This window comes from Tachyglossus aculeatus, unplaced genomic scaffold (genome assembly GCF_015852505.1).
Source record: "Tachyglossus aculeatus isolate mTacAcu1 unplaced genomic scaffold, mTacAcu1.pri SUPER_34, whole genome shotgun sequence".
Lineage (NCBI taxonomy): Eukaryota > Metazoa > Chordata > Mammalia > Monotremata > Tachyglossidae > Tachyglossus > Tachyglossus aculeatus.
In genome coordinates this window covers 23,759-301,266 of record NW_024044839.1, presented here as the reverse complement: position 1 = coordinate 301,266, position 277,508 = coordinate 23,759, and the positions used below count along the sequence as shown (strand labels likewise).

At 55.4% G+C, this 277,508-nt stretch overlaps 8 protein-coding genes across 20 annotated transcripts in view; 4 read left to right on the top strand and 4 right to left on the bottom strand.

The window, feature by feature from the left end:
• HEXD (hexosaminidase D) overlaps positions 1–6,263 on the bottom strand; it is a 6,494-nt gene extending 231 nt beyond the window's left edge. Inside the window, exons 1-12 of one of the 3 annotated variants that reach the window (XM_038742106.1) lie at positions 6,144–6,263; positions 5,419–5,528; positions 4,739–4,826; positions 4,113–4,277; positions 2,938–3,121; positions 2,334–2,405; positions 1,605–1,800; positions 1,419–1,507; positions 1,188–1,266; positions 1,003–1,104; positions 599–688; positions 1–230 (exon numbers count right to left, since the gene is read on the bottom strand). The exon at positions 1–230 is cut by the window's left edge and continues 231 nt beyond it. In XM_038742106.1, coding sequence (XP_038598034.1) covers positions 59–230; positions 599–688; positions 1,003–1,104; positions 1,188–1,266; positions 1,419–1,507; positions 1,605–1,800; positions 2,334–2,405; positions 2,938–3,121; positions 4,113–4,277; positions 4,739–4,826; positions 5,419–5,528; positions 6,144–6,227 — 1,431 coding nt within the window. In that variant the 5' untranslated portion in view covers positions 6,228–6,263 and the 3' untranslated portion in view covers positions 1–58. The remainder of the gene's footprint in view (positions 231–598; positions 689–1,002; positions 1,105–1,187; positions 1,267–1,418; positions 1,508–1,604; positions 1,801–2,333; positions 2,406–2,937; positions 3,122–4,112; positions 4,278–4,738; positions 4,827–5,418; positions 5,529–6,143) is intronic. The other 2 variants (XM_038742107.1, XM_038742108.1) reach the window with 2 other exon arrangements.
• Positions 6,226–22,956, top strand: OGFOD3 (2-oxoglutarate and iron dependent oxygenase domain containing 3). The gene is made up of 11 exons (XM_038741907.1): positions 6,226–6,365; positions 6,502–6,636; positions 6,725–6,982; positions 8,473–8,693; positions 10,300–10,375; positions 10,813–10,855; positions 11,474–11,538; positions 12,291–12,347; positions 13,758–13,911; positions 18,087–18,210; positions 21,393–22,956. Exons 1-11 carry the CDS (start codon positions 6,226–6,228, stop codon positions 21,527–21,529), a joined length of 1,410 nt encoding a protein of 469 aa, XP_038597835.1. The 3' UTR covers positions 21,530–22,956.
• Positions 22,957–25,698: 2,742 nt separating this feature from the next.
• UTS2R (urotensin 2 receptor) lies at positions 25,699–26,803 on the bottom strand. Its single transcript, XM_038741906.1, has 2 exons — positions 26,126–26,803; positions 25,699–26,094 (listed from the first exon to the last, which is right to left on the bottom strand). Exons 1-2 carry the CDS (start codon positions 26,801–26,803, stop codon positions 25,699–25,701), a joined length of 1,074 nt encoding a protein of 357 aa, XP_038597834.1.
• Positions 26,804–41,960: 15,157 nt separating this feature from the next.
• Positions 41,961–48,773, top strand: TMEM220 (transmembrane protein 220). 4 transcript variants are annotated; one of them, XM_038742131.1, is made up of 6 exons: positions 41,961–42,054; positions 43,253–43,282; positions 45,902–45,962; positions 47,296–47,419; positions 48,367–48,375; positions 48,503–48,773. In XM_038742131.1, exons 1-6 carry the CDS (start codon positions 41,965–41,967, stop codon positions 48,636–48,638), a joined length of 450 nt encoding a protein of 149 aa, XP_038598059.1. In that variant the 5' UTR covers positions 41,961–41,964; the 3' UTR covers positions 48,639–48,773. The 4 variants fall into 4 exon arrangements, with proteins under 4 accessions (XP_038598059.1, XP_038598057.1, XP_038598058.1 ...); XM_038742129.1 differs by having other exon boundaries at positions 48,316–48,375; XM_038742130.1 differs by lacking the exon at positions 43,253–43,282 and having other exon boundaries at positions 48,316–48,375.
• Positions 48,774–62,509: 13,736 nt separating this feature from the next.
• Positions 62,510–73,807, bottom strand: CFAP52 (cilia and flagella associated protein 52). 3 transcript variants are annotated; one of them, XM_038742057.1, is made up of 14 exons: positions 73,720–73,805; positions 72,750–72,949; positions 72,233–72,369; positions 69,963–70,091; positions 68,938–69,037; positions 68,337–68,453; positions 66,395–66,495; positions 66,111–66,281; positions 65,566–65,714; positions 64,579–64,724; positions 64,086–64,237; positions 63,537–63,639; positions 63,213–63,324; positions 62,510–62,786 (listed from the first exon to the last, which is right to left on the bottom strand). In XM_038742057.1, the coding sequence occupies exons 1-14, from the start codon at positions 73,790–73,792 to the stop codon at positions 62,611–62,613; spliced, it is 1,866 nt and encodes a 621-aa protein (XP_038597985.1). In that variant the 5' UTR covers positions 73,793–73,805; the 3' UTR covers positions 62,510–62,610. The 3 variants fall into 3 exon arrangements, with proteins under 3 accessions (XP_038597985.1, XP_038597986.1, XP_038597987.1); XM_038742058.1 differs by having other exon boundaries at positions 72,269–72,369; XM_038742059.1 differs by lacking the exon at positions 72,750–72,949 and having other exon boundaries at positions 73,720–73,807.
• Positions 73,808–78,059: 4,252 nt separating this feature from the next.
• STX8 (syntaxin 8) lies at positions 78,060–133,776 on the top strand. Its single transcript, XM_038742039.1, has 8 exons — positions 78,060–78,102; positions 79,345–79,444; positions 81,907–82,001; positions 87,396–87,506; positions 96,311–96,435; positions 97,772–97,864; positions 114,611–114,712; positions 133,111–133,776. Exons 1-8 carry the CDS (start codon positions 78,086–78,088, stop codon positions 133,176–133,178), a joined length of 711 nt encoding a protein of 236 aa, XP_038597967.1. The 5' UTR covers positions 78,060–78,085; the 3' UTR covers positions 133,179–133,776.
• A 4,487-nt stretch (positions 133,777–138,263) lies between these two features.
• NTN1 (netrin 1) lies at positions 138,264–217,486 on the bottom strand. Its single transcript, XM_038742112.1, has 6 exons — positions 216,358–217,486; positions 162,352–162,540; positions 154,312–154,461; positions 153,319–153,372; positions 145,482–145,556; positions 138,264–138,715 (listed from the first exon to the last, which is right to left on the bottom strand). Exons 1-6 carry the CDS (start codon positions 217,484–217,486, stop codon positions 138,387–138,389), a joined length of 1,926 nt encoding a protein of 641 aa, XP_038598040.1. The 3' UTR covers positions 138,264–138,386.
• An 18,523-nt stretch (positions 217,487–236,009) lies between these two features.
• On the top strand, positions 236,010–270,619 carry PIK3R5 (phosphoinositide-3-kinase regulatory subunit 5). 6 transcript variants are annotated; one of them, XM_038742101.1, is made up of 19 exons: positions 236,010–236,085; positions 257,460–257,592; positions 259,505–259,605; positions 260,036–260,104; positions 260,619–260,757; positions 261,502–261,571; positions 263,479–263,653; positions 263,785–263,938; positions 264,140–264,223; positions 264,455–265,187; positions 265,439–265,574; positions 265,706–265,837; positions 266,896–267,027; positions 267,380–267,473; positions 267,720–267,796; positions 268,360–268,453; positions 268,804–268,889; positions 269,420–269,532; positions 269,856–270,619. In XM_038742101.1, the coding sequence occupies exons 2-19, from the start codon at positions 257,478–257,480 to the stop codon at positions 269,980–269,982; spliced, it is 2,631 nt and encodes an 876-aa protein (XP_038598029.1). In that variant the 5' UTR covers positions 236,010–236,085; positions 257,460–257,477; the 3' UTR covers positions 269,983–270,619. The 6 variants fall into 6 exon arrangements, with proteins under 6 accessions (XP_038598029.1, XP_038598026.1, XP_038598028.1 ...); XM_038742098.1 differs by having other exon boundaries at positions 266,893–267,027; XM_038742100.1 differs by having other exon boundaries at positions 259,502–259,605; positions 260,658–260,757; positions 266,893–267,027.
• Positions 270,620–277,508: the final 6,889 nt, after the last annotated feature.

Here is a 277,508-nt window from a genome sequence, read left to right as displayed (position 1 = left end):
CTCGGGACCGACCGGCCGCAGTCTCCCGGATTTGGTCTGAGCCAGGCAGCTCCGGGGCTCAGGTGTCTGTTGCCTCCATTGCTCTGTCCAAGTCCCGCAGCAGATCCTGGAGCCTTTGGATCAGGGGGTGGACATTCTCTTCCATCCACTCTTCCACCGCATCCGGGTACAGGATTCGCTCCAGGGCCACTTGCAGCTCTTGCCGGACCGCCTCCCATTGGGCCAGAAGGCTGGACGAGAGAAACGCAGTCCGATGGGAGCCGGCTCAGGCTGAGGAGCTGGATCCCTCAGGGGATGGGGGAAGGATCACAGCCCTAATGTGCAGGTGGAACGAGGGGAGCTGAGCTGGAGTAGGTGAAGCTGGTTGGTGGTGGGGGTAGTCACAGGCCTGGCACATGGGTGGAGCAAGGGTGACGTGGGGGTGAGCTGAGAGTCCCTCCGGTGGGGTTCTTAGCATGGGGTTTGACCCCCACTCACACCAATACCTCCTTTCCCCCGAGGGCATTACTGGCCCCAGCCCAGAGCCAGACGACATGAGCCACTGCTCCTAGGCTTTGGTTTCTCCGGTGGCCCTTGCCCGGGCAGCTGGGAGCCTTACCTTAGCGCCTCTGGTTGGAAGTGCTGTATCATGACGGGATGAATCAGCTTCCTCTTTCGATGGAAGGGGCTGAACCAGCCTGTCACATACCTACAAACCATTCCCGAGTCAGGTTTGTTATGCGGTCTCTGGGTTCAGGAGGGCAGGGGTAGGCCAGGTCTGGGGTCTGCAGAAAACTAAAGCCCACATGGAGCAAGGTCTGTCTGTGACGATGACTAGGCTGGGGCAAAGGGGGCCAACTGAACTGGGTCTCAAGCCCTGAAAGTAAGACATCTCCTCAACCGGCCTCTGGACCAGGGCCCCACAACTCCTGTCCTGTTCTACTCGTGGTCAACCCCCCTGCCCCTCCATCCTCCCCTCCCCTCCCCTCCGGGTGGGCCCCTGGGTTCCTGGGGAAGAGTCACCTGTTCCTCTCCAGCAGCTCTTCCACGGAGCACCGCAGGTGGAAGCTGATCTGGGTCACCAAAGCGAGGACATCGCTGCCAGGAAAGGTCCCGAGATCATCCCTGACCGGAAAGGGCCTCCTCAGTGTCGGGATGGGTTGGGTGTAGGGAGGAGGCAGGGGTGGCAGAGGTGGTGGGTGGCTTACCTCATGAAAACATCAACTTCCAGATTTGACGTTCCCAAGAGTTTTCCTGCCACATCCTTGACCTTTTCAGAATAGCCTCCTGGAGGCCGGTGAGTTTTAAGGAAAAGGCTGGGAGGGGAGGTTCGGGAGGGCTCAGGGGAAGAGTTGTGGAGGACGGGGTTCGAGGGCGTGGAGAGAGGAATGCGGAGGAGAGGTTCCAGGGGTACATAGGAGAGGGACCCGGATGCTCACCCATACCGTGTTGGAGCGTCTGCAGGCACACGGCCAGGGAAGGGATCCCCACAGGCAGCAGCTCACACAGCACGGCGAAGTGGTCGTACCTAGATGGGATGGGGCAATGGCCACCCGTTGGCTTGTGGCCCCGCGGTGTTGGCAACCTCAATCGGCCCCTTCCCCGCTCCTCGACTGGTTGGTTACCGCTGCCAGCCGGTCAGCGCGATGCCTTGAAGCATGCCCACGGGTCCACGGTCTGCAACCTTCAGCCACTGGACATGGTTTCTAAGGTGGTGGCCGATGGGCGTCAGTGACTGGTTGACTCCGGTGGCCCCTTTAAAGGCACTGGCCGCCCACAGCTTGGTGAATCCACAGCGCTGGTACTTCTCCATGAGGGCCACTGGATGGAGAGAAAGGCCCCGCATGAGCTTCTTCCTCAGAGGATGGGGGTCAGGAGCTGGATGGGGACGGCTCCAAATATAATAATAATAATGATGGCATTTGTTAAGGGCTTACTGTGTGCAAAGCACTGTTCTAAGGGCTGGGGACGATACAAGGTGATCAGGTTGTCTCACGTGGGGCTCACAGTCTTAATCCACATTTTACAGATGAGGTAACTGAAGGCACAGAAAAGTTAAGTGACTTGCCCAAAGTCACACAGCTTGACAAGCGGTGGAGCCAGGATTTGAACCCATGACCTCTGACTCCCAAGCCCGTGCTCTTTCCACTGAGCCACGCTGCTTCTCTGCGGTGGTGGTGGAGGGGTCCATGCTGGACTTTCTAGGGTGCCGTTGCCCATACAGAGCCCAAAACGGACCCTGGGTAGGTTCACCCAGACAGGTTTCCCCCCAAAATAGCCATTCTGGCCCCTGTAGCCAGAGGAGCAGGGAACCCTGATGAAGAAACAGACAGTGTGCTCCCTTCAGCACTGACCTTTGCCCTCCACATCAAGGTCAGCCACGTAGTCCCAGATCATGGGCTCCACCAACTGGGCGATCCCTGACTCTGTAAGGGGCAGAGGATGAGTGAGGGCCTAGCGAAACGTCAGGCATTAAGGGAACAGTCAGGGGTGCTGGATGGTCGAGGCTGGGTCACGAAGGAGAGTCAGGGCCCTTGGATGTTCCGGGATGGGTCACCAGGGAAAGTCAGCGGGGTGGGGATAGGGATAATGGTCTAAGCTCAGCTGGCCCACCCTGCCCACTAACGTATCCTTTTCAGATTAACAACACGGCCCATACAGCTCCTGGGGATCCGTCTCCGGAAGCTGGGATGCTTAGAGGAACCGTTTGCCTCCTGGCCACCTGTTCTCACCTTTAGGCCATCCATCACCCTCGATTCTCCTCGGGGACCCAGCACAGCCTATCTGACACCCCTCTCTGCACCCGTGACTCTCCCCTCTCCATTCCTGACTCCCCCAGTGATCCAACTCATGCCCCTGCCTGAAGCCCCTAGCCCAGCCCCTCCAGGAAAGCCAAGCGTGGGTCAGCGAGGCACCAAGGAAGCCAGAGACACGGTCAGCACCTACCTACCTACCTACCTGTGAGGCTCTGCTCACCGATGCCCCGGAGCATGTCATCCCACACGATGGGCTTCACGGCCGGGTGCGCGGTCAGCACCCTCCGGGCTACTGCCGCCACCTGCGTCAGGCACAGCTTTGCCACGTCGTTCTGCCCCTGCTGCAGCCACTGCCTTGAGGCCTCCCCTTCACCGAGGTAGTACACCTGTGTGGCACGGGGTGGGCTGGGGCAGGCTCCACAGGCAACGCACTCCGAGCACCGCTGGTCCCTCACTGAGGCCCCACAGCAAAGGGGGACTTTGGAATAGGAGTTGGAACACCTCCCGCGCAAAGGGCTGATCTGCTAATTGACCCACCACCTGACCAAGGGGCTCTCACTGGCATTTCAGTCCCTGCTCTACCCACTGGTGTATTCAGGACCCGGGGCTCCCCAGAGGGCCACGGGACCCAGGGCCTAGAGAAGCTCATCTAGAGGGGAGGGACAGAGGCCCCTTGGAGGGCTCTGTGCCCCGGGGCCTCGGGAGACACCAGCGGATGACTCCACCCTGGTCCAAGTCCAAGGGAGGATCGTTTGGGCATGGAACCTGCAGCTGGAGGATAGATGCCTTAGCCTGAGATTGCCCATTTCAGGCCAAGGGGCGAATCTGGTGTTCTGAGTGGGCCCAGCAGCCTCCTGCTGGCAAGTGGGGCTGTTCCTAGAGAACCCGGGGTCCCTGACACCCCTCACTCTGGCGTTGCTGTTGGAGTGGAAGGTCCGTGTGGGTAGGGACCGTGTCTCTGGCTTCCGTGGTGCTCTGCACCCAGTGAGTACCGTCACTACTGCCCCCTTTGCCGGACAAGGAGAAAGGAGCTGCGGTGTCAATCAATCGTACTTATTGAGCACTTACTGTGTGCAGAGCACTGTACTAAGTGCTTGGGAAGTACAAGTTGGCACTTGTACTTGGTCCTTATGGCAGGACCAAGAGGGCTTGAGGGTGGTCCACTGTTGGGTAGGGACTGTCTCTATATGTTGCCAACTTGTACTTCCCAAGCACTTAGTACAGTGCTCTGCACACAGTAAGTGCTCAATAAATACGATTGATCGATTGGTCACGAGAGGGTCCCCTTTGAGGGTGGAATGAGGCCCCCTACCCTGGGCCCACCCCCATGCCCGTCCAGCCCCGACCAGCCAGGCTGGGCCTGCACTGGACACTAACCTCATCGGACCCGATGTGGAACCAGCGGGCGCCTCTGTGCAGCGCCATCACTTGGTCAATCATGGTGCCGACCAGCACCAGCGAATCCTCCTGGTGGGGGTTCAGCGCGTTGGGGAACGCATCCACCTCCCGCAGGTGAGAGAACTCCTTGTGTTTCAGGACGAACTGCGGGGAAACAGCGCAGCCAGGCAGCGACCCCAACGGCCAACCTTGGCCAGGGGCAGCCCGGCTGTCCCGGTCGCAAAGGTTTCTCCGATCCGAGCCCCGGTCACCGGGTCTGAATACCGCCCTCTTCAACTGAGGGTTGGGCTGTGAGCCTCGCTGCCCCTGGGGCCGGGGGCTGAGAGACTCCTGGTCTCGGGGCTGGACTGTGGGTAGGGCGCTGTCCCGGGGGTGGATTAGACAGCTTCTGTGTGTAGGGCACTGGACTGGAGCAGTGCCCAGTGCCTGGCAGATGTAATCTCTCTCTTCAGCGGGGCCTAGGCTGTAGGGGGAGAAGAGCTGGGATCCCTTGGTCCCGAACCCTTTTCCGGCGTTTATGTGTCATGGTCAAGCCTGGCTGCTCGTTCCCGGACGGATTCCCGCCAGGGCTCACCGGCCTCCGTGGGCCTGAGGGCCGCACCTACCTCCATGTGTCCGAAGGTCTGCACCAGGGGTATGACCTCGAGCTCATGCCGTTGGGCCAGGAGTAGGATCTCCTGGATCTCGGAGGGGCTATCGGTGAGAGGAGATATAGAGGGGGGCAGTTGTCAGAGCGCCCAAGCCAACCCACTCACTGTCCTTCATTCTCTTCTCTCCTGCTGCCGACTCTTGCTCGTGCGCTCCCTTTTGCTTGGAACTCCCTCTGCCCTCACCTCCGAAAGACCACTGCTTGCCCCATCATCCGAGCCCTGCTAAAATCACATCCCCTCCAGGAGGCCTTCCCTGATTCATCTCTCGTCTCCTCACTCTATTTTCCCACCGCTGCCACTTCAGGGTCACCTAAGCACTTAAGCTACAGTAGCCCCATACTCTAACTCGGTGTCTGTACCTCCAACTAGACTATAAGCTCACTGTGGGTGGGAACTATGTGTACTAACTCTATTGTCCTCTGCCAGGTGCTTGCTTAGTACAATACCTGTAGGTGCTCAGTATATGATTGATCCATTAGTTTTCCATCCAGTCACCCCACTCTCCCCCACCCACCAAGCCAGTCCAGGACCAAAGGACCAGCAAAGCCCATCGCATGCTCCTTCTGGCAGGTGAGGGCTCTGGAGCCCGGGAGCCAGTGCTTGCTGCCTGGCCGGCAAGTGTGCCTGTAGCATACCTGTAGGCGTGGGTGGCCTGCAGCAGTCGCAGGGGGCCGTCATAGGGGAACATGTCCTCATACTCCACTAGCAGGCCGCTTGCCCCGAGGGCGCGGAAGAGAGGGAAGATCTGGGAGGAAGAAGAGGAGGAGGAAGTATGGGCTGGGGGGGAAGCTGGGACAAGTAATAGCCAAGGGTTTGGAGCTACGCCTGGTGGCCCCCCTGCCCCTCCCCGAAGCCTTCCTGCCCCAGCACCTTGTACTCAGCAGTTGATTTGGGGCAAGTGAGTGCTCAATAAATACGATTAAATGAAAAGCGACTTCACCTATCTGTGCCTCAGTTACTTCCTCTGTAAAATGGGGATTGAGACTGTGAGCCCCACCTGGGCCAGGGACTGCGTCCAGCTCGATTTGCTTGGAACGAGCCCTGCGCTTAATACGGAGCCCGGCACGTGGTAAGGGCTTAACCAATTCCATCATTATTATTACCATTACTCTGCACCCGGCGGACATCCAGTACATCATCATCATCATCAATCGTATTTATTGAGCGCTTACTGTGTGCAGAGCACTGTACTAAGCGCTTGGGAAGTACAAATTGGCAACATATAGAGACAGTCCCTACCCAACAGTGGGCTCACAGTCTAAAAGGGGGAGTACAGTTTCCGGGCTGGAAGCGCAGGCCGAGTGGCAAGGTTTGAGTGCAGGCCTGGGGGGCCTTGCGCTCCCACTGCCCCCCCCCCTACCTCTGCCAGGTATGAGACCCTCGGTGGGGCTCCCTTGAGGTCCAGATGCACCAGCTGCTGGGGAAAAGGGGAGGGCGCGGCCATGCCGGTCCGGTGGCCGCCCCGCCAGCCAGGGCTCTCGCTGCCGGAGGAGGAAACCCAGGGGTCAGCAGCGGGGAGGCCTTTCCCCGCAAGCCGCCCCTCCCTGCATCAGTCGCTGCTGTCCAGCAACGGCTGTTGGCCGTGGGAGCGGAGGGCAGGGTCTCCTGCCCGACTCCGGAGGAGGGGCCTCAGCCGCCCCCTCTCCCCTCCCTCCCACCCCCCGCCACCCCCGCTCCTGCTCGGCTCGGGGGACCCGAGGCCTAACTTGCCCGCCCAGGTGCCAACGGAGTGAGGGCTGGTGGCCCCCGGCCCCAGCCGTGGGCCGATGGGGGCTAGTGCCCGGGGGCCGGGGCCGGGGCCGGACAGGTGGTGGCGGGAGGGTCCGGCTGGAGGAGGCGGAGTCCCGCCGGGGGTCAGTCCCATCCCCCGGCCCCCATCCCTCGGGCCCCGCTGAGACCTGCGGCCCCGGTCCCCGGTCCCCCTCCGCCCGGCTCTGGCAGCGATTGCTCCGGTCTGATCCCGCTCCCGGGGCCGGGCCGGGGCCGGGCCCGGGCCGCCGCCAGCCCCCAAAGCGGATGGCCGAGCGAGGCCTCGCTCCCCGCCGCCTGTCCGGGCTGCCCGCGCGCCCCCGGCCCGGCCCCCGACCCCCGGCCCCCGGGCGCCCCCATGGCCCCTCAGCGTCGCGGGGGGCCCAGGGCCCCCGACGGCGGCGCCCCGACGGCGGAGCGGGAGCGGCAGCGGCGGCGGCGGCCGAGCAGGTGGCCCCGAGGCCCCCGTGCTGTCCCTGGGCCCGGCCTCCCCTTCTCCCCCGCGGCCCCCTGCCCTGACCCCCTCCCCACGGCACCTGCATATATGTTTGTCCATATTTATTACTCTATTTATTTATCTTACCTGTACGTATCTATTCTGTTTATTTTATTTTGTTAGTATGTTCGGTTTCGTTCTCGGTCTCCTCACCGTGCCTCGTTCTCGCCTGTCCCGCCATCGACCCCCGGCCCACGTCCTCCCCCGGGCCTGGAATGCCCTCCCTCCCCACATCCGCCAAGCTCGCTCTCTTCCTCCCTTCAAGGCCCTACTGAGAGATCACCTCCTCCAGGAGGCCTTCCCACACTCAGCCCCTTCCTTCCTCTCCCCCTCGTCCCCCTCCCTATCCCCCGCATCTCACCTCCTTCCCTTCCCCACAGCACGTGTATATATGTATATATGTTTGTGCATAGTTATCACTCTATTTACGTATTTATCTTACTTGTACCTATCTATTCTATTTATTTTATTTTGCTAGTATGTTTGGTTTTGTTCTCTGTCTCCCCCTTCTAGACTGTGAGCCCACTGTTGGGTAGGGACCATCTCTACGTGTTGCCGACTTGTACTTCCCAAGCGCTTAGTACAGTGCTCTGCACACAGTAAGCACTCAATAAATACGATTGATTGATTGATTGATTGACCCCTAGTCCTGATCCTGTGTGTGCCCGCCGGGCCCCATGAAGGGCAGCCCCGAGGATGGGGACGGTCGCCCGTTCCTGAGCTCGCACCCACCGATGACGGTTCCTCCGCTGCCCTCTGCCCACCTCAAAACTGTGGGGAGCAGACATTTCGGAACGGGCCGGCCGGGGCGGGCTGACCAGTGGAACTTTTAGACTGTGAGCCCACTGTTGGGTAGGGACTGTTTCTATATGTTGCCAACTTGTACTTCCCAAGCGCTTAGTACAGTGCTCTGCACACAGTAAATGCTCAATAAATACAATTGATTGATTGATTGATTGATTGATTGGGAATGGGCCTTAGGCTTTTCATTACCGATTCCCAGCGGGGCTGCCCCAGACGGCCAGGACCTTCCCACACTGTAGCAGTTGTTACAAGGAATTCTTGCTCTCTCTCCTAGCCCTTTCCATCTCCCACTCCTTTCCCTCTGCCATGTTCCCTATGTTCTCCCTTTCCAAGTTCACTTATCTCCAAGTTCTCTCCCTCTTTCCCGGTTCTTTCATTCATTCATTCAACAGTACTTATTGAGCGCTTACTGTTTGCAGAGCATTGTCCTAGACGCTTGGAAAGTACAACTTGGCAACAGATGGAGTAATCCCTACCCAACAACGGGCTCTCTGCCTCCCAAATATTCTCCCCTCCCAGCCCTCTCCATGCTCCCCGAGTTCTTTACCCAGTTATCCCCCTCTACTCTGTTATCTCCTCCCACCCCCAGTACCCAACTTCCTTGACCAGGTACTGATGGTAGTTTGTTGTCCCTGCACAGTGTAAAGAAGGGCCGACTCCTTCAGGAGTCCCTGCGGCAGAAGTGGCTAAAAGCGGCTTTCCTGGGGTCCTCGGCCATCCTCGGTGGGCTCCTTCTCTGGAGCTGTGTGAGCGGGGACGACGGCGTGACCGAGGTCCTGGCCCAGCAGAGCGAAGTGCTGCAGGACCGGTTCATCGAGGTGCCCTGTTCCGAGGACTATGACAGCCACAAAAGATTTGAAGGTGCCACCGCGTGGGTTGAGTGCCCGGTGTCCCTTCCCGTTGGGGCTGCGGTCGGTCAGTGGTGTTTGGGGGCCTATTGCGTGCTGAGAGCTGGACTGGGCACCTTCTGCATACAGAGCCCTAGACTGGGTGATTATTGCGTGCATTGCTCTGGCCTGAGTGCTTATTAGTAATAATAATAATAATAATGATGATGGCATTTGTTAAGCGCTTACTATGTGCAGAGCACTGTTCTAAGCGCTGGGGGGGGGGGAACACAGGGTGATCAAGTTGTCCCACGTGGGGCTCCCAGCCTTAATCCCCATTTTACAGATGAGGTAACTGAGGCTCAGAGAAGTTAAGTGACTTGCCCAAGGTCACACAGCAGACATGTGGTGGAGTTGGGATTCGAACCCATAACCTCTTACTCCAAACCCGTGCTCTTTCCACTGAGCCACGCTGCTTCTCTGCATGCAGAGCACTGGATTGGGCACCTGCTGTATGCAGAGCACTGGGCTGGATGTCTGGAGTATACAGAGTACTCTCGTGGGTGCTTGCTGGGTCCCTCCTTCATGCAGGGAATTGTACAGGTTGCAACATTCTGTACTGGGCTGCTTCTGTGTGTAGAGCACTGTGCTAAGTACCTATTTTGTACAGAGTGCACCAGAGTCAGTCACTCAATCACTAAGATGATTTATTGGGTGTTTGCTCTGCCCTCAGAGAACTCCCACTGTAATGGGGGAGCAGGCTGGCTGGCAGACACCCCCCCGCACCTACAAAGAGGGAGCAGACAGGAGGCCAAGGATATGATCCCCATGTTTTTTCCACCAGGCCCCCTGCCGCAGGAGCCCATTTTCAAAGAGGAATTGCAGCTGCCTTGTATTTCCTTCTACCTTGCTCCCACCATGGGATTTCACTTTCACTCTCTCTGCGTGGCTCGATGGGATGTGACATGGTGGTGTTCTGGGAAACAAACTCACTCCTTTTAGGTTTCCGGGAGCACCTGGGCCCGATTCAGTTGGCACGGCTCCGGCCTCGCCTTGTGCTGGGCTCATCCACAGTGTGCTGCTGTTGATCCACAGATAGAGCTGGCAGGGTGCGGATGGTGTCAGGTTGGTGCCCGCAGAGGGACCGCTTCCCCACCATCACCCTCTTCCTTCTCTTCCACACTTCCCTTGTGGGAGCAGTGGGTCAGATGAACCGAGAGGCCACCTGTGGGGACCTGGATCGGCCTCTACCTTTGGCCTTTACGTGGAACTCCCCTTCTTTGGCTTGGGGACGTAGCTTTGTTGATGGAAAGACTTTTCAGCGGTGACTGGTGCTCAAACAGAAAGGTTCTAGCAGAGCAGAGGGAAACCCAGATGTAGTGAACTGATCCATAAGGAAGAGAACATGCCAATGGAAAGGCAGAGCTGTGGAGAAAGAGTGTCGGCTGGGGCGGGGAAATCCAGAATGGGCAGAGTCCAGAGAGAAGGAAAGTCCAGAATGGACAGAGTAGTTGGAAAAAAACCCTGGCCTGGTCACTGGGAAGAAATGGGGAGCATAGGGAAAAGCAGAGGGATTTGGGCTCCCTGGGCCTGCCTGCCACTGTTGACATTTGACTCTTGCTGTCTTGCTGCTCTCTCAGGGTGCACGCCCAGGATGTGTGGCCGAGGTGTGACCGACACTGTGATCACGCGGGAGGAAGCAGAGCGAATCCGCCGGTAATGGTCTCTCTGGGGCCCAGGGGTGGGCAGAAACTCCAGAGTCGAATCCCCATGGCTGCAGAGCATCCACCGGGGGTTGTTCCTGGGTGACCCCAGTCTGAACCACATTCCACCCTGGGGCCCTGCTCTCCCTGCCGCCTGCCCTCTCCCCTGTTGTGAAAAGGCACCCATTCCTGCCCCCAAGGCTCGCTCTGTACCCTAACAGCCAGACCAGAGAGAGGACCTGGCCTGGTCAGCCTGCAGAGTTTTCAGTTTTAGCCCACCAGTTTCTGTCTCCCCTCACTTCCTCCCCGCTTCCCCCACCCCATGCATATATTCCGAGCCCCCGGATTTCCAATCAGCCCCTGCTTAAGATTATGGCCAGGGTTGGTGAGGGTTAAGGAACCCGTTGAAGGACGAACGAGTTCTGAGACAGCATTGTGGTTTCCCCACAGCATAGCCGAGCGGGGGCTGGCCCTGGGAGGATCGGATGGAGGGGTGAGCCGTGTCCTCGTACTTTTTCCAGTTCGCTTTTGGGAGATTTCATGGGCCACTTTGCTCTGCTGGGGGAGGAAAGGGGTGGGGGTCGGGGAAGAGAGAGAGGGAGGGAGAGGCACGTGCCGCAGTGGTGCGTGTCAGTCCATCAGTCACTGATATTTATTGGGCATTCACTGTGTGGAGAACACTGAACTAAGCACTTGGGGAGTACAATAGAGTTGGTAGACACAGTCCCTGCCCTCAGGGAGTTTACAGTCTAGTGGACACGTGTCTGGGTCTCCCTGTGAAACAGAAACCTTCTTCTGGTGAGTTGCTTTTGGCCAATCGGCAAGCACTGCCGTGGGGGCGTGGAAAGTCACAGTCACCCAAGAGCCCCCATAGTGACCTCGTGAATACCACACCTGGGGGACTTCTGGGAGAGGGGGGGCCAACCTTTGGAAGGGGCTTCCTGAAAGGCTGTGCCCAGGTGGGTTGATACAAGTGGCAGCAGTACTGGGATTGCCGGAAGGCTCTCCTATTCGCTGCTCAGACCCCGAGGGGAAAGATCTGGGAGCTGAACCATGGGCAGGGTTCTCCCATCCACTGCTTGGACACTCAGGCTCTGGTCTCCTCCTTTAGGCTTCGATCTTGGACCTGCACTCCGGAGCTCTGTCAGTGGGGAAACATTTTGTCAACCTGTACAGGTGAGGGCCCACTCCCACTCCCTGCTTCCCACAGAGCCCTGCTGGCCTGGCCCAGTCCAGCCGCAGCTCCAAGGGGAGGATCAGGTTTTGGGGGGAATTTAGGCATCCTTCTAGGAGGGGCCAGAGGGTGGGTTCCCCCATGCTGAGGCTGAAATGCACGGACTAGACCCCGGGGCCCCATTGATTTCTCTCGTGCAGCCCCTGGGCTTGTAGTGACCTGGTTTGGGAGAGAAAGACACCACAATACTCTCACTTCCTTTCCCAGTTGAGGAGGGGCGGAATGGCATTCCCGGCGCCACATATGGTGCCGTGGATCTCTGACTTTGTGCAGGCTGCCGTTGCAGGAACTGGGGATCCCATAGTCCACCCTGTCCGCCCTGGGCCTGGATGGCTTTGAGCAGTTGAGGAAGGACTAGGGGACAAGGAGGCAGGGGCAACAGGCAAGGAGGTCTTAGTGAATGAAAATAATAATAATTATGGCAATAAGCGCTTATTATGTGCCAGGCACTGTTCTAAGCGCTGGGGTAGTTACAAGGTAACCAGGTTGTCCCACGTGGGGCTCACAGTCTTAATCCGCATCTTACAGATGAGGTAACTGAGGCACAGAGAAGTGAAGAGACTTGCCCAAGGTCACACAGACAAGCAGCAGAGCCGAGATTAGAACCCATGTGTTTTGACTCCCAAGCCCATGCTTTTTCCACTAAGCCACGCTGCTTCTCAACAAGCATGATCCCGGTCTCTTTGTTCCATAGATACTTTGGGGATAAAATCCAGGAGATCTTCTCCGAAGAGGATTTTCAAATTTACCGGTAATAATGCTCAGCCCGGCTGATCGAACAGAACCCCCAGCTGCTTTCCTGCTTAAGACCCTTCTTCCCAGCCTAGACCTCTCCCTGAAGTGTGTTCTCTCACTGTGATGGAAACCCAGAGCCCCAAGTCCCATCCCCACCCACAGCTCTGTCTCCCTACCTCCCCAAGGGTTGATGGCCTGGACGACGCTATCAGTCTGGGGCCAGGGGCCGGGGGCTGGGCCCGTCCATGCCAGCCTCCACTAAACTATGCTTTTTCATCATTTTGGCCAAGCTGGGAGCCCCGTAGTCTGCCTTGGAGGGGCTGGTAGTATAGCCAACCAGCCCGGTGACCTGGGTAGCAATTTCTGGGGGGAACAGAGTGGTGCTTTAAGACTTCCAAGTTAGGAAGCCAAGCCAGAGACCGACAGCACCCCTCCCAAACCCCGAGTTGGGCCCACATCAATGTAGGCAGTCAGCCTGGAAAAGCCAAGGGAACAGCGCTCTTTAGTTTCACCTCCTCTGGGACCCAGGATTGGAGGAAGCCGGTACTTGGTCCGCTCACAGAGATGCTCCTTAGCAGGGAAAGGAGCCAGTGTGAACTCAGACAGATGCTGCCCCGCAGGCCCAGAGGGCAGTAAAGACAGCGGCAAAAAGGTTTCTGAACAAAGAAATCTTTCAGAGGCCGGTCCTGGGGGGACCGACCGGGCCTATCAGCAGGCCAGATTTCTGTGAGCATCAGAGCCCGGCATGGAGCCGGCAGACAAATTGTTTATCTCCAAAGCCCAAGTGGGAAGAATGATATAAAAATGTCCAAGGCAGAGAAGGATAGCAGCTTCTGCAGCCAGACATCAATCCTGGATCGGACACGGGGAACGTGAGTGACAGCTCCCCTGGGACCAGGGCCGGGCTCCGGGCACAGGAGCAGAGGCTCAAGTGAGAGAGAGAGAGGGCAGCTGCGGAACGGAGAGCGCTGGGATGGCAGGGAGGAGAGGGGCCAGTGGTGATTCTGGGCCTGCGGTGGCTGCGAGAGGATCAAACTGGCAGGGGCTGACACTGTATACGGTGTAGGAGCCAGAGGGGAAGGGAGGACCAGGTGAGGGGACAACCCAGGGAGGAGGTGGGTCTTGCCCCTGTCCCTTCATCCTGGGTGTTATTGGGTAAATTCGGGAGCCTGCCTGACTTGAGCGGCTCTGGCTGTGGCTGTGGAGGGTAGAGGCAGGGGCTGCCCAGACTGTCTCCTCTCCTCTGGAGCCTGGCACTTTCCGGGGCCTCAGCCGGGCTCTTGAAGTGCCGGCTACAGGGCCAAGTGCAGCCCGAGGGGTGGGTTACACTCACGTTCCTGAAATGCCATGGGCATGACACCCAGGCCACAGGCCCACGGAGAGTGGGGATCGTGGCATTAACTCACAGGTGCTGGTTTCTCTGCAGGGAGGCACGGCAGAAAATCCAGCATACAATTGCCCGGGCATTCGGGCTCCGCCCTTCTTCCATGTACCTGACCAAACCAACGTTTTTCTCCCGCATCAACAACACCGCGGCCAAGACCACGCATGACGAGTACTGGCATCCGCACATCGACAAGGTGCCAGGGTATGGTGGGGGGCAGGGGAGAGTTCTGCTGGATGCTGAGGCCTCGTGGTTTGTCCTCTTTTCCTCCCCATGGATCCTGAACCCCCGACAAGTAAATCGAGTCTTCCAGTGTTGTTCCCCAGTTGGGAGACCCCAGCTGTGGGCCTTCCGAAGGTGCCAATGTCACCAGCTCCCACTCTCGGGGAGGGTGGGAGAGGCAGTGGGCAGGTATCATTAGGACCAGGTGGAAAGATGGGCATCTGCGCCTAGGTAGGGGGTGAGGTCGCCACTCTTGGAGGTCCCAGTAATAGGGTTGGGCCAGCAGGACTAACCTGGACAAGTCAGCCCAGACTGGCACAGACCTTCACCACAGCCTTCTGTGTGCCCTGGGCTCCTGGGTTTGAGGTAGGGCTCCAGGTGGGCGATGGAGAGGGCTTGGTAACCCTTCCAATGCAGTGGAAATAGGAGGGGGCTGGGGTCCGATTAATGGCATGCAAGCTGGTGGGGACGCAGAATGTGTTCTGTGGGGCAAAGTTGGGTTATCAGGGCTGGGCACACCCAAGCAGTCCCAAATCTCCAGTCCTTGGGAAGAATGCCAGGAGCGAGCAGGGTGCTGCCTGCCAGGCTGCACAGCTCTGGCCTGGTCCTTTCCAGCTGGGTGCCTTATTGCAGAAGCCGTCAGGGCTCACCCAACCTGTGCTGTCTGACGGTCCCTTCCCTCTTAGTCCTTGGGCTGGCAAACCCAGCAGCACGGCCGAGAGGCCTTCAGGGGAGAAGGCAAAAAACACTCAGAGGCAAAGAGCATCTGACTAAGTCAACCTTGGTGGAACCCCGAGGATCCTGGTGATGACGATGTGTAGTGACACGAGAAGAGCCAGCCAGATAAGCAGGTGTGTTCATTGACTAGCACTGTCCCTCTGGAGGGCTGGGCTTGAAAAATGGCATGAGGCTTGGGTGCCTAATTGGAATAAGTCAAATAGAGGTGTGAGATGGGCTTCTGCACTGGAGATGGAGTTGGATAAAGAGTTTCTACAGTGGAGATGGGACTGAATAATAATAATGATGGCATTTATTAAGCGCTTACTCTGTGCAAAGCATTGTTCTAAGCACTGGGGAGGTTCCAAGGTGATCAGGTTGTCCCACTGGGGGCTCACAGTCTTCATCCCCATTTTACAGATGAGGGAACTGAGGCCCAGAGAAGTTAAGTGACTTGCCTAAAGTCACACAGCTGACAATTGGCGGAGCTGGGATTTGAACCCATGACCTCTGACTCCAAAGCCCGTGCTCTTTCCACTGAGCCACGCTGCTTAACCACAAATAATAGGTTTCTTCACGGGGAATGGGGCTTTAAATGGGTTTCAACCCTGAGGATGGTACTGTAAGATAGGTTTCTATCCTGGAAACGAATTGTAAGATGGGTTTCTGTCGAGAAGCAGTGTGGCTCAGTGGAAAGAGTGCAGGCTTTGGGTCAGAGGTCATGGGTTCAAATCCCGGCTCCACCAGTTGTCAACTGTGTGACTTGGGGCAAGTCACTTAACTTCTCTGTGCCTCAGTTACTTCATCTGCAAAATGGGGATTAAGACTATGAGCCTCCAGTGGGACAACCTGATCACCTTGTAATCTCCCCAGCGCCTAGAACAGTGCTTTGCACATAGTAGGTGCTTAATAAATGCTATTATTATTATTATTATTATTATTAAAGGGCAACAGAACTCAAAAGACTTCCACTATTCCATTAGAGGTCTCCCACTGCCTCCAGCCCCCTCCCACCTCCTCCCTCAGGGTTCAGCAGAGGAGGAGCCCAGCGGCAACCAGAAGGCTGTTGAGGCACCGGCTACTTGCCAGGCATGTTCTGCCTCAGTTCAGGCACCACTAATGCCCCGTTTCCAGGGCCGGGACCAGTCAGTGCCAACGTTGGCTCTCCCATGATCAACAGGGAGCAGATGGGGATGTGTGAACGGGAGCGTTGGCACACCGGGCTGCGCGCTCTCTTCCCCTTCAGCTTTCTCAATGCTTCCTGATTGGAGAAGTAGTGGACCACTGGTCTCCACTCTCCTAGGAGCCGGAGTTGGATGCCATGGAGCAGGACGGGCTCTCGGGCCTTGGACTGACTGGCTGGCCGAGGTCGAGCTGGCTCATCAAGTGGCGATTGAGCCGTGACTGGGTCTGCTACCTTTCCAAGGGGTTGTCAGCAAGGCCGCTGGCACTCCCAGAGGTCTGGGGGATTGAGCCGCCAGGTCCCCTCCTCGTGGCCACTTTCACGCTTCACTCGCTTCACATACCTCCCAGCCGGGACAGCCAAACCGTCAGCCAGGCATGACGCGTTGGCCTTGCTTCCGGAGAAGTCGCGGGAGCAAAGTTGGCACAAACAAGTAAGCGTGCGGTGAATTTGAATGGTACTGCCCACGTGATTGGAAATAACACGGGAAAATCATATTTCACAATTCTTTCTGAGCCAAAAAAAACCCCACTGCTTCTTGAAGTTCGTCATCTGAAATTTCAGGGGTGAAAATGTGGCCAGTGGCACAGGACTAGTTGAAACAGCTCAGTTGACTTATTGCCAGGTTCATGATGGCAGAAAGTGCCTGTAAGGGTCATCGTTCAGATCGACGATGAGGCCTCACCGAAAATGCAGGGGGCCGCAAAAAGTGCCCAAGATAGCCTTTTCTCACCCAAAGTGTGCCCCTGTGCAAAAGATTCTCCCTGGATGGCCCATCTGAGAGATTGAGAGCTACCAGTGGGTCACGGCTTGGGATAGTTTAACCCTCCAAGCATTTCCTTGGATTCAATCGGTCATTTTCCAACTAACACATAAGACCAGGGCTCTGGGAACTGCTGATCAAATTTGGTCCTGCCAAGAAATCCCCCAGGAAACTCGGGGCACACCTCGACGGGCTGGTTGGCCAAGCCACATAGTGGGATGGAGAGTCCCAGGTGGAGAAACTCGGTTCGGTCCTTTCCCTGCACTGTCAGAGAGAAGTAGGGCATCGTCCCCCATTGTGCCCCCTCACCCATGGTGTCCCCTCAGGGAAGATGAAGAGGGTACTGTTACATGTAAATATTAGCTCAGCTCGCACCACTGTGGAACGTACAGCACCACTCACCGCGTGGAGATTAGGTCGATGTCGTTCTGCCCCAGCCGTAACCCAAACACCGAGTCCCTCAGCCTGCAGGTTTACGAGGTGACAGAGGCAGGTGGGTTGCAGCCAAGGTCTCGGCGACCGGTCGGCGGATTTGACGGACTTGGAGGGCTTGTGCTTGACCCCCAGCTCTCCCACTGCTTTGGCTTGGACTCAGGTTTCCCTCCTCGCTTCTCAGCTGGAGCACTTTATAGCTGTGCAATTAACTGAGAGACCACGGCCAGCAAGGAACAGGCTGTAGCTGGCTCAGCTTCTCCCTCCTCGTGATGGGGCACAGAGGCTGACATGGGTTATGGGAGGAGGAAGGCTGGGAGTGCGGGGCTGCTGGTCCCCCGAGGAGCGAATCCTTTGTGGCTAGCTTTACCCAGAGGCATCATGGCTTATTGGAAGGCAGGAGTGGCAGTAGGCTTTGCCAAGCATCATGCTAAGTGCTGGGGTAGATTCAATATAATCAGACACAGTCCCTGTCCCACTCAGGTCACACAATCTAAGGGGGAGAGAGAACAGGCATTTAGTCCCCATTTACAGATGAGAACACAGGCCCAGAGAAGGGAGGTGACTTGCCTAGTGTCACAGAGCAGGCAAGTGGTAAAGCTGGGATCAGAACCCAGCTCCCCTGACTCCCAGTTGTAGGCTCTTTCCACCAGCCTTTGCTGCTCCCCAGACTGCTGGTCTCACTGGGATGCCCAGGGTGCCCCTCTGCGGGATCCCCGGGTGGGCATTTCCTCACTATGGGGTGCCTAAGGTGGGTCATTTCCTCACTGCGGGATGCCCAGTGTGGGACACTTCCTCTCTGCGTGATATCCACGATGGAACATATCCTCTCTGAGGGATGCCCAGGTTGGGACATTTCCTCTCTTTGGGATCCCAGGGTGGGACATTTCCTCTTTGTGGGACCCCAGGATGGGATATTGCCTCACTGTGTGATGCCCAGTGTGGGACATTTCCTCTCTGTGGGATTCCAGGGCGGGACATTTCCTCACTGGAGGACATCCAGGACGAGACATGTTGTAATTCCTGACATCTTCACTCCTCTCTCTTGGCTCAGGTGACCTACGGTTCATTTGACTACACATCGCTGCTGTACCTTTCGGACTACACGGAGGATTTTGGTGGAGGGCGGTTTGTCTTCATGGACGAAGGTGCCAACAGGACAGTGGAGCCGCGAGCAGGTTGGGGTCTTCCCGTTGGGGGAGCGGGTGGGCAGGCGCGGAGAATGGCAGCGATGCCAGGGCTGCACCTGGTTCTCTTCTCTGGGTGGGGACTCTGAGGGAGTAGGGGACTCTGAGGGAGTAGGGTTGTGGTGGGTTCCCCACCCAACCCCTCAGTTGGAACAGAGTCCTGGGGGGCCTGAACGAGGCTGTGAGTCACACAGGGGTGTTGCTATTGCCGCTTCTGGCTTGGTTGTTGGCCACCCTGTGCCAGTGCTGCATTGGGCCCCAGGAAGGCCCCACAGGCATCATTGAGACAGAGTCAGCCCTGCCTGCTGGGCTCCACGGTGCGGTGGGTGCAGATGGGCACACTGGGAAAGGGGGAGCATGAAGGGCAGAGCAGTGAAGAAGCCTCATTCGCCAGGCCTTCTGCAACTGGTTCAGACAGTAGCTGGAGATGTCCAGGGTGCCCAAGTCCAGGTCCACTTTGGCAGCCAGTCCTCAGTGGGAGGGCACCCTTCTGGGTTGGGCATGCGGGGCTCCAGGCCTACAAGTCAGGGGAAGGAGCTGAAGCCCTGGCAGCCAGCCAGCCTTGCCTCCTCCCCATCAGTGGACCCTTGGCAGAACCCTGTCACTAATCTGTTCAGCTCAGGACTATGAGTGGGAGAGGGTGGAAGGGTAAAATGGCAGGGAAACACGGGGGGAAATGGGAGAAATACAACTGCAAGGGGCATATGGGCAAAATGTGGGGCTCTAGGGGAACTGTAGGGGCCAGGGGAGAAAGAGTGGGCCAAGAAGGTACTGTCCTGGTTTCCCATCCTGTGGTCAAGTTGGGACTAGAGATGGGCGTATCTGATCCAGGGAGGGAGGAAGAACCATCCATCGCTGCCCTCTGGAGAGCAGCCACCTATTGCCGTTCGAAGATGTGTTCATGCGGGATTGCATGTCCTGGAACAGGGAGACCTGGCTGTCGGGGAACATTGTCTCTTCTGAGCTGTGCCCAGTCCCGATCCAGACAGCCTTTTCCTTTGGAGGCGGAATCCAAAGCTGGCTGCCTCTGGGTGGGAAGGACCCGGACATGGCACTTGGGCAAACAGCAGCATTTCACCACGTCCCTGTTTCTGCCAGTCAAGGACCTGGGCCACGGGAACCCTCAAAACTGACATAGCACAGCTTTGATGCCTCCTCTGGGCCCAGCAGGGCCCCAGGGGAATGGCCGCAGCAGGGAAGATGTATAGAAAGCAATTACTTGGAAGGGATGTAAGCCCCCTGAAGTAAAATGGCCAATTAGCCAGGAAAAAAATCTGTGACCTGAACTTGTAGAGGAGGTATCACAGAGGAAGTGAAGGGATTGCTGCTTGATTGTTTTTCTGGGGTCGAGAGAGGGGAGGAGGAAGCTGGGAGAGGGAGAGGCTAGAGAGGAGAGAGAGAGGAGAGGAAGAGAGACCCAAGGAGGCAAGCGAGGTTTAAAAGGGAAAAACCAAGAGCGATTCTGTTCAAGGAGGAAAGAAACAGCAATAGTTTGGGAATGGCCCCTTCAGCTTCTTAAATTTCAGAAATTTCAGTTCATTACTGTGCTCTTGGGGCCACAACTGGCCCATTTCTGCTAGGATCTCATCCACAAACATTAATGGGAAGGAAGAGAGGAGGCTGGTGGGGGAAGAACATATCCATCCCCATTCCCAGAAGCAGGGTGGCCTAGTGGCAAGAGCGTGGGCTTGAGAGTCAGAGGTGATAGGTTCTAATCCCGGCCCCATCACTTGTCTGCTGTATGACCTTGGGCAAGTCACTTCTTTGCATCTCAGTTACCTCATCTGTAAAATGGGAATTGAGACTGTGAGCCCGACGTGGGACAACCTGATTACCTTGTATCTACCCCAGCGTTTAGTAAGCGCTTAACAGATACCCCCATCATCATCCATCCGTTTGTTAACAGTCTGAGCTCGGTTGGCCACCTCTTCTTCCCCTTACAGCGGAGCCTCAGGGACATGTGAGGGAGTGGAGGCAGAAGGGGAGGGAGTGCGGACGCCAGAGGTGGAGGAGCAAGGCAGAGCCAAGAAAGCTGCAGGGAACGGTTTCCTACCTGTTCCTCCTGGAGAAGAGGGGGGGTAATTGGGAGCCTTATTGACTTGTGCCTCATCCTCATCACCGGAACCCAGTTGGTCCACAAGGTCCCCTGGCCTGGTGTGGTCCGGGACCCAGGGGAGCTGGGAACGCAGCCTGAGATTGGGCGAGTCTAAGGTCAGGGTTCACCTCAGTGGTTAGGGTCTGGCCATGGAGGCGGAAAACTGCCTGGTCTTAGAGCCGTGACCGCTTGAGGTTTTGCTGTCCTCCAGCATGTGATCCAGACTCATTTGCCTCTCCAGTAAAGTGCCTGGAAATGGTCTGAGATCTGTGGCGCGCCACTTCTGGGGCTGAGGGTCCCAAGCTCTTCTCTGCCAATGCCTGGTAGTTCAAGAGGAGTTTCTTGGTTGCGGGACGATTGCGTTACTGTTGGGGTGGCAACGGCTCTTTCTCTTCCTTGGATCTTTTGTGTTTCTGCATTCTGAACAGCTGAAAGGCGTCCAGGATTATTGCCTGTGAGCCAAATGAGCCAAGGGAGAGACTTGTGAGTGAGTGTGTGTGTATGTATTTCTGCGTGGTAAACCCTCTGGCTCCTGGTTGTCTGCGAGTTGTGTGAGGAGGGAGACTGGTAGAGGTGGCTGGCTTCTCCACGCTCCTGCTCTGTTTCTCAACAGATCCACCGCCTGCAGGGGCCCGTGGTGCCCTCCCAGCTCCCATCACCCCAATTAGAGATGTCACCAAAGTGGGTGGCCCCCGGCTCTGGCCGAGCCAGCAGAGCCCCAGCCCCAACAGAGGAGCAGCAGCCCTGCCCCACCGGCCCTGGCACTCTCTCCCACCCCAAGTGGCAGGCTGGGGTCAGCCTGGCCGAGAGGGCAAGGAAGCAGTTCCTGGTTTTCCAGCCTGGTCCTGGGGGCTTCTCAACACCTGCCAGGCCACTGCACCTGAGCAAGAGCAAAATCACGGGGGTTCGGGTTTGATGGAGGTCAAGAGGGTGGGAGTTCCGGAATGTGGCATTCCGGGTGTCTAAGTCTGATCAAGGTCAAGGTTGTGAGTGTCACCAAGGGGTCCAGAGTCGGGGGTGGGGGGGGATTTGGGGATGAAGCTGCTCTGACTCCTTCCCCCCTACCACTCTCCTTCAGGACGTATTTCCTTCTTCACCTCGGGCTCGGAGAACCTCCACCGTGTGGAGAAGGTCCGCTGGGGCACCCGCTTTGCCATCACCATCTCTTTCACCTGCAACCCGGACCATGGCATCGGTGACCCTGCTTTCACCTGATGACTGCGGCCAGGCTGGCGGCGGGGAGAGCACGGTGGCGGGACACCGAATCTCGACTAAGTAAGCCCTGGGAATCGCCACCGCAGGGACCCACCTCCAGGTACCCCGTTGTACCTGGACAGATTTCCTCCCTCCCTCCTTCCCTGTCCCACACCCATCGCTGAGTGCCTTAGCGGCCCCACAAGAGCAAGGGGCTTGTCTCCTCATGGCTGAACTGGTGAGGACCCAAGCTAGTCTTCCTGCTTTTCCCTGGCTGGCAGAGGGACAGGGAAAGGGGCCAGGGCCGGCCCCCCTGTGCAAAGGGCATTTTATAGCATTATGTCACCCAGGCTTCCTTCGAGCCGGGGCCCCGCTCCCTCGTGGACCATCTTCCCTGCTCAGTTCAGTCCAGCACGAGCCCCACGGGTGGTTCAGCCTTGAAATCACAGATCTCCAATGCTGTGAGTCCTTGGGGGTGCCCTCCCCCTCCCATCACCAGCCCGCCCCGTGGCCCACCAGACCGCCCTAATGTGTTTCCCTGATCTCCCTGTGCCCAGATGGGTTGTTTCTAAAACAAGTTTCCATCCGCTTTCCCCCCAATTCCACGCTTCCGGCTCCCTGCACCTCCCCTCCAGCCAGGCTGGATTTGAAGGAGAGTATGTGAATCAGTTTAGCAGGTGACTGCCTGCGATCAGCTTGGAAACTCTTTTCTGCCTCAGTTTCCCCTCTGAATGTAAGCTGCCTCCAACTGTCTGGAGAATGCTAGTGTTGTGGCTGGAGCCAAGCAAAGGCATGTTTCCAGTGGCAGGGAATTTGGTATAAATCCTGCTGGAGCCTGAGGGGAAAAACATCAGCAGGAGAGATGGGGTAGAGAGGGGAGGCAGGGAAGGAGGAGGGAGAGGCAGAAAGGTTGAGGTCTCGGCCTGAGGTCGGCGAGGCCTAGAAGTGCCGGCTGTCTCTGCACAGACCTGCTGATGTGTTCCCAGGCCCTTCCCTCTCCCCTAGCCCTCATCTCCATCCCAGGACTGCTAAAGCTGGAGGCCACCATCTGCCGGGATCACCCTCTAGGAGGGGAGCCAATAGGAGAGGGCAGAAGAAGGATTGGGGGTGGGGGAGGGTATCAATAAAGGACAGGTGACCCAAGTCAGGGGAATCCAAAGAGAAACTGAAAGGGGCCCCTCGGTGCCCTTTCGTTGGGTCCGTCCAGCATCCTGGGGCCTCTTACCCTCCAGCCTGCCACCGCTGCCACAGCCGCCATCTCCTCAAAGAGGAAAGGGCTCCAGGGGTGCGGCACTGTCCAGCCCCCATGGCCCACACTCTGGCCTTAGGGACTTGGAGGCCCGACATTCCCCTGATGAGGTCACCTGCTCCCTTCCCTGGGAAATGGGACCCATCATCGCTCATCCGCTGTCTCTCAGAAAAGAAATAAACATTATGAGAAACTGTGAGCCTAGACCACCGTTTTCCATTAAAGTTCTGGGAAGCTGATGATTCCAGGCGGGCCCCGCTGCTGGGGAAGGTAAGGGGTGCATTGAGATCCGGGGGGAAAAGGGGCACCGGGGTGCCTCTTCTTCAAGGAAGTGGCCTGCCTTCACTCCAGTCCTTGTCATCACCCCTGCCCCCTTGAGTCCGCATCCTGCTGGACGAGTCATCTCACCTGCCCTTGGGGGCTGGCAGCAGCTGCCACCCTCCTGGGGCTTCCCAAAGTCTGACTCTAGCCCAGAACCACCCTCCTGGCTGCATGCAGTAAAGGGACCAGACCATCCCTCCTGCCATCTCCTCTTGGGACTGAGCTCTGAGAGTCCAGTGGTGACACCATCCCCCGTGGGCCCAGGGGCAGGCTGTAACCTCCGTCCCGGGGGCCCTGAGCTTCTGAGGAGTTAGTCGACCAGGACTCCCTCTCCACTTATCCCTCCCTCCCTGTGTCTTTGTTTCTCCCTCTCTCCGGAGCACCAACGTGCAGACCGTTGTTCTAGACTCACAGGATGTGGTCGGGGTCAGTCTTATATCCAGCAGTGGCACTACGATCTGTGGCTGAAACTTTCAAACGCTGGTCCCTCTCCCCACCCCTGCCAGCAGGTTTTATTCCACCTTGCCCAAAGCCAAGTGCCACCCCTTCCCCTCCCTCCACACCACCGACCTCCGAGGCCCAGTTCCCTGCCGGTGCAAAGCAGGAGCAGCTGCTGGTGCCGGCTGTGATACTGAGTCTCTGAGAGCCATGGGTTCTCCGCTTGAGGTACCCCTGGGAGCTGGATGGCTCATATTCTGCTCTGCTCCGGGGGCTCAGAGCCTTTTCTGGCCTCCTCTAGTCTGGCCCCAGCCTCCCTTAATTTCCGTATGATGGAGAGTAAATGGGGCCGGCGAGATTAAGTGGTTTGTTGAAGGTCATGCAGCAGGCCCATAGCGGGCCCTGGCCTGCGGCTCAATTTTCCTTGGAAGGTGAGCCCCCACACACTCCCTCAACCCCCTCATGCCTGGGTTGGCAACAGCCTCTGTGACTAAGATGTGGTCCCCTAACCGGTTTGGCCAGGACAGGAGCGCCGACTGGAGCTGGATCATGGCCGCTTCTGAACAACAGGAAGCACTATTTCCAGAGGTAGGAGAAGCAAGGGAAGTCTGTTCCCATAAACACCAACAGGTCAAGTGGAGTTTGGTCAGATCCATGGTGACAGTTCATGATGAATCACTGAGGAAAGAGTCGGAGTGTTGGCTGGTCCACGCTGGGCCTTGGAGGGAGAGTCGGAGAAGGGAGAGTCAAGGGTGTTAGTTGGTCCATCCTGGGCCACTGGGGGGGAATCGGATGGAAAGGGGTGGATGAACCACTCCTAACCATGACGGGTGTCCAGGCCCAGATGGGCGGGTGAATGAACCCCAGTCTGAGGGTGACCTCTTCCAATTGTCTCATTTCATCACCTTCCCAGAGACCATGGGTGGTGGGGTCATGTGGGAGGAGGGGGAGAGGAGAGGAGGCTCTGGGTGAGTCCTGTTTCCACTGCACTTTACCTGGGGCTCCAACCAAGCCGAGGTTCCCCAGGCCCCTTGCCCTCTCTGTCCGGTCTCAGCCTGGATCCCAGGGCACCAAGTCCAGTCCTGGGAAGAGGCTCCTGTCCCTTGGATGGCCCTGCCACACGCCCCTGGAAGCCCACCTCAATGGGAAGAGAGAATGTGGGGGGCCCAGAGACAGCAGGGCAAACTGGTAAGTGGTAGGAAGTCCATGGACTGTCTACAAGCCACAGGGGGAGACACTTTGAATCAGTCATATTTATTGAGTGCTTACCTTGTGCAGAGCACTATACTAAATACTTTCCAACTGGCGAGAATGTGGGAATCAGCCTAAGGTCAGCAGGGATGGTGGCAGGTCTGAAGAGTCAAAGGTAGCCTAGGTAGCCTTCCCCGGCATAGTTGGCCCACTGATCAGCTGGTCCAGGTCCCTGCCCGATTACAGCCCTGGTCCGGGCGATACTTGGCTGATCCATCGTCCGGCTGACGGTGTGATCCTTGCCAGACCAGCCCACTGTCCGACTGACCCCAGCCAGGGGCAGCCAGTCCTATGTGCAGCCTCCTCCCCACCCAGTCAGCCAGCCAGCCAGGCGGTGGGAGGTTTAATTGAACACTGACCCGTGCGCAGCCCTGAACTAAGCGCCATGGGGGTCTGTAGGGATTCCCGTTTCCCGGGGGCTCAGCCTGGACGGGATAGAGAGCAGGCACACCCGAATACGGGATGACAGAAGTGCGGAGACAAGGGAAAGCGAGAGGGAGGGGAAGGAGAGGAGAGCCAACAGACAACTAAGATAAAACCAGATACGACAAAAAGCGGTTACTGGTTATTTGGGGGAAGAGCCTTGGTTATGGGGCGTGGAGGTGGGGGAAGAGGAGGTCCTCAGGGTCCTAGGCTTCTCTCTCCAGCCCCAGACGCCTTGCCCCGCCCCTCCGCAATCGTCCCGATGTTCCAGGTGTTGTCCCTGAGGATCCCGCAACTCCGGGCCCTGTCTGGGGGAGCGAGGGAGACCTGTGGGCCTAGGATTCCTCGCTGTTTCCCCTCCGGCCCACCCGGGGCACCAGGAGTGCCTCCTGGGGCCTGGAGCCTTGGCTCCAGGGGCAGGGCAGGGTCGGGGGCGCCGGGCCAGGATGGCCGGGGTGAGCAGGCATGGGGAACTGAGGGATCCGGGCTCCCAGCCCGCCCCCCGCACTCAGGCCCAGCCGGCACTCCCCGCCACCCGTGCCAGCGCCAAGGTCTCGGTGCCCAGCTGGCTGCTGGTGGCCAGCGAGGCTCCGGACGGGCCGCGCCGGGCCGGGCGGGGGCCCCAGGAGGCGGGGGCGCGCGGGCGGCCTTGCTGGGAGCGGCGGTAGTTGTGGGTGAGCAGCGTGTAGAGGAAGGGGTTGACGCAGCTGTTGCCGTAGGTGAGGCACGTGGTCAGGTAGTTGACGCTGCGGGCGGCCCGGGGCCCGAGCGGGAGCGGCCGGCAGAAGTGCAGCACGAGCTGCCAGGTCCAGAAGGGCACGAAGCAGGCCCAGAAGGCGAGCACGATGGCCAGGATCAGGCACAGCACCTTCTGCCGCTCGGGCCGCCGCCGCCGCTGCCGCCCCCCCGGCTCCGGCCCCCGGCTCCAGAGGGCCGCTCCCCCCGGGGCCGCGCCAGTACGTGCTGACCAGGCGGCCGTACAGGTAGCCGATGACCAGGCCGGGCCCCACGATGCTCGACCCGAACAGCAGGACCAGGTAGGCGCCGTGGGAGGCCCAGCCCCACGAGGGCAGGCAGAGGCGCTTGGGGCCGCCGGGCTCCAGACGGACCACCAGCAGCATGGGCAGGCTGAGCAGCAGCGCTAGGAGCCAGATGGCCCCGGCGGCGGCCTTGCGGTAGCCCTTGGAGCGCCGCAGCGTGTCCAGCGGCCGCAGCACGGCCAGGTAGCGCTCGGTGCTCATGGCGGTCAGCGTGAAGATGCTAGCGTGCATGGTCAGGAAGTCCAGGCAGAAGAGCAGGCGGCAGCCCAGCTCACCGAACAACCACTCCTGTGCGAAGTAGGTGGCCACGACGAAGGGCACGGTGGCCAGGCACAGCAGGTCGGCCAGCGCCAGGCTGATGATGTAGCTGTACATGGAGGCGGCCACGCGCAGGGGGCGGCACACCACCAGCAGCGTGTACGCGTTGCCGGCCAGCCCCACGGCGCACATGGCGGACAGCAGGGCCCCGATGGCGCAGGTCACGGCCAGCTCGTCCCCCGCGCCGGGCCCCGAGGGGCGGCTCTCCCCGGTCGCATTGAGGGTCTCGTTGAGGCCGGAAGGGGCGTCGGTCATGGCCGGGCCCGGGGCCGAGCGGGGGGTCCGGGCGGTGAGTCGGTCCTCCCCCTCTGCCTTTGGGGCAGCCGCTTCCCGTGCCCCGGTCCCCCCGGCCTCAAGCTCCGGGGGCGGGAGTGTGGGGGGAGAGGGCTGGGCTGGGGGGCGCCGGGGGCTACCGGAGGCCGGGGCCGGGGTTGTGCGGGGCTGTAACGATGGGTCCCTCTGGCAGATTTCTCCAGGGGTAGGGGGCCGTGGCCCTGAGAGGGAAAAGAAGACTCTGTCTGGCCTCTGGGCTCTGAACTCTGGCTCTGGGCTCTCAGGTCTGGGCTCTGACTCTGCTAGTGACTTGCCGTGTGACCCTGTGACCTCCTGGGAGAGGCCATCTTATCTGAGCTGTCCCGCCTGAGGCCTTGAGGCTGTTGGGTCGTTGGTGGGGCAAGGGCAGAGGTCTGAAGGACCCGGGGGAGCGAGGTCCGGCCTCGGGGGCAGGCTGTGTCGCACCTCTTGGGATATCTGCCGTCTGCCCACTCCCACCTGCTCCCCCGCCCGCCCAAGCCGGGAGCCGGAACCCGGGAGAAGTGGGTGCCAACCTCATCCAAAGCCTCGTCCTAGGTCCTGTCCCCTGCCAGTCCCCATGCCCTCCGCCCTCATGCTCCCTCCTCCCTGGATTCACGCAAATCCCCGCAATGTAGACGGCAAGGGAGACGAAGGGCTCCCGGGCTGTTCGGGACGTGGTGGCATCGGGGGGGCAAGCCCAGATCACACATACACGATAAAACACACGGACCAGCAAACACAGTCACGCATCCCCACACAGACACACACCGACCTACACCGTCTCACACGTGCGAACCCACACGCGGGCGTGTCCCCGGTCTCGGCCACCTCCTGCGATCCGGACAGACGCCGCGCTATCTATCGCCTCGCCTCGCCCCGGCCCGGCCCGGCCCGGCCCGGCCCCCCGCCGCAGTCCCACCTGTCCGGTGACTCTCGCTCGCCCCGCGTCCTGGCGCCCCCCGGTCCCCTCGGCCCTGCCGGCCCGGCTCTGTCTGGAGCGGCTCCGGCTGGAAACTTGGTCCTAGAATCGGTCTCCCTTCAGGGCCGAGAGAACCTGAGCGGAGCCCCTGGACCGCCCGATCGGGCTCCGTCTGACAACCGTGCCACCTCCCCTCCGCCCCTCCTTCCCCTCCTCTCCTTCCCCTCCGCTTTCTCCCCTGTCCTCTTCTCCTCCCTCTCCCTTCCTATTCGCCCCTCATCTTCGCCTCCTCCCCTCCACCTCCCTCCTCCCCACCTTCTCCCCATCCTCCTCTATTCCCTCTCCTCTTCCCTCCCCCCTTCTCTCGTCCTCCTCTTTCCTCAGCCCCCTACCCCCTTCCCCGCATCCTCCCACTCCCATAGGCTCTTTCTGCTCCCCCCCCACCCCGGTCCCCAAGTAGCCGGTGAAAGCGGCAGCTGGAGCTGTCCGGAGGCTCCCGGGACCCCGGGTCGCCCCCCCACTCCTCCCAGGCGCTCCCAGCAGCCTCGGGGCCCCGCTGAGAAGGGGTTTCTTTGCCCCGCACCTGCGGTCCCCTCCTGCTCACTTCCTTGCACTCGGCCCCCTCCCAGGTACCACTAGATTCCACTAGATTGGAAGCGCCTTAAGGACAGGGATCATGTCTACCATATTGGACTTTTCCAAGCGCTTAGTACTGTTCTCTGCGCACAGTAAGCGCTCAATAAATACCACCGATTGATTGGTTCCAACCCCTTGCCTCAGTTTTTAAAGGGACTTGAGGGAAAGACAGTTTGCAGCCTCCGAAACTTCAGACAGGGCCTGTAGCGGGTATGGTTTTGGATTATTCAGGATCAGCGCCGCCAGAATTGATTGTGTTCCACCTCGGACAGAGCGATGCTGCTAACTACCTACAGTGTGCAGAGCCCTGCACTGGGCACCTACTGTTTGTGAAGTCCTGTGCTGGCTGCCAACTGCTCAGCACTTAGTGTAAATCCTGCTGGGTTTTCCTGCCCAATATTTCCTGGCTCTTTCCTTTTCTCCTCATCACCGCCTGACTAAACTCTGTATCAGCTTCTAGAGGGTGTCCCTGCCTCCAGCCTCTCCTCTCTGCAGTGAATCCTACATTCGGCCTCCTGGATCATCTTTCTGAAATGGCCTTCAGAACGCCTCTTGGTCCACCTCGGCAGACTCTAATAGCTGCCCCCGCCCTCGACATCAAACAGAAACGCTTCTCTAGGGGAAGTAGCGGCCCCGAGGGTAACGAAGGATGATGGAGGACTGCGGGGGACATTGAGGGGTGGTAGAGGTTGGCAGGCATTAGTGGGTATTGGAGGTGGCGGGAGATGGCAGTGGGGGGGATGGTGGGTATGGAGGGGGCTGGTAGATGATGAGAGACGGAGGCAGTGGAGCATTGCGGGGTTGGGGGGTGAAGGGGACGGTGGGGGATGGTGAGGAACAATGCAGGCTGCGGAGGTTTATGGGATGGTTGAGGGATAGAGAGGTCGGTGGGTAATGGTGATAATAATAATAATGATGATGGCATTTGTTAAGCGCTTACCATGTGCAAAGCACTGTTCTAAGTGCTGGGGAGGATACAAGGTGATCAGGTTGTCCATGTGGGGCTCACAGTCTTAATCCCCATTTTACAGATGAGGTAATGGAGGCACAGAGAAGCTAAGTGACTTGCCCAAGGTCATACGGCTGACAGTTGGCGGAGCCGACATTTGAACCCATGACCTCTGACTCCCAAGCCCGTGCTCTTTCCACTGAGCCAGTGATGGGCCAGAGAGACAGTGGAGGATTACGGGGTAGTAGAGGATGGAGGGGGGGGGTTAGGAGATGGTGACAATGGGGACGGTGGGGGTAGGTGTAGAATGATGAGTGGCGGCAGGAATCAGGGCAGTGAAGGCAGTGGAGGAGAGGGGTCTTGGTGAATCGGGGTGGGGTAGCAGAAGATTGGCAAAGGCTCCTGTGGCCACTGTGGGGCAACAGCCACCCCAGGGTGGAGGGCACAGGCTGCCTGGGGCCCGGTGACCAGAACGCCAGGACAGCAGGCGGTCAGCGAGCAGCCCCGATTCCACACAGGCACGGTGACCTCACCGCCCGGTTCTTGGGGCCCTCGCGAAGAGGAGAAGCCGGAAATTCGAGATGGGTCGTCAACGCCTGGTCCCGAAACGCCAGCGGCCGGGAGACGGTAAGTGCCCGTTGTCAGCCCCGGGCCCAGACGGCCGCTGCAGGGGGAGCCCCCGCCCCGACTCACTGACCCAAACCCCGGGCTCTCACCGAGGGGGCCAGGAGACCCCGCGCATGGCCTGCGTGGTTACCTAGCAACCAGCCCAAACCCACCGGACTCCAAGGATCATGTAGGTCTGTCCAGTTAAGACCAGTGCCAGCTGGCCACCAGAGTACTAGGCATGGAGGGAGCTGGGTACGAGAGCACGGGGGGAGGTGGAGGTGGAGGTGGGCATGAAAGCACGGAGCGGAGGGGGAAGGGTGTTGGCACAGGTTCCCAGGGAGCCAGTGAGGCCCGAGGTTCAGGGTGGAATGTGAGAAAGAAGCCCACCGCAGATCCCAGGGGCAGGAGACCGGTAGAAACATGGCCTCATCCCTTGAGGGGCTTCGTGCACCGAGGGTCTGGGGGTGTTAGTGGGACGGGAGCGAATGTTCCCAGGGTGGGCTGAGGGTGGGTGAGGGCATGACCCCGGCTGCCATCACCCAAGGGACGCAACTCCACCCCGTCCACCCCCATGGAAGGGGCTTCTCCCAGGCTGGCGGCCACCAGCTCTGCCGGGGCTACAGTGCCTGCCTCGTCCTTGGTCAGAGGCTGAGGCTGAGGCCCCGAATTCTCCTGCAGCGCTCTGAGCTCCATCTCCCGGAATGCCAGAGCGGCCAAAGCCAAGGCCAAGGGGGGTGAAGACGGGTGTCCAGCCCTGCGACCCCCTACCTCAGAGGGGTCTTGGCTGCCCGCTGCTGCCTCTGACACCGCTCGGCCTTGCCGCTCCCTCCCTTGTCTGTTACCACTAGGTCTCATATTTGTTGGTGGGTCTGCATCAACCCCCTGCTCTGTCCCCCTCCCCCAGCCACTCGAGGATCAGGAAACCCTCCCACCACTTTTGGGGGTATTTTTTAAATGCTTACTGTGTGCCGAGCACTGTACTAGGCTCTGGGGAAGATGAAAGATAATCAGGTTGGGCATAGTCCCCGTCTCTCATTGGACCCCCTGTCTGAGTAGGAGAGACCGTGTCCGGTTTTCATCTGGGCACTTCGTAGTGGGCCCCTCTGCACAGGAAGGTTCGAGGCTCAGAAACAGTCTTTCCACCCTGAATTTCTTTCTTTTCTTTTCTTTCTCTCTCACACTCTCTGTCTCTCCACTGTCCCCTGCAGGCACTATTACCTTCACTTGAAGGCACACACCTCCCGCACACTCAGGAAGACGAGAAAACAAGCCGACCCGCTGAGCTTGGCTCCGCAATCAGCGAATCTCAGTGGAAGCCGAGGCGGCAGCTCCCTCTCAGGGCCTGGAGTTGCTTGTCTTGTCCGCAGTCCTCCTCCCACGTGTGCCCGTGCCCGTGCCCTTGCTCTTGCCCTTGCCCTTGCCCCAGCCTGCAGGTCCCGGCCCCCAGTTGTCCCAGCCTAGATGGCTCAGGAGGGCGCTGGTGAACGTCCAGCACAGGCCCGGGAAGAACAAGGCAAGTCGGGGCGTCAAACCTGGGGTGCCAGAGACCCTCCCTCCCCTCCTCTCCCCCAGGAACAGCTACATGTACTGGGTGCGGGCAGGCGAGCTGCTTCAGGGGGCGGAGATGAGCACTCCAGGAGGGGGCCTGGGCTGGGGGCTGCCCAGCCTCTCCCCTCCACTGCCCATCACACATTTTTCCTGGGACGTCGCTCTGCGGGACCCTCGGCCCCGATGGGGAGAGCACAGCCCATCTCTGGGACAGTGGTGGGGAAAGGGCCCCGGGCCCCGGGTCCCCAGCGAAGGGGTAATGGCAACTCCTGGGGCGGCCACTCCTGGGAGTGACGACTGGAGCCGCAGCCCGCGGGGACAGGTCCACTCCTCCCCTCCCCTGATTAATGACGCCCAGTTAGGACCCAGCCCTTGACACTATGGTGGGGGCGAGTGGGAAGACCCCAAAGTCAGCCAACCGGACCCTAGGGAAGAGCAGGTCGAATCTCCATCTGCCCCTCCCCGCCCCGGCCTATTTTCCCTTCTCTGACCGGGGAAGGGTGTGAGTTTGGAAATGGATTATGCTCTTTGGATCCTATACGGATGTAAACTTGTTCTCTTTCATCGTGTAAACCTGTGCAGGCCTAACCACTGGTTACAATCCAACTTTCACAGTGAAACTTCTTTTCTTTAGCTTTAGTAAAATACTTTTGGTCTCCTTAAGCAGCACAGCCTAGTGAAGAAAGAACAGGACTGGGAGTCAAAGGATCTGGGTACTAATTCCGGCTCTGCCAAATGCTTGCTGTGTGACCTTGGGCAAATAATAACTTCTCTGTATTTCAGTTCTCTTGTTCTCCCTACTCCTTAGACTGCGGAGCACTAGGCAGGACAGGGACAATGTTCAACTTAATTCTCTTGTATCTACACCCGCCACTTGTCTGCCGTGTGACCTTGGGCACTCTCTGTGCCTCAGTTAGCTCATCTGTAAAATGGGGATTAAGACTATGAGCCCCATGTGGGACATGGACTATGTCTAACCTGATTAGCTTGTATGTACTCAAGGATTTAGTACAATGCCATTAAAAAGTAAGTGCTCAGTAAATGCCACTGGTTGATTGAATGAGTGATTGGGAAGGCGGTGGTGATTTCGCTGAGCAATCTCTGGGGATTGAGGCAGGAAACATTCTGCCTCAGGTGGATGGGAACTCTGGTCAGGTGGGCTGGGAGGCTACTGGCTGCCGTAGGTGGTAGTTAACCTTGCCACAGTGTGGACGAGTCCTTGGCTGGGGGCTTTTAGTCAAAGATACCCCGGGCTGGGCCACGCAAGAGGAAAATCTCTGTCGCGGCTCAACCAGAAGAGGGAAGAGTGGGAAGTTGAATGCTATTTGTCAGTGAGGATGAGGCAGTGCAGACCGTGACAGGCCCAGGAACTGGAGTTGTCGGCTCTTTGTGCCTGCTTCCCCAGCGGCCGGTCAGGCCGGGAGATCTGCCTGCCCTCCCGGTCCAGCCTCCAGCCTGGAGAATCAATGTCCTTTCTCCCGCCTCACTGACCATCCTCTTCTTGCCCAGACTAAGCCCCCCTTTTCCTCTGGTCCCTTTGCTCTACCCCCCTCTCCCTGCCCCACAGCACTTGTGTATCTATGTACATATCTATAATTCTATTTAAATTGCTGTCTGTTTACTTGTTTTGATGTGAATATATCTATAATTCTCTTTATTTATATTGATGCCTGTTTACTTGTTTTGAGTCTGTCTCCCCCGCTTCTAGACTGTAAATCCGGTGTGGGCAGGGACTGTCTCTCCTTATTACTGAATTGCACTTTCCAAGCGCTTAGTACAGTGCTCTGCACACAGTAAGTGCTCAGTAAATAAGCAGGGAAGCAGTATGGTGTAGTGGATAGAGCAGGGGTCTGGGAGTCAGGAGGTCATGGGTTCGAATCCCACTCTGCCACGCGGGACCAAGACAAGTTGAATGAACCGGGGAAGCTACGTGGCCTAGTGGATACAGCACGGACTTGGGAGTCAGAAGGACCTGGGTTCTAATTCTGGCTCCACCACTTGTCTGCTCTGTGAGCTTGTGCAAGTCACTTCTCTGGGCCCCAGTTATCTCATCTGTAAAATGGGCATGAAGACTGTGAGTCCTATGTGGCATAGGGACTGTCTCAAACCCAGTTTACCTTGTATAATTATGATGGTATTTGTTGGGTGCTTACTATGTGCAAAGCACTGTTCTAAGCGCTGGGGGGATACAAGGTGATCAGGTTGTCCCACGTGGGGCTCACAGGCTTCATCCCCATTTTACAGATGAGGGAACTGAGGCACAGAGAAGTTAAGTGACTTGCCCAAAGTCACACAGCTGACAATTGGTGGAGCTGGAATTTGAACCCATGACCTCTGACTCCAAAGCCCGTGCTCTTTCCACTGAGCCATGTTGCTTCTCAATCTACCCCAGTGCTTAGTACAGTAACTGGTACATAGTAAGCACTTAACAAATACCACAATTATTATTATTATTACTCTGAATTCCTAGAATCCTCAGGTGATTCGGTGTTGGACAAGGCCAGGAGTCCAGCCAGGAGTCCCGCCGGGACCCAGGTAGTGCCGAGGTGAACGTGATAAAAGAGGAGAAGTGTTTTACCTCTCTGAAATCACTGTCAGCAGTGACACGTGCTCCTCTTTTTTTTCCCTAATGATATTTGTTAAGCAATTACTATGTGCCAGGCACTGTACTAAGTGTAGAAGCTAATTAGGTTGGATAGAGTCCATGCTCTACATGAGGCTTACAGTCTTAAGCCCCATTCATTCATTCATTCATTTAATTATATTTATTGAGCACTTACTGTTCACAGAGCACTGTACTAAGTACCTGGAAGAGTGCAATATAACAATAAGCAGACACATTCCCTGCCCACAATAATGTTGCAGTTTAGAAGGGAAAACAGACTATTAATATAAATAGATAAATTCCAGATATGTACATAAGTGCTGTGGGGCTGGGAGGGGGGATGGATGAAGGGAGCAAGTCAGGGCGATGCAGAAGGGAGTGGGAGAAGAGGAAAGGGGATCCTTAGGGAAAGCCTTTCATGCCTTGATTATTGTATCAGTCCCCTTGCTGACCTCCCAGCCTCCTAGCTCTCCCCATTCCAATCCATATTTCACTCTGCTGCACAGATCATTTTTCTACAAAAACGTTCAGGACATGTTACCCCACTCCTCAAGATACTCCAGCGATTGCCCATCCACCTCCACATCAAACAAAAACTCACCATTGACTTTAAAGCACTGTCATCTTGCCCCCTCCTACCTCACCTCTCTACTCTCCTACTACAAACCAGCTCACACACTTCGATCCTCTAATACTTACCTTTTCATTCAATCATATTTATTGAGCGCTGACTGTGTGCACAGCACTGTACTAAGCATTTGTACCTTCTAACTGTACCTTGACTTCATCTGTCTTGCCACCGACCTCTCACTCATGACCTCCCTGGCCTGGAACACCCTTCTTTGTCAAATCTTACAGACAATTACTTTCCCCCCTTTCAAAGCTTTATCAAAGGCACATCTCCTCCAAGAAGCCTCCCCTGACTAACGCTCCTTTGCACTTCTCCCACTATCTTCTGTGTAGCCCTAACTTGCTTCCTTTATTCATTTCCCCCCCTCCCAGCTCCACAGCACTTATGGACATATCTGTAATTTATTTATATAGACTAATGGTCTGTCTCCCCCCCTAGACCATAAGCTCATTTGGGCAGGGCCTGTGTCTATTTATTCTTATATTGTACTCTCCCAAGCACTTACTGCAGTGCTTTGCACATAGTAAGCCCTCAGTAAATATGATTGAATGACTGAATGAATGAGTGAAAGGAGATTTGCCAGAGGCTTGGCACGTATTAAGTGATGAATAAATGCCACAATTATTATTCCTGGTGATTGTGAGTGCACTATACAAGGCTCTTGGGAAGTACAGAGTAATGAAATGACACTGTCCTGTCCTACAAGGAGCTTCTCCTTTATTGGAAAATAAAACGAAATATTTACAACCCCTACTTGACTTTCGGGGACCCCGCCTACGCAGGCCCAGAAGGTCCCTTCCTCCCGCCCAGTGACCCCCGTCAGCTTTTCTCAGAATCCTTCAGGTCGACACACTTCCGACCCCGGTCATTCGGTTGCTATAGAGACGGCCCCTAGAACGGCGTTTAGGTTCAGAGAGATAGGAGGGGGGGACTTGGAGGGAGGGTTCTGATGGATGGAATGACGGTCTCCCAGATCATCTCTCCTTCCCGACCCCCTGGCGCCCATCACTCCCGCCTAACTTCCGGCGAGGAGTTGGAAGGTGGGAGGTTGGAATCAGTCATATTTTCAACCAATGGTATTTACTGAATGCTAAGTGTGTGCAGAACACTGTACTAAGCACTTTACAGAGTGCAGTATAACCATTTAACAGTTGTCAGACAAGTTTGAAGGCCTTGGATCTCGAACTGAGCTCGTGAAGAACAAGGGGAATTGGAGCCCGGGGCTCATGATACGGTCCCAGCCCTCCGGGAGCTTACAGGCCTAGAGGAGGAAGGGGGAGACGAGGGCCCAGCTGAGGTGGCGCACGGCTGTTGGGATGCAACCACTGCTAAGTAGCTCAGCGCCTTTCACAACAAGTGCAAGAATAAAAATTGTAACAAGGCAGAGGTTCTGGCTGCGTTACCATCGCCCTGCAGCGCTTGGGCTGAGGAGCAAGTAGACACCTGTGTTCCTGTTGTGTGACATCCTCCTGCCGTGTACTTTTGTCGATTTCAGTGGCCGAGGAGACCAGGACGGGTGGGCTTGGAGCCTCTTGGCGTCTGCAGGCCGAGATCCCTGTCCTGCCCGTCCTCCTCCATCTGGACGCAGATGGATGGTTCAACTTTCTTCTTCGGAAATTTGGGTCTCTGTATGTGACTTGTTTGAATTTTATATTCCTGTCGACCCTCCCACTCCCTTTCAATGTGAGCCTCTTGTGGGCCTGTAGGCCGGAATTACTCCGTTTCCCTAGTCCCGGGTTCGGTGTTAGTAATGGTGCTGAATACATACTTTTGATGCCAGGATTCATTCATTCATTCCATCATATTTATTTCGCGCTTAAGCAGTTGAGAGAGTACAATGTAACAACAGACAGTCACGTTCCTGCCCACAATGAGCTCACAGTGTAGAGGGGGAGATAGACATTAATACACACACATACATACATAGATAATTCTGAGAAGCAGCGTGGTTTAGTGGATAGAACACGGGCCTGGGAGTCAGAATCAATCAATCAATCAATCGTATTTATTGAGCGCTTACTGTGTGCAGGGCACTGTACTAAGCGCTTGGGAAGTCCAAGTTGGCAACATATAGAGACAGTCCCTACCCAACAGTGGGCTCACAGTCTAAAAGGCCCTAGGTTCTAATCCCAGCTCCTCCACTTGTCTGCTGTGTGATCCCAAGCAAGTCACAACTTCTCTGTTCCTCAGTTACCTCATCTGTAAAATGGGGGTTAACTCTGTGAACCCCATGTGGGACATGGACTGTGTCCGACCTGATTAGCTTGTATTAATGAGCAATAATTAATTCTTAGGCCCCAGGGCTGGGAACCTTTCTGTGGGAGGAAATAAAGAAAGGGGAGCTTTGGTCCTGTGTTCCCTGAGCTCCTGCTCAGTTAACAGAAGATCCTCCAGCCTGTCATGCCGGCAGTGGCTTTCCCAGGCAGTGGCCACCGAGCTGTGTCTGTTGGTGTCTGGGGGTGCGGGTGCCCACACGTGGACTTGGGGAGTGATGCCCCCCCATCTTCTCCTTGCGTGCATGTGTGTGTGTGTGTGTGTGTGTGTGTGTGTGTGTGTGTGTGTGTGTGTGTATGAGAGCTGCCTGGCCTGACTACAGTGCTCTCTGTTGGGGAAGTTGGGGACACTGGCCTCTGCCCTGCCACTGTGCCCTCTGTTGAGGGGGGTGGAGGGACTTGTGTGTGCCCAGCCTTCGTGCCCTCTGCTGGGAAGTGGGGAGCGGGTGTTGGGGAACCATTCATTCATTCAATCGTATTTATTGAGCGCTTACTGTGTGCAGAGGATTGTACTAAGCGCTTGGGAAGTACAAGTTGGCAACATATACAGACGGTCCCTACCCACCAAGGGCTCACAGTCTAGAGGCAGAGTCCGCCTGGTCATGTTGCCCTCTACTGGTGGGATGGGGGGACTGGTCTCTACTCGGCCACGGCGCCCTCTGCTGGGGGAATGAGAGGGAACTGCATCTGGCTGGCCACTGTGCCCTCTGCTGGCGGGGTTGGGGGGGACTGGTCTCTACTTGGCCACGGCGCCCTCTGCTGGGGGAATGAGAGGGATCTGCGTCTGTCCGGCCACGGTGCCCTCTGCTGGCGGGGTTGGGGATTGGCGTCTGCCTGGCCACGGTGCCCTCTGCGGTGGGGGCCGTGGGGCTGGTGTCTGTGACCACAGTGCCCTCTGCTGGAGCAATTCATTCACTCAGTTATTCAGTCGCATTTATTGAGCGCTTACTGTGTGCAGAGCACTGTTGGGAAAGTACAATACAACAATTAACAGTCACAGTCCCTGCCCACAACGAGCTTACGGTCTAGAGCGGGGGAGACAGACATCAATATAAATAGATAAAATTACAGCTATGTACATAAGTGCTGTGGAGCTGGGAGGGGAGAAGAGCAGAGGGAGTAACTCAGGGCGACGCTGAAGGGAGTAGGAGATGAGGAAAAGTGGGGCTTAGTCCGGGAAGGCCTCTGGGAGGAGATATGCCCTCAATAAGGCTTTGAAGCGGGGGTGACTAATTTGTCTGTAGGATTGAGGAGGGAGGGCGTTCCAGGCCAGAGGCAGGACATGGGCTGGAGGTCGGCCGTAAGACAGGCAAGATCGAGACCCAACGAGAAGGTTAGCACTAGGGGAGCAAAGTGTGCGGACTGGGTTGTAGAAGGAGAGAAGCCAGGGGAGGAAGGAGGAGGCAAGGTGGTGGTGTGTTTTAAAGCCAATGGTGAGAAGTTTTTGTTCGATATGGAGGTGGATGGGCAACCACTGGAGTATTTTGAGGAGAGGGGAATCATATGTCCTGAATGTTTTTGTAGAAATTGCAGTGAGGGGTGGGCAGACTCAGAGGGAGTCTGACGCAAGAAGGTCAATCAATCAATCAATCGTATTTATTGAGCGCTTACTGTGTGCAGAGCACTGTACTAAGCGCTTGGGAAGTACAAGTTGGCAACATATAGAGACAGTCCCTACCCAACAGTGGGCTCACAGCCTAAAAGGGAGAAGGTCGCCATAGCCTATTCACCTGCTCACCACATGTCGTTCTTGTCTGTCCTGCTGCCGACTGCTTGCTCTCAGTCTCTCTTCTCATGCCTAGAACTCTCTCCCGCTTCACATTCTCAGATCACAGCTCTTCCCCTATCCAAAGGCCTCCTAAAATCACATCTCCTCCAGGAGGTTCCTTGCTAATTAATCTTCTCATCTTTTATATCATTATTATTATTTATGGCATTTGTTAAGTACTTGCTATGTGGGTGTCAGAGGACATGGGTCCTAATCCCAGCTCCGCCACTTGTCTGCTGTGTGACCTTGGGCAAGCCGCTTAACTTCTCTCTGCCTCAGTTACCTCATCTGTAAAATGGGGATTAAAACTGGGAGCCCCACGTGGGACAACCTGATTACCTTCTATCTACCCCAGCGCTTACAACAGTGCTTGGCACATAGTAAGCGCTTAACGAATACCATAATTACCGGGGAAGCAGCATGGAGTAGTGAGTAGGGCACGGGCCTGGGAGTCAGAAGGTCACGGATTCTAATCCTGGCTCCGCCACTTGTCTGCTGTATGACTTTGGGGAAGTCACTTCACTTCTCTGGGCCTCAGTGACCTTATCTGTAAAATGGGGAGTAAGACTGTAAGCCCCACGTGGGACAACCTGATAACCTCGTACCCACCCCAGCACTTAGAACAGTGCCTGGCACAATACATTGTAAGCGCTTAACAGATACCATAATTATTACTATTATTATTATTAACAGAGGAAACAGGAGAAGCAGCTTGGCCTAGTGGATAGTCGATGGGCCTGGGAGTCTAAAGGACTTGGGTTCTAATCCTGGCTCTGCCACTTGTCTGCTGGGCAAATCAGTCAGCCAATCGTATTTATTGAGTGATTATTGTGTGCAGACCACTGTACTAAACGCTTGGGAGAGTACAAGAACAATAAACAGACACATTCCCTGCCCACATCAAGCTTACATTCTAGAGGAGTTGTATCACTTTTCTGTGCCTCAGCTACCTCATCTGTAAAATGGGGATTAAGACTATGAGCCCTATGTGGGACAGGGATTGCGTTCAACCTGATTATCTTGTCTCTACCCCAGTACTTAGTATAGTGCCTGTCACAGAGTAAGCGTTTAATACCATTAATAAAAAGAAGGCAATGAGATTCTGTTCCTTCCCCTCAGAAAAGGAGTATTGTGTAACGTGCCCTGGAAATGAGTACCCAAACATGGAGAAAAATCGTTGCCTCCTCAAACTGGTGATCTTCGTGTCCCCTGAGGAGACTTTGGAGCTGATCCTGGTCTGCAGGACTCTCTCCTTCTCTTTCCTCACAGCCCTAGATCTTGGGGTGTTCATTAAGTACCGAGATACCCCCCTAGTCCGAGCCAATAACAGAGGTCTCAGCTATACCCTCATCTCCCTCACTCTCTGCTTCTCCCGTGCCCTGACCTACATCAGCTGTCCCACCCTGGCCTCCTGCCTCCAATGACAAATGGCTTTTGGCATCATGTTTACTGTGGCTGTCTCCTCCATGTGGGGCAAAACCATCACCATGGTTCTGGCCTTCAAGGCCACAAGCGTGGGGAGCAGGGCCAGGAGGTGGGTGGGGCCCAGAGCTTGGACATCCATATTCCTGGTCTGCTCCCTGGTGCAGGCGACCACCTGAGGGAACTGGCTGGGAACCGATCCACCCTTCCCGGACATGGACCCGCAGTGTGAGCCTGGACCATCATCGTCCAGTGTAACAAGGGCTCCAGGATAGGCTTCTTCTGCATCCTGGGCTACCTGGGTGTCCTGGCCTTGGTGAGTTTCACCGTGGCCTTCCTGGCCCAGAGGCTGCCCAACAGCTTCAACGAGGCCAAGTTCATCACGTTTGGCACGCTGCTGTTTTGCAGCGTCTGGGCCTCCTTCCTCCCTGTGTACCAGAGCACCAAGGGGAAGGCCACAGTGGCCGCGGAAATCTTCTCCATCCTTGCCTCTGGTGCCGGGCTCCTTGGCTGCATCCTCATCCCCACGTGCTACCCGATCCTACTGTGGTCCAACAGAAACATTCAGGAGTGGCTGAAGAGGAAATGATCCCCGCACTATTTGGCACACCAGGGGTCTGGCAGGCTGGGGGTCCCCAGGTGGCAATAATCTCCAATTGGCTGCCGCTAGAGGTGGCACGAAGTCGAGGCAGAGTGCAGATGATTCAGAGATACGTGGCCATGGGCTTCACCTTTGCCACCTAGAGGCCCAGGGTCTACACAATGCCCCCAGCACACAGCCCATTTTCAAGTCTCATTAAACCGAGGTGGCACCCCACAGTCCCAGGACAGAGCCCCGGGAGGCCAGTGCAGGGACATGACCGAGGCAACGGGGCACCAGTTCTGGTATGTTTGAGGTATGAAAGGTGAGGGTTCCCCATGACTGAGGCAATGGGGTACCAGTCCTGCTATGTTTGAGATGGTATGAAAGGTGAGGGTTTCCCCTTCCCCCCACCCCCAGGAGACTCAACCCACTCCGTGTCCCTCCTTCCATCCTGGGGCTTGAATGCCTCTGGCTGGGGCCAGGCACCTTACAACAGGGGAAGGTTGTGACTGGCAGAGTTTACGCTGTGCTGTTGGGGCCCCGCTGGAATCTGGTGGGGAGGTGGTGCCGGGGGAGCCTTGCTGGGGTATTGCTGGGGTGGTGCCGGAGCCCTTCTGGTGCATTGCTGGGGTGGATTTGGAACCCTGCTGGAGCAGTGCTGAAGCACTGAGCAGCTGGGAAAAACCCCCCTTTTGGCCACAGTGTACCGCAGCGCCTGGTGTTTTTCTCGTTGTCCTTGATTTCCTAACCTGCTTTGCTGTATTATCGTTTCAATCTTTCCTTGTGTGCCCGGGGCCGGCTCCCACCCCGGCCCGGCCTCCAAGGACTGTGAGCGGCCCCAGGGCCAGGGCGTGGGGAGAGAGGAGGAGGTGGAGGAGGAGGGGGAGGAGGAGGAGGGCAGAGGCTGGGGAAGGAGGGAAGGGGGGAGCGGCGGGGGCTGGGGCTAGCTCTCGGGGTGTCGGCCGCTCCGGAGCGGCTGTCTCCCCGCGGCTCTGCCCGGCTCAGCCTCGGTGGGAGCAGGGGGAGGAGGAGGAGAGGAGGAGGAGGAGGAGGAAGAGGAGGAGGAGGGGGGGATGGGCGTGGCGGGCTCCGTCCCCGCCCCCGGCCCACCCTCCCTCCTTCCCCCCCGCGGGCGGGTCGGGGTCCGGGGTCCGGGGTCCAGGGCCGAGGGCCGGCGGGATGGGGCCGGCGGGGCCCGGGGGCCCGGCGCTCTGGAGAGGCTGCAACCTGCTCATGGCCGCCTTCTTGGCGCTGGCAGCCTCGGTGCAGGTCAGCCCGGGGGCTGGGCGGGGGCCGGGGGCCGGGCAGGAGCCGGCCTAGCCGGCGAGCCCCCTCCCCGGCCGGGGGCCGCGGGGCCGGGGCTGTGTGGCTGCGAGGGGCCTATGTGCATCTGTACCAGTGAGCGCCAGGGCATCTGGGTGTGTGGCTGCAGTACTTACTGAGCGCCCGCCCTGGGCCCGGGGGCGGTGGGGGGTGGGGGGGTGGGTAGGGGGGTTCGTCTGTGTGTCGGTGAGTCTCCCACTTCCGTTCAGACTGGCATCGATTTTAGGTTCGACTGGCAGCTGCCACTCTCCTTCCCCTCCGCCGCCCAGCTCTTCTCCCCTCCCTACCCTACCCCTAACCGCACACCCCACTGGGGGTCGGGGAGGGGGGGCTGTGTGCAGCTGTGCCGATCTGTGTGCATGGCTGTGCCGTGCCGATGTGCGTATTCACGTGTCTACGTGTGTCCTCCAAGGCTCTAAGTGTGGTATTGGCTGAGTGTAGACCAGGTGCAAACACTGTACCAAATGCCGTGGCAGGTAAAATACAGTCACGTCAGACCCAGCCCCTGCCCCTCCTGGGGCTCACCGACTGGAAGTGGGGTCAGAGGGGGACTACAGGGGAGGCCAGGCAGCCCAGGCCCCTGGTTGGAAAGGGAGATCTTAGTCCAGTTTTTGCTTTCCCTCTCTTTCCCCGAAAACAACCAGCACTTCCACTTTCAAACCCAGAAAGGGGTGGCTTCCCTTCTCCTGGAGGAGTGAAGCGTGTGGCCTGGGTTGTCATGGGAGAGGAGCCAGGATAGATAGGACGGAGTGAGCTGATTGAGTGCCTTACAGCCTATGGTTTTCTGGCTCCCGCCTGTCTAGTGGCGTGGAAAGCAATTGGGTATTTTTTGTTGTTGGTCTTTGTTTTGTTTCTGGGTTTCTTTGTATTTTTCCCCTGGAGGAGGAAATTGAGGCACAGAGCCCAAGGTTGGACTGCAGGCAAGTGATAGAACCGGGACTAAAACCCAGGGCTCCTGACACCGAGGCCCTTGCTCTTTCCATTAGACCTTGATGCTTCTGTACTGCTACTGAGCTCGTCTGTGTATGTGTGTCCGTGTCTCTGTCCCGAACTGTGCTAAAGCAGGCTAGCCACAGGGTGTGAGCCCCAGCAGTGACGGAAACAAGCGACCGGAATCAAACCGGAATCTGGTTTGACGTTGCAGGTGAACGACCCTGATGCAGGGCTGTGGATGGTGAGTAGCCCAGGCCAAGTGAATCTGGCACCCTAGGCCTCTGCCAGCATCGGGGAGAGCCCCCGGTGGACTCCTGGCTCCTCACGACATCCCAGCCTGTGATGCCCCGTACCCCCAGGACTGCAGGGACCCTCCCTGGGGCAAGTGGTGGGCGCTGGACTGGTTTTTTTTTTTTTGTTTGTTTGTCTTTTATGGTATTTGTTAAGCTCTTACTATGTGCCAGGCACTGTAGTAAGCGCTGGGGTAGATACAAGGTAATGAAGTTGGACACAGTCCCTGTCTCACATGGGGCTCACAGTCTTAATCCCTATATTTCAGGTTAGGGGACTGAGTCACAGAGAAGTTAAGTGACTTGCCCCAGATGACACAGCCGACAAGAGGTGGAGCTGGGATTAGAGCCCAGGTTCTTTTGACTCCCAACCCATTCCCTGTCCACTAGGCCACACTGTTTCCTGTCGGGGACATTGGGGAGGAGCTGGGGGAGGGGTGGCCCCTCCAGATAGTTGCCAGACCCTCAGCTCAGAGCCAAAACTTTCTTTTATTCAGGGAGGGAACACGGGGAAAGCCAAGTCAGACCTGGAGCCTACACACCTCAGACAGGCAAACGTCGATGTAGTGAGTTCTCTGATGACCCAGGAGTCCTGTCCGGATGAAACACGCACTATAGTATCCCCATGTTCACAACCATTTCTTCTGACATGATGTCACGTTCTACCTGGAAGCATAGGGCCGGAAGAACGCTCCCTAATTCTGCAGTGGGGATCCACCCAAACCACCTACCGGAAGCACATGAACTCTGACAAGATGCAGACAAAATCCTGAGCGTGTGCACCCATAAGTCGGCAAAGCTGATCGATCCCTCAGTGGATCAACCAACAGTATTTACTGAGTGCCTGCTTTGGGCAGAACACTCTTTTAAGCCCATGAGAGCATACCATAGATGTCAGAGGCACATCCCGGCCCACAAGGAGCTTACAGTCTTAAAAGAGAGAAACGGGCACATAAAAATTTACAGAGGAGGAGGAGGATGGGTTGAATTAGCAGGGGGCAAAAATCAGTTATTTTCAAACGTTTCGAGTGTGTTGGTTTCAGCAGGCTGGAAGAGAGAACCAGAGTTCCTTCTCGCAAAAAAATCCCATTGTTCTTAGTGTTTTCTGGGAAATGTAGTTCCCTGGCAGGAGGTGCTACAGGACTAAGCTTCCCCTCCCCCCTTAGTCCTCGACTTCAGTTCGGCTTTCAGCGAGAGCCTGAATAGGGTCACAAATGGGCTGGACCCAGAGCGCTGTCAAACGCCGCCCGACCGTTGCTAGGCCTTCCCCGCAGCCCAGGGGACTGGGAGCCGGGGTCCTTCACTCAGCAGTGCAGATACCCTGAGACCTCGGAGGAATTGTGCTCGGGCACAGTCGACCGGTCTGGCTGATTTCATTCATTCACATATATACTTATTGAGCACTTACCGTGTGCAGAGCACTGTACTAAACGCTTGGAAAATACAATACAGCAATAAAGAGAGACAATCCCTGCATACACGGGCTCACAGCCTCATGGGGTGGGAGGGAGGCAAACATCAAAACAAGTAAACAGGCAGCAATATAAATAAATAGAATTACAGATATATGCACATATACATAAGGGCTTTGTGGTGGGGCGAGGGGAGGAAGAGCAAAGGGAACGAGTCGAGGTGACACGGGAGAGGGAGCTGAGGGAAAGAGGGGCTTAGGCTGGGGAAGGCCTCTTGGAGGAAGTGAGCCTTCAGTAGGGGCTTTGAAGGGGGGGAAGAGTGATTGTTTGGCGGATTTGAGGGAGGAGGGCGTTCCAGGACAGAGGTAGGACATGGCTGGGGTTGGCGGCGAGACAGGTGAGATCAAGGCCCAGTGAGAAGGTTAGCACCAGAGGGGCAGAGTGTGCAGCCTGGGATGTAGAAGGAGAGAAGGGAGGTGGGGTAAGAAGGGGCAAGGTGATGGAGAGCTTTGAAGCCAATAGTGAGGAGTTTTTATTTGTTACGGAGGTGGATAGGCAACCCCTGGAGATTTCATTCATTCATTCAGTCGTATTTATTGAGCACTTACTGTGTGCAGAGCACTGCACTAAGCGCTTGGAAAGTACAATTCAGCAAAAAATAGAGACAATCCCTACCCAATAACAGGCTCACAGTCTAGAAGGGGGAGACAGACATCAAAACAAGTAAACAGGCATCAATAGCATCAATACAAATAAATAGAATTATAGACATATGCACATTCATAAAATAAATAGAATAATTAAAATGTACATATATACACAAGTTCTGTGGGGCTGTGACAGGGTTAGAGCAGAGAGAGGGAGTCAGGGCAATGGAGAGGAGAGGAGGAGCAGGAGATAAAGGGGGCTTAGTTTGGGAAGATTTTTGAGGAGGAGGGTGACAGGCTCTGAACGATTTTGTATAAGGATAATCGGGGCAGGGGACTGACACGGGGAGAGGCAGGAGGTTGGGAGGTCAGAAAGGAGGCTGATGCGGTAGGTATTTCATTGTTGGGGGCTTTGGATAGGTCCATGCTCCATCCCAGAGAGTCACCCAGGTCATGCCGCTGCCCCTCCAAAGCGGCAGGTGCGGGACGAATATGTTTTGTTTGCTCACAGGTGGCTTATGCGGTTCCAGCCCTCCTGTCCCTGCTGGTTGGCCTCAGCCCTCAGGTTGCAGGTACTGGACCTCGGTGGGAGCGGGTAGGTCCCGGGGCTGGTCCTGGTCCTGGATTTCCCCCTTTAGCTCCCCACTAGAGGCCCAAACCTCTGAGTGTGAAAGCCGGTGGCTTGCTGATGGCTGGGCTGCGAGCCCGGATGCAGTCACGAGCTTGGGGCACAAGCTTGGGGGCCTGGGAGGGGCCGGGCGGGCCTCCCCAGGGTGTGGGCAGCCTGTCTGGGAACTGAACTCCAAAACCAAGATCGTGCAAACGGGAGGCTCTGGGGAGGGCTTGTTCTAGTCCCCAGACCACCGGCACTCTTGTCGCAAAGTTGCAAAGCAAAGCCACAAGCGAGCAACCTCTGCTCCCTTTCTCCTTCTCCGGGAACTTCTTTGTCTGTGCCGAGTGTGTCAGCAGCTCTCCGGAGCCCAGGGGACAAAGCGGGAACAAGGCTCTCCTCTTCGCTGGCTCAGGGGCCCGAGGCTGCACTTGGGGTTCCCACAGGCAGGAGAGCGAAGCTCAGGCCTCTGAGAGGCCCCTGTCTGTATCCCAGGGGTCCTAGTGCCCGGAGTGGGGAGTGGTTTTCAGGCTCAGAATGGAGAACAAAAAAACCTTTCCTTTTAAAGTCAGCTTCTCACTAGAGAGGCTCCTCACGGCTCTTCACAGCGAACCCTCTTTCTCATTCTTCTCCTCTTCCTCCTCCTCCTCTGCTCCTTGCAGCAGCAAATAGCAGGTTTCTCTCTGGGCTGGGGGCCCCGATCATTGATTCATTCATTCATTCAATCATATTTATTGAGCGCTTACTGTGTACAGAGAACCTTACTTAAGCGTTCGAGAAAGTACAACACAGCAACCACCTGGGAGTTGGGAAGAGTTGGACCCCACCCCACAGTTGGACACCATCCTGTGAAGCTGTTGGAGGCCCCCAGGGATTGACAACCTGGGCACCGGGAACTGGGCCCATCACCCAGAAGAAAGCAGGGAAATCTGAAGCCTGGCCACTCTGCCAGCGGTGCGAGACCTCTGGCCCGGCCACCCCTGGCCAAGTGGCCACTGCTATCTCCACTAAGCCCTCCGTGGTCATTCAGCTTCAACAGCAGGAGCCATAGCAGCCGGCCCCTCCTCTGGAGCAGTGGGCTGGTAGTGCCGAGAAGCAGTCTGGGCTGAGCGGGTTTGGGAAATGACCACCTCCACGGTCAGTGACCCCAGATCCTTCCGTGGACTGGGGGTTCCCACTTGGTACCCCCCAAGAGGCCCGGTCCATAGGGGTGGGCACCTGCCTCAGGCTCCCGTGGGCCGAGCCTTGCTCAAGGTGCGGATGCAGGAGAGCAGCCCCGGCCTGTTTGTCCGCAGGGAACGCCATTTGGAGGAGACTGACTGAGCTGCACCTTCTCCTCTGTGTTGCGGGGGCCATTTGGTCTGGAGGGTCCTGGGCCCGCCACACCCACTGGGACCTCTTGAACGAGGAGGAAGGCAGGTGAGCAGTGAACCGGCGAGACTGGCGCCATGATACACATGCACATGGGCTCACCAAATATTAGATTTGTTCAACAGTCAAAATTCCCGGCAGCTCTGTGCTCTCTGTGTCCATCTGATGTTTTCCCTCCATTCCCCACCACCTCCCACTGTGCTTGCTAATTGTCCTCTGGGAAACACTTCAAGCCTAATTCAGTGGGCCGCCTGTCTGTCTGCCTCTCTGCCTGCCTGCGTCTCAGAGTGGCCGTTTTCACTCGGCACTGATGAGTGGATTTCTGAAGAGATTATGTCCTGGTGACACACACGCAGCTGTGTGTGTGCCCGGGCCAGACCCGCTGGGTTGGACTCTCAGGACAGGCAGGGCTGGAGGCCTGGCCCATTCTCCCCAACCTCATGGGTCCCCCACAGCTCCAGGCTGCAATGTTTTGTCTTCTCTCAAGCCTGGCAAAAAGGTGTCTATCCCGACACAGAAAGAACTCCACCCTGGGCCCTGGATTTGCATGGGGACCCCCAGCCTGGGGGCCTGACTAGCACCAGAAGGGTTTGGCCTATTAGAAGGGCCATAAGAGGGGACTGGGCCGTTGGAGGCAACTGGGACACGAGGAGAGCCATCCGGTGGGACTGGGCCATTGGGTGGCACTGAGGCATTGAAGGGGAATGGGCTACTGGGGAAACCGGGTCATTAGCCCAAGTCAAGGTTGTGGTAGCCATGAACGTCTAGCCCCATCTCCAAGCCTGATCCCGGGTTCCAGCAGCCATGTTTTTGCGAGGGTGAAAGCGTCCCGTTCCGGGGTGGCCAAGGGTGGCGGGGGCATTTCCGAGGGGCAGAGTGGTCTGTGTCTGTCGTGTGGTGCCGGGACCGGCTTCCTCCAGCCATTAACCGGGGTTATTTCTCAGGGAGCTGTTCGGCCTGCTGATCGTTGCCATGTGGATGTCTCTCTGCCACAGCTCAGCAAAGTAAGTTCAGGTCTGCTAGGTTGAAGTGTGGCCTGAGGGTCTGTGGGCAGAGCATTGTGAATCTCACAGATGTCTCTTCCCTTTGTAAATGCACTGAGGAACCCCTGATGCCTCTTTGTTTTCCCAGAAGCCCTGTGGGTGGAGGAGCCCGTCTGGCTGTCGCTGTTTCCATCGCTCTCTGCCCGGTCATGCTGTGGGCCTACATTTACGTGAACAAGGAGATGCGAGCCTCGTGGCCTGCCCACTGCAAGGAAGTCTTGTGACTGCAGTTGGTGATGTTTCATCCACTGAACTCCAACCGGCCATGTCACCCCCTGCCCAAAGGCAGGGGATGTGTCTACCAATTCCACTATATTGTATTCTCCCAAGTGCTTAGTACAGTGCTGTGTACGCAGTAAGCGCTCAATAAACACGATTGATTGATTGATTGACTGATGGAATTTGGCATCTGATTGGGTCTTTGCATCTGGAGACCCAGGAACAGCAGGTCGGAGTCCCCACCTCCCCGGGCTCCTCACCTGTCAGCAAAGGGTGAAGTTGGGTGGCAGAAGGGAGAGGGAATTGGGGTGATCTTTCCCCAAGCTCAGAATTCCCCACCCCTGGCAGCCCCTGAGGGCTCCTGTGCAGCCAGCTCTCTGAGACCGTGATAGAGGAGGAAGTCCACTCAGACTTCCATGAGACCCTCTCTCCCCTCTCCCTTCCAGCTATGGTAAATCTGCCCCATGCCTCCTCCCTCCAGGTAGTCTTCCTAAGCTCAGCACTAACAGGCCTAAACCCTGGCTAAACTCCTAACCCTCAGCCTAGACCCAGTCCTAACCCAACTGTTACTGTTACTTACAACCTGCCCACTGACTCTAACCCCTGGTCTTAACTAAACCCGTCTCTAATGGAATCCCAAATTGGAACCCCAACGCAACGTGAACATCAAACAAGCAGTGTGGCTTAGTGCACGGTCCTGGGAGTCCAAGGACCAGGGATCTAGTTCGGCTCTGCTATTTGTCTGCCGTGTGACCTTGAGTCAAAACTTCTCTGTGCTTCAGTTACCTCATCTGTAAAATGGGGATTAAGACAGGTACAAGGTTATCAGGTTGCCCCACGTGGGGCTTACAGTCTTAATCCCCATTTTACAGATGAGAAAACTGAGGCGCAGAGAAGTTAAGTGACTTGCCTAAAGTCACACAGCTGACAAGTGGCAGAGCAGGGCTCAGAACCCATGACCTCTGACTAACAAGCCCATGCTCTTTCCACTAAGCCACGCTGCTTCTATAGTAAGCCCTTAATGAATACCATAAAAATAAAACCAAGCCAACACAAAAGAACCCTCTCTCTGATCTCTAATATCATCTCACAGAACATAACCCAGTGTGTAAATCTGAGCCATACTTCTCTTCATGCCCAAATCTGGGCTTTGGTCAGTGAATGATAACCCGATCCTAACTCCTCACCCTAACCATCAGCCCAAACCAAGACCCCTGATTCCAGCTCCAAACTCAATCAATACTAGTTGTTGAGTGCTGACTGTGTGCATACCACTGCATTAAGCACTTGGGAGAGTACAGTACTATAAAGTAGACATGATCCCTGTCAATGAAGAGCTTACAGACTTGGGGGAGGGAGATAGACATTAAAATAAATTATAGATGGATATGTAGTTAAATGCGGTGGGGCTGGGGTAGAGGTGACTATTGAAGGGCTAAAGGGGAACAGGCCCAGTGCATTGTGATGCAGAAGGAAGGTCTTAGAAGGGAAGGGCAGGATGAGTCCCCAAGCGCTAACTTGTACTTCCCAAGCACTTAGTACAGTGCTCTGCACACAGTAAGCGCTCAATAAATGCAATTGAATAAATGAATAAATGAGGCCCTTTTGGAGAACATGTGATTTTAGTAGGGTTTTGAAGATGGGGACAGGCTGGGTATGAGAGGATACGGTGTTTCAGGCAAGAGGGAGGATGTGGATGAGGGGTTGGTGAGAAAGACAACATGGAGATACGGTAAATTGGCATGAGAGGAGCAAAGAGTGCGGTTGGGTTGTACTATTGTTCAACGAGGTAAGGTTGGAAAAAGATAGCTGAGTTCCTTAAAGTGACTGGTAAGGAGTTTCTTTTGGATGCATGATAGAAGGACAACCACTGGCAAACAATCTCTCCTTTCAACCCAGTAGTATTCACTGAGCCCTTATTGTGTGCAGAGCACTGTACTAAGGATTTGGGAGAGTACGATAATAGAAGACATGAGCCTTGCCCACAAGAGGTACCCAACAGATGCGTCCTCCAGACCATAAGCTTGTTGTGGGCAGGGAATGTGTATTTTTTTTATTGTTATATTGTATTCTAGAGCCATGGAACTGATCTGGAGAGATGACAGGATCACCGATCCCGAGATCCTGGGTCTCCCATCCTGCCCTCTGGAAAAAGCTGAGAACCGTGTCTGTTACCAGACAAATCAGTCTCAGGGCTGGGTGGAAGAAATCAGCATATCGGAGCAGGAAAGAGATGGACCACTATACTAAGAGCTTGGGAGTCTTCAACAGAGCTGGTAGACACGATCCCTGCCTTAAAGCGTCTTACATGCTACCAGGGGAGGCGGACCCTAAAATAAAATTGCAGTTCCCTGTCTGGGGCTCCTGACGGCAGCGGTTCGGGCCCTTGGTCCGGCCTGACGAGGCCCCGCCAGCTGCGCTCGGCCGTGCTCGGCGAGGCCAGACAGGACCAGACCAGACCAGAGCGGCCCCTGAGGTTCAGAATCCTGGGGTGTCCATCAACTGTGTCTCCCCTCTGTCTAGCGGGAGGCACTAGGGCCCCCAAAGACATCATGATCAACTCCCATGCAAAGTCCATCCTCAATTCGATGAACTCTCTCCGCAAGAGCAACACCCTCTGTGACGTGACATTGAGAGTGGAGCAGAAAGACTTCCCTGCTCACCGGGTTGTGCTGGCAGCCTGCAGTGACTATTTAGAGAAGCAGCGTGGCTCAGTGGAAAGAGCCTGGGCTTGGGAGTCAGAGGTCATGGGTTCAAATTCCAGCTCTGCCGCTTGTCAGCTGTGTGGCTTTGGGCAAGTCATTTAATTTCTCTGGGCCTCAGTTAACCTCATCTGTAAAATGGGGATTAATTGTGAGCCCCGCATGGGACAACCTGATCACCTTGTATCCTCCCCAGCGCTTAGAACAGTGCTTTGCACTTAGTAAGCGCTTAACAAATACCAAAATTATTATTATTATTATGATTTCTATGCCATGTTTACCAGTGAGCCCAGCCCGCACCCTCTGCTCCTCTGCCGCTAATCTCCTCACTGTGCCTCGTTCTCCCCTGTCCCGCCATCGACCCCCGGCCCACGTCATCCCCCTGGCCTGGAATGCCCTCCCTCCGCACATCTGCCAAGCTAGCTCTTTTCCTCCCTTCAAAGCCCTACTGAGAGCTCACCTCCAGGAGGCCTTCCCAGACTGAGCCCCCTCCTTCTTCTCCCCCTCCTCCCCATCCCCCCACCTTACCTCCTTCCCCTCCCCACAGCACCTGTATATATGTATATATGTTTGTATGTATTTATTACTCTATTTATTTTACTTGTACATAATTATTCTATTTATTTTATTTTTTTAATATGTTTTGTTTTGTTGTCTGTCTCCCCCTTCTAGACTGTGAGCCCGCTGTTGGGTAGGGACCGTCTCTATGTTGCCAACTTGTACTTCCCAAGCGCTTAGTACAATGCTCTGCACACAGTAAGCGCTCAAGAAATACGATTGAATGAATGAATGAATATTCGCTCCAAGTGCTTAGTACAGGGCTTTGCACACAGTAAAGTGCTCAATAAATACGATTGAATGAATACACTGCCCTTAACCAAAAAGGTGGTTTTTTTCCCCCCAGGGCAGCAATACTCTCATAGAGAAGCAGCCTGGCTCAGTGGAAAGAGCCCGGGCTTTGGAGTCAGAGGTCAGGGGTTCGAATCTTGGCTCCGCCACATGTCTGCTTGTGACCTTGGGCAAGTCACTTAACTTCTCTGGGCCCTCAGTTTCCTCATCTGTAAAATGGGGATTAAGACTGGGAGCCCCCCGTGGGACAACCTGATCCCCTTGTAACCTCCCCAGCGCTTAGAACAGTGCTTTGCACATAGTAAGTGCTTAATAAATGCCATTATTATTATTATTATTATTATTTCCCTTCCTAAGATGGCTTTTTTTGCCAGTGACCACATTGCTTTTCCCCAAACTGAAGTTTGTGCCCTTGGGCAATATGGTGACAGTGACCTCACTATCCTTCCCCAAGATGGTATTGCTGGACGAATTATCCCGCTAAAAGTGACGTTTCTGCCCCCTAATTAACATGCCGACGATAGCTTCAATGCCTTTTTCCGACGTGGCAATTTTGCCCTTCACCCTGACGGTATTTATGAACTAATTACCCCTCTCTAAAATGGCGTTCCTGACTTAACCAATAGGAAGACCCTTAGCCTATGTTCTGACTTTGGCCTTCTTGCCCTTCTCCAAGATGGCGAGCGACTTAACTAACATGGCGAAAATGGCTTCAATTCCCTTCCCCAATATGGAGTCTGCCCATAACCTGAATGGTATTTCTGGTCTCATTTTCCTTCTCTAAAATGGCCTTCTGCCTTTTGTCACCATGGCGGCAGTAGCCGCCTTGCCCTTCTCTAAAATGGCGATACTGGCTTAGTTACGCTTCCATAATGTAGCACTGGTGCCCTTGAGTAATATGGCGCCTGTAGCTTCGCTTCCCTTTTCCAATACGGCTTCTTGCCCGTCCTTTCTCCAAGGAGGCGGCCGTGCCTGCGTTGTCTCTCACCGTGATGTCAGATGAGGCACCGCCCACACCGCAGGTGTTGAAAATAGGGCTGTGAGCCGCATGATGGTTCCCTTTGTTCCTCCTCCAGGGTGTAAGCTCATTTTGGTAATAAATAATAATGGTATTTGTTAAACTCTACGTGCCAAGTACTGTTCTAAGCACTGAGGTAGATTCAAGGTAATCAGGTTGTCCCACGTGGGACTCACAATCTTAATCCCCATTTTACAGATGAGGTAACTGAGGCACAGAGAAGTTAAGTGACTTGCCCAAAGTCACACAGCTCATAAGTGGCTGGAGCTGGGACTAGAATCCAGGTTCTCGGGTTCCCATGCCCTTGTTCTTTCCACTAGCTCACTTTGCTTCTCATGGATCAATCTATCACTAGTATTTATTGAACACTTATTGTGTGCAGAGCATTATAATAAGACCGGAATGGGGAGTGAGGGGAGCAGACTGCCTGCTGGATTTCTTCAAACACCTAGCTTTCAAGGCACAGAACATCACATAGTATCCAGCAAACAAGTCCCTAGGTGGAAAGGAGGACTCATCCCCCAGTGGACTTGGTTGGAGTCACTGTGGGGACCCCCAGACTCTTCCCCAACTCTCCCTCCTCCTCACTGGGGTTCTGGAGTTAAAGCACAGACACCATACCAACTCTCAGGTGTTTCCCATCTGCTGGAAGCCCTTTCTTAACAATGCAAACTCTCTCTCCCAGGTGCTCATTAGTGTGGATTAAGGGGTCTTGTCCTTTAAGGCTCCAGAGGCTCCTGGGATATTTCATGTCTCATATAAGGATCCTGAGCCCTACTCTGCCCCACTTTACCTGTAGGAAGGAGAGAGAGCGTGGTGTCCTTCAGGGGCGGTCTGGTGAGTTGGGAGCTGTGGCTGTTCAGGCTCTCCCCCCATTTTTCTCTTTTCTGTGGGGTGGGGGCAGCTGGTGGCTGTTATATTGATGATGATGTTATAAATCCATGGGTGCCTTTGTGTTGGGCCTCAAGCCTATGGGGGGTGGGGTATCTGATATTGATGACTGTGGTACTGATTTTGAGTTTCCTATAACTGGTGTGTGGGCCCAGGGGGAGGGGCTTGGTCTGAGGCCCTGACTCCTGTGATGATGATTTTGATGTTCCTGACCAGAGTGGTGGTCAGGGTTGGGTGATGAGGGTGTACAGTGGTGTATACTGCTTTCCTCATTTGGGGTGATGTTGAATGTTGTCTGTGGATGGGGGTGCTGGAATGAGGTGGCCATGTTCAAGGGGTGGGGGCCAGAGGGAAGAGAGAATGGATGCTTCCTTTCTCATGGACATGTTGGGCTTTAACTGAAACGATGTGTAACTCTGTCGCTTATTCCCTTCCCTCTCTTTCCAGTCCCTAGTTGGCTAAATCCCTCCCACTTGACTGTAGTCCCAACAAGGGCAGGGAGTGAAGCTGTTGCTCCACAGTTGGCCAAGAGCTCAATGCAGGGCTGGCTGACTAGCTGGTACAGAGAAGCAGCGTGGCTCAGTGGAAAGAGTCTGGGCTTTGGAGTCAGTGGTCATGGGTTCAAATCTCGGCTCTGCCAATTGTCAAGCTGTGTGACTTTGGGTAAGTCACTTAACTTTTCTCTGTGCCTCAGTTACCTCATCTGTAAAATGGGGATTGACTGTGAGCCCCCGTGGGACAACCTAATCACCTTGTAACCTCCCCAGCGCTTAGAACAGTGCTTTACATGTAGTAAGTGCTTAATAAATGCCATTATTATTATTATTATTATTACTACACCGTTGGAGATGAGGTGGGCTACTGATGCAGTGCTGTTGCTATGGTGTTGGGTGTGTGTCCTCTAGATTGTAAACTCGTGGTGGGCAGGAAATATATTTACCAATTCTGCTCTACTATAGTCTCTCAAGTGCTTAATGCAGTGTTCTGCACTCAAGTGCAGAACTTGAGAACAAGGAGAAGCAGCGTGGTTCAGTGGAAAGAGCACAGGCTTGGGAGTCAGAGGTCGTGAGTTCTAATCCCAGCTACGCCACTTGCTTGCTGTGTGACCTTGAGCAAGCCACTTCATTTCTCTGTGCCTCAGTTACCTTATCTGTAAAATGGGGATTAAGACTGTGAGCCCCACGTGGGACAACCTGATTACCTTGTATCTAACCCAGTGCTTAGAACAGTGCCTGGCACATTGTAAGTGCATAATAATAATGGTATTTGTGTGTGATTGTGGAGGTGCTCTCCTGCCTTAGAGGTTGGCTCTAATCTCCAGCTGTTGCCCGTTCTTATAGTACTCACTTTTGTTCCCCTCCCACCAAGCCAGCTGGATGGGAATGTTCTCCATCGGGAGGTTGTCTCTTGCACCCTTGAGTTCCCTCCTCCAGGTCAAGGGATGTGACTCCCTTCAACTGTCACTTTATTGAGGGCTATCTGTGTGCTTAGAATGAAAGCCCCTTATAGGCAGGGAAACACCATGTTCCATATTTCTGTTGTACTTTACCAGCTGCTTAATTATGTGGGCAGTCAATGTTGATGTTATGAAAGCAACACTTATACTTGCACCTGAGACAAGAATATGCACGGGCTAAGCTAACTTATCCCTTAACCTATATTTCTGCTCAAGAAGGGCACACAAACATCATTGGCTAACAGACATAAGGCACAGTAACTTGCATGAAGGAGTTGATGATAATGCAACTGACTTTCACTGTTCTCTTCCTGCTAATTGTGTTCCCACTGAGGCACAGAATGCAATGCGCAATTAAATGGGCAAGAATGCAGCACAATGAGAAGTGTACATGATGGGCAGCGAGAGGTCTGGCAAGTACAATACTAAGTGATTGCAACCCAACTCCGATACTGTGCTGTAGCACCTTGACCTGGTAGGTGGTTGGTTTAGCGGAAAAAGCCCGGGCTTGGGAGTCAGAGGATGTGGGTTCTAATCCTGGCTCCACCGCTTGTCTGCTGTGTGATCTTGGGCAAGCCACTTCACTTCTCTGTGCCTCAGTTGCCTCACCTGTAAAATGGGGATTAAGACTGTGAGCCCCCGTGGGACAACCTGATTACCTTGTATCTACTCCAGTGCTAAGAACAGTGCTTGGCACATAGTAAGTGCTTAACAAATGCTGTTATTATTCTGTACCTGCAGAGGGTTTTGGCATCCATGTTGGTTGGCAAATACTATAGACTGGCAAACCTGGTTCTCTTCTTTCCATGTATCATTCAACTTTGTATCCTGTGTCCTACAAGTGTCAATGAGCATCTTTCTGGGACTCTGAGCCCCCAGAGAGCCGCGAGGATCGGAATGCAGTGTGGTTTCTAATCCTGGCTCTACAACGTGTCTGCTGTGTGTCCTTGGGCAAGTCACTCAACTTCTGTATCTGTTACCTCATCTGTAAAACAGGGATTAAGATTGTAAGCCCCATGTTGGACATGGGCTGTAACCAACCTGATTAGCTTGCATCTACTACTCCAGTGCTTAGGAGAGTGCTTGGCACATAGTAGGGGCATAGCAAATGCCAAAGGGGAACGGGAATGTCTGTCTGTTTCCATGTAAGCTCTGGGAAGGCTGTTCTATGGCAACTTCCTCAGAGGTTGGTGCTGTGCCTCTTAACTGTCTGTCTGCGTGGCAGTGAAAGGTAGAAAAAACTGCCATGCTAAGAAATCTCTAAGGTGCAATATTTATCTGTACATAACTGTGCTACACACTGATCATGAAACTCACCCATAATCCTGGCCACACTGTCATATACATGTGAATGCATACACAATGGTGTTGAACAGTATGTTAGCATCGCCTTACATCTATGTATACCAGTCTGCATTTAATGCTTTGTTAATGGTTGTATTTGGGTACCCTTGTTCCTACTGTTTGTAGCCAACAGAGTCTGTCTGGCTCTCTTCCTTCCAAGCAGGTGCTCAGCATCCCTAGATGGATCAGCCTGACCTGGTCTGGCAGGAGATACTCCACCCTGGGGCTCTGGAGTCCACTACTCCCTGACCCTCTTGCTCAGTGCTGGTCACTGGACCCTCATGAGCTGACTCATGGCAGGAGAGTTGGTGTCCACTCCAGGAGCCAGGACTGGGGTACAGGAGCACCTGGTCACTGGCTAGAACTGGAAACCAGTACAGGCTCATGGACTGGGCCAGGATGGAGAAAGGACAGAGGTGGGGCTATTCCCTGCCCTCTTGGAGTCTTCCAGAGAAGTCATGGAAGAGGGAATCCAGCTTGGAGGTAACCTGCTTGGGGATTCTGGGAGTGGGGTGGGAAGACTTGGTGAAGACACTTATATCTGTCTCTATTCATCTCCTCTAGCTGGCAGCTACTGGCCTTCCCTTACAGCCTGGTGAGTAATCCATGGTATTGGAGTGTTTACTTTGTACAGAGCACTGTACTAAGCGCCTGAGTGATGTCGCACTTGGTTCTGTGTTCATCTGTTGGTCTCACCTCTCCCAACCTTTCCATGGGTACCCTTGTTCCTTCTGCAAGAGGAAACTTGGGCCTGGTTGGACTGAGGTGTGATAATAGTGCACACAAAATAGGACCAATAGGAAACCAGACACTCTTTTTTCTGAACCAGTGAGAAACAGGGGGAGGCTCCTGGAGTCCAAAGCCACAAGTGGGCTGTGGGGGTGGGCCCCAAGTGGGGGCTTGGGGAGGGTTACTGAGCTCATTGATGTCTCCTAGCCCCGGATGCACCAGTCAGGACCAGATCCACGGACAGTCTGCAGCCCCACTTCCAGGACAGACGCCTAACGCTCCAGTACAGGTACCACAGGGTGAGTGCTGAGGATCCTGGGGCTGCTCTAGGCCTCTTTGCCATCTTCCCCTCCCTGCAGGTTGATCATGGCCTAGTTTCCCCTTTTTCTTCTGTTTTGTTTTGTTTGTTTTCCCCACCCTAGCCCTTGGGGCCTCATCCAGGGCTTCAGGACCAGAATAGGGGTTACAAGATGTCTACCTACCTAGAACATGCTCATGGTCACTTCTGTCCACAGACAAGCAGAGTGGAAGGCTTCAGAGACTGACATCCAGCAGATCCTGGATTTAGAGAGACAGTCCAAGGACCATGGGATGGCTGTAAACTCCCCAGAGCCATCAAGACTGCATTGTTCTGGCCCTTCTCTACATTCTGTCCCTGGCACCCACTCCTCCGCACCCCCAAGCCCCCACCATACCAGTCAATTGTATTTATTGAGCACTGTACCACATGCATGGGAAAGTACAATCCATCTAGATGATGCTGTTTCCTGTGTCTCAGGGTTTCTGCCCATAAGTTGGTGTAGCTCTTCCAGGAAGTGATGTGTGTTTGGTGTGGGGTGTGTCACACAATAGGTTAGCTGGAAGGGAGATGAAGGGACTGCCCTCTTTGAGCCGGGAGACTGGGCCAGGACACAGGGGCCTGGGGCTCTGGTCAGGGTCTCTGCCGGTGTTGACCTGACTGTGGGACCAGGCACGGCCTGGGGCCCTCAATTCTATAGACAGGCCAAACCTCTCCCCAGCCTGGTCTGCAGAGCCCCTGGCCATCCCCAGCCCCTGTACTACTGGTCCTCCCGGCGGCTCAGAGTGGAGCCCAGGGCTGGAGGGAGCCAGTGCCAGGAGAGGGCAGTTGGAGGAGGTGGTGGTGGTGGAGTTAAACACATCCTTCCTGGAGGAGCTGAGTTGGGTGGGGGGCGGTTTTTATCTGGTGACTCCAGTTCCAGAATGAGAATAAACTATCACCCTATTTCCACTCCCAGGCAAGAGAATTGCCTCCCCAATCTTGGATTGTACTGACCTGTTGTGGGTACTACCTGGGCCACAAGCCATTGATTCTGTTGATGTCTGTTTATTTGTATTGATGTCTGTCTTAACACCTCTAGAGTGTGAGCTTGTTGTGATTAGGGATTGTCACTCTTTATTGCTGTATTGTACTTTTCCAAGCACTAAGTACAGTGCTGTGCACACAGTAAGCGCTTAATAAATAAAATTGAATGAACAAATTCAGCCTTGGATGTCCTCCTGTCACCTCAAGCTTAATGCTTAAAAAATACCACCATTTATTATGTCCAAAACAGGACTCCTTATCTTCCCATCCAAACTCTGTCCTTCCCTCACTTTCCCATCACAGTACACAGCACCAACATCCTTCCTGTCTCACAGGCCTGTAACACTGGCATTATCATTGGCTCCTCTTGCTCATTAAACCCAATACTCAATCCATCACTAAATCCTGTTGGTTCCAACTTCACAACATCCTTAAAATCTGCCCTTCCTCTCCATCCAAACTATTACCATGTTAATACAATCGCTGGCCTTGATTATTGTATCAGCCTCCTTGCTGGCCTCTTGTGTTTTCCCCACTCCAGTCCATACTTAACTCTGCTGCCTGTATCACTTTTCCACAAAAACGTTCAGGACATATTCCCATACTCCTCAAGAGACTCCATTGGTTGCCCATCCACCTAATTCCTCACCAGTGGCTTCAAAGCACTGTTACCTTTCCTTCCCTTCCCATCTCTTTCTCCCACGCCACTTCACCCCCCCCCCCCCGCCCCCACCCCCATTACAACCTAGCTCACACACTTCACTCCTCTAATGCTAATCTTCTCATGTATTTCTATCTCCCTGCCAACCCAGGTCCTGCCTCTGGCCTGGATTGCCCTCCCTCCTCAAATCTGATGACAATTCCCCTCCCCCACTTCAAAGCCTTATTGAAGGCACATCTCCTTAGTCCTTCCCTGACTAAACCCTCCTTTCCTCTTCTCCCTCTCCCTTCTGTGTCTCCCTGACTTGCTCCCGTTATTCAACCTCCATCCCACCCGCACAGCACTCAGAGGTCGTGGGTTCTAATCCCGGCTCTGCCACTTGTCAACTGTGTGACTTTGGGCAAGTCACTTCACTTCTCTGTGCCTCAGTTACCTCATCTGGAAAATGGGGATTAAGACTGTGAGCCCCACGTGGGACAACCTGATCACCTTGTATCCTCCACAGTGCTTTGCACATAGTAAGCACTTAACAAATGCCATGATTATTATTTCTATTACATACATATTTGTAATTTATTTAGTGTTATTAATGTAACCTCCTTTAGAGTTTAAGCTCGTTGTGTGCACGGAATGTCTGTTTAACGTTGTATTTTACTTTCCCACGGGCTTAGCACAATGCTCTGCATACAGTAAGCATTCAGTAAATACCACTGAAGTAATGAGTTATTTGTTCTTCCTTATCCATTGCCCAGGCACTTGCATCTATAACCCTTAAGCGCTCTGCTTCTTGCTCCACATCTTCCTTAAGCACTCTAATACTCACATCACCGCATCCCCATAGCATGCGTGTACATGTTAAACTCTTGTCATTTCCACTCTCTGGAACTTATTTTAATGTTTGATTAGACTATAAGCTCCTTGAGGGCAGGGATCATGTTAACCACTTCTTTCTTACCGTACTCGCCCAAGCACTTGAGCTCACATCACATTGATTGGTGTGACTATACCCACTGCATTCTATCCTCAAGGGCAGCCCCCGAATGCAGGGAATCCTTCTTGCCTTTCCCTTTTTGCGTGGCTTTTGGCGAGAAGGGAGGTAAGGGGTAGGACTGGTGATGAATGAGAGGCCAGCGTTGCCAGACTAGAAAGTCTTCCGGCATGCAGAGGGAGAAACTTCCCGGGATACCCGTCACCCTCTCAGGAGACGAGGAGACCCCCGAGGAGACCCTGCCACGCCGCGGGAGGAAGTGGGAAACAGTTTTTGGAAACTTCAAGAAGCGGCGTCGCACTGCCCAAACCCCTCTACTCCACTGGCTCTCACTCACTACTTTTAGCTCCAAGCGATTTCTCCTAATTGCGGCATTTTGCAAGCACTTACTGTGTGTCAAACACTATTCTAAGCGCTAGGGAAGATATAAGGTAATCACGAGAGATAAAGTCCCTGTCCCACACAGAGTTCACAATCTAATCTGGTGTTTGGAGAGGGGGGCCGAAACTGCATTTAAAAAATATGTTGGAGGACCCCTACTCCTCTTCTCTCCTCTCCTCCACTCCAGTTTGCCATTCCCCCATGAACGAGACATACTTATGTGGTGAGGATGGAAGGAAGGGAGAGCCTGAACTGGGATTTAGAGGGAAAAGAGAATATAAAGGGAAGCGTTGGAGAGCCTGAAAGCCAAGAGCTTTTGTGGGAGGTGAAGAGAAATGGGCAGCCATGGAAAGCTTTTTGAGAAGTGGAGACGTGCATTAGAGAAACATGGAAGGAACAGGTCTGGAAGTCAGAGGAACTGGGTTCTAATTCCAGCTCCGCCACTTGCCTGTTGTGATCTTGGACAAGTCACTTTACTTCTCTGTGACACAATTTCCTTATGTGTAAATTGGGGATTCAATACTTGTTCTCCCTCCCATGAAGACTGTGAGCCCCACATAGGACAAGAACTGCCTAACCCGATTGTCTTGTATCTACCCCAGCATTTAGTACAATGCTGGGCACAGATTAAGCACTTCATAAATATGGAAAATATTGTTGTGGAGGAATCAGTATGGCCTAATGGATAGAGCACAGGCCTGGGCATCAGAAGAACCTGGGTTCTAATCCTGGCTCCACCACTGTGCCTGTGAGATTGTCCCTGTGCCTTTTACCTCATCTTCTAGATTGTGAGCCCGCTGTTGGGTAGGGACCATCTCTATATGTTGCCAACTTGTACTTCCCAAGCGCTTAGTACAGTGCTCTGCACACAGTAAGCGCTCAATAAATATGATTGAATCTGTAAAATGGAGGTTGATTGCAAGTCCCATGTGGGACATGGGCTGTGTCCAGCTAGATTACCTTGTATCTAATAATAATAATAATAACAATTTTTAAAGTGCTTACTATGTGCCAAGCATTGTTCTAAGCACTGGGACCTTGTCTTGCTTTATGCTTTTGAGTTGTCTCTGACAGATATAAAATAATCAAGTTGGATACAGTCTCTATCCCACATGGGCCTCACAGTCTTGATCCCCATTTTACAGATGAGGTAACCGAGGCACAGAGAAGTTAAGTGACTTGCCCAAGATCAAATTCACATGGTCTGGCTTTTAAAGGTCACAGTAAGCACTCAGGGAAAAGGGGTAGTTTGGGGCTCAAAGGCAGTTACACTGGGAGAAGAAGCTGAATCCAAAAGAATTTTAGCATAAAAATCTTTTCATTAGACTCAGTTCTTTGGGGAAGGGGACTGTATCTCTTGCCCCTCTGGTCCTCTTCCAAGCACCTAGCACACATGGTACTCACATAAAAGTATTAATGGGTTGATTACCTTGGATCTTGTCCCTTCTGTAAAAGTGGAACTTGGAAATGAGCCCTCTTGGCTGCTGTAAGGAAGCCAAATGATACTGGGAGAAGAAACTTTATGAAAGGCACTTCACCTGACCATCTGTTTATAGGACAAGAGCCTGACCAGACAAGAGGGGAGGTGTTTGGGCGGGGGGTGGCGGAGGTCTGGCCATGGCCCCACCTGACCCTCAGAGAGGATGCGGGTATTTCCATCGGAGGATGGCACCATCAGCACTCACGCTGACCACATAGCGGGCTCCTGGGCTTATCTTGAGACAGGTTATGCAGCCACTGTGCCCCACTCCAACGTGGGTTACCTCGCCCTCGTTATAGTGCCACACTTTGACCAGTTGGTCATCGCCACCTGCCAGGAAGACAAGGAGGAAACACGGAGTTGGACAAATGCGTGTGGTCCTTTGAATCGGAAGACGACCCCACAGAAGATGAAAGGGGCTGGTCCCTTTCCCTTCTCCCTGAGCCAACACCAGACCCTTCCCCTGGCCCTTTGCCCCTCTAAGAAAACCGGCACCATTTCTGAGATCCCAGTGGACCCCACCCACAATCACCCCGTTCCAGCCCAGGACTGACATGGTCAGTATTCTCCAGGTGGCTTTTCCAGTTTTCTTTCCCTCTTGAATTTTATTTCTGCACTAGAACTTCCTGCCCAAGTAAGCCTCTTGCAGTTCTTGGGGAAGGACCTCATCGTGCTGTCCCCTCCCACCTCCCCAGCCTCCAGAACTCCCTCTGATTGGAAGAAAGGGGGCCTCCCTCCCCAGCCCATGATACCAACCAGAAACAAAGTAGGTCCCGTCAGGAGCGATATCCATCCCATTGATGGAACCAGACAGGGAGCCATCCAACTCCCTGATGAGTGATCCATCATATACTTCCCAGTAGCCGATCTGGAAGTCAAAGAGGAAGAGTTGGGAGGAGCTACAGGCCGGGGAAGCAAAGCCCTCTTCCAGAATCCCCTGGGCCAATTTTCCCATTACGGTGACCTGACAGTGCCTTCCTCATTGGCAGCATGCCCTCACCCACGACCATTCCTTCAGCCTGCCCTTAGCCCCGGGACATCTTCCTGGCGAGATGGATTCCCATGATCCTGGCTGCTGACCTTCCTGTCAGTTCCGCTCGTGAGAATCTGGACCTCCTCGGGGTGGTAGCATACACACTGGAACAAGGTGTTGGCCAGGATCATCTGATGCCTCATGAGACGCCTGAAGAATAGCCTTATCAGCTCACATCTAGGGAAGCTTATAGACTAAACCCCCCATTCCTGCCTTGCCCCACTCCCTCCCATTCCTCACCTACCCTGTCGCCCACTTGTGTGTGTCACCTCCTCCGCCCCATACACATACACACACCTGCTTAATTCAATCCCATGCTCCAATTGGCTGCTCTGCTCCTCTTGGGCTTCATGGGTTTGTTTTTTTTTACTGAGCCCAGGGACCCTAGCCCTGCCCCAACCCCCAGACCCTAGATCCCTTCCCTAGGGATCGTGGCCCCCTCCCCAAGAACCTAGCCCCTCCAGTGGCCCCACTGGCCCTCTCTGATGCTGTTTCCGTAAAGAAGATCAACTTGTTGCCTGACAACCTGCCCAGAGGCCCCCCACTCTTTGGGATGGGAGGTTCTGGGGCCTCCCTGCCACCTCACTGACACATACACCAGGTCCCATATGATGCAGGTCCCATCTGTGCTGGCTGTGACGCACTCCTGGTTATCATTCTTCACCTTGATGCAGGACACGGAGGCTTTGTGCTCTTTCAGGGCTTCCTGTAGCTTCTGGCTTTGGGAGCTGATCCCCCACACCCGCACCTGAAAACCAAAGATGCCCTTTCACCTTCCTAGGGAAACTGGGGGCTCGGGCCACAGAAAACTTTCTGCTCCCAGGCCTGTTTTTAGGCTGCCTGCTGAGGCGGGAGGGGCTGAAGACAGAGAAAGGTCGGGGGAGAGGGGGTTGAGGGGGACTAACAGAGAAGTGGAGGCGACATGAAAATGGGGACTGGACTTAGGTGGGGCTGCAGCTGCCTCTTCCCACAGGGCAGCAGGAATCTGGGGTGTCGGGTGCCAGACTCAGCACTCTGCAGCCAAGTTTCTCCCAGTGCTCGTGTTTCCCCAAAGTGGGAGGGGGTCCCCACGGAGGACCAATTCCATACCTGTCCTTCGCCACCCCCGCTGATGATCCTCTTACAGTCACTGGTGGTGGCAATGGCCGTCACGCCGATGCTGTGGGCATTGTTGATCACATACATTAAGCGGCCCGTCTCGGGTGTGAAGGCTCGGATCTTACCATCACTCCAAGCTGGTGGGGCGGGGGACAGAGTGGAGCAGGGTGAGTCAACCACTCTGCTCTCTCCCCGACCCTCTCCCTATCAGCCTCACCGCCCCAAACTCAAGCACTGCACTGGGGTCTATCAATCAGGGGGAATTGAGGGGTGGCCAGTGGTAATGTCCATCCAGCTTATAGCCTTCAGTCAGGGAGCCTGGCTGCCCCGGGGCCTCAGCTGCCCCTTCTAGCCCACGTCCTCTTCTCTGGTAGCTGGAGGATAAACCTGCCCAGGCCTACAGCTGGGGGACAGTCCACCCTTCCCCTACTGTTGACCTCAGACCAGTGCTCAGGGCACGAGGGCAGGAAGTCTGACCCTCAGGCAAGAGGTTTTCTGGGAGGGGTTCCTCTGGGGGCAGGGCTTGGCTTCAAGTCTTAGCGCTTAGAACAGTGCTTTGCACATAGTAATCGCTTAACAAATGCCATCAAAAAAAAAGGCAAGATCCCAGGACAGTTTGGGGATTATGGCACTGTGGGTGACAAGTTGGATCGTGTGGCCAGCCCACAGTGAGCACCGGTCCAACTGCAGCCCATCCCTGCCTTTGCATAAGCTGCCCTGGTTCACCGTAGCACCTAGCCAATCACCGTGACCCTGTGCTGGTCACTGTAACACAGTGTCAGTCACCACATTCCTCCTGGCACCGGTACACCATGATGACCCCCAACCGATATGCTTTGGAAACCAGCAAGGCCCCAGCCCCCAGCTGCATGGCTCTCCATTCAGGGTTAGACTGGGTGGTTTGCTTTGCTGGGCCACTTTTTGGTTTCCTCCCCTGAGCCCCAGTTTGGGCAGTAAATCCGGGCCCAGGGGCAGTACCGGAAATGATGCTCTGACCGTCCCTCATGAAATCGAGCGCGTGGCAGGTCATGTTTGGCACTGTGATCCGTAAGAGTTCCCGGCCACTCGGGGTGTGCCACACTCGGATGTCATTCTTGGAACAGGTAGCAAACAAGTCGCAGGTACCCCTGCAAAGAAAGGTGCTCGATGGCCCTGTGACCGGCCTCGGATCCAGGCCTTGGTTGCCCAATTGCAATCTTGCTTTGTACGAGGGTGGAGGGTGGAAGTAAAGAGCCCTCACTTCCAGTTCCCGGGGCTTTCAAGAAACCATTCCTGTCCTCATCCTGCTTAATTCCTCGCTCATCCCTCTGTGCCTCCCCTCCATTCATTAATTCAATCATATTTATTGAGCACTTACTGTGTGCAGAGCACTGTACTAAGCGCTTAGCTTATCTCCCCCATAGTCTGCCTCCCCTAAAAGGACCTGGAGGTGTTGGACAGAGCCTGGGTCATTCCCAGGCTTGAGGCTATTGCAGCATCCTCTGCTCAGTTTTGGGGCACAGAAGGGGCTGTTCCCTCTTTACACTGGGAAAACGATATCCCGGACAGCCTCGTTGTGGCACGTAGAGATGAGTTCCTCCCGGAAGTCCGTATAGTTGAGTCGATAAATGTGCGATTCCTCGGTCCCCACAAAGAACTGGTGGCCCTGCCCACGGAGGCTGATGGACGTGATCCCACCTTGGAGCTGGACCTTCCTAGGGGAAGGGAGAGATGAAGGGAGGGAGGGAGGGAGTGCTTAATACAATCATTTAGGAAGTGCATTATTATTATTATTATTATTATTATTATTTGGCAACCTGACACTCACTTGATTGGTTTGTAACTTGGGCCCTGACACAGAGCCAAGACTCCCGCTCCAGAGCCCACCAACACACCACCCATCTTCAGGACCTTGATAGATGTAATTCCCTGAGAACAGACCAGAAAGAATGAGCCTTGTTTGGCCAAGAGGGTCAAGGGATTTGCGAGGCGGTGTTGGGAATATCCACAGCAAGGGGTGGGAAAGGGGAGGGTATGGGGGTGCCTTGGCATGACCCCCCTTCACCCCCCGCCCAACCCAGCCTTGGATGCTTTGTCTAGAAAAGAGAAGAACTCATTCTCTGACAGATGGCAGCCCCCTGCCTTGCACTTCTGGCTCTGGGCCTTCCTCAAGTTCCTGCTGGGGACCCCAGAGGTGCAGGAGGGTCCAATGGGTTTAGGGGAGTCTTAGAGGAGCCAGTTGCCTCTAGGTTCTAGGAGCCCCCAACAAGGAGCTGCCCTAGTCATCCCCAAAGACCCCTATGCATCTGTGACTTGATCCGGTAAAAATGCCCTGAAGTGGGTCCCCCGATGCCACCCTAAACTCTTGGTGGACTGACCGATGGATTGAAGCTGCCCTTCCACATTCAATCTCATGGTTGGGGATGGGCCATCCAACACCACCGACATCCCCTCTGTAGCCCTAATTTCTCCTCCAGTATCTCACTCTGGCCCTCTCATCCATGAATCTGCCTCAATCCCTCTTGAATGGAGTGCTACTTCTGGCCCCCAAAACCTGCCGGTCTCAGCTCCGCAACATTGCCAAGATCCGCCCTTTCCTCTCCATCCAAACTGCTACCCTGCTAATTCAAGCTCTCATCCTATCCCGTCTGGACTACTGCACTAGCCTTCTCTCTGATCTCCCATCCTCGTGTCTCTCTCCACTTCAATCCATACTTCATGCTGCTGCCCGGATTATCTTTGTCCAGAAACGCTCTGGACATATTACTCCCCTCCTCAAAAACCTCCAATGGCTACCGATCAAACTGCGCATCAGGCAGAAACTCCTCACCCTGGGCTTCAAGGCTCTCCATCACCTCGCCCCCTCCTACCTCACCTCCCTTCTCTCCTTCTACTGCCCAGCCCGCACCCTCCGCTCCTCCACCACTAATCTCCTCACTGTACCTCGCTCTCGCCTGTCCCGCCATCGACCCCCGGCCCACGTCATCCCCCGGGCCTGGAATGCCCTCCCTCTGCCCATCTGCCAAGCTAGCTCTCTTCCTCCCTTCAAGGCCCTGCTGAGAGCTCACCTCCTCCAGGAGGCCTTCCCCGACTGAGCCCCTTCTTTCCTCTCCCCCTCGTCCCCCTCTCCATCCCCCCGTCTTACCTCCTTCCCTTCCCCACAGCACCTGTATATATGTATATATGGTTGTACATATTTATTACTCTATTTATTTATTTATTTATTTATTTTACTTGTACATTTCTATCCTACTTATTTTATTTTGTTGGTATGTTTGGTTCTGTTCTCTGTCTCCCCCTTTTAGACTGTGAGCCCACTGTTGGGTAGGGACTGTCTCTATGTGATGCCAATTTGTACTTCCCAAGCGCTTAGTACAGTGCTCTGCACATAGTAAGCGCTCAATAAATACGATTGATTGATTTAAAAAACACAAAGAAAAAAAACTCTTCACTTCTGATAACGCCCCCATCCTCTCTAAGCCAGAAGCTTATAGCCTTGGTGCCATTTTCAACTCTTCTCTGAGCAACGACCTCACACATTCAGCCCATCTCAAAGCCCTTCCTCTTCTTGGACCCATGCTTTCCTCTCCACACCTCCTCCCCCCCAGCACCCAACATGGCCTCTTGGACAGTGCCGTGGTTGCGTGGAGAGACGGAGCTCCTTCACTAAGGAACTGAAGTCCTGAGTTCGGGGGTGGGCCTTACACCCCTGGCTCTGGGCAGCTTTAGGGTCCCAGTGCTGATGTCTGCTTGAGGAACTTGGCGCTTACCTGGCTGAACTTGTCCTTCAGGGGGCCGGTATCACTTAGCAGCTTGGTCCGGGGGTTCACTTTCAGGAGATCGCCAGTTGTCGTGCCAATGTAGAAATAGCTGTCATCTTCCGCCATCTGGAGAAAGCGGCAGGAGTGAGGTCCAGGCTGGCCTCTTTAGGGTTATTGGGCTCCGCAGTAGGGACGGGGGGAAGCGTCCAGGCCTGCTCAGCACCTCATTGCCCCTGGCCCGGCCAGCCTATGGAGGAGGGTGGCTGGTCGGGAGAGGTCAAACTTAGCTCCTGCCCAGAGAGGGGAAGGCTGGGGGCATCTGGAATAGGCATCTACTCCTGGTGGAAAGAGTCCCGCCCTCTTCTTCCTGTCTGAGATTGGTGGGAGACTTTGGCCTACTAGCTGTCAGCTGGGGCTGTGCCCACAGAGAAGTCTTGGGTTCTTAGGTGGTGCATTTTAGGAAGGATCCATGTCCCCGTGGGGCAGGCGTTGTCCCAGCGTAATGGGGATGCATGGAGAGGAGGGGCAGAGGAGGGATGGAGTTTATGGAAAGTGTCTCAGGGCCTGTTATAGGCCCTGGCCGGGTAGAACCCCCATGGAGAGTGCTTACTGTGATGCTCAGGACGATTCTTTTCAGCTGTCCTGTCTGACACTCTGTCGGCCGAATTTTTCGATTTGGTAAGTCCAGTTCCCATACCCGAATTGTGCCACTGAAGCAAGAGAAATCATAGATGGATGGCTTCAGTCAGAGACTTGGCTGCACCCTCTTGCTGTGGCAGAGAGTATTCTTAGTAATGGAGACAGGGGGAAGGATCTCAAGGCCAAATCCATGCAGGTTCCTCCAGCACTTCACAGCAGCATTCCTCCAGCCTCCCCACAGCAGTTTACTCCTCCAGTCCCCTCACATCTGCTCACTCCTTCTGTCCCTTCACAGCTGCTTGCTCCTCCTGTCCCCTCACAGTTTACACCTCCAGTCCCCTCACAAAAGCTCACACCTCCAGTCCCCTCACAGCTTCTCAGTCCTCCCATTCCCTCACAGAGGCTTCATCTTCCAGCCACCTCACAACAGCTCACACCTCCCATCCCTTCACAGCTGCTCGCCCCTCCTGTCCCCTCACAGATGCTCACACCTCTGGTCCTCTCACAGCTGCTCGCTCCTCCTGTTCCCTCACAGATGCTCACACCTCTGGTCCTCTCACAGCTGCTCACTCCTCCCATCCCCTCACATATGCTCACACCTCTGGTCCCCTCACAGCTACTCACACCTCCAGTCCCCTCACAGCTGCTTGCTCCTTTAGCTCCCTCACAGCTGCTGGTCCTTCCTGTCCCCTCACAGCTGCTCAGTCTCCCTGTCCCTTCCCAGTTGCTTGCTCTTCTCATCCCTTCAGAGCTGTTCACTCCTCCAGCTCCCTTAAGCCCTGAAGGAGACATTCTGAATGACTATTTCTGCTTCTTGAAGAAGAATGGTTTCAAGGGGAGACGCTCTGTTTTGTGGCGGGGGCATTAATCTTGCTTTAAGCTAATGTGAATCCCACTGCCTGTGCTCCCAAGCAGTTTTGGGGGCATGAAAGAGCTCCCTCCCTCTCAGCCGTCCCCAGGATTTCAGTGGCAGACGACAGCAGCAGAATCACTTACTTTCCGGCTGTGACGAACATCTCATCCCTGCAGTTGGAGTAGATGAGCGTCGTGGCGTTCCCCACGTTGAGCCCAGCTGCTGGGCTTCCACAGATGGCATCTCTCTGGGCGACGCTCCAGAGTACCACACTGCAACACAGGGAGGCCCTCACTTACCCTAGCGGGAGGCTAGTGGGCCTGGGGCAGGAAAAAGCAACATGGCCTAACTGAAAGAGCCCATGCCTGGGAATCAGAGGACATGGGTTTTTATCCAGCTCTTCCGTTTATCTGCTGTGTGACCCCAGGCAAGTCACTTTTTTTTTTAAAAAAAGGCATTTGTTAAGCACTTACTATGTGCCAGGTACTGTACTAAGCGCCGGGGTGGATATGAGATAATCAGGTCAGTCAAAGTTCCTGTCCCACATAGGGCTCACAATCTTAATCTCCATTTTAAAGATGAAGTAAATGTGAGGCACAGAGAAGTTAAGTGACTTGCCCAAGATCACAGAGCAAACAAGTGGCAGATCTGGAATTAAAACCCAAGTCCCCTGACTCCGAGGTCCATGCTCTATTTAGCAGGCCACTTCACTTCTCTATCCCTCACGTCCCTCATCTGTAAAATGAGGATTCTATACCTGTTCTCCCACTCATTTAAAATGTGAACCCCATCTGGGACAGGAATACATTGACTTTGATTATCCTGTATCTATCTCACTGCTTAGAACAGGGCTTGACATATAGTAAGTGCTTAACAAATACCACAGTTATAATCATTATTATTATTTCCTTGTCCTCGTCCCCACCCCATCTCCAGATGCCTTGTACTCACTCCCATCTGCTGTTTCCCTGGGCCTCCATTCCAGAACCCACACCCACACCTCTGCCTTGTTCTTTATTCAAACTCTTCTGGCTGTGGCCACCCCAGTCTTTTTCCCTGTCACCCATCCTTCTTCAGGGCCACGGTGTGGGAGAAGGAAGAGCAATGGCAGCTTTTCCCCTCTGCCGCCCCCAGCCCTGGCCCAGCAGGTCGTGCCCTTGAGATTTGAGGGGTCCCAGAAGAGTTCAGTCCAGCAGCCCAGGTCCACCGTAGCCTCGTCCAAGATCTCAGAGGGCTCGCCTGGCTCAGGCAGAGAGGGGAGGGAAAAAGATAAAAGTGTGTGCCAGGTTGGTTAGGCACGCCTTTCCCATCCAGAGGGGGCAAAAGCCTCTGGGAAGAGTTAACTGCTTGCTCTTCAAGATGCCTCCAAGGGAAAAGCGATTTGCATAACCTGCTAATAACTTGCCAGAGCCCAATCAATTCCCAAGAAAGAACTCTGGCAAGTAGGTGGGAGTTATAAAAGGAATTAAAAGCCTTTGGAAGGATCAACAGAGGCAGAGTCTGTCCTGTTGTGGCATGGAGGCAAGCTAGCCGCTTGGCCTGCCTGAGGCCTAGGAGAGACTTTGGGTGGCCGGACTACAGAGGCAACTACAGGAAGAACAACTGGATCGCGGAGGTTGGGAGTTAAAATTATTGAAGGCTGAAGACTAGGGATAGTCAGTGTTTAGTCCAGTCTCTGGTTTAAGAGTCCAGAGGAACAAGTTACGGTTGCAGTTTGAAACTGCCACAGCAGATATGAATCAATTAACCAACGGTAGGTACTGAAACAGTGCTTGGCACATAGTAAACGCTTAACAAATACCATCATTATTATTTTATTATTATTATTATTGAATGCCTACTGAGTGCATAGCACTGTGCCAAGTGCTTGAAAAGTACTTCTTACCCAACAGCTCTTTTAACCCACTATTTCTTACCTGGCACTCTTCACTCTGCTCAAGCTTCCCTTCAAACTATAGCTTGCTCTCCACCCTCCTGCCTATAATCCCACATGCACACAGTTCCCCTGGTCTGGAACTCCCTCCTGGCACCTCACCATCATCCAAACCATAGTTCTCCTTGTCTTCTAAGTCCTAAGACCTCACTTCAAATCAATCAATCAATGGTATTTACTGAGTGCTTACTGCATGCAGAGCACTGAACTAAGTGCTTGAGAGAGTGCAATATACCAGAGTTGGTAGACGCAGTCTCTGCCCAAAGGAAGTCTTCTTCAGTGAATTCACAACACCCAAGTCACACAGCCCACCAGTCTCCTGTAGGGCTTAACTATCTGTAAGTAACTGATATCGGTTTGGTCTGTTTCCCCCTTAGATCACAAACTCCTTGAGGGCACAGAATATGGGTCTCTACTATATTCTCCCAAGCACTTAGTACTAGGCTCAGCAGTCTAACTGTCACCAATGCTTTTTATTACCTGCCATCATCCGGGCCTCCAAGCGACACCAAGTACCTGTCGTTTGGAGAAAATGCCAGGGCTTCCACTTTGCCTTTGTGCAGGGACAGGCGGGCCAACATCTCCCTCTTCTCATAGTCCCATAAGATGATGTCTGCCTATGGGGAGAAGATGCAAGCCTCCAGAGCCCGAGGAGCATTGAAGCAGAGCTTCAGAATCCTTCCCGGGAAGGCAGCAGAAACAATGTTTACCACACAGGAGACCACACAGGAGGGACACCCCCTAGAACCGCGGCCCCTGCCACCCCCAGTCCGTTAAGCTCCAAGAGTTGGAAAATCTGAGAAAGAAGGTGGGAAGGGGAATGGGGACATAAAGCAATTGTGATGGAAGTAAACTGTACCAAACCTCTAACCCTTATGTGCCAGCCCCGGGAAGAAAACTGCCACTACCTGAACCAGAGAACCGAGTTCCAGAGCTCTTGGGAGGGTGCTGTTAACTAGATTCAGCGACAGTCCTGGACTTCATTGAGGTGACCCACCTTGAAGCCCATGAAAGTGACCTGCCCAGAAGCGATGAAGAGTCCACTCGGGGAGACAGTGACACAGGCAATGTTGTTGGTGTGCCCTTGGAGGAAATGCTGTGTATTGTGGTTTATGGCCTGAATGAGGACTGTGCACCCCAGAGGGTAGATGTAGTGCTCCTGATCAGGGTGACACATCAGACCGGTGGGTACATGCCCTGGAAAAAGTGGAAAAGGATGGGTGGCAGTGTGGTCTAGTAGATAGACCGGGAGGCTGCAAGTTCGAAAACCCGGTTAGATTCTCAGCTCCAAACTGGCCTAATGTGTGACTTTGGGCAAATCATTTAATCTCTCTGAGCCTCAGTTTCCTCATCTGGAAAACGGTGACAAGATAGAGTGAGAAGCCTGTTTGGGACAGAGACTGTGTCTGATCTCATAATCTTGTATCTAACCTTAATAACTGCTTAATAAATGCCACAATAAAAAAAGAGAGAAAGGAATTCTAACACCTAAGAAGGCAGCCCATCAGGAGGTGGTATTGATTAAGCATTCCCGGGTGGATGGAGTGTCTTAGAGTATCAGAGTATTTGTTTTTCCTGTCCCCAAACTTTCACCTGGAAAGAGGCAGAGGCACCCAGAAAAGAGGACAGGGAAGTCACAAGCCAGATTTGGAGATGGAAACTTCCAAACCCAGGGGGTGGTTACTGAAATATTAATGTTGGAATTTCTATCAGCAAGCCATGCCCTACAGTGGAACAGTTAGAGTCGGGGCAACGATGTTTGAGGGACCCTAAGCCTATTGTGCCCCGCACCTACCCCGCGGCCCTCCTGAGGTTTCAGGGATTTTCCCATTCCCTCCCTTCCTCCCCATCTCAACTCCCAAATCGGCCCCCTCCCTCCCTTCGCTCCTAGTCCCCCTTTCATCCTCCTCCGTCCCAGCCCGCATCTTCACTTACCCACTTCCCCCTCCCCTCGGGCCCTCACTCACCATTGAAGCCGATCACCGCCTCGAGTTCCAACTGGCGTACTTCGGCCTCCTGTGGGCTCTCCGATTCCGCCATGGGGCTGGCTCTTCTTCACCCGACCCGACCCGACTTCACAACGCTGCAGCTCAAGGAGTCGCGTCCCTGGTCGCTATGACAACCACCGGCGCCTGCGCACCAGCCTCACCTCTGAACGCTTGGACAGCCCGGAGCTTTCTCGCGTGCGCAAAGGTGCTAAACGCGGGGCGGCCCGTCACTTGAGCTCCCCCATCCCAATGGGGGACTCTCAATCAATCAATCAATCAATTAATCAGTCGTATTTATTGAGCGTACTGTGTGCAGAGCACTGTACTAAACGCTTGGGAAGTACAAGTTGGCAACATATAGACACAGTCCCTACCCTACAGCGGGCTCACAGTCTAGAAGGGGGAGACAGAGAACAAAACCAAACATACTAACAAAATAAAATAAATAGAATAGATATGTACAAGTAAAATCATCACCCGACTCTCTCCCCGGAGACCGCAGGGCCTTAGCGAAGAAATCTTCGGAGGAAGAGGTGACCCTACTGTGCTTCCCCAATTTATATCTCCATCACATCTGCTCCACATGAGCCCTTGCTACTCACAGTCTCCCTTAGCTATTCTGTGCAACAGCACATACCCTATTAAATAATAATAATATTGATAATAGCAGTCTATTTCTTAAACTCCTCACCCTGGGCTTCAAGGCTCTCCATCACCTCGCCCCCTCCTACCTCACCTCCCTTCTGTCCTTCTCCAGCCCAGCCCGCACCCTCCGCTCCTCCGCCGCTAATCTCGTCACCGTACCTCGTTCTCGCCTGTCCCGCCATCGACCCCCGGCCCACGTCATCCCCCGGGCCTGGAATGCCCTCCCTCTGCCCATCCGCAAAGATAGCTTTCTTCCTCCCTTCAAGGCCCTACTGAGAGCTCACCTGCTCCAGGAGGCCTTCCCAGACTGAGCCCCTTCCTTCCTCTCCCACTTGTCCCCCTCTCCATCCCCCCATCTTAACTCCTTCCCTTCCCCACAGCACCTGTATATATGTATATATGTTTGTACATATTTATTACTCTATTTATTTATTTATTTTACTTGTACATATCTATTCTATTTATTTTATTTTGTTAGTATGTTTGGTTTTGTTCTCCGTCCCCCCCTTTTAGACTGTGAGCCCACTGTTGGGTAGGGACTGTCTCTATATGTTGCCAACTTGTACTTCCCAAGGGCTTAGTACAGTGCTCTGCACACAGTAAGTGCTCAATAAATACTATTGATGATGATGATGATGATGACTATGTGCCAAGCGTCATGCTAAGGCCTGGGGTAGATACAGTACAATCAGATCACTCACAGTCCCTGTCCAACATAGGGCTTACAATGTTTGGGGAAGGGAGAACAGGTATTTAATCCCCATTTTACAGATGAGGAAACTGAGGCACAGGGAAGTCAGGTGTCTTGCCCAAGCAGGCAAGTGGCAGAGCTAGGATTAGAACCCAGTTCTCTGGACTCCCAGTCCTGTGCTGTTTCCACCAGGCTACACTTAATCATCCAAATCCCCTTTCCTTATTCCTGCTGTTTGAAATTCAGTTTAGTGTCTAATAATAATAATAATAATTATGGTATTTGTTAAGCACTTACCACGTGCCAAGCACTGTTCTAAGCACTGGGGTAGATACAAGGTAATTAGGTTGTCCCACGTGGGGCTCACAGTTTTAATCCCCATTTTACAGATGAGGTAACTGAGGCAGAGAGAAGTTAAGTGAATTGCCCAAGGTCACAAAGCAGACGAGTGGCGGAGCCGAGATTAAAACCCATGTCCTCTGACTCCCAAGCCTGTGCTCTTTCCACTAAGCCCCGCTGCTTCCCGTGTCTGCCTTCCTACCTCTACTCTGTAAATTCCTTGAGGGCAGAGCTGGTGTCTAATAACTCTATTGTACTCTCATTCATTCTTTCATTCAGGTGTATTTATTGAGTGCTTACTGCATGCAGAGCACTGTACTAAGTGCTTGGGAGAGTACAACACAACAATAAAACAGACACATTCCCTGCCCACAACTATCTTACAGTCTAGAGGGGGAGACAGATATTAATATAAATAAATAAATTATGGATATATAGATACGTGCTGTGGGTCTCGGGGATGGGTGGTGAATAAAGGGAGCAAGTCAGGGAGGGGCAGAAGGGAGTGGGAAAAGGGTCTGGGAAGACCTCTTGAAGGAGATAATAATAATAGTAATAATGATATTTGTTAAGCATTTACTATATGCCAGGCACTGAGGTGAATACAAGCAAATCAGGTTGGACACCGTCCCTGTCCCACATAGGGCTCACAGTCTTAATCCCCATTTTACAAATTAGGTAACTGGGGCACAGAGAAGTGAAGTGACTAGCCCAAAGCCCCACAGCAGACAAATGGAGGAGCCGGGATTAAAACCCATGACCTTCTGACTCCCAGGACCATGCTATATCCACTGTGCCATGCCTTCACCGAAGCTTTGAAGGTGGGAAGAGTAATTATCTGATGGATATGAAAAGGGAGGGTGTTCCAGGCCAGAGGCAGGCCCACCACCACCAGTGCATCCTCAGGAGAGGTCCAGGTGCTTTGGTACAATCTAGATTGTCCACTGAGCATGCAGAGTGCTGACAGCAAAGAGAAACCAATCCTCCCTCCCCAACTTCCAGGAGTGCTGCTGTCCTGTCAACCACTGGTTTACCAATGAGGGTGGAGGGGACACATTTTCCTAGCTAGAATAGGCTCTAACTAGTGAAAGGAGCCCAGGTCTGGGGATTAGGGCTTGGCACACTATATAGCCCTTAAATCATCATCATCAGTGGTATTTATTGAGTGCTTATGGTGTGTAGGGCACTGCGCTAAGCGCTTGGGAGAGGACAATGCAACAGAGTTGGCAGACATACTCCCTGACTGATGAGCGCCCCACTTCTGTCCCACTTTGCACTCTGGAAAATATGGTCAGTGGTCCCAGCACACGTACCCTGGGGCAAGAGGGGGACATGGAGGTGAAGATTGGGCACAGACCTGCCCAGTCTGACTGGGGCATACATATGTCCGCCCTCACAGGCCTGGGTTGCCACCTCCCTCCAGCTGCCCAACCCTCTTCCTCCAGCCGAGGGTGTATCCTCTTGGGTCAGATGTAACTAAGCTCTTGCTGTTTCCCTGATATCCCCAGATCTCCAGTCTTCAGACTTCTCCCCCCCAGGGTAAAGTGACTCTACTTTGGTCACCTGAACGTTGGCACCCAAGAGGATGGGGGTAGGGTCAAGAGGGCAGGAGAGAGAAGTGTGGGAAAACAGAAAGAGAAAGAGGGAGGAACAAAGAGGGGAACACTGCCCAGACTGACAGTCCCCTTTTAGACTGTGAGCCCACTGTTGGGTAGGGACTGTCTCTATATTTTGCCAACTTGTACTTTCCAAGTGCTTAGTACAGTGCTCTGCACACAGTAAGCACTCAATAAACATGATTGATTGATTGATTGATTGGAGGTTCCTATTAAATTGTAGTCGTTGTGATCTCCTTGATGGCAGGGAATGTATCTTGCTGCTGCCAGAGGAGATGAAGAAGAGCGGCAGGAGCAGTGAGTGGAGCATCTGAAGCCTTCCCCTCTTCCCCCGCTCCTCGCTCCAACCTCCCAGCGGAACAGTTGCTCAGGATGAGGCCTCGGGCCAGCCGGACCGGGCAGCTATGGACTCTCAAGCCGCTCGCCGGGAGAAGCCACGGCACGTACGACGACCCTCTCAGGCGGGAGAAGAGCGTTATGGAGTGACTGAGAGCTCACCTCCTCCAGGAGGCCTTTCCAGACCCCTTCCTTCCTCTCCCCCTCGTCCCCCTCTCCATCTCCCCCATCTTTCCTCCTTCCCTTCCCCACAGCACCTGTATATATGTATATATGTTTGTACATATTTATTACTCTATTTATTTATTTATTTATTTATTTATCTTACTTGTACCTATCTATTCTATTTATTTTATTTTGTTAGTACGTTTGGTTTTGTTCTCTGTCTCCCCCTTCTAGACTGTGAGCCCGCTGTTGGGTAGGGACCGCCTCTATGTGTTGCCGACTTGTACTTCCCAAGCGCTTAGTACAGTGCTCTGCACACAGTAAGCGCTCAATAAATACGATTGATTGATTGATTAGTGAGCGGAGGCCAGACGGGACGGTGGGAGAGGCAGCGGCGGCCGCCCCGCGGGCCCCGCCTCCTTCTCCGAGTCTCACGGCGCGCGTTAGTCAGCTGACGCAAGCAGGAAGTGCCGGGCCTGCAGAGCCCGCCGCCTCACCGGACCCGACAGGATCCGACCCGACCGGGAGACCGGGAGACCGGGAGACCGGTGCCATGGCGCCGGACCCCTGGTGAGACCTCGAGTCCCGCGGGGAGCCCGGCGGAATAATAATAATGATAATGATGGCATTTGTTAAGCGCTTACTATGTGCAGAGCACTCTTCTAAGCGCTGGGGGGGATACAAGGTGATCAAGTTGACCCACGTGGGGCTCACAGTCTTAATCCCCATTTTACAGATGAGATAACTGAGGCTCAGAGAAGTTAAGTGACTTGCCCAAGGTCACACAGCAGACATGTGGCGGAGTCGGGTTGGCACTGGCGGGACCGGCCCCCCCTTCTGCTCAGAGACTACTCCCCTAACCCGGCCCCTCCAGCCCGACCTCCCCCCTACCCGCCTCAGAGATTCCTCCCCTAGGCCGACTGCCCCCTCCATCCTCTGAGACTTCTTCCCCAGTCCTACCGCCCAGACACAGACTACTGGCCGATCTACTCCCCCTGCCCGACCTCTCTCAATTCTCCAAGCCCAACCACCGCCTCAGCCCGACCAGCCCCCCTAGTCTAATCAATCAATCAATCAATCGTATTTATTGAGCGCTTACTGTGTGCAGAGCACTGTATTAAGCGCTTGGGAAGTCCCTACCCAACAGTGGGCTCACAGTCCAAAAGGTCTAAGTCTCAAGTCTAACTGCAGACGGACCCACCCCAGCAGCCTGACCGCCCCACCCTGCCCGACCACCCCCAGGCCCAACCTCCCCCCAGTTCTTTTAGATTGTGAGCCCACTGTTGTGTAGGGACTCTCTCTATATGTTGCCAACTTGTACTTCCCAAGCGCTTAGTACAGTGCTCTGCACACAGTAAGCGCTCAATAAATACGATTGATTGATTGATTGATTCTCCCGGCTGTTTCCCATGAACTGGAAAAGTGAGTGTGGGGAGGCGGCTCAGGGGCAGGCCGGGCTGCCGCCGCTCGAGGAAAAGCAGCCAGTGGGAGTACAAGGCAGCAGGCAACACGACTCCCTCTTTCCCACTCCCCGACTAGTGCCGGGCAGCACGGGGCTCTGAGGCTTGGGATTTCCCTTCCCTAGTCAACTGTACTTCCCCATCGTGTGGCCACCGCCTACCCCTTCCCCAAAGTGATCGGGCCTCCAGGCAGTGCGGCCTGGAGGTAGTAGCAAGCCCTCCTTCCTCTCCCCAGCCGGTGAGTTAAGACTTAGAAACCACCCCAGCCCGGATTCAGAGAGAGAATGGAAATGGGATAACATAAAAAGTTATTTTACAAGTCTGACGTGTGCCGTCCCCTGTTCTGATCCAGGCTGTCCACATATGATTCCACTTGTTACATCGCCCAAGAGATTGCCGAGAAAATCCAGCAACGAAACCAGTGGGAAAGAAGTGGAGAAAGCACAGCCAAGGTATCTTTGGGAGGGGCCTGATCTCTGAGTCTGGCCTGCTGACCCAGCCCTGAAACTGGTCACAAATATGAGGCCTGGCTGGGGAGAGGAGGCAGGAGCACGGTGGTCCCCAGATCCAGGGGATGCTATGGGCTACTTGGTGGTCCGGGCAGAGAGTACTGGGGGTCACTCTGCCCAGTGGCAGTGACCCTGCCCACCAGGAGAGCCGAGGACCTTGGAAACTGTCCCATCCAGCAATGATGCACAGCAGCTATTGTTGATTTTGTGATTTTTATTGTGTTATTGTTTTGTGTGTCTGTTGCCAGTTTCTCCCCTTTCTACGTGCTTTTAGATCAAGAGGCCTCTGTGGACCAGGGCAAAGTCTGATTTGCTTCCTGCAATATCAGTGTGCTTTTCCAATGCTTAGTACCAAAGAAACTGCGTAACTAATGTAATAAAGAAGAATTAAAGGATTACTTCCGAATCTACCTCTCACTCCCTCTATAATCCTGCCTTTCAAATTTCTTACCTCCAGGTCATCACAAGAAATCATCCTGCCTACCCCTCAAACTTAGCGTGTTTAAAATTTCACTTCTCATCAGCATTCCTAAACTCACTCCTCTACCTCCTACCTTTCCGATCTCTGATAACACCACCACCACCACCCTCCCAATCCAGGAAGCCTGCAGCATTGTGGTCGTTCTCAACACCTCTCTGTCTTTCAGCACTCACATTGATTGACTGCTAAATCCTGCTGGTTCCTCCTCTACAATAATTCCAGATCCTTCCCTCTTCTCTGTCCAACAACCTACTATCCTGATTCAGACTCTCATCGTGTCATTATTAGATTGCTATTTCTGCCTCCCTGTGGGTCTCTCAGTCCTCAGCCTCTCCACCCTTCAGTCTATTGTACCCGCTTTTGCCCTAAAAAAATCTTCTTGGCACACTTTGATTAGAGAAGCAGCGTGGCTCAGTGGAAAGAGCACAAGCTTTGGAGTCAGAGGTCATGGGTTCAAATCCTGGCTCTGCCAACTGTCAGCTGTGTGGCTTTGGGCAAGTCACTTAACTTCTCTGTGCCTCAGTTACCTCATCTGTAAAATGGGGATTGAAACTGTGAGCCCCCCATGGGACAACCTGATCACCTTGTAACCTCCCCAGTGCTTAGAACAGTGCTTTGTACATACTACGCGCTTAACAAATACCATCATTATTGTTATTATTATTATTATTATTGCTTACTGTGTGCAAAGCACCATGCTGAGTGTTTGGGAGAGTACAATGCAATGAACTTGGTGGATACGTTCCTTACCCTGAAGGAGTTTTCAATCTCCCAGTGGCTTCAAGGCTCCTTACCAGCTCTTTTCATTTTACATCAATAAATCAATATTATTTGTTGAGCATTTACTATCTGCAGAGCACCATACTAAGCACTTGGGAGAGTAAATGCAACTGAATTAACGGACAACCTCCCTGCCCATATTGAGCTAATAGTTACTTATGACCACTGTCCTGCCGATGACCCTGCAAGCATGCTGTTCCCTCAAACTGGAGGTCCTCCCCTTTTAAATCTCCATGTGTTCAAAGCTCGGGAGCGACTGCCCTTCCACCCTCAGCTTCTCCCTCCTGGCCACACACTGGACCCCAGCAGCAGCTGGGGGGATGCTTGCCTCAGCCGTGGCATGTTTCTGGGGCCATCTGGCCTGGGACGTTGCCTGGGCCCACCCTAGGTGGTCCAGTGTCCGACCTGGTCTATCCTCCTATGGCTCCTCTGCTCCAGGGTAGGGGGTCTGATCCATTTCAATGGAAGCCGTGCCATTGCTGGAGGCTGGGAGTTCCCCGGCTGACAGTTGCACCACTGCCAATCTGCTGGTAATGGTGTTGACACCCAAACATTTCTGAAGCTCCAGGGTTGTAGGTGCTTAGGGGTCATACATGAGGGTCTCATCAGCCCAAGCGGCAACCAGGTAGCAGGGAGGTGGAAAGCGGGGTCGTCCATTTCTGTCTCTTGAGGGTCCTTCCACTGGCCTGGCCCAGAAAAGGGAGGCTCTCCTGCCTCTGGCTTCCTGGCTGGACCGGGGCCTGGGGTGGGTGGGAGTTGCTGGGGGTGGAGGAGGAGTGGGGTGGGGGCTCAGCTCCTCTAGACTTTTTATTATAGTATTTGTTAAGCACTTGCTATGTGTCAAGCATTGTTCTAAGTGCTGGGGTAGATACAAGTAGGTTGGACACAGTCCCTGTTGTGCAAGGAGTTCAGGGCTCTAGTGGAGGTTGAGCTCCAGGTGCACCTGGAGGAAATTCTCGCTCAGATAGAACCCTCTCTTGAAAGCCCCTTCCATTAAAACCCACCATTCTGGGCTGGGAGCTCCACAGGGTTGTCTCTTGAGAGAGCGGTGGGAGGACCCTGGTTTGGGAGCATTTGAATGACTTTGGCTCGTATCTAGTCATGCAACCACACAAACTGGAAAAACAGTTTCTCTTCTTTTCAGCTCAACGTGGCAATCAGAGCCTCATTGCAGAATCTGAAGGAGAAGATTGCCCTGCTGAGGGACTCGTTGCTGAGAGCCAGCTCCTCGCACCAGATGTATCCTTGCCAATGATATTTCTGCCATCTCTCTTGGGTTCATGGAATCAAAAGCCGAGCAGGCTAATTGGAGGGAGAGGTGGGCCACCCCGACAGTCCCCAGCTTGGGGTAGCCCCGGTTTCCCAGTGGGCAGTGGGTGTGTGAGGAGCTACAAATGTTCTGGCCTAACACTAAAGTGCTCAAGGAAATAAATCTTCCTTCACTGTCCCCAGTCCCAGTTCAGAGGACCCACGTTTGTCCAGCATCCATCCCATATACCTACTGAACTTTGGAAAACGTGATCTCCAAAGCCACATTTAAACTGAACTCACAGGGAGGTTGATTTGAGAGAAAAGGCCCAGATGCCGCCAATGAAAGAACCAGCTCCCCGTTTTCAGCAAGGGCCTTGGGGTGTTATTGTTAAAGAACCGTGGCTGTGGAGGGCAGGCTTGAGGTCTGCCTGTTGAGCAAAAAAGGGGAGGGAGGTCGGGTGCAGGTTAGGGGAGAACTGCTGGAGGGAAACTGATTGGCCTGGTGTTGGTGGGGCTCCTAGCCTGGAGCCCAGAGGCCACAGTCCAGGCCCAAGATCCCACTCTCGCTCCTTGGTCTTCCAAGAGCTAAGGATCTCAGATTGATCGCCGGTTCTGCTCTCTGAAACGGGACACGGAGAAAAGGCATTCCTCCACTCTTTTCTCATACAACTGGTTCCATGATGAAATGGTTAGCACCCTGGACTCTGAATCCAGCGATCAGAGTTCAAATCTTGGTGGAACCTGGCTTTATAGAGAAGCAGCGTGGCTTAATGGAAGGACCCCAGGCTTGGGAGTCCTGGCTCCGCCAGTTGTCAGCCGTGTGACTTTGGGCAAGTCACTTAACTTCTCTGTGCCTCAGTTACCTCATCTGTAAAATGGGAATGAAGACTGTGAGCCCCACGTGGGACAACCTGATCACCTTGTATCTTCCCCAGTACTTAGAACAGTGCTTTGCACATAGTAAGCGCTTAACAAATGCCATTATTATTATTATTATTATACACACAACCACATGCCGGGTTTGGGGTCCAGTTTACCCTCATGTTTCTCTGAAAAATGCCCTACCTAAACAGGCCCAGCCACTGAAAGTGAGGTGAACAAGTAGGTTCCTGATGGCTCAGAGCTCACGGTAGGGTTAAAGCCTCTTGGCTTCTTTCTCCTGTTTCCCAACAGGCAACCTGGCCCTTGATGGCTCTTGACCCTTTGAGTCTGTTTTGTCAACAGCATGTGATGCTCAGCTTTGGGCCCCGCTATAACCCTCCTTCCAGGGAAAGGGAGGCTTCCTGGGAAAAATTGGGACGGGACAATGATGGGGGAGGTCAACTACCCTCTTAGGGTGACTGAGCAACTTATCAGGAGGAGAAGTAGAAGCGAGGTTCTGAGCTAGGACAAAGGACTTTTCTGCCCCACAAAGCAAGGCATTTGGATTGTATTCTGAGCAGTAGACAGGTCCTTCCACAGGACAAGTAAGTGGGAAGGCCACTTTGTGGTGCAGATAATAACAACTCCAACAAATTTAATGGCCATGCAAAAAACCCAAACACGTGGGAATGCAGAATTTTAGAAGAGGAACCGAAAGGAGAAACTAACAAAACAAGTGACTTACTAGAAGGTGGGTGGACTGTTAAAAAAAAGAATCTCTTAGAGGCCCAACTAAAACAAAACAAAACAAGCAATCAAGTAGAAGCCCTGTTTGGCTAACTGATGGGGTAAAGGAGATCAGCAGAGGGCAAGTGTCATCCATTCAAAAAGGGGAATCTCTCTTGAGTGAAGAGAATAGGAAAGGTGGTCAGGAGTGTCAGTTCACGGGCAACTAGAAAATTAGGTGGCCATGAGTTGGAAGAAAACCTTGCAAGGGCTGGCTAGGTATTGAGTAAACATTCTTCAGGTGCATCTGAAGGGGATATCTAGTGAGGAATCAGCGAAGCCATTTAGCAATCATGAAGTAAAAGTTGCATTCAGTGGTGGAAAGCAGACAATCAAATGTTTCAGCAAAATAATTAGTTGGTTTTTTCCTGAGGAAGGCATTAGAGGGATTCCCACTGAGATTGTTTGTGTAGCAGATGGCAGAGGACCTGGATCTACCTGGCATGAACTCTCTGGGATACCAAATTGATTATCTAGGTCAATCAGTCCATCAATCAGTGAATGGTATTTATTGAGCACTTATGCAATCAGCAAACAGATGGCATTCCCCCTTCTTCCCCACCCCCTGCAAGAGTACTGAAGGACCTTGGAGAGGAAGTCAAATAATTTGTGACCTATTGTTTTAAGTGGCCACTGAGTAGGAACTGACAGGTCGATTGCTGATGTAGCTTCTGTCCGAGAGAGGGGTTCCAAAGGTGATCCTGGAAATTAGAGTCTGTTGAATGAGAATGATGAATCAAGCTTAGGGTCAGTAAACAGTTACACTTGCGAGGGACAGACAACTGAGCTGAAAGAAGCCACCATGCTCCAGTGACCTGCTGGAGTTCTTTGAAGGGTCAGTAAGCATGTTGATAGAGGAGAGCCAATGGGAAAGGCATCAAAGTTCCACCTCACAGATTTTTAAAAACACTGAGTTTTAAGGGATTGGGGAGAATGGGCTGATAGAAACCAGGCCACAAAGAATAGGGATAAACAGCCACTTCTCAGGATAGAGCGATATACATGGTCTGGCCTCCCAAGGACCTAGAAGAGATTGCTTTTTTTAAACCTCTTCATAAGTCATCTGGCAGAGGGAGTGCACAGTGAGAGCTCTGTTTGGCCATTGACAATAAACTCTCCATGGGTGTGTAAGGCTGGGTTGTGTTAGGCTGTGAGCCCACTGTTGGGTAGGGACTGTCTTTATATGTTGCCAATTTGTACTTCCCAAGCGCTTAGTACAGTGCTCTGCACATAGTAAGCGCTCAATAAATACGATTGATGATGATGATGATGATGCTGGGCAGGTGGGGAGAAGCTACAGCATGACCTCATAGAGTTGAGTAGATGGGCTTTGGTGGGGACAAAGTCACCAGTTCAGTGTGTGAGATGGTGAGAAAGGCCATCTGAACCCTGGGTGTCATCAGGAGGGGATTGAAAGGACAACAAAGGCCCAGTGCAGTCCACATAGAGATCCTGCAGGAGCCACATGCTCCTGGAACACCATGGACAATGAGATGGAAGAGGGTCAGAATCCCCCTGCACTGTAAGCTCCTTGTGGGTGGGAGCATATCTATCAACTTTGTTATATTGTACTCTCCCAAGTGCTTAGTACAGTCTTCTGCACACCATAAGTGCTCAATGAATATGATTGATTCTGGGGAAGGGCCAGAAGAGCTGTGGGATGACCAGTAGATTCTAGAAACTTCAGTTTGTCTATCTGGAGTGAGAGGCTTATCCTTTTCAGCCAATTCCCAAAGTCTGACCAGGAACATTATTAAAGTGTGCAAATCCAAGAGGAGTGTGTTTGGTCAGACTTACCATCCGTTTGCTGATGGCGTAAGCTCTCAGTAAATTGCAAAAGTGTGAAGGAGATGGGCAGGTAAACCAGTAGTTGTTTTCCCAATCCCTCACCAACTTGAGGGGACATCCACTAAAGCTTGAAGGGAACAGGGTTATTTATTTATTTATGTATATTAATGTTTGTCTCCCCTTCTAGACTTTGAGCTCATTCTGGGCAGGGAATGTGTCTGTTGTTATATTGTACTCTCCCAAGTGCTTAGTACAGTGCTCTGCACACAGTAAATGCTCAATAAATACGGCTGAATGAATAAGTGAAGGGTTTAACGCAAACCAAAGGAAGTGTTTTTCCCATCCAAGTGTTTTTTAAAGAAGTGGCCTGCGTTCCCATGGGAAGTTGTGCCGTTGGACAATATCAGTAGGTTCCAGAGGGGTTTGAATAAATTAATTGACAAGTGGTCTGTTCTGGGTCACTAGGTGGAAAGTTGGAGGCGGAGAAGAGAGGAAGAGGGAGAGTCAGGGAGGGAAGGAGATTGTCCAGGAGGGTGACCATGAACGGGACCGTCCAAGCACCCTGTCGGAGCAGAAGACCTAGGTGGGTGGACGTTTGAGTTTGGACGCTCCCCTTTTCCCCCAGTAGAGTCCCATCCTGAGCTCCAAGATCAGAGATCTGCTGTCCTGTTCTTGACTCAGGAACAGGTACACAGTTTTCCTTCTTTGGCATCTTCCCCCATAAAACCCCCCACCTGCTGCCAGGTTTCTAGTAGGGATGGCTGGGTTTCTACCGCTCTTGAATTCATTTTGCTGGTGACTTCTCCTCCCAAGATTGCACAGGCACACCATCCTGGCCAGAGGCAAGCCAGTTTTCAAAGAGAGCAAGAACAGCATCCCAGTTTCTAAACAGTAACAAGTGGTCTAAAATGGTTGCTTTATCAACCCTTCAAACGCAACAAGGTCATTTCCACAGCAGAGCAACTTCGGCTATCATTGGCGAAGAGGGCCTTCTTCTCTTCAGGCTCTGGACCTCCTCAAAGGAAGTGAGTCAGTCTGCCAGTCAGGCAAACATATTTATTGAGTGCTTACTGTGTGCAGAGCACTGTACTAAGCCCTTGGGAGAGTAAAGTATAACAACACAACTGACATTCCCTGCCCACGACGAGCTTACAATCTACAGGAGGAGACAGACATTAATATAAATAAATAAATTTCAGATATGTACACGTGAGACCCTGTCTCCTGATGCCTAGTCCTATGCTTTTTCCACTAGGCCACATTGCCTCTTGATTGTTAAACGAGATAGAGTAAGAAGGCCCAGCAGCTGGAACGAGTACTTGCCCCTGGGGCAGATTTTGCATGTCTGCCCAGAATGGAGAGCTCAAAGAGCTTATGTTTGTCAGAGAACAAATATCTGCAGCAAAGGCAGTTGGGCCTTGGTTTTTTGGCCGTATGTATCCTTGTGTTTGGGTGTCGGTGGAGGGGGTGTCAGATAGTAATGTGCCCCTGTCTCCAGCCTTTTATATGAATGGTGGGCAAGAAATGGGTAGGCGGCTTGAGCCTTAGATCTGAAGGGGCCCACTGGCCTCTTAATGTCCTTGACACAGGCACTGTCTGGTTATTTCATAACTGCAGAGTCCTGGGATAGAAGCAGTATGCTCGGATCAGATGTATTCCCTGTGGGGCTCACAGTCTGCTGGGGGAAGGGAACGGGAATCGAATCCCCATTTTGCAGATGAGGAAGCTGATGCCCAGAGAAGTTAAGGAACTCACCCAAGATCATACAGCAGGCAAGTGGTTGAGGCGGAATTAGATCCCAGGCGTCCCGACCCTCCAGCCCTGTACTCTTTCCACTAGGCTACACTGCTTCTCAAGTGTTTAACACAGTGCATAGCCCATAGTAGGCACTTACTAAAAACTGTCATTGTCGCCGTCCCCTGCTGGGCCTTAACGAGATGCCGGCAGCACCCAGCTTGAAGGAGACCGAAGACAGAACTTGCTTGATGACCTCCTTACGCGGGAGAGGCAGCTGCAGGCATCCTATAAGAGAGAGAGTGCAGAACCGGATATGATCAGGTAGGACAGACCCCTCTTGGGGCTCGGAGGATGCCAGTGTTTGCTCCCACCCTGCGGACTGCTCTTGGAGATGGCAAAAGCGGGCTTCCTCACATGCCGTGGCATGTCCCTGGGGAAGCTTCTCGCTACCATTCGAGCTGACTGACCCCTGCGAGGCAGCTTCAACACTGTCAAACCACTGGCCCTTCGGCTAACAGCTGTTCTCATTGGTGCTGTTGTTGACTGGGTCAAAGGGAGAGTTTTGCAGGCCGGGGTGAAAATTGCTCTGGAGAACCCTGAGCTGGGGCTGTTTGGCGGGGAGGCCGCCTATGTTGGGTGGAACACATTGGGAAAATGTCACATGCTCCACTGGCAAAGTCAGCAGCCCCAGACCCGTGACTTCTTGGCTCCACTTCCAGGCCATCTCTGTGAATGCTCCTGGATTCTGCGAGGCAGGGCCGGACCCCTCCTGCTCCGAGACGGAGCATCCTGAGAAGCAATGACTTCCTGTCCCGGTTCTGCCCCTCTGTGCCCCTAGCAGGACAGCTGACAGTCTCCCAGCCCGCCTGCCCCGTCGCGTCCGAGCCAGCTAAGAGTGAATGATTTCATTCATGATCCTTTTTGCCCCAGTAATCACACATTGGCTGTTCCCACAGACGGGCTTGGAAGGCATTACCCAAATTGATTTCTGTTTGTGTTTGGTCACCATTCAGTGAGCTTTCATCCTTTGAAAATGGCACTGCCCCGTTTTTTCCAAAAGTTGAGTTCAGTGATTTTAATAGTTTTAATAATTTTTATTCCAAGTGATGGCTCTGCTGGCCAGGCCAGGCCACGGTGCACCAGCTCGCGTTCTGTCTTGTCGCCCCGAATTAAGTTGTGGTTGGCTGAGCGAGGAAGGAAAGTGGTGGGGTTTAGATGGTGTGTGTATGGGGAGGAGGTCCTAGGAAGGGAAGCAGAAGGCATCTTTTTGACTCTCCCCCTGGAGCAAACACTTTTTAATTTCAACCCCTTTTGGCCCCTCTTTTGGTATTTGGATTGCTTATCCTTCTTTACAGTTTGTGGAAAAAGCTGCATGTTCCATTGTACAGGGGTTTGTGCAGAAAGAATATGAAGGGGACTATAAGCAAGGGTGACCGCTTCGTGGAAACTTTCCAATCAAGAGCCTCTTGACATCCTCAAAAGATGGACAACTGGCAGCAGGATTCTGGTAGGCAGGCAGGTGGGAATTATTGACTCCTGATGGGAGCCAGAGGACAGATATGGATAGGACTGGTGGTAGCAAAAGAGTAGCAAGTTGAAATTGATCTGAATAAATAAGAAGCATATGTAGATTAAAGATTCCATGGGTCAATTATACTGATGTAAGTGGTCGAAATGGGTGCCTATTCAGAAGTGCATATTCAGGGTGTGACTTGGGAGGGTGGAAATCAATTGAGGTATGTCCCTGGAAGAGTTGGTATTTCGGGAGGGCCTTAAAGACGTGGAGGACTGAGGTCTGATAGGTTTGAAATTGGGGAGGGAACTCTAGGCAGGGGACATGATGGGAGACTTGAGAGCAAGGTAAAGTTAGATGGGGAGTCTGGGGGTGGCGGGGAGGGCCCAAGAGGGCAAGTTAGGGAGTAGCCAGTGAAGATTGCCAGGAAGCAAATGGGAAGAGTTGGTGGAGAACCTTGAAGCCAAGGGTCAGGAGTCTCCGCTTGACAGGGAGGGAGATGGGTAGCCATTGGAGAGTTTTGAGGAGTGGGGAGATGGGTGCCAAATTTCAAGAAATTGATCCAGGCAGCAGTTTGGGGTCGAGGGAGAGGAGAGACCGGAGGCTGGGTGTCCAGGAAGGAGGCTGAGACAATAGTCCCAGTTGTGGGATGACAAGGGTTTGGACCAGGGAGGAGGCCGATTCGGTGGAGAGAAAGGGACGGAGCTGGGAAATGTTGTGGAGGAAGAGCCAGCAGGATGCAGTGGTAGGTGAATGATCAGTAAGTCAGTCAATCGTATTTATTGAGCGCTTACTGTGTGCAGAGCACTGTACTAAGTGCTTGGGAGAGTACAATATAGCAAACACATTCCCTGCCCACAAGCGTACAGTCTGCAGGGGCCACCAAGTGTCAGAAGCAAAACCGAGGTTTGGGTATCTGGAGCGGGCATGTTGAAAAAGATGGGAAAGTTGAAAGGAAGGGAGGGTTGGGAAGATGAGGTACTCAATCATTCAAATGATAGCTTTAATCAAGCACTTCCATGTGCAGAGCCCTGTGTGCTGAGCACCGGGACGGGGAGGGGAGGTGAGTTTTTGGCATTTTGAGGTGGGTCGCCAGGGTAGCCAAGCAGAGACTCTTGGTGGCAAGGAACGCAAACTCAAAGGGTAGAAGAGGTTGACATGGGAACCATTGCAGACAGGTGATTTTTGCTGAGGCCGGGCAAACAGTGGCACTCCCTGGGACAGAGACGAGAGAGAGAGAAGAGTGGAATGGAGGTGCCGACGGTCCAAACCTGGATGATCCTCCAACCCGGAGGGTCCCCAGGCCCTTGAGAGGCTCATCCCTCCCCAGGACAAAGGAGGCAGAGTTGTCCTGTGTCCTGCCTTGGTCAGGTGGCAGGGGACTCCAGGGCCTTGTTTTGTATTCAGACGAAGAACTTCACGAAAAGCCCACCCACGTCTGACTTGTGGCTGCTGTGGGGCATCCTGGAGCACAGAGGGGGTCAGCAGACCCTTAAGGGTGCACCCAGTTAGTTGCCCAGCCAGTGGTCACCTGATGGAGTTTTTTTTGTTTGTTTGTTTGTATTTTGCAGATTCAGGCGTGCAGCCCCCAGCCTAGAGCTGGGAACCTAGGCAAGGGTCTGGGGCTAAAGTAAGCCTTGCTTGGTGAATCTAAGATGCTTGGGGGCCTTTAACGAATTATCAGTGAAACACTGTCTTCTGGGAGCTAAGCCCCTACTTGTTCGGAAATGACACAGGCCTCTGATTTTAAGCCCATCATCTTTTCTATTTGGGGGCATTGCTAAGCCTTATAATTAGTGAAATCTCCTCTAATCAAAAGCTATCTTCACACTCCACTGAGTGTGACCGTTTCAAAGCTTGAAGCGATTAGCTTGGCGGAGGTAGCGGGTGGCTAATTGGATAAGCTTTAATCTTCACACCCCCAGAGTGGAGTTTGTTGAGATCAGAGGGAGGAGGAAGTTAGGCTGGGTTCCAGGGAAGGTGGTCGCCAAACATGTCTGGAAGATTACCGCCACAAGGCAGGATGGCAGGAGTGCGAGGAGAGGCAGGAAAGGACGACCTCAGGAAAAGGCCCCAGCCTCAACTGCTCCAGGTTGTGCAGTGGTGGGCTCGCAGCCAATGGCAGACTGCGGGCGGGGTCCAGGAGAGCTGTCGCTGGTTGGAAAAAGTATAGCCTCAAGCCCAGGAAATCCAGAGCATGGTCTTCCTATGGTGCCCACTCAAGGGGCTTGTGCTGCTCAGGTCACACAGGTCGTCCCTCTGCCGTTCTCTGTTTTGGTCCCTTTCCCAAAGGAGCCACGGGAACCCTGGGAAGCCATTTTAGAGTAGGTCCACTGAAGCTCTTCCCACCACTTGCTCTAAGTCATGGGTCGAGCCCAACACCACCCCGGCCACCTCGGGCTTGGGCAACTTGCAAAGAATCCGGTTTGCAGGAGATGCCAGCCTTGCCTGTAACAGCGACCCATTAGGGAAACAACTAATTTCTAAGGAGAATTGCCTTAATTGACTTCAGCCTCTCCGGAGGGCTCAAATGCAGCGGGTCTACGAGGTAGCTGGCAGGAGGCACAATTTGCGGTGACCCCTGTGGCCACAAACGTGCCTTAATAGAGGAGAGCCCCACAAGATGGCAAAGCTTGAGTCACCCAAGGATCTGGTGGCCACCTTGTTAACAGTTCATTATCACTGCAAAAGGAACCCAACACAGCTGACTGGAAACTGATGCTAAGCAGTTGCAGATTGGTTCTCTGTAAGGGAAGTGTAGCCGAGAGAAATGTAGCTGTTCTCACTTTAGCCGAATAAAGAGGGCCACAAGCTCTGTTGGCCTCCATAACCTTTGTGAATTTCACACTCTTCCGTGCTGCCTCTTTGGTAGCAGGGATCCTGAAACTCGTGCTGAGTGTTACCTAAGCAGAGCTCCTGAGCGGCCATGGGGTTCTGATAGAGTGTGATGTCGGCTTGGCCTCGGGGGGTCTGGGTCCCCCTCCAGCCGTTGTAGTGGCGCCCTGTCCGAATGCGGCCTTCAGAGAGGACTGGGCCTCTATGTCTGTGAGCGGTTGTGATCACTGCATCCCAGGAGGGACAGAGTAGGAGGCAGAGAGGAACTGAAAAGAGTGACTCCGGCGACCAAGGAGATAGAGGTGCTTCTGACTGAGGCAGAAGGAATGATTCAGTGCCACCAGCCTGAAGAGGAGGTCACTGAGAGGGGATGCAGGTTTTGGAGGGGAGGGTGTCACAGAGGGATGGTGATTAATAATAATATTAGTGGCATTTTTTATGCCCTTACTATGTGACAAGTGCTCTGCTGAGCACTGGGGTAAATACAACATAATCAGGTCAGACAGTCCCTGCCCCACATGGGACTCAGAGTTTAAGTAAGAGGGAGAACAGATATGGAACCCCCATTTTCTGAAGCACAGAGAAGTGAAGTGACTTGCTTGAGGTCACACAGCAGGCAAGTGGCAGAGCTGGGATTAATTGGGATTAGAACCCAGGTCCTCTGACTTCCAGGCCTGTGTTCTTTTCATTAAGCCATGCTGCTTCCAAGTGATTGAGTGTGAAAGATCATAAAGGGTGTGGATGACAAGGCATGCATGGAGGTGTGTATGCCACATCCCACCTGGTTGGCAGAGTAGGTGCAGAGCAAAAAGAAGGACCCATCTGAAGGAACAGTAGACAAGCCCTCCAATGGCATTTTCCTTCATGGGCTGTAATAACAGTAATAATAATTGTGATAATTGTTTGGTGCTTACTATGAGCAAGGCATTGTACTAAGTGCTGGGGTAGGTACAGGATAATCAGGTTGGACCTGGTCCCTGCCCCACATGGGGCTCACAGTCTTAATGTCCAGTTTTACAGATGAGGTAACTGAGACTCAGAGAAGTGATTTGCCCAAGGTCATCCAGCAGACAAGTGGTGGAGACGGGATTAGGGCCCAGGTCCTCTGTCTTCCAGGCCCCTTCTCTTCCCACTGGGCCATGCTGCTTGGGCCACCTCTCAGGAAGCTGTATCCTCTTGCTCCACTTTGTCCGTCAGTGGTTGGAATCGAGGCTGCAAAGAGTTTGGCTCGGGGTCCAAATAAATGATCTCCCAGCTTTTACCTCTGAGACTCTATGGTTTCCAACCCCATTGTGGGTGCGGCTATGTATGGGTGTGGGCATGTGTAGACACGAGGGAGAGGAGAGTGGTCCCTCAATCAATCAATCAATCAATCATATTTATTGAGCACTTACTGTGTGCAGAGCACTGTACTAAGCGCTTGGGAAGTAAAAGCTGGCAACATATAGAGACAGTCCCTACCCAACAGCGGGCTCACAGTCTAGAAGGGGGAGACAGAGAACAAAACCAAACATACTAACAAAATAAAATAAATAGAATAGATAGGTACAAGTATAATAAATAAATAAATAGAGTAATAAATATGTACAAACATATATACATATATACAGGTGCTGTGGGGAAGGGAAGGAGGTAAGATGGGGGGGATGGAGAGGGGGACGAGGGGGAAAGGAAGGAAGGGGCTCCGTCTGGGAAGGCCTCCTGGAAGAGATGAGCTCTCAGTAGGGCCTTGAAGGGAGGAAGAGAGCTAGCTTGGTTGATGGGCAGAGGGAGGGCATTCCAGGCCTGGGGGAGGACGTGGGCCGGGGGTCGATGGCGGGACAGGCGAGAACGAGGCACGGTGAGGAGATTAGCCGCAGAGGAGCGGAGGGTGCGGGCTGGGCTGTAGAAGGAGAGAAGGGAGGTGAGGTAGGAGGGGGCGAGGTGATGGACAGCCTTGAAGCCCAGGGTGAGGAGTTTCTGCCTGATGCGCAGATTGATTGGTAGCCTCTGGAGATTTTTGAGGAAAGTGGAAAGTGCAAAGGAAAGTGTGAGACTGGTCGCCAGTGCCTTCGGAACATGTTTAACACGTTTGCTAACTCTTGCGTTGTACCCTCCCAAGCATTTGGCACAGTGCTGTGCACGTAGGTAGTGCTCAATAAATACAGTTGATTGATTGATTGATTGATTCGGGCGGCTGGGATAAGGCTGCTTTTTTGCCACTGAGCGGTAGGTTGCCAATCGGAAAAGCCGAAGCCCTTTCGTGTCCTGCTGCATTTCCCATCCTGACCGCAAGATGGCTCCAGTTCCTCATAAACTGTGTGGAGTCGCCGGACGGGGTTAAAATCCACCTGGCCTCAAGCTCTCTTGTTTGTGCATTTCTCTTTTTCCTCCTCCTCCTCATCCTCTTCTTCTTCCTCCTCCTCCTCCTCCTCCTCTTCCTCTTCCTCCTCCTCTCTCTCTCTCTCCCCTCAGCTCCCCATTCTCTCCCCACTCCTCCCCGCCTCCCACCGTGCGCCCAGTGTAATGTGGCAGCTCCCTTCCCAGAAATAAGTGCTCCTTTTGATTTTAGGTCCCGAACCACTTTGCAAACAGTGTTTGCGTTCCCAGCCCATAAATTGATGTAGACATACAAGTCGATCTTTGCTTCCATTTAGAAGTCGAGTTCTGGAGCTGGAGCGAAGGCGGGGGGCAGAGGGGAAAGCAAACTGGGCTGTTTTTCTCTCAGTTGGAGGAGCCAAAGGTCCTGCCCCTTGGCCTCAGGCTCCGCTGGGGAATGTTGGGCCAAGGCAGTGGGTGGCTGGGACGGATGGCCCCTCTCCCAGCCCCATTTGCCGTGTTTGGTTCGCTCTTCACATATCTGCCAACTGTATAGCTTCCTGGGGAAAAGATACTCACATCCTTAAGCAGAAGAGCAAACAGTTGGCAGTTTTATGGTGCGTAATGCAAAGTTTATTTTGGGTGTTCAGACCACCATATTACCCTTTGAAAATATACTTGGAGGTTTCATTCTAAGGGCCCCCGGCATTCAGAAGTGCCTTAGTGGGAAACGTTAAATTAGGGGAATGGTTTTCCTGTAATCAGTTGGTGCCGTTCTGGATCCAAATAGGCTTTGGAAAACAAGTCTGTGTTTCCTGGGCTGCACTTGGTGGATGTGGCGGCCTGGAAGAGGCGCTTCCCAGGAACGGAAAGTTCCATACAGCCCCTCCTGGCTCCCTCTTCATCCTCCTCTTCCTCCTCCTGATTCCTTCCACTACCCTGTCTTCTCCCTGCCGTGGTAAATCTTGTTTCTCCTCTTCCGTCTCCTCCTGGATGGCTGCTTCGTTGCTGGCTCCTCCTCCTGCCCCTGAGCCTCAGGGTCCCCCAGGGCTCTACTTCTCTCTCTCTCTCTCTCTCTCTCTCTCTCTCTCTCTCTCTCTCTCTCTGTGCATGTGCTGGGGATCCACCTCCAACTCAACTTGGCAGAAAGCGATTCCTGGTGACCCTCCCCGAGTCTTCCCTGGCCCTCAGCTGCCCCTTGCTACCCTTCAGCTCCCCTAGCTGGCCCCAGCTGCCCCTCAGCTGCCTTTCAGATGGCCCTCAGATGCCCTCAGTGAGCACAGTGTCTTCACAATGTAAAGTGTGGGGTGACCTTTGCTATTACCTGTCCTTGGGTCCCCCAGACACTCACTTATCCAGCTGAACCACTTCCTTCCCCACTACCTTATTTAAATCTATCCCTTCCTCTCCGTCATTTGTCCTAAAATGTGGCCCCTTCAGTCCTGGACAGCTGAAACATCCTCCTTGGCTCCCTGCCACTAGCCTTCTCCTGCCTTAGTCTTACACACTGAGACTAAGATTGGCCTCTCGTCTCTGCGGCTAGGCCATTCCACTTCCCAAAGCCTCCTCAGTTCCCCGTTGTCCTCTACCCCACTACCCCAAGCCCTCAGCCCTCCCACAGCTGGCTCTGCCTGCTCACCCTCTTTCCTCTCCCGCCTCCCCCCAGCAAGGTCATTCTCCTCCCTTCTGTCTGAGCCTGCGCCCATCCCTCCCTCTTCGAAATCCTCATCAAGTCACCTGCCTGTGCCCCAGCCGCTCCTCACCCGAGCTCCCCTTCTCATTTTCCTCCTCTGGATATCTCTCCAGATTTAGGTCAGCTTGGGGACCCCTCCCCTGCCCCCTCTCAGTGGGCTTCCTTGTGCATCAAGATGCACACATGTGTGTGAGTGGTGTGTTTGTCTCTTGGCTTCCCCAGGGAATTGTAACCCTGCCGCGGGCAAGGATCTTGGCCTGGCCATTAGTAGTTCTGCTTTCCCCAGGTTTTCGCTCCATGATCTGACAGGTCATTATTGCAGTATGAGGGAGGATCCTTCTGTCCTGGATGGGGCAGGCATGAGGCGGCATTGGGAGGAGTAGTCGTGCATTGGTTATGGCATTGGTTAGGTGCTTGCTCTGTGCAAGGCACTAAACTGAGCGCTGGGGTGGATGGTTTCGACACAATCCCTGCTCCACAGCCCAGGTCCGGAGGCCACACAACCAATGACAGGCATGGCGTGAGAGCTGCCGTGTGGCTTTTCCTTAAAGTGAGGTCCTTCAAGCTGTGACCCTACAGTGGGCCCTTAAAGGAGCCAGGGTTAGTGCTGAGCTCCTTTCTGGGCTCCACAAGCTGCACTGGGAATCCCTGCGAGGGGGGTGGTGAGGGGAGGGCTGGGGAGCCTGGTGCTTCCTGGGGTGGGCAGGAGAGCCATTCGCTGGCCCCAGCTGAGTGGGAGAGCAGTGTGGGTTCTGATAGCTGGGTTGTGATGTCTGTCTCCCTCAGGTCCAGCCTGATGCCTGGAGGGCCCAAGCGGGCGGTGACCAGCCCATGGCTCGTAGAGGAGTCGGAGGAGACACAAGGCCTGGGCTTTGAGGATATCCGGCAGCAACAGCAGAAAATCCTCCAAGGTACCAGCAGGCCCAGGGACCCATCAGCCCGCAGCCTCCCTGTGCCCGGACATGTGCTCACCACTCCGAGCCTCTACCTGGGCAGTGGGAGTCTTCTGTGTGGAGGCACTTCCCTTTCTCAGGGAGCACAGGGGAATCATCTTGAATCATCGACCTATGGGCATGCAGTCTTCTGCTCTTGCAGCTCCTATTCATTCATTCAATCATATTTATTGAGTGCTTACTGTGTGCAGAGCACCGGGAAGGTCCTTTCTGTGAAGCTGTGGAGGAAGATAGGCCGTGGGGCTGTTGCCTGTGGCACTCCGGCAGGCCAGAGACTGGGTAGGGGTTGCTGGCAGTGGGGCGAGGGGGCCGGCATCCCCTGGTTGGTTCCTGGGCACTGTCGGTCCGCCCACCTGAGTGGCAGGCCCAGACCACAGGCATCTGCTCACCCTGGCCTAGAGGGGCCCAGGTTGGGGTGAGGACCCCTTCAGCCATCTGCTGTGCTGCAGGGATGCTATGCCCTGGATCTGAGGGTGTCCAGAGAGAAAACTGCTAGCCAAGCAGAGGGCCCAGAGGACACTGGATGCTGTAGCCCAGGACATCTAGCAGCAGCGGTAATAGTAGTGTAGTAGTAGTAGCAGTAATCAGTTTATTTATTGATTAATAAATAATCAATATTTATGCAGGGCACTTTACTTGAGGCTTGGGATAGTACAGTATAACAGACATGTTAGACATGTTCCCTGCCTACAGTTGAGCTTACAGTATAGAGTGGGGAGAGACAATAAAAGAAGTTGTGGATGTGGGCATAAGTGCTATGGGGCCGAGTGTGGGGTGAATATAGGGTGCAGATCCAAGTGCAAAGGCAATGCAGAAGGGGCTGAGAGAAGAGGAAATGAGGGCTTAGTTGGGAAAGGCCCCTTGGGAGAGATGTTATTTTAATAAGGTTTTGAAGGTGAGGAGAGTGATCATCTGTCAGATTTGAAGAGGGAGGGAGTTCCGGGCCGGAAGCGGGATGTGGAAGTGGGGTCGGCGATGAGCTAGATGAGTGATAGTAGTAGCTGTGGTGGTGATAGTTGTTGAGCCTTTCCAGGGTGCACAGGGTGAACTATGTGCTGTGGGAAAGGATAGCTGGGGGGCAGTTAGGCCCGGTCCCTCGCCCTCCTGGGGCTCACGGTCTAAATCAGGGGAAAGATGAAACAATCGAAACCCCAAAGCAACATAGAAGACAGAGGCATAGCATAGGAGGCCCAGGTCAGCTGGGCGGGGTGACCCGTCATCTGGGCCCGGGCTGATGGGCACAAGATTGTGGTTGGCCAAAGGCTGACCAGGTTTGCGGTCTGTTTCCTTGCAGAACAAGACGCTGGCCTCGATGCTCTCTCCTCAATCATCAGCCGACAGAAGCAAATGGGGCAGGAGATTGGGAACGAGCTGGATGAACAGAACGGTGAGAGTGGCCCGGTGGGCACCACTGGGGCTGGGGCTGAGTGGAGTCGAGCGAGGTGTGGACCAAGGACGGGCAGTGAACGTGATGTCGGGGTTGCTCTTCTGCGTGGCTGGTCGGCCTCTGCCAGGGCCTCCTTCTCCCCCTGTTGAGGTTTTGCCCGTCTTCTCGGTAGTCAGAGTCTTGGTAGGCCCGTGGCAGGGATGCAGGGAAATGGGACTGAATCTCCAGGGTGTCTGGCCCAAGCAGGAGTGCCAGAGGGTCTTGCAGATGTTCTGTGTCCACAGAGCTGGCACCCTGGCCCAGCCCTCAGGATCCCAAAGCCCCATAACCCCTCCATGATCCCACCAGGAGCATCCACTCCGTTGGGGAGGACTAGAGGACTGATTCTCTGGAGAAGACACTAATGCTAGGAAACGTCCAGGGGAAACGTAGAAGAGGCAGACTAGCAGCTAGATGGATAGAGACCATAACAACAGTAACCGAAGAACCATTAGAAAGGTTGCGGATTATGGCAGAGGACAGGACGTTCTGGAGAAAGTATATCCGTGGAGTCACTATGAATCGGAAACGACTTGATGGCACTTAATAATAATAACAATAATAATAATAAAGGACTGGGTCTTCTGTTAATTTGTGGGTGACGTGATGTGTTGGATGGATCCTGGGCCTGAATGTTGGCCTGCTGAGTTGGGCAAGCATTGCATAAGCCCTTTACCACTCTCAGCCTCAGTTCTAATTAAGATGAGGGCATCGCATTCGGAGATGTGGGGGACTCGAGAGATGTGGTGTGTCTGAGCTTTTGCGATTGAAGTTCTGGAGTGTCTCATGGGAGCCCTGTGTTGGAGGAACAGGTGACACCTGAATTGTAGAAAGGGTCAATTTCAGCCTGGATTAAATAGCTCCACGGCGGCCCGAGGGCCAGGCTCGGCCGAATCCCTTCAGGCCTGAGCCTCAGACCGTGACCGGCCTTGCCGGTGGGGGTCAGAGGCCAGTCACCAGGAAGGATCATGGGACAGAGGTCAGTCACTGAGAGGCAGAGGGGCCTGTTCTGGCTGTGTTCTGATCTCAGAAGGGAATGAGGACTGTGGGACTTTAGTGTCGGGAACTAATGGGTGAAGACTTCCCCGAAGAGGTGGGGTTTCAGGAGGCTTTGCAGATGGGGAGAGCTGTGGTCTGGCAGGTCGGTGGGGGAGCAGCAGGAGTGTGGAGATGGAGGCCGGAGATCTGAGAGTGAGGCCCAGTGAGGAGGTGAGCTAGGAAATGGCAAGTGAAGAATGCCGATGTGGATGATGGAGTGGTCTGGCGGAAAGCCTCCGTGTTGAAGGCTGGGTGTTGGGGCTCACCATCGGCCACAAACTCAGCTCCGCCGTTCGGCTGGGAGCTCTGGGAAATTCCTCAGGGAAGAGCAGGATCCTCCCCTCTCCACCCCCAACCCCTGGTGAGGAGCGGCTTATGGTCAGGATCAGGTGTCTTCTGTGCCAGGATGGGGGGAGAATGAGCACAGTGCAGGGGAGCCCCCGGGTCCCCCTGAGGCTCAGCTCCTCTGCTGCTGATGTGTGGCCGTTAGCGGAGGGTCGGGCTGGGGACCCTGTGGCCTTTTCCTGTTTGCTCTCAGAGATGGAATGTGTGCGATACGGGGGAGCCGGCCAGTGGTTTATGGCCCTGTAGGCCCAGCAACCCTTATTTATCAGCACTTGTGAAAGGTTGAGAATCGGACCAGTCAGGATCCACTTCCTCCCCAGGGCCCTGTTCGATCTGGCAGGAGCGAGCCTTCCCCGACCAGGGTGACTGTCCAAGCGGCTCCCGCCAGCAGGAGGCCCTTGGCTCTGCTCAGCTCCCTTTCCACCTTTGGCCCAGTTGGACTTGGGGGGCCTGGCTCTGTGGGATTGTGTTTTGGGGGGTTGCAGTTTCAGAATGGAGATGAAGTGCCCTCTGCTGCTCTGTGGGCGAGTTGGGCCTGGGATGGCCAGAGCAGCCCGGGTGGGCAGCCTGAGGCGGAGCCAGGGGTGAAAGGGATGTCCGCAGGGTCAGGTACCCTTCCGTTTCCTCTTGGGGATGGTCAGGGGTGCCAGAGCACTGCAAGATGTGAACTGTGCTGCAGGGAGCATGTGCCTGTAGGAATCCACCTTCTCTCTGCCCAGGCCTCTGCCCTTGTCTCTGCCTTGGCCACTGCTTTCAACTTTGCCCAAGCCCTTGCCTTTGTATCCGCCCTGGTGTCTTCCATGGCCTCTCTTCCCAGGGCCCTGTCGAGCAGAGTGGGCCTCCGCTGTGGTCTCTGCCCAGCTCTCTGCCCTGGCATTTGCCAGGTGGTTCTCTTCCCCTAGGAAGGCGTAAAAACTTGTCTTCCCAGCTTAAACCCAACAAGCTATCTGCTGGAGTCTCCTCACCATAGGGAGAGCTGGAAAGACTCTAGTTCAGGGGCTGCCTGGCTGTCCCCAGATCTGTGGGTTTATCAGCGAGTCACTCTCTGCTACTCAGTCTCTCAACATCTCTCTCCCTCCCTTTCTCTCTCTCTCCCCATCTCTCTCACACCCGTCTTTCTCCCTCCCGTTCCTTGCCTCCCCACCCCCACCTTCAAGTGCCCCCAGAATCACTTCAGTTTGTCAAACTTCATGGCGGCGGCGTTCTGTGCTCACAGGGCAGGCATGTGGAATCCATCTGCCGCTCTGTGGAAATGAGGCCCTCGTGGCCTTGCTGGAGGGCCGCCCCTCCCTCCCTTCCCCCATTCCCTCACAGCCCCTTCCTCCCTCCCTCCTCTGGCTGTCATCTTTCCCCTGGACTGGGGCTGGGGGGCGGGAGCGGGGGGGTGGAGTGGCCCAAAGCCTGGGAGCCGTTTGGGCCGTGCTTGGACTATATTCGGGCTGGTTGCCGGCGGTCATTGTGTCGGTCTGTTTTACGGTTGGTTTTCTCAGGCGATGCTGCACCGCAGCCCCGGTGCCAAACCCAGACCAAGCGTTTCGCCTGGACCTCGATTCCTGCCCCAGCAGGCGCCGTCTTGGAGTCTGTCTCTGCTCCTCAGGCCACCCCCCACTCCCAGTCTACTATCCCGTGGGCCCAAAACAGGGAGTTCGTGTAAGTCGCCGGGCAGGACCCACTGGGGAGACCCCTATTCCTGCTGCCAGTGCCTGGCTGGGCAGCAGGAAAAACCTCTCCCCATGTTACTACTTTTTGTTCACGCTCAGCGCTGTGGCAGAGGAAACCATGCGGAACGGAGTGCTCCCACCGTCCCTGCTGGCCCAAACAAGGGCCACCTTGCGTTGGGGCGTGAAGGAGTGTGCCGGACGGTGGGGGGGTTGGGGGCCAGCTGGCAGGATCAGCTGTGATTAGGAGCAGCAGGGCCTACAGAGTGTCTTCCTGGAAGGTCATTCTCTCTGCACCCCTGAAAGGGAAGCCAGGTTCAGTCCAGGAACCCCACACCAACAAGATCATTGAGTCTCCGGGATGGAGGGAAGGCAAGCGGGGAGGGGGCTCTGGAGCCCCAGCTCGATGCTTGGGAGGACAGTACGGCAACCCTCTGGGGTCACGTTTAGGGTTGCCCAGGTTGGGTAGGGGTAGGGCCAAGTTGGGGGAGAGGCTGGCCTACACCCTTGCCCAAAGACCCCAGGTACCTCCCGGGCCAAACCAGGATCCGCGTCAGGAGGCCAGTCACTCCGCTAGCCTCAGTCCCAGTTACAAGCCAGTGGTCACGGGCCTCTCCCCCTCTCACTGCCGACATCTCCACTTCAGCCAACTTCAGCTCTCCCGTACCTGGCTCCTGCCCCAGCTGTGGTTCGCCCAGCCGAGCCCGTTGCCGCTGTGGAAGGGGAAGGGACCAAAAAACCTAAGCAGCTGTTGTTTCCGAAGCCGGCAGGGACGCGGGCCTTGTAGAGATGCCCAGCTCAACTGGGGAGCCGAGCACGTGGCTGTGTATCCCAGAGTGACCACCCACTGGGCAGCTACTCCAGAGCCTTGGCTTTCGGGGACTGGCAGGGTCCAGGCCTGTTGGCAGTGGGTCAAGGGGTTACCATTGTGCCCCCTCCCCAACCGTGGGACCTGTGTTCCAGGGTTCCGGCCACTGAATTGGCTGGGTAGCAACGAAAGTTGCTCTTGGTGTTGGACCCCCAGTGGGGAGGCTCGCCGCCTTGAGTCCTCAACTGTGTGAGGTGAGGGTGCTAACGCATCTCCAGAGTCTTGGGCATGCTGGGTGGGTAGGCGCCCTCTCTCCCGAGCACCTGCCCGGCGTTGCCACGGGCTCCCTGAAATCCTATGTCATCCCAGCCGGGGCTGTGCGGATTGGTGAGGCTTTTCATCCCGACAGTCGGCTCATCTGTCAACTTTCGTTGGAGTTGAGCCTGCGCCCCTGCCATTTCTCAGGGAGCTGGTGGCAGGGCAGGGCTGGCCTGGGGTCCCGCCTGGCCCATTCCCGGGGCACTGAGCCCTGCTCTACATGCCTGCCTGGCCCTAACGCACAGATGCCCATTAGACTGTAGGTGTTTTGTACCTACTGAATGGATCTTTACCCAGCCAGCAGGGCGATGGGAATGGAACAGAGAACCCGAGGGAAGGAGCTCAACCCCAGGGTACCTGAGCCAAGCTAGGGCTCCGAGTCTGGGCTCCAAGGCTCAACAGGGCTGCCTTTGCTGCCTCCTTGGCAGAGATGCCATATGGAGGAGTTGAAGACTAGCCGAAGCCCCGGCCCTCTCTGGCCCAAGTACAAAGCCAGGACGTCTAGCAGTTTCCGTGAGCCCGAGGTGGTTTCAGCGCAAAGGCTTATGCGAACACTTCCCGAAGAAATGCCAAAATCCACACTGAGAATGACTAAGGAGTAGCAATTTTTCCTTTTCCCACTGAGAGTGTGATCGGAGATTCACGGGGTTTCGGGTGACCTCAGAAATAACTTGTTCCGTCCCAGCACACGCAGGGAGAAGGTTTGTTGTACCACCTGCACTGCCCCGTTGGCCGTGGTCTGAATCGGCGATTAATCTTGATTTGGTAGGATTTCAGAGTTTTGTTTTTTGGCACATATGCTCAACCTATTATACCGTAAATCCCCCACATTTCAGCGCATGTCACCCTGATTGTTCCCTGCTGCATTGAGCACGGCCAGTGAAATATTCAAGGTCAGGAACTTGGATGCTTTATCCACTGGATTCAGGGAAACCGATTTATCGTTCTGTCTCAGCAGAAAGGGGTGGTTTCTTTTAGACCTATATCATATTGGCAGCCGATCCAGGAAAATAACTCCGAGCTTTAGGCGGGCGGTTTTGAGGAGGCTTTGCTCCGTCCCTGTCGGGAAGGATGGCTGCATCCCGCAGAGAGAATCACAGTGAGACTCAAGGTAGTGGAACGCTGTGATCCTTCAAAACAACAATGTTTGTCAAGTGTGCACTATGTGCCAAGCACTGTACTAAGCCTGGGGCAGTTAGAGTACAAAAGAATACAGGATGTGGCAGGCACTAGAATGAGGCTTTTGACATATCCCTTTTCTTGCCAAGCTGCTAAGATGGCCCTCCGACCCATTGGCGACTCAGATGCGACTCACTGGGTTTGACCCAAGTGGCCTCCTGGCCAGTTCTCTGCCACTGACGTTTGGGTAGAAGGCGAAGGGCTTGGGCCCTATGTCACCACCCCGTTCAGTTCTGGCCTCTCTGCCTCTTTGAGTCTCCTGATTGACTCTCTACTTCCAGGCCAGAGCTGCACCGTTGTAGGGACTCTGACCTTGGAGGAGAGAGGTGGGCGGCCCCCTGGTTGTCTATCAGAAGACTTGGCAGAGCTGCAGAGCCGCCTTCAGGCATTGGAAGTGTTTGATGAGGATGGTTGTGCCCGCTTATCTTTCTAGCCTGGGCAAAGAGAGTCATTGGCCAGCTGCAGAAAATGGAAGGGAAGGAGGGAGGGAGAGGGAGAACACCCGAGGCAGAACCCGGAGTTGCGGGGGTGGCATCCTCGACTCCTTACCTTAAATCTTGCCAATTTTTCTCACTCACCATCCCCCGTTCCACCCCTTCTCCTCCCACCCTTCCCCAAATTCCTGTCCTGTCGTAGCAAGACTATCGTTTCAGCCTCCTCCCTGGTCTCCCTGCCTCCAGCATCTCTCCCCCGTCCCATCTATTTGCCATGCTGCCACGTGGATCGTAGACTCAAAGCATCGCCCAGCTCACATCACTCGACTCCTTCCAAGCCTCTGTTGGCTTCCCATCCCCTTCCACATCCAGCAGATTCCCCATGGGCTTCAAGACTTTCTACTGTTCTCTCCATGGTCCGTATCTACTCTCTTCATCTACTGCTCCCCAGCTCACTCTCTTTATTCTTCCCAAACTACCATTCTAACTGCACTTCACCCTCAATCAACTGGTATTTTTTGGGTACCCGCTGCGGGCCAAACCCCGTGCTGAGCATTTGGGACAGCTCAACAGAAGCAGTCAGTCCAAATCTTTGCCTTTACGGAGCTTGCAATCTAGCCAGGGGGACATGCTTAACTCATTTGCAGATCTGAGGAAGAAAGAAAAGGTGCGTGAGTTAGCTCTTGACCCTCTCACCTTCATCCCCTGGCTCACATTGTTCCCCTGGCCTGAAGCTCCCTCCTTCACAAATCTGCCAGAAATCAGCTCTCCCCACCTTCTGAGCCCTCCCCAAATCCCGCCTCCTCCAATGAGCACCCCCCCCACCACCAATTAATTCCCACACCTGAGCTGTACCCATCCCACGATCACCTCTAATGCTCACGTGTGTATTTATACTCATCCTCAGCACTGGCGTGCGAATATGTACACACAATTATTTATTCCGAGTAGCCTCTTGGTAGCTCTCCTAATAATGTTTCTTGGCCCTGATAGGCAGCATAAGCCCCTGTGGGCTGGGATGGGCCTCCTCCTTCTTCTTCTCTCCTTTTCTAAGTGCTTAGTATTTAGTGCATAGCCCTCCGAGAGCACTCAACAAAGACCATGACTAGGTAAGCCTCAGTGGGAGAAAAAGGTGCATATAGGGAGCCAGCGAGGGAAGGGGAGGGTGTCACTGAAGCCGAGGACCTTTGGGGACGGAGACAGGGAGAAAGGTCTAAGGTCTGGGGCTGCCAGGTCAGGTCTGCTGGGCTGAGCTCTGCCTCCCCCCAGCCAGAGAACCAGGCTTCCCACGCTTGGCACTGTACAGTCAGGGAGGACAGGTCCACAGTGGCCCATTGGAGGGAAATGTCCGGACTCCAGTAGATCGAAATCTTCTTGAAGGCCAGAGCTGCCCCTTCTACTCCGTTGCCTAATTCAGACGTGCCCACTGCCATGCTGTACATCCAGTGGGTGCTGATGATGATCACCCTTTGAAGATACCCTTCTCCTTGGGCACTCAGACGACCAGGAGGGCGGACATCAGGCCCTGTCACCCTGAGAGAGTGAGCAAGAGACTCTGACTTCTGGGTCACCCATCTGTCCAGTTTGGCAGACTGGGCAGCTGGCCACGCCCAGCACTGGGGTTGCAAGGAGGGGCACGGAGGCCATGACACGCTCACTCTCTGACCTCCGAATGGAAACTGCCCTATATCCCAGGTGAGGTCATGGAGTCATTGAGCAGCTGTCTGTGGGAACAGCTGTGACTCCTCTCCGTGTTATCGGCAGTGAACCGGGAATGCGGAGGTGAAAATCTTGGACTCCCGTTGGTTCCCGCCCCCAACCCGCTGCGGTGCGGCTCCCACGCCAGGAAAGCGCTGACTCTGGCCCTCGTTCCCAGATTGGGTTGGAGCGGCCTGGGAGGCTGGACGTCTGGACGCGTTCGGTCACAACAGGAAATGAGTCTGGCACTCTGTACCTGCACCTGCTGGGGCCTGCAGCCATCCCGGCCCCAGGCCGTCTCTCCATCCGCCCCCTCCCATCCATCCGTCCGTCTGTTCCTGCCGCCCCAGATCAAGAGCGGGGTCCCAGGAGATGAGGAGGTGATCTGGTGGGGCCGACGTAAGCCTCTCTGAAACGGGACTACCCTGCACTGGGCCAAGAGGGCTGGCAGGGCCTAGCACGGGGCAGAGATGGTCAGGGAAGGACAGACACTGTTGGCCAGGGACGGGACCATCCTGAGGTTGCTACGCTTCCTCGCCAACCGTGACCTTTGTCACAGCCAGTCCGGGCTGTTTGCAGAGGACCAAAATGGGCCTCGGGGCATCCTGAAGGTTAACCAAACGAAGGCCGGGGACCAATGCTCCAGAACCTCTAGCTGCACCCACGGAGTCGTAGTTCATTTGGCCCACCGGGACAGGTGTGGGGCACCCAGAGAGTGTGGTGCTGCATGGCCGGGTTTTGAGCCTGGATCAGATCAGATGGGGGGTTGGGGTGGGGGGATGCTCACGGCGGGAAGGGGGCCCCCCCTGCAGCTCTAGCTCCCAGCCCTGTTCCAGCGAATAGGCCGCAGCTGCTGCAGACGGCTAACTTCAGTCACCCTCGTGTGGGCTGGTTAAAGGGGAGCTGTTCTTCCCCTCCCCCCGCACATCTTCCCCCGTCTTCTCCCTCTATCCTCCTCCCCCACCCGTCCCGTTCATGTGATCCTGATGGATGGATGCAGGCTCACAGCAGGATCTCGCAGCTGGTATATCATTTCAGGTGCGGAAGAGAGAATCCTTCTTGTTGATGGCTCCTTGAAGCTGCGCCCTAAACAAGCCCCGAGCCCCAGCTGCTCACAATAGCCAGAGAAAGCTGGAAGCTGCAAAGCCTTTAGATGGCCGAGGGGTCTTGGCTGTTGTAATAATCCTGCCGGGAAGGCGTGCCGTCGTGCGTTTCCAATACTGCACGATGATTTCGTCAGCAGTCAAGCCTCCGGTCCAGAGCCAGGCAGAGAGGGCCCCAGATTGGGTCAGGGGCCCGGCTCCCTGTGTTTTCAGTGGTGTCCCTGAGCCCAAGCGAGCTCCCTGGATCCCTGGGTCCACCTCTCTGATCTGCCCTGGCCTGGCACAGAGGATTCCCCCGGCCTGAGAGAGCACAGGCTCCTGGGAGCACCCACGGGACGGTGGGGGATACAGGCTCTCCAACCCAGATCACCTCAGCACAGCCCTTGCCCCACCCCCTGGTATCATCCAGCCACCACTGCCGCCCTCCACTTCCCTCCAGAACTAAGCCAGTGTCCAGTCAAGAGTCAGGCTTGCTAGACCCGTGAGCCTCAGCCTTCGCTCATCTCCGGTGGGGCCTAGGCAGATAAGGCACTGGGGCCCGATGGGCCCAGGCTGTGTCGACGGTAGGGAGAGGAGCAAATGGAACCACTCAGGCCATCTCCTTTGGGGTCAGGGGGCTGTGAGTCCCGGATGGGACAGGGACTGTCCGACCTACTTATCGTTATTCCAGCTCTCAGTACGGTGCTCAGCTCACAGTAAGTGCTTAACAGCTTATCATTATCATGGACCCCAGTTGGTCTTTGGTTTCGTTCCCTCAGAATCTGGACTCCAGTCGGTGATGGCTCTCTTCTCTTTCCAGCTGCCCAGCAAACTGTGCGGCCACTGACCCGAGCCAGACGTGCAGCGAGCACACTTCAGCGCCTCGTTCGCTGGCCGCTCACATGGTTCTCACACCCTTTCCCCTCCTGAGAACTGAGGCCCCGCCTCCTGATGCTGTCATGGCTCTCCCACCTTGGACGTGGCTTTGCTTGATTCCTGTCGCTGCTTGGACCCCCCCCATGGGACTCGTTCCTTGCAGGATAGAGGGATTGAGACTGGGCCGTTAGGTGGGGCTGGGCTTTTGGGACAGGCCTGACCGAATCATGGGAGGGGCCAGAACAGCTGTTATCTTGGGGGTCCCTGGGTAAAGCGCCCCATTTAAGGTTCTCAATTGTCAGATCTGTGGCTGGCTTTACAAAGCAGAATGCACTGTTCTGGGTCAGACCTTGGGCCTCCAGCCCAGGGTGGTTCACCGGAAGGACCACTGAAACGCCAGCAGTAAGTTGGGAAAGGCTTCCTCCTGACCCCATCCTTGTGGCTCAGGATCTCAGGACAGGGAGGACTTGCCAAAGGAAAAGGGAGTGTTGTGCACCTCTCGCTCCTCTTAGGCCTGGCCCCAGAGGCTGCAAACACTGCTATCCCATCCAGGAAATCATTCCTAGTTGAGCCATCTCTCGGCTTGAGGGCACCAGATGCAGTAGAGGGAGCCCAGCTGTGCCCTTCCCCAGCCCTGTGGCTGACTCCAGGGCATCAGTCAGCCTGGCCTCGCGGTGCACCATCTGGACCCGGCTGGATGACTGTAACATTACTGTGATGTGGGCGACTGCTGTGTGCAGTCAGGAGTGGTCAGGATTTGACTGCAGACTGCCGGCTTTCACCATACATGCTCAAGAGGCCATATGCCTGGTGCCCAGGCTGCACGGTGCCCCCTCTTTTGGGGAGGAAGGGAGAAAGTCAGTGGGCGCTTGCAGCCATGGAGCTGCAGAAATGGCCCTGGATGTTTCTCCCCTGAACCTCTGCCCAAGAAGGCAGTGAGTCAACAGGTCCACTTCTCTGTGTGGGTGTCAGGCACTCTCTTCTCCTAGCAATACCGACTGGGTGCTTACTATGTGCCAAGCACTGTGCCGAGCACTGGGGCAGATACAAGATCATCAAACTGGACACAGTTTGACCCATAGTGTTTGACAGACACACTGGACCCATACGGTGCTCACGGTCTGGGTGGGATCGAGAACTGGAACCTTATCCCAGTTTCACAGCTGAGAAAACTTGGGCCCAGAGGTGCACCAGGTGACTTGCCCGATATCACAGAGTAGACAAGTGGCAGAGTGTTGATCGGAACCCAGGTATCTTGACTCCCAGCCCCATCCTCTTCCCAACTGGGCTGTGTTTCTGGCTTAGAAAGAGAAGCTCATGAGGAATGAGTGAACTCCCAATCTGTTCCTCTCCCCGTCCCCCACCCAGACCCCCTCCCAATCCCCCGCCCGAGCGCCCCCGGCAGCAGCTGACCCCCGGAATGCCGGGCTCTCCTCTGCTTGTTTTTTGCTCTGCCTTTTGAAGTCCTGCAGAGAATCTGGAAAGGCCACTGGCTTCCTGTTTGAATTGGGTTCCTCTATTTATCTTTCCTTAGAGCAAAGCCCCGCCAAGCCCAAGGGTGGCCCCTTGGGGACAGGGGGCACTGGCCCTGTAACCTGCAGCTTAAATCTCACCCCACTGGAACTAATGTCCCCGCAGATGGAGGCAGGACTGGAGAAACGAGACTCTTCTCGCAAGGTGCTTGGGAAATGCCCCCCGCCCCCCGCCAACTCCCGGAGCCTCCAAGCGATCAGGCCTTTGTCCTGACGGAAGGGGTGGGCCTGCAGGGGTTAACCTCCAGGACCCGGGCACATCAGTCACTGCTGGGCCAGGCAGGAGGGGCAGGTTCCCATCTGCGTGGGGCTGACCTCTGCATGGGTTCCTCGGACTCAGGCCAGGGTAATCGGTCGTTTCCCTCTCGCTGGCTCTGAGGCTCCTCAACTCGTGACCGGGCCCATTCCTCTCGGATGGACCTTCCAGGCCCAAGCTCATCTACTGGGATTCCGGAGTTGCCTAGGCAAGAATTGCCCGAGGCAGGGGTGGAGTTGCACAGGTAGAGGGGCTGCCCCGGGCCAGGTTCCCTCCCTCTGTTGGGCTGACAGAGCTGCAACACTAAAGTGTTCAAGACCCTCAACCACCAGGCTGGGTTGGTGTTGTTCCAGCTGCCTCTCCATTGGACCAGGAGGGTATTTGCTTGTCAACAGAGAATTTAGGAATTCTCTTCCTCTTAACACACCCCAGGAATTTTCTAGCTGGGAACAGCTGTGTCCTCCTTCACAGCTTTCCAAATGACTGCTTTGTGGCAGTTAGGAAAATAGATGGCCAAGACCATCTTCAGAGTCAACAGCTGGGTAGTGGGTCCTCCACTTCGAAAGTGATGCCGCCGATGGGGGGGCTGCGTCCACAATAATAATAATAATGATGGCATTTATTAAGCGCTTACTATGTGCAAAGCACTGTTTTAAGCGCTGGGGAGGTTACAAGGTGATCAGGTTGTCCCACGGGGGGCTCACAGTCTTAATCCCCATTTTACAGATGTGGTAACTGAGGCACAGAGAAGTTAAGTGACTTGCCCAAAGTCACACAGCTGACATTTGGCGGAGCCGGGATTTGAACCAATGACCTCTGACTCCAAAGCCCGTGCTCTTTTCCAAGTTTGCCTATGGCTGAGAGAGAAGCCCTCGCCCACTGGCCCACCAAATCTGTGAAAATAAGGTCAGGCCCCTTTTCTGGCCCCTGACCACCCGGGCAGCCCCCTCTAGACTGTAAGCTTGTTGTGGGCAGGGAATGTGTCTACCCACCCTGTCACATTTTACTCTCCAAAGCGCTTAGTTCGGTGCTTTGCCCACAGTAAGCCCTCAATAAATATGATTGATCGATTGATTGCTGAGGTACCGGCAGTGAAGTGGGCAGAGGATTGTTGAGCCGCCAGCAGTACCGGCGCTTGAGGTGGACTTTGCAGGGCAGTGGTGGGAACCACTGAGCCATCTGTATCTTTCCCTCCATCCCTCTTCCCCGCCAACATGCCCGGCTGCTCTCACTGCGAAACAGCACAGTGGGGAGAAATGGGTGCAGCCTGTGGCTGGGGAGCCGGGCATTGTTGAGATCTCAGCAGTCACAGAAGACACTGATGGGCCCTCCCCCATTTCATAAGCCATCAGGGAGGATGGGGGTGGAGGTTGTGGGGGGACTCTTTTCCACTATCTGAGGAAAAGCAAAAATAACCAAAGACACCAGCGACCAGTACCTGGGCGAGAGCACAGATTTCAGGGAGAAGGTGGCCAGTCTCCAGGTGGTAACTTTCTTGGCGAAGACAAGGAGGGCAAAGTAAAACAAGCCTGGAGAGTGAGTGGCCGGACAGGAAGGCAAGTAGTCAGGCGTGGGGAAGTGCCTGCTTTGCTGTTCTCCGGCTCTCCGGGCAGCCAACCCTGCAGTTGGGCACCTTTGGCATGGCCCCCAGTCTCAAAAACTGAGTCCCGGCTGGGGAGCAGGGACACGGAGCCTCCGAGCTGAGCGCCTGATTTCCTGCCCCCGGGCATTCCAGGAGGGAGTGGGTGGGCAGGAGGGCTTGGAGCTGGGCGTCAAAGCCCCTCTGCCGACTGACACCTTCTCGGCCCTACTGAACAGTGCTTTGCAGCTGCCTTGGGACCCACCAGGGTCATTAGGAAGGAAGCCCCATTGCTTAGTGGATAGAGCATGGTTCTGGGAGTCAGAAGGTCTTGGGTTCTAATTCTGGCTCCTCCACTTGTCTGCTGTGTGACCTTGGGCAAGTCACTTCACTTCTCTGTGCCTCAGTTCCCACATCTCTAAAATCGGAATTAAGACTGTGAGATCAGGTTGGACTGTGTCCAACCTGATTAACACTTAGAAGAGTGCTTGACACATAGTAAGCATTTAACAAATGCCATTATTATCATTATTATTATTATTACAAGGCTGGGAAGCTCCTAGAACGACAGCCCCCTATCCAGCTATCTGGAAGGTGGTTTCCCAGTTTGCAAACGTTCTCATAATTAGCAGTGGAAAAAAAAGAGATCGCTTTATTCCTCAACCTACTTGAGTTTCCTTTGCTTCTAGTTTAAACCGTCACTTGGGAGAACCCACTGATCTTTCAGAGCTTTCAATTAAGGGGCCCATTATCTCACTCCAGATAGAGGGAGGCGGCTATTGGAAATCCCACTTCATGTAAATATCCGTATTGCCTGCTTTCTATCACTTGGAGTTCTGAACACATCTGGAATGAAAGTAGTTCAAATAACATTCACGAGAACTATTTTGGTTGGCACTGTGACATTGTGGGATATGCCAATTTGTAATGGCTCTTGGAAACAGCCAGTTTGACAATCTCCCTGAACTATCCCCCTGAGAAATTATTCAATTAAAGACAACCAAAATGAATGCTTAGGGCTTTTGTCTCAATAAAACAAAATAGCCAGCAAGCATGATGTATCTGGGGTCTGTTGCTCTGTCAAACTCTTCGATCCCTGGCTTCGATTTCCCGTGACGGGGGACGTAGTGATTCTTTCCAAGGGTTGGAATTCCCAGCCCTTCTGAGATGATTCCCGGTCCTACAGGTGCCCTGTCCTCACATTCCAAGAAGGCTCTGTCCACGGCGTGGCCACATCCCATCCGTTCCCCAGCCCCTGGGACCCTGTGGCTGAAGTGGGTGGAAGCCTTGTTCTTTTGGATTAAGGGGGAAGTATGTGCCCCTTGAGATAAACCTGAAGTTGAAGCGTTTTTTCTCCTGTGCCAGTGTGAGTGTATGAGTGAGTGTCCTAAACCTTGGCTTAGTTTCCTGCTGCTGCCACCTTCTTGGTGTGTGGACGGGCGCCCGAGTGGGACTTGGCTCCTCTTGGATTCAAATGCTGCCTGACTGACATCTCTTTTCCTTGTGCCCTAGGGAATCCAGCCCAGAGCTACAGGGGACAGGGCTGGCCTCCCGGCAGACAGCTTCCTACTCCCTGTGATTCGGGGGCCTTGAGAGCCAGCTCAGTCCAGCAGGAAGGGGAAAGTGAGAGAGAAACCCTCCCACCCGCCCCTTGCAAGGAGCCATCCTGGAGTTCTGGGTGCAGTGTGTGAGTCGAGAGAGGCTTCAGGAAAGCCAGGGGCCAATCCATATTTTCTCTGGATTGACCTGTGGCTTTTTTCCCCTTCCCTGTTCTGGCCACCACCAAGAGTCTGGAATCCCTTTTGCACAGGCAACCCCAAGTCCTGGATGGCGTGGGACAGTCCCAGAAACTTATGGTTTCTGGACCCCCACCTAGGGCTGAGGTCAGGATCCTGGATTTTCTGGGAGATGTGGTCCCGAGTGGGCTCCTTGCAAGCTAGGTTCATTCATTCCAGGCTTACTGTGTGCAGAGCACTGAACTTAGCACTTGGAAAGCACGATTCAGCAATAAAGAGAGACAGTCCCTGCCCACACCGGGCTTACAGTCTAGAAGCTGGGAGACAGACATCAAAACAAGTAAGCGGGCATTAATATAAATAAATAGAATTAAAGATATGTACATATAGCAAGTAAACAAGCATCAATATAAATAGAATTATAGATATGTGCATATGTACACAAGTGCTGTGGGGTGGAGAGAGGGGTTAGAGCAAAGGGTGTGAGTGGGGTGGCGGGGGAGCTGAGGAAAATGGGGGCTTAGTCTGGGAAGGCCTCTTGGAGGAGGTGAGCCTTCAGTAGGGCTTTGAAGGGGGAAGCGTGATTGTTTGGCAGATATGAGGATTTGGCTAGGTTGCTGTGTTGGCTTTCCACGAGTGTTTCCGGGAATTGTAGAGCCCAAATGAACCCCTGGTACTGCGGGCCCTAGAAACATTTGTGCTGCCCTCCTGTCTTCGCCTTGAAAAGAATATTAGAGATCATTGGATTTTAATGAATTCAAAATATTCCAAAAGAATCTGTGGATATCTGGTTTATAAAATATCCCTGTCTCTTCTGAGCCTTCTTCCTGCATCCTCTCTTCCTCGTTTCCCCATTCCCTTCTTCCCTCCTCTTTTCAGTTCCTCCTCCTTTCACTGTTTCCCATCTCCCCACTTTCTCTCCTCCCCATTTGCCTCCATCCAGAGCCTTTGGGGAGGATTCCCAGGTTTAGGCTGCCAATTTTCACAGGGTCCGGCAGAGATAGGGTTTCACTCTCTGACCAAGTGAACGCGAACCCGAGCCTGAGCCCAAAGCCAAACCCCCTTGAATCCAGCAATTTCATGCCACCCATGCTGCTGTTTTTAAGTTTGAAGGCGTGTGTCTCCTCCTGCCCAGCCACATCAGCCTGCACTTATAATAATAATAATTAATAACTTTGGTATCTGTTAAGCGCTTACTACGTGCCGAGCACCATACTAAGCATGTTTTCCCCCTCCCTTGCCTGCCCCATCATTCAATCACCCCTACCCTTCTGCATGCTCGCCCACCCACTTGAAGGCTCACACTCACGCACACTTAGATGGAGTGATGGGAAATCCAGTCTCTAGCTGTAGTCTCTTGATGGAGTCATTTGGGAAAACATAGCTATGAATGGAGGAACGGAAATCCTTACATCCAACCCTTTCTTGGCCTTTAACCAGTCCTTTTTACAAGTCTGTTTTTGAGGTCATGATCCCAGCAGAGTTAATATGGATTTGGGGTCTGATATCTGGCCGGCTCCTCACTTCCGTGGACAGACCATTCCCTGAACTAGACTCTGATTTCTCGATCTTTTGCTGGGGGATGCTGTTCAGTCGTTTTGGGGGATGGTAAAAACAAGTTCCAGAGGTTTGTGTAACAACGACTTGTGTGCAACATGAAAATGCTCTGGGGAATTGACATTTGGCCCTCTCGGTCACCGCCTCAGTTGGACCGGGTTTGGTAGTGCCCCGGCCTTCTCAAGGGCAGCATCAGCAATGCGACACTCTGGACGGCCTGCTGCAGCTCAGGCTGGGTCTGGGACTGGGGCCAGGGCCAGGGCCAGAGTAGGGATTGGGCTAGATTGGGGCTGGGATGGGGCTGGCCTGGGCCTGAGCCTGAACTAGGAAGAGGGCTTCAGGCTGCCACATTTAACAGCTTTGTCTTCCTGTTGCTGTACCGGCACTTCCCTCCAGCGGCACACCAACGGTTTCGGGAGTGGGTCTGGCCTCGGAGGCCTCAGTGTCCTCGACCAGGGTCAGCCCACATCTCCAGCCTCAGGGGCCAGGGGGAGGGAGGGTGCCGGCAAAGGCCCTCACAAACCCATCTTCCCTACAGGGGGGAGCAGTGCAGGGGGTGGGCACCCCAGTCCCGGCCCGGTTCCTGACGAGGCGTTCTGCTCCTCTTCTAGAGATCATCGATGACCTCGCCAACCTAGTGGAGAACACAGATGAGAAACTGCGCAATCAGGCCAGGCGGGTGAAGATGGTGGACAAGAAGTCGACCTCGTGTGGTAAGAGATGGCGGCGGAGCCAAGAGGGCCTTTTGGGTTCACCCAGGTAGTTGGGTTTTTTTGCAAGAATCTCCCAGGGGGAGCCCCCAAGAATGCCCCATCCCAGTCTCTGTAGCCAGGCCAGCAGGTTTCCACGCCTTTGGCTGCCCTGGCTTCTCGGGTTTGCTGCACCCAGCAGCCTGTCAGCTTGGCCCGATCCCAGCCCTGGCCCCGTAGGGGAGCAGGTGCACCTTTCTGGCCTTGGGTTCACAACCTTGAGGGCCTGGTCTGCTTCCCTTCTCCTCTCCATCATCAGGAGCCATCTGACTGCAGGGGCCTCTGACCTACTGCCCTGTCTCCAGCCTTCAGCTGCCACAGGGGATCTCAGCAGTGTGTGTGGATGGGCAGGTCGACTGAGATGTGATGTTCCTGAGTGTGTTGTGGCCATTTGCACCTTTACACTGGGTGTGTGAGTGTGTGGGTGTGGTGGCAGGGGGCATTCAGTCACCAGCCCAGGCGAGAGTGAGCGGGAAGCCCAGGCCAGGGCATGCGGGTCTTGGCCACAGTCAGTTGGGAATGTGCAGCAGTGCAAGGAGGCACCCAGTGGAATGGGGGGAACATAGACAAGGGTGCCGAGTAGTGGCCCACAGGAATCGGCGCTGCTCCCAGTCTGTCCATCTCATTTTTGTGAGAACGTGCTCATGAAACGTGCTTGCACTGGGCATTTGTTTCTGGAGGGATCAGCCCTATATAAAAAAGGAAACAAATTGATTCGTGTCTGGCCAGGCCCATTGTCAGAAAATCCCTCGGGGATGCTGTGGCCAAAACTTGCCCACCACTCTCTCTGAATGACTCTGCCTCCCTCGGGGCCCCGGGCAGAGGATGCCACCAGCCCAGTGGGGCAGGAAAAGTTTGGCGAAATGAGTCAGTTGTGTAGCGCCATTGTGGGGAAGCTAATCCTGGGGTCGAGGCAGGCGGGGAGCAGTAACTTTCCCTCCGCATGGGGTGGACTGTTTATGTCCAACTTTGGCCAGATGAAGGAGGTGTGAAGCTCCTGATAAAGGTCCAGAGAAGACTGTCTGGAGCAGTGGGAAATGGGGTCCATCCAGGAGGGAAGATGGGGGCGGGGTTAGTGGAGGTTGTTTACCCTGGAGAAGAGAAAGCTGAGGGGGGGCCCTGAATTCCTGCCTTCTAGCCTGTAAGGATGCCCATCAGCAGTTCTTCACATCCACTGAGGTCTGACCATGCAGTGGGCTGACTTTGCAGCGGGGAAGGGGACTGTGGTTGGACTAAAGGAGGAACTTAGCCCTTGGGATGGCCAAACCTGGCCGTGGGGCAGGGGGCTCCTGGGGCATCTGGCCAACCCTCCATCCCTGGGGAAGCTTTACAAAAGCCAATTGTCCTAGGGGCAGGGGACTGCACCAGAAGACCCCTCTAAGCTCTGAGGGTTTGGGGCCTGGCGGTCCTGGATCCTTTTTGGAGACTTGAGTGCCATTTCTAGAGGAGACAGGCCAATATTCCCACTTTTTACTTGAACTCCTGATCTCAGAATATTTTAACAAGGCAAAATACTTGGCTGTGAGCCCCACGTGGGACAGGACAGGACAGTGATACGACCTGATTGTATCTATCCCAGCACTTAGAGAAGCAGCGTGGCGTATGGATAGAGCATGGACCTCGGAGTCTGAGGACCTGGGTTCTAATCCCAGCTCTGCCACTTGTCTGCAGGGTGACCATGGGCAAGTCATTTCACTTCTCTGTTTCTCAATTACCTCATCTGTAAAATGGGGATGAAGACTGTGATCCCCATGTGGGTCATGAACTGTGTTCATCCTGATTAGCTTGTATCTACCACAACACTTAGTACCTTACCTGGCACACAGTAAGCACTTAACAAATGCCGTTTAAAAAAAACAGTGCCCGACACATAGTCAATTTCATAATTAATGAGTGCACCTTCACTCTTTAGGGTCAGTTGGTCAGTGATATTTTCTGGAAGTAGGGAAATGGTTTAAACGCAGAAATCCAGGGAACCAGTCATCCCTTCTTCATTTCCTGACTGCGAGACTGGCCATCGAAGGTTTAACCCCAGGGCCCAGGACACTAGGTGCCTGTCTGGGGAGTAATGATTTCTAGCAGCTTGCTCCCTTCTCGTTAGCAGACTCTATGTCTTGTAGCTCTCGGTTGCGGCTATTTTGGCAATGGTCCTTGATAAATTATGGATAGCATTTTTCATTTATCTTCTCTGACGTCTGCGGGGCATTTAGAGGTGGAGTGGGTTTCCATTTGGGGATGAGGCGGTTGGGTCTGGACATGGTGTCCCAGGGTGACATTCAGCTCATCTCACTCTCCTTCTCCCTCTTCCTCTCTTTCTCTCTCTCCCCAACACCCCCATTCCAGCTGTTTCTCAGGAAAAGGTGGAGGGGGCATTCACAGGGATTCTTAGAGGGATTGCTACCTCTGGGCCCTGAGAAGTTCTGCTTCTCTGTAGGGTCAACTGGTTTGTCCCCTCAGCCATGTCTATGGATCTGTGGTAGCTCAATCAGTGAGTCGATGGTATTTATTGGGCACTTCCTGAGTTCTGAGCACTGTCCTAAGTACTTGAGCGAGAACAGTTCAGTGAAGTTGGTTAACACGGTCCCTGACCACAAGGAGCAAACTGTCTAGAGGGGCCGACAGACATTAAAACCAATTACTAACAGTGGCGGTGGGAAAGAATCGGGATATGTACAGAAGGATTGTGGTGAATAAAAAATGCTTAAGGGGGTCAGATTCAAGGGCGTCGGTGGCACAGAAAGGAGGACAGATAGGAGAAATGAGGGCCTGGTGCAGGAAGCTCCCCTCCCCCAACCCCCGAGCCTCCCCAGAAGCCTGCCTCCCTAACCCCTTGTCGCAGCTGGTGGACACGAAGCCCTCTAAAAGGCGGCTTCGGCAGGCCCTCGGGGAAAGCATGGCTGAGCTTGGCATGTCCCCGGGCCCAGCACAGCCAGGTGAGCCATGGGTGGCGAGAGCAGGTGCGGTTGCCTGGGGTTGATCCAGTTGCACCAGGAGCCTTCTCCCAGGCAGGGCTAACGCTCTGGCCTATTAAACATGCTCCGACTGATCCCCGGCCACTGGGGTCATTGTCTGGAAAGCCACCACAGCCCAATCGTCAGGCTGGGCCGGGACCCCTTTGGTGTCTTTCAGATGACTGTCAGCTCCCAGTGTGGCTTTGCATGCTGGGGCTAGCTGGGTTGGAGCCGGGAAGCCTCGGTCCACTCTGTTCCCTTTTGCCAAGGGGCAGAGTTGGGGCCCCGATACTGGTCCAGCCTGGTTCCAAGGCACTTATCCAGCAGCGATCCCCAAGGACCCAACAAGAAAGCCATCCATGTCCAGATGGCTGGGGATACCATCTGCAGCCCTGGACACCGCCACTCTGGAGCTGCGCTGTACACTGGGTCTGCCCCAGAGTCCTTGAAACTGTCATCATCCTAGGCCCGGAACCCTTGAAATTGGCATCCTCGAAGCCATCATCCCGGAGCCGGAGCCCTTGAAACATTTGTCCTGAAGCAGCTCTGTGCTGGGTCTGCTGTGGAGCTGTTTGCACGAGACATGCAGATGGCCCTGAACCACTTAGCAGATTCCTCGCTGTGCAGTGCCTGAAGGATTAACCCAGAGAAGACTGGAACCACTCTGGGAGCCAGGTAGGCTGCCTGTGGAGGGTCTGGGGCCTGTAGCCATAGGGAAAGGTGGACCCTCCCTAGACCTCCAGTATAGTCTGAAGCTTGAAGTTTGGCAGCCTACCTGCAATCCCAGTCCTGCAAGTCTCTTTGACTTGGTTTTCTACTCCTGCTCCTGACCAAGAATCTAGGCGGCAGCATGCTTTCTAGAAAGCAGCATTTGGACTGCCTTCAGCTGATGAAAAAACCAGACGTGGATACAGTCTCTCCAACAGTGAGGTCATTTTCAAGCCCAAATATCAGCCCTGGGTCTTGGGCACCCCCAGAGGACAAAGCAGCACCTCAGGCCTGGGGTGGGTGGGGCCTCTAGGGAGGAGGAGGAGGAGGTATGGGCCTTGTGGGCCCCCCCCCCTGCACACTACTCAGGATTGTGTGGAGTTCTGGTTTCAAGCCGTGGCATGGCCCGGTCCAGGGAAGTCAACTAGAAGCAGCCTGGCCTGTGGGAAGGGAGCTGGTGTGGGAAGGAGTGCCTGCAACTCTGGGCATTAGAAAATGGCAAGGGCCCAGTCTGGGAGTCAGGCCAGGGGGCTGCCCTTGGCCAAGGGATCTCCAGGCCCAGCTCTGCCAGCCGGTGGGTGAGGGCCAAGAGGGCAGCTCTGGGCTGGCTCCCTGCCATCTCTGATGCCCCCTCCACCAGGCTGAGGCTGCAGACTCCAACTCTCCCTCACAAGCCACTTCTGGCTTTCGTTTCTCCTTCTCTTCATCCTCCACTGGGGCTGGCGGAGACTGGGGCAGTGGTGCCACTGCAAGTCCCGGGGTGATGGGTGAAGGGCTCCAGGCGCCAGGAGCCCTGGGTGGGGCTCAGGATTTGCCACAAGAGCTCGTAAATACTACTCTTCCAACTACTCTTCTGACACTCCCGATCACAGCGGAATCAGGCCCAGACCTTGGGCCAGACCAGATGAGAGCACTCTCTCGAATATCTTCCGGGTCTGTATCCATCCTGCCTGCTCAGGCTGTGTCTCCGGCCCTTCGAGGGCTAAGACTGACCGGGTAGGGGGGCGGCCCTGGCCCCAGTCTTGGTGCTGGTGCAGGAAAGGCCCAAGATGGGCCCAGCCTGTGCCACCTAGCATCCCCAGCCACTCCCCTCCAGGGTTTTGGGAGGGGAGTGGGCAGCAGCCAACCCCCGGGGTAAAGGACAATGACTAGATGCCTGGAGCTCTGCATGGGGCAGCGGGAGGAGGGCTGCAGTTCCTTAATTACATTTGCATCTGCAGCTGTGCAAACAGACCCAGCTTCTCCCAGGCCCTTCTGCAGTGAGCAGTGCCCGCCCTGAGCAGCTGTTGCCAGCCCTGGCCCGATTGTGCCAGGCAGGGGGAAACCACCAGTCACAATGAGACCCCAGCAGTTAGTTATGTTGGAGTGAAGGGAAAGAGAAACACTTGGAATTGTGCTGCATTTCCACGACAACAGCTTCCAGTCTGGTTTCCATGGATACATCCTGCAGTTGTCAGTCTCCCTGGTTCAAGCCATGGTGCAGCATCCTCCCAAGGAAGTCAGAGCTACCATACGCTCACCTTTGTGGCTCCAAGCGGGTGAGCCCGGATCCCCTTTCTGGATCGTAGCTTGGAGATCTCATTTGTGTCATAATGTCCACACCTGAGCCTCTGCATCATACGGTAGGGGCAGGGGGCAGCTGGCAGGCAGCAGAGTAGATCTTTTGGTGCATGTGCAGTATTTGAGGGGTTGTGGCAAACCCACAGCAGGCCTAGCTCTGCCCTGGAGGAACTAAGGAAGGAGGAGAGCAGGATCTGGAGCCTTTAACACAAAGGTCCGAGTTGCGTGGCAGCGTGGACTAGTGGAGAGAGCAAGGGACGGGCAGTCAAGGACCAAGGTTCCTACCCTGACTCCCCCGCTTGCATACTGTGTGGCCATAGGTGAGTCTGCTATTCTCTCTGAGCCTCAGTTTCCTCATCTGTAAAATGGCCATCTGCTCTTCCTACCACTTAGACTGGAGGCTTGTGTTGTTGGGGATTGGTGCCGTGAGTGGTAGATTATCTCGGATGCCTTGCAGTGCCTAGCATTCAGCACTCAGCACTGTGCTTGGCACCTTGTAAGCATGCAGACAGTTCCATGGTTGTCAGGTGATAGGCATCTAGTCTCGGAGGGATGGAGGCAGGAGGCTCCTGGCCTGTTGGGCTAGTGTCGGAGGACAGAGAGCAGCTGCTTCATGCCACCCCAGCCCTGAGGCAATGTAAGAGGTCTTCTGTGTCCCTTCCCACTCTGAGCCTGGTGCGAGGCAGGTGGAGGGGGTAGAGGTCTGAGGACGCCCCCACAGAGTGGGCTTACCCTACCCGCTGGGGCCCCCTTCTCTGAGCCAGCATGCAATCCATCTGGCCCTCCTGGTGGTCCCCGTCCCTGCAGACCCTGCTCCGTTAGAGCCTCCAAAGGACCCGGCAGACAGCATTGAATCCCGTTTGTTCGGTTTCCTTACTGGGGACTTTGAAATCACACTTTTTAAGCACCCTTGGTTCAAATGGGATTTTGCAGTCAGAACAGGAGAAGGGAAGAGGGGTGGGGTGTCAGGAGGAAGGAACTGGGAGAGCGGGCCGGCGGCAGTGAACCGAGTGACGAGGAGTAGCGGGCTGGGGGATCCAAGATGAGCCATGCCATCGCTCCCCGAGTGGCTGGTAGCGGCACCCACACCAGGTAGCGGACTGATTGTCCAAGTTTCAGCGGGTGGAGGAGCGAGATGTGTGGGGAAGTGAGTGGTCTCTGCTCCACCTCCACCTTCTCTCCTGGAGCTGGGCCTCGGACAGAGAGCCCAGAACTGGACCATCTGCAGGCCTGGGAGTTCCTCGCCCTCAGAAGTGTAGGCTTCAGAGACCCAACCTCCCCTTCCAGGCCACCGGTGCCAAATAGGCCCTCTTTCTGACTGTCAGGTAGCGGAGGCAGCAGGAGAGGCCCCCAGTGCTGGTCGACCAGCCCGTAGGCCAAGTCTCCTGTTCCCCTATCCTCCACCCCATGGTGTTCTGTCTCCCTGCCCCCCACCTTCCTGTTCCTGTGCTGTCCTGTCCCCCTATCCCACCACCCCCCTCGGTCTCCCTGCCCCTTCAGTCTCAGACCTTCCCAATCTCATTATGAAGTGGAGAGGATTGCTGAAGGCCTGGTTTATTTACCTAATCAACTGGCCGTTGTCTGGCCGAGGAAGCGCTGCATTTTTTAGCCAGAAATCCTAGTAACAGGCAAACAGAGGTCCGGCCACCAGGTCTGAAGAGACGAGCAAAAGAAGGTCAGCTAATATCGCTGTGGGCCTTGGGCCCGGTGGCCATGACAGCCAGGGGGGTGTTTATTTGAAGATCCCAGACTCAGAGTCACTGCCGGCATTGTTGGCCCCCCGCGTGCCCAGCCCAGCCTGGCGGCTTTGGCCGTTAATGGATTCTAGAGCTCAGGGAATGAGGCCTTCCCCGGCCGGCGCTCTCTCCTTGTTCTCTAGTTTTTCTCTTTTTCGTGCACTTTGTTTCCAGGGTCTTTGTCTGCCCGGCGTTGCTGGGGACTCCTAATGAGATGGGGAAGAATGGCGGAAAGGCCGGTCGTGGTGGGAGGAGGGGCGGGGGAGAATGGGGTTGGGGGGCATGGGAGAACCATGGCAGGTGACGCTTCTACAGGCAGGTCAGGTAAGGTGTGTGGGCCTCGTCCTCCGAGTGGCTGTGGTGGTGGTATCGCCGTAGGGAAGGCAATGCTCTGTGCTGGCCTCTTGTCCCCAGGTCTCCTGATGCCCTCACCCGACACTCGTGGGCTGCCGCTCTCCGCAGGGCACTGACTCACCTGTCCACCCAGTGTCTCTCTTGCCCAGGCCGCTCCAGACCACTGCCCATGGGCCAGATTCAAACCAGACAGCTAATCTGCTGACCTGGGGCCCTGGACTCCATCCCGGCCCCCACCCATCATTTTTGGCTCAGCACCTGCTGTGGGCGCAGCAAGGGATCCAGCCCCGGGGACAGTTTGATGGAGGGAAAATTCTCCTCAGCCCATGGCCCACCCAGGTGCTCACAGTCTAAGAATGGTGGAGAGGGACCAGGCAGCAGACACAAGCAGAGACTGAAAGGATAAAGTAGTGTAGGAGCACAGCACGGAGAAGGAACAATAAGAGCCCGTGGCAGTTCCGCATCAGGGAGTTGCTTTCTTTATTCTGTTCGCTGCCCAGCCGGCATCCCACAGTCCCGGTGGGCCTGCCCAGCCAACGTTCTCGGTGACCTCGACATGCAGCAGCTCCTCTGGCTCTTGGCAGTCAGGGTCTACACCTTCCCAGCCAGGGCCAGTTAGAGCAGGCTCCTGGTACCTGAGGCCTGCTTTTGGCAGTCAGAGCCAACTTCTGGGGGTCAGGGTCACCTTCTGGTGACCAGACCGGCTTCTGGTGGATTGGGGCTGGTTCGTTCATTCATTCATTCATTCATTCATTCATTCATTCAATGGTATTTATTGAGCGCTTATTGTGTGCAGAGCACTGTACTAAGCACTTGGAAAGTACAATTCAGCCATACAGAGAGACAATCCCTGCCCACACTGAGCTTACAGTCTAGAAGGGGGGAGACAGACATCAAATCAAGTAAACAGGCATCAATATAAATTAATAGAATTATAGCTACATACATATATTCAGAATATATTCACATATTCAGAAGTGCTGTGGGACGGGGAAAGGGGGTAGAGCAAAGGGAGCGAGTCGGGGCGATGCAGAGGGGAGGGGAAGCCGAGGAAAAGGGGGGCTTAGTCTGGGAAGGCCTCTTGGAGGAGGTGAGTCTTCAGTAGAGCTTTGAAGGGGGGAAGCGTGATTGGCGGATTTGAGGAGGGAGGCTGCTCCAGGCCAGAGGTGGGACGTGGGTCAGGGGTCGACAGGGGAGCAGGCGAGAATGAGGCACAGAGAGGTTAGCACCAGAGTTGTGGAGTGTGCGAGCTGGGATATAGAAGGAGAGAAGAGACCAGTCAGCACCAGCTCCTGGCAGTCAGGCTGCCTCCCCAGGGTCCGAGGTGGGAATGAAACCTCTGCTGAATTTGGGGCTCTGCCCACTACAGTGCTCTGCCAGGGAGGACAAAGCCCCAGCTCAGCAAAGGCCAGCAGAGGGGAGACCTGAGAGAGGCCTGGGAAATGGTTTGATTTTTTCTCAGGGCCTCTAGAGGGGGCACCCTGGTCCTCCGAGAGAGTGTGGGGCATGCTCTGAATCCAGTGTTTGACTCCCCCTTACCGGCCCTGAGTAGGATATTTTTCAATATGTCTTCTGATCCGCCCTCTTGGAAATGTTAATGAGGCCAAACCCGCGAAAGACCTCTCCAGACACCGGCCTGCTTTGGAGAAGGGAGAATGCAGGGCCAACCTGCTGAAGAGCTTCTCTGACACACAAGTCCCTTTGTTTCCCTTCTTCTAAATCGGAGGCTTGCCCAGCACCGCTAGGGCCGGGTCGGTGCAGTGAGAGGGGCCGGGTGGGGGCCAGGAGGGTGCTCTGTTTAGAAAGGAACAGACCGCCAGTGGGCTCTGGGGCACTTGGAGGGCAGTGCCGAGCGTTTGAAATTGCGAGGGAAGGTACTCTGGAGATGTGAATGGGATACGTCTTTCACTTGGGCTTAATTAAGAAACCTGCTGCTTTGTCCCTGGGCCTGGCCTGTGCAGAGCCCCAGCCCCGCTGAATAGCAGCTTGGGCCCAAGAGCATCTATACGCCACATCGCCTTTGTGTCGTGTTGCCAAACTAGAGACAGAGTATGCACAAGTTGGGCCCGGCTGGGGGCCGTCCGTGTTGCTCCCGGAGTGCCCGTGCTACAGACAGCCCATGCTGCAGACAGCACACTTACCTTGCCATGATGGTGCTCCGAGCTTCGCGTAGACCGGGGGCTGGGAATGCGATTGCCTGGTGGCTGGGGGCAGAGGATCCTACTGGGTTTTCCTTCCTTGTGGGCTGGTCTTGGAATAGGCAGGTGGTCGGACACCTAGGGCAGACAGGGCTTCTACCTATTCTTCCATGGATGTTCAGTGCCTGGTTTCCAGCCTTGCCTCCCTCCCCATCTCCCACACCCACTTCTGTCTCTTGGGTCCACCCCCATCTTCTGGGCCCACCCTCATCTCTGGGCCTTCCCCCATAAGGCCCAATGGCCTGGTAATTTCCAAGGGGGACTGCGAGACGATCGCTGGTTCTGTCCAGAGGAGCGCAGAGGGCTTGCGAGCAGCAGCTGGGGGAGCGCCTCCGGCCGGCAGACTGAGGTCCGGGACCTGGTGGGATATTTCCCGCAATCCCCGTCCCCCCGACTGCCATTTGACAGACCTGGACCCCGCCCTTCAGGCCCCTGGGAAACTGACGCTCACAGGCCGTGTCCACATCCACCATCGGCCTGGACTTCAAACGGCCGCCTCCCCACAGACTGAACTGGGGTCGTACTTTCATCCATCCTGTTAGGGTCACCCAGCCTGACTGTTCTGGGATGAAGGGGTCCTGAGTGGCCCTTGCTGGGACGTAGGAGTCCTCATCTTCTCCACCAAGAGATCCAACTGTGACATATTCCTGGCCAGTGAACTCAAAGGCGGTCAGGGTGGTTCATGTCTGAGTAACTGGAGCCATTTCTGGAGGGAGTATGCAGGTCTGGGAGAGGAACCTGTGCTCAGGAAGCAGCGAGGAAGAGGAGGCTGGGAAATTTGGCTCTCTTTTCAGCTGATGACAGTTTGAGGAAACCAGTGGCTGCTGCCCCAAAAGAATGGAGAATGGAAAGAAGACCCTCCCAAGAGCCTGGCCCGGGCTCAGGTACTTGCAAAGTGAGAATCTGTACCTGCCCCAGCTGGGCCTGGGCTAGACATCAAAAATACCTTCTTCCTGGCCAACCTGAACACCTTGGGTTTGAGTTTGAGTTTCTGTCCTCCTCTCTTCTCTCCATCCTTCTGTCCGTCTCATCCTCTCTTTCCCTCCCCACCCGGCCCAAGTTAGGTGGGGGCCAGAGTTGAGTTAGTGGCTGGGGTCATGATCAGTCTGTTTTCAGTTTTGCAAGCCAGGAAAATGACCAGTCTGCCTCATATTTGTGTGTGTGTGTGTGTGTGTGTGTGTGTGTGTGTGTTTTGGTCTGCAGTCTCTGGATGACATCACCCACAGTGTCTGGTTTTCCCTGCTTGTCTCCAGGCTGAAGGATGGCCCTCACATCATTTGCTGTTCTTTGTATCATTTGGTAAATACTCAATCTGGGCAAAGCCCTGCTGAGACTTCAGACCAGCCTGTGGCCCTCAGGGGTTCCCGATTCCAAAGGGAAGACTGGTGAACAACACCCATTGGGTAAGCAGGGACAGGGTTCCTTCAACAGAGAATCTGGTTCCTTGACGAGAGTGGTGTCCATTCCCACTGGAGGGAAGAGCCCGGCTCCTGTCTGCTCATGGCAGGCTGACCTTCCTCACGATCTCAATGTTCCCACAAACCCCCATTCCCAGGGCTCCTGGGGAGCCTGGGTCTTCATCCCAGAGATGGCAGGGGGGGTGGGGGAATGGTGCAGACCCCATAGCCCCCCCTGCCCTGGCCTCAGTTGATTGGAAAGTTCGTAACCGGGACCGGACAGACCATGTACTCAGTGATTAACAGTGCTTAGAACAGTGTTCAGTGCTTAGAACAGTGCTTGGCACATAGTAAGTGTTTAACAAGTACTATTGTTATTATTATTATTATTATTGCTATTAGCAAAGGGCAGCTATAGAGGCCACATTTTCCTGCTAGGAATATGTCTCAGTTCTTGTGAGGCAGGATCAGTGTGTGTGTGTGGGAGCCTCCGGTGATGGCACAACCAGATTCTGGAATGAAGAATCAAGCAGCTCGCCCTTCCGCTGCCCCACTGCATTGGGGCGGGAGGGAGTGGGGGAGGGAGGCTTCTCTCATCAAAGCTGAAGTAGCTTCTCTTTGAATGGGGAAATGAAAATTCACTGGAAGAGGGGTATCTATTGCTCCCAAAGAAGCGTCTAGATTGCAGATTATCCTGTAGCCGGTCATGAATGTGCACCACCGGGCCTGAGGATTTGCAGTATGAATTTCCCAGGGTTTAATCATCTCCTGAGGCATCTGAGAGTGTGACTCCTTCCCCAATAATCTACTTATCTCCACCGTCCCCTCGGTATCTCCAGGAAATTGAGCCAGGCTCCCAGGTTGTCTGCACGATAAGTAGCAGGGATTGAGCGAGCTCGGGCTTCCAGACAAGAGGCCCAGGGTGAGTTGCCGCAGCCTGTGCTGCTGGCTTCCACGCTCGTTGGCAAGTATGGTCGGGGAGAGGGTTGGAGGTGGCCTTTCTTTCAAGTTCGAGTCACACATGTGGAGCTTTGGGCAACTGAAATGGGCAAAAGCGCTTCTCGCCCTTTGGCTATTCCCTGGAGTAAAGATTGTCGATCAATCAGAGATATTTATTGAGCGCATACTTTGAGCGTAGTACTGAACTAAGCATTTGGGAGAAAACTGTACAAGAGGTGGTAGGCACGATCCCTGCCCACAAGGATCTTATGGTCCAGTGGACTGTTGTCCCTTCAGCCTGAGGCCCTGGCTATTCTGGCCAGCCCACAACTTGTGTCCCTGCTCATCGGTAACTTCAGAAGCTCCTTGTCAATAAATCAGTCAGTGGTATTTATTGAGTGTTTACTGTTTACAGCGCACTGTACTAATCACTTGGGAGAGTACAGTACAACAGAGTTGGTAGACATGTTCTCAGCCTACAGTATGCCATCTTCAACTGCTCACTCTCGGGTAGCTCCATCCCCTGACTCATCTCCTAAAGTATCTGAGAGTGAGACTCCTTCCCAAAAAATCTACTTATCTCCCCTATCCCCTCAGCATCTCCAGGAAATTGAGTCAGGCTCCCTCTGACTTTGGGGCCCACGCTCTTTCCACTAGGCCACACTGCTTCCTTGCAGTACTGCACACAGAGGGTGGCGATACCAGTGGCGAGATCCATCCCATGTGCGTGAGTGAGGCCGATGAGGGGGAACGCGTGGCCGGTGGGGTCGGGTTCCGCTCTCAGGCCCAGCTGGGGACCGGACCCCCCTTCCTCCACCGAGCCTGGGCACCACTGCTGCATCCCCTTTGCAGTCGGGCCCCAGCAGCTGCCCAGGTGGATTATCATTGCTGAGGGCCCTGGCCGAGGTCCAGCCCAAAGCCGGCTGTAAATCGCAGCCCCCACGGCTGTTTCTCCCAGCTTGCTCTTGCTTGGGTCTTTCTGTCGAATGTGGAGGGAGAAAGAGCCTGTTGAAGTGTCCGCCATGCAGTCTTCTTTCACTCGAGGCAGTAATGGAAAAGGGCTTTAAAAGCACTACCCACCCACCACTCTCTGTCCTCCATCCCACTGCCCTCCATCTTCCCATCACATTGTCCTGACACCCTGCACCAATATTGTCCTCTTACATCTTTCTTTCTCTCTTCTGGAGAGGGAACTTCTGTTAGTGGTCAAATAGCCATGTCTCCACCAGCCTTGGGGTGTTGAACATTTCAGCTCTGGTAGGCAACACCCGGTCATCAGCAGGAAGGAACTGTTGTTGATTCAGACCGTTGGTGAGGCCAGGACAGAGATGGGATTTGGTCTTGTCGAGAAATCGTCATTCCAGTTTCTGGGCTTGTGACACCGCCACTCCCTCCGTCCACCCTCCCGGTGGGTCTTACTGCCCATTCAAGGTTCCTGGTCACCACCCACAACTGTGAAGTGAATCCCCAGTGGCATTACCAAAGTCCTTGGTAGTCACCCTGCCCTGCTGGGGTTGGTGAGGGTGTTTCCAGAGGAGTGGTTTATCTTGGCATTCACAGCTAACCTTTTCTGAATGCTAAAGTGGAGGTGGGGGGATGTGGGGTTGGTTTCAGAATCGAACGCTGTTCAGTCCAAAGAGAGCAGCCATCTGATTTGGGGGTTCTGGGATTAGTGTCTCGAGAGAGAGACACTATATGCACTTGTATATATTTGTAAATATTTATTACTCTATTTTACTTGTACATATTTACTACTCTATTTTATTAATGATGTGCATATAGTTTTGACACCTGTCTACATGTTATGTTTTGTTGTCTGTCTCTCCCTTCTAGACTGTGAACCCGTTGTTGGGTAGGGACTGTCTCTATTTGTTGCCGACTTGTTCTTCCCAAGTGCTTAGTACAGTGCTCTGCACACAGTAAGCGCTCAATAAATATGATTGAATGAATGAATGAATGAGAGGGAGGGAGGGGAAACGGGAGGGAACAAGGACATACAAGCATAAGCGATGGCCCCAGCACTTTCCGGGGTGAGCGCTTGGTCTTTTGGGGCTCACAAACGTCCTCCACCTTTCTGAATCGATCAGGTTTCTGAGAATTGATTTTAGAGGATTAGTGTGATTATTCCTCTCCCAAGCCCCATTCAGATGGAGTCTGCCTGCGCCGATTCTTCCCTCCAATTCAGAGTTCACGTTTCCATCGCGTGGAGGATTTCACAGAGTGATTGAATTTCACGGCAGGAGACCCGGGAAGCATTTTAACATTGTCCAAAAATCTGCGTACAGGTGTTCCTGGACCATTCAGGGGCAAAAAGGCAGTAAAATATGCATTAAAATATTTTCCTCTCCTACAAATGAGTTTAACCCCCCCCACCCCCCACCCAGCCTAAGCCCTTCTTCAGGAGTTTGAGCAGCAGAGTGGGGGGTTGGCAGGGAGAATCAGCTACAGGCAGTTGCTAGCTTAAATTGAGAGCTTGCAAATGACCGAGGGTGGGTGCGGGAGTTGTTGTGCCAGCTGCACTAGCCACTGGGGGCTAGGATGGCCGTGGGCAGGCTTGCCTCCAGAGCCAGGAAGGGAGGGAGGAGGAGGCTGTCAGGTTGGGGATCGGTAGGAGGTTGGGGTGGTTTGGGGAGGGGCTGATGGCTGGCAGGGCAAGCCCTCCCGGTGGGCACTGGCAGCAGAGTGAGCCCAGTTGCCCCAAGCCATGGGGGTCAGATCCCGCCCCTAAGAGCCCTCTGCTGTGGGATAACTGCGTACAGCTATTTCTTCCATTCTTCTTCCACTCTAGACTGTAAGCTTGTTATGGACAGGGAATGTGTCTGTTATATTGTTATATTGCACTCTCCCAAGCACTTAGTACAGTGCTCTGCACACAATAAGTCCTCAATAAATATGATTGGCTGACTGACTGACTGACCATCATGCCCTGTTGGACAGCCCATGAGGTTGGGACCCTCCAGTGCCCCATTCATTCATTTATTCATTCAATCGTATTTCCTGAGCGCTTACTGTGTGTAGAGCACTGTACTAAGCACTTGGAAAGTATAATTCAGCAATAGAGACAATCCCTGCCCACAATGGGCTTATAGTCTAGAAGGGGGGAGACAGACATCAAAACAAGTAAACAGGTATCAATAGCATCAACATAAATAGAATTATAGATGTATACGCATCAAAACAAGTAAATAGGCATTAATATAAATAAATAGAATTATAGATATGTACATATATACACAAGTGCTGTGGGGCGGGGAGGGCGGGTGAGCAAAGGGAGCAAGTCGGGACGATAAGGAGCGGAGGGGGAGCTGCCTCCCGGCATCCCGCTGGCTCTCGATCCCCCCCGCAACTCAGCTGGGAGGACCTGCCTCCTCCCTGCTCGCAAGACATCTTTCTGAGCTGGACCTGGGCCTGGGGCTGCTTTCCCTTGTGGGCTGATGACCCAGGCCCACCCAGCCTGTCCCTGGCCAAGGAGGTCATGGAGGTGCCTCTCACCTGACTCCTAATTGATCCCATGTCCAGCTTTCGGGGGAGGGCAGCGTGGAGCGACTCTGAATGGTAAATCAATAGCCTCTCTAAGGAGCCAACCAGAGATCTCTTGACACTTATTCAAGAGGGAGCTGTCTAACGGGACTTATTTATAGTGCAGTTCCCGACTGCCTTTACGGCGGTGCTTGAATTCTTGCCAGATTCCAAATGTGCTCACATTCCCTGGAGTTCGATGTGGCCCAACAAGTGGATAGATCACAGCAAATATTAGCTTGTCAGAGGGTGGGCAGCAGACACCAGGTGCTTTGTGTTGGGGAGGGCAGGGAGGAGTGCTGTTGGTCTGCTGTCGCCCCACATCTCAATGGAGGAGGAGGAGGAGGAGAAGTAAGAGGAGGGGGAGAATTGGTACAAAGGGCTTAGGAAGTACAAAACAAGAAAGCTACACATTTCCTGCCCATGAAGAACTTACACTCCCACAAGGGAGATGGGAAGGAAAATGTGTTTAACCTGTGGAATTAATCAGTCGATTGACTCCAACCTATGGAGTCAATCAATCAATGGTATTTACAGAGTGCAAGTCGTCGAACAGATGCTTATATACAATATGCTTGTATACCATGTGTCTGTGTTGAGGTTGGCCTAGTGTTGTTACTGGGACACTGACTTGGCCCAATTACTTTATACTTATCCCCCCTTGCCTGGGCCCTTAGACCAAGAGGCCAGTAACTGGCCTCTTCCCCATTGCTGGGGGGACAGGATGTTTTCTCATCCAAGGAGGTCCCCTCCAGGTTACAATGGGACAAATTTGGGACCGACGTCAAATTCTGGGTTCTTGCCAGTCCACGTTGGATTAGCTCAGTCTGCGTCGTCGGCAGTGGGTAGTGCTGTCGGGACGACCTCGAGCATGTGTGACCTGAGGCCGGCAGCACTGAGCATATGCCCTGGCTCTGGTCAGATGCTTCTGGGAGCCCCGAGGCATGCCCCTCCAAGGGCAGGCTAGAGACTCCGGGGCCTGGAGCCCTCAAATCAGACCCAGGAACTCCTGGCTTTCCAGCTCCCTAGGTCTCCCCAGACTCCAGACTCTGCTTCACCCCTTCCGTTATTAATGGTTGTTAAAAGGAATTTGGTACATGCTTACTATGTGTCAGGCACTGTACTAAGCCCTGGGATAGATACAAGTTTATTAGGTTGGATATAGTCCATGTCCCACATGGGGCTCATAATCTTAATCCCAATTTTACAGATGAGAGAACTAAGGCACAAAGAAGTGAAGTGACTTGCCCAAGGTCACACAGAAGACAAGTGACAGAGCAGGGACTAGAACTCAGGTTCTTCTCATTCACTCATTCATTCAATCATTTATTGAGGGCTGTGTGCAGAGCACTGTACTAAGTGCTTGGGAATGTACAATACAATAACGAACAAATGCATTTCTACCCACAACGAGCTAACAGTCTAGAGGGGGAGAGGCATACATCAATACAAATACATCAATTGCAGACATGTACATAAGTGCAATGGGGCCGGGAGGGTGGAAGAACAAAGAGAGCAAGTCTGGGTGACCCAGAAGGGAGTGGGAAAAGAGGAAAGGGCAGCATAGTCCGGGAAGGCCTCTTGGAGGAGATATGCCTTCATTAAGGCTTTGAAAGGAGGGAAGCTAATTGCCTGTTGGATTTGAGGAGGGAGGGAGTGACAGGCCAGTGACAGGACATGGACCAGGGGCCAGCGACAAGACAGGTGAGACCAAGACACAGTGAGAAGGTTAGCCCCAGGGAGAGCTAAGTGTGGGGGCTGGGTTGTAGAAGGAGAGAAGCGGTGTGTGGTAGGGGGGCCTGTGATCCATCCATTAGGCCAGGCTGCTGGGTCTTCAACACCTGCCACGGATAGGAGTGTGGATGATAACTGTGAGACAAGCTGTGCACTGTGTGACACTGTATATACCCATATCATTGTCACCTTGTGACAGTGTATGTACTTATGTCTGGGACACTGTATGTTCTCAGGACACTGAAAGATCCTGGGACAGCATGTAGCTCTTCATCGCCATGCGTGTCACCTGGCCCCAAATTGAGTCATCCCCGCTGCCTGATGCTGCCGGTCTAGGGAGCCGTGGTCTCAGCATCACCTGGTTCATCTGCTTTCAAGCTGAATGTTCCAGTGTGACTAGCCTTGGCCCCCAGCCCCAGCCCCAGCCCCAGCCCCAGCCCAGGCCCCTCCAGTCTGGGGATTAGATGGGACATTTACATGAACTTTCCAAACCAAACACCGAGCTCCTTCCCCTTCCCACAGGCCCCCCGGCTCTATCAGCAGGAAGCGGCTGCTGACTCCTGAGCAAATGTCACCCGCCCGGGAAGCAGCAAACATTTCTACCTCCCACGGGGGTCTCTGAAGGGCTGTTGGGCATGGGATTGGGAGCCGAGGAGGGAGGGGTGAGAGGGGGCTGCCTCTGTTGATGGGCTCAGCTGCAGAAGGGCCCAGCCAGGTCACTTCTCTGGTCAGTGTCTGGCCTGGGTCAGCAATGGTCGGGGGTCAGGGACCAAAAGGGGCGGGGGTCCATCCAAGACCCAGGTGCCTACTTAGTGCCTCAGCCATTTCCCCACCGAACAGGAATCCCAGAGTCCCCACCTGACCGGGCCTTTGCCCAGGGCCATCCCCTGACCCCAGGCAGTGAAGCGTGCTGGCTAGAGTAAGCGGGGGTGGGGTGGGGGGATGGGAGGGGGAGGGGTTGATCCTAGCCCAGGCATAGCCCTTCTTCCCCCAACCCCCTGGAGACTAGGACCCCCATCTCAGGACCCTGGGGACCACCCAGACACCCACCCTGACATGAGACCCCCCCCAACTCTCCCGCTGGTAGCTCCCAGGGACGGCTGTTGGAGTTTTTGCAATCTGGATGTGGTCAACAGTCATCTGCCCCGTAAGACTCCCCTAGGGTCTGGGCGCTTCCTCTGACCAAGCATCCCCATCACCTCCATGCCACTGCCCTGGTCTGCCCCAGGTGGAAGCTGAGCAGAGATTTCCATTTGTGTCTTTCAGGGATGCTGGCGGTGATCGTGCTACTGCTCATTGCGATCGTGGTAGTCGCTGTCTGGCCGAATAGCTGATGCGTGGCAATAGCGGGCCAGTGGTGCCGGCTCCAGTGGGGGAGCAGCTGAGAGATCCTGGCCTCTTGTGCATCCAGAAAGCGTCTGGAGCCTGACTCAGCCTGCCCCACGGCCAGCTCCCGGTCCCACATCCAGCCCTCCATCCCTCCATCTCCTGCCCGACCCCGTCAGCCTACCCCATTCTTTTTGCCGCCCTAAAAGACCGACCCTGCAGCAGAAGCTTAGTTCTTGGTCCCCATCAGCAGCCAGTATGATGCGTTATCTGGATGGCCACGGGGTGCAGGCCTCAGAGTGTGGGTGCACCCAGGGCTGGGTTGGGCTCTTGGTGGCTTTGGGCTGGAACCGATGACAAGGCCCAGTGGAGCAGCAGTGACCTGTGGTTAAGATTCAGCTGGGCAGCTGCCGTTTGGTTCCTCGAGGGCCTTGGCCAAACTTCCCCACCAGAAAAGGGAGCCCACAGAGGGACACCTGGCAGTGGTGCACTGTTGTTCACCCTGGCAGCTCCCCTGCTCCCAGACCCCACCTTGGTGGGACACTGTTGTTCAACCTAGCATCCCAGGGCACAGTGTCACCCAATAAAGAAGCTGTTTCTTTAGGATCCTTCCCATCTTGGTGGCTTCATCCTCCCTGCTCTCCTGAATGGACTTCACCCTGGGGGACTGCTCGGGACCAGAGTGGGAGGGAACAGATGTCAGGTCTGAGCAGCACCCTTCCAGCACCCACCCCAGCTCCCCCAGGCAGTGACATCCCTCCACCATTCCTGGGAGTCACATGGCCAAGGGCTGGTTTAGGGTTCCCCCATTCCTGGGCCTAGGCCCATCCAGCCCAGCCACAGGGGTTTCCAGGGGGCCAACTGACACTGGGAAAGGGGAGTCCTGCCTGCTAGAACTTGGCTCATTCAGGGCCAGTCGGACCGGAGCCTGAAGAAGTGACCAAAGCTTGGGGCTGGGGGCTCCTGTTAGCCCCTTGCTGGGAAGTGGAGGTGATGTTGAGTCAGCCCAGGCCGCCCTCCGGAACTGAACGATTTGGGACAAGAGCTCATGGAAATCAAGCACACAGAGGCCCCTCCTGGATCGGGAAGAGGTAAGTGTTTACTTAGACAAAGCAAGGTAGTTACCATGTCGACATTCGCTCTCAAAGCCGCTGGGAGCAGTTACAGTAGTTACATACAAGGTGGCAGCCATACAGGGTCAAAGGGCACAGGGGTAAATCCAGACACGACAACCCTCTTCCCTCCACTCGAACCAGGGGCCAAGCCCCTCGGAGGGTTGCCCTGAACCCAGGCCGGGCTGCCATTCACAGCTCTCCCGCACCTCCACCATTCAGTCCTACGTCCAGCTTCTTCATCAGCCCCCGGTGAGGCCCAGGCACCGCTGCGTCCTATGCCAGTGAAGATGGACCATCATGTCCCTTGCCCCATCTCCCGGGCTTTCAGTTCTTTCGTGGCCCCCTTTCTGCTTCTGGGCCTTTGCGACAGTTCAGCACCCAGGATCCCAGGTGAGGGGGAGGTGTCCAAAAATTGTCCCAGGGCCAGCCAAGTGGGTGACTGCAGGAAAAAGACTCCCAGCCAGGTTCCAGGGCCAGAGAGACACCTTGGCCCCGGGCCTTAGTCGGGCCCAAATGCCACATTCTCCATCCCCACTGCATGGCGGGGTCAAGGACTTTCCTGTGTTTGCTGGGGTGGGACAGCGGCCCTGGGACCGAAGCCCTGCAGGGACTGGGATGGCCAAGGGGCAGGGAGAGGGGTCAGAGGCCCACTGTATGCTGGAGGTCAGAACTACAGATCCCAGAGTGCTGTGAGGCCCAAACTGCGAAGACCAAGTGTCTTCTACCCCCAAGGCAGCAGTCAATCCAGGCTGCTAGGCAGGGGGAAATCAGCTGGGCCTGGGGCAGGGTACAGGTGTCCTCAGACTCTGCAAACCAGCCCCAAGCCCTGGATGGGGTGGTGAGGAATGGGAAGGGGAGGAGCTCATTCCTCCTTCCCTGCAGTCTATGCCCCTTTCCCTCCCAGTGGGCCCAGTCAGATGGTGTTGGGCGTGGACCCAGCTTGACCAGGGCAGCCACTGTCCCATGGCCCCCAGGGCACCCTGCACTGCCACTTCCCAACCCAGGTTTAGGAGCAGAGACTCAGGTGGCCTCTTGGGGGGCAAAACAAGGCAAGCCTGGCCCCGACTTCCATGTTGTGTTTCTGCTACAGCAGGACTCAGTTGGGGCCAGGGCTGGTGGCAGTGGCCTGGCACCTGGGGTCCCTTCCATCTCCAATGTGGCAGTGCCATCGGTTGGGGGTGTCATGGTGGGTGTGGTAACCTAAGGCTTTTGGGGCAGGCTCTCGGGGTGGGCTCCGTGATTGGAGCGGTGGCTCAGACCTGGTTCAAGCAATCACCCCGTGGGTCCTGGAGGTGGGGGAAGTATGGGAAGGGAGAGAGGGGGATGGGAGGACCACGACCACATTCTAGGCTAGGGAGCCCCTGAGGGGCAGCGGAGAAACATTTCTCAGGCCTACGCAAGGGTTCTATAATCACCCCGGCCAAGGGAGCCCCCAGTCCGCTAAGCCCCTTGAGATTGCGTTTCAGGAGCCAGTGGTCTCCTTGCCTCTCTGCAGGATCTGGGGGTTGGCCCAGCCTGGCCCGACAGCTGGTCAGTTCTGGCCACACCCCCTCCCCACCCAGGGGCCATTCAGGGCCAGGGAGGACAGTACCGCTTAGGCCTACTCCCCCGAGGAGGGCTAAGGTGCATGGGAACAGCCCAACCCCTCCCCTACAAGTCCCCCTCCCCAACACCGACCTCTGCCACTCTGCCCTCCCAGGGAGACCTGTGGCCCAGATGCCCGGGGAAGAGGGGGAGCAGGAGACCGGTCTGGTGAGATTGTTCTTGGAGGCAATCGAAACCACTCTCAGCCCTGCTTCCTCACTGTGGGGAGGGGATGGGGGGCAGGGTGCCAACCCAGGGACAATGACCAGCCCTGGCTGGATGGTGAACAGCATTTATTCGGCCAGGCTGCTAGGTTTATCTTTACAGTGCTGTCCCTGCGGGCAGGGCTCCCGGGCAGCAACAGCTCTAACAAAAATAACTTCAAACAATAATAAAATCCACAACTTTCCCTGTGCCGTTAAAGAGATGGGAAAGGAGTCCCCAGCGAGATGGTCCCTGTTCGGGGGATGAGGGAGGGGGTGGCCTTAGTCAGCCTCAAGGCCCTGGTTACATCCCCAAACCCCAGTAGGTGGGGCCATGGGAGGGGTGGGGCTGGAGGGCTGGCACCAAGTGGGCATATCGGCTACCCTGAGCTAGACTGGTGGGGTTCTCCAGGCCTTTCCCTGCCCCTGTGACCCAAGACTCCTCAAATTGTAACCAAAGCTCCCAGTGGCTCCATGCCAGAGCAAGAACTAGGGACTTCTCTGGTGTCTCCCTGCCAGCCTGCACCCACCTATGCCCTAATCATAACCCTGTCCACTTCATTCTGCCTGACCCCCAAGGAGACTGAGACTCTGGGGGCTCGTTTCCACATCGTCTGGCTTGTGCCCAGGAGTTTGCCCCTAGACCTCACAAACTTCCAGCCCTAGCCTCATGGACAAGGAGCAGGCACGTGGGCTGCAGAGGTCAGGCCCTGGGATCGGGCGTGGGCTGAAGTGGCAAAAAAGAACCCAGCCCTGCATGGGCAGGGCTACTGAGGCACAGGTTGGCTGGGGACCACCATGTTGGTTTACACGGTCAGCAACGGGCAGGAGCATGGGGCTGGGGACAGGGCCGGGCAAGGGAGGGGAACAGGCCAGGTTCAGTGGGGAAATCTCTGGGCCAGGAAGTCTCAGGCAGAGGCCAGTGGCAGCTTCCTGCCCCTCCAATGGACTCCGCCCTCCCTGGCACAGCCTTGAGTCGGAAGCACAGACCTGGAGTTGGGTTCCTGCCCCAGCCCTCGGCAGAGTGCACCCTGCTGCAAGTGCTGGCCCTGTCACGGTTCGGTGTGAGTGTGACCGACCAGTAGGGCACCTCTCCTCCCAGCAGCCGCAGGTCTCCCGGGCCCTGGGGGAGGCAGGCCCAAGGAAGCCGTCTGAGGCTGTGGGCCTGGCCTGGCCAGGGAGGAAAAACAAGAGCAATGCTGTGGGTGGGGGCTTCCCCCCAACCCCCAGCCCAGGATTCCCAGGAACGTGAGCTTCTGAAGGTGCAGAAGGTGCCCATTCCCAGGGGTAGCCTCACTCCTTCAGGCTGAGGTCCTAGATGGCAGGAGTTTGGGGTAACCGGCTCCGGCCTCCGTCCCATCCTCAGGCCCCCTAGGCAGGGTGATCGCCAGAAGGCTAGGGAGTCCCAGCATCTGCTCCACCCACCGGCTGCCAATGCAGCCCCAGTGGCTTCTGGGAGTGCCAAGATCTGGGCTCCCAGGAGGGAGGGCCTCCAGAGAAGGTGGACAAGCAACTTCCTGGCAGGAGACTCTCTCGGATGGCAGGTGCAGGCAGTGGTGGGCCTGTGACCCTCATCAGAGGCCTGTGTGGGTGATCTGCCCTGAGCGGCTTGAGGTCAAGGCAAAGAGGGAGTTGGGCTGTGCTGCCTGTCCTGATGGAGCTGGCCCCGTTGCCCCTCAGCCTGGCCAGGAGGTAGGTGCCCCGCCCCAGCCCCTCACCCGGCAATGGGAGCAGGGGCAGGGGCTGGGGCAGAGAACGGCGCTTTTGCTCTGGTAGGTGGAGAATTCTGGCCAGGCCCAACAACCAAGCCTGAAGGCTCAGCCTCCAGGCTAGGGCTTGGGAAAGGGGTTGGGTGGTTCCCCCAGCTTCCTTCCCCAGGGCCCTGGAGTTAGGCTGAGGTCACCTGCCTGGGGCCAGAGTCCAGTTGCTGGGTAGTGGAACCAAGGGCCTCTCTGGTACATGACCCATATCCAAGTGCCCCTGGCATGAAGGGAAGTATCATTCTGGCCGTGTCCCCAGGATCTCCTGTAGCCTGAACAGTCCTGAGCAACTCAGCTCCACTTGAGCCTGGCGTCCAGACTCTAGGACCCTGGGACAGTGGGGCTGGGGGCCCGGGGGCCATCCCATGCCTGGAGAAAGGGTCTGGAGCCCCAGGGCCCTTCCCCGCTTACCCCCGCCCTCCCCCCTGCCTCATGTTGGATCCCACAGCCCCAGCGTCTACTTGAAGCGTTGTGCGCTCCCGGTGCTCCCGCGCTCCGCTCGCTCGCTCACTCACTCTCGCACGCACGCGCACTGTCCCGCTCGCACGCTCGCGCTAGGCCTTCTTACACTTCCCTTTCTTCTCCCGCTGCTGAAACTTGCGCAGCCTCCGGGCCCACGTGTCCCGCCACTGGATCACCAGGCTGGTCTTGCCGGCCACGAGGCCGCTCTGGTCCGGAGAGTCCTCCCCCGCCCCCAGCAGCAGGTACTTCTTCAGGGGCTTCACCTTGGGGCACTTGCAGGCCACATCCCGGGAGCGGACCCACAGGGTCTGGTCGCCGCGCCGGATGCGGTTGGCACCTTGCTTGTACACGGAGACGACGCTGGCTGTGAACTTCCACCAGTCTCCTGCCTTGTCCGCCTTCAGGATATGGATCTGGACAGCTGGAAGAGCACCCCACTCCCGTCAGCCCCGTGACTGCTGGCTGGGAACTCCTCTCTGCCTGCCATCCTGCCTACCCTCTACCTTTCCTGCATTCACCCTCTGCCCTCCCCCTGCTCACCTTCTACCATCCCACCAGCTTCTGCCCTCCCCTCACTCACTCTCTGCCATCCCATTCACTCCTATCCATGTTGCCTGCTTGGGGTTATCTTTGCTCCTTTCTCACCTGGGCCCGGTTACCTGGGGAGGGGCAGCCAAGGGCTCCCCAACCAGGACCCACCAGTGAGCCTGGGTGTTCAACCAGCCCCCGAAACCCTGAGCCTGTTCCAGGCCCCTTGAAGAAGACCTGCTGTGAACCTTCCCCAAGGTCCTGCTCTGTGTAGGGCGAAGCTGACCAGCACCCATCCTCCACACAGCACACTCCCAGCCCATGTCACTGATGCAGAGCCCAGGCACACACATGCATATCGCACCCGAGCCTGCCATGTGCACACACATACACACGTGCACCCACCCTCTCTACTTGGGGTGGAGGGTTTATCTTATTTCTGCTCAGCGGTTTCTGCATTTTCCCCAGCTCCCAGTAGGGGAACTGAATATGGTATCTGGGAGAAGGGGGAGGACTGTGGGAGCCCCTGCGGTGAGAATTGAAGTTGTTTAGAAACCCAAATTTAAGAAGCAACTTCTTAGGTGATGAATAGGTGGCTCTGCTCTGGTGCAGGGTGAAGCACTCAGTGGCTTTCTGAAGGTCTGTGTGTGTTCTAGGAACTGGGCCCTGCAGAGATGGGGAGTTCAATAGGAGAAACTGAGGCAGCAAAAGGACTGGTGACCCAGCGAGCCCACTCCCCCAACATGACCCTGGCCTCTGTTCTGCCCATTCCCCTACCTCCCCAGCAAAATACACACACACACACACACACACCCCAACACACACACTCTCTCTCTCACTCTCTCTCTCTGTTCGATCTGTGAGCTGGCAGTTGGGCAGGGTTCCAGGGGAAGTGGGGGTCAGCCCTCTCCCCAGACCCCAGCCGTGTCCAAGCACAGTCTGGGCCACTTGGCATGGAGGGCGCAACTGCTCAGGCCTGAGCCTGAGAGGAGCCCACCCTGCTGCTCTGGCTGCCGTGGGTCTCGCCCCACCATCCATTTCCCTCTGCAATAGGTGGCTGGACCTCCAGCCTCCCCACTTTCATGTCCCATGAAAGCAGGGAGAGATCACTGACCAACCTGTGCAGGGGGAACCCATCCCACCTCTGAGCTGAGAGACGCTCCGGGCAAGCCAGCTGCCAGCCCCTGGCAGCAGGGCAGGGAGGGCCTGCAGGGACAGGTGGCCGCGGAAACCACAAAGCCCACCCAGTGACCACAGACGAAGTGGATTAGGGGGGCTGGCCAGCACAGTGTATGTGGCGGTGGTAATCTGTAATTAAGCCAGCAGCTAACGGGAGCTGCTGGGGGCAGCGGGTGATGGGGGGAAAGTTCTTAACACCAGTCATGCACCCCCTGAAGGAAGAAGAAAATCCCATGAGTATCGGCTATCCCTGAGATCCTCTGGCAGTGGCCAAAGTCTCACACTCTCAGAGCAGTAGCTGCTGCCCAGAACCACCCAGAGCCCAGAGCCACCGGGTGCCTGAAGTCATCATGACTTAGAGCCGCTGGGAGCCTGGAGCCATAACTGGGACCAGGCGGAGGTACAAGGAGCCAGGGACGTGGACCTGGGCCAGGTGAGGAGAAGGTGGGCCAATCCGAGACTCCACACCTATCCGGGGCCAGCCAGGATGCCTGTTGCAGCTGCCTTGCCGCAGGGATTTTCATGGGCCCCAGCTCTTCCTCTTAAAGACATTGGGGCCAGGACACTTTCAAATGAGTCACCAGTCCAAACAACTCCTTATTGGAAGAGGGGGCCAGGTACAAGGCCTCCCACCTGGTCCACCCGTGAAATGCTGTAGCCAGAGGCTGCCCTTCCGTGGCCAGGGAGGCTGGAGCAGGGAAATGCTCTCCGGTCCAGGTTGGGTGACCCTAGACTGCACCCTCCACTCCTCAGCCTCTCCAGAGTTGCTCCCCTGCCCCGTCCTCCCTGAGCCAGGCTGACTGGATCACCTGGGTCCCTGCTCAAGGCTCTTGCTGCCCTTTGATCCCCACACAGGGTGGGCTCACGGGTGTTTGGAAGTGTTCAGGCCCACTGGAACCTCTGATGGCCTATTGATGGCTTCTGAAGCCAGCAGGCCTGCACCCCCACCCCACTGCCCTGTCCTGGGGCAGAATGATCCTTAGACTCCACTGCTGCCCTGGGGCCTCTTGGCCAATGTGTGTGCAGTATGCTAGGTGGCCTGTGCTGGGCAGGGTGAAGGGCACTGCACACACACACACACACACACACTCTCTCTCTCTCTCTCTCTCTCTCTCTCTCTCTCTCTCTCTCTCCCCATAGGTGGACAAACACACCTTCAGAGGTGCACACATTTGTTAAGTGCTTAGTATCTGCAAAGCACTGTTCTATGTGCTAAGGAGGATACAAGGTGATCATGTCCCACGTGAGGCTCACAGTCTTAATCCCCATTTGACAGATGAGGGAGCTGAGGCACAGAGAAGTTAAATGACTTGCCCAAAGTCACACAGCTGACAATTGGTGGAGCCGGGATTTGAACTCATGACCTCTGACTCCCAAGCCCATGCTCTTTCCATTGTGCCACACTGTTTACATGCATACACTCATACACCTGTTCACACATTTAGCGGTGTGTACATGTATTTGTACACACATCCATGGACACATGTGGACGGACACACACACACACACACACACACACACACACACACACACACACACACACACACACACACACACACACACACACACACACACACACACACTGGAGTAGGAGCAGAATATTCTCCTCCAGTTGAAACCCCAGAAGTTAAGAATGCTGGGTACATAGCAAGGGTTGTTGAAGAAATCTGTCGTTTGGAAACAGTCTGACTTTCCATCTGGCAGTGCCAAAATGTCTCTCAACAAAGGGGTGACTAATACCCGTCTCTGCAAAGGAAGAATTTTCCGAAACCAGGCAGAAGGAAAGAAGTGACCTCACCTTCCAGCACGTGATCGCTGGGTCCACTCTGCTGGTTGCGTCCCCAGCTGCCTCCCTCCCACCCCAAACCCCTGACCCGTTCCCCTCCTTGACAGGCCCAGCAGGAGGGCTCTGGGGGAGCTGGTGGATACCCTCCCCACTGCTGGAAGGGGCATATGGGAATCACCTGTGTGTGTAGGTGTTAGGAGAGGCTGTGGGTGCATGTGTGTACCTGGGTGGAAGAGGGTGGTGACAGCACTCTGCACACAGTAAGTGCTCAATAAATAAGATTGAATGAATGAATGAATGAGGCATGGGTGGGTCTGGCCCCCAGGCAGAGGTTGATGGCCATGAGATCTGACCTAGGATGTGAAGCAAGGGGGTCCCTGCAGAGCAACAGGGTTCCTGGCAGAAGACTATGGTGGTGGTGGTAGTGATGGGTTACCTCTTCACTCCCTGGCTCCCCACTCCTCCTCAGCCTTTAAGATCTACTCAGAAAAGCCCTGGAGGGAGAGCGGAGAAGCCCCAGGGGATTTGGGTGGGTGGCAAAGGGACCTGGGGGCCACAGGAGGAAAAAGGAGCTGAGAGGCCGTAGGCACAGGAGGGGCTTCAGGCCTTCAGCTGTTCCCATAATGGGCCAAGGGGCTTTGGTGGCCCTTCACTGCACTCCCCGTGTTACTGTTGGAAGGGCGGTGGCAGGGGATGTCTGGCCGCAGGGCAGCTGGGAGCCAGTCAGAGGGTGAGGGGTCAGAGACCACAGGAAGCCCCTGCCCCATGATTGGGGGCAGATCATCGCCCGGAGCAGTGCAAGCACACATGCGTAACTGCGGAAGGAAGTTTGAGCCCTGGGAGCTGGGAGCAGAGGGCCCTCCCACTGCCCACCCCTGGTGAGCAGAGTGACCCCACCACACTGCCTGCTGCGGCCCATGTATTGGCACAGTGATCCGGACCTTGAAGCAGGTGAACCAATCAGCCTGCCCACATAATAATAAAAATAATAGTATACTACTATTATATAGTAGTACTAGTAGTACTATACTACTAGTATACTACTACTACTAGAGAAGCAGCATGGCTCAGTGGAAAGAGCCCGGGCTTTGGAGTTAGAGGTCATGGGTTCAAATCCCGGCTCTGCCAATAGCCAGCTGTGTGACTTTGGGCAAGTCACTTAACTTCGCTGGGCCTCAGTTACCTCATCTGTAAAATGGGGATTAAGACTGTGAGCCCCCCGTGGGACAACCTGATCACCTTGTAACCTCCCCAGCGCTTAGAACAGTGCTTTGCACATAGTAAGTGCTTAATAAAGGCTATCATTATTACTACTACTACTACTAATTATAATAATAATTGTTTAGTGGTTACTCTGTGCCAGGCACTGGAATACAGCTCCGACAGCAGCGGTCAGCTTTTCATCCAGTGAAACGCCTTTCCTCCTCTTTCCTCCTCCCTCCTCACCCCCCCCCCCCCCCGGCCCCCGCCGCCCCCGCCGCACTGGCCGGAGCCCAGGGAGGGCCGGTCCAGCCATTCAGCGAGGCGAGCTGAACGGTAGCCCCGGCGTTAGCTCAGCGCCGTAACGAAGTTAATCCTAATTAAGGCCCTTTTAGAACATTCCAGCAGCTCGTCCGACGAAGGGGAGGAAATCTGCCTCCTAATTGGCTCCCCGCGGGGCGATGTCAGTCAGGAGGCCCGGGCCCTCGGGGCCTCGGCCAGCTTTTCTCCTGCCCCCTGCCCCGCTCCCCCCCAACCCCCAGTCCCCCAGCGCTTACTTAAGAGCTTCACAGCTCTGCAGGGTCACCGTCTCCCCGGTGCCCCCCCCACCCTCCTGACTGGGGGTGAGGGGTGCACATGTTGTGCTGCCCCCCCCCCCAGCCCCCCCAGGCAGGGGTTCAATCTGCCTGTAGTTCACCAGCTAGGGGTGTGGAGGCAGCCCCCCCTTAGGAACCTCTCCAACGGTGGGCTGGAGCCCCTGAGGGAGGGGAGGTCCAGTGGCGTCTTCTTTCCGTGGTCCCCCAGCCCCCAATCCCTGGCAAGGATTTCTTTACCCCCAGGACCATTGGTGGCCAGACCCTCTCTCCCTCCCTTCCTTCCTCCATCCCCAGGTACGCTGGGCCTCCTGTTCCTCGGGAGCTCCTGACGGCCCCGCACCAACTGGACCCCACATCCTACGGCTGCAGGAGGCCAGGTTTCCTCTGCTCTCCTGGAACTCCGGAAGCCTCAGGGAGACACTGGAGAGGCAAGAGGCAGCCTAAGTGTCCAGGAAGCACAAAAGCTCTCCAAGATGGAGACTGGCAACTTGTGCTGGACATTCTCCCAGGCCCTGTGCCAAAGACGGAGAAGATGACATTGCGGTGAGATGGGGTGGGGGTGGGGCGCTGACCCCTCTGACCAGTCCTGTGGGGGGTGGCCCTTTGGACACTGCCTGGCCTGGAAGCGGGCCAGGGGGAGACTCAGGGTTCCCCCAAATGCCACTCATCCTTGGTTTGGACATGGAAGTCCCAGGCCAGATATTGAGTAAATTGGGTCTCTGGCCCTCCTGCCTTATCCCTCAGAGGCTGCCTTGGAGACCACCAAGAGCTGTGGTTCCCACAGCCCCTTGGACAGCAGGGCACAGCCTCAGGCAGACCAACATCTCGTGCTCAGCTCCTTAGGGTGGCAGGTGCCCCTTCTCTCTGCTCACCCCCACCCACTCCCAGGACATCCTGGCAGTTTGGGCAGAAAGGAGGGTCCTGGTGTGAGCAGAGACCGGGATTTGAGGCAGGAAGGTGAGGATTTATTAATAATAATAATGGTATTTGTTAAGTGCTTACTATGTGTCAAGTACTGTTCTAAGTGGTGGGGTAGATAGAAGAATGCAGGCTGGACACAGTCACATCCCACATGGGGTTCACAATCCTAATCTCCATTTTACAGATGAGGTGACTGAGGCCCAGAGAAGTGAAGTGATTTGCCCAAGGTCACACAGCAGGCAAGTGGCAGAGTCAGGATTAGAACCCAGGTCCCTCTGACTTCCAGGTCTGTGTTCTTTCCTTTAGGTTATGCTGCTTTCCTGCCACCTACTGGGGCTGACACTTTACCAGGCCACCAAACTGTGTCCATCTCTTTGGCTGCCTCCCAGATTAGACAGGAAGCTCCTTGAGAACAGGGACCATACATTAACACCTCTGGCAACTTCCCCTGCTGACACACAATGCTGGGACCCAAACTGCTGCAGAAGGGTGGGGTTGCCAAGGAGGCGGGAAGGTTAGTGGTGGCTTGGGGAGATGGAGGGAGGAGAGGGCAGCTAGTTTGGAGGCAGGAAGCTTGGGGGGGACAGTGTGGAGGTAGGAAGTTTTGGGGGGACAGGGGAGGAGAGGCTGGTGTGAAGGCAGGAAGGTTGAGGGGATAGGGGAGGGGAGGCTGTTGGGGAGATGGGAAGTTGTGGCAGGAGGTGGGGTGGGAGCAGAGAAAGGTGGATTGAGATCCTGCAAACCAGGGGAGACCCAGGAATGGAGTCTAGGTCTGGTTCCCCCGACAGGAGCCCTGGCTTTTCTGTAGTAAATGGGGCCAGCACCCACTGCTTGTGCACTCTCTCTGTCACACACACACACACACACACACACACACACACACACACTCCTCTCTCTCTCTCTCTCACACACACACACACACACGCACACACACACACCCCTCTCTCTCTCGAGGAGGAGGAAGCTTGGTGACTCACCATAGTCTTTCTTGCAATACTTTTTCATGTTAATCTTCAGCTTCCCTTTGGAGGCCTTGCAGTAGGAATCGCAGTCTGCAGGGAAGGGGGAGGAGAGGGCACAGACAAAAACGAATTAGCCTCAGAATGAATGGGGGGGTAGGGGGAGGTGGAGCAGTTCTCTCTCTGAACAAGAGAGGCCCGAATCCTCCATCTGCCGGCTGAGAGGGGCGGAGGGAGGGAGAGCTTTCTCAGAGGCCCAACCATCCTGAGCCCACCCGCTTACCCACACCCTGCCCTGAGGTCCTTGACAAAGGAGCCCTACCCACCCTCCGGCCCACCTGTCTCCCCTGCTTTCCCCAGGGGGAGTGGGGGTGGGGTGGGAGGGGGAGGCTCTGCCTCTGTAGGAAACTTGGAGCCCACTAGGTGCTCCCCAAGATTCCCCAATCCCCAACAGGCCTGGGTTCCCACAGCAGCTTCGCTGTCACCTCGTGCCCAAGCTGCAGCAGGCAATCTCCAAGCCAAGCAAGCCCCCACCATCAAGACCCATGCCAGGCTTCAGCTGCTCTCTGCTCCACCTGGCCATAGGCCTGCCGCTCTCTGAGGTCTGGTCTGCCCTCAGGCCATCTAAGTTGGAGGGTGAAGGAGCCTGAGATGTTCTTTGCCGGCCAAGAAAAGAACTGCCAGGAGCATGTCCCAGGGGCACAGCCCACGGTCCAGGCCCAGAGTCAGGTCCAGGGGCTGGTCCCAGAGTCTGGGCCTAGAGTCAGGTCCGAGGCAGGGACCTGGGACCAGCCAGACTCCGGGACCAGACCCTGGACCTACAGTCAGGTCTGAGGCAGGGCTAAGGACGCAGTTGAGGTGGAGAATTGTGCCCCTGCGTCCCAGAGCTCAAGAGAGTGAGGTCAGCCTTGGGCCACGAGTCAGGCCAATGGTAGGCCATGATGAAAATGGGAATTTCTCCTGGAAAAAACTCTATTTCCTGGTGTCGACATGATCTCAGAATTCCCTCTGGAACCGACTCTTATTTCAGAGAGGGAAGTGTGGCCTAGTGGATAGAAGAGAAGGGAAGAGAAGCAGTGTGACCTACTGGATAGAGCACAGGCCCGAGAGTCAGAAGAACCTGGGTTCTAATCCCAGCTCTGCCACTCGTCTGCTGTGTGACCTTGAGCAGGTCGCACTTCTTTGTGCCTCAGTTCACTAATCTGTAAAATGGGGAATAAGGCTATGAGCCCTATGTGATACAGGGACTACATTCAACCTGATTATCTTGTATCTACCCCAGTGCTTAGAACGGTGTCTGGCACATCATAAGAGCTTAACAAACACAAGAAGCAGTGTGGCATAGTGGCAAGAGCACGGGACTCAGAGGTCGTGGGTTCTAATCCCAGCTCCACCACTGACCAGCTGTGCGACTTTGGGCAAGTCACTTGACTTCTCTGTGCCTCAGTTACTTCATCTGTAAAATGGGGATTAAGGCTGTGAGTCCCCTGTGGGACAACCTGATCACCTTGTAACCTCCCCAGTGCTTAGAACAGTGCTTGACACATAGTAAGCACTTACTAAATGCCATTATTATTATTATTATCTGTAAAATGGGGATGAAGACTGTGAGCCCCACATGGAACAACCTGATTACCTTGTATCTACCCTAGCGCTTAGAACAGTGCTCGGCACAAAGTAAGCGCCTAACAAATGCCATTATTATTATTATTATTAAATACCACAGTTATCATTGTTATTATTACTATTCCCTGCTGCACAGCTTCCTATGGGAACAGATTCCTTTGGTTCCCACCCACTGAGCAAAGAAGTGGGGTTTCCTTTGGTTGTGTTGAAGCCACCGGCCCTCTTATAGGATCTGGGGAAACACACTTCAGCGTAAGCCCTGACCATCCTGTCCAGCTGTATCCCTGCACAGACTGCATGATTCCAGGCGGAGGAGCCCTGACCCTCCTGGTCAGAGCCCTGTGACTGCCAATCCTTGATGTGGGAGGCCCAGCAGCCTGTCCTGCATTGCAATCTTTACGGGAAGTAGCATGGCCTAGTGGATAGAGTACGGGTCTGGGAATTAGAAGGACCTGGGTTCTAATCCTGACTCTGCCACTTGTCTGCTGGGTGACCTTGGGCAAGTCACTTAAGTTCTCTTGCCTCAGTGCCTCATCTGTAAAATGAGGATTAAAATTGAGCCCTATGTGGGACAGAGAGTGTCCAAACCAATTATTTGGTATCTACTCCAGCACTAAGGTGCCTGGCACATAGCAAATACTTAACAAATACCATTGTAGCAAAAACCCAACAACCTACCAACTTTTGCTGCTGCTTCTACATGACTCAGGCTTCCAGGATCTCTTCCCCATGGCTGGCCATCCACACCCTCCCTCCCCCTGGACCTGTCCTCTCCAGTCCCTTCCCCACAGCTGTCCACCCAGGGCCACCTCTCCATCTCCACTCCAGGAGCCCTCCTCTAAAGTGCCAAAAGTTGTCCAGAGACCCGCTGGCCGGATGTCAGACTTCACTGAGCAGATGGCAGGCGGAGCTGCGGGTCCGCAGAAGCCGGCCTGGGTATCAGGTCTGAGGTCAGTGGCAGGCCCCAACCCCCTCGGTGCCCCACCAAACCCAGTGGGTCCAGCCCCTTATGGGAGGCCTCTGTACCCAGCAGTTGGCGGGTTTCACGAGCTGCGGTCTCAGGTCTCCCTTCCGGCCTCCGAGCCCGAGTGGTCCTGGGGAGAAGGGGGCAGGCACCAGGGTCCTGCCACTTTCCACTCTGGGAGCTGCCAGCCATCTGAGCAGGTGGCAGGCGGCTGGCAGACATCACCCTGATGGTGATGTGAGTCTGGAAAAACCAATAACTCCCCGATTCCATCTGGGCCCGGGGACCAGGGTAGCCTGAGACTGGCAGGGGTGGGGGCTCGGCTAAACCCGGGACAGGTGCTGGAACAGCTGGACTGCAACATCCTGGTCAGGGAATGGGTGTGAGGATGAGGCTGAAGGTGGAGTCTGGGGAAGGTGGAGGTGGCTATCTAGTGCATTCGCCATAAGCTCTAGACTGTACACTTGTGGTCAGGGAATGTATCTGCCAAGTCTGCTGTATTGTGCTCTCTCAAGCTCTTAATACAGTGCTTTGCACATGGTAAGTGCTCAATAAATGCCATTGATTGATTGGTCCTCTCCCTTCTGGCAATCTGCTTTTCCTGGAGTGGCTCTAGAGACAGGGATGCTGCATGATGAATGTGTCTTCCCATTCCCCCTCTCTCTCATTCCTCCAATTTCCCCATACCATTTCACTGCCCCTCAGGAGCACCCACAATTCCCTGTTCTGCAGTCTCTCCACCCAAGGATGGGTTAGCTTTGCCAGATGGTCGGAGAGGAGTTGGCAGTTAGCACTTCAGTCCAGATAAGCAAAAGCTCCAGAGCCCTGAAGGTAAGTAACCGAGGTGGCTGGAGGCAGGTGAGGAGGACAGAGGAATAGGCCAGCTTCCCTAAGGCCAGCCACTTTGGTCTCCCCCAGTGTGGTGCCCTGATGGGACAGCAAGTGCTGGGACCCATGGGGAGGGCACCCCACCCCAACACACGTCCATGCACATGCTCAAGCACACACACACACACACACACACACACACACCCCTGACTTACACAACTGCCGAACTCATCCCCCACTGAGAAAAGAGAAGCAGTGTGGCTCAGTGGAAAGAGCACGGGCTTTGGAGTCAGAGGTCCAAATCAGCTCTGCCACTTATCAGCTGTGTGACTTTGGGCAAGTCACTTAACTTCTCTGTGCCTCAGTTACCTCATCTGTAAAATGGGGATTACTGCTGTGAGCCCCAAGTGGGACAACCTGATCACCTTGTAACCTCCCCAGTGCTTAGAACAGTGCTTTGCACATAGTAAGCGCTTAATAAATGCCATTAAAAAAAAGCCATGGGGAAACCTAGTGATCCAGCCCAGTTCTAGTTCTAGTTCTGCAGGTTGTTGTGGAGGCTTGGGAGGAAGTGGGCCCAGGGCCTGGTGTGGGTCCACAGGTTCTGTGTCCCCTCGCACCTTTCTCCAAGGGCTGCTGGCAACACCTTCCAATGAGACCCTAGTATCCGGACAGCCCCTTGGTGGCTCCCTGGGGCAGGTGGATGAGGAACCTGGGATCTGGTGGAGGGGTAGGTTGGAGGAAAGCCAGTGTTTAGGAGGTCTGGGCTCTCTGAGGGTGAGGGGCCCTGGGGAAGGCAGGGTGGATGGGGGCCCTGGAGTGGCTGGAGCTCGGGAGGCTGGTTTGGCTTGGACAAGGCCATGGCGTCCGCCCTGGAACAAGAGGGAATTGAGTTCATGGGAGCGGGCCTTTCTCCTGGCTGAACGAGATGGATTGGAGCACAAATTGGTGCAAATAAAGCATGTAATTCGATTAAAGTCTCCTAACCAGAGCAGCTGAGACAGGGAGCAAAGTCCAGCGGACTAGGGCGCTGCTAGACACATGCCCCGGCCACGCCCTCTGGGCGAGTCATGTGTATCAGTGGGCTTTCCCTTTGCCCCCTCCCTCTCCCCCCCCAAGACATCCTGGGGCTAAGTACCCCACCAGGGTGACCCTTTCTGGCCCTTCTCTGTCTGCTCTGACTGGCAGGGTGCCCTGCTGGGATCAAGGCCAACAGGGTCCTGCCCAGCCTAGACCAAGAACTCAAAGTCTTTCCCGGGCCAGGGCAGCCCTCCCTGGCCCGTCCAGGCCCTTGGGGACTTGGCCCCATCCAGTTATTGTTGGGGTCGCCTCTGGCTGGACAGAGCCGGGACTCAGGGATTCAGTCCCCTGGGTGTCCCCAGGCCCCAGGACACATTCTTGGCAGAGGGTGAGTACATGCATGGGCATGTGCGTGCACACACATGCATGCGTGCACACATGCACATGTGCACGTGCGCATGCACACAAGCATGCACACACACACACACACACACACACACACACACACACCCTCACACACACACACCCTTAAACATTCATCCCTAGAAATCACCCACACCCTTTTACCCCTCAATTCCCTGTCTGGGACATGTTGACTGACATTGCTGAGATCCTGACACTCAGGACCTCCTGTGGGGCAGGTTGAGTCCACAAATGGAGATGCTGGGGGCCGTTCAGGGGGAGTATAATGTGTGTCTGGGGGAGAGGATGGTGGTAGGGGGCGGGGGAAGGCCCTAAGGAGGCTGGCTGGTAAGACGACTGGGTGGCCCGAAGCAGGGGAGATGCCATTACAAAAGAAGCAGCGTGGCGTAGTGGAAAGAGCCTGGGCTTGGGAGTCAGAGGTCATGGGTTCTAATACCGGCTCTGCCACTTGTCAGCTATGTGACTTTGGGCAAGTCACTTAACTTCTCTGTGCCTCAGTTACCTCATCTGTAAAATGGGGATCGAGACTGTGAGCCCCAAGTGGGACAACCTGATAACCTTGTATCTACCCCAGTGCTTAGAACAGTGCTTGGAACATAGTAAGCGCTTAACAAATACCATCACCATCATCCTCATCACAAAACAGTTTCCAAAGCTGCCCTATCTCTGAGCGCCTCAGATGTCACAGGCTCAGGGTCTCTCATGATGGTGGCCGGCGCACTAGACTGGGAGCTGAGGGGCTGGTGAGCCTGGCTATCGATTGTGGGCACCGGCCACTTCCTTTTTTCCCTCAAGCTGCGGGGCGGGGGTGGCGGTTACTGGGAGGTTGGGGGCTGTGCCCCGCATGCTGGACTGTCCTGCCTCAACTCACTGTGGGTCTGTAGGACCAGCCTGCAGCCCCGCAGTGTCCACCTGCAAGGGGACTGCAGAGCAGGACAATGCCCAGCCAGCCCCTCCCAAATGCTAATGCAGCTCTTTTGTGTCAGCTGGGGGGCTGGAAACCCCTGGTGGTCTCCCTTGGCCTCCAGTCACCCTCTGCCCGACCTCTGGCCTGGCCCATTGTCCCAGGAGCCCATTGTGCTGGGCGCTCATTGTTCCCTTGGGGAAAGGAGAGGACCGTGACGCATGCTGAGCAGGGCCCAGGGCCCAGGGTCTGGAGGGAAGAGCAGCCAGGTGGACCAGGCAGCCGCTGCCACTCTCATGGGGTTGGGGGCCAGAAACCCCACTAGGCTCCTTCTTCTGGCAGGGCAGGTCACAGGCCCAGGGCGTCTTATGGTGGCGGTCGATGCACCGGCCTGGGAGCCAGGGGGCTGGCAACCACCGCTGTCATCCAGAATCAGTGGTTCATTTGCTGGGAAGCCTTGGCCCTGCCACTCACTGACCCTCGGCCTGCTCTCCCAGGCTTTGCCACCTCATTGGTCCTGATCTCTCTGCCCCCTGGCCCCTGGTCCCAACCCCACTCTGGCCCTTGTCTCTATCACTCCTTTACCCCTGGTCCCCAATCGTGCCCCCAGAGGACTCCCAGCACAGACCCCAGGATTGGGGAAAGGCCCTGGCCAAGCCTTGTCTCCAGGCTCACAAGCTATGTAGCCTTTACAAGGCAAGACCAAGCGCCGGGTGGAGCAGGCCACCTGCCTGCCTCAGAGGGAGCCATACACACAGCTGCTGGCCAGTGCCCCCAGGAGGCATTCGTTGGCCTGGGGGGGCAGGAGGGGGAGATTGCCAGATGGGTGGGCAGAGGAGCACTCAGGCTCTTTTGGAAGTGATGGGGAGCAAATTGGAATGATTGTGTGAGGGGTAGATGTTTTTGGCCTAGCCCCTCTAGGGAGGGTGGAGCAGGTTGAAACCCCACTGTCAGGAGGCTCTGAGCCCCCTTTAGGGAGGTAGGCAGCAAAGGTAGGACTCCAGGGAGGCGAAGTGGGGCAGAAATACCGATTTCCCCAGGCAAGAGTCAGGGAGGGATGGCCGGGGGTGGTGCTCTGAATGCCCATTCTCTCCCCACAAGCTGGGTCAACCAAGCAAACAGACCTGTCACTTCCTGTTGACCTATTGGCCTAGCCCATCCAGAAAAGGAAATGAGATGAGTCTGAAAAGTCAAGGAGAAGGCGGAGGAGGGAGAGGAGGAAGAGGAGGAAGAGGGAGAAGAGGAGGAGGAGGAGGAGGAGGTGGTCTCCCAACTAACTGTTCCAGGTGCTTTCCTGCCTCGAGCAGGATGGATTGGGCATCTGGGCTGGGGGCCTCCCTGGGTTGCTCTCACAAGTGGGACAGGTGGTGGGAGCATTGAGGAGGGAGAGTCAGGGGGATGGAGGTCTAGCAGCACAGCGTCATCCTGGGCCCAAGGCCCTGGGGATGGCCCTGCTGCAGATGGGCCTCGGGGGCTGTCGGGGACCGCAGCCGCGGATTCAGTCCTATCTGGAGAACTGGCTGCTCCCTTGGGAAGAGCGGCCCTGGGACCCCTTCTGGGTGGATGAGGGCCCTGCACATCAGTTGTCCTCCCTTCCCCTGGCTTCTGCAGCTGGAAGGAAAGATGGGCCGGTGGGCAGACAAGTGAGCATCTCCACCTCGGGCTGGCTTCCAGGAGCCAGTGGCCTGGGCCCCTGGGGAGCTATTGAAGTGCATCCCTGCGGTCTTTCATCCCTCCCTCCACCTCATTCCCCTGTCCACCTGGGCTGGCCCGGTCCCATTCCTGAAAGACTGGGAGCCCAGCCTATCCACCAAGAATCAGTCTGGCCCCCCACCCCAGGACAGCTCAGGGCAACCTGGGAGAAGCAGAAAGCATAGAGGATCTTTGGGGTGGCGGGGAACCTCTAGAACCTCCCTGAGATCTGGGTCCCCAAAGCACATACAACACCACAGATAGTTGTTCTTTTTTGATGTCCACAAATTCATTGTACTCTTGTCCAGGTCCCTCAGACACCAAGGTGGCTGTTGGCTCTGCCCCTGAATCAGTTCCTCCCACTATTGCCAGGCCCGAACAGTCAAGAGGCAACATACCTTCGGGCTCCTCAGTGCTGCTGGCAGCCGTGGTGGGCGGAGGCGCCGGGATCTCTGGGGAGGGGGCACAGAGGGAAGCCAAAACACAAAACACAGGAGCATTAGTTCACTGTTTGAGGCAAGACTGCAGCCCCATGACTCAGTCCCCCCGCTGGGTGTGAGAGGGTGGACATCACTGGCCTACTCTCCAGAGGTTCCAATAGAAGGCAACACGCCAGTTGGGCAGAGGGACAGGCCTGGGGCAATCAGGTTGGTTACTGAGTGTCTGGGAGTGGTGAATAGGAAGACATTAGAGGAGGCTGAGAACTGAGGAAGAGAAGTAGTTCTCCTTCTCTCTTCCCTTCCCCCTCCTGTCCCCTCCTCCCCCAAGAAATAGACAGGCCAGAAGGCAACAGGTAACTGAGACCCCCTCCAACTCAGGGGCCCCTTCTGTTCCATTCAGGCCACGGCCAGGGTTTTGGCCACGGGGGTCCTTTTACCGGAGGAAAATTGAAGCAAAGGACAAGCCCCACTCCAGCCACACAGTGCCCACAGTGTCATTTGGTAGTCAGTGGGACTGGTAGGCTGGGGACAGGTTGGCGACACCAGAACTCTGCTGGCCGGTGTCAGGGAGGGCCAGGGGCAGGTACTGAACCCAGAAAAAAGAGCCAAAGTCAAAGCCGGGAAGCACCCACCCCAGGCACAAGAAACCACTGCCTTGCTCACAGAAAGCTGGCCCGGGGCTTCCTGGTCCCCACCTAACAGGGTCGGCTCTTGCCACCGGATCCCAGGGTAAAGCCAGGGCTGGAAAGCGGGTTCTCCGTAGTGATTAGATCCCGAGTGGCTGCCCTGCCCCCTGGGCCCCCAGCACTGCTCCAATCTCACAGCATGGGGTCTGTGACAGCGAAACACCCAGGACGTCAGGACCCCAGCGTGGGGGCTTCCAACCCGAGCTGTGTGATAAAGCCCCTGGCTCCCCACAGCACAATGCTCCCCACTGCTCGATGCACGTACTGATGCATGGGGCGATGGGAGATCGGCTCTGCTGGTAGCCTTTGGCACAGCGGTTGCACGTGATGCCAGTTACGCCGTCCTTGCAGGGACATTGACCCGTGGTCTGGTTGCAGGTCTTGCCGGCCGCTCCCACTGGGTGGCAATCGCATGCTGTGGGAACAGATGACAGGGTCACGGGGGAAACGGATGCCTAAAGCAGCAGCCACCAACTCCATCTGCCGGGCACATTAAGGGCAGAGGGGGCCATGCCCTCCCAGACCCACCCAGACAGCGGAGGGATGTTGTGAGGGGCATGGTGCAGTGGCCCCCAAGGAATATGGTGAATGGCCTCAGCCTGAACAAAGTGGTCCAGAGGCAGTCGAACCAAGTTTAAGGTGCTGGCGGGAGAAGGCAAGCATGCAGGGATAATGTGTCCCACTGGGCAGTTTAGAACAGGTGGCTATCAGGCATCAGAACTTGTGAAGCCCCTGAGCTTGTCACTGCCCAATCTAGCAGCAGCCAAACAATATAGGCAGAGGGTGGGGCGGGGGCAAGTCTGGAAGATGGTGGTGACCAGGATGGGGTTCTGGGGCTCTGGGGATGTCTGGTAGAAAATCAACCTCTCAGGGGAGGACATACCTGGGGGCCCTCTCAAAGTCGCCCCACCCATTAGTCAGCAGCCCCCCCCTTAGCTTGCGGGACCTGCCGGGGTGGATTGGAGAGGCCCAGGCCCCAAGCCTGGAAGACTTGGCTGAAGTCTCCAGGCCAGCCTACCCCAGTTCAGGAAGCCGGATGAGTTCTGGGACAGTGCAGAGCAGTGCAGGCTGACGGTGGTGAGGTGTTAGGAGGAGCCGGAGTTCGGGACAAGGCAGGGGATTTGCCCTGGAGCAGGCTAGTCAAGCAACTCCTGCAAGCTGCTGTTTGCTTGTGTTGTTTGTGTCTGTTGCAAGCAAAATTAAAGTGCAATGGGAGAAGCCCCTGACCTGGTGCCTACTCTGGCACCTCTCCAGAACCCCTCTGGAACCCACTTCAGGGCCCTGCGGCACCCTTCTGGCACCCTCTCCAGCTTCCCTCTGGAAGCCCTCCGGCGCCTGCTCCAGCACCTCTCTGGAAATCCCTCCAGCACCCACTTTGGTGCCCTTCCAGCACCCCTCCAAAACCCCTGTGATATCTGCTCTGGCACCACTCCTGCACCTCTCTTGCACCCAACTCTGACACTCCTCTGGCACCCACTCCAGCCCCACTCTGGCACCCCCTTCTAGACTGTGAGCCCCCTTCTGGACGGTGAACCTGTTGGTGGGTAGGGACCGTCTCTATATGTTGCCGATTTGTACTTCCCAAGCGTTTAGTACAGTGCTCTGCACCCAGTAAGCGTTCAATAAATACAATTGAATGAACGAATGAACGAATGCTCTGACACCAGTCCGGCACCCACTCTGCCAACCCTCCAGCATCCACTGTAGCACTGCTCTAACACCCACTCTGACAGAGGTCTAGCACCCCACTGCCAGGCAGGAGTGGCAGGGGCTGCTGGGGGAGGGGAACATAGCCCCTGCCACTCAGCCTGGGCACTGGGTTTTAAGTGGGGGGCAGGAAGGGAGACAGGTAGGTGGAATAGGGAAAAGTGAAGAGAAAGAGAAAGGGGAGTGTGAGTGAGCACAGGCTCATTCCTGCAGTGAGAGGTGGGGCTGGCTACCCTCCCACAAGGATCGCTAACAGAAACTACCAAAATGCCTGTATGTTGGTCAGAGGCAGGCATTCCCAGCTGTTCTGCTTCCCCCTGCCCCCCACCTCCTTCCCAGGTATCAAGTGACACCAAAGCAACCAGAGCTGCGGGGATTACCTCCTGACAAGCACGAGCCTGGCGGAGGGCACCCAGAAAGGCCTCGGCATGTTGGAGGGGGTGGCTGGGGCACTGGGCCCTCGGTAGGAAACCCCCCCACCTCCTGGGCCCAACCCTGGAACTCAGGGTGGCATGACTACAGGGGGTCAGGAGAACTGTCTCACGATGGGCTGAAAGGTAGCTCCGCCTATCTGGCCTGCCCACAACTCTTCATGCCACCAGTGGGGAGATGGACCTGGGGAGCTTGGAACAGCAGGCTCCTTCAGAGATGCAGATGAGGACAGCGGGGCCCGGGCCTGGCCATTCTAGACGGGTGCAGAGGGTCAATTGAGTGGACCCGGCTGGGCCTTGGCTCACAAGTGTCCAGTGGTATGGGTTGGGGGCATTTTGGTTCTCCAAGCCTTAGGCCCATCCCACAGGAAATCCCTCTGATCAGCCAGGGGACGGGCAGGGGATGGGGCAAGCAGGAGCCCCAGGCCAGGTCCCCCTTGACTGATGCTATATTTGCAGTGCATTTGCAGCATGTTTGCAGTATGTTTTGGGAGGGTGGGTGCAGGGGCAGGAAGGAGAGTCTGGGTCCTGGATGTTAAAGGACCGGTGGGGGACCATGCTGTTCGCTTTCTTCTTCCCAGGGATCCATCTTGCCCCTGGACCCAGGCCGGATTACAAAGCCTGAGAGGAACCCGGGCAGCTTCCGGGGGCCTCTAGGATCAAAGTTTCCGTGCCTTCCTGCTGGGGAGGAACAGCTGACTGACTCCAGCCTTTGGCTCTGCAAGGGCACTTGGCCTTCTGAAGAGGTCTAGGATGGGTGGTGGGATCAAACTGCTGGGGGCTTGGCCATCGGGCCGGAGTTTGGAGGGACAGGGACAGGACTAGGCCTTCGGGTCTAGACTGTAAACTTCTTGTGGGCTGGGAGCATGTTTACCAACTCTGTTATATAGTAGTCTCCCAAGCACTTGGTACAGTGCTCGGCACAAAATAAGTGCTCAATAAATATGATTGATTGACTGATTCTGGTCAAGAAGGAGCCCTAAAGGAGCCCCTAAAGAGAGACAATGAGCAGGCTGATGTGTGACAATCAGACTCTGCGGGGAAAAGCTGGGCCTGAAGCTAATGAAAACAGCAAAGTATAATTAGGTTGTGGCTTTCAGTGTGCGGTTCCTTCCCGGAGGGCCACCGAGGACTCTACTCTCACAGGGTGAAATTCCTTCCTTCCTCTGATGTGCTGAGCTGAGTCAGAGGGCTTGTGTGCGAGACCCCCCAGAGAGAGCTCCGAGGTGGGGGCTCAGCAGGCGGGTAGCAGAGACTGGAGGCAGGGGAGCCGCAGGTCCGACGCCTGGATGCCTGGCTTTGGATTGGAGCTCAGCCCTTCGGAGCTCTGCAGAGGAGGTGAGACTGGGCCCTGGCCCTTCGGAGCTCTGAAGAGGAGGTGAGAATAGGCCCCGGTGTGTGCTGTGTGTTTTCCAATGAAGACTGGAAGCTGAGGATTAGCTCCGGGAAGGAACAAAGAGAATGCCGCAAGCTTCCGAAAGGCAGGGATTAAAACGTGAAACATGTGACTCGCTTGGGGGGAGCCCATTTGGAACATCCAGCACACGTGGGCCCCCCGAAGTGTGCCAAGTGCCCCCAGGACACCAGCTGTGAGGCTCGGGCTCCCCTCTGCTCTTCCAGGAGTCCTAACAGAGTCCAAAGAGCATTTGGGCCCAGGCCTGCAATGCCCTGCCCATTCTGATCAGAAAAGCAAGCTGCCAGGCCAGAATGTAAGCCCGAGGGCAGGGAGTGAAGGCTTAGTTCTATGCCTAGCAGTTAGTCGGCACCCAGGACAGGCCACTGATTTGCCGACAGAGCTTTATGCTCTGCTCCTGCTCTCTTGGCCTCCAGCTCAGGCTGCCCCTGAGCCTTGGGGTCACAGGGGTCCCTGGGGTCCATCCCTGGCTGCCACAGTCCATGAGGAAGGAAGGAGGATCCTCTGCCCTTCGGGGAGGAGACCTGGAAACAGCCCTGTTCCACATCTCCATCTTCCTGGTGGGTTGGCTGGGGTCAGCCTGGGCCAGAACCAGGACAGACTAGGGCTGACCTAATGGGAGAAACGGCCTGAGACCTTGGACCTTGGGGGCAGGTCCCAACCACTTCCCCCCTCAAGGATGTCTGGAGAGGTGGGGAGGTGCCAAGCTCTCAGGAGGCTCCGGCCCAGTGTTCCGGGGCCCTGGGCTCAGCCGGACCAACAGTCCCAGTGCTTGGGAGCTTGGACCTAGGTTCACTTCCAACCAGGGCCTTGGGTCTGGGGGGTCAGTGAGCTTTAGTTCTCACCCCCAAGTTCATGGTTCAGTAGCTCTGAACTGAACCAAAGGGATCTGGCAACAGAGCCCATCCTGGCTTGGAATTGCTCTGGGGGAGAACTGCTCTGAGCCTGAGAGGACCAGCAAAGACCTTTCTCTGCCTGCTAGGAGCCCAGACCCTGGTCAAGGCAGTGACCCCAATTCCCTAACTGGACCCTTCTGGGTGAGTTGGGCTGGTGCAGAGCTCTCCTGGAGCTGAGCTTAACAGGGACGCTGCAGCTGGTCGGCCCAAGGAAGCAGTCCTCTCAAGTGATGGGTCCGGCCTTGGCAAAGTGAACAAAGGATGGAATCCAGCTGCCTCCATGGTTGAGGATCTTGGCTACTGACTCTATTGTTCCCCGTCAAGTTCTTGGTTCAGTGCTCTGCACCCAGTAGGTGTTCAATCAATGCTACTGGATGATTGATTGATTGATTGACTGAGGATTGACTGATGGATTGAGAGGGTGCTGGGAGCTTGGGGAAGAGGGTAGATTTACTGCCTGCTTCTCCTCATCCTGGGCACTTTTAGGACCCCTGGTTCTGTTGGCCTCCATGTCAGCAGATATGGTCCTTGTTATGCACCCTGTAGCCTTTCCTGACTGGAACAATCCCCACTCAGACCATGTCCCTCTTGGGGGCCGGATGCCTGACAACCTGCATGGAGGAGGCCCAGAATGCTGGCTTGGAAGTTTTCCCCACGCTGCCCCCAGTCACCACAGAGGGTTTCCTTTCCAGCGTGCCTGGGGAGGACAGTCTATCACCCCCAAAGGAAAGGGCATCAAGGATTGGTCCGGTGCAGAACCAAAAGCTGGAAGCCTCTGGTGCTGCCCCTGAGGTATAAGCGGTCTCCCCAGGCATCGTGCTTGATCCGCAGTTCTTCTCAGCCAGCCCCAAGGCTGTGGGGTCAGAGGCAGTGGTATCATGAGTCAGTGGGGTCAGAGGGCAGTAAGGTCTGGTGAGGCCAGGGGGCAATGAGGTCCCATGGGGTCAGAGCCCAGGGGATCAGTGGGATGGTGAGGTCAGGGAGCAGGGAGGTCCAGTGGCCTCAGGTCACAGGAGGTCTGGGCAGCAGGGTCAGGGGGCAATTGGAGCCAGTCTCATCTTCTGACCATAGCCACCTCCCATCCCAAGGCAGGCGGTCACATAGGGTGGTGGCCAGGTTCAATCTTTTAGCTTCACAATCCAGGGAGGGCCAGGACCATTTCTTCCCAGGGTAGTAAACTTCCTTTGTCCACAGTTACTTTGGGGGCCCCATTGTGCCCCACTGTGCCCCAGAAATGCCCAGTCAGTGCCCCTTACTCCTCCCACAACACCCTCAGGAAATGCTGAAGGGTGCATAGCCCAGAATGACCCCATGATGAAATCAAAGGAAGGTGGGGTTAATGGGAAGCTGGAGGCCCCCGTTGTGGGGTGGGATGGGGCTGGACCACACTCAGACGTCTCCCCCCCTGCACCCCAGGGGAGGGGGCAGAATGGCTAGGATGGGGGGAGAGAGGGCATGGTTCCTGACCCTCCTGATTTTTCTGAGCCCCTCTTCCCCCCGGGCATTTCTGGGATGCGTAAATACCCGCAGGAATGGGGCAATGCAGTGGGAGGTGATGCACTGGGGTGATGAGGTGGAACCCCACACCATGGGGCCACACAATGATGGAAAAACATCAAATCTGAGTCTAAGCACAACAATATAAGCATTTCGCTATAGTTAAATTCTGAACGGTCATCACTCTCGGCTCAAACAAGCCCTCTGAAATGCTTCTTCAACCCAGATGGCTCAAGGAGATGATAAATGAGGATTGCTATCAACAGAGAAATGGTTGAAATCACTTGGGGGGCATCTTGTGAGCCAGGACAGCAGGAAAGAGAAGCCCCAGTGCCCAGAGCACTGCTGGGCAGAAAACAAAGCCCTCCATCTCTGCCCCAGTCCCCGGGTGGCTGCCCCCTCCGGCTCCCGCCCGCCCAGCATTCCATAGGAGAAAGGGGGAAATTTATCTCCTGTGACTTTGTATAGGAGAACGGTGGCCTTGCCAACAAAGGGCCCTTCCCAGCACTGTGAAATCATGCTGAATGGCCAGCAACTGGGCGCGGTTTAGGGGACCAGGGGCTCAGGGTCATGGACCCAGGGACTCAGCAGTCCCGCCCACCAACCCCTCCTCTCCCTCCAAGCAGTTTTCCTAGACTAAGTGACACTGAGGACAGATAACCCCCAAGCCTCGCCACCTACCCAGGCCAACCCCATCATTCCCCCACGAGCCCATAGCACATCCTGACCCCTCGGCTTGCCAGTGGCATAAATGCTAGTATATGGGACAACTGGGTTAATGCTCATCTGCATCTTTGGAAATGTTAGTGCAAGAGACCAGGTTCATCCCTACCAGAGCTGGGATTGGCCCACAGCCCGACCAGCCCGGCCCAGCTACTTCTGACCGCAGAAACTGGACTCTAGGAGGGACTGAGTGATGGTTGCCCTTGTTATCCAGGCTAAAGATAAGGGATGAAAGGGTCCTCTGACTGGGAACTACCACCAGGGCTACAGAGGTCAGAAGTAGTAGACCACCAGAGCCACAGGCCAAGCATCTTGGGACACAAAAGGGCCCCGGTTCACAGATTGACACTCCACTTAGCTCTTTGTTCCTTCATTCCATCCAATTCCCAAGTGGGATGGTGCATCTTTACTTGCCCACTATCGCTTCCTTCCATCGGAGGGAGAAAAGCCATCATGGGAAATCGAAGCCTTTGGCTCTGGCTTTGCTGACAGAATATGTGTCTTCCTTCCTCCTTTTCAGTTTTTGTCCCAGGACCAAAACTCTATACTGATGGATCAAACCTTCTCTCCTCTCCTCCGACACCTGAAAACTGGGGTTGGCTGTAAGTGGGATGTGGATGTGTGAGTGTGTGAGTGTGTGTGCAGGCATGCGACCATGTGCAGGTGTATGGGTGCATCTGTGCACAGACGTTTGGGTGTACGTCTCCCGAGAAGGCTACAGATACAAAGGCGCTTAGTTCAGAGACGTCCTTTTTTCCCAGAGGCTCTGTCAATGCATGCTGCTCTCTCCTGCTGGTCCAACTCTTTGCAGGGCCGGCCGGGTGGCCGGCTCACGGGGTGGAGCAAGGAAGTGTCAGACTTGGTACTGATAGCCCTTCCAGTCCCCAGTACTTGGTTGAGTCTCTCTCTCTCTCTTTCTCTCTCCCCACTCCCTTTCTCTTTTTCTTTTCTTTTGTTGGAGGCTTTTCTCCAGCCCCTCCTTGGCTCTGCTTACCTTGTTCCAAAAAGCAGGCCAAGATGGCCCTACTGAGAGCTCACCTCCTCCAGGAGGCCTTCCCAGACTGAGCCCCCTCCTTCCTCTCCCCCACCTCCCCCTCCCCCCCGCCTTACCTCCTTCCCCTCCCCACAGCACCTGTATATATGTACATATGTTTGTATGTATTTATTACTCTATTTATTTATTTATTTTATTTGCACATATTTATTCTATTTATTTTATTTTGTTAATATGTTTTGTTTTGTTCTCTGCCTCCCCCTTCTAGACTGCGAGCCCACTGTTGGGTAGGGACTGTCTGTATATGTTGCCAACTTGTACTTCCCAAGTGCTTAGTACAGTGCTCTGCACACAGTAAGCGCTCAATAAATACGATTGAATGAATGAATGAATGAATGAATGGGATGTGTTTGGGTTATGTATGGATGGATGATGTGTGTGTGTGTGTGTGTGTGTGTGTGTTTGCTTGTGAACTGTCTGTACACATGTTTGGGTCCACGTGTTATACACACAGGTGTGTGTGAGTGTGAAGGGGAGTGAAAGGAACAAAGGGGAGAAGGCAGGGAGGTGACTGGCTCCCTGGCTCCCTGGCCCCTGTTACCTGCCTGTGGGGGCCCAGTCCACCCATTCACCTCCCGCCTACCTTTGCAGGCCTTCCTGTGCGTGATAGGCTTGCTCAGGTCCCGGTAGTAGCCCTCGCGGCAGTAGTGGCAGTGGCGGCCGGCAGTGTTGTGCCTGCAGTTGAGGCAGACGCCCCCGCTTTTGCGCCCAGACAGCTTGTACAACTCCATGTTGAAGCGGCAGCGGCGGGCATGGAGGTTGCAGTTGCAGGCTGCAGAGGAAGCACAGCAGGAAGAGGGGATTGGCTGGGGGAAAGACCCCAAGGCCCAGCGGCCTGTACCTCCTCTGCACCCGGGCACGGGCACTGGGCCCCAGCTGGCTGGCTTTTGGCTGGAGCCTGGGCCAGACCGCTCAGTTGGTCAGCTGAGAAGTGAACGACCAGAACTCCCCCGCTGACCCAGGTCTGCCCAACTGGAGGGTCAGGTCTGAAGCTCCGCGGGGGCCACCCAGCAGGCAGCAACCCCATAAGTACAGGGTCATCACCCAACCACGAGATGGACAGCCATCAGGGATGGAGGCTGGGAATAGGCTGGGGCATAAGGCCTGTTAGAATCTGGCACTGGGAGCTGCTGGCTTCTGCCACGGATCCTTGGAGAGCCTGGGAGCAAAGGAAGGGCTGAAGCCCACCATTCTGACCTAGCCCCCAACCGCTTCAATGCCAGGGGCTTCCTGCCTGGCCAAGGGGTCCCTCAGAAAGTCAGTTAAACACCACATAGCCTGGAGAAGAGGGAGCCAGGACTCATCTCTTCCATCGCCCCCCCCCATCAACACTACCGCCGCCATGGCCAACCCGCAATGGCACAGACGGGGGAGTAATGAGGGGAAGGTGACAGAGATGCTGGGCTCAGGCTAAGGAGAAGGCTCAGTTATGCTCATCTCAAGCTTCTCCAATCAAGTTGCCAGCTTGCAGAATCCAGCCTTGTAGTTGTGGAGGCTCCCCCGCTGGGCCCACCCAACCTGCCCAAGTGGAACTCAGCCTAGGAGGTTGTAGGACTGGAGAGAGGGGGTAGACATGGCTGGGGAGGGCAGGGGACATGCCCCAAAAGTCTCTGGCCCTCCTGCCCTGAGTCTCCACAGCCAGGAGCTCCAGGAACTGCCCTGGCTGGGCTCTAAAACTGCCCAACTCCTGAGGACAAAAGTATGTGTGTACAAAATATGTGTGTACAAACTGGCAGACCCCTGCACCATCTCCAGCTTTCTTGCTGCTGTTATCATCTCCTTACCATCTTCTTCACTGGGATTATTTATCACCAGCCTCCTCGCCAGTGTCACCAACTGTGGTATTTACTGAGCACCTAGTGTGTGCGTGACTACACTAAGCACTTGAGAGTACACAACAAGAATAGAACAGCCAGTCCCTGGCCTCACAAAGATTGCAGCTTAATGGGGGCGACCAGCTAGCAGCAGTCACAAACCATTTCCATGGTGTGGGAGAGGGCAAGAGACCTGGAGATGCTCCTGGCAGAAACCTCGGAGGGGTAAGGTCAATGTACAGGAAGCCACCCCATCCAGGCCTGGAACTGCTGCACACAGAAGGGTTAAGGAGGCTGCTGAGAAAGCAGAGATTAACCGAGGGAATCTTCCTGGAGGAAGTGTGATTCTGGAGACTGTGAAAAGGGGAAAGCAGTGGCCTGGAAGCTCTGAATGTAGATGGCAGGAGGAAGGAGGTAAGAGAAAGGGGTAGGAGTGGGAGAGTGGAGAGCGGGGCCCTATGGGAAGGTGAGCTTGGAAGGGACAGAGAAGGCAGGCCGGGCAGTGGTGATGGTGAAAGTGTGACAAAGGAGAGAGACCAGGCGGGTGCTTTGAGGCCCAGGCTTGAGGGATTCGCTGCTGGGAGCAGAGGGGGCTGGGCTCTGATGGCTTGTCTGGGGTGCCAGTGGCCCCGAAGATCTGAAATCCCAACAGGGCACGCCCTTATCAGTAACACATACACACCTTAGGGTAGCAAGTAGGTCTGGACTGGGGTTGGGCTAGGACCGGGCTCGGGTTGGGCCCAGGTTGGCCCATTCCATCCTCCACAGCTCAGCAGCCCGCCCATCCAGATATCTCCATCTGCATCCCATCTGCAGCCTCGTGCACCAGGCTTAATAACCTCTGGGGATCCAGGATCTGGTCCTCAAATTTGGGGCTCTCCGCTGCCCAATGCTGACTACCATCAGAAGCTGGTGGGCCTGGGCCATCTGTGCCCGAATATCACCCTCCCGGCCCCCCAGGCCCCCCAGCAACAAAGGGGCTTTTTACACAACTGCTCACACAAAAGAAAAAACAGGAGCGGAACATCAAAAGGTTGCTTCCCCCTCCCTTCCCCTCCCCTCCCCTGTCCCTAGAGCTGTCAAGGAAACATCAAGTAGCAATTGCAAGAACTATGTGTTCTGTAAAGTATTTTACAGCTTGTTTGTTTTGTTTTCTCTGGCCCAGCGAACAATGCAGCAGCTCCACAGGCCATAGGCCCCTCTCTACGGATGCTGCTGCCTCCTCCTCCTCCTTGCTGTGAAGGTGTCACCCCACTCCCTGCCTGTCACTAGCCTTGTCCAAAGAGACACCTTAATCCCTGACTCCTTCCTGTTTATCTCCCACCTCTCCCCTGGGACAAAAACATCTGCTATTAGCTTAATTATCAAATTTCAGGCAAGAAGGGTGGAACAACTGGGTTCTGGCCCGGAGGACTAACGCTGACCTGGGCAGGCGGCCCATCGCTAGGGAGACAGCTGGAAGGAGGAAGGAGAAGGCCTGGCCCTGCAGAAGGGGACGGGTTTGACAGGCTTGACCATCCCAGCAGTGCCCTCAGCCCCAATTCCAAGACCCTTAAGGCACTCGCCCTAGCCATTTCCAGCAGAGCCCAGGGCTGGGCCTTGGGCCTGAGCTTCAGCTCTACCCTGGAAGTTGGTATGGGAAGGGCAGTCAGAGAAAGAGCCAGGCCAGGGCTTGATCCTCTAGGCTCAATCTCAGACTCATTGTCCATTTGGGCCAGGGACAGACTGTGTCTCCTTTTGGGCCTGAGGTGCTGGTCTCTGCCTGGACCACAGACTGGCCGGGTCTCCAAGCCAAGGAAATGACTCTGTTCACAGAGGTATGGACTAAGAGAAAACAGGTTAAGGCCAGCCCCAGGTCTAGCTATGGCAACCCACATTTCTCCCAGGTGGGACCTGTTGAGCCTAAAGCCATGCATGCTGGGAAAGGTGCAGCTGGCCAGGAAAAGGAAGGAGACAGTACCCTGCAAGCACTGCACCACTAGTCTTTCTGAAAACATAAGTACAGGAGTCCGAAATCAAAGCCATTCCGAGCTTAGCCCCACAGCACACCCAAGCCAGGACTGTTTCCAAAAGGGGTATCCGAGTGCCTGAAGAAATTGTGAAATTGCATACTGGTGGTCCTCCTGGGCACCCACACTCATGGTTAGTGCTTAGTACAGTGCTCTGCACATAGTAAGCGCTCAATAAATACGATTGATGATGATGATGGACCCTAACCCTTAGACTCCTCCATTCCTGATTCTCCTTGCAGTGATCCAGCATGGACCATCCAACATCCCTGACCCACCCCTCTCATCCCTGACTCCCCCCAGTGACCCAGCACACTCCGTTCAAACCTCCCTATTCTCTCCTCTCCATCTCTGACTCTCCCCAGTGATCCAGCATGGACTACTCATCCATGGATCTACTCAGCTCTCTTTGGGACTTGCTGATAAAATCTTTTCAGAGATCTAAGCTAGAGGGACAGAAGAGGTGGAAGAGAAGGAACCATGAAGTTCAGGGTATCAGGCCAAGCCTGGGCATCATCTTCTGGGAGCTGACCATTGGCTGGAGCTAAAGGAGACTGGTCTAATGCCCAGAGCCCTCAGCCTGCCAGCACTCTGCCAAGAGGAAGGGATATTGGTAACGGGGATACCAATGGAGTTTGGGGCGGGAAGGTCTTGGGGGAACCTCCATTTCCTTCTGCCTGAGCCATGGCCAGCCAGCTCCCTTGCCCGTAGTTCCCATACAGGGGCTATGAAGGAGCCCCTTGCCCAGTTAGGACTGACTCTGTGCCCCACCCTCTCCCTTGAGGTAAAGGAACCTGAGGGAGTGGTGGGGCAGGCCCACATGGCTGTTGCAGGCCTGGGCTCTGGCAGTTAGTTCCCAGGCCAGTGGCCCACCTGTCCCTCTGGTTCTCCCCATTCAGAGACTGCTCTCCTCTGCCAGTCCTTTGTCCAGGGTGAAGCCAGACCACAAGAAGTGCAGCATCTGGGGAGAGGCTGGAGTTCTTCCTCTTTGCCCCTTGAGACCCCTAGGAAGAGCAGAGCCCCACCTGGCCTGCAGCAAGTGTCCGGGAAGAAGATGCAGGAGGGACTAGACCCGCTACCTTGGAACACGTGTTCTCTTTCCTCTGACTCGTTGACCTCAGACATGGACCGCAAGGGGGAGCCCCCGGCTGAGCCAACTGGTAGGTCAACGTGGAGAAGAAAATGAAAAACTTCTTGGAAACACTCACCCAGCTGGGTCAGAGATAAGGCCGACCATCGGGTCAGTCAGGCAACCCACACTCCCTTCTTGCCAAAGGCCGCGGGTCTTAGATGTGCGGATAAGCCCCCAGATAAGTGGGCTGTGTTTACTGTGGCCTTTTGGAGTCTTCCCGGGGCTGGACACAAAGGCCGACTCTGTCAACAGGGACTCGGCCCTCCGACCGCCCAATAGATGCCACAGTAACAAGTTCTTCACACCTGCTCAATGTTTGGAAAGCCGGCCCAACCCCGTGACCCCAGCCCGTGACCCCTCTGTCAGGCCATCAAACATAAAAAACTGAGAAGGGAACGAGGGCCAGCCCCACCCTGATGTTCCTGCCCCTACCTGCCTCTGCCCTCTGAGGTAGCGAAGGGCCCTGGAGCCAGGCCCATGGCAGTGCAGGGCAAGATCTCAGGTCGATGGGCAGCCAGCCATGGTAAACCCATCATCACACTCACTGAGTTCTCATTGACAGTGCCAATTCCAGGCATTCTGTGGCTTAGTGGAAAGAGTCCAGGCCTGGGAGTTGGAGGACCTGCATGCTAATCAGGTTGCCTGCTCTGTGTCCTTGGGCAAGTCTCTATACTTCCCTGGGCCTCAGTTTCTTCATCTGTAAAATGGGAATTCAATGCCTGTTCTCCCTCCTACTTATACTGTGAACCCCTTTATTCATTCATTCAATCGTATTTATTGAGCACTTACTATGGGCAGAGCACGCCCCTTGTGCGTGTGTGGGGGGCTTTGTCTGATCTAATTATATACGTCAATATATACTGTAGTACTTAGAACAGTTCTTGACACAGTTTAAGTGCTTACCAAATACAATAATAATAGTAATAATGTTAATATTAATATAATTGCATCTTATGCTCCTCAAACCCCTGGCTGCTCTGAGCCTCATTTGAGCCGAGTGGCCACCACAGGAGCTGGGTTGATGCTGGCTGGGAAGCTCAGCCCTGGGCAGAGGACAGCACCTTGGCAGCCTGACAGTCCCCAGGGACCGCCTCGCTCCAGCCCAAACGGCCCTAGCCCCGACCCCTGGGCTCAAAAGATGGAAAAGACGAGTAGAGGAACTGCCCTGGGGAGAATGAGATCCGGGAATGATGAGGGCCCTGGTGAGGGTGGGTCACTAGAGAGGTCGGGATAATAAGAACAATACCTTTTAGACTGTGAACCCACTGTTGGGTAGGGACTGTCTCTATATGTTGCCAACTTGTACTTCCCAAGCGCTTAGTACAGTGCTCTGCACACAGTAAGTGCTCAATAAATATGATTGATTGATTGATTGATTGTTGAGTGCTTGCTATGTGCCAGGCACTACACTAAGCACTGGGGTGGACATAAGCAAATCGGGTTGGACACAGTCCCTATCTAGCACAGGGCTCACAGTCTTCATCCCCATTTTACAGATGAGGTAATAGGCAGGGAGAAGTGAAGTGGCTTGGCAAAGGCCACACACACAGCAGACAAGTGGCGAATGGGATTCGAACCCATGACCTTCTGACTCCCAGGCCCGTGCTCTATCCACTACGCCATGCTGGAGCCTGGGGAGGGTGGGACCCTGGACAGAGTGGAGCCCGGGGAGGATCCTCTTTCAGAACCACCCGACTGTCCTCCAACACTCTGCCGCGCTTCTCCAAGTGCCTTTGAACACCAAACCTCTCATCTGGCTGGTTTCAAGGTGTGAGGCACCCAAGTCGAACGATGACTTTGGAGACTTCTCAGGAGGGCCTTATTCTGGTGACTGGCTGGCAGCAGCCACTCCCTGGGCTCAACAGACTCACCCTGGACAGTGGCTCTGCCCTCTGCCCTCCCTACCCACTACGGGCTCCATCTACCCCAAGGACTCGTTCCCATCAGGGCGACTGGCCCCAAACTGCCTGGGTGGTCACCGCAGCCTGATCGTTCCTCTGGCTGGTCTAACACAAACACAGCTTGTTGAGGCGATCCAACAGCTGACTCAGGAACCGGGAATCAGACTGACCTCTGCCTCCTGACACCCCAGGGGCCCGCCACCCGGTTCCCACAATCTGACACCCATCACCTAGCTCTTGCCACTGGATCCAGCAGACTGGACCCCATCACTTGACCTGATTCCTCCAGGGTTCATCAGCAAGCTTTAGGAGAAGCAGTGTGGATTAGTCTAGTAGTCTAGTGGATCGACTCTAGACCTGGGAGTCAGAAGGACCTGGATTCTAACCCCAGCTCTGCCACTTGTCTGCTGTGAGACTTTGAGCAAGTCACTTCACTCCTCTGAGCCTCAGTTACCTCACTGGTAAAATGGGGATTAAGACTCTGAGTCCTGTGTGGGACATGGACTCTGTCCAACCTGATTAACTGTGTGTATAGCTATAATTCTATTTATTCTGATGGTATTGACACCTGTCTACTTGTTTTGTTTTGTTGTCTGTCTCTCCGTTCTAGACTGTGAGCCTGTTGTTGGGTAGGGACCATTTCTATATATTGCCTATTAGTACTTCCCAAGCGCTTAGTACAGTGCTCTGCACACAGTAAGTGCTCAATAAATACAATTGAATGAATGAATGAATGACAACTTACATCTACCCCAGCACTTAGTATAGTGCCTGGCACATAGTAAGTGCTGAACAAATACCAGAAAAAAGAAAAAAGAGTGAAGACTGACACACTTGGGCAGCCTGGCAGGCCAGGAGCGTGGATGGAATGACCCCACCTCAAATCAATACTGCAGGGAGCAGGACAAGGCAGGAATGGAGTGGCGAGTGAGAGGTGAGTTTAATTCAATTCCACATGACAGCCAAATCCGTCCCCTTAGTGCAGGCTCAGGCTCGCCCAGGAAGAGTTGACTCCAGACTCACTACCCTTAGCTGCTGGCCAGCTGGCAGCAGGGTATGGGCAGGGACTGTGAGCCCACAGGAATGAATGCCCAGGTCCTGGACAGCGGGTCTGAGTAGCAGGGGGAAAGAGGCTGGCTCTTCCTCCTCCAGCTCGGCCCCAGAGAGACCTGGCCAGGCCCGGAGGGCTCAGGAACCCCATCCACTCACCCTGCCAGAAGGGATTCTCCATTACACCACTTATCGCTGCTACTGCCAAATTGCTGTTTTTCCCCAAAATTTGATTTCTTTCCCTTGAGGAGCTTTTCTCCCAGGCCTTTTCAGCTGAGAGCCCCCCAGGTGCCAGCCCGGCTCTGAGTCAGGGACCCTCACCCTAGGTAGTCCGAAGGACACACAGTGGGAATAAAGCAGCACTAGGAGTCAAAAGCTGCTGCTTGTGTCAGAGCTGCTCATGAGCATCCTTCGAAAGGGTGGCTCTCTCTGGGGTAGCGCAGGAAGCACTGTGCTTTCAGGAAAGTGGAGACCCTCCACCTCTGGCCTGGCCTGGGCAAAGACTCCACCTGGGCTGAACCTCCAGTAGATGGGAGAGGAACTCCCCAGGCCAAACAGGTTTTAAGTGGACAAATTGTTCCTAAGAGAATTTCCGGGGGGAACTGTTGGCAGGGGCCTCCGGGGCCGTTTCATTGCTGGCAATCCTGCAAACTTGCCTGCCTATTCCCCCGCAGTGTCCCCTGGCAGTGCCCTCTGGCAGAGCCCCATCCTCGGTTGGCTGTATCCCTACCCCCGGCCTCCTACTGGCTCCCAGAGTGGACATCCCAGGCCCGAAGCCTCCAAGAGCAGAGCCGTTCATCCCCTTCATTGGCTGAGCCAGAGGGACAGGTTCTTGGGGAAGCAACTGACTTCTGATATTTATGGCCTCCCTCTTAGCAGTTATTAATAATAATAATAATAATATAATAATAATAATAATAATGGTATTTGTCAAGTGCTTACTATGTGCCAATCACTGTACTAAGCACTGAGGTAGACATAAGCTAATCAGGTTAGACACAGCGCATGTCCCTTGTGGGGCTCACGTCTTAATCCCTATTTGACAGATGAGGTAACTGAAGCATAGAGAAGTAAAGTGGCTTGCCCAAGGTCGCACAGCAGACAAGTGGCAGAGGCAGGATTAAAATCTGGGTCCTTCTGACTCCCAGGCTTGTGCTCTATCCGTTAGGCCATGCAGCTTCTCATTCTTTGACCCCACCATGTGTCCTGGTGCCACTTCCAGTGGCAAAACACCCTCAGTCAGCCCCAAGCAACCCTAGAGTAAGCAATAGGGTTTCCTGGGGGTACTAAGTGGGCACACCTACCAGGGGCTGGTCCTCCACGGATCTCAGAAACCTGTTACTTCGACTCAGCCCCCGAGCATCTTTGGCCCTAAATTTTCAGTTTCCTTTCTCCCTTTGGTGATGGGACACAAAAAGGGTGAGATCCCCAGTGCCTTCTGGGGCTGAACCTCTCAGTCTCCAACCCAAGGGTCTCCCTGAAGCCATTTTGGTTGAGGCTTGGGGCTCAGTATTCCTTTCCGCCAAGCCAGGAGCGAGTTTTCAAAGGAAACTGTTCTGTTCTTCATCACTGGGAAAATCCCCTTAACATCTCTGGAGCTGGGATCTTGGCTGCCAGTCGGGGACCCCGTGATGCTGGAGCAGCAGGCCTGACTCCCCCTTCCTTGGCCCTGGCAGCAGGGAAATTCCTTTGATTTGCCCCCCAGGAAGTGGGTTATTCCCCAACAATGTGCCTTCTTTCATTGTTCCCAAAGAAGTTGTGCTTCTTTTACTGGGCAACCCTGTTTCTTCACAGCTCAGATTTCCTGGGGTTGCCAGAGCCTAGCATGAGCCAGTGTGAACCCAGTGCAAACCCAGCATGAGCCCAGCGGGAGTCTGGTGTGAGTCCAGCGTAAGCTTGGTGTGCGCCCAGCATGGGCCAGCATGAGCCCAGTGTGTGCCTGACATGCGCCAGCATGAGCCTGGCGTGTGCCCAGCATGTGCCAGAATGAGCCCGGCGTGTGCCTGGCGTGAGCCCAATGTGAGGGAGGCTTGAATCCAGTGTGAGCCCAGCATGAGTCCCCTGTGAGTCCAGCATGAGCCCAGCATAAGCCCAATGTTAGCCCAGCGTGTACCTAGCATAAGTCCAGTGTGAGCCTAGCGTGAGCCCAGTGTGAGCCCAGCATGAGCCCAAAGTGAGCCTATGAGCCCAGCATGAGCACAGCGCGGGCCCAGTATGAGCCCAGGATGAATCCAGTGTGAGTCCAGCATGACCCCAGCATGAACCCAATGTGAGTCCAGCGTGAGCCCAACATGAGCCCAGCACAAATCTAGTGTGTGCACATCTCTGCACCTAGCAGGCCCTGCTGCTGCTTCCCTGCTGCCCCTCCCCGAAGGTGCCCAGGAACGACCCTGCTCCCTTGAGAACAGCCGCTGCCCTCCCATCCCTGGCAGAATGGCACAGCTATCTGAGCCTCTGGGCAGACAGGCGACCAGACGGAGGGAGCTCAGGGAACACCGCCCCATCCCATCCTCCCTGTTTGCCCTCCCTGCTCACCTTCCCTCTTCCCCTACCCTCCGCCTCCCTCAGACACCCCAGCAGGCCAACAAGCTGAGAGGTGACCACAATCCAGTCTGGTATGTAGGGAGGACCCAGCGGGGCTGTGGGTTGTGGCAAACGTTCCGCCCTAGGGATGACAGGTCTGCGCTTTTGTCTGGGGAACTGCTGGGCTTGGCTGAGCCAAGGAGTCCAGCTCCCTCCCGCTGGCCTGATGGGTGCCAGGGCCAGAAAAGGAGGAGGTCGGCTTTGCCTGGGGTCAGGGCTGCAGCCAGCCCTTGCTCCTGGGAGGAGCCAAGCCAATTCTCCCAGTTTGAGAGGAGGTCCAGGACACAAGAGGGATTGACAAGCTTCTCACATCTGTGGCGTTAGGACCAGCTGGACCCTGGGCCCAGCTGGGTCCCAGGCTGGGGGTGGTTTTGGGATTTGGCTAGAGATCTCAAAGCCCACCCCTCTGTGGGGAGAAAAGGGAACTGAGATGCCCACCGTGGGTGGCTCTGCCATCACCGCTGCTCCCAGGGGCAGGTTGGGCTGAGTCGATCTGCCCCCTCTTCTTTTCACAGTTCAGTGGAGAATTGAGGCCTCACCTAAGCCTGGGCCCATTCATCCCCTGCCCCAAACTGATCCTGTGGTTAGGCTGGAAAGAAAGAGGGGGCTCAGGTCCCCAGAACCTGATGGGATCAAACTCTGGTGAGTAGGAGGAAGGGAGAGGGATGGAGCACTGCCTGGGGCTCCTTCCCCACTCTGCCAGCAGCCGAGAAACAGCAACAGGAAGTGTCTCAGACACTGAAAACTCCTCCCTGCCAACAAGGCTAGCCTCGCCCGGCAAGTGAGTGGGGTTAGGGGTGGGGTGGTGATGGGGATGGAGGCAGGGAGGGAGATGGGAGGAATGGGAGCAGGGAAGGGGCGGGAGGGTGGGGATGGAGAAGAGGGTAGGGGTAGGGAGAAGGGAGTGGTGGTGGGAGTGAGGATCGGAGGAAGGGGAGGGGGGTGAAGTCCAAACACCCAGACACCAGACCAGAGCCATCTCAACATAGAGCTATGACTCTGGAGACGATGTCCAAGTTACTCCCTAAGAAGAGAGAAACAATCTCGCTTACAACAACCAGCTGGCCTGGCCATGGACAGGGCCACCGGGTCAGGAAACGGGAGCCTGGCATGTGGGAGGTAGGGCACAGGCAGGGATTTAGTTGCCCTGGTGCCCTATTCCTAGCCAGCACATTCTGGGGGTCTCCTGGGGCGCTGGGACAGAGGACAGAGGTCCCAGGATAAGGGCATGAAAACTGTTTCCTGAAATGCTCTCAGTGCCACCCTAGCATCCTCCCACTCTCCCTCTCTGACACATCACCCCTCCATCTCAGCCCCAATTCACCTGCGAGGAGAGTTGGGGGAGGGGGCTAGGCGGTGGGAGAAGGGGGGAAGGGGGAGGTGGGCTCCTGGGGTCAGATGTAAATAATGCTGGATCTGGGAAGCCCCTCTGCAGGCTGCTATTCAGGTATTTCTCTCAGATGCTAATGAGCCATTCACTTTGGCACTATAGAGAGACCCAACTCTCCCAGCCGCCATTCTCACGCTCGCTTGCTGGCTGATGAATAATCCTTGGACTGTCCAGACAGCAGGCCAAACAAGTGGATTGGGGTCTACAGTGAATGACTGGCCAGGCTCCCCTTGCTGGCCCCCCTGCCTGTGAGCCCCATCCCCTGCCCAGTTCTGGGAAGCATTTGGTGCCCCTCCGCCAAAGCCTGAAGAGCAGCCTAAATAAGTGAGCCCAGGGAGGGCCACTGGTCCCCTCCCACCCCCTCAGCCACTGCTGGCCTCTCAGCTCCCTTGGTGGGTCCCCCTTTCATGCGACCCCCTCCCCTCTTTTCTCTCTGGTTCCCCTTGGGGTCTGGAACTCCTGTCCCTCTACCGTCCCATGAAGCCCTGAACCCTCACCCCAAAGGAGGAAGGATGGCCAGCAGGGCTGGGGAGCTCAGCTCAGAGGGTCCCTGGGGGGGACAGGCCATTCCACCCTCACCTCTGGAACCAGGGAGGAGCCTCCCTCCCAGTGCCCTCCCTACCCCCTCTCGTCTTATGAACTCTCCCACATAGCATCTCTGATATTCCCAGATAGCAATTACTGAACTCCTGAATACCATCGATGGCCTCCCTTATCCAAGCAACATCCCAGAAGCCGTGGCAGGGGGGACCAGGAGTCAGAGGCCAGGGGCCAGGGGCCAGGAGAGGAACAGGGAAGGGCAGGGCTTCAGGGCACTGGTGGATTGACCAACCAGTGACTTAGTAGATCAGGGGCTGAGTCGGGACCGGGACCCAGCCCCAACCCCAGCCTCTCGGCACTCAACCACCCTTCCTCCTAGGCTTCCCACCCTTGGACCAGACTGATGGGCAGATGACTGGGAGCAGAGGAGAGGCTGACAGCCTGGGCTCAGGCTTGCTCATGGGGCCATCTCTGTTTGGGCTTCATTTGAAGTGTGGCCTAGTGGAAAAAGCGTGGGTCTGGAAGTCAGAGGACCTGGGATCAAGTCCCTAGTCTGCCAATGGCCTGCTGTGTAACCTTGGTCAAGTCACTTGGCCTTTCTGTATCTCAGTTTCATTTGTAAAATGGGAATTCACTACCTGTTCTCCCTTCTACTTAGACTGTGAGTCTCGGGTGTGGAAGGAACTATGTTTGACCCAATTATCTTGCCCCCATGCCCCCCACTTGTGCTTAATACAGTGCTTGGAACATAGTAATCACTTAACAAATACCACAATTAGTACTGACACCAGTAGCCAGTGTGGCAGAGGCAGGGCATCTCCTGAGGTCAAGGAACCTCCCCCAGAGCTCTCTGATGTCCACCAAGATAAGGGAAAAGAGCGGGAAGAAACCTCCCTCCTCCAAACCAAGATGGAACCAGGTTCTAACCCCGCACCAACCCCCGGGGCTGGGGAGCCACAGAAGGGGCAGCTGAGCAGAACGGCATGGAGGTACGGATCAAGGAGCTGTGGGGGCTGGTAGGGAGCCCCCTCCCCATGCCTAGCCCACCACCTGGGATCATTCCAGCTCTAAATGGGTGGCTCCTGAGAGACAGGGACCACCGGGTCCTGAGATCTGCCCAGGGAGGAATTCTGGAGGGATGCCATGCCTCTACAGGAGAACCCAGGAGGAGAGGTGACAGAAACCAAAAGATTACCTCACCTCTACAGGAGACAGCTGTGAAGGAACCACCTAACAGCTGCCTGGAGTCCAGCGGATGAGAGTGAGTAGGCTGAAGTTTGGCTAATCTTATTACTGCAGGAAAAAAGAACCATGGGGGATTCAGGAGAGTGGGGGTACCCAGAGAAGATCCCGGTTAGACCAGAGGATGAGTCCCCTCCTGGCTCTTGGAGGCGGTGTGCCTGATTACAAGGCCCAGAGATGAGCTGGGGCTGGGACTGAGAACTGGAAGTCTGCAGGGCACACCAAGTTAACGGGATTGCCTGCGCTGCTGCGAGAGGGAACAAGACACAATACAAAGGATCCTTTGCAAACTAGAGAAAACATCAGACAAAACCAGCATGGCTTTCAAATAGGCTTGTGGCCCTAAAGGAAAGGACCACACACTAACGAGATGCAGTGAGGAGTGACCACTTGCACGTTAACGAGATGCAGTTGACCGCTTGCCCACTAAAGAGATGCAGCGGGGGAATGCCTGATTGCACACTAGCAAGATGCAGTGGTAGGGTGACTGTGCATAGCGAGATGGCTGCTTTCTCAGATGTAGTGTCTACCAACTCTATCGTACTGCCCCCAAGCTCTTAGCTTGGTGCTGTGCACACAACAAGCGCTCAGTAAATAGTGTCGATTGATTGATGCAGTGGGGGAAGTGACCAGTGAGGCCCAGGGCCTGTATTAAAAGACTGACCTGAGACCCATGATGTGTCCTCACACTCAGCGAGAAGCCTCAGGAAAGACTTTTCCCAAGGCCCAAACCTGATCGAAATCCTGAAGGGTGAGCCAAGCTGGGACTCAACCACCAACGCCTGAGTTTCCCCCGGCAAGTGGCCAGAGTGATTGTAAGGAAAAAAGGAAATTTGGAAAATGCCAAATCTGCCCAGACATCAAACAGCTGGAGCAAAACAACATTTGAGTGACGTAAGTGCAAGTGAATCACAAGTACCCAGTTTCAACTTTCCGTAAAGCCCTGGGCAGGAAAACCAAAGGGGAGGGTGCTGGGGAGACCCCGGGGGCCCTCGCAAGCTTCCACCTTGCCAGCGACACCTACTCAGTGCCTGGTCACCTGACTGCCGAACCAGGGTGACGTCCTGCCTGGCTCCTTACCATGTGCTCGGGGGTGGCTCACATGGAGCATTTTTTTTTCTACCTTTTCATCTGCTGGCGCATCAGTGAAGATGGGTCAATGTTTTTCCCAGTGGTGACCCCTTGGAGGAGAAGCTGTGCCCTGAGCCCTGTCTCCTGAAGGAGGGCCTGAGGTCTCCTCCACAACCACCGGGTGGGGTGCCCTCCTCCTGCCTTCCAGACAGCAAGCCAGCTGGGGCCAATGGTCACCCGCAAGGACTCGGGGCTGGGAACAGGTTCGCCAGTTGGGCAGCTGCCTTGCCACCTGCCCATACCCCCCTCCCCCTGCCATACCCCCATCCATCCATGCACCCAGTCATTTTGGAGAGTTCTCCTCAGTCCGGGGACCCCAGGAGGGCACGGGGGCAGTCTTCTAACCCTCCCCAGAGGGCCCTCCACACTCCCACTTCAACCCTCCACAGCCAGTCAATCATATTTATTGAGTGCTTACTGTGGGCAGAGCACTATACTAAATGCTTGGGAGAGTACGATATGAAAGTATAACAGACACATTCCCCACCTACAATGAGCTTACAGTCTAGAGCGGGAGAAGCCATGGGGCTGGAGAAGTCATGGGGTTGACTGGACTGCCCCAGCACAGTCTTCCCAGGGTCTGCTCTGCTCTGAGAAAGAGAGAGAAAGCTCCCCGCCAGGCTGGGTGGCCCATGGCTGGGGCTGCTTCGGCTGGACCTTTGAGATCCCAAGCTGATCAGAACAGGGAATATCCTAGTGAGCTGGGCTGCTGGGCTGGTCCCGAGCGGAGCTCAGAGGAGCTCAGTTTGGGATGGGGCAAAACCAGCCACACCATGGGGACTTCAGACAAAGATTCCCCACTCTACTAACTTGGTCTCCTGTGCAGGCTGTGAGACTGGAAACACAACAGAATAAGCAGATGGTGGAAGGGGGACAGAAGCCAGATGCAGCCTCTGGCAAAGGCTGGGCTAGACACCAGCTATCTCTCATCCCCAACTGGTCAGGATGCTCCCTAGTGTGTCAGAGTGCTCCCTGGCAGGTCAGGGTGTTCCCCAGTCTGGGAAGGGGTCTCCAGGGGCAGGATCCCAGTGGCCCTTGTCCAGTTCACCAAGCCAAATGGAAGCCTTGTTCAAGAGGCAACACAGCTCTGCTCAAATACTGGGGAGCTCCGAGAGTCCTGACTATGGGCCACCCAGCCGGGACCCCACCCCCACCCACGTCCTCACATCTGCGCTGTTTACGAGAGGAAAATTCTGCAGACGCCCGTGGAGACTGAGGCACGCAGTTCCTTCCTTCACAGCTCCGGCAACAGCAAGGGCCTGGACCAGTGTTTGCCTTCCAGGCAAGCATCCACAACAAACCAAGACGGAAGCCAAGAGCAACCACCCTGCCGGCAGCCGGCCTCTCCTGCAGAGGCTCCACCGGCCTAGAGCACTGGGGGCAGAGACAGTCTGCAGGAAGCATCAGCAGCAGTGTGTGTGTATGTATGTGTGTGTGTGTGAGACCTCTCCCCTGTGGAAGGGTGACTGGGGACAGCCCCTCCCTCCCTGCCTGGACCAGCTGGCAGGGCAGGTTCCTGGTCTGGGCAAAAAGCTGCGGCAGATTTTCCGGTTTCATTTACAGAGCGTGAAAGTGGATTCAAGCTGGTTCATTTGAAACTGAAGTCAGAGGTCACAGGCCTTTCCCGCCCCTGCCCTGCTCCTGCCCCTGCCCGGCTCCTGCCTCCCTGCCCCGGCCCAGCTCCTGCTCCTGCCCAGCTCCCTGCTCCTGTTCTCGAGAGCCCACACAGAGAAGGACAATCTTTCGGCAGGGAAGGAGAAAGTGGTTATTTTTCCTGGGCATGCTCTCCCAGAGCAAGCACTAACCAAGGAGGTGGAGGAAAATCTCAGCCAGAGAAGAATGGAAGGCCAATGATGGGCCGTAGCAGAATCCCTCTGACCCTTCCTCTCTGCTGCAACCCTCCCTCATCCATCTGGTCCAGATTCTCACTCCTCAGTGTGACCTGAGGGTGGCCGCACCGTCCCTCCACCCCCACACAAGCCTGCAGTGGGTCAGCTCCCGGCTTTCCAGTGGTAGTGTTGACTCTGTTCTTGGAGAACAGGATTTGTATCAAGGCAAGTGGACCATCACCGGAATGAGACACACATGAGGTAATGTTTCTGCTGGAGGCTGGAAATGTCTTGGGCAGAGCACCGGGGGGATCCCCAGGGAAAGGCAGGGTCACTTGAGCTGCCAACACTCCCCTTCCCATGCAGTTGGCCTAAGCACAAAAATTCAGTCTCTCCAGGTGGTGGTGGTGGTGGTTGCAGCGGGGCAGGGTGATGGGGGATAGGCTAATGATGAATCAATCAGTCAATCAATGGTATTTATTGAGCACTTATGGTGTGTGGTACTAAGAGCTTGGGAGAGTTTAATATAACAGATTTGGTGACACAGGCCCAAGGCCCCAGGAAGTGGCAGTTCTCAGCTCCTTAACCTTTGCATTTGAATGGCTCAGCTTCTGGTCTCTCCCATTCCAGAAGGAAAGCTGAGCCCCTTCTACATGCACATCCCTCCTGGGCAACCAGTCAATCAATCAATCATATTTATTGATTGTGTATGGTATGTAGAGCATTGTATTAAGCGCTTGTGAGAGTTCACTCTGAGTGGGTAGAAACGTTCTACCATCGTCTCACCTACTGACCTGCAGCCAAATTAAATTCAAGTGTTGAAAAACCATCACAGCCCTCAACCCCCTACCACCTTCCTCCACCTGCTCCTTTCTCTGCTGTACCAGGGCAACAAAGGACCACTTGAAATCAAGCCTTCCTGTCTTCAGCTCCATTCAGAGGGCTTGGCTACTCAACTCCTGGCTCCATGGCTCCGCCACTTGCTGGCTGTGTGACTTTGGGCAAGTCACTCTGTGCCGCAGTTTCCTCATCTGTTAAATGGGGATTCAATAGTTATTCTCCCTCCTACTAAGACCGTGAGCTCCACGTGGGACTTTGCCCAAAATAATTATCTTGCAACTACCCCACACTTAGAACACTTAGTAAGTGCTTAACAAATATCTCCCCCTCGTCCCCCTCTCCATCCCCCCCATCTTACCTCCTTCCCTTCCCCACAGCACCTGTATATATGTATACATGTTTGTACATATTTATTACTCTATTTATTTTACTTGTACATATCTATTCTATTTATTTTATTTTGTTAGTATGTTTGGTTTTGTTCTCTGTCTCCCCCTTTTAGACTGTGAGCCCACTGTTGGGTAGGGACTGTCTCTATATGTTGCCAATTTGTACTTCCCAAGCGCTTAGTACAGTGCTCTGCACATAGTAAGCGCTCAATAAATACGATTGATGATGATGATGATGATGATGACCCTTGCCCTCCACAACCTCCACCACCTTCTCCCTGACCCTGGCACTTGTGAGAGGAAAGTAGGCACAATTTCTGCCCTCGAGGAACTTACAGTCTCCTGTGTGTGGAGCACTGTACTGAGCACTTGGAAGAGTACAATAGGACTAGTAGACCTCAAGGAGCTTGCAGTCTAGCAGGTAGAGAGTGAAATAGTTTACAGACAGGAGGAAGGAGGAAAGGGAGATATGTACTGAACTTGGTTCTTAAGTAACCTGTTGTTCAAGTTGTGGGCAGAAGGGCGAAAGGGAGTTACAGCCGGGCCTGCCCCACCTGTGAGCAACATCAGTGTCGCCACAGCCAGAGAGGGACGTTGGCATCGCTGGGGCCCGGGAGTGACACTGGCCTGCCAGGAGCATTGGCTGCAGTGTGTGCCTGGGTCTCCCGTGGATACCATGGACGTGATTTTTCTCCAGGGCTCCAAGTCTCCCAGTTTGTAACTTCGTTCTCACAGTAAATGTGATCAGCCTGGTGGCCACAAGAGAGAGTGATCCTGCCCAAAGAGTGGCAACATGACAAACAGCTCCGAAGCCTCTGCCAACCTCCCTTGGGCAGGTGAGTGTCCCCTTGGGCAAACCAACGGGCAAGGGTCCAGATGGACAAATAAGCCCCAGATGGCCTGTGTGACCCGGTGGGGCCAGAGGCGCTCTGGGGGCAGGGATGGTCAACTGGGCCCAGGGCTCCAGGCAGAGAGCCAGACCTCAGCCTGGCTCAGCAGCTCAGTGTCTCTCAGGGCCCTCTGGGCTCAGGCAGGCATGCCATAGGGGGTGGTCTGGGATCACTCTTCACCACGAACCTGCTTTCCTGGCAGAGAGCCAGGCAACATTCCCCTCCTTAGCTCTCTTCCTTGTGTGGACTCCCACTCTGCCCTCCCTAGAGCCATCAGCGATCCAGAGGTTTGAGTGTCCTCCATCCAAGGATTGAGGCAGACAGCTCCTGGGGTTTCTGTGGCTGGAGAGGGTCAGTGTAGGGTGATTCTCCACTCAGGATGCTCCCAAGGCCTGGATGGGATGAGGGTTGGGTGGATCTGGGAAGACTAAACCCACCCCGGGGGGGCTTGCAAGGACCCCTCCTGGTATGTGCCAGTTCCATCCTGCCCAGCCCAGCCCTGTTCCCTGGCACTGGAATAGGGAAGCTGGAAGTCTCCTTTTCTGTTTTCTGGGTGGGGAGAACAGGGAAGGAGGCATGTGGGGCACCAATGGTCAGGGCTGGAAGCGTCATCACAGAGCTGACAGGTCAGGAAGGTTTGCTGGGCCCTGGGCTGAGCAAGACTAGGCCTCCGACCCAAATGGCCAGGGCAAACAGAGGTTTTGGCATAAACCTCCATGCCCAACCCCTCCCCGGGGTCAGCCCCCCTCCCCCTTGCCCCCGCCTTAAGATCACCCAGGCCTACACACCCAAAGCCCATGGATGTTATTATCCCGTTAGCTCCCCACCTGCCTCAGGGTGTCGACAGCCTGCCGCCCCTAACGGGTCAGCCGGACCTGGCTCAGTTGGACGACCTGGCTCAGGCTGGGGTGAGTCACTTCAGGCTCAGACATGGCCACAGAGATACATGTTAGGGTTTCAAGTCTCCAGGAGAAAAACAGCAGTGGAAACAGCTGTTTGGCTCATGGGTGGTATCCCCTGCTGGAGGGCATGGAGCCTCTGTTCAGCCGGCCGCTTCAAAAAAGGAAATCTCACAAGCCAAAGGTCCCACATGGGGATCCTGGGCCACCCTGGGCCACCACATTGCTTCTCAGAGATAACAGTCCGCGTTCTGTCATAACTCCTGTTCTCACTATGTCCTTTGGTTAGACCATAGCGGCAGATTAAGGGAACATCTTTCCAGCAATTTCTCTTTCTGGAGAGAATGCAGTGCTGTGTTGGAATTAACAGTCAAGTGCATGAACTAGGGGATGGAATGGGTTGAATATTAACCCTGAGCCCCAGTGCGGCTGTGGCCACCGTGATCCCCAGATCCCGCTGGGGTGGGCTGCTCTGGCTCCCTTTCAGAAGAATAGCTGCCGCCTCCCTTCCCTGGCTCTCTGGGACTCTGCCTGGTTAGGTGTGGGCTCATGACCCCTCTCGGGCCTTGCCTGGACTGACCAGGGCTTCTGACCCTTCTCAGGCCCCGCCTGAACAGGCATGGACTCCTGATACTGCCTGGTCAGGTTCGGGCTCCTCCTGGCAGGGAATTGGAGGGGAGGCAGAATGGCTAAGGGGATTGATTTAGTTCTGCAGTCATTCAGGTTGATGTGCAGGCAAAGAGGATTTTTTTTTTTTTGGTTGGTTGGATTTTTTTGCAATGCATGCCCCTGGCACCTCTCCAACTAACCCCACCCCGAACAAGAGGCCAGAGGGGAAACTGGGATAGGCTTTTTCACTAGGGGTTTCCTGTTCCTCCCTCCCACTTCTTTCTCTATCCCTCCTCTCCTGGGTCCTCTTGGCATAACAGACTTCTAGGATGTGTCAGAAAGTGGGGTGACCAGCCTGGTTCGAGGGGAGGTTCAGCAGTCTCCTACTCCTTTTTTGCCCATAATCAGCCCCTTGGAGGCCAAACCTTATGGGAGGGGAGGCCACTCTGCCCCGTCCACTGGCTTCCACGGCAACTCCAAATAGGCTGACTAGGGCCGTGGCAGCTGAACTGGGCCTCCTACCCAGGAGGGGGCAGACCGGAAGAGCCAGTGTGTACCCAGGGTCCACAACAGCTGCCTGGTGGATGCCATCCTGATTTACAACAAGAATCAACACCCTCCTTTTACTGCCTCATAAACGGCCAGAGAGATCAAGCGATTTACCCGGTGCACCCTCAACGGTCGCTAACAGATGTGAGAACAGAGGCAGGAAACACCAAACCCCGGACCACTACAGGCCCGAGGCCATCCACACCCAGGGGTTTTCTCAGAGCCCACACCCTTGCTTGGAACTTGTACATTCCCCCTCCCAGGTCCTTCCCAATACTAACGCCACTTCCAAGCTGCGGGACTCAGCAAGGGAGGCTAGACATTGGAAATGAAGATCCCGAGAATGAAGGCCCCGGGACCATGTCCGTGCTGGAGAGGGATGGGCCAGCAGAGACAGGGGAGGTCACCTTGGGATTGAACCAAATGAACAGTTACCCGACCCAGCTGAGGTGTAGCCGGGGAGCCTACGTCTGTAGGGTGGCTGAGTCCCATGGTCGTCGGCTGCCCGGCAGGGAGACATGGGTCTCATCCAGCCAGGGATGCCCTGGACAACTGCAGGAATACTCCAACAGTTGCACATTGCCAGAGTCACCAGAAGGGTGGACACAGAGGTGTTGTGTTAAATTTTCGGCCTATGCAGTGAAGGTTAGCATCACTGGGCAACTCATAATAATAATATTAATAATGATGATATTTGCGAAGCACTGTTCTAAGTGCTGGGAGGATACAAGGTGATCGGGTTGTTCTAAGTGGAGCTCACAATCTTCATCCCCATTTTACAGATGAGGTAACTGAGGCACAGAGAAGTTAAGTGGTTTGCCTAATGTCACACAGCTGACAAGTGGCAGAGTTGGGATTCGAACCCATGACCTCTGACTCCCAAGCCTGTGCTCCTTCCACTGAGCCTCGCTGCTTCTCTGCCAATCTCCTTCCCTCTCTGGGCCCCTCTCTTGCTGTGCCTCTTTCTTGTGCTGGGCCCCACTTTCTCCTCCCAGCTCCCCCAGGGATCCCGGGTTCAGCAGAGCTGGTCCATGGAGGTTCACTGTAAGCTCCTTAGCAAGAGAAGCAGGGGACGGGGGTATGGAAACCCAGGGAGAGGCTCAAGGGACTGTTCCTCAGATCAACCCATCTTACCCAAGCGAAGGAGGAAAATTGTGGTTCCAGGATGGGCATTGCCCGGGTCTGATTTTGGGGGGTCATCCTGCCCACTGGGCCCAGTCACGTGCCCAGGCAGCACTCAACCAGTGCTTCTAATGGGGAGGGTGGGAAGGGACTCTTCTTCTGGTGATGCCAGACTTTATGCCTTGCAACACCAACGCCCTCAGTCAGGGGAGCAGTTTCTCCCCTCCCCACAGGTGTGCCTGGCCTACTCGGGCCCACGGCAGCACAGACTGACTGACTGACTATGGGAGTGATCATGGGCATGCGTGTCTCGGGCACAATGGGATCAGCTCCAAGTGAAAAGAAACATTTGCTTCTTCTTCTCTGAAGCGACCATGGAGGAGAACTGCAGAGTTTGGGTCAGAAACCCATCCGGAGCTTCAGCCCAGCCTTTTGGGCTGTTTGACTCTTGGAACTTCCCTCTGAAAAGGAGCCTCCTGGATGGCATCAGGTTGAGGCCCTTAATCACACTCTGGAAATTTTGAGCAGAATCTTCCTTAGGTAATGGGTTGGGCAAGGAGGGGAAATGGCTGGTGAACAGGAGGAAAATAGACTGAAATGAAACAAACTGCGTAATCGGCAGCTGGGTGCTCCCTGGGAGGCTTTGGTCTGGCTGCGAGGGAGCTCCTGGCTCAGGCTCCCTCCCTTACAACTCGGAGGCTCCCCCTTGTCTGGCAGTCGGCAGTGTGGGGGCAGTAGGGGTGGTGGTGGGGAGAAAAACACAGATTCCCCTGAGCCCTTCCCGGGCCCTGGCACCCCTGCCTGCTCCCCTGCCCTCCCCGCAGAGATGGCAGCAATCTTGGCCTGGATCACCTGGCACCTGGCTCCCGGTACTCCCCTGACCTCAGGAGCCAGTTGCTGGTGGGCATTTTGGTGTCCACTCCTTCCCCCGCCTTGAATCAAGCCAACTTATTCATGTCGAGCCCCGATATTCTGCTTGGTGAAATAAAGGGATATTGTCCAAATCCCACAGAGGCAGGGGTGGGGGCAGAGGCGGGTGCAGGGGTGGGTGCAGGAGGGACAGGCAGGCTGGCTAACCCCTCCAGGGGGACTCAGCCTTCCCATCCTTTGGTACTGCCACTCTTGACCCACCCCTGCTGTGCTCAGGACAGTTTTGTACACTTTGGGGGCCCTCAGTAAATCCCAGTGATTGACAGATTGGCCAATCTTGGGGAGGAGAAATCCTCAAAGGCCAAATTGGGAGTCCTAATGGGGGCTAGTAGGGTCTTGGAACCCAAGGCCACAGTTCTTGGGTTTCCCATGAATCACCGCCCAGAGCCCGCAAGCTCAGAAGCTCGGTGCTCTTTGGACCAGACCCCCCAGAATCCCTCCTGGAAGGCTTCCCAGAGATGAGCCTAGAAGGGTGGGGTGGCAGGGGCCAGGTAGATTTCTCCCTCCTCGGCCCAAACCGGGCCTGGGGCGAACTCTGGACAGGATAGTGGGAGAGAAGAGCCCTGTGGGGCAAGGGCAAAGGCAAATTCCTGAGGAGGAACGAGGGCTTCGGTGGAGGGAGGAGGTTGCATTGGAGGGGACGGCAACTAGTGGCCACGGGGAGGGGAGTGGGAGGGTTTACAGGGGAAGGATGGTAAGAGTAGAGGGGTTCCAGGGGAGGAGGAGGACAGAAGAAGGTGCCGCTCCAATCTAATCTGCACATTTCAAGAGGGATGAAGAAAATTCTGGAGAGGATCCAAAGAGCAATCAAAGGGGTGAGAGCTGTGTGGGAAGACGGTTTCATTAGGGAGAAGAGAAGGGAGAGGACACCCGAGGGGTGATACGGCCTTTGAGGGCCTGAATGTCAGGACGGACAGGGGGAGGCAGTGTCCCCATCTGGGCCAGGGCAGAACCAGCTGGCAGCCATGAGCTAGGGCAGCGTTGGAACTCCAGCTCTGGTGCCCAGATTGCCAGTGGGGCGCTGGCAGGCCTGGGCCACTGGCTCTTCCCAGAGGAGGAGGAACTCTAAGGCCCAACCACAGGAGAATCCCAGGGAGACTCATCTCTCCCAGGAGGAGCCGAACCTCATCACCTGGATCCCACCGGGCTCCCCTGCTGAGATCTCCCCAACTCCAGGCTCCACAAGGCATGATACTACAGCTCTGGAAGATGGCGGGGGCTGGGCCAGGAGGGCCTAAGGTCAGGCCTGGGAGTGGCCAGTTGACTTTTGCCCGTTAGCCCGATTGGCTGGTGGGGCGGGAATGGGCACCACCGGACCCCATGCTCCCAACGGGGCAGGGAGAAGAAAAGGAAGGAAAATTCTCCCATGCCGAAAGCCACTCCGAGGTGAATAGCAGGAGCCCTGTGGCCTGAATACGCAATCTGGGGAGAAGCCGGGGCCTGGCAGGGAGAGGCTGAGGCTGGAGTCCCGCCGTCACACTTGTCGCCAGGTTACCATGGCTCGCCCCCCGGGCATCCACACCCCGGGGGTCCTGCGGCTCTCCCCCATTCAGTGGGACTCTGCCCTCACAGTGCTGAGAGGGACAGTTGATTTGCAGAAGAAAAGAGTCCTTAGAGGCGCTGTCATGTCATCGCCCAGGGATGCACAAAGGATTGTGGGTGCCATGCATAATCAGAAGGCCTACCCTTCGCCCACTCCCAGGCTGGCTCCCAGAGCTCTCCCTCCCAGAGATCCCTTTCCCAGGCTCAGTGCACGGAATTACTCTTATTGCGGAGGGGCCAAGGTGGGGTAGGTGGGGGGAGAGAGAGAAGCGGTGGCTCAGAGAAGACATAGATAGTAGATGGGGGAGATAGTGGGAATTCTCTTCCTTTCACTCTCCAGCCACAGGGGAGGAGTCTTGCTGGAGATGCGCTCAGAAGCTCGGTGCTCTTCGGGCCAGACCTCCCCAGAATCCCTCCTGGAAGACTTCCCAGAGATGAGCCTAGAAGGGTGGGGTAGCAGGGGCCAGGTAGATTTCTCCCTCCTCGGCCCAAACCGGGCCTGGGGTGAACTCTGGACAGGATGGTGGGAGAGCATAGCCCTATGGGGAAAGGGCAAAGGCAGATACTCCTTCCAACCAAGCAGTTATTGAACAGGAATGGCCTGACCCATATTCTCCCAGATCAGTTGAGGGCATCAAGCACTTAGCACAGTACTCTGCACCCAGTAAGTACTCAATAAATATGACTGATTGATCGATTGATTTCAACCACTCCAAGGACTAGCCTGAAATTCACTCAGAAGAAAAGGGAAAGAGCTGCTTCTCCCTGGAAAGACTCTTTCCTGGGTGGGACCCCAACCCCTCTCCCTTTTGGACCTGAACTGCTGCTGGTTTCTGCTTCCCAGAAAGTGTGCAGTGGCATAGCTTTCCCAGAGGACCCTCTGGATAGGCTTGGTAGAGACCGGGAGGCCAGGAATCTCAGACCCAACCACCCCCACCCCCACCCCACCCCCGGGCTCCGGGGACCTGTCAGGGTCACGTGGAATGCCCACTCACTCTGTCCAGTAAGAGGGATTGCTGACTATGGGTCCAGGCCGGGAGATGAGGTCAGTACCCTAGGCCCTTCCTGGGGACTCCCATTCCCTTGGGATTGGGCCAGGTACCACAGCTAATCCAAACCTCTTAGGGACACCAATGCCAGATCTGAGAAGCATCATCATCATCATCAGTCATATTTATTGAGCGCTTACTATGTGCAGAGCACTGTACTAAGCGCTTGGGAAGTACAAATTGGCAACATTTGGAAGCAGCGTGGCTCAGTGGAAAGAGCTCGGGCTTTGGAGTCAGAGGTCATGGGTTCGAATCCCGGCTCCACTACAAGTCTGCTGTGTGACCTTGGGCAAGTCACTTCACTTCTCTGAGCCTCAGTTACCTCATCTGTAAAAATGGGGATTAAGACTGTGAGCCCCACGTGGAACAACTTGATCGCATTGTATCCCCCCCAGCGCTTAGAACAGTGCTTTGCACATAGTAAGTGCTTAACAATGCCATCATTATTATTATTATTATTATTATTGTCAGGGCAAGGGCAGAGCAGGGAGTTCAGTTTGTAAATAAGGAGTCGGTCACTGACTTGGAGGTCAACATGGGTGGTCAACTCTGTAACCCAACCAGGCCCCAGCATTCCTGCTCCCATGGACTCCCCTTCAGTCTCTCTGAAGTGAACCCGCTCAAAAGAACAGAGACCTAGAACCAATGAGGAAAGATCATTTCCTGCAGTGAATCTTGGTCGGTGGACGGGATCTGGGCAAGTAGGGATGTGTGAGAGAAAGACTCTGGAATACAGACCACGACCCAGTACAGTAGAACATTCTTGCTGGGAGGACAGGCCAAAAACCCAACACCAGGATATTTAATTTTAGAAAAGGGAACCAGGAAACAATGCTGACCTTAATTGGAAAGAAAGCTGAAAGGGGGAGAACTAAAAACAAGTAGTGAAAAACTAAACCAAAGGAACAGTTTTGCTCCTGTCTGGAACCTCAGGGCACCCACCTGGGATCTGTGAGAAAGTCAGTCACCCCATTAGTCAATCAGTCAATCAATTATATTTATTGAGTCCTTCCAGTGCGCAGAGCACTATACTGAGTGCTTGGGAGAGTCCAAAAGAGTAGGTAGACACAATCCCTGCCCTCAAGGAGCTTCCATTCTAGTGGAATTGTTCCATCAGGCATAGGGAGGGCAGAACAAGCTGAAGAAGGGTTATGGAGGGACAGCTGAGACAGTCAGAGCCAGGGGAGAAGCTTCTGAGAAAGGACAGGCCGGAAGGGTTGGGATGCCAGTCCAAGAGGGGCCAAGACAGTCCTGCAGAGCCACCGAGGATGTGGTCAATGAGAACTCCAGTGGTTGGGCACCACAACTCTTGGCACCAGGGTGAGACTGGGACAAGCTGGGGAGGTAAAAACAAACAAAAGTAGGGGCTTCTTGAGGCATCAAGTCACAGACACCAGGAATCTGTTTCCATGGAAAGCTGTATGAATTGTAGAGGGCCATCTTGAGTCCATCTCACAGAATTGGAAGAGGGCTGGATGACCTGCCTGCCACGGGACAGTAAGGGGCTGGGGCCTTCTGCGAGACCTCCAAACACTGATTGAAATGTTCCTTTCAATCAATCAATCAATAGTATTTATTGAGCACTTACCGTGTGCAGAGCACTGTATTAGGTAGTTGGGAAATTACAATAGTGTTGATAGAGAAGATCCCTGCTCACAGGAGCTGCCAGTCTATGGTTTCTATTCTTGCCCATTCTTCCCCATTCGACACCTCAGTCTGTTGTCATTTTGAAGACTGGCCCACAGCTCTAGCTCTCCCCGAACCTCTGGCACGAGTTTGGAATCACCTGCCCAAACAAACCCACATCTTAGAGTTCCGAGGCTGTTGCGGAGCCTATACATCTCACTGTGGCCCAGCCTCTTGCTTCTGAGGTTTCACTCTGCTCCCCAGACTCTTCTCCTGAGCTCTCCCTCTTCCACCACCATTTGAGCTGTCTTGTCACTCCACCTCCTGTAATGCTTCCCCGGCGCTTGGGTGAGTTTCACTTCCTGTCTCAGCTTCCAAATCATCCCAAAGCAGTGTCCCTTTGGTCACGACGCTGAATCTGTCCCCCGACCCCACTTTCCATCCCTGCAGGTAAATGGAGGCTTGAGGGGCTAAAGTGCCGCCCCAATGCTGGCAGAGTCGGATTCCTCCAGCTGGTCCATCAGTGTTGCCTAAGGCCATTCCGAATGGCAAATGGCAGCTCCACCCAGCCAGTCAGAGCCCAGAGGGTAGTAAGCCCGGCACTGGAGCACTTAAGGAAGCACGGCCTTGCCAGGAGGGCCACGGCTGGGGACTGCTGGCTGTCCTGGGGGAGGATCGGGACAGAAGAAGAAGCCCGGCAGTGCCCCCAGCGTGGTGCGGTTGAGGGGACCTCTGGGAGAGAGCAACCATTCCACTGCTCTCTCTGCTCCTGAGCCACTGGGCCCAGCCATGCGGGAAGGATGCGGCCTATCCCCGGGGACACCAGAGATCCCATGGTTTCCTGCAGCAGACCCATGGAATTTTTGGAAGGGTGAGAAGTTCATTGACCTGGCCTTGGCTGTGACTTCTGGGACTGTAGGTCTGAGGTGGGTGGAGCCAGAAATCCTGCTCCTCTTTTCATTTTTGTCATCCTCTCTATCTTGTGCCTTTGTTCCCCTTTCTCTACATGACTGTTGCCCCCCCCCCGCACCCCCGACCCCTTCATTCTTGGACTGTGTGCCCTGGGGGCCAGGGTCCATGTGTGTAGCTTATCGATGGATTATTTTCCCAGCACCCAGAACTGTGCTTTGTACACAGTAAGTGTTGAGTAGATACGAGTCTGGTCCAGACCCCGGCAGCAACCCAGCCACAGGAGAACAGCTGATGGGCCCGGCGCGGGGGCCTGACACAAAGGGATTCAGCAGCAATGCTCTAGTTTTAGTGGGACTGGGGTTTTAGGTTGAATGGTGTCCCTGTCCCGCTAAAGCAGCAGCACCCACAGAATGTCCTCAGGCCCTCCAGCCTGCAGAACAGGAAACCAACCTCTAGGGAACCAGCAGTCAAGGAGAGGAAGGGCTCCGTTCAATCAATCAATCAATTAATTAATCGATCATATTTATTGAGCTCTTTCTGTATGCAGAATACTGTTCTAAGTCTTTGGAAGAATTCGATATAACAAAGTCAGTAGACAGGTTCTCTGCACCTTAGGGGGAGACCCAAATCTGAATGTGGGGAAGAGTTACCTTGATTATAGCCCGTCCATGTGCCTTCCTCATCCCCAGGCAGTGATTCCCTAAGGTTCCTCCAACCCCTACCCCCGGGGATCAGCTCCTTCACAGTGCACCTCCTCTCCAAACTCATATTCTCACCTTCTTTTCTGGCTCCCTGATCATGCCCCTCAGCTCACTCTTCACCTGGGAACAGGAGGCCAGGGCCACAATCAAGACTGAAAGCCAAACCACAGCCACCTATCCACGGCCTCTCATCTGGTTTGTACTTCCTGCCCTTTCTGCCCTGTTTCACTTCAGGGATTTGGACAAGGATGAGGGGTCATTGGTGGTTTCTACCCAGCTCCCCCCCTGCCAGCCCTGGCAAGGAGAAAGCCACAACATGCTGGATAAGTGAGGATTCTGCAGTTGGACGCTGATGGGTGGGGAAGAGCCACTGGTGGGTGCCTCGGATGGACAGATATGAGTGCGTATGTGCACACCCACATACACACACACAGCACCCCCCCCCCCCGCACCCACCCCTTTCTGCCGCTACAAGTCATTTCTTGCAGATTTCTCCACAAGCCTGGGAGTGAGGACCTGGGTTCTAATCCTGACTCCACCACAGGTCTGCTGGGTGACCTTGGGCAAGTCATTTAGCTTCTCTATGCCTCACTTTCCTCAACTGTAAAGTGGGGATTTAATGCCTGTTCTCTCTTTTACTTACTTGGAGTATGAGCCCCAAGTGGGACTGTGTCCAACTTGATTATCTTCTATCCACCCCAACATTTAGAATAGTGTTTGACACAAAGTAACTGCTTAACAAGTACCATAATTTAGTTGGGTGTTTAACCCAATCGGCTCCGATCAGATTCTAACATTTTTGCCATGAGCCGTCAGGTCCCCCGGTGCACTCGTGGGTGCCAAGGGCCCCGAAAATGGTCACTCTTTTCCCTGGCCTCCACCTTGGCCCTTACCCTCAGCCCTCTATCCACCAGGGCTGCTGCCCTGGGAGCCTGGGGGAGACGGCTCAGGGTCCATAGCCCGGCCCCAGGGTCCTGCCGCCCGCCCGAGCCTTGGCCTCCACTTTGGCATTCGTGTTCACACTCTCAGAACCCCATTGTGTGAAGGACAATCGAGGCTGCCAGTCTGCTTTCAATATCCGTTCCCTCCACACCGCTCGGCCCAGCCTGCCGGCCCCCCACCCCTTGCTCTCTGAAGCAAAGTGACTTCATTTCATGAGACTTTGGGGTAATCATGTTATGATCTCCAACATTAACCAGAACCAACTCCCCGTTGTGGGAGGGGGAAAGGGGAAGTAAACAGCCCCAGTGCGGTTGCCAGAAAGGCGAGAGGAAACAGCGGATCCCAACAGCTGCTCCGCTGGTTCCAGTGACTATGGCTGGCTGGTGCCAGGAAAGACTGCTCCATGCCAAGGTCTCAGAAAACAAGGAAGTTGGGCTTGGCAGGAGCTCGGGCTCTGCAGGTTAATCAGCTCATTCTGAAAAAAGCCCATTGTCTGGGCTGGTTTTCCTCCTTTTTCAAAACTCCTTCCTTCTCCGTGCCCTTCTCCATACCCCTGCACCCACTGTCTCCGCCTCCCTCGGTTCCCGGAATGCCCCCTTGCACAAACTGGCCTCTCCCAGCCCCTGCCAGGAGGCCCGGGAGACCAACGTAGCTAGAGGCTGAGAGCTGCCACATCCAGGCTAGGCTGAGCTGCATCCTGCACCCGGGCCTTGCAGCTGTCCACCCGCCATGACAGCCCTCTGTGCCAGCTCGGCCACCCGAGGTGGGGCGGAGGGCCTGGGGCGCTCCCGAGACCTCGGGACAGTGCACTGATCCCTAAAAATTGTTGACTGACTGGTGCCGGGGAGGACTCCAGAAGCACTTGATTCCTCTAAGAAACGGTTCTGGACTGCAGGTTCGAATCTGGCTGGAGCAGGTGGGATGAGGGACAAGGCCTCTCCGCAGGATGGATCCCTGAGAGGAGTGGGTGCCTGGGTGGGCGGGTGTGACTCGTTCCTTGTGCTGGGCAGGGGAAAGGGGAGCCCAGAGCTCCAGCTTCTCAGGAAGAGGGCCCAGCCCCAACTGGTAGTCTGCCCACCCACAGAGGCCTCGGTCCAGGGAACAGTTTTAGTACTGCTAGGACGGGATCACTCTGCCAGAAATACTGTGGTCTGGTATAGAGTCTGTCACTGCTTTCTTCCCAGGGGCCTCCTTCTTACCTCCTCTCATCTCCTCCGTTGTGTTCGACCTGACTATCCTGTACTCAGCACAGTGTTTGGTGCAGTATAAGCTCTTGGCCGATGCCCTAGCCATTGCTTTTATGGTATTTGTTAAGCATTTACTATGGGCCAGACACTGTTCTAAGCACTGGGGTAGATACAAGATAATCAGGTTGAACACAGTCCATGTTCCACATGGGGCTTATAGTCTTGATCCTCATTTTTTACAGATGAGGCAACTGAGGCACAGAGGAAGTGAAATGACTTACCCAAGGTCACACTGCAAACAAATGGCAGAGCCAGGCTTAGAACCCAGTCCTTCTGATTCCCAGGCCCGTATTCTATCCACTAGGCCAGGCTGCTCTTGCACCTTTATTCTCGCATCTCAGTTCTGGAGCGTCCCATATGTATATTTTTTCCCAATGCTTAGTACAGTGCTCTGCACATAGCAAACACTTAATAAATACTATTTCCTCAACTACTGGGAGACTCAAGACCCCAGTGACTCCGTAGGCCAGGCTTGGACCCTCATTTCCTGGGTCTGCTCAGGATTCACACTCTGCCACAAAGACTGCAAAGAGGAAGGGGAGAATGTCTCCCAACCCACATCTCAAAAACCTCCAATGGCTACCGATCAATCTGCGCATCAGGCAGAAACTCCTCACCCTGGGCTTCAAGGCTGTCCATCACCTCGCCCCCTCCTACCTCACCTCCCTTCTCTCCTTCTACTGCCCAGCCCGCACCCTCCGCTCCTCCACCACTAATCTCCTCACCGTACCTCGCTCTCGCCTGTCCCGCCATCGACCCCCGGCCCACGTCCTCCCCCGGGCCTGGAATGCCCTCCCTCTGCTCATCCGCCAAGCTAGCTCTCTTCCTCCCTTCAAGGCCCTGCTGAGAGCTCACCTCCTCCAGGAGGCCTTCCCAGACTGAGCCCCTTCTTTCCTCTCCCCCTCGTCCCCCTCTCCATCCCCCCGTCTTACCTCCTTCCCTTCCCCACAGCACCTGTATATATGTATATATGGTTGTACATATTTATTACTCTATTTATTTATTTATTTATTTATTTTACTTGTACATTTCTATCCTACTTATTTTATTTTGTTGGTATGTTTGGTTCTGTTCTCTGTCTCCCCCTTTTAGACTGTGAGCCCACTGTTGGGTAGGGACTGTCTCTATGTGATGCCAATTTGTACTTCCCAAGCGCTTAGTACAGTGCTCTGCACATAGTAAGCGCTCAATAAATACGATTGATTGATTGATTGATTGATCTCCATCAGGAGGAATTTTTAAAGTGTTAATTAGATTCTCACCCACACTGCTCTCCCCAGCCCCTGGCCAGCCGGGCCCCTGCCCAACAGCCTCATTCATCCCCGTCATCCCTTCCTCCCCAGGAGCCACAGGCCAGTTGTTCCCTTGTTTCCTCTGAGAAGGAACTGCTGAGTGGCCCACAGGTGCTCTGTTGGCAGCTGCTGAAAGCCCCTCTAGACTGTAATCTCGCTGTGGGCAGGGAATGTGTCTGTTATATTGTACTCTCCCGAACAGTCAGTACAGTGCTCTGCACATAGTAAATACTCGGTAAATATAGTTGACTGACTGACAGTGGGTCAGTGAGATCTGGGAGTGCAGGTAAAGCCCCTTCCCCGCCCACGCTCAAGACCTCTGTCCTACCTGGTTGAAGACTAATAATGATAGCATTTATTAAGCGCTTACTATGTGCAAAGCACTGTTCTAAGCGCTGGGGAGGTTACAAGTTGATCAGGTTGTCCCACGGGGGCTCACAGTCTTCATCCCCATTTTACAGATGAGGTAACTGAGGCCCAGAGAAGTTAAGTGACTTGCCCAAAGTCACACAGCTGACAATTGGCGGAGCCAGGATTTGAACCCATGACCTCTGACTCCAAAGCCCGTTGCTCTTTCCACTGAGCCACGCTGCTTCCCCCAAGGCCATCCAGGCCAATGATGCCCAAGGTGACCTTGGGCAAGTCACTTCACTTCTCTGGGCCTCAGTTCCCTCATCTGTAAAATGGGGATGAAGACTGTGAGCCCCACGTGGGACAACCTGATCACCTTGTATCCCCCCCAGCGCTTAGAACAGTGTTTTGCACATAATAAGCGCTTAACAAATGCCATCATTATTATTATTATTATTATGTGGGGGTCAGGAAGACTGGGAGAGGTGGTTGAAATGGCCTTCAATCACTGCAGGTGCTGACATCAAGGCAGGTCCTGGCGCCGTTTTGGTGGGGGACCACCAGGGGGCGTCAACCAGGAGTTGAGCCAGTTCACTGCTCTATGCAGAACGGAGACAAAATACCTGGGATGCCCTGCGGATGGGCCCCCAGGGATGCAGCTTGTTTGAAGACACAGCTAATTAATCAATCAATCGTATTTATTAAGATCTTACTGTGTGCAGAGTACTGTACTATGTGCTTGGGAGAGCACACTATAACAATATAGCAGACACATTCCCTGCCCACAGAACGCTTACAGTCAGACGCTCAGGTATCTGGCCTGCTTGGAGGCACGGCCAGGCCAGGGTGACTGTGACAGGGGAAACTCGGCCGGGGGAGTAAGAGGCCTGAAAGGGAGGGGGATAAGGGGGGAAAGGCAGGAAAGTAAGGCATGGGGCCAGAAAGGCCAGGCCTCACTCGCTTAGGGAAAGTTGTCCCCTAGCCTGGTTGAGGGAACCGACAAGACACATTCCCTGCCCACAGAATGCTTACAGTCAGACGTTCAGGTATCTGGCCTGCTTGGAGGCACGGCCAGGCCAGGGTGACTGTGACAGGGGAAACTCGGCCGGGGGAGTAAGAGGCCTGAAAGGGAGGGGGATAAGGGGGGAAAGGAAGGAAAGTAAGGCGTGGGGCCAGAAAGGCCAGGCCTCACTCGCTAAGGGAAAGTTGCCCCCTAGCCTGGTTGAGGGAACCGACAAGACCCCCTCCCCACCCACTTGCCCTGTCCCTCCCTAGGTCCTCGCTTCGAGTTGCCCTTCTGCTCCCAGCCCCAGGTCAAACTCTAAAATCCCTGATGTAATAAGGAGCTGGCTGAAGAGCAGCAAATCGGGGTGGGGCATGTGTAGTCTCTATGGCAAAGGATCTCAGCAGTTAAGAAAAGACATCACTGGGAAGACTCAAGTTATTTTGGAAAAGGAAAAAACTTGACTGGCTTCATGATTTAAAGTGGAGGAAGGGATTAATCCACAATAAAGCTGAAACAGCTGGCAGGGAAAGTCTGCTGGGTTTTTTTATTATAAAATTGGGAAGAAACAATGCCATTCAGTCTTTTGGCATAACAAAAAGCCAATAAAGTGGAAATTAAGTTATTCATTAAAGAAGCTAAGAAATAACTTTTCAAAAACTCAGTTTCCACTTATATCTTCTTCCCAGCACTTTTTACACCAGCAGAGCTGTCTGCTGCAAAGGCCACAATAGGAAATTCCTGGGGAGGGGGGAGGAGAAGGGGAGGGAGGGAGGCATAGTCAGCCCAGCCTGTCTGTGCCCACCAGAACTCTCCTGGGCTGGGAGGTGCCCAGAGGCAGGGTCCTTGATCCCAGCCTCTCTCAGCTGGGCTGGCCACAGCAAGAAAGTCAGGGGCATTGGCAAGGCTGGACAATGTTCTTTAGATTCAGAGGACCAGGAGGGGCTGGGGGCCGGCTCGCAGGGCTTGGACTAGGGAAGGATATTCCTGGTCTAATCCCTGACTCTGCTAGGAGACTTTGGGAGGTCCATTTCCTCTGAGGGTCTCAGTTTCTCCCTCTAATTGTAAAATGGGGAGGCCACTTGCCATCCAGCCCTGGAGAGAGGGATCCCAACCAGGGCAGGATCTGGAGACCTGAGAAGCCCGAAGCTCCATCCTGAAGTAGGAGGGCTGAGGTCTCAGCATTCAGCACTCAGTTAAGCCTAAAGGGCTTTCACACTCTGGAGGGCTGGTGGTGAAGCAGTGGATGAAGGGGGCTCTCTCTGGCAGAACCAAGGAAACTGGGAAGGAGCTGCCAGGCTAGCAGACCGCAGCGGGGCGGCGGGGGGGTGGGGTGGGGTTCCTCCTACTCCAACCCTGTCACATCGGAGAGGGTCAATCCCAGGGCTCCTTCTATCTTCCTGCAGGGCATTTTGGCAGAGACCCTGATAGCCCAAAGGAGGTGACAAAAAGCCACGAGGCCTGAGGGTCTGCCCCCTTCCCTCTATCTGGAGAGGTGTGGACATCGACAGGGGACAGGACAGAGGGGAAGAGGGGCCTTCAGTTTTCAGTGATGGAATCACTGGGAGGCCACTTCTCTGCCGGGGTTCTCTTCCATCTTGCTCCTTCCACCGACAATGAACACAGAGTTTTTCTGGGTGTGTTGGACCGGGAGCCCCTAGAGGAGGGGAACGCCACTTCTCCACATCACGGTAACTCCCCACAGCTCTCCTGTAGAGTCCTCAGCACACAGGGGCTCTTAACAGTCAATTAATTAATCAAGCACATTTCCTGTCTGCCTGAACACTGGTGGGAGAGAGGGGTGTGGGTGCTGAAGAGGTCACAGAAAAAGCAAAAGGTAAATGGACAGAGCAACTCTGCAATAAAGCAGGCAGGGCAGCCCACCCTGTGGGGAAAGAGAGCACTCTTGTGCAAAAAAGGTCAATGCCTCCATCCACACCTTTGACCTCCACCCCTCTCACTGAGAAGAAATCTGGCTCCTGCCCTAAACCTTCCCGATCCCATCCCTCTCCCTAACTTTCCTGGCTCCTTCCTGGCCTTTAAAACACACGCAGTGTTCCCCAGGCCTAAATAAAGGATTTCCAAAACTCAAGCCTCCAACGGCTTATCCATCGATCCACCTTCTCCCTTCTCCTTGTGGTGAAACCCTCCAATCAGCAACCTTGATCCTCTGCCCATTTGCTCTCTTCTAATTCTCTCCCCGAACGGCTACAATCCATACCTTCACCATCTTCCCTCTCCTGACAGGTCTCCAGTGACCTCCTTCTAGCCAAACCCTCGCTTTCTTCTCTGTTCTAATCCTTTTTGACACTTCATTACCCAGCGGGTGGTAAGCATATGGAATTTGTTACCACAGGAAGTTGTGCAGGCAGAATATCAATAGGTTCGCGGAGGGTTTGGATACATTTATAGATGAGCGGCCATGATGAGTTATTGGAGGGAAATGTTAAGGAAAAAGAGTTAGAATGCACAGGAAGGGTCCAGTTTGGAAGAAGACAAAGCCCAAGCTGAATTCACCTCCGGGACTACATCCTGTGGCCCTGCCGTAACCCCAAGACTTGTGGCCGAGGGGGTTGATGCTCTATGGCGTCTTCATAGCTCGTTTGGGGATAGCAAAAAGGAACCCTGGGCAGATGTGACTGCACTTTTCAGAGTCAAATCCACCTTCCCCTTCCTCCACACCCCTACTCTTCACAAATGACCAGCCCGTGGCTGCTTACCAAATCACTGCCCACCCCTGGTTTAGATTTTTGGATACCAGGTCTGTGCCGGGTCATTTGAGGGAGAAATTTAGACAGGGTTGGGAGATGCATCTCTAAACACAAGGACCCTCAAAAGGTGGTTCACCATCACACTCTCCCCTCCGTGCACTTCGCCGCCAGTAGAATCCTGGATCGGATGGCCCGCTGGCCTGAATAGGGGTGAGGGGCATCATTTACAGTCCCATCCTATTGGCCTCTCTGTTGCCTTCACTGCTGCTGGCTTTCCTTGTCTCCTCGACCCATTCAGCTTTGGTTTCCAGGACGGACCTGGTTCTTTCCTAGTTTAGCCCTGCCTCTGGTGACGCTTCTGTCTCCTTCACTGACTCCCCTTTCACTCCCCTCCCTACGCTGGTGGTAGTCCCTCTAGGTTCGATCTTGGGGCATTTGCTTTTACCTCCTCTTCTACTCTTGCACTTGGACCTCATCTACTTTCAAGATTTCAACTCCCTCTTCTGTGCGAATGATTTTCAATCTTTCCTGCAACCTGGACTGCCCAGCTTGGAAACTTGGCCTTTGGGTGACTGCCTGCACCCACACACCGAAAGCTCGGGAGTCCCAAAGATGCTGTCCTTAGGACCCCTGGGAAGGTCCAAGACTCAGGTCTTGATCATCTTCCAAGGAAGTGTTTCTAATGACAAACAAGTCCCAGGAGCCTGTAGGCATATGAGCCTTTCCCTCCGGCCCTCTAGTCCTCCCTCCCTTTTTCTCCCTCCCTTCCTCCCTCTCTTCCTCATTCTCTCTCTCCCTTTCTGTCTCCCTCTCTACCTCCCCCCCTCCCCCACTGCCTCCCTCCATCCCTCTCACCCAGACATAGATGCCTTCTGTGCCGGCTTGGTGACTCTGTGGGTGAGAGGGGGAAGGGAAAAAAGATTTTACCCCAGAGACCAGGTTTGAACTAAGGGTGTGTTAGAAGTGTAAGAAACCTTTGACAGTGAGGTAGTGAATCCAAAACAAGCTTTTACAAACCGGTCCTTCCAATCAACGTGATTCACAGCCAGGGGTTCTGATGAGTAACAGTTTTCCTCCAGGCACATGAAAGAGAAAACGGACTTTCCCCATTTTAGTGCCTGGGTCCCTCCCATCAGGACTGTGATCTGACCCACAGTGGATGCCCAGCTCAAAGCCTGCTTGAGAGCCCCACTCTTGGACTTTCTCCTTCTAACCCTCCCTCTACCTGCCCCCGTCCCCCCCGCCCACCACCCGGTGATGACATGCATTATTACACGGGGCACTGAACACGCCGCAGAAGCCACCTGAAAGACAGAGGATACTTCCCTGGAGAGGGGTGCTGGCAGGAAGGACTGTGTGTTGGGAGAGGTAGAAGGAAGAGGTTGGAGGGCAAAAGAAGTGGAAGGAGCCTCTCTGTTTCCGTGACTAGACTGTAGTTGCGAATGATCTGGTTCAGTGAGCTAGGAAACATAAGCCAAGGTGCTGAGTAGAAAGGTCAGCCATTTTATGTGGCCAGGGGCAGAGTAGCCAGTGAGGTCAGCCATCTTACATGGCCTCAAGTCAAGTAGCCAGGGAAGCCAGCCATCTTACATGGCCTCAGGCTGAGTAGCCAGGGAGGTCAACCACCTTACATGGCCACAGATCAAGTAGCCAGTGAGGTCAGCCACTGGCTTGGCCTCAGGCCAAGTAGCCAGTGAGGTCGCTTTCCCTTAACCTATGACCCCTTTCTTGTCTTTCTGCCCAAAGTAGAGTAAGTCATGGCTGAGCAGAAGCGTGGGGTCCTGGTCTGCTGGGGCACGAGCAGGGGGACACGCATTACCCAAACTCATGGTGACCCATGCCCCTCTGTCTAGACAGGCTGTTAGCACACAAGGACCTAGAGAGACACGGGAAGGATGGAACTGGCCAGGAGAAACTGGGTGTGGCTAGTAGATGGTAGGCATGGCAAGAAGATAGTGGGTGGGGTGAGGAGAGAGTAGGCAGGGTGAGGAGATGGTGGGCAGGATGAGGAAGCAGTGGGCAGGGCAAGGAGGCAGTGGGTAAGACAAGGAGGAGGAGGAGGAGGTGGGCAGGGCGAGGAGGAGGCAGGCACAGTGAGGGAAGGACTGGCTTGTCATTGACCAAATTGCCTTTAACTTGTTTTCCTCTTGCTGCAGCTTTGGCTGATCACATTGTTTTCTCCTCACTAAATACCATTCTGGCTGTTTCCTCCTTGCAGAGTTCTCCTTTATGTGCTCTCTCTTCAGAGATCTTTGGAAAAGATCAGAAAGGGATTTCCTCATTCCTTACACAGTGAAGTCTGAGGCCACCTGGAGTACAGTGGGAGCAGTAGAGTCTCCCTGATCCCCTTCTCCTCAGGGGCCTGCCTGTTCTGCAAGCACTGAACATTGTCAGGTCCTGGGAGGGACTAGGCCACTTCCAGGGCTGGCAAGCAGAAGATCCACCTTCCCCCAAACCCCCAGGTTCCACCTCAAGCAGGACCTAGACCTCAGAGTGGCTCCACTACTCTCACAAGCCTCTGGTCCAGAAAGCCCAAGCTGTCCAGTGTTCAGGGACGTGGGGTAAGGGCACCAGAAAAGAAAGGTCCCAGGCTAGCAGTGGGTGCCTGCTGGGGTCAGAGTGTTGGATTCAGGTTCCTCACTGCTTCTGGCAGGGCTGGCGTAGCCCTATCCTAATTCAACCTTCCAGTCAGTCTGAAATCAATCAACAAATCGATGGTTTTTAGTCTGAAAGGCAAGGAGGCAGGCTATTGCCATCACACTCGACCAAAGATACTACTCCTCCTTAGAGAAGCCAAGCAGGAAGGAGGGGATCAGCCAGGTTCCCCAGCTCTTCTTAGCAGACTCCAGAGCTTTAGGGGTGTGGGTGCTCCTGGCTGCAGGGCTCCGACTTAAGCACCCAAGCTAGTTTCACCTGATGCCTGCCCTTTGCCTCTCCTGTGCCTCTTCCACCCTTATTTCTGAATCCTTTCCTTTTCCAATTTCTTCCCTGCATCTGACTGTCTCCCCCTATGGCTGGCTGGTTCAAGGACCAGTGGGCAGAAGTCAAGCCCAGTGGTCTCTTGGGCACCCGGATCAGAGGATGGAGACTGCAGCCTTTGGCATCGTTTGGGGCAATCGAGTGACTGATCCGGGGCTGTAGGCCACTAACAAGGCAGCAGGAACAGAGTGGCTTTGCTCTCCGGGAAACTTTAAGGGTGGGGGAAGAACCTGGGTACAAGGCTGAGCTAGATGTTGGTTCACAGCAGGGCCTGACTTCCTGCATAGACAACTCCCATTAGAGTGAGGGAGCAAAGGGGATGGGGGGGCAAGGCAGGCAATGACTTTGGGAACTGCGGGAGTCCAAGCTCTCACCTTGCGCATCTGGAGCTTCTGACTAGCCCTGAGTATTTTCAGACAGGAGAGGAAACACCCAAAACGGTGGCTTTCTGGTCATTCGTACTAGTGGTATTTATTGAGTGCTGACCTTGGGCAGAGCCCTGTACTAAATGTCGGTAAACAAATACACAGGTGAAAATTAGAAACAGTTCCCATCCCTCAAGGGACTCACAATCTAAAGATAAGGGAGGGGAGTGAGAGCAGGTGAGGCACAAGGAAGAATGAAACAATGTGGGCAAGTGGGAAAGTCACTTACCTTCTCTGTGCCTCACTTTACCTCATCTGTAAAATAGAGATTAAAACTGCAAGCCCCATGTGGGACATGGACTGTGTCCAATTTGATTAGCTTGTATCTACCCCAGTGCTTAGTACAGTGCCAGGCACATAGTAAGCACTTAACAAATACTATTAAAAAATTAAAAATTAAAAGCACAAAAACAATATACCACAAGAGGGTAAAAAAGATTTGTGGCTAGATGAGCGGAATCCTAGGCCCCTCATGGCTCAGAGTCCAACAGTAGAGACTGTGGCAAGAAGAAAGAGAAAGAGGGGGAAAGGGAAAGAGATAGGGTAGCGGGGAGGGAAGGAGGGAGGGAAGGGAGGAAAAAGGGAAAGTGGAAGAAGAACTGTGAAGCAGGGACTACATTATCTGAACCTGCAAAGTGAAGCTTAGTCAGCTGGTCTCAAGAGAACGGAGACCTGCCTTCCCTCCCTCAAAAAAGTGGGCCCCCTGAATTATGGGCCCAACCCAGCCCTCCCTGGGGCTCTGGCCAATGACCTGGGGACTTGCTGACCTCAAAGCCGTTAAGTAGCTGAGGAAGGTGTGGGTAGAGCAGGTCTCCTTCCCAAGGCAGGAGTCCTCAAGCCTCACAGCTGCCCTGGCTCTGGGCTCCATGGGCATAATGGGGAAGGGCCATCAGCGGGGCTCAGGATGGCTTGGCTTGGCTTGGGGGAGCCTGGAGCAGCGGAGGCAGGGGGAGGTCAGGCAGAGTATCCCCAGGGAATGAGGCAGGGGCGAGGTGGGGCGAGGGGACTGCTTAGTGCCCCATGAATACGAACGATTCTCTGCTGTTTCTCTTCTGGCGGCTGAGGGGGGAGGGGAGAGAAGCAGCCTTACCCAGTGGGGGTGGGGTGGGGAGGCTGCAGCCTGCCCGGGCTCTGCCGTCCTTACGTGTAAAGTATTATGATTGGTATTGCCATTAATTAACTCTAATTAACACGGATCCTGGCGGTGACAATGAGAAACCAGGCAGCTGAATAAAGCAGGTTCTGTAGCACTGGGGAAGCGGGGGGTGGGACCAGCTCGGACGGCAGAGCCGGGAGCCTCTGAAGAGGCAACTTTCCAGGCTCAAGTGCCAGCTCTGGCCTGGTGTGGGCCAGGCTGAGCCCCTCTTTGTCTGGGGAAAACCCTTTTTTGTTTGAAGTCAGCTTCACTGTAAGCTGCCTGACAATGAGAGCCTGTGAGAAGGCTCCCCCCCTTCGGTGGCGACTCCCAGTGCTCTGTTGGCTCAGGGTTCCCCCAGCCAGCAGCCCTGGGGTTCCACGGCCCTCCTCCCCCCATGCCCCAAAGAAGACCCCTTCTCATCCCACGAGACGGGTCAGTTCCAAATCCATCTGGACCACCGACCCATCTAGGCATTCCCAAGACAGGTCCCAAAGCATCCAGCCCCCTGCCCCATGGGATAGGGCTGGGCAGGAGCTGGGCAGGGGCAGGGCAAGTGGAGAGTTGGGCAGGGGTCCCTAGATTAGGAAGGAGACAGGGAGACACTCAGAGGTGTCTGAGGAGCTTAGACGGTCTGCATGCTTGCACTTCTCCTTTCCCTCAAAATTTCACCAGTGCACCAACTCTCAAAAGACCCTGCGGACTCTCGAGCTGGAGATCCTGAAGGTCTCTCCACCTTTCAACTGCGCCTGGGCTGATTGGTAGCCCATCCTCGTCTCCTTCCTCCCATGAGAGGAAACAATGAGACGAGAGCCAGGGGAAGGATTTAGAGTGGCTCCCAGAAGGGAGAGGAGAAGAATGCTCCCGGCATCTCAGGAGCCAAGGAGAGAGAGGAACTGACCACCACTGTCCAAGGGCACCGGAGGAATGGGACATGTGCTGCTTGGAGTCCTCGAACAGATGGAGGGGGAGAGAAGGGCTCCCCTCGGACGGATGGAGGGGAGGGAGGGAAGGAGGGAAGGAAGGGAGGAAAGAAAGGAGGTAAGGATGAAAGCAGGGAGGGAGAGGAAAGGAGGGAAAAATGGAGAGAGAGAGAGAGAGGGAGAGAGAGAGAGAGAGAGAGAGAGAGAGAGAGAGAGAGAGAGAGAGAAGGGAGGGAGGGAGGGAAAGAGAAGGGAGGGAGGGAGGGAAGGAGGAAGGGAGGGGAGGATGGAAAAGAGGGTGCTCTATAGGAACCCTAGGCTGGCTCAATAACCAACCATAACATTCTCAGACCAACGGGGAACCATGTACTTGTGTGCTCTAAAGTGCCATTTGGCTGCTGTGCTGAGGGACCAGGCTGTTCACCCTGGGCTCAGATCTTTCAAGCAGATCCGCCACTGGACCAGAAAAGCTCTGGGGTGGTAGTAGTAGTACACTGTACTAAGCACTTGGGAAGTACACAACATCGCTAAAATCCATCCTTTGCTCTCCATCCAAACTGTTACCATGTTAATACAGTCACTTATTCTATCCCGCCTGGATTACTGCATCAGCCTCCTTGCTGACCTCCCAGCCTTCTCTCTCTCCTCACTCCAGTTCATACCTCACTCTGCTGCCCAGATCATTTTTCTACAAAAACGGTCAGGACATCATCCCACTCTTCAAAAGACTGCAGTTGTTGCCTATCCGCCTCAGCATCAAACAAAGACTCCTCACCACTGGCTTTAAAGCACTCAATCACCTTGGCCCCTCCTACCTCACCTCGCTACACTCCTACTAAAACCCAGACTACACACTTCCCTCCTCTAATGCTAACCTTCTTACTGTACCTAGATCTTGCCAACCTCGACGCTGACCCCTCACTCACATCCTGCCTCTGGCCTGGAACACCCTCCCTCCTCAAATCCAACAGACAATTACTCTCCCCTGATTTTAAGGCCTTACTGAAGGCACATTTGCTCCAAGAGGCCTTCCCTGACCAAGCCCCCCTTTCCTCTTCTCCCACTCCCTTCTGAGTCACACTGACTTGCTCCCTTTGTTCTTCCCCCCCTCAGACCCACAGCACTTATTCATTCAATCGTATTTATTGAGCGCTTACTGTGTGCAGAGCACAATTGTCTGTCTCCGCCCCCACCCCCGCCTCCACTAGACTGTAAGCTCGTTGTGGACAGGGAATGTGTCTGTTCATTGTTGTATTATACTCACCCAAGCACTTAGAACAGTGCTCTGCACACAGTAAGTGCTCAATAAATATGATTGAATAAAAGTATAGAATAAAGATGTGACACATTCCCTGCCCTCAAGAAACTTCCACTCTTAGGAGAGACAAACCTAAAAAACTGAGCCAGACACTTGTGCATGAGTCCTGAGGAGGGTGTAAAGAAGCTCATAAATTTTAAAGATTCGGCTGAAGGGCTAATATGGGTTGGGGTGCTGGGAAATCAGTTGGGAAAAGCTTTTTGGAAGACATGGGATTTTGGGAAGGATTTCAATATGGGGAAAGTAGTGGTCTGTCTGTCTGATGTAAAGAGGAAGGGAGTCTGAAGGCAGTGGGGTTTACAGTGATGAGAGGAGGATTTTCCTGCCACCCTGCTGTCTTGCCTGGCCACTCCACAGTGGCTATGCTGGGGCATCCATCACACCCTCAGGATCCCAGGGCTCCTCTTCAAAACCACAGTCACAATCATGGTGGCTTCCTCTTGCTTCTTGCTAGGTGGTAAGTGCCCAGAGGGCAGGGATCAGGTCTACTAACTACTGTACTCTCCCAAACACTTAGTACAGTGCTCTATGGAGTAAGCACTCAATAAATATTATTGATTGATTGCTACTATACCAGCCTGCCCAACTGCACTCTATTCTGCCTTGTGGCGGCTCTCTGCCTAGAGGACGTAATCAGAGGCCTCTCTTCCAATACTCCTTGCTCCTCTGCAAGCCCAGGGGTGTAATAATCTGTAGCTCTGGCTGGGTTGCTCAGCTCCTTGGGAACTCAGGTCCCTCCACTACAGGACCAGCAAGACAAAGAGGCTGAGGGAAGCCATCCAAACTTTTCCTCCTGCTGCTCACCAGGGAGCTGAGGAAGAGGCTGGGTCTAGGTGGCATCTTAAGGGGCCCTAATATTCAGAGGAAGCCAAGGCAAGAAGCTAGTGTCAGAGGGCAGCAGGGCCAACAGCCAAGACAATTACTGGTCTCTCAGTGCCATCACTGTTCACTACTGACTGCAGCAACAGTTCTGTCACTGGAAAGCAGTGTGACCTAGGGGAAAGAGCACAGACCTGGGAGCCAAAGGACCTGGGTTCTAATCCCAGCTCCACCACTTGCCTGCTGTGTGATCTTTGGCAAGTCACTTAACTTCTCAGTGCCTAGTTTCCTCAACCATCAAATAGTGATTTAATATCTGTTCTCCCTTGTACTTAGACTATGAGCCCTGGGTGGGACCAGGACTGTGTTCTATCCGATTAACTTGTATCTACCACAGTGCTTAGAACAGTCCATGACACAAAGTAAATGCTTATCAAATGCTATTATTATCATCATCATCATCATTATTATAATATCATCTTGGACACAGAACTTGACTGCCAACATTTTTTATTGTATTCTCCCAAGCGCTTAGAACAGTGTTCTGCATATAGTAAGTGCTCAGTAAATATCATCGATGATGGTGATTCCTTGGCTATGTTGACAGCTGCAAGGCAGAAAACTCAAGTGGGAGAGCCCAGGACAAAGGAGGACTTCCCTTCTTGATTTGTGTCATGGCCCCACTCCTTCCTTCTTCCTGACTGTTTGGTCCTCTTCCGCTGGGGCCGGCCCAAGCCCTTTGCTGGTCAAACCTGGTACCTCATGGGCTCCATGGTGACCACTCAGGGCCCACACTTCCTCTTCAGAGGCCATGGACTCAGAGAATCACCCTTGCTCATCTCCAGCAGGACATCCTGGCCTGAATTTCCAGCTGCCTGAGTCCCCAAGGCTCTTTCTGTTTCCCCACCACGGGAGGAGGAGGAGGAGAAGGAGGACAAGGACAAGGATGAGGAGGACGAGGAGGAGGATAAGGATTGAAGAGGATGAGGAGGAGGAGGAGGAAGTTGAGGAGGACAAGGAGGAGGATGAGAAGGAGGAAGAGGAGGAGGAGATAGCTCAAAGAACCTTAAACACACTTCAAGGCCCTTGGGAACTTCTGATTTGGAAGCTTGGCTTTGAATCAATTCAGCCTTGCTGATTCAAGCCAGAGCCAGGCTGGACAGAAGCCCCACTGCCCTGCAGGAACCTGCAGCGCCGTTGGAGGGCTGGAGAGGCTGCCCGGTTTGTAAACAAAGACTGGGCCTGGAGTCCTTGTGTTTAGCTACCGTTTGACACTGTTATCTTGGATTGTTGATTTTGTAATTTGCTGTTATTTTATTTTCCTTGGTCATTGTTCTTTCTGCCAGTTCAGAGCCACCTAGACTCTGTGTGCCCTCTTTCTAATCTGATTACCTTGTCTAAACCCAATGCGGAGCACAATGCTTGACACTTGGTAAGAGCTAGTACTACTACTTTCATTTTTGAAAAAGGATTATAGCACTTTCATATTTACAGGGAAAAGCGAGAAGGGGAAAACCCACGGCACCTGGCTACCTCACCTCACTAACCGCCCAACTCCCCAAGGCTGGGCTGGGCCCCATGTCAGTGAACACATCACACTTCCTTCTACATCCGCCACCCTCTGCGCTCCCCGCCGCCCCCCGCCCCCCCTTCCCCCCCCCGCCACCAACACACAGGAACTAGCCCTGCTCAGCACAGTCTATGCCCTCAGAAGTGAAGAAGTCAGCTTTCTCAGGCACCTGGGCCCAGGCGGAGGTGACAGAGGATCTGAGCCAAGGGTTCTGGTACCCAGGCCAGGATCCAGCTCTGGCACAAGGGTGGAACACTCTATGGTTCTAGCACGGTTTTCTTGGTTACCCCTGTACAGAAATGGCTCTGGCAAGCTCTGGAATTGGTAAAGCCTGAGGAGAGGAACACTAGAAGATTTCCACAAGCCCACCTTCCTCAATAGTTCCTTTGGTGGTTGGAGGAATCGACAGAGGATCAGAAACCAGGAAAAGGATCCAATGGCTCACTCGCTTGCTCGGCTTGGAAGATTGGAATAAAGGAAAGCCTGCCCTAGGACCTAGCAATCTTATAAGGGAAGAGGGCACTGCATAGGGGACAGAGGTTGAGCTGCCTAGAATTGAGACACTGATTGGTTAAGTGACCTTGGGTAAACCTTAGTACAGTGCTCTGCACACAGTAAGTGCTCAGTAAATACGATTGATTGATTGATTGATTGATTGACCAAGTCTGCCTACATGCACTGGCAGTGACAGGGCGATGCAGCTGGTGGTTAAGGCTGGGGCACCTGGGCTTAGATGCTAGTCAGTTGCTTTTGGGCTGCAGCAGCTCAACCTGACACAGAAGAAGGGACTCAAGAAAGGACAGTCACCTTTCTTGGTGGGTCAGTCACTTGCCTTCTTGGAGCAGGGGCAGGGGCTGTAGAGGATGATTGCGAGGTTTCTGTGAAAGTCCGAGGGAATGGCATTCAGAACTGGAGGACTGCTGTCTGTTCTGACACTGAGTTAACAATGTGCAAAAATTATACACTAATTAAGGAGTAAATTAGCATGCTAGAGCCCTTTTGCAGTTTCCACTCAAGTCAATTAACTTGAATTGGCACTGTTCTCGGCTTAACTAATGATGGTCTATCCTGAGCAGAAGGCACTATGGACACCCAAGGTGAGGCTGTTCCTTAGGCTTTTTCTCAAAGGCTCTGCAGAAATGGTACATACTCACTCGTCCCACAAAAAGTGTTTTTATCTCACTCTCGGGAGGAGAGACGTTGGTTACAGCAAAGCCACCATGGCCATCAGCTGGACAGACCCCGTGAAGGAGATGCCACTGAGATAACAAGAATAACAACCAAGTGGACTTTCAAAGTGTTAACATACAAGTCCATTAAGAATACAATGCTGGTTTAATAGCCTGCCCCCCCAACAAAAAAAAAAAACCTCACTTAATGAAAAGCACAACTCATCTCAAGGAAAAAAATATCGATCCCAGCTGGGAGCAAAAAGGAGGGGATTCCTTCCAGGGAACATCTGAATTTCAAACCACCGCCTTTCCAATATTTACTCTGGACACACACAGTCTCAAATTCTTTTCTGACGATCACATTTTTCTCTGGGAGGAGGTCAGAGAGGAGCCTGAGCCAGGCTGAAAGGGAACTAGGCTGAGCCTGGGTCGGGGCTTCTCCGTTCTGAGTTCTGCCTCAGGCCAATGGCCCAGCAGTTTGGAAAGAATGAGAGAAGAGTGGTGGTCCTCTGCCTTCTGTTCAACCAGCAGACGTCTTTCGCCATGAAGCAAATGGGGACTGGGGACTGCAGAGGCTGGTCCCCAGTGAGCACAAGTCTCGTTTCCAAAGCCAGAGCCACAGCCAGAGCCACAGCCAGAGCCAGGTTGTGTCCTGAGAACAGTGACTGTCAGCTGCACTCTGGGGATCCCGGGGCCCAGGTCCCAGGCCTGCTTTTATCCTATCCCAGCTCTTCCACTTATCAGCTGTGTGGTTTTGGGCAAGTCACTTCACTTCTCTGTGCCTCCGTTCCCTCATCTGTAAAATGGGGATGAAGACTGTGAGCCCCGCGTGGGACAAACTGATTACCTTTTATCTACCCTAGTGTTTAGAACAGTGCTTGGCACAAAGTAAGCGCTTAACAAATACCATCATTAGTATTATATTAGCTCGTGTCTCCCCCAGTGCTTAGTGCCGTGCCTGGCACATAGTAAGCGCTTTAGAAATACTGTTTCTTAAAAAACAAACTGCAGGAGAGCCGGGATTAGAACCCGGGTCCTCTTGTCTCCCAGACTGCAAGACCGTTGTTGGGTAGGGACCATCTCTATATGTTGCCAACTTGTACTTTCCAAGCGCTTAGTACAGTGCTCTGCACACAGTAAGTGCTCAATAAATACAATTGAATAAATGAATGAATGAATGAATGAATGAATGAATGAATGAATGAATGCTCTGGTCAGCCAGACCGGGGGCCAGCAGGGGCTAGAGCTGGGGAGGGCAAGGCTGAACGGACCCATGAGGCCAGGGCTCCTGGGTGGGGACTCTTGGGAGCAGGGCTGGGCCACCATCTGTTGCTTCTCTGGGCCCCTCCCTCTGCTCGCATCAGTGAGGTGCTGAGGGTCGGGCTCGCTCCCAAGGCCCAGTGACTGAACCAAAACCCAACTGGCAATCCAGCCCAGCCTCTGGCAACCTGGTGCACCGTCTGGCTGAGGTTCTCCTGTGCAGGCCTACAGATGGGCGGACGGCCCTCCTCCTTCCCTTCCTCCCCCCCTCCCCCCCCGTGCTGATGTGGACCCCAGCGGAGGAGCTCGCTCCAGCTGCTCCAGAGAGCAGAGATAAATGTCAGCTCGCAACTGTTTACACACTCAAACCGTACTTACTAGTTTCACACCAGGGCCTGAGAAATGCCATTTCCCACCCGCCCCTCCTTAACCCTTTCCCAGCTGCTGCCCTTTCCTCCCAGTTTGGAAGAGATTGAGATACAGGAGACCCCACCAGCTGTGTCCCCTGGGCTTTCTAGCGAGGGTTCCATCTTTCCTCGTTTGAGGGGCAGGAATTGGGCCGAATGAAGCACTAAGGCCAATCAGTGACCCTCAGCCCTTAAATGAGGACTGTGAGACATGAGGGTGCACCATTCATGAAGAAAAGACTCCCCGTTTCCCTCCAGATCTCCCAGGTGGTCTTCCAGCTCTCACCCAGCTGCTGAGTGACAAGTATGAAGGTCCACCACTTACTCTGGACTCCCCCATCCGGACAGGCATCCATGGGCCACAGCCACCTCCAGGGCCCAGCAGACCTCTTGGGGGCTAGCCCCACTTCCCCAGCCATGATATTTTCCCTGGAAGGATTGGGAGTCCTAAGGCTGCTCAGAGCTGTTCAGGGAGGTGGGGAGCCTACATGGCAGGCTGCCTCGAGGCTGAGCCCCAGCATGCATCATTTCTCTTTTCTAAGTGTCTGTCTTCCCCAGTCGAGAGCTCCCAGTCTGAATCTGCTTATTCTGTATTCGCCCCAGGGCTTAGCACAAACAATAATAACAGTAATAATAATAATAATAATAATAATGGCATTGTTAAGCACTTACTACGTGTCAAGCACTGTTCCAAGTGCTAGGGTAGATACAGCTAATCAGATTGGATGCATTCCCTCTCCAACATGGGGCTCACAGTCACATAAAGCAAGGAAGTCATGAATCCCATCATGGTAGGCATGGGTGGGGAAGGGGGCACTAGCCACAGGGCCTGGGCAGCAAGGAGGCATCTTGGTCTCACAGGTGTGTCCTTGGAGCAACTTTCCAATTCTAGCCATGTGATACAGGGCCTCCCTTAGCAGAGTATAACATCTCTGCCACGACGATCTCGGGCTGGTGTCCCTTCCGCAGTATGTACTGTCCAGTGCAAATGCCACCACAGCTCCAGGGGTCAAAGAGGATATTGATTGAAAATGATGTCAATAATTTAAGAAACATACCATATGCACCACAGTTGGTTGGAAAAATAAAAAGGAAAAACACCCAATATGGGTTGTTTAAAACTGTTCCTGCCTTTTCCCCAGAAAACACCCCCATGGGCACGGGTGCCTAAATGCACATGCACACATGTCGAAGCATGTGAACATGTTGATGCATATGGGCAGAGAGAATGTTTAGTTGTTCTTCTGAGAGCTGGCAAGGACGTAACATTATACATCATCTTGGTTTTCGTGCTGGTTTGAATTATTTCCGGAAGAAATTCTAAATCTCAATGAAAATAACACTCAATGCTCATTCAAGTGTCCAAACCCGCAACCAAGGGAATGCAACCTCAAAACCGGGCTTCAAGAGAAGCCTCTCTGAAGAAACCCCAGCCCTCTGGCCAACCAAAGCCCACACCGAGTTTACCCTCGCCGGAGAGTTTTGAGGACTCCTCTGAAAGGGAGGATATGGCCAGGCACCTACCAGTTTTCAATTTATTTGAATGTCTACCTCCCCCTCAAGACCGTGAGCTTCTTGTAGGCAGGGATTGTGTCTATCACCTCTACCGTATTGTTCATTCATTCATTCATTCAATCGTATTTATTGAGCGCTTACTGTGTGCAGAGCACTGTATTAAGCACTTGGGAAGTACAAGTTGGCAACATATAGAGACGGTCCCTACCCAACAAGGGGCTCACAGTCTAGAAGGGGGAGACAGACAATGAAGCAAAACATGTGGACAGGTGTCAAGTCATCACAATAAATAGAAATAAAGCTACATGCACATCAATAACAAAATAAATAGAATAGTGAATCTGTACAAGTAAAATAAATAGAGTAATAAATCTGTACAAACATATATATAAGTGCTGTGGGGAGAGGAAAGAGGTAGGGCAGGGGGGATGGGGAGGAGGAGAGGAAAAAGGGGGCTCAGTCTGGGAAGGCCTCCTGGAGGAGGTGTGCTCTCAGTAGGGCTCTGAAGGGAGGAAGAGAGCTAGCTTGGCGGGTGGGCAGAGGGAGGGCATTCCAGGCCCGGGGGAGGATTTGGGCCGGTGGTCAACGGCGGGACAGGCGAGAGCGAGGTACAGTGAGGAGGTTAGCGGCAGAGGAGCGGAGGGTGTGGGTGGGCTGTATAAGGAGAGAAGGGAGGTGAGGTAGGAGGGGGCGAGATGATGGAGAGCCTTGAAGCTGAGAGTTAGGAGTTTTTGCTTGATGCGTAGGTTGACTGGCAGCCATTGGAGATTTTTGAGGAATTGTTCTTTCCCAAGTGCCTAGCACAGGGCTCAGCATCCAGGGCTCAATAAATTACACTGATTGACTGATTTAATTGTTTGAAGATCTCAGTTTTCTCCCACAAGTTTGAATTTGTCTTTCTTGACCATCATCTATGTTTTTAAAGAGGGAGAGGTGACTGGCACAGGTAAGGCTTTGGTTGTAGATCCTCTGAAAGACATCATTTTTATGTTTACTTTTCAGACTGCCAGTGCCAAATTGACATGATAAGGCTAAAGCCATGGAGAACCCCTCCACCCCCATGTTTGAAATATGGGAAGCTGTAATGCTCCACCCCCAAATGCCTATTTTCTCCTGGGCCTGTGAGGTTTCTGTAAAAACTCTATCTTCCCTTTGTGGAGCACAGCTAAACATTGGGGTGCTTTGTTTTTTCAGGAACACACAAGAATCGTCAGAGCTGAAGTTGTTCCCACTGTTACAATAACTGATGTTTTAGTCTTGAGAAGTAATCTCAGTGGGTGAGTTTGGGGTCTATTGAAGGATGCCCACAGACCCTGAGATTGTGTCTACACTAAGGGGGAAGTGAAGACAAGCAAAGATTGAAAATGATGGTCAATGCCAATAGCCAGTCTGACCATCTCTGGTCCCAAATCATCTTTTGGCGATTTATTTGTCCAGATTATCCAAATAAAGGCTCAATTTCTCCACTTAACTTGATCTGTGTAAGCCCTGATTTAGGCAGTGTGCAACCACACAAAATGCTGAGTGGGTTTACGGGGAGCATTTGGGAAACCCACAAAGAGATGCCACGATGATCAACAACCCCACGACTGTAAACTAACGTGGGTGGAGAGGAGAGAGGATGAGGAGTAGGGGGAAAGCGGATGGAAGAGGAGGAAGCAGCGTGGCACAGTGGAAAGAGCATGGGCTTTGGAGTCAGAGGTCATGGATTCAAATCCCGGCTCTGCCACTTGTCAGCTGTGTGGCTTTGGGCAAGTCACTTCACTTATCTGGGCCTCAGTTACCTCAACTGTAAAATGGGGATGAAGACTGTGAGCCCCCCGTGGGACAACCTGATCACCTTGTCACCTCCCCAGCGCTTAGAACAGTGCTTTGCACATAGTAAGCGCTTAATAAATGCCATTATTATTATTGTTACTATTAAGTGGAGAAAGATGAGGAGAAGCAAATCCATGGCTAATTCTCATCCTTGTTGATGCCAACTGCTGCCTGTGCACTGTCGAGAGGGCTTACAAAGGATCTCTGCTGAGAAGGGATGAGTGCGGGAGACGAGGCAGGGGCTCCCCCTCTTTCAGGGTGAGGTGGAGGGGTCCCCTTCGGGAAGGCAGCTGCATTCACACAGCATCCTCTGACCCGAATCCCCCCAGAGCCCTCCCTCCAGATGCCGCAGACAGCACACAGCAGCACCTACAGAAATAGTCACGACTTCTATTCAGGTACCAAAGCCCAGTATGCCACAACTAATCAGAACCAGCCTCCAAAACGGGTATTCGGGAAGACTGCAGTCCTCTGTAGTGTGCCCGGGAGAAGGCAGAAAGCGAAGAGGTGATTGCTCAGGCGATGTTCAAGTCTTCTAGACTGTGAATTCGTTGTTGGGTAGGGCCCGTCTCTGTTGCCAATTTGTATTTGTACTTCCCAAGCGCTTAGTTCAGTGCTCTGCACACAGTAAGCGCTCAGTAAATACGATCGAATGAATGAATGAATGAATGAAAGGAAAGGAATCAGAAAAAGCCTATAATGTGAATTTCCACAAAAGAGATTCATTTCGGGGGTCATTCTGTCGCTAACATTCCCTAAAGGACAGCCTTTCTGAGTTTGTCCCATTGTCACCCCTGCATTACATACGGTGTGGCAGAACAGTGGATCAAAGAAGAGTCCATCCGTCGGGCCTCTCTGGCCACAGGGCGCGGTGGGGGAGGGGAGGGACGACGACGACGTCGCTGCGACCTTTGGTGTTGGTCAGAGGCATTCTGAGCCAATGTGGGATTTGGGGAATTTTTCTTACCCTGTCAGGAACCGGGTAAGAAACTCGGAGTTATTTTGACTGAATTTATAGAGTGCAGTTAAGAAGCGAAGAAATGATATGGAGAGTTCAAACCCAAAAGACGCCCCACTCCACCCCCGTCCGTGAAGAAAAAGCTTGGATTCTGTTGACCCGACGATATCAAATTCTCCACTACCCCTCTCCACCTGCGTAGACCTCAGTTCTCCGAATCGCGGTGCGCGGGCTCCGCCGATTCAGCCGCCCGTCCACCCCGCGCCTTTCCAAACCGCCCGCCGATCCCACCAGGCCACACGAGACGCGTCTTAGAAAGAGACCCAAGCCGGGTCTACACCTGCCTGGCAAAATTCGCTCCGCTGTGAGCCCACTGTTGGGTAGGGACTGTCTCTATATGTTGCCAGCTTGTACTTCCCAAGCGCTTAGTACAGTGCTCTGCATACAGTAAGCGCTCAATAAATACGATTGATGATGATGATGATGATGGTGAAACGCGCAACCCCTCTAGTCCCGTGAGGAAAGTCGCTCTGCGGCCCGACCCGACCGGGGAGAGGGGGCTCCGCGGAGCGACCCTGCGCGGCCCGCGCCGGACCTGTCCTCGGCGCACGGGGCAGCCGCGGAGGCCAGAGGAAAAAGGCCGCGGCCACGCTGACGGCGCCACCGCCCTGCGACCCGAGTGGACGCGGGAGGTCATCACTTGCGCGGGGCCCGGGCCCCGTGTACCCTGGCCAGAGAAGCGGGCTTGGAAGCCTGTCTCCGGGTCACTGGGCCCTAAGGAGAAGCACTGTGGCCTAGTGGCAAGAACACGGGCTTGGGAGGCAGAGGACGTGGGTTCTACTCCCGACTCCGCCGCGTGTCTCCTGTGCGACTTTGGGCAAGTCACTTCACCTCTCTGTGCCTCGGTTCCCTCACCGGTAAAATGGGGCTAAAGACTGTGAACTCCGCACGGGACCACATGATTACCTTGTATCTACTCCAGCTCTTAGAACAGTGCTTGACGCCTAGTAAGCGCCTAACAAATACCATAATTATTATTATTAAAGTGTCTCGGTGCCCGAACGCGCCGGGCCGGGAGAGCTGCGTGGACCCGCTCGCTCCCAGGCTTGACAGGGGCTTCCAGCGCCGGGCCCCCGTCCGACCGGGATCCCACCCGACCGGGGCTCGGGGCTGCGGCGGCGGCCGTGGCGGCGGCGGCGCGGCTCCAGGCCGCGGGATGGGGCCTGTCCCGCGTGCAGCCCCTAAGCCTGTTCCCGCGCGGAGCTCCCCGCCCGGGGGTTCCCCGCCCGGAGGTTCCCCGCCCGGAGCTGACCGCGAGCGTCTCCCAGGCCGAGGCTCCCCTCGCGCGTCTCCCCAGCCGAGGCTCCCCTCGCGCGTTTCCCCGGCCGAGGCTCCCCTCGCGCGTCTCCCCGGCCGAGGCTCCTCTCGCGCGTCTCCCCAGCCGAGGCTCCCCTCGCGCGTTTCCCCGGCCGAGGCTCCCCTCGCGCGTCTCCCCGCCCGGAGCCCCCCAGGCCGAGGCTCCCCTCGCGCGTCTCCCCGCCCAGAGCCCCACCGGCCGAGGCTCCCCTCGCGCGTCTCCCCACCTGGGGCCCCCCCACCCCCGGCCGAGGCTCCCCTGCGCGTCTCCCCGCCCGGAGCCCCACAGGCGAGGCTCCGCTCGCGCGTCTCCCCGCCCGGAGCCCCCCCACCCCCGGCCGAGGCTCCCCTGCGCGTCTCCCCGCCCGGAGCCCCACAGGCGAGGCTCCGCTCGCGCGTCTCCCCGCCCGGAGCCCCCCCCACCCCCGGCCGAGGCTCCCCTGCGCGTCTCCGCGCCCGGAGCCCCACAGGCGAGGCTCCCCTCGCGCGTCTTTCCGCCCGGAGCCTCCCCACCTCCAGCCGAGGCTCCCCTGGCGCGTCTCCCCGCCCGGAGCCCCCGCGGCCGAGGCTCCCCTCGCGCGTCTCCCCGCCCGGAGTCCCCCCCCGCCCGGCCGAGGCTCCCTGGCGCGTCTCCCCGGCCGGAGCCCCCCCACCCCCGGGCCGAGGCTCCCCTGGCGCGTCCCCCCGCTTGCCGCTCACCCTCACTCACCCACGCACTCGTTGGCCTCGCGGGCCGTGGCGCGCTGCCAGGGTCGGTCGTAGTGGAACGGCTTGCAGCGGTCGCACTCGGGCCCGGCCGTGTGGTGCTTGCAGTCGCACACCAGCCCTCCGGCTCCTCCGCCGCCTCCTCCGCCGCCCCCGCCGCCTCCTCCGCCGCCGGGGCCGTCGGCGCCGTGGGGCCCGTTCCCGGGGCCGTGGGCGGCGTCGCGCACGCAGCGCGCCGCGTGGCCGTTGCACTTGCAGCGCCCGCCCACCTGCAGGTCGGACACGGCGTAGAAGTAGGAGTCGCGGGCCAGCTCGGCGTCCTCCTCGCCCTCGTCGCCGAACGTGTGCAGCCGGCTGAAGGCCACGCGGATGTCGGTGGCCGTGACCCAGTCCTGCAGGACGGGCGAGTTGTCGAAGTCGTGCGCGGACGGGCGGCCGTCCAGCGTGCTGAAGGCGATGAGGCCGCCCGACAGCGGGCGCAGGTCGCTGTGCGAGTCGGTGCACACCGCCTCCTGCTCGTTCTGCTTGGTGATGGGCGCGCGCGGCGGCCGGTTGTACATCTTGCGGCACTGCGTGGAGTAGAACTGGAAGGGCACCCACGAGCGCCCGTGGTCCATGGACTTGTAGATGGCCATGGACTCGGGCCGCGGCGAGCAGAACTGCAGGCTCACGTAGGTCACCTCGAACTTCTTGCCCAGCGACAGCGTGAGCGTGACGTTGTGCGGGAACGGCGGCGACGTCTCGGACTGCCAGCACGTCAGGTTGTGCGGGTTGTTCAGGTCGGTGAGGAAGGCTGCCGGGTGCGCGCGCCGCGGGTCCGACGCGTTGCACAGCTGGCACGAGCGCAGCCGCTCCTCGCCCCGCTCGGCCACCACGCAGTAGCGCGCGGGGGGCCGCCCGCACGTGCTGGACACGCGCACGGCGCGCCCGAAGGCCGAGTTCACGAAGTCCGGGATGCAGCGGCGCGGGTGGCCGTGCTCGTCCGAGCAGGGGTCGGGCTGCGCCGCGGCCGCCGCCGCCGCCGCCGCCGCCGCGAAGCCCCCGGGCCCGCCGGGCCCCCCGCGCGCCGCCCGCACCAGCCACGCCGCGGCCACCACGGCCGCCAGCGCCGCCCAGGCGCCGCGCCTCCTCATGCTCCCTCCGCTCCGCTCCGCCCGGGGCTCGGCCCGGGGCTCGGCCGCCGCCCCCGCGTCCGCCTCGGCCTTCCTGCGGGGGACGGAGGGGGAAAGACGGAGACACAGACGCAGACAGACAAGAGACAGGCAGGGCCGGCGTCAGCGCGGAGGGCCCGGGAGGCCCGGGCCCCCCGCGCCCGGCGCCCCTGCCCCGACTGGGCGCGCCTCCCCCGGGGCCAGCCCTCTCCCGACCCCCGCGCGCTCCTTCCCCTCCTCGCCCGCATCTCCTCCACCTCTGCCCCCCAGCCGTCCCGCGCCTTTCCCGAACACCCCCGCCCGCTCCCGCCCCGCTCCAAAGCGCCACCCTGAGCGTCGTTTCTCCCTCTGTCCCGGACCTGACCAGCCTCCCAACGTCCGTCCCCCCCCCCCCCACTCCCACCGACCGATTCGGTCCCCCCCACCCCGCCCCGCGCGCACTAACTCGCCCTTCCAGGACCCGCCCCTCCCGCCCCGCACCGTCTGTCTGTGCCCCGCTCTCTAACGCACCTCCGCCGACATCCCCCACTGCCCCTGCCCGAGACGCCGGCCTTGCTATCACTGCCCCCCCTCCCCGCCCCAACGCTCCCTCCAGATCAGCCCTCCGCCTCTAGCCTCCGATCTAACGCGCTCCCGCCGGCATCCCCGAGACAGACCCTGCCATTCCTTGCCCCGCTCCTCCGTGCCCTCCCGCCCCCGCAGCTCCGCCTCTGCCTCCTGCTCACCTCCACCGCCGCCATCCTCGCCATCCCTGCACCTTTCTAACCCCTCATATCTGTTCTCGATCTAAAGCACATCTCCTCCGCCTCGGCCCCGCTCTAACGCGCCTCCCCCGGCATCCCCGCCGCCCCTGCCCCGCTCTAACGCGCCTCCCCCGACATCCCCGCCGCCTCTGCCCCGCTCTAACGCACCTCCCCCGACATCCCCGCCGCCTCTGTCCCGCTCTAACGCGTCTCCCCCGGCATCCCCTCCGCCTCCGCCCCGCTCAAACGCGTCTCCCCCGGCATCCCCACCGCCTCCGCCTCTGCCCCGCACTAACGCGCCTCCCCCGGCATCCCCTCCGCCTCTGCCCCGCTCTAACGCCCCTCCCGCCTCCCCCGGCATCCCCGCCGCCTCCCGCCTCCCCCGGCATCCCCGCCGCCTCCGTCTCCCGCTGTAACGCGCCGCCCCGGGCCTCTGGCATCCTTCCACCGCTCCCCCGTCTACCGCGCCCGCCCCAAGCATCCCTTCTCCCTTGCCCCCGCTCCAGCGCGCCCTTGCCGAGCATCCTTTCCGTCTTTGCCTCCCACTTAACGCGCTTCCCCGAGTTTCCGGCGGGTCCCCCGCCCCAGCCCACCCCCGTAGCCCACCCCCGCAGCGCCCGGCCCGGCCGGGACCCGCGCTCAGCCTCTACCTCGTTCGGGGAAAAGGAAAGGAAAGTTTGGACGCTCCGGGGCGGGAGCCGGGGCTGTGTCCGCGGCGGAGCCGGGAGCCCCGCCGTGGGGGAAGCGGCCGCGCTCACTCCGGGCTCGCCGGCTCCATGCTCCGCTCTCCCCGCCGCCTGCTCTGGGAGTGACGCGCCCGCCCCGCCCCGCGCCGCCCCGCACCCGCCCCGCACCGCCCGCCTGCCTCCCCTCCTGCCGGAGGTCGGAGCAGCGACGCTCCCGGCGCCCTGAGCGCGCACACACACTCGCACCCGCTCACACTCGCGCGCGCACACACGCTCTCTCTCTCTCTCTCTCTCTCTCTCTCTCTCTCTCTCTCTCTCACACACACACACACACACGCACGCACACACACACACACACGCACACACTCGCAGCCGCTGGAGGCTCCGCTGCAGGGCGGGGTGGGGGAGCGGGGCCAGGGACCAGGGAGGAGGCGGGGAGGGCGGGGGCGGGGGGACAGCGAGGGAAGCGGCCAATTAGACTCTTGGCGAGCCGGGCTGCTGGGGGAAAGTTTTCACCGGGGAAAGAAGAAAGTTAAACAGGGCCGGGGGAAGGAAGAGCGGGAGGGATGGAGAGAGTTGGGAGGGAGAGAAGGGAGGAGAAACCGAGGGAGGGAGGGTGGGATGGGAAGACTAGGGAGGGAGGGAGGATGAATGGAGAGAGAGGGGAGGGAGGGTGGAGAGGGTGGGGAGAGCCAGGGGAGGGAGGCTTTCCTCTGTCTCTTTAGACAGAAGAGGGAGAGGGGAAAGGACGGAGGCTGGAGGGCGTGGATTCAGAAGTGTAGAAGGAACAGCTCGCTAGAAGAAGGCGGGATGCTAGGACAGCGATGACGGTAGACGGGGGCAAAGGGGGACGATTTTCAGGGCCCCCCACACAGGTGCCCAGATATGAAAGGAATGAGACTAAGACCTTACCCCACTCACTGCGGGAGAGGCCGTTCTCCCGGCCCTTTTGGAAAGAGAGCTGGTGAACAGGGCCTAGGCCTCGCACAGAAGCACTGTGGAGCAAACCTCTTGCACTGGAGAAGGAGAGCCCAAGTTCATGCCCAGGCTGAGCCCTTGACCAGCTGAGTGGCCTGGGGAAAGTCACTTCTCTTCTCTGGACTTCAGTTTCTCTATCGGGATATTGTGAGCTCCTTGAGGGCAGGGAATGTGTCTCTTGCCTCTGGCACACTCTTCCAAGCTCGTAATACAGTGCTCTGCACTCAAAAAGCAGTCCATAAAACCCACCGACTAATGGCCTGGGGACATGAGGGGATGTGGGCAATCCATCAACCAATGGTAAGTCAGGAGTCTGGTGAGACAAATGAGATGGAGGTGTAATGAGAAAGTTGGAGTTTGAGGAGCAAAGTATGCGGGTTGGGTTGTGGTAAGGATCAGTGGGGAAAGGTAGGAGGTGGAGAGTGGAGCCACCAGAGGTGCAACCAGAAAAGGGGCCTGGCTGTGGGCCACCAACCCTCTGGGCTCTCCTGAGCCCCAAGCAGCACCTTCCCTGTAGAGTAGGTCAGGTGACCATGGCTTCCTCTCTGCGCAGCACGGCCGGTGTCCAGGGACATTAGCCTCCAAAAAGGACCTGCTCCAATCCCCAGGACCACCCCGGCAGACTGGTGGATTGTGGGTCCTGTGGTAAGGTGTCTAAGCTTTCCCCAAAGCCAGGGGTAGCAGGTGCCCACTCTCTGCCCCCCACCCCCACCCCCACCCCGCCCCAGCGCACCACATACACATGTCCTCCCAGTGAGACCCAGGTTTGGGATGCAGTCTGCCAAGCCTCAGGGAGAGGTGTGGGGAAGGAGGAGGCAGAAAGCAAGGGTAGACTGGGTCAGGGGAGTGGGGAGGAGTGGGAGGGGTTAGAGAGAGCTGCGGAAGATGGCAAGTGGGACCTGGATCAGGACCCCAAGGGTGGAAGGGACTCAGAATGCCATGGGGCTAAGGGCAATGAATTCACCTTTGACCTTCATTCCCCTGGGACCCAAGGACCTGTTTCCCGTGGCCCTCAGGTGATGAGGGTCTGCTCTGGCCCTCAGGCACTGAGCTGGGGTAGAGATTCACTCTCCCGATCCCTCAGGGAAGCCAGCCCCTCTGCAGCACCAGGGGAGCCCTGTGCCTGACCCTCTGTCCTTCCGCTCTGCTGGCCCTGACTTTCCCTCAACCAGTTCATTGCAGTTCCCGGCAGGAGGGGGAAGAACCAGGCCTACCTCGTAGGAGCTTTGTTTGGAGCCAAACAGTGTCAGTCTCATCCAGACCCAGGGAGTTATTCCGGACACAAATAGTTGGCACAGGCTAGAGTTCCCCTGGGGCTAGGGTCAGGGCCCCCCTGGGACTGGGGTCAGGACCCCCGCACCTCAGCACCGGGGCCAGGGCCTCCCCTGGGCTAGGCTCAGGGCCCCTCTGGGGCTAGGGTCAGGGGTCCTGTGGGAGAAGCCCCAGGCGCTCCATCTCTCACTCTGTCAATCAGCATAAGGCTGCGGTGACCCCAGCATAGTGCTCTCTGGGGGCAGCCAGTCCACGGTGGCTTGTCAGTCAGTACGAAGTGGAGGAGGCCCCAGTGTAGTGTTCCCCGGTGGCCACTATAATACAGATGGGGAAGGAGCAGGAGCAGCAGGTCACCCCAGGGCTGTGCTGGACAATTGGAAAAGTAGACAATCTGATCGACTGCTTGCTTCTGATAGCTTGCAGCCCCGGATGGCCTTGAGCCTCAGGCCCCAGTGATGGGGGGCAGGGGGCCAGGGCCACAGGCTTCTGTTCTGTGGAGGCAGGGCAGTAGAGCTGAGGTGTCATTTCCCTGGTTGCTATGTCGCAGCCTGGAGCCGGGGCTCCAGGCCCTCCCCCTCCATCCAGTGGCTTGCTGAAACCACAGACATCGGGACAGTCCTGGTATCGGCTTCCCATGTTGGATAGTTTGCCAATTTTCAAATGATTTGGGAGAATTTTCCAAGTGGCCTAGTGGAAAGAGCATGGGCTTGGAAGTCAGAGGACCTGGATTCTAATCCTGACTCTGCCTCTTGCCTGCTGGGTAACTTTGGGCAAGTTACTCAACATCTCTGTGCTTCAATTTCCTCATCTGTAGAATGGGGGTTAAATATCTGTTCTCCCTCTCCCTAGACTAAGCTCCACATGGGCAGAGGATGGTGTTTAATCTGATTGTATTGTATCTAACCCAGCACTTAGCCCAGGGCTTCTCACATAGTAGGAGTTTAACAAATACCACAATAATTAATATTATTATCATAGTGCATAGAGCACAGGCCTGGGAGTCAGAAGGTCACGGGTTCTAATCCTGGCGCCACCCTATATCTGCTGTGTGACCTTGGGCAAATCACTTCACTTCTCTGTGCCTCAGTTACCTCATCTGTAAAATGGGGATTGAGATTGTGAGCCCCACATGGGACAGGGATTGTGTCTAACCCGATTTGCTTGTATCCCCCCAAGTGCTTAGTACAATTCTTGGCCCATAGTAAGTGCTTAACAAATGCCATTATACATTCATTCATTCAATCGTATTTATTGAGCGCTTACTGTGTGCAGAGCACAGTACTAAGCACTTAGCACTATACTAAGCACAATTGTATCATTGTTATTACTATCCGAATTATCATCAGTATTATTACCGTTGTCACAGAACCTGCCCACCTACTCTCTCCAACCTCCCCCTGCATTCTACCTCATCATTTCTACTCTTCCCCGTCTCTCCCAGTTCTGCCCAATACACCCCTCCCCCACACCCTGTCCATCAGGCTGGAGACAACTCATTGGCTTCAGTCCTCTAGATCATATGTAAGTTCCACGAGAGCAGGCATCATGTCTACCAACTCCTGCTTTAGTGGAGAGAGCCCAAGTTTGGGAGTCAGAGATCAGGGGTTCTAATCCAGGCTCTGCCACTTATCAGCCGTGGGACTTTGGGCAAACCACTGAACTTCTCTGTGCCTCAGTTACCTCATCTGTAAAATGGGGATTAAGACTGTGAACCCCACGCGGGACAACCTGATTAATTTGTATCTACCCCAGTGCTTAGAACAGTGCTTGGCACACAGTAAGCGCTTAACAAATACCATCATTATTATTATTATTATTTATTGTACTGTACTCCTCCAAGTGCTTAGTAAAGTGCTCTGCACACATTAAGCACTCAACAAACACTGCTGATTGATTGATTGATTGATTGATTCAGGCCGCTGAGCCCAGATGGAAATGGACCCTGGAGCCACCCTTACCACGGGGAAAACTGTCTCCAGTGGACAGTGGAAGGGATGTGGCTGGGGAGATGGGGCCATGAGGTTGCTTGGACTCCAGGTCAGCCAGTTCTGGGTCGGAGCCAAGCTGGTCGCAAAAACGTCTGCTTTTCAGCCCCTCATCCCTCATGCTCTCTCTTTCATCAGCCCCTGAGAGACGACCCCCAGGTCTGTCCCCCAACTCACCCAGCTCAGCCTCCAAGAGGGACAGGGGGTCGCCTGGAGGCAGGAACCATGCGTCAGTTCTTCACGGCGAGGTATGGACATCCCACATCCCTAACTTTCCCTCCAGGGCCCCAGCCTGGACGTCCGCCCATGGATCCATCCAACCCCTCTGGGGCCTGCAGACTAAAGACCCCAGGAATTGCCAAGAGTTTGTTTTACTTTGCAGCAAATGGGCACCAGCCGGAGCGGAGGTTCGGCGGACTCCGTGAGGCTGCTCCCTCAGGAGTCAGAGGGGTTGCAGCTGCAGAGAGCTTGAAGGGAGTCAGAGAAAGATTGATAGCCTGGCTGAACGAAGGGCAAGGGGTTCCCGGGGCCTCGAGTCCTCACCCCAGGGGTGCAGGTTGGCTTCAGCCCAACCTGCCACCGTCCCCAGGCCACCACCCGCCTGAGGTGGAGAGAGCCAGGTGAGGCCCGGTCCAACTAAAGCAGGCCAGTCTCTGGGACCAACCCCCTTGAGAAAAACAGGCTACAGGCTTTAAAGCCTGCACTGACAGAGACGTGCACGTGGAAGAGTCTACCGGTCCCTAGGCTTCCTGCGGCTGAGTAGAGTCGGCCACCCTCGGGGAAAGAAAAGCTGAGAAAACATCCAGTTTCCATCTGGAGAAGAGGTCAGAAGCTGGCCTCCGACAGGCAGGCAGTAAAATCCGGGCTGTAAAGCCACGCGCAGTTTGAGTGAAATGTGGCCTTTTGGGTCTCTTCAGCGGCCCACGACAGACTCAGGGACTTCACACGCCTACACCCACATGCCTGTGCCCACACTTTTACCCGCATGCCTGTACCACCTTCCTCACACATGTGTGTGCACCTTTACGTGCCTGATACACATGTCCTTGGCATCTCCAGACAGAAAGTCCCCTGACAGAAGTGGCTCTTGACCTTCTTGCTATTTCTGACCAGGTTGGTCACTCTTTCTCCCCACAAACTCTCCAGCTTTGGTTCTGCAGATAACTGACTTTGACATCTCTCTGACCACAGCTTCTCAGTATCCTTCTCTGGCTCATCATCCGCCTCCTCTCCCCTAACCGTGGGTGTCCTGGGCTCTCTGCTGGGTTCCCTGTGGTTCTCACTTGCTTCTCATTCTCTCTGGAAGCCACTCACATGACTTCATCCTCCACTCACTGCTCCCATATCTATAGCTCCCTCACCTGAAGTAATGTGGTTTAGTGGATAGACCACGGGAGTCAGAAAAACCTGGATTCTAATTCCGGTTCTGCCACAAGCCTGCTGTGTGACCTCGGGTAAGTCGCTTCACTTCTCTGGGACTCAGTTACCTCATCTGTAAAATGGGGATTAAGAGTGTGAGCCCCATGTGGAACGGGGATTGTGTCCAACCTGATTAACTTGTATCGATCACAGCACTTAGAACAATGCTTGGCACATAGTAAGCGCTCAACGAGTACCGTTACTATTATTATTATTATTATCTCCTGCTCACCACACCATCCAGTTCCAGGAATTCAGTTCTCAACAGTGTGACCAAGGGACAAGGAGAGAGCCAGAGGCCTAGCTCCAGCTCTCCTTACTCCTCTGGCTCTTCTGCCTTTGAGCAAGGGAAGGGAGCCAATGTCCTCCCCTCTCCAACCAGATGCCCCCTGGGGCATAGGGTTGCCATTTCCTCCAAAGAAATGGTGTGACCCGTGCCTGCCCCAGCCCCAGCTGTGTTCCCTGGGTTGGGAGGGAGAGGGGGAGGGGAGAGGGCAGCCCCTCCCCTAACAACAGCCCGAGCACCAAGGTACAGATGGGCATCCTCAGGGGGTCACAGCCCAGGGACCCATCCCACTCCAGAGAAGAGGATGGGGCTGGGGTCCCCTGAGGTGTGTGGGCCTCTGGCTGAGGGATTTATGGGAATAGGTGGGTCCCAGAAACCCAGAAGCAGAATCAGAATCAGCCTAACCTCTGGGGCTGGGTCCCTGAAAGGCCTGGTCCAGGGCCCAGTTGCCCAACCCTGCCTCTGCTTCTGCTCCAGCCTGGCATGGCCCTTCTCGCCTAGACTTACTCCCACCTCCACCCAGCCACATCCTGCCCTTCCCTTGCCACTGGAAAAGGGCCTGGGTCCCTGGATCTCAGGAGATCCTCTGCCTGGTTTACCTGGGCCACTTAGCTGCATCCCCTTCCTTTCCCCACTACTCCCTGGTCCCCACCTCAGCTCCTCCCCAACCCTGGAACAATGCCATTCCCACCTGCTCAGTGGTTGGCTCCCTGGCCCACATTCAGGCAGGCTGGGTGGGGAGAGGGCAAAGTGCTAGTGTTGGCAAGGGTGGGGCAGCTCCATTGGCTCTGGGCCCAGGCTTGGGCCCCCGGAACAATGCTTTGTTCCCACACCATCCCTTGGGAGTCCAAGCGCAGGCAGTGGCCCTAGTCGCCAGACCCCCAGCATGGCTCCAGCAGTTCCAGCCAAACTCGGCCATGCCCATAGCTGAATCCTCCATCCTCAACTGCCTTGGCCCAGGCAAGCTGTGAGGCTTCAGGGTACTTATTTCGGGTGAGCACATCCAGCTGGGCCTGGACCCTCAATCAGTCCATCAAACAATCATTTTATTGAGTGGTTACTGTGTGCAGAGCACTGTACTAAGTGCTTAGGAGAGTACCATATAATGGATTTGGTAAACATGTTCCCTGCCCACGTTGAGGTATAGTACAGCGTGAGAGACAGACATTGATGTAAATAAATAAATTATGGAGATGGACATAAGTGCAGTGGGTCTGAGGGAGGGCTTAATTAATTAATTAATTAATCAATGATGGCATTTGTTAAGTGCTTACTATGTGCAAAGCACTGTTCTAAGCACTGGGGAGGATATATGGTGATCAAGTTGTCCCACACGGGGCTCTCAGTCTTAATCCCCATTTTACAGATGAGGTAACTGAGGCACAGAGAAGTTAAGTGACTTGCCCAAAGTCACACAGCTGACAAGTGGTGGAGCTGGGATTTGAACCCATGACCTCTGACCCCCAGGCCCGGGCTCTTTCCACTGAGCCACACTGCGTCTCAGGTTACAGCATGAGGGATGAATGAAGTCTGCAAATAGAAGTGCAAGGGTGACGCAGAAGGGAGTGGGAGAAGACGAAATGAAGATTTAGGAGGGAAAGCCTCTTGGAGTAGATGTGCTTTTAGTAAGGCTTTGAAGGTGGGGAGGGTGAGGGTGATCGTCTGTTGGATATGAAAAGGGAGGGTGTTCCAGGCCAGAGGCAGGATGTGGGCGAGGGGTAGGTGGCAAGATAGATGAGTTCGAGGTACAGTGAGTAGGTTGGCATTAGACTGCTCAGCCTGCACTGAGCCAAAGGGGTGAGAGCCTCTCGCCTGCTGTGTGACCTTGGTTCTCTCACCTCATTTGTCCCACCTGTACAATGGGGACAGTCACTCCCATTCATGCCCCAGAGCTGGTGGAGGACCCCAGTGGCAATTGCTGAGAAGGAATGCTAAGGTAGAGTCAGGTCCCAGCAACCCAGGGAATCCCCTTGGGTCCGATTTCTTCCCACTGCTGGCAGGAACAGCTGGGAGAGAGATTCTGTCAGTCAGTCAGTCAGTCAGTTGTATTTATTGAGCACTTACTGTGTGCAGAGCACTGCACTAAGTACTTGGGAGAGTACAATATAACAATAAACAGACATAGTCCCTGCCCTCAACGAGCTTACAGTCTAGAGGGGAAGACAGACATTAATATAAATTACAGATATATACATAAGTACTGTGCCCTCAGGAGCTGGTGCTCTGCCCTCCCCTCCCTCGTCCGCCCACCCCGGGCCCCAAGGGAAGAACCATTCAGGGAGGCTTGGCTCCACAGCGAGGCAGGTTATCATAGACAGGTTACCTGCAAGCTGGCGGACTTTTTCTTTTTCATTTTCTTCCTGGTGACCTGTGCCAGATGGACTCTTACACAGCAGTTCCACCTGCCTCTTCCCTGCCTTGCGCTTCCCTTCCAGCCGCCCCCTGACCCTGCTCAAGACCCCAGAGCCTTGGGGTGACAGGTCCAGGACCTGGTGGGGTGGGGGTGGGGGGTGGCTCCCTCCTTGATCTTGCTGACTGCCTTCCAGGAAGAGATGCATGTCCTGGACCCTAGCCTGGAGTTGGGTGGGTGCTGTCAGCAGCGGATGAGAGGAGCTGATAGTGGGAGGAAGTCAAAGGTGGAAGTCACAGTTGGAGCTAGGACTGAGCATGTTACCTCCGGCTGCTTGGCTTCAGAGGCCTGTCCATGCTCCGGTCTGGCTCCAGCCCCAGCCCCACCACATTTGGCCTCTCAGTCCAGCCTCTCAGCCCCACTACATCCCAGTCCATCCTCTCAATCTGGCCTCCCAAATGGCCATTAGGCCCTCCCATTTCTGCACAGCATGAGGAGCAGTAATGGTATTTGCTAGGCTGAGGGCAATTCCCAATTCTAAATGCCCGGGAAAGTACAACAGGAGCACAAGACGTTCTTCCTGCCTGCAATGGGCTTGCGTTCTAACAGAAAAATCTTTATAAATGGAATCAGAATAAATCATTGTTTGGACAGTTGAATCTACATGTATATACAAATTGCAGAGGATGCGTATGTAAATATGCTCAGTACAGTGCTTTTCACACAGTAAGTGCTCAATAAATGCCAGTGATTGGTAGATTGATGCTAGATATGACTGTTGCATTGAATCTGTTGCACTGGACATTTGACAATCGCCCCACCCCCCAACCCCACAGCACTTAGGTACATAGCTTTAAATTATATATTATAAATTACTTTTTCATTTATATTAATGTCTGTCTCCCCCTCTAGACTGTAAGCTCATTATGGGCAAGGAACTTGCCACTAATTCTGTTGTATTTGTAGTTACCAAGTGCCTAACAGAGCCCTGCACATAGTAAGTGCTCAATCAATATGATTGATTGATTGACTGATTGAATCCACACAGTTGTTGGGAACTAATCAGGGGACACTTCCTGGAGGAGGAGGGAGACTCCAGCCCTGGCTGTCTGCGCCACGCTCCCGGGGTGGGGTTGGGTGGGGGTGCCGGGGAGAAGACCCCTGAGGTCTGAATGCTACCACAACCCAGTCCACCCCCTTCGCTCCTCTAATGCCAATCTTTTCACCATACCTCAATCTCATCTATCCCTCTGTTGACATCTCACCCTGGTCCCGCCTCTGGCTTGGAACACCCTCCATCTTCAGACCCGACAACAACTCTCCACCCACTTCAAAGCCTTACGGAAGGTACATCTCCTCCAAGAGCCCTTCCCTGACCAAGCCCTCCTTTCCTCTTCTTCCACTCCCTTCTGCATCGCCTTGACTTGCTCCCTTTATTCACCCCCCTCCCGGCCCCACGGCACCTATGTACATATCTGATAATTTTATTTATCTATATGTCTGTCTGCCCCTCTAGACTATAAGCTCGTTGAGGGCAGGGAATGTGTCTGTTATAGCGTATTCCCCCAAGCACTTAGTACAATGCCCTACACATAGAAAGTGCTCAATAAATACAATTAGTGGACTGTCTGACTGACAGGATTCACCGCAGGTGAGCAGAAGACCAGGGTACCCAGCCACATCAGCACAGGTGGTGGAGTGCCCAGCTCTTGTACTACACATGCCCTGGCAAGAAGTAGGGCACTGGGCCTGAAGAAGAGCCTGCTGGGGGCAGGATGTGCTCGGGACTCAGGGCCTGAAGCTTTTTTCCTACAGAATGCAGTCTCTAGAGAGCGCTGGGTGGGCATCTGCCTGGGCCACTGGCAGGGTGCCAAGGTTTGATAGCTCTGATGATGATGATGATGGCATTTATTAAGCGCTTACTATGTGCAAAGCACTGTTCTAAGCGCTGGGGGGGGGGGATACAGTGTGATCAAGTTGTCCCACGTGGGGCTCACAGTCTTTATCCCCATTTTTACAGATGAGGTAACTGAGGCTCAGAGAAGTTAAGTTAAATACGATTGACTGATTAAGTGACTTGCCCAGGGTCACACAGCAGACTTGTGGTGGAGCCGGGATTCGAACCGCTGACCTCTGACTCCACAGCCCGTGCTCTTTCCACTGAGCCACGCTGCTTCTCTATCAATCAATCAATCAATCAATCGTATTTATTGAGCGCTTACTGTGTGCAGAGCACTGTACTAAGCGCTTGGGAAGTACAAGTTGGCAACATATAGAGACAGTCCCTACCCAACAGTGGGCTCACAGTCTAGAAGGGGGAGACAGAGAACAAAACCAAACACACTAACAAAATAAAATAAATAGAATAGATAGGTACAAGTAAAATAAATAAATAAATAGAGTAATAAATATGTACAAACATATATACATATATACAGCATATATACTATGCTGTGGGGAAGGGAAGGAGGTAAGATGTGGGGGATGGAGAGGGGGACGAGGGGGAGAGGAAGAAAGGGGCTCAGTCTGGGAAGGCCTCCTGGAGGAGATGAGCTCTCAGTAGGGCCTTGAAGGGAGGAAGAGAGCTAGCTTGGCGGGTGGGCAAAGGGAGGGCATTCCAGGCCCGGGGGAGGATGTGGGCCGGGGTCTATGGCGGGACAGGAAGGCTGAGTAGGTGTGAATGAGGTTGTCGTTAATGTAACTTGGTGATAACAAGGGCCTTTTTCCCCGGGGTTCTGGAGCTCCAGAACTCTCGCCCTGCAATCCCCCATCCTTCCTGGAGTCAGGGAGCTGGCCCAGGTGGCCTTTAAGGTCCCTGTCCTTCAGCTAGCCTGGCCCTGGCCCTGGCCCTGGCCCCGGCCCCTGGGCTGGCTGAGCCTTGGGTTCCCCACTGGCCCGGCCTCCCGGCCCGGACAGCGCTCTATTCTGGCCTCTGCTGCCCCCTGCTGGACCCACATTTCCCTACATCCCCTTTTCACTCTCGCTGGGGAAGGGGTTTGAGCCGGAGCGGCGCTCGGCCAGGCCAGGCCCGGGAGCCAGGCATTTATTAATGGCATTTATTAAGCGCTCACTATGTGCAAAGCACTGTTCTAAGCGTGGGAAGGTTACAAGGTGATCAGGTTGTCCCACGGGGGGCTCACAGTCTTAATCCCCATTTTACAGATGAGGGAACTGGGGCACAGAGAAATTAAGTGACTTACCCAAAGTCACACAGCTGACAATTGGCGGAGCTGGGATTTGAACCCAAGAACTCTGACTCCTAAACCCGTGCTCTTTCCATTGAGCCACGCTGCTTCTCAGCCAGGGGGTGGAGTGGTCCCCCTCCAACTGGGCTCCCTTGGCCAGCGCCCTCACCTAACCCTCATAGCCCCGACCTCTTTCCCGCTGAGCGGAGCTCAGGAGTAATAATAATTTGTCATGAGCTTACTAGGTTGTAAGCATAATAATAATGTTGGAATTTGTTAAGCACTTACTATGTGCAAAGCACTGTTCTAAGCGCTGGGAGGATACATGGTGATCAGGTTGTCCCACATGGGGCTCACAGTCTTAATCCCCATTTTACAGATGAGGGACCTGAGGCTCAGTGAGCCCACTGTTGGGTAGGGACTGTCTCTATGTGTTGCCAACTTGTACTTCCCAAGCGCTTAGTACTGCTCTGCACACAGTAAGCACTTAATAAATACGATTGATTGATTAAGTGACTTGCCCAAGGTCACACAGCAGCCATGTGGTAGAGCCGGGATTCGAACCCATGATCTCTGACTCCAAAGCCCGGGCTGTTTCCAGTGAGCCACACTGTTTCTCTATGAGAAACAGCGTGAGAAACAGCATGGCCTAATGGAAAAAGCACGGGCCTGGCAATCTGGGTTCTACTCCTAGCTCTGCCACCTGCTTGCTGTGTGACCTTGGGCAAGTCATATAAGAGCCCCGTGCCTCAGTTTCCCCAACTGTAAAATGGAGATAAAATACCTGTTCTCCCTCCTAATAGACTGTGTGCCCCATGCGAGACAGGGACTGTGTCCAACCTAATTAACTTGTACCTACCCTAGCGCTTACAACAGTGTCTAGCATATAGCAAGTGCTTAACAAATACTACAATAAAAAGTACCGTACTTAGCAAAAATTGGGGTAGATACCAGATACTCAGATAAGACACAGTGTCTCTTCCACAGTGTCAAGCACTGTTCTAAGCGCTGGTGTAGATACAAGTTGATCAGGCTGGGCAGAATCCCTGTCCCACATGGGGCTCACAGTCTAAGATATAGGGAGAACAGGAATCTTGTGTCCAGTTTACTGATGAGAAAACTGAGACAAAGAGAATTTAAATAACTTGCCCAAGGTCACACAGCAGAAAGGGGATTAGAAACCAGGTTCTCTGATCTTTCCACTATACCGTACTGATTCTAAATTACGTACCACCCCCTTATTTATCCTTGTTGCTCTCCCTCTACAACCCAGTCTACATACTTCTGTCCTCCAACCTGTTCACTTTCCTTCTCTCTCTCCTTACCCACCGTCAACCTCTGGCTCACATCCTCCCTCCTATCTGGAACTCCCACCGGTTACACATCCAGCAGAACAGCACTCTCCCCATCTGCGAAGCCCTACGAAAGTCCTATCTTTTCCAGGAAGCCTTTCCTGACTAAGCTTTTATTCTCATCACCCTATTTTCATTCCCTCCTACCCCCCTTCTCCCTCTTAGTGCTCAGGTATTCACTCCACCTTACAACCCCACTGCTCTTAGGTACATATCCTTATGTTAGGATGCTTCTCCTACCTATAACTTGTTTTAATGTCTGTCTCCCCCACCCACCCACCCAAAATGTAAGTCCCTGAGGGCAAGGATCACGTCTAACAATTGTATTCTTCCAAGTGCTTAATACAATGCTCTGCTCAAAGCAAGCATTCAATAAATATCATTGATTGATTGACTGGTGGAGGTGAAATTCTTTTCCGTGGACGTGTGTCTGAAAAGGTCGTTGCAAATTCCATAGCTCTGACCTCATGGTGCAGACAGAGAGGCTGCCGGCCCACATTGTGGTGTCAGGTCTGATGTTTGCAGTTTGTTTCTCATTCCTTATGAAAATGTTGCTTGAAAAGCGTTGCCCTTTACAGGAGGCCTTCCCAGACTGAGCCCCCCACCTTTTTCCTCTCCTCCTCCTCGTCCCCTCCCCATCGCCCCCCTCCCTCCCTCTGCCCTACCCCCTTCCCCTCCCCACGACACTTGTATATATTTGTACATATTTATTACTCTATTTTATTTGTACATATTTACTGTATTTATTTTATTAATGATGTGTATATAGCTATAATTCTATTTATTCTGATGGTATTGACGCCTGTCTACTTGCTTTGTTTTGTTGTCTGTCTCCCCCTTCTAGACTGTGAGCCCGTTGTTGGGTAGGGACCGTCTCTATGTGTTCCCGATATGTACTTCCCAAGCGCTTAGTACAGTGCTCTGCAGACAGGAAGCGCTCAGTAAATACGATTTAATGAATGAATGAATGAATGAATGACAATACAACAAAAAAACAGACCCATTCCCTGCCCACAACGAGCTTACGGTCTAGAGCCTGGGGTCTGGGTCCCATCCTGGGTTCGGGGCAGCCCGCCCCACCTTCATTCAATCGTATTGAGCGCTTACCGGGGGCAGATCACTGTGCTAAGCGCTTGGGAGAGTACAATACAACAATCAACTGACACATTCCCTGCCCACAACGAGCCTCACAAGGGGCCAGCGGGAATCCGCCCGGACGAGGAGCCGAAGCCGCACGGAACCGTTCATCAGGTTCTCCCTGATGAACGGTTTTAATCCCCATTTTACAGCCGAGGGAACTGAGGCCCAGAGAAGTGAAGTGACTCGCCTAAAGTCACCCAGCTGACAGTTGGAGGAGCTGGGATTTGAACCCATGACCTCTGACTCCAAAGCCCGGGCTCTTTCCACCGAGCCACGCTGCTTCTCTGCTGCTTGTCTTGTATCCACCCCAGCGCTTAGTACAGTGCCTGGCACATAATGAGCATTTAACAAATACCGTGAGTATTGTTTTATTATGATTGTTATTAGGACTCTGGTCCCCGCTGCCGAGACTCCCTTGAGTCCCCAGTCTGGTGCCGGCTTTGGTGAAGAGGGCGATCCCCCTTCTAGACTGGGAGCCCGCTGTTGGGTAGGGACCGTCTCTATGTGTTGCCAACTTGGACTTCCCAAGCGCTTAGTACCGTGTTCTGCACGCAGTAAGCGCTCAATAAATACGATTGATTGATTGATTGATTCTCCCAGGCGCTGCCCCTCGGCGGCCCGCCCGGTTCGACTCGGATGCCGGGGCCGGGGAGCGGGGTGCGGGGCGCGGGGAGCGGGACCCCTTCCCGGCCCGGCCCGGCCCGGAGCTCGGGGAGCCTGTCCGGCCGCGGAGGCTCCGGCCACTGGGGGGCAGCCGCTTCCCGGTCTAAACCCTACCCGATCCTCAGCTCCTCGATCAATCAATCAATCAATCGTATTTATTGAGCGCTTACGGTGTGCAGAGCACTGTACTAAGCGCTTGGGAAGTACAAGTTGGCAACATCTAGAGACAGCCCTACCCAACAGTGGGCTCACAGTCTAAAAGGGGGAGACAGAGAACAAAACCAAACATACTAACAAAATTAAATAGAATTGATATGTACAAGTAAAATAAATAGAGTAATAAATATGTACAAACATATATACATATATACACGTGCTGTGGGGAAGGGAAGGAGGTAAGATGGGGGGATGGAGAGGGGGACGAGGGGGAGAGAAAGGAAGGGGCTCAATCTGGGAAGGCCTCCTGGAGAAGGTGAGCTCTCAGTAGGGCCTTGAAGGGAGGAAGAGAGCTAGCTTGGCGGATGGGCAGAGGGATTGGGGGCATTCCAGGCCCGGGGGATGACGTGGGCCGGGGGTCGATGGCGGAACAGGCGAGAACGATGCACGGTGAGGAGATTAGCGGCAGAGGAGTGGAGGGTGCGGGGTGGGCTGTAGAAGGAGAGAAGGGAGGTGAGGTAGGAGGGGGCGAGGTGACGGACAGCCTTGAAGCCTAGGGTGAGGAGTTTCTGCCTGATGCGCAGATTGATTGGTAGCCACTGGAGATTTTTGAGGAGGGGAGTAACATGCCCAGAGCGTTTCTGGACAAAGACGATCCGGGCAGCAGCATGAAGTATGTATTGAAGTGGGGAGAGACACGAGGATGGGAGATCAGAGAGAAGGCTGATGCAGTAGTCCAGACGGGATAGGATGAGAGCTTGAACGAGCAGGGTAGCGGTGTGGATGGAGAGGAAAGGGCGGATCTTGGCAATGTTGCGGAGCTGAGACCGGCAGGTTTTGGTGACGGCTTGGATGTGAGGGGTGAACGAGAGAGCGGAGTCGAGGATGACACCAAGGTTGCGGGCTTGTGAGACGGGAAGGATGGTAGTGCCGTCCACAGAGATGGGAAAGTCAGGGAGAGGGCAGGGTTTGGGAGGGAAGCCATCACTTTCGGATCCTCCCTTTCAGCCCAAACGGCTTGCTGTTTCTGCTGTTTGAGGAAGTGGGCCTGCGGAGTCGGTGGTTGTCGGGCCGAGCCGCCCCACTCCCCGGAGGTCTCGGCTCCGCACGCAGCTTAGGGCTCCCCAGGTGCCCGCTGCCCCGTCTCCCGGCGCGGGTGACCGAGCCTGGAACTGAAGCCGCCCAGCCCCCGGCGGCGCGGCAACCGCAACGCCAACTCCCGCAGCCCCGGCCCGGCCCGGCCCGGCCCGGATCGCCTCGGCCCCTAGAGAAGCAGCGTGGCTCAGTGGAAAGAGCACGGGCTTTGGAGTCAGAGGTCATGGGTTCGAATCGCGGCCCCGCCACATGTCCGCTGTGTGACCTCGGGCAAGTCACAGCTTCTCTGAGCTTCAGTTACCTCATCTGTAAAATGGGGATTAAGACTGTGAACCCCACATGGGACAACCTGATCGCTTTGTATCCCCCCCCAGCGCTTAGAACAGTGCTTTACACATAGTAAGCGCTTAACAAATGGAGTGCCCTCCCTCCGCACATCTGCCAAGCTAGCTCTCTTCCTCCCTTCAAGGCCCTACTGAGAGCTCACCTCCTCCAGGAGGCCTTCCCTGACTGAGCCCCCTCCTTCCTTCCCCCCATCCCCCCCGCCTTACCTCCTTCCCCTCCCCACAGCACCTGTATATATGTATCTACGTTTGTACGTATTTATTACTCTATCTTATTTGTACATATTTATTCTATTTATTTTATTTTGTTAATATGTTTTGTTTTGTTCTCTGTCTCCCCCTTCCAGACTGTGAGCCCACTGTTGGGTAGGGACCGTCTCTATATGTTGCCGACGTGTACTTCCCAAGCGCTTAGTCCAGTGCTCTGCACACAGTAAGCGCTCAATAAATACGATTGAATGAATGAATGAATGAATGCCAACATTATTATTATTATTACAGGGCTTGGACAGCGGGAGAGAGGGAGCCTCCGGTGGGCGAGCGGCAGAGGCGCATTGGGTGGGGCCGAGGGCGGGGGCCCAGGGCAAGGTGGGCGGGGCCCGCCCGAGGAGGAGCTAACCCCAGAGCGTGACGGGCGACAGGGGGCGCTGCTGCCGCCGCTGCTGCTGCTACTACGCTCCGTAGGGACGCGGCCCCCCGCCCGCCCGCCCCAGCTGAGCGCCGAGCTCCGCCCCCCGCCGACCAATCCGGCCCTAAAGCGGCCCGGGGGCGGCGGCGGCGGGGGGCGCTGGGTCCCGGGGCCCGGGTCCCGGCGGGGCCGTCGGCGACCGATCGGAGCTCAGCGCGGCGCAGCGCGGCGCCACGGGCCGGAGCGCCCCCAAGGGAGCGCGGCTCCGGGGATGGACCAGGACCCGGCGGGAGCGGCAGGTTCGTAACCGGGCAGAGGCGGGGCGGGAGCTGGGACGGAGGCGCCGAACCGTCCCATCTGGCCAGCTGCCGCCCCACCCCGGAGGCCCCGGAGCCCGGCCGCCTCTCCGCAGCCGGAAGAGCCGGGGCCTTGGCCCCCGAGGAATCGTCCTTCGGGGTCTGGAGTGGGTTGCGGGGACTCGGGCGGGCGGGCGAGCCAGCGCTGCACCCTCAGGCCGACGCAGCTACCGCGACGGCCTGTCCGGGGTCCAGTGGAAATGGCCCGAGATGTCGGCCGTTGAGGTTCTTAGAACGTAGGGGCAGCGGGAGGGCTCAGACCCCTTGGCTTCAAGGGAGTGTGAGAAGCCCAGATGGTAGTAGTTGGAGGGGCGGGGGGTAGGCAGGGTGGATGTAAAGCCCACGGCCTCGCCCAGAGCCCCGGAAGTGGGGGTGGGGAGGGGAGCATCACCTGGGACTTTTGGGACTCCCACCCCAAAGCCCCACGTGACTTCCACGCGGCTCCCTCCAGCCCGCGCTGGGGCCGGGGACCGGCCCGGGGTGGGGGGGCCTCATGAGTGCTAAGCCTCCCCTCTCTCCACGGAAGCCAAGGGGGGGGCCGGCCGGATACCCTCCATGTTGGTTTAGGGCTCCTGTCTCAGCCCCGACCCAGCCCCCCGACTTCCAGCCTCTGGCTCGTGCCCCACCCAGCTCCAACTCTGGTGATTTTGGGGCTGAAAAAGCAGAACTGAGACTGATTCAATATAGGAGAGGAAGAGGAGCAGCCGGTGGGGGAAGGGGCGCCTAGACCCCAGATGCTTGAGGTGCTTAGGGTTAGGGTTCAGGGCGGGGACGAGAAGCGAGGTTGCGCCTGTTTCTCGAACCTTAACCAGGGTGTGACCACGGCCCTTGTTATAGCCAGAAACTCCCCGGCTGCGGTGGGGAGCAGGGAGAGGCCGTGGCCCTCGGCACCTGGTACCCCTGCCGCCCCACATCTCCAGACGGTCCCACCCCCATCTCTACTGTGCACCCTGACCTGGCTCCCAGACTCACATTGCGAATTTTCTGGCCTTGCTGGCAGTGATGGGTTTGGAACTCAGTGGTGAGGTGATGGGGTACATATTAACCCCGTTGGCAGTGCTGGATTGGGTTGGGTTGGGCTGGGGAGGGAAGGGAACCAGGCACTGCCCCGAGTTTGTACCTAAGGCCCCAAACCTGGAGATTAGGGCAGATTAGAGGTGACCCAACTTTAGGACGGGCCGCAGCTGTCACTGTGGCTTCCCCCTTTGCCCTGGCCCGGTGTGTGTTTTTATAGTGCCCTGCCACTCCTGCCTGCTGGGGTCCTGTTTGTGCCGCTGCTCAGAGGCTCATGGGACAGCTGCCGTGCCTGACTCATGGGCAGCAGTGACTGCTGGAATGTGGGGGCCAGTCCTCTCCCTCTGGACCCAAATTTGGAGGCCCCAGGTTCAGTTTGGGGCAGCAAGCGGTCATCTGACCAGATCAGCTGGAGGGTTTGACCCGGGCAGCACTCTAGGACCAGTCTTCCACAGTTGAGTGTGCAAAGGGAATCAGTCAGTCAATCGTATTTATTGAGCACTTACTTTGTGCAGAGTAATCTACTAAACGCTTGGGAGAGTACAATATAATGGACTTTCCCTGCCCACAATGCGCTTACAGTCTAGAAAGGGAGACATTCATGTGGTTCAGAAGAGCTGCCCCCACCGGAGGTTTCGGCAACTGCCCTGAGGGGTGGGGTGGAGTGGGTGACGGAGAGACTGCTGGGCCTCAGTGTGAGAGTGGCCTCCTCAGGCCACTGAAGGACAGGAGAGCCCTTGCTTGTCCCTGGTGAGCACAGGCCCGAGGACCTCTCCTCCCACTTTCCCCTCAACTGTGACAGAGCAGACCATGAGTGTGGGGGCCTTTCTGAACCACCTGAAGTTTGAGCCGAGCTGCTGAGCCTCTTAAATGTCCCTGAGCCAGGGCCAGAACCACTTCTGTGCACCCGGAATTTGGTATCGAATAGCTTGGACATTTAGAAGTGTCCAGACAGAAGCCATAGAAACGGGGAAGTCTGATACCGTCTTCAGCATTGTCTAGCGTACCATGGGTGCCCAGAGCCCCGGGCGTCAGGCCAGGCAAGTTCCTGATGCTCACAGGACAGGGGGCACTCAGGAGCGGCCGGGAGGGAGAAGCAGAGAACATGGGGTGCCCAGGGAAAGGCGCCACTTCTGGGCACAAGTGCGTGACTAGACTTCTCTCTGGACCCCCCCCCCCCCCACCCCCGCTGGCCCCAGAGCCCCGCCATCCCCAAGGGTGGATCGCCGAGGGCTGGGGGAAGAAGGGGACTGCCCCCACCACTCCGGGCCCCTCGTCCGGGAAGACTGTGCTCGCCTTCCGAAGTGCCACTTCCGGGTGGCCCTGGGTGGCATGACGGAAAGAGCTTCGGAGGCGGCAGCTGTTCAGCGCTGATCCGACCGACTCCTCCAGCCGGGCTTCCTCCCCCTCCCCGCTGCGCTCCGCGGGCCGGCCACGGCCAGGGCCAGGGCCAGGGCCAGGGCCCGGGGAGGGGATGAGAGGGATTGCGGGGTGGTGGGCTGGAGTGAGAGGGATCGCGAGGGGATGAGAGAGAAGGAGAGGGATTGCTGGGTCGGGGGTCGAGAATGTAGGGGGACTGAGGGATTAAAGGGGATGGGGTGGGTGAAGGGCGGAGCCAGAAGAGGAGCAGATGTATTTATGCCTGTTTACTTGTTTTGATGTCTGTCTCCCCCCCCGACTGTAATAATAATAATAATGATGGCATTTATTTTAGACAGTCTTTTAGACTGTGAGCCCACTGTTGGATAGGGACTGTCTCTATATGTTGCCAATTTGTACTTCCCAAGCGCTTAGTACAGTGCTCTGCACATAGTAAGCTCTCAATAAATACGATTGATTGATTTATTAAGCACTTACTATGTGCAAAGCACTGTTCTAAGCTCTGGGGAGGTTAGAAGGTGATCAGGTTGTCCCAAGTGGGACTCACAGTCCTAATCCCCATTTTACAGATGAGCTAATTGAGGCACAGAGAAGTGAAGTGACTTGCCCAAAGTCACACAGCTGACAAGTGGCGGAGGCGGGATTTGAACCCATGACCTCTGACTCCATAGCCCGGGCTCTTTCCACTGAGCCATGCTGCTTCTCTAACTGTATGCCCATTGTGGGCAGGGATTGTCTCTGTTGCTGAATTGTACTTTCCAAGCGTTTAATACAGTGTTCTGAACACGGTAAACGCTCAATAAATACGATTGAATGAATGAATGAATGAATTATGGATGGCTTGGGTCAGGAGCTGCCCAGCAGATCGAAGCCAAGAAGTCAGTGTCTGTCCTGGGGCTCAGCCTGAACTGGTCTTTCATTTACTCTTCCAGGAGGGAGTGTAATCAAGCAATCAATCGTATTTATTCATTCAGTCAATCGTATGAGTGCTTTACTGCGTGCAGGCATTGCACCAAGTGCACGGGAGACTACGATATAGCAATGTAACACATATTCCTTGCCCATAAGGCGTTTACGGTCTAGAGTGTTGAGCAGAATTGTTTGGAGGTTTTTCACACCCCACACCCCCACCCGTCCCCACTCCGAGGAGGAAAGAGACAACTTTCAGCGCTCTCGAGTGCCTGCTACCAGCAGGGCTGGGGGCTTTGCTAGCCTGGAGTCCCACTGCAGAATGGTGCTGGGGCAGGTAGGCAGGGGGGAGAGGACAAGGGACCAGTGAGCAGAGGTGAGAGACGAGTGAAGGGCCAAGGGGCCACTGGGCAGGGACAGAAGGACTGTCAAGGGGCGAGGGGCTTGTCCTCCAGCAAGATTGGAGTGCATTTGTTCAATCATATTTATGGAACGCTTACTGTGTGCAGAGCACTGTAATAAGCGCTTGGGAGAGTACGATACAACAGTAAACCAACACATTCTTTTCCCACAAAGAGCTTACGGTCTAGGGGCAGTTTTGTGTCTACACTCAGGCCCTGGGTGGGACTGGGATCCCTGAAGCCAACTCAGACCAGTTACTGCCCCTGGGGGAGAGGGGGTGGGTGTGAGTGTGTACAGCCTGGACAGGCAGGAGTGGGGTTTATGGCTGGAAGACACCAACCCTCGGGGACAAGTCAGTAAGCCAGGCCCAGGTGCTCAGTGATTCGAATGCAGCGCCAACTCCGGCTTGACACACAGAGGACCAGTAAGCAAGTTGGGTATGCAGCCCATGACAGGGTGGATGGAGTTGGTTGTGTGAACTCCTGGAGTCCAGGCAGAGCAGGGCACCTGGGTCATCTCGAAATAGACACTAGGCAGAGGGTATGGCTGAGGCTCTGTTCAGAGTCATGGATTTTCGCTCACATTTGCCAGTCAGAGAGTCATCCACATTGGGCAAACCAGGCAGCCCAGGCCGAACCTGTGTGTTTTGGGGAGGCTGCGCTGGACATGTGCGGACTGTTGAGAAAAAGTAATGGTGGGCTTGGTCCCTGCCGGGGAGCAGTGCAGTTTTGAGCTGAGCATCTAGCTGTCCTCCGAACTGGAAGAAGGTGCCAATGATGGTGAGATTCACCACAGGGGTGGGAGTGACTGAGAACAAGCTAAATGACACTAGCTTAGAGAGGAAAATTAATCAATCAATAGTATTTATTGAGTGCTTACTGTGTGCTCAGCTCTTGGGAGAGTACGATACAACAGAGTTGGTAGACATTTTCCCTACCCACAAAGAGCTTACAGTCTAGAGAGAGAATTACACATATATGTAAATAAATCCAACTGGGTACATAAATGCTGTGGGGATCCGGGTGGGGTGAACACCAGGTACTTGAAGGGGACAGATCCAAGTGTATGAGTGACTCATAAAGGAGAGGGAGTTGGGGAAACGAGGGCTTGATGGGGAAGACCTACTTGGAGGAGATGTGGTTTTAGTAAAGCTTTGAACAAACAGAAATCGCAGATGTTCCGACAGCACAGAAAAAAATGACATGGGTGCACATGACTGGGCTCAAGCGGGGTAGCCCTCCTGGGGGAGGCGAGAAGGATGTGGCTTGGAGAGACCTAGTGGAGAAGTGTGTGGTTCAAGTGGGTGATGGGCCGGGGGAAGGCAGGGTCTTGGCTTCAGTGGCACTTCTTCAGCATCCAGTGGGTGACCTGGGGCAATCCCCTTCTGGAGATTTAGTTTCTCGTCTTGGATGCAGTTAAGCCGCCTCTCCCCTGATGGGTGTCAGATTGTTCCTCTCTGCCTGACCCACCTGTTCCTCCCTCCCTGTCTCTCTCTGCCTCACCTCCCTGCTCACATCAAGCGCCTAATAGTGGCAGACCTCACCAACCTCCCAAGTCCTTTTGCATCTTGAGACTCAGGTTTAGGCTGAGCCACTCCTGCTGATTGCGCCCAGGGTTGGGGAGGCTGGACTGGGTATTTTCCACCCCCCCAGCTCTGTGGAGGGCCTGGGTGTCACTTTTCCGTTCCTGGCCTTGTCCTGTGAGTTTCAGTTTGAGTTGGTAGCCTCAAGTGAGTGCAAGCAGCTGGAGCTCCTCCCAGCCCTCTGGTCACATGGTGACACTATCCCTCCCAGGCTGCTCTGGGCCCGACCTACAGGAAGGACCAGGGGCAGGGGTGGGATGGGACACTGGGCTGGGGTCCCTGGGGTGAGTGAGGTGAGGTCTGGCTCCAGATCCTCAGTACCGTCTCCCTCATGTCTATTTTGAGAAGCAGAGTGGCGTACTACTACTACTACTAATAATGACGATGGCATTTGTTAAGTGCTTACCATGTGCCAAGCATTGTTCCAAGCACTGGGGAAATACAAGGTAATCAGGTTGTCCCACATGGGGCTCACAGTCTTAAAATTCCCATTTTCCAGATGAGGGAACTGAGGCACAGAGAAGTTAAGTGACTTGCCCACAGTCACACAGCTGACAAATGGCGGAGCCGGGATTAGAACCCATGACCTCTGACTCCCAAGCCCGTGCTTTTTCCCCTGAGCCATGCTGCTTCTCTAGATACAGCATGGGCCTGGGAGTTAAAAGGGCCTGAGTTTTAATCCCAACTCTGCCACTTGTCTTCTGTGTGACCTCGGGCAAGTCAGTATACTTCTCTGTGCCTCAGTTACCTCATCTGGAAAATGGGGATAGGGACTGTGTCCAATCTGATTAACTTGTATCTACCCCATTGCTTAGTATGGTGCCTGGCACATAATAATTGTATTTGTTAAGTGCTTACTACGTGCCAGGCACTATACGAAAAACCTGGAGTAGATACAAGCAAATCGGGTTGAACACCGTCCCTGTCCCACATGGGAGCTCACAGTCTTAATCCCCATTTTACAGATGAGGGAACTGAGGTGCAGAGAAGTGAAGTAACTTGTCCCAGGTCCCGCGGCAGGCAGGTGGTGGAGCCGGAATTAGAACCTAGGTCCTTCTGACTCCCAGGAAGTGCTTAACAAAAATCATAAAAAAAAAAATGTTAAGGGAGAATCCCCCAGTGCCCCTGCCCTTGTCCCTCTCCAGGACTGTCTACTCCGCCTGGAGAGGTAAGGGAAAGTCCCATAATACCTCCTATCCTTGCCCCCCAGGTCCAAGTTCATTTCCTTCCCCCATCCCCTCAGTGCCTGGGGTCTAGGCCTGTGGCTGCTGCTACCATACCCAAACTCAGACCTCGAGGAGTGCCCTTCCACCAGTGAGCTGGGGCAGCTGGTTCAGGAGACCCAATGGGGAAAGGAGGAGACATGGTCGGGGCCTCCAGGGGCCACAAAACTAGAGAGCTGCCCCTTTTGGACACCTGGGGACCGGACAAGCAGACACTCTACTGCAGCTGGGGGCTGGGTTGGGGGTAGGGAGAGGGCCCAGGGAAGTACCCGCTTGCGACAGGCGCTTGCACAGCCTTCCTGTCCCACTGCACCAGCTTGGTGGGGTAATCGGCTGCCTGGCAGCTCTCCGGGGTCGACCAGCCACCAGAGCTGGGGCTGGCTGAGGGACTTTCAGGGGCGAAGCCTCTAGGGTACGGTCCCAGGCACAGGGTAAAGTGCTTCGCCTGCAGGAGGCTCCCAGTACAGGACCATGCATACAGCAGGTGCCTATTGCAGTGCCCTGAAAACAGTAGGTCCCCAGTTGGGCCGTTCCTCCCGTCCCTCTCCTAACTCCTTCCCCCTCCTTCCTGCAGGAAGGGGGGCCTTTGGATGTGTTTAATGTCAATGGAGACAGAGTGGAGAGAGGGGGGTGTGGGTATGTGAGAGTGGGTGCCCCCCTCCCTCCCCGCTATCCCCCCGCCCTGACCACGGTCCCCTATATGCCCGGGATAACTGCGCTTTCTGCCCCGGCCTGCAGCGCCCAGACTGGGCCCTGGGAGGTCAGTCCCCTCCCGACCCCAGTAGGGCCCGGTGTTGGCGGAGGAGTTGGCCGGACACTTTACTACGCCGGGTAGGGGAAGTGGTGGGTGAGGAGCCGCCGCCGTCCGGTAGGTCGCTGTGTGGGCTGAGGTGGGGTGGGGTGGGATGGGTCCGGCCCTGGAGCAGGACGGGCTGCCGAGGGCCGGGTCGGCGGGTCTCTCGGCAGCAAGGGCTGGGCTGGGCTTAGCACATAGTAAGCACTTAACAAATGGCATTATGATTATGATTATTATTTTTTTTGGCCCTCAGGACCCCTGCCCTCCCCGGCTGCGGGACGGAGGCCGGGACGCGGGGCCGAGACCCAGCCCGGGGAGGAGGCTGCAGCCAGCGCCGGGCCGGGCCGGGCCGGGCCGGGGACTCGGACTCCCCTCTGTACTAACGGGGCGGCGGTGGGTTGGCGGGAGACAAATACAGAAGTCCGGGCGGCGGCGGCGGCGGCGGCTCAGAGCAGCCGGGCCCGGCGGTGGGCGGTGACCAGCGGTGCTGGGGGAGGGGGCGGGGAATGAGGTGAGGTTTTGGGTGTGGCACCGGGTTCGAACAGAAAAGTCTCAGTGGGGCCGAGACAAGTGTCCGGGGCCCGTCCAGGACGAGGCTCGCTGGGGCGGGGTCAGGGCGAGGCGAGGGGGGTCTCCCCTGGGCCCCAGCCTCGCTTGGCGGGGGATGAGGGGAGTGGGGGAGAAGCGAAGCCGCCTGGATGCGGGCCGGGTCGCTCCAGGCGGAGCTTCGGGCGAGTGGCATCGCTCTGCCCCGGCCCTCCGGGGGTTTCTGTCAGGAGGCGCGCCGGTCCTGACCCCCGACCCCTGCCCCCGGCCCCGCCGCTGCCCCGCTGGTTCTGGGGCTCCCGCTGTGGGGCGTGCGGCAGGCCCGGTCCGGGATGTGGCCCCGCAGAAGGCTGGAGGCCCGGTGGTCCTCTCTGCTGCGGGGGGTCCTCTCTGCTCCGGGGATCTCGGGCGCCAGGGGCTCCGCTCCAAGGGGGGATGGGGCAGGGGGCAGGGCCCCCTGAAAAAGAGGAAAGAGGCCCCGCTAGGAGACAGGTCATCCCCTGGCGTCGCTACGCTCCAGGCCTCTGCGCCCCCCATTTCCCCACTGAGTGGGCCGGGAGCCGGCGAGGGGATGGGAGAGAGGGGGTGTGTGTGGGGGGGGTGTCGAGGGGGGGGGGAGCTGTTCTCAGCTCTCGCCCCCCGCAGCGAAACCCACAGCCTCTGTTAAGGTGGCCGGGATGGTTGGGGAGCGGGGAACAGGGCTGTTTTCGTGGAGACCAGACCCGGGGATGGGGAGAGGAGGAGGGAGAAAGCAGTTGCTGAATTGTACTTCCCAAGCGCCTAGTACAGTGTTCTGCACAAAGTAAGCGCTCAATAAATACGATTGAATGAATGAATGAATGAGAGCCGGAGGCAGGAGTGGGGAGAGAAGCTATCCGGAGGCCAGTTTCTGGCCAAGGGGTCTCCTTGGGTCTCTCTGCTTGGACATTGGCAATTCTCCCCGTGGGCGTGCTCGGGGCCTGACGCTGGAGGTCTCTGTCTCGAGGCTGTCTCTGAGTCGTTATCACTCCGACTCTGTCTCTGAGCCTGTCTTGTTCTCTGTATCTCTGTGCCTAACTCTTTGGTGTCTCGGGGTTGTTGTCTCTGTGGTCTCTGGGTTTGTGGCCCAGACTCTGGAGTCTCTCTGGGTCTCCGTGCCTTTCCGGCGTCTTTCTGGGTCTCTGTGCCTGTCTCTGGGGTCTTTCTGGGTCTCTGTCCCTCAGTTATGGGGTCTCAGCGTATCTCTGTCTCCATGCCTGTCTCTGGGTCTCGGTTTGACTTTGGGGTCTCTCCGGGTCTCTGCGCAGAACTCAGCAGGGCGACCCTTTGTTTTCCTGGAAACCCTCGCTGATTTGTTAGAAAAACAGGAAACCTCCGCGCTACGGAGGGTTCGTCTGCGGAGGGTTCATTTTGCTGTTTGTGTTTGAACTCCCTCCGGGTCTGCCCCAACCCGGAGCCGAGCGGACGGACGCGGCCGGGCCTCCGGGACTTGGCGATTCCCACGCCCCCACCCCCGGCCGGGACACCTGCTGCCCCCGTGGCCGGTCTGGCCCCTCGGCCGGGCCCCCGGGGCCTGGAAAGTCTTTCCGGGTGCGACGGCCCGGTCCTTGGGCCGGCTCCTGGCCCGGACTATGGCTTCCGAGGGCAGGGAGCCCGCGTCCCGCGCCCCGCCGGGCCCAGGCCCGGGCCCCTCCGTGCAGGACTCGCGTGGCCTCCAGGTGGGTCCCGCGCTGGCCGGAGGCTCCCCCTCCCCAAATCTCCCCGTCCCGGGGCGCCCCGAGATGGGCTGGGGGCTGGGACTGGGACCGGGGCCGGGCCGGCCGGGGGTGCGGTGGCCTCGGGCTCCCCCGGGGGGAATCCCGCCTCCATGCGTAGGTGGCCCCGGCGCGGGGAGGGGGCGGGGGGCTGGGAGAGCAGGGCGGTCCGGCTCTATCACCTCCATCTCGTCTTCCTCGTCGCCGTCCCCGGGTCGCCCACGACCCCCACCCCCACCCTCGGCTTGTAGCTCCTCCCCCCTTCAAATCCAGCGTGGTTTAGTGGAAAGAGCACGGACTTGGGAGTCAGAGGACGTGGCTTCTAATCCCGACTCTGCCACTTGTCTGCAGTGTGACCTTGGGCAAGTCACTTAACGTCTCCGTGCTCCAGTTACCTCATCTGTAAAATGGGGATTAAGACTGTGAGCCCCACGTGGGACAACCTGATGACCTTGTATTTACCCCAGAGTTTAGAACAGTGCTTGGCACATAGTAAGCGCTTAACTAATACCATCATCATCATTATTATTATTATATCTGACCGACCACCTCCCTCCCCATCTTCGAAGTCCTGCTAAAATCATCTCTCTCCCGAGGCCTTCCCCGACCAAGCCCTCTTTTCCCTGGCTTCAGCCCTCCTTTTGCGTGGCCGAGGCACTTGGGCCTGTTCCCTCTAAGCACCTAGACACTCATCCCCCCCCCCCCCTACAGCCCCACAACACTTATGTTCGCTCCTTCCGTAGTTTATTTTAATGTCTGTCTCCTCCTCTAGCCTGGAAGCCCCTCCTGGGCAGGGAAGGTGTCTACTTACGTTCTTGAGTTGTGCTCTATCAAACGCATAGTCCAGTGCATAAGGGCTCAATAAATACCGCTCGTTTTGGGCAGGGAATGAATCTACCAACTCCATTGTTTTGTACCCTTAGTACGGTGCTCTGCACACCGTAAGCGCTCAATTAATGCCATTGATTGATGGATTGGAGGGGCGGAGGTCCGGTTTTCATTCTCCGCAGCCCCCTCCTGTTGGGGCCCGCGATTCATTCCGGGCACGAGCCCTGGCCGGGTCGGGGGTGGGGTGGGGGGAGCCCCGCTCGCCGGCCCGCACAGTCATCCCCGGAGGGAGGAGACACCAAAACTCCCCGGCTGCCGGGCTTTCCCGGGGTAGAAACCGCCTCCGGTCCCGGCCTTGGGGTGGCCCCGAGAGACCCGCGCGCGGCTTCGGAGGGGCGGAGGCGGGCTGACCCGTCCCCGGTCAATCAATCAATCAATCAATCAATCGTATTTATCGAGCGCTTACTGTGTGCAGAGCACTGTACTAAGCGCTTGGGAAGTACAAGCTGGCAACATATAGAGACAGTCCCTACCCAACAGTGGGCTCACAGTCTAGTAAGGGGAGACAGAGAACAAAACCAAACATACTAACAAAATCAAATAAATAGAATAGGTATGTACAAGTAAAATAAATAAATAAAGAGTAATAAATATGTACACACACACACACACACACACATATATACTGTCCCGTCCCGTCCCGTCCGGTCTCGCCCTTGTTCTCGGCGCGGGGACACCAGCCGGCCACGCTCATTTCCTCCCTGGGGAAGGGCAGAGCACATCTTTGCAGAAGCAGCCTGGCGCAGTGGATAGAGCATGGGCCTGCGAGTCAGAAGGTGATGGGTTCTAATCCCGACTCTGCCACCTGTCTGCTTTGTGATCTTGGGCAAGTTGCTTTTAACTTTTCTGGCCTCAGTTCCCTCACCCGTAAAATGGGGATTGAGACTGTGAGCCCCACGTGGGACAGGGACTGTGTCCAACCCGATTTGCTTGTATTCACTCCAGCACTTAGTACAGTGCCTGGCACATAGTAAGCACTTAACAAATGCCATTATTTGCGGCCTGAGGGACGGACGGCAGCTGCCCCTGTCCCCTTCAGGGGCTTCGGATCCCGGGGCCTCCCTGGGAGGCCGGAGCTGGGTCACTGTGTGCCCCGGGGCCCAGCCCAGGGTGACTGGCATTGTCTTGCCCAGGGGCGGGCCGGGGCCGTGGCCGGGAACCGGGACCCTCCGGATCAGCCGCGGAATGAGATCCAGGGGCAGGGAGGGAAGCAGCAACTCCTTGGGGACCCAAAGGGCCCGACCGGGCCCGACCTGGCCCTTTTTTTTAATGGTCTTGGTTAAGCGTTTATTATGTGGCAAGCCTTGTACTCAGCTCTGGTGTAGACACAAGTTAATTAGGTGGGGCTTACAGTCTAAGCATCAGGGAGAATAGATATTGAATCCCTATTTTACTGTTGAAGAAATTGAGGCACAGAGAAATTAAGTGATTTGCCCAAGGGCAAACAGCAGATAAGTTGCAGAACCAGGATTCAAACCCAGAATTTCTGGCTCCTAGGCCTGGGTTCTTTCCCCTAGACCACATTGCTTCCCTTAACTGTTCTTGTAGGTTGCCCCCACATGCAAGTTGAGGTTGCAGGGTCATCCAAATTCCCCCACAGTGGGGCCGGGGTCTCCCCTTTCTGTGAAGGTGGTGTGTGAAATGGTTTCCCATAACACCCCTAGTCCCAATCCCCCACCCCTCCCTGATCGTGGACCACTACTCCCAGGTTGACTCCTGCTTCCTTTTTTTTTTAAAGTGATGATGATGATGATGATGATGATGGCATTTGTTAAGCGCTATGTGCAAAGCACTGTTCTAAGCGCTGGGGGGATACAAGGTTATCAGGTTGTTGTCCCGCGTGGGGCTCACAGTCATCATCCCCATTTTACAGATGAGGTAACTGAGGCTCTGAGAAGTTAAGCGACTTGCCCAAGGTCACACAGCAGACATGTGGCAGAGCCGGGATTCGAACCCACGACCTCTGACTCCAAAGCCTGTGCTCTGTCCACCGAGCCACGCTGCTTCTCTTTAAAATGGGGTGTGTGTGTGTGTGTGTGTGTGTGTGTGTGTGTGTGTGTGTGTGTGTTCCAAAAATCTGATGATGGAGCCTGCCGTCTCTACTGCAGCATGTACACACATTGGTGTGCACAGTTCCTTGTTGTGCTGTCATTTTGGCTTTAGACAGTGCCTGGTGCTGTTTTTTATTTTGCCGATTCTTCCCTGATTGCAATGTGTCATGCTGGTCTGTCTGCCGCAATGGACCTCCAGTGTTCATCTGGGATACAGTAATTGACTGAGGCTTTTTTTTTTTGTCTGTATTGTTAGAGCACTTCCTCTGCCCTCCTGTCTTTCAGTTTCCCAATTGCGACTCACCACATGGCACCGACAGCTGTTTGGGTATTCTGCTGTTGTCCATTCTCCACACATGACCTACCCAACACAGCTGTGTACTAAGTACTCTGCACACTGTAATTGCTCAATAAATGTCATTGATGGATTCATTGAGATATATTGAAGTGAACGTAGCTTCAGTGATGGAGAACTGACTTTTATAAGAGCTGACAGGAAGGAGGTCATCCTCAGGCGTCCTCCCTTTAAGGTTGGCACAATTGCCTAACCCCCTGTAAGACGGGCTGGTCTTGGGCCATGCTCATGTGGCTGTTTTCGGTCACCAGGCTGAGGGATGACCAGTCTCTGCCCTCACCCCATCCCTGGAGCAAAGGCCGCCATGGGCCCACTTCCCCCTGAAACTTGGAAGCCCCAGGGGCTCTCTCCACTCCACACCATGCTTAGGGAACGTCAGGACCCGCCAGCTGTCACCTCAGGGCACCCTTTATCAGTGGTTCATCCCACGGGCCATCAGTAGTCCAGAAGGAGAGCAGGAGATGAACTGGCCAGCTCAGCCCCCAGACTGGGAAGGCACCCCCGAACAGTGCATACTCAGCTGCCAGCAAGAGGGGTTAGCCTTTCCCAACTCTATCATCTCTTGCCCCGTCCTTGCCCATTAGTCAATCCTCATTTGTTTCCCCTGTTTCCACCCTCTTTGGATGGGGGCTGGGCTGGCAGGGCTACCTGCTTGGTCTTGGGTCCCTTTCAAAAGCTGTTTGTCAAATCTGTTCCAGGCCTCAGGGCTGCTGGCTTGCACTGATTCATATTGGCCCCTGATGAATCAATCAATCAATCAATCAATCATATTTATTGAGAGTTTCCTGTGTGCAGAGCACGGTACTAAGCACTTGGGAGAATACAAGACACATTCCCTTCCCTCAGTGAGCTTACAGTCTAGAGGGGGAGATAGATAAATAAATAAATTACAGATATGCACATAAATGCTGTGAAGCTTGGGTTGGGGAAGTGAATAAAGGGAGCAAATCAGGGTGATGCAGAAGGGAGTGGGAGAAAAGGAAATGAGGGTAAAGAGCCTTTCCCAGAATCCTTCTCTTTGCCTTCCTCTTTACAATTTTGTTCCAGGATTTTGTTGTTTGTGATCCTGCCCTGCCATTCAGTGTTGAGAGTAGACAGCAAGTTGGCTGAGGGCAGGGCATTTGTCTACCAACTCTATGTATTGTACTCTCCAAGACCTTAGTATGGTGTTTTGTGTGCTTAATAAATACCATTGATTGATTGATTGATTGAGTATAGCCCATGAGGAACGCTGATGGGACCACTCAAGGACTCAGATGCAGTGTTCTTGTAATTTGTACAGTGAACTCTCACAAACACTAAGTACAGTGCTCTGCATACAGCAAGCACTCAATCAATGCCACTGATTGGTATCTGCGGGAAGTCCAGGTCTCCCAGCCAGAGAGAAGGTTGGACAGCTCTTCCTCTCTGTATGCCTTTATCTTGGCCTGAAGTCTGATATCCCTCTGCCGCCATACTGTGAAAGTCTCCCACCCTTCTCCACCTCCATTTCTATTCTTGCATCGTTGGTCAGTGTACTACCCAAATCACAAAATTCTGTGATAGCATTTGGTCCTGTAATATGGTCCTCCTCCTCATCCCCCCCGCCCTACCTCTTTCACCTCCCCACAGCACTTGTGTATATATTTGTACAGATTTATTACTCTATTTATTTTACTTGTACATATTTACTATTCTATTTATTTTGTTAATGATGTGCATCTAACTTTAATTCTATTTGTTCTGACGATTTTGACACCTGTCTACATGTTTTGTCTTGTTGTCTGTCTCCCCCTCCTAGACTGTGAGCCCGTTGTTGGGTAGGGACCATCTCTGTATGTTGCCGACTTTTACTTCCCAAGTGCTTAGTACAGTGCTCTGCACACAGTAAGCACTCAATAAATACGATTGAATGGATGTGGTTTCTGCGGTGTAGCCTGAAACACGACCCCGGTTTTCTTTAGACTTTCGGGCCTGTAATGCCCGGCTGATTCTGCGAAGTGGTTTACAGTCATTTGCATGTTTTCTTTGGTGTGTGTCTCTAGGGTGCAACCATGTGCATATGGCAATTCTTATCTGATGGTGTCTAGGATCTTGGATGAGTTTTCTTGAGGAGTGAAAGCGGATTCTCTGACCTACGTCAGGGTCTCTTGTTGCATCTTCTGATGTGGCTGCATAGAATGCGTGAACCAGGACCGGGCCCACTATTCGTCCCCTCTTCAGTCTACTGGCCAAGGGGCATGGATGAGGCTCTGAACCTCGGCTCCGACCCTCAGCTCTGATCCGGCCAATGAGGCCTTCATGGAGCAGTCTCACAGTCTTCAATTTTCAGGGCAGTCAAATTTACTGTGTAAGTGCCAGAGTCCAGCTTTACTAATTTCAAATGCCCCCATGAGGTCTATGAAAACAACACAGAATACCTGGTTCTGCCCCTGGCCCGGCTCCTGAATCTGGCACCCTGCCAAGTTTGCATCTGCTGTAATCTGAAGCCCCATTGTGATTCTGGGGCTGTGTGGTGGGGCATATTCTCCAGTTGCTGATCTGGGAGGACTCTAATCACGATCTCACCCACAGATAATAACGAGTTCCCTCTATAACCACTGCGACACAAGTGATGAATGGGCATTTCTGTCTCCGAGACTTTGGGCCGGGCCAGGTGGAGTCATCAAGGGTGGTTCAATGCAAATGACACAGAGATAAAAAGGATCCCTTGTAGCCAAGTAAGAACACCACAGGCACAACACCTAGCGGCACCCCCAAGACCCATTCCAAAGTGTGGCTGCCAGAGACCAACGCCGAGTCATGTAAGTCAACAGAAGCAAGATCCAGTGGCTCCTCCTCCGAGTTTCATGGTTTGAGGAAGCGCTCGTGTGGGTGCTGCCGGAACCCCTCTGGGCGATCTCAGCAGGTCCCGTCGTCAGGCCCGGGACCTTGGCTGTCCTGGCTTTGACTGCCGCAGAAGCTTCCTCAGAAGATGGGGCGAGGGTCACACCTGTGCCTTTCATCATCATCATCATCAATCGTATTTATTGAGCGCTTACTGTGTGCAGAGCACTGTACTAAGCACTTGGAAAGTACAAGTTGGCAACATATAGAGACAGTATGACCTTTCGGAAGGTTTCCTGGGCTGTGAAGGGTCTCATCTCCGGTAGGAGATGGTGGATGGAGCAGAATGTTGAGGCAGCCTTGTTGTAGTCACCTCTTCAGGATTCCCTCCTTGTCTGCTATGAGACTGGCACCGCCTCCACCCTCCAGGGCTTCCGTAACGGGACAAACAAGGGCATGCTATGTCTTGAACGATGCTTAGAGAGGTTCTTGGTTTTGTGGTGGTCTGCAGAGCCCTGGCCGTCTTCCGCTCTGGCATTCTGCCATCTGTCATGCAAGTTCCTCAACTGTATTTGCATGTCATGACGTAGGTTTCTATAACCCTGGTTTTGTGTGAGTCATGAAGTGCTGCAAGATGTTGTTGGTTCTTGTTTTGTTGCAAGTGGACTTTTTATCTCTGAATCATTTGCATCTAACCAACCTTGGCGAATGGCTTGGCAGGGCCCACAGTCTTGTCGGTTGCCTGGTAGATGGTATCACCAAGAAATGCCCACACGTTGCTTATACTGGAGCCTGTGGCTTGAGTTTCCTGTTCCAACAGGGCTGGTCGTGATATCACTATGGAGGTCTTTGCAGTGTCTCTGCCCTCCAGGAGCTAAACGTCTTGCTGCCTCTGCCTCCTGGCCGGGACAACTGGAAGTGGGGATGGAGCAGAGTTTGAGAGGCCAAATGGGTGAGGGGGCTGGGGACAAGAGAGGAGGTTAGGAGAAGGAAGGTGGGAAAGCCACTGTGGTGGGGGTGGTGGTGGCAGGATATGGGGAATAGGGAAGGGAAGAGGAGAAGCCAGGACAGGAGCAGGGTTTTCTATACCTGCCTGTGGAGGGGACAGAGGGCCATGGCTTGGGGCTGCCCACAGACTGGTGCCAGTGGGTACCAGGTGGCAGAACCAAGGGACTCAGGCAGATCCTCAGGTCAGGATCCCCAGCCTATGGCCTGGGCTAGGAGGAGGGGCTGGGGTCAGTCTGAGGAAGGGGGTCATCCAGGGCTGGCCAGGGCAGAAGGTCATTGAGACCATTGTAAGGAGAGGACTGAGTACCACCCTGGGTACCCATACCAGGGGCAGACAATGTGGATTCATTCCCATCTTCTCTGTTTCATTCTTCTTGGGCCCCGTGGGACCCAGTGCAGCAGTTTGGAGGTAGCAGGGCAGGTCCACATGGGATGACTCGGGAGGGAGGCATCTTTCTTGTGCTCTGAAGCTGTGCCAGGATGTTGGGGGCATGATATGTTGTCTATTCTCTTCCGAAGTCTGATGCAAGAGGTTGGCAAGTCAGGCAGAGAGCAGGTAGTGAGGGCAGCTCATCCTTGGGTCGGTCCTTTGGCTTGTCCTGGGCAAGTGGAGCTGCATCTCTGCTCACCGGTGCCCTAAGGCCCGCCCACTTACCTTCAGTGCTCCCCTCTGCCCATCCCGCTCCCTCCCCCTGTCCCCAGCAGTGTCTGCAGCAGCACCGAGAGGGGCTGCCAGGGAGCGAGGGTGGGGTGGGAGTGGAGGTGGGCCCGGGGAAGGCTCAGGGAGCAGGGTGGAAATGGGAGTAGGGGCACAGAGGGCCTGGGGAGTGGGGTGGAACCCAGGAGTGGGGTGGAAATGCAAAAGGCCCGGGGAATGGGGTTGAGAGTGAAGTGGAACCGAGTAGCACTCACTGCCTGGAAGAGGAACTTCGGATTAACCACTGCTGTAGGGTTTCGTCACCCATGGAGGTATGGTGGTGGAACCCCCGTTACCGTGAGTTTCCCAACCATAGCTCCCTGGGCTGGGGAGAGACCCCCACCCCTCCACTCCCTCTGGGGGCCTATTTGAAGGGAGACTCCCTCCCCCCTCCCCCCCTGCACCCACCCAACACACCTCCTCACATCCCCAACACCAGGCTTCCCCTCAACTCACCCCTCCAGCTCCCCCCAGCCAGACTCCCCCAAGAAGTCTCCAGGAGGGAGCTCTCTCCCTCTGACCTCAGGGGACTCTCCAGGAAGGAGTCACCCCAATACACCTTCTCAGCCGGATTCCCTGAGGGCCTCTTATAGGGCTGCAGGCTGCAGTGGTTGGGTGGGGGGGGAGGGAGAGAGAGAGAGAGAGAGAGTGTGTGTGTGTGTGTGTGTGTGAGAGAGAGAGAGAGAGAGACAGACAGACAGACAGACAGACAGATAGACAGACAGGAGTGAATTGCTGCATAAATCTAGGAACCACAAGGATGCCGTCCCTGTTCCTGTGTTGGGGTTGAGCCGATGGGACTGGTTTGGGGAAATCCGGGGCTGTGAGGGGACATAAGTCCTGGGTCTGCTCACAGGGTGGGCTAGGCCATGATGAGTGCCAAGCCAGGAGGCAGGGGAGCAGTGGAAGTGGCACCCTGAAAGCTGTGACGTGATCCCATGATCCCTGCCTCTGGTCACCCCCACCGCAGCCCTCCCTCAGAGCCTTTGCCAGGGTGGGACTGTGGAGTGCTCATTTGCATCTTGTTTGTAATCATTTGCATGTATTTGTGTATCCTTGGCCTGGGACTGTGTCCTTGGAAATACAATGAAGGAGTGAAGCTGCAGGGGTGGACTCCCCCACAGTTCTCCTTCTGGATAGGAAGAGCAGGAGTGGACAGTCCTGCTTGGGCCATCCCCCACCCCCATTGCCAACATCTGCCCAAGTGACTCCCCTCCCTGTCCTTGGGCCCTCTGAGCCGACCCTGACACTATGCGGCCCTGACCCTGTGAGGTTCATACTGCTGTCCCCAGGGCCATATCTAGGGGTTTCCTTGCAGTTTGGCTGGAGTGGGCTCTTCAATAGGGGTTTCAGGCTCACTTGAGTGATTCCTTTCAGTTCTGTTTTCATGGAGCCGTGGGGTGGGCCCGCCCCGGAGCCTGCACTCGAGTGACCAACTCCTGCTGAACTCACTTCCCACTCTTGGGAAGCAGTGGAGGTCGAGTACCACAGTCCAGATGGCTCTGGCCTGGCCTGGCCTGGCCGCCTCCCACTTGCTGCCGGTCCCCATGCCATGAAGACAACAAGTGGCTCCAGGGGCCCAGCAACAAGCCGCTGAATCTTGTGTAGGCCCGGGAAGCTGGGTGGCTTAGTGTCAACTTCAAATTGCAGATTTTGCTGCCCGCCCTTTGCAGGCTTGCTGGCTGGGGTAGAGTCTGTCAGCCCAAAAGCAAATTAGTTTGCTCCTCTTCAGGGGCCCAGGTTTCTGTGTTAGAGCAATGTTTGCAAAGACACAGCCATCCATCGTGATTCTCTAAGTGAGCCTGGGCTGGGCTTATTATTGCTGTAATATACTCTCATAAGCACGCAGTAAATACGATTGAATGAATCTCGCCTCACCTCTTCCCCTTTCTCCTGGTCTGAGGGCCTCATCCCTCAGGAAGCAGCATGGCTCAGTGGAGAGATCGCGGGCTCTGGAGTCAGAGGTTATGGGTTCAAATCCCAGCTCTGCCAGTTGTCAGCTGTGTGACTTTGGGCAAGTCACTTAACTTCTCTGGGCCTCAGTTACCTCATCTGTAAAATGGGGATGAAGACTTTGAGCCCCCCGTGGGACAACCTGATCACGTTGTAACCTCCCCAGCTCTTAGAACAGTGCTTTGCACATAGTAAGCGCTTAATAAATGCTACCATTATTATTATTATTATTATTATTTTATTATTATCCCAGGCTGCTTCCTGTTTGGTCACTGAGTGGAGGGACCCCCGCCCTGTGCACCTAGGTTTTCTGGGGAGGAGATGACACTCTCACCCCTGCTCCCTCCTCTCCACCAAGCCCTACTCACCCACAGTCCTGGGGCCAACAGCGATCACTCTGGAGGTCTACCGGGCTTAGGTCTGTTGTTGAGGTCTAGGGCAGAGCATCCGTGTGTGTGTGCACTGTGCCTTCCTCAGCCATGGGCAAATATTGTTGTGGGTGAGGGGGTGGTAGCAACTGTGTCCCCACCTCAGGGATGGTGGGAGAGTCAGGCTGGCATTGGTCCCATCGCCAAGCCTGAGGGCCTTTAGGCCTAAGGCATCCAAACCCATGCCCCACTCTTCTCCACTCCCCAGCAGTAGGGGAAGGTCAGAGGTCTCAAGGGGATGGGAGGGAGCAGAGGCCTTGGGGTGGGAGAGCAGAGGCCTTGAGGTAGGGGAGCAAAGGAAGCCTTGGGATTGGGGAGCGGAGGCCAATGGGAGAGAGCCCAGGGTGCCACCAAAAGAAGCAGAACAAATAGTGAACATGCTGACCAGTGGGCCCTTCCCACAGGACCCGGGTCAGACAATGCCCTACCCCGAGGTTAAGGTGCATGTGGAATTATCTGGGCTGAGGGTATATACGGGTAGTTGGCAACACATGGAATCTGCAAACTGAACACAAAATGCCCTGCAAATGGTTGCTGTTCATAGTGGAGCCAGTCATACCCAGCATGATGGCCTGGACAAGAAGCAGCCCATGAAATAGAAACAAGGACCAGACAACCACTGTTTTCTCTCCTTCCTGTTGCATCCTGAGGGACCCTCTGCTCTGGGAATCCTTGCCCTTTGTGGAACCTGGTAGAAAGAGGGCTTACTCCTGGGGTCCCAGCCATGGGGGTGACATTACCCCCACAAGCTGCTGAGAGTTGGTGTCCCAGCAGCCTAGGGAAATCCATATGCATGTGAAACTGGCACCCATGGGCAGGCTGTCCAAGCCTCCATTATGGGGCCTCAGGGATGGGGCCCCGAGTGGGGACAGGGACTATCAAACTCGGACCTGCCAGCCTGGAGAGGTGCTGGGGTTGGACAGCCGGGCTGCTCTGAGTTCAGGCCCCGGAAGTAGGTCTGCTGGATCTGGCCCTTTCCCTGGGTTCTTCTCCGGCCCCGGCCCCAGGGCTTGTCCTTGGCCCAGAGAGTGGCCAGGGCAGGGTTCTGGGTCCAGGCTTTGGGGGCAGAACCTGACATAGAGGCTGTGATCTGGAAGTCAGGGAGTCATTTTTTCTGGCATTGAGTGCACCTGGCATCAAGGAGGGTGCTCATGATGCTGGGTGAGTTTTGGAGGGCCAGGGAGACCTGGGGACTGACAGGGCCCAAGGGACTGGGTGTGCCTGGGGCTGGAGGTGCTGTCAGCACTGGTGGTGGCAGTAAGGGGCCTGGTTTGCTGTGGTAATCTTGTCCCTGATGTCAAGGAGGGGTGATGTACCTACTCGGAAAGGCTCCTTGAGAGAGAGCCCATGTTTGGAAAGGGGCAGGGACCCCGGGCCCTCAGACACAGGACAAGAGTCAGAGAGGAGCTCTGACTGTTGTGAAGGAATCTGACCGAGGATGCCCGCCAGGGTCTCCCTGCCTGGGCCGCTGCTACCCACCGATGTTGTGGCCCCGCTCCCCTGTGACCAGGCTCTGGCCCGCGCCGCTCACCCGACATCTCCCCCAGCCCAGGAGATGACCCACAATGCAGCCGCAGCCCCAGCCACCACCAACCACGTGCACCGAGGACAGGATCCAGCACGCCCTGGAGCGGTGTCTGCATGGGTTGAGTGTTGAGCCACTCTCTTCTTCTTGGTCAGGTGGGTAAGGGGCACCAGGGACGGAAAGGGATGGGACCCTGGGACCTTCTTATCGTGTCCCTGCGGGAACCCCGTCCCTCCCCTCCCCCCCCCCACCCCCGGGCCCCTCCATGGCCCATTGCAGCCCCCTACCACGGCTGGGCCAGCTGTCAGTCCATCTGGCACCCTTGCAGGACAGAGGCCTGGGTGTGGCATCTGTGCCTAACTGCAACCCTTGCCCTGCCCCTGAAGAGCCAAGACTGAGCCCTGGGAGATCCTGGCCCAAATAGCCTGCAGGCCCAGAGTGGGGTCCCTTTAAACGATCACCTGATTAGCGCCAGAGGAGCCCCAGGGATGGGACAGTTGAAATCACAACCTGAGTAACACCAGAGGAGCCCCAGGGCTGGGTCCCTTTAAATCACTACTGCCTTAGCACCAGGGCAGAAAGGGAAACAGGAACCACAAACCTCTTGGGCTCTGGCTACATCTGAAGGAAAATTCAGAGAAAAGTTTTGCTGTAAGGAAACCTCATCCTTCCGAAACCACCCACACTGGGCTCCCCAGTGCCTGGGCCCCGTTACAATCTGTCCCCCGAGCCCTGCCGGCTGGGCCCCAGCAGAGAGGAAAGTGGGGTGGTCTGGGACAGAACCAGCTAGGGGAAGGGGCGTGTCCTTGCTCACAGGGTCTAAAGAGAAGCAGTTTGGCCTAGTGGCTAGAGCACGGGCCTAGGAGTCAGAAAGACCTGGGTTCTAATCCCGGCTCTACCACTTGTCTGCTATGTAACTTGGGCCAAATCACTTCACTTCTCTGTGCCTCAGTTACTTCATCGGTAAAATTGAGATTGAGACTGAGCCCCATGTGAGACAGGGACAGTGTCCAACCTGATTAGCTTGTATCTATCCCAGCACTCAGTACAGTGCCTGGTACATAGTAAGTACTTAAAAATACCACAATTATTTTTACTATTATTATTCTAGAGGGATGGGGAAAGGGCTAATCTGATCACCAATACCCCCAACCGATCCCCCAGCCCCTGCACTAGGAACCCAGTTGGTTCAACATGCCGAGGACGAGAGTGCAGAGATGGGGCGAGGGGGGGTTGTTCTTCCCCTCACTCACCCCTCCCCTTCCCTACCGCCTCCCCCATCAATAAATCAATCAGTGGTATTTATTGAGCACTTACTGTGTGCAGAGCACTGTACTCATGGGTTGGGGAGTACAATAGACATGATTGCTACCCCCAAGGATCTTGCAATTTAACAGGGGAGACAGACATTAAAATAAATTAGAGATAGGGGAGAAAACAGAGGATAAGGAAATATATATTACATGCTGTGGGTGAAGGTGGGGTGAGTATCTAATGGCTTATGGGGTAGGACTAAGTTCATCAGTGATGCAGTAGGGAGTGAAAATAGGATGGGGAGATGAGGGATTATCAGTCAGTGAGTGGTATTTATTGAGTGCTTGCTGTTTGCTGAGCTCTATACTAGGTTCTTGGGACAGACAATGCAATAGAGTTGATAGACATGTTCCCTGCCTACAAGGAGCTTACAATCTAGAAGGATGAGTCAGGGAAAACTTCCTGGAGGAGATGTGATTTTAGTAGGGCTTTGAAGGTGTGGAGGGTGGTGGTCGGCCAGTAATAATAATAATAATATTTGTTAAGTGTTTACTATGTGCCAAGCACTGTTCTAAGCACTGGGGTAGATACAAGCTAATCAGGTTGTCCCACGTGGGGCTCACAGTCTTAATCCTCCTTTTACAGATGAGGTAACTGAGGCAAGAGAAGTTAAGTGGCTTGCCCAAGGTCACACAGCAGACAAGTGGCCGAGAGGGATTAGGCCCAGGGGGAGGCTGGAAGGGCCTGGAGAGCCCTGGGGCTGGGGCTGAGGCTTGGGCCCTCTGATGGCCACCATTTGCTCTCTGTCAGCAGCTGGGCTCTGTCTGAACCGCTGGAGCCTGCAGGAGCTGGTGGGAAGGGACCCAGACCACTTCCTCATCCTTCTCGAGCAAATCTTGCAGAAAACACGAGAGGTGGGGGCCTGGCCAGGCTGATCTGGGGGGCGGGGTGGAGGTGGTGGGCAGCAAAGGGCGGTGAGAGGGACTGTGGGGCAGCTGGAGCGGGGTGGTGGAAAGGGGGCAAGGGGAAGGGAGGTCTCTGCAGGGCAGACAGCGAGGGGTGGGCGGGCAGTGAGGAAGCTCTCACTGCTGACAATTCCCTGCTCCCAGCTGGGCAGCTGTCGGGGAACTTCCTTGACCAGGTGCTCCGGAAGGGAGAAGAAAGGGTGTGAGAAGGGTTGGGGCCACCCTGCTAAGGGCCCTCCCCCCTTTATCATCCCAGGCTCTGGCAGCTGTTTGCCCCACTCCCCAGACACACAGAGACACACACACTCCCAGAGGCAGGAGCAGTCCCTGGTGACATTCTGCCCCTGCTCCCCTCACTCTGGTTTCTGGAACTCTCCAGGTGCAGGAGAAATGCCGCTATGACCTCTTCATTCCCCTGGCCTTGCTCTTCTACTCCACGGTGCTAAGTGTGAGTCCTGGTAGGGTGGGGGCTTCCGTGGCTCCTGGTCTCAGCTCCCCCGGGGGCAGGGAGCAGGGGGCAGGCCCACCCGGCTCCCCTATGGGCGAGGGGTGGGTCCACATGGCCCCGAGTAACTCTGGCTATTGTTTTTGTTCTTGGTGAAGGGAAGGGGTAGGTGTAGGGAGTGTGTCACAGCTGACCCCTTCCCTCCTACCTCTGCCCCTCCCCTACTGATGGCAGGTTGAATGTGCAGAGCACCCTGAAGAGAGAGAGAGTGTGTGTGTGTGTGTGTGTGTGTGCGCACGCACACGCGTGGGTGTGCCCAGAGACCCTGCCATATACCTCTGAGTCCGGCACCCATTCCCATTCTAGACTGTGAGTCCACTGTTGGGTAGAGACCGTCTCTATATGTTGCCAACTTGTACTTCCCAAGCGCTTAGTACAGTGCTCTGCACAGAGTAAGCGCTCAATAAATACGATTGAATGAATGAATGAATGAATTCCCCACCTGCTTTGCACACAGACCCCACACTTCCCTGAGGACTCAGACCTCCTCCTGCAGGCAGCCAGCACCTACCATGGCTTCCTTACCTGGCCCATACCCTACTCGAGTGTCTGCCGGGAGCTGCTGACCGTCATCGAGGCTGAGCGCCGGGCACCAGGTAGGGCCGGATCCGGGCTCCTGCCCCCACCAACCCCCTCCTGCCCGGCCTCCCTCAGGCTCGGGTCTCCCTCTGGCCTGGAACTCAGACTCTCTGCCCATCCCCATCCCCATCCCCTGAACCTGTTCCAGCCTGGGCTGGACTGTCCAGTGCAGCAACGGCGTCATTTAATGGAAAGAGCAGCGGGCTAGGAGGCAGGAGACCTGGGCTCTGCCAGTAGCCTGCTCTGTGATCTTGGGCAGGTTACTTAACTTCCCTGTACCTTAGTTTTCTCATTTGTAAAATGGGAATCAAATACTTGCTTCCCGTCCCCCTTCGTCTGAGCCCACTGTGGCTCAGCAACACAGTGCCTAGCACAGTGTTCAACACATAGTAAGAGTTTAGTAAATTTAATTTTGAAAAGGTGAAGGGTGGGGGCGGGGGAAGGGGACAGGGAATCAGGGACAGGCAGGCAGTCAGAGCCCCAATCGTCTGTCCTTCGGCCTGCAGCCGGGCATGGCAGCGGGGGGAAAATGAGGGCCGAGATGGGTGTCAGTGTCTGGAGGGGACCAGTCTTGGGCCCCCGATTCCTGGCTGCATCTCTGGTCCCGGGCCCCGCCCTTCCCAAGAGAGGGAGCCTGAAAGGCCTCCTCTTCCACTCTCCCCTCCGCCCTCCATCCATCCATCCATCCATCCATCCATCCATCCATCCATCCATCCATCCATCCCCACTGCCGTCCCCACTGTCGTCCCCGCCCCCTGCAGGAGTATCCTTCCAGCGGCTGGTGCGTTCCGAGCAGGGCCTGGTCGTCAACAAGCACCGGAGCTCCACCCTGTGAGTGCCTGCAGCGCACGCCTTGACCGAGGCAGGGATGGCTACGGCGGGACTGGGCCAGTAGCCCAGCCCTGCTGTGGGGGCCCGACCTAGGCCCCGTGTTGGGAGTGGGTGTTCCCGGGGCCGGAAGCAGCCAACCCAACCCCGGGGTTCGGGGAGAAAGTGGAGAAAGCTGGCCAACCCCGGCGAGGGCAGGAAGGCGCTTTGTGTTTCTGGCATTGTCTCTCAGAACAGCCGGGACGTTGATGGCCACCTGCGCGGTCGGGATCCCGGAGAGGGGCCGGGAGGAGGCCAGGCTGCCGGAGGTCCCTGCCAGCTTCTCCCCCCGGCCCCGGCCGCTGGGCGGTGGGCACCGGTCGCGAAGGACCCTCGGCTCTGGATGGAGGGCAGGGCGGATCTGGTCGCATCCCCTGCTCCGGCCATCACACTGCTGGGACGTGGAAAGGGGGCATTGGGAGGTCGCCATGGTTACGTAGATCCCACCAGCCGGGGACTTGACTATGGAAGTGGCCACCCCGCTTTCTCCAAGGCCGTCAGCCTCCGGGCCGGGAGGCTGGGAGGGAAGCGGGGAGGTCAGGGACCGGAGCTGGGAACGGGAGGCTGGAAGTGGAGCGCCCTCCCGGTCCCAGGGTGGGGGACAGGAGCGGGGCCTGGCCTGATTCCTACGAGGCAGACGCTGCCCCGATCCTGCGGTCCGGAGCCCCGGGCCCCCAGCCGGACCGTCGGTGTGCGCAGGGCGCCCCCTGCTGGCTGCGAGTAACCACCCACTTTTAATCATCACATGGTATTTGTTGAGCGCTTATTAGGTAAAGAGCACTGTACTAGGCGCTTCAGAGAGAACAGTGCAACAGAATTGGTAAACATATTCCCTGACCACAGTGACTTCACAGTCTAAATGGGGAGACAGTCATTGAGAAGCAGCACGGCATAGTGGATAGAGCACAGGCCTGGCAGTCAGAAGGTCATGGGTTCTAATTCCAGTTCTGCCACCTGTATGCTGTGTGACCTTGGGCAAGTCACTTCACTTCCCTGTGCCTCGGTTACCTCATCTGTAAAATGGGGATTGAGACTGTGAGCCCCACGTGGGACAGGGACTGCGTCCAACTCGATTTGCTTGTCTCCACCCCAGCGCTTAATACAGTGCTTGGTACACCATAGTAAGCGCTGAACAAAGACCATTATTATTATAGTACATATAAGTAAATAATATGTAATACTATATAGATATATACATGAGTGTTGTGGGGCTCAGGGTAGGATGAATATCAAGTGCTCCAAGGGTAGACATCCAAGTGACTATGCCATGAAGAAGGGGAAATGAGGGCTTAGGGCGCTAAAGGTGGGGGAGAGTAGTGGTTTGGTGTATATGGACGGGGAAGGAGTTCCAGGCCGGAGGGAGAATGTGGACAAAGGGGTCGATGGCAAGATAGATGAGATCAGGGCACAGTGGGCAAGCTGGCACTAGAGGAGAGAAGTGGGTGGGTTGGGCTGTGATAGGAGATCGGTGAGGTATTAAGGGCTTTAAAATTCGATGATAAGGAGTCTGATGCGGAGGTAGATGGGCAAACCTTGGAGGTTCTTGAGGAGTGGGGAGACACGGACTGAGCTTTTTTAGAAAAATAAACCGGACAGCAGAATAAAGTATGGACTGGATTGGGGAGGGACAGGAGGCGGGGAGATCAGCGAAGAGGCAGATTCAGTCGTCAAGGCGGGATAGGGTCCGCTCTTGGTTCAGCATGGCAGCGGTTTGGATGGGGAGGAACGGGCGGAAAGGATTTCTTCCCTCCCTCGGCCTCTGACCGGTCTCCCGGCCAGCAGCCCGGGCTGGCCGGGGGTCGGTCCCGCTGTTCCGCGGCGAGGGGTTCCGGCCGATCCCGGGCCTGATCCCGAGCGCGCCTCCCCCGCAGCACGGTCTTGCTGCTGAACCCCTTGGAGGTGCAGAAGGAGTTCCTGTGTGTGGCTCAGCAGCTGAGCGGGGCGGCCTGCTCGCCCCACGGCGCCCACGTCACGCTGCTCCAGCACGTCTACCAGGCCGCGTTCGGCGCCGGCTGTGACCTGGCCGCGCTGGGGGCCGCGCTGCAGGTTCGAGCCCCAGGGCTGACTTCAGGCTGGGAGGAAGGTCCCGGGGCGGGGTCCGAACCGGGGTCCCGGGGCTCAGGGGGGCAATGGAGCCGCCGGGCGCGGGGCCTCACTCCGTGGGGCCCGCCCTTTAGGCCAAGACTCTGGCCGAGCTGGCCGATATCTTCGCCGACACCACCGAGGCTCAGGAGGCGGCGTCCGGCTCCGGGGACCCCGCCGAAGCCCGGCAGTGGCTGAGCCGGAGGCTGCAGGCCATAGGGGAAAGAGCCGGCTTCCCCCGGATTTCAGGTAGGGGCGAGGGAGGGGGGGCTGGAGGGAGGCTTTGGGGAAACCCTGGGGGGGCGGGGGTGGGTCGGAGAGCCCCCTCCGCAGCCTAGGTCCGGCTGCTCAGAGCGGGTGGGGTGGGGCCGAAGGGGCCGGACCCTACGTATCGGGCGGTGGGAGCGGGGCTGGGGCCGGTCCCCTCCACCTCCTCTCCCTCGTCCTTAGAGAAGGCCCCACCCCGGAAATTGCGGACCATCCCCGTGCCTGTGGCCAGATGTTACACTTACAGCTGGAATCAGGACAGCTTCGGTAAGAGCTGGCGGGGGGGGGTGGGGACCCAACCCTACCTGTCCCCACCAAACTTCGCCTTCCCCTCTCCCTCTTCATTCTCCTTCCCCTCCCTTCTCTCTTTCCCCTCCCCTCTCCTCTGTTCCCTCTCCACTTCACTCTTCTGCCCGTCCCTCTCCTCTCCCCTCTCCCTCCCCCGCCTCGCTGGGCCCCAGAGGGAGGCGGCCCGCAGCGCTCTCCATTTTCCCCCAGAGGTCCTGAGTGAGCTCCTGCACCAGGAGGGCGAGCTGCTTCAAATCGGGGACACCAAGGCGGAGGCCGTGGAGTCCGAGGCGGAGGCCGTGGAGACGGAGGCGGAGGCCGTGGAGACGGAGGCAGAGGCGGAGGAGACGGAGAGTTGCTCCCTGGAGCGGGACTCCCGGCTCTCCCCCCACAGCGCTGTGTCCCGGGACCTGCGGGACGCGCAAGCCTGGGAGACCCCCTCGGCCCCCTGGGACCCCCAGGACTTCGCCTCGGGGCTCTCCAGCAGGGCCCTGGCGTCCTTCGTCTCCGGCCTCTCGGACCACACGGACAGCGGCTACGTGGAGGACAGTGATGAGAGTTCCCCCGATCGGTTAGGCGGGCAGGGGGCCCCGGGTAGGTTTGGGGACCCCGGAAGCTCCCTGCGGCCCGCCCGGAGGCTCCCCAGATTCTACAAACTCTTCAAGCGTCCGAGCCCGGGGCTGCCTTTGCGGCGGGCGGGCAGCCTTTGCAGTCCCCTGGACTGTCCCTCAGCCCCCCCGGTTCGGGCCCAGCGCTCCCTCTCGCTGCCACAGCACGTCCTGCGGGCCCAGCTCCCGGCCCGGCATCGGCCCGCCGTCCCGGGCTACCGGCGCCGCCCCTTCCTCAGCTGCGACGAGGACCCCAAGGGCTCGACGCTAAGGGTCGTGGTGTTCGGCTCCGACCGCATCTCGGGGAAGGTGGCCCGAGCCTACAGCGAGCTCCGGTGAGCGGCCCTGCGTCAGCCCCTCGTTCCCCACCCCGCTTCGCCAGCGCTTCCCCTCTGTCTGGCCGGGCGGGGGTATGAAGGGTGGTGGTTGCGGGGGGGGGCGGAGGGGCGGGCGGGCTCTAGGCCCCTTGCGGATCCTGGGGGGGACATCGGTCCCGGACGGCCGGGCTCGCGGTCGGGGAACGGGGTGGCGGTGGGGACTGGGCCCAGCGGCCGTCCCTGACCAAGTCCTCCCCTCTCCCGGCCAGGCGCCAGGAAAGCAGCCGCCCCGCCCTGACCCGGTACTTCAAGCTGCAGTTCTTCCACATCCCAGTCAAGAGGAGTCCGCTGCCTGGCCTCCCCACCCCGGCCTGCACAGACTCCTGCAGACTCCCCGGCTCCGGGGTACGGTTCGGGCGGGTGGCGGGGGGCCCCTCCCTGGAGAGGCCGCGGGCTAGCGGGTGAGTCCCGAGCCTTGACGAGGTCTAGCCCCCGCCCTGCCCCGCGCCTCCGTGAGCCGTGTCCCCGCCCCGCAGGAGCTGGCCCCGCCCCGGTCCCCTCTGGAGGAGAGCACCAACAACATCTCCCACCTCTTGGGCGCTCTGGACCCCTGGTATAGGTGCAACGTGCTGGACCTCCTGCACCTGCCGGTAGACGTCCTGTGCCAGGTACTGGCGTGCGGCGGCCGAGCCCGGGGCCTCTGCGGGGCGGGGCGGGGCGGGGGTAGGGGGCAGGGCGACAGTGGGCCCGGCACCCTGCAGGCCCCTGCTGCTGGCTTGGGTACCGGGCGGGAGGCAGCATCCTCCTGTCCAGAGGCACCCCTTCCCCCGGCTCCCGGTACCCAAATGCGGATCGGGGCGGGAGAGTCTCCAAGGAGGCTGCGCTATGGTGCAGGGGGAGAGAGGTGGAAGGACTTTTGACAGCAAATTTCGGAAATGAGGCTGTGCACCCTGAAAAGACAGTCTCTCCATTAATTCATTCAGTCGTATTTATTGAGCGCTTACTGTGCGCAAAGCATTGTACTGAGCGCTTGGGAGCATACAATATAACAATAAATAGACGTATTCCATTCCCACAACGAGCTTACAGTCTAAAGGGGAAGACAGACATTAATATAAATATTTAAATTACAGATATGTGCATAAGTGCTGTGGGGCTGGTGGGAGGGGGATGAATGAAGGGAGCAGGTCAAGATGACACAGAAGGGAGTGGGAGAAGAGGAAAGGAGGGCTTAGTCAGGGAAGTCCTCTTGGAGGAAATGTGCCTTCAGTAAGGCTTCGAAGCGTGGGCAGAGAAATTGTCGGATGGGGGAGGGAGGCCCTTCCCCCCACTCCCGACAGTGTGTCCACCCGGAGGCCTCGTATGTGTGAGTGCATGAGAGGGTATCTGTGAGCTCATTGTGGGTGAAGAATGTCACTGTTTATTGTTGTGCTGTACTTTCTCAAGCGCTTAGTACCGTGCTTTGCACACAGTAAGCCTTTAATAAATACGATTGAATGAATGAATGTAAGCAAGTGAGGTATGTGCATGTGTGTCAGCATGTCCAAGTATGTGTGAGCACGTGGAGAGGGGTGTGTGTGTGTGTGTATGTGTGTGTGCGCGCGTGTGTGTATAAAAGCCTGGGGGAATGAACCGGACAGGCCTCCCCCTGACAGCTACTGGCTCTGCATCCCTCGGGAGCCCGTGGCCCGGCCTGACTTGGGCTGGTTCTGTGCCGGTTCAGCAGCCACCGCCGCCGGAGGTCTCCGGGCGGGCTCCGGACCGAGCGGCGGGGCGGCTGCCTATCCTGGCCGACGTGCTGCTCTACTACTGCCGCTTCGCCACGCGGCCCGTGCTGCTGCAGCTCTACCAGACCGAGGTGCGTCCCCACCCTGCCCCCCACCCCCCACTGCTCCGCCCTCTTCTGACCACGCCCCCACCTCTTGTGGCTAGAGCACAGGCCTGAGAGTCAGAAGGTCATGGGTTCTAATCCCTACTTCGCCACTTGTCTGCTGTGTGACCTTGGGCAAGTCACTTTCCTTCTCTGAACCTCAGTTCCCTCATCTGTAAAATGGGTATTGAGACTGTCCCACATGGGACAGGGACTGTGTCCAATCCGATTGGCTTATTTCTACCCCAGGGCCTAGTGTAGTGCCTGCCACATAGTAAGCGCTTAACAAATACCATTATTATTATTATTATTATTACCCCCTCCCCATCCCCGTACGTAGTTGACTTTCCTCGGAGGCGAGACGACGACGGAGATTTTTCTCCAGTCGCTGGAGCTGGGGCACTCTGCCGCCACCAGAGCCATCAAAGCTTCAGGTCGGTGTAGCCCTGGGCGGGGACGGGGGACGGGGGGCGGGGGAGAGGAGGGCAGGGGCCGGGGGAGAGGAGAGCCGGCCCGATCCCGGGCAGAGAAGGGGGAGCGAAAGGGGAGAAGCGAGGTTGGGGGAGTGGGAGTGGCGGGGCCGAGTTCTGGGCTCGGGATAGCCCCTTCTCCCCTGCGGGAAGAGGCCGGGACCAGGGCGTTGCTCTCGGAGCTGAGTGCAGCGGATGGGTGTCCCACAGGTCCGGGGAGTAAGAGGCTGGGCATCGACGGGGACAGCGAGGCCGTCCCGCTAACACTACAGGTCGCCTACAGCACGGTGAGGGGCGCGCCTAGCCTTCCCCCGGCCGGCGCCACGGACCGTCCCATCAGAAAAGCCCGCGAGGCCCCGCTCCCTCCCGCGATTCTCCCCTTCCCCCATCCATTCTCCCCTGCCCACCCCTCTAAGCGGGGAGCGAGAGTCGACGAGAGAACTTGGTTGTTTGGCGTTGACCGTCTGCCGGGGCTGCTCTCGGACCCGAGCGATCCGCCCGGCTCCAGGACACCTCGCTGAGTCGCTCGCAGCGAGGGCTTGGGGTGGGGGAAGGGTGGGGGGCGCCGGGGGAACGGAGAGATTGGCCGAAGGGAGGAGCGGGGAGGGGTAACCGTGCGTTGCCGAGTTTGCCGACCCAGGCCTTGCCTGACCTGCCCCGGTGTCCAACTTCGGTGGTGTCAAACTTGGAGGCCGCCCTGGGACAATGGCCACCGGACCCCTTCCCCTGCCCCCGTTAGAGATTCAATGCCAAGGCAGCTGGCCCCCGGGTTCCCCTTAGCGCCGCCCGGCGCCCGCATCCACGTCGGCGGGACGGAGGGGGCTGAGCTGTCCGCCTGTGTCGTTCTCAGACCGCGGTCAGCGGGCGCAGCCGCTGGACCCACGTGGAGAAGATTTGCACCTCGGTCAATCTCAACAAGGCCTGCCGGAACCAGGAGGAGCTGGGTGAGGGGTCGGGCCGGACTGGGCCCGGGGGCGGGGTGGGAGAGGAGTGGCGGGTCCCGCCGGGGGGTGGGAGAGAGTGGCGGGTCCCGCCGCGGGGTGGGAGAGAGTGGCGGGTCCCGCCGGCCTCCCCTCCATGAGCCCTTAGGCCACATTTCCAGCCAGAATTAATTCCTGAAGGCAGCGGGGATGGAGTGGCTTGTTCCTCCTGGGACCCAGTCCCGCCCCAGATCCAATCCCTCCCCAGACCCAGCCCCTCCCCGGACCCCACCCTGCCCGAGACCCAGCCCCCCACCGAGACCTAACCCCTTTCTGAACCCAACTCATTCCCGGACACAACCCCACTCCTGCAGGCTGCACCACCACCGACTCCCTGACGCTCACCCTGACCGAGGTAGTGAAGCGACAGAATTCTAAATGCAAGAAGAATTGCAACCAGGTGTGCAGCTGATTGACCGATTGAGTGGGGTGTGAGGCGGGACTGTGACAGGGAGGGTCCTGCCATCACCTCTTGTTCATGCTTGTCTTCTTTGGGGGCTCAGATTGATTTGTATGCTGCTGTGGGCCTACGGTTCTTTGGTGGGGTTAATTTCCCCTCGAGTCTAAGGATTTCACATCCCGGGCACTTTCCCCCCCCGTTTCCCTGGGGGAAGGACGGGACCAGAGTGAAGTGTGGGGGCATGGGTAAGTGGGGTCATGGCTGGGGCTGGTCGCTCCTGGTCCTTACAGGCTGCAGGCCTCTGGAAGCTCCTGCCCTGCTCTGCCCTTCAGTCAGTCAATCATATTTCAAGCCCCCTCCCCATGTTCAAGCCCTTTCTCACCACGGCTGCTTTGAAATTCTGCTGGGCCCAGGGTTAGAGTCTGGGAATCAGGGTCCATTCTGGGCCCAGGGTCAGAGTTTGGGAATCAGAGTCCACTCTGGGCCTGGTACAAGATGTCTGAGACCCTGACTCAGCCTTGTCCCTCCAGCTCAGTACGATGCAGGTCACAGTAGACAAGGTCCAAGTCATCGGTTTCAGCAACTGCCCCTTTGCTGTGTGTCTCGATCAGGATGAGCGAAAAATCCTGCAGAGTGTGATCAGGTGGGAAATCTGGTCCAGGGTCCCCTTCTGGGCATGCTTATCCCTTGCCTCCCCCTCTCTTGGTGCACTGACTGTCCACTCCCACTTTGGTTTGTGTGTTGACCTTCCCCACCGGCCCCCACCTCCCCTAGGCTGGTGCACTCACCTCCCTCCCCCCTCCCGTGGGCTGGTGCTTGGACATCCCACCCCTCCTTCAGCTTGTGCATTGACCTCCCCTTTCAGCTGATGTGCTGACCTCCCACCCTCCCGACTGTTCGCTGACCCCCCCCCCCCCCCCGCCAGCTGGTGCGCTGATTTTATCCCAGGTTTTGGTGTGTCTATAGGTGCGAGGTGTCCGCCTGCTACAGACCTGAGAGCAGAAGTCCCCTTCCCTCAGATGCCCAGGACACGTCCGACTTCTCCTCTCTGCTCTACCTTCCCATCATGACATTTAGCGGCGCCCTGCCCTAACCAAGCCCTTCACACACCTGTGTGTGGGTGTCTCTCTCTGTGTGTGAGTGTGTGTGTGAGCGCGCTTGCTTGTTTGGGCCAGGCCTCTCAGGGACACAGAGAGGGTGTGGGCCCATTCAAGGGCAGGGTCAGGGTCCAGGAGGTTGTTGGGGTGGGAGCTAAGCATCCCACTCCCTTCCCCTGGTGGGAGGGCTTGAAGAGGGAGAGGCTTGGGCTGGCGGCATCCCCAAAGAGGGGCTGCCCATGGAGGCGGGCAGAGGAGCAGTGGCTGGACTCTGGAATCTCCTCTGGCCTCCAGGCGAGACCTGCCCCAGTGTCTTCCCCGCCAGGGCTCTTGCTATGGGGGTGGAATGTCCAGGTCAGAAAGGTGGCTTGTGCTCTCCTTAGGGAGGGATGACTCTGGACACCCCCTCGCCGAGAAGGGATAGAAATCCGGGCCCGCGGCAGCCCCAAAATGCAGGTTCAATTCTTCCCCCTCCCGCAGCGGCGCAACCTCCCCCAGGGCCCAACCCCTTGCCCTCTCTGGTGAAGAGCTGTTCGGGTGTGTTGGGGGTTGTGGTGGGGGGGAGCAGAGCTTGGGAGATGGCTTTTTGTAAAAATAATTATTTAAATTAATTAAAAACATTTATTTGTGGAAGGCCCCGTGTGTGGCAGTTGAGTGGGGTTGTGGAGGGGAAGGTGTTGAAACAGTGAAGGAGGAGGTAATGATAATAATGGCCAATGGAGGAAGCAGAGGACTGGGATTCAGGACACCCCAGTTCTAGCCCTGGCATCTTGGGCAAGGCACTTAACCTCCCTGGGCCTCAGTTTCCTCATTTGTAAAATGGGGATAAAATAATGAACTCCGTGGCTTTTTTTGAGTGTTTACTGTGTGCAGAACACTGTACCAAGCACTTAGGAAACCACAGTAAGTAGAGTTGGTAGACATGATTCGTGACCAAAAGAAGCATACAGATGGGGACAGGCATTAAAAGAAATTACAGAATGGGTAAATTCCCCCGTTTGTAATTTATTTTAATTTCTGTAGTAGAGTATAAGGATGTGTACATAAGTGCTGTAGGGCTGGTGTAAATATCAAAGTGCTTAAGGGGTACCCAGCCAAGTGCACAGGTGACACAGAGGGGAGAGTGGGTAGGGGAAATGAGGGCTTAGTTGGGGAAGGCCTCTTGGAAGAGATGCTGTTTTAGGAGGGTTTTGAAGGTGGGGAGAACGATGGACTGTCAAGATGAAGGGGTAGAGAGTTCCAGGACAAAGGGAGGACGTGGGTGATGGGTCGGGGTGAGGAAGATGAGATCGAGGTGGAGAGAGACTAGGTTGGGGTTAGACAAGTTAAGTGTACAGTCTGGTTTGTAGTACATCAGCTAGGTACGCAGGAGGGAGAGAGCTAATTGAGTTCTTCCTTTTAGATGGTGGGACAGGAATCATGTCCTATCTGGTCATCTCCAGTGCTTACATACTTGGCACATAGAAATCACTGAATAAGAAATATGTTTTACTATTGAAGGGAAAAAGGTGGTTCAGGCCATGTGCAGGTGGATGACAAACTGTCCCTCCCCATCCCCCCTCCCTTCCCTGACCAGAGGTGTTCGGCCACAGGCCTCCTTAAGGCCAGTCACCAGGCCAAACTCAGCTTCCAACTTGCTCCACCCTGGGAACAGCCTCTTCAGTGTAATACAGTTCCCAGCACATAGTAAACATTTAAAAACACCACAATTATTGTTATTATTATTATTCTGCCTGAACCGTAAGTGGGTGGGTGAGTCTGGAAGTTTGAGGAGGGGTCCGGGGGTCTGGGCTGATTGCCACCCTCAGCCGCTCCGTGCCCTCCTGGAGGTCTCTAGCCAAAAATGATTCAGTCCAAGTAAGTTCTTATGAAAAGCATCATGGCCTAGTGGATTGAGCATGGGCTTGGAAGTCAAAAGGATCTGGGTTCTAATACCGGCTCTGCCATTTGTCTGCTATGTGAGTTTGGGCAACTCACTTCTCTATGCCTCTATTATCTCATCTTTTTATTTTTACAGTATTTTTAAGCACTTACTATGTGTCAGGCACTGTACTAAGTGCTGGAATAGATACAAGACCCACATGGGGCTCACAGTCTCAATCCCCATTTTATAGATGAGGTAACTGTGGCACAGAGAAGCGAAGTGACTTGCCCAAGGTCACACAGCAAACAAGTGGCAAAGCCATAGCTATAGAATCCAGGTCCTTCTGACACCTAGGCCTCTGCTCTATTCACTAGGCCATGCTACTCCTCAATTTTAAAATGGGGATTAATACTGTGAGCCCCATGAGGGACGTGGACTGTGACCAACTTGATTAGGTTGTATCTACCCTAGCGCTTAGTACAGTGCCTGACACATAGTAAGCGCTTACAAATACCCCAAAATAAAAATTTATTCCCAGTGGCGTCGGAGCGCGTGCGCGCGGTGCGCGTGCGCTGAAAGCCCAGCAGGCGGCGCTCTCGGCCGCGTGCCTGTCATCATCATCATCAATCGTATTTATTGAGCGCTTACTGTGTGCAGAGCACTGTACTAAGCGCTTGGAAAGTACAAGTTGGCAACATATAGAGACAGCCCCTACCCAACAGTGGGCTCACAGTCTAAAAGGTGCCGCTCGAACGGTCCGCCGGGCCCGGACTCCGGGCCCAAAGCTTCTTTCTCCAGTCCAACAACTTCCCAATTCTTTGCCACACCCTGGAGCAGGCACTGGGCCCGGCCCGGCCCGGAATCCGCCGCGTTGTGTGTCCCATCTGGCAGCGCGACAGGACCCGGGGCTACTGTTCAGCTCGCAGGTGCGGGCACGGGGTGGTGAGCTGGATTGGAGCCAGGCGTTTTGGCCTTTGCTCTCCTCAACTCGTTTGGGCCAGGATTGTTCCAGGGTACCCTTTGCCCTTCAGGCTGCTTCCCCACTCTGCGGAGAGGACAGCAGGAGCCTGGAGATGCCATGAGATGGGGCAGTGCCAGGTAGACGTGTGTGTACACACACACACACACACACACACACACACACACACACACACACACACACACGCATGCATGCACGCACACACGCACGCAATGGGACAGCCTGGATCCAGGACTAAGAAAATGTGTGGAGGAATTGATTCCAGCCCTGATGGCCTGCATAGTGCCACTCACACTGTCTTGCCCCTACCTGTCATGTTCCTGCTGGAGCAGTGGGCGCAATAGACTAATACTGGCAAGTGCACGGGGTTTGGGTGGGGGGGCTTTTGTCAGGGGTGGGAGGAGAAGGGCTATCCGGTAAGATGACTCAGGCTAGCTCCTGAGCCTCGCCTGTTGGTGATAGCTAAGTGTGGGTGCCTGTGGCCAGCTCCTGAGCTTGACTGTGGCCCCACAGTCCCCCCGCGGCCTCTGGGCATGGACAAGCCCAGCTAGAACCTCTGACTCTTCCCTTACATTTCCTGTATTGGGTGGGACTCATCATTCTCCTCCAGTCCCTGTGCTGGGCCTGAACGCCTCAGTCTCCTTTGGTTCCCAGGCTGGGGTGGGCCGAGCTGGGCAGGGAATGTGTCTATTTGTCATTATATTGTACTCTCTCAAACACTGAGTACAGTGCTCTGCACATAGTATGCACTCAATAAATACGATTGACTGACTGTACTCGCTCTGCAGGGCTTGAGAACAGGTGGCTCCCACTCCCCTAGGCCCTCCAGCTTGAGTGGGTGATACTTCCCAGGATCCTGGGGTGGGGCTGGACTGCCAGGGTGCCAGGTCTGGCTGACCAGACTTGGGGTGACTTCCTGCACCAGGAGGAAGTCCATCTGGAAACCCCACTGGGCTCAAAAAGGGTGACCATGCCTGAGCTCTGGGCTGTGCCAGGGCTCTGTAGTTCTCTGTGGCCCTGACACCACCCATCATTCACGTGGGCCAAGCCACTGCCGCTGCCACAGCAGCAACCTGGCTTTGGAATCAAAGCCCGCTAGTACCTGTCAGGCCCTGGTGCCAGCTCCGGATCCAGCCTGGGTGCCTGGCAGCAAAGGGCATCATAAGTGTTGCCTCCCCCAGCCCTTGTCCTGGGCCCTCACCCTGCTACCAACTGGGAAGAACTGGAGCAGTTTCAGAGCCCGTGTCCTCACCCTGCTGCTGTTTGGGGAACACTGGAGCGGTCTCAGAGGCCGGGCCTCACCCTGCTGCTGGTTGGGGAGCACTGGAGCAGTCTCAGAGCCCGGATCTCACCCTGCTGCTGGCTGGGGAGCGCTGGAGCACCCTCAGAGCCCGGAGCCCCAGCTGGCAGCTGGTGGCAGGAGAGGGTTAGGCAGACACCAACCCTCAGATGACCCTCAGGGAATGTGGGGAGGTGGGAGAGGGATGGGCCGGGGGAGGAGGAAGATGGGTCCTGCTGGCAAGGGGAGTATGTGTGTGCAGCGGTGAGGTGGGGGCAGAAAGGTGGGGGGGCATACGAGGCAACCCCCAGACCTGGAATGCAACAGGCCGAGTTAACTCCAGCTGCTCTGGGGAAGAGGTGCCTTCCTTGCAGGAAGACTCAGGAAATCCCCCAAAGTGTGAGTCAGCTCCAGCCCCTCTGCTCCGATGCCTCCCTCAACCTGCTCTGTCTCCATCCGTCCGTATCCAGACCAGGGAATGGGGACTGGGCTCTTCACCTATCGATGCCACAAGCTCTAGCCTGCACCCACACCCAGGGGCCCTCAGCCTGCCCCCGCCCACCACTCCTTTCCCCGCCCCCAGTGCTCCCCGTGGAACTATCTGCAAGGTGGTCTCGGCGTGCCACTCCTAGCCTCTAACTCCCCGAGCCTTCCCTGCCCCCAGACCTGCTTTCTCAAGTGGCCAATTGAGATTTGAACTCTCCCTCTGCTAGGTGGTTTTTCCAGAGAGAGCCCAAAGGAGACATTTTCCCACGATTGGTAGAGTTTGGGGGTGAGGGGCAGCTGCAAGCTAACTGGGAACACCCATCTTGCCACTGACCCCACCCCCAGCCTTCTGGTCCACCATCCCCACCCTCGATGCCCGGGCCCCAACCCCCCTCCCTCAGCCCGAGCTTGTGATTTCCTCTTCTGTTGGAGCGGAAACTGATAAGGAGTTGCAGGGCCAGCCCTAGGGTCCCACCAGGAGAGCAAGGGGCATTGTGCAACAGGAGCTCTGCCATCCTTGGCTTGCACCTCCGTGGTGGTAGACACATGCTTTCCACTGGCCCCGGAAGGGGTGGGGAGGTTGAATCCTACCTGGTCTCCTTGGGAGGCTACATATCACCACAATGTCTTCTCCCCTCTCGCTATCCCCCTGCAAGGGCCCTTCTGTCCTGCCTGTTCTGACCCAGGCCTGGCCCCAATCCCGGGTGGACCCATATCCTCCCTGTGCAGGACAATGCAGGCCTTGATGGTCAGGGGTGCTGAGGGGCTTGGGGGGAGTCTCTCCCTGTTTCTTGGCCTCAGTTTTGCCTGCTAGGAAGTAGGGAAACAGCCCGGCCCTCTCTCTCTCTGGGTCTCCTCGGGACAAGCGGGAAAAGAGCTCTTGCACATCGCCCAGTGGGTTCTAGGGATGCTGAGGGACACAGGGACAGAGGGAGAGTGAGGAGGGAGTACAGGGAACAGGGACAGATAGACAGAGGGCTGGAGGGTCAGCAGGACAATGGCACAGAGGGACGATGGGATGGAAGAACAGAGAACCAGTGAGACAGAAGGGTGGGGTCATTGAGGACATTTAGGAACATCGAGGGACAAGGAGACAGACGGACATAAACCAGGAAACTATGGGACGGAAGACAGAGCGGCCAGGCAGGGAGCTTGAAAAAGAAATTGGGACCACATGTCCTGTTCTTCTGTGCTCCTTCCCTCTCTCCGCCAAGTCCCTGTCCCTGGCCATGCCCGGACACCGCCCCCGGGTAGGACAATCTGGACTGAGGAAAGGGAAGCTCGGGCGGCTTGGCTGGCAGCAGATACAGGCGGTGACTTCAGACCAAAGGACTCACCACAAACGGGCCGGTCTGGGGCCTGGGCCGAGTAGGGGGCGAATCTGCCCTGAACTTCGGTCTATACAGAAGAGCCTTGGCAGGTGTGAGGCGGGGCTGGTTCCTTCGGTGGTCCCCAGCCCCTTCCCCACCAGGACACGTGACCACGGAGCAGACCCGCCATCTGCAGCAAGTACCGCCCCGAGGAGAATGCCGGGGGCTACAGTCCACTGGGTTGGGTAGGGGTGGGGGGATCAGGGGGCTGCAGCTTGTGGGAGTGAGGGGAGGGATGAAGGAGGTCTCCAGCTTGCGAGAGTGAGGGAAGGGATGGAGGGAGTCTCCAGGTTGTGGGAGTGAGGGGAGGGATGGTGGGGGGTTGCAGTTTGCCGGGGTAAGGGGAGAGATGGTGGGGGGCAGCAGCTCTGTATAGGGTATAGCTCAGGGTAGAGGATGGAAGGCAGGGGTCTGGGGGCTGGTGAGGTGGAAGAAAGTGGGAGGCTGCAGCTTGGTAGGTTGGGGAGGAATGGCAGGCTGTGGGAGATGGGAACCTCATATTCTGGGGGAAGGGCTAGAGCCTCACCGGGGAGTTGAAGGATCCCCTAAAGCTCAAGGCAAGGTAGGGGCTTTGCTGGAGAAACTGGTGGGGCCGATCTGGCCCAGATGCAGGCAGAGTCGGGCAGTTCAAACTCCATCCAGACCTTGGTCGGGGCTAGGGAGTCTGGCCTATCTCCCAGCCTCAGTCTCCCCTTTGAGCTTTTGCAGAGTGGTTCCCCGCACCTTTGGGCCCTGGAGCCATTCAGTCCCTCGCCCTGCCCCCTGGGGAGCAGTTCTGGGTGCAGTTCTGACACTCCAGATGGCCAGGGAAGGGGCCGAAGGGAGGGGGCCCTGGTGGAGAAGGGAACCGACTCAACGGGAGTCACTGACCTCAACCTGCCTTCCATCTGCCCGGCTCCTTTCCTCAATTCCGTTTCCTTGAGGACAGAGGGCAAGGGGCAGGAGAAGTGTTGCTGGGCTGCCCGAGTGGGAACCGCTGGACTCAACTAGGCCTTTATTTGAAGAAATCCGTGATGAGGGTTCTGACAGCCAACGTAGGATCTGAGTCCATTCCCGAGCCCCCTCTACTGTTTGGGAATGAGGAGGAGGAGAGCAATGGGAGGGGGATTCTGCTGGGAAAGTTGCAGACTGGTGGTCGAGGAGGGCCTTCCTTGCCCAAAACAATCCCAGAAGGACCTACATTTGGATTGAGCCAAATCCAGTGTGGCCTGTGAAAGGACAGGTCAGGCCAGGCTCTGGACTCTGGGCCCCATTCAGTGCCTCTGCCCAGCCCACTCTCCCCACAGCATGAAGACCCCTGGGCAAGGAAACTTCTGCACCACCACTTCCACTACTATCTCCCCCTCCTCCTCCCTCTTCCATCCCCTGCTCCTCCTCCTCCCCACCTCACAGCTATGCCATGCCCCTGTCCCCATATCAGGAGTCCACATACTGTTAGGCGTTGTGGGGAGAGCAAGGGGGCCAGGGGTCAAGCATTCTGCTGTCCCTGCCACCTCCTGCCAGATCTCTGGAGACACTGAGGGCCCCTCCCCAGGCCCCCACCA

Excerpts from the sequence above, each read along its gene's own strand:
- OGFOD3 (XM_038741907.1), top strand. The coding sequence starts at position 6,226 with ATGCCGGTCCGGTGGCCGCCCCGCCAGCCAGGGCTCTCGCTGCCGGAG. Across the intron at positions 6,366-6,501 it reads TCCAGCAACGGCTGTTGGCC|GTGCCAACGGAGTGAGGGCT; the intron begins GTGGGAGCGGAG and ends TTGCCCGCCCAG. Across the intron at positions 10,376-10,812 it reads GAAGCAGAGCGAATCCGCCG|CATAGCCGAGCGGGGGCTGG; the intron begins GTAATGGTCTCT and ends GTTTCCCCACAG.
- UTS2R (XM_038741906.1), bottom strand. The coding sequence starts at position 26,803 with ATGACCGACGCCCCTTCCGGCCTCAACGAGACCCTCAATGCGACCGGG. Across the intron at positions 26,095-26,125 it reads GGCGCGGCCCCGGGGGGAGC|GGGCGGCAGCGGCGGCGGCG; the intron begins GGCCCTCTGGAG and ends CCGGAGCCGGGG.
- TMEM220 (XM_038742129.1), top strand. The coding sequence starts at position 41,965 with ATGGGGCCGGCGGGGCCCGGGGGCCCGGCGCTCTGGAGAGGCTGCAAC. Across the intron at positions 43,283-45,901 it reads CTGATGCAGGGCTGTGGATG|GTGGCTTATGCGGTTCCAGC; the intron begins GTGAGTAGCCCA and ends GTTTGCTCACAG. Across the intron at positions 48,376-48,502 it reads CTCTGCCACAGCTCAGCAAA|AAGCCCTGTGGGTGGAGGAG; the intron begins GTAAGTTCAGGT and ends TTGTTTTCCCAG.
- CFAP52 (XM_038742057.1), bottom strand. The coding sequence starts at position 73,792 with ATGGCGGAATCGGAGAGCCCACAGGAGGCCGAAGTACGCCAGTTGGAA. Across the intron at positions 66,282-66,394 it reads CCAAGTTACAAACCAATCAA|GAAGGTCCAGCTCCAAGGTG; the intron begins GTGAGTGTCAGG and ends CCCTTCCCCTAG. Across the intron at positions 64,725-65,565 it reads CGGTCAGAGCATCATTTCCG|CTTGGAGTGATGGTAAGATC; the intron begins GTACTGCCCCTG and ends CCGCCCCACCAG.
- STX8 (XM_038742039.1), top strand. Across the intron at positions 79,445-81,906 it reads GTGGAGAAAGCACAGCCAAG|CTCAACGTGGCAATCAGAGC; the intron begins GTATCTTTGGGA and ends TCTTCTTTTCAG. Across the intron at positions 114,713-133,110 it reads CAAGAAGTCGACCTCGTGTG|GGATGCTGGCGGTGATCGTG; the intron begins GTAAGAGATGGC and ends TGTGTCTTTCAG.
- NTN1 (XM_038742112.1), bottom strand. The coding sequence starts at position 217,486 with ATGAGGAGGCGCGGCGCCTGGGCGGCGCTGGCGGCCGTGGTGGCCGCG. Across the intron at positions 162,541-216,357 it reads CGAGGCCAACGAGTGCGTGG|CCTGCAACTGCAACCTCCAT; the intron begins GTGAGTGAGGGT and ends CTTCCTCTGCAG. Across the intron at positions 153,373-154,311 it reads TCCCATCGCCCCATGCATCA|AGATCCCGGCGCCTCCGCCC; the intron begins GTACGTGCATCG and ends CCCCCTCCCCAG.
- PIK3R5 (XM_038742095.1), top strand. The coding sequence starts at position 257,478 with ATGCAGCCGCAGCCCCAGCCACCACCAACCACGTGCACCGAGGACAGG. Across the intron at positions 260,105-260,618 it reads TCTACTCCACGGTGCTAAGT|ACCCCACACTTCCCTGAGGA; the intron begins GTGAGTCCTGGT and ends CTTTGCACACAG. Across the intron at positions 269,533-269,855 it reads ATCCTGCAGAGTGTGATCAG|GTGCGAGGTGTCCGCCTGCT; the intron begins GTGGGAAATCTG and ends GTGTGTCTATAG.